This window comes from Ostrea edulis, chromosome 3, assembly GCF_947568905.1.
Source record: "Ostrea edulis chromosome 3, xbOstEdul1.1, whole genome shotgun sequence".
NCBI classification, from domain to species: Eukaryota; Metazoa; Mollusca; class Bivalvia; order Ostreida; family Ostreidae; genus Ostrea; species Ostrea edulis.
The window spans coordinates 13,417,174-13,679,420 of NC_079166.1; the positions used below are offsets into that span (position 1 = coordinate 13,417,174).

General features: G+C 35.5%; 13 protein-coding genes and 4 long non-coding RNA genes across 31 annotated transcripts; 11 read left to right on the forward strand and 6 right to left on the reverse strand.

Annotated features, from left to right (window-relative positions):
- The first annotated feature begins 16,696 nt into the window (after positions 1 to 16,696).
- Positions 16,697 to 48,436, forward strand: LOC125677335 (uncharacterized). The gene is made up of 18 exons (XM_056160106.1): positions 16,697 to 16,982; positions 23,164 to 23,408; positions 24,151 to 24,326; positions 30,911 to 31,014; positions 33,980 to 34,251; positions 34,381 to 34,542; positions 37,000 to 37,040; positions 37,311 to 37,396; positions 38,034 to 38,229; positions 39,631 to 39,708; positions 39,938 to 40,201; positions 40,412 to 40,693; positions 40,869 to 41,851; positions 42,144 to 42,330; positions 42,424 to 42,528; positions 42,633 to 42,820; positions 43,013 to 43,180; positions 45,205 to 48,436. The coding sequence occupies exons 1-18, from the start codon at positions 16,833 to 16,835 to the stop codon at positions 47,995 to 47,997; spliced, it is 6,480 nt and encodes a 2,159-aa protein (XP_056016081.1). The 5' UTR covers positions 16,697 to 16,832; the 3' UTR covers positions 47,998 to 48,436.
- On the forward strand, positions 25,213 to 26,985 carry LOC130053244 (uncharacterized). The gene is made up of 2 exons (XR_008801772.1): positions 25,213 to 25,615; positions 26,349 to 26,985. It is a non-coding gene; the product is annotated as an uncharacterized LOC130053244 (long non-coding RNA).
- LOC130053243 (uncharacterized) lies at positions 26,312 to 30,825 on the reverse strand. The gene is made up of 2 exons (XR_008801771.1): positions 30,446 to 30,825; positions 26,312 to 26,707 (listed from the first exon to the last, which is right to left on the reverse strand). It is a non-coding gene; the product is annotated as an uncharacterized LOC130053243 (long non-coding RNA).
- On the forward strand, positions 46,054 to 60,988 carry LOC125677334 (uncharacterized). Its single transcript, XM_056160108.1, has 18 exons — positions 46,054 to 48,979; positions 49,079 to 49,212; positions 49,334 to 49,568; positions 51,187 to 51,559; positions 51,642 to 52,793; positions 53,042 to 53,151; positions 53,236 to 53,567; positions 53,952 to 54,388; positions 54,614 to 54,733; positions 55,794 to 55,994; positions 56,242 to 56,472; positions 56,861 to 56,972; positions 57,192 to 57,376; positions 57,546 to 57,678; positions 57,930 to 58,106; positions 58,258 to 58,359; positions 58,473 to 58,862; positions 59,071 to 60,988. The coding sequence occupies exons 1-18, from the start codon at positions 48,297 to 48,299 to the stop codon at positions 59,163 to 59,165; spliced, it is 5,202 nt and encodes a 1,733-aa protein (XP_056016083.1). The 5' UTR covers positions 46,054 to 48,296; the 3' UTR covers positions 59,166 to 60,988.
- A 5,526-nt stretch (positions 60,989 to 66,514) lies between these two features.
- On the forward strand, positions 66,515 to 86,216 carry LOC125677338 (integrin beta-like protein C). Of its 2 annotated transcripts, XM_048915346.2 has the most exons (12): positions 66,515 to 66,590; positions 66,714 to 66,901; positions 72,594 to 72,838; positions 73,311 to 73,486; positions 74,746 to 74,849; positions 74,999 to 75,270; positions 78,789 to 78,950; positions 81,076 to 81,116; positions 81,584 to 81,669; positions 81,948 to 82,143; positions 85,080 to 85,157; positions 85,401 to 86,216. In XM_048915346.2, the coding sequence occupies exons 1-12, from the start codon at positions 66,527 to 66,529 to the stop codon at positions 85,496 to 85,498; spliced, it is 1,710 nt and encodes a 569-aa protein (XP_048771303.2). In that variant the 5' UTR covers positions 66,515 to 66,526; the 3' UTR covers positions 85,499 to 86,216. The 2 variants fall into 2 exon arrangements, with proteins under 2 accessions (XP_048771303.2, XP_056016084.1); XM_056160109.1 differs by lacking the exon at positions 66,515 to 66,590 and having other exon boundaries at positions 66,605 to 66,901; positions 73,319 to 73,486.
- A 2,283-nt stretch (positions 86,217 to 88,499) lies between these two features.
- On the reverse strand, positions 88,500 to 97,811 carry LOC125675715 (prefoldin subunit 3-like). Of its 2 annotated transcripts, none has more exons than XM_048913497.2 (6): positions 97,684 to 97,811; positions 94,638 to 94,762; positions 94,376 to 94,442; positions 90,225 to 90,323; positions 89,985 to 90,123; positions 88,500 to 88,865 (listed from the first exon to the last, which is right to left on the reverse strand). In XM_048913497.2, exons 1-6 carry the CDS (start codon positions 97,759 to 97,761, stop codon positions 88,798 to 88,800), a joined length of 576 nt encoding a protein of 191 aa, XP_048769454.1. In that variant the 5' UTR covers positions 97,762 to 97,811; the 3' UTR covers positions 88,500 to 88,797. The 2 variants fall into 2 exon arrangements, with proteins under 2 accessions (XP_048769454.1, XP_048769455.1); XM_048913498.2 differs by lacking the exon at positions 97,684 to 97,811 and adding an exon at positions 97,318 to 97,431.
- A 40-nt stretch (positions 97,812 to 97,851) lies between these two features.
- On the forward strand, positions 97,852 to 120,398 carry LOC125675269 (cullin-5-like). The gene is made up of 18 exons (XM_048912793.2): positions 97,852 to 97,905; positions 99,948 to 100,057; positions 100,465 to 100,564; positions 100,847 to 101,032; positions 101,798 to 101,939; positions 102,820 to 103,046; positions 103,422 to 103,515; positions 104,584 to 104,714; positions 105,557 to 105,664; positions 106,311 to 106,375; positions 107,178 to 107,310; positions 108,039 to 108,170; positions 112,062 to 112,185; positions 112,921 to 113,093; positions 115,187 to 115,348; positions 115,551 to 115,669; positions 116,960 to 117,083; positions 118,315 to 120,398. Exons 1-18 carry the CDS (start codon positions 97,891 to 97,893, stop codon positions 118,507 to 118,509), a joined length of 2,340 nt encoding a protein of 779 aa, XP_048768750.1. The 5' UTR covers positions 97,852 to 97,890; the 3' UTR covers positions 118,510 to 120,398.
- Positions 120,399 to 124,015: 3,617 nt separating this feature from the next.
- Positions 124,016 to 129,970, reverse strand: LOC125676811 (DNA-directed RNA polymerases I, II, and III subunit RPABC2-like). Its single transcript, XM_048914635.2, has 5 exons — positions 129,880 to 129,970; positions 127,796 to 127,856; positions 126,796 to 126,929; positions 126,203 to 126,274; positions 124,016 to 124,320 (listed from the first exon to the last, which is right to left on the reverse strand). The coding sequence occupies exons 1-5, from the start codon at positions 129,906 to 129,908 to the stop codon at positions 124,230 to 124,232; spliced, it is 387 nt and encodes a 128-aa protein (XP_048770592.1). The 5' UTR covers positions 129,909 to 129,970; the 3' UTR covers positions 124,016 to 124,229.
- Positions 129,971 to 132,234: 2,264 nt separating this feature from the next.
- On the forward strand, positions 132,235 to 132,612 carry LOC125676702 (keratin-associated protein 5-2-like). Its single transcript, XM_056159021.1, has one exon. The coding sequence runs from the start codon at positions 132,235 to 132,237 to the stop codon at positions 132,610 to 132,612; it is 378 nt and encodes a 125-aa protein (XP_056014996.1).
- A 3,715-nt stretch (positions 132,613 to 136,327) lies between these two features.
- On the reverse strand, positions 136,328 to 169,713 carry LOC125672953 (serine/threonine-protein phosphatase 6 regulatory subunit 3-like). Of its 8 annotated transcripts, none has more exons than XM_056160111.1 (27): positions 169,644 to 169,713; positions 162,497 to 162,564; positions 162,135 to 162,214; positions 161,925 to 162,011; positions 161,593 to 161,779; positions 161,257 to 161,394; positions 157,562 to 157,627; positions 157,354 to 157,466; positions 155,414 to 155,527; positions 155,077 to 155,206; positions 153,215 to 153,373; positions 152,486 to 152,611; positions 152,244 to 152,308; positions 151,895 to 152,013; positions 150,952 to 151,037; positions 150,636 to 150,725; positions 149,951 to 150,030; positions 149,198 to 149,258; positions 146,867 to 147,003; positions 146,595 to 146,710; positions 146,255 to 146,456; positions 145,967 to 146,043; positions 145,533 to 145,722; positions 144,920 to 145,150; positions 142,708 to 142,737; positions 141,620 to 141,748; positions 136,328 to 138,653 (listed from the first exon to the last, which is right to left on the reverse strand). In XM_056160111.1, the coding sequence occupies exons 1-27, from the start codon at positions 169,678 to 169,680 to the stop codon at positions 138,572 to 138,574; spliced, it is 3,000 nt and encodes a 999-aa protein (XP_056016086.1). In that variant the 5' UTR covers positions 169,681 to 169,713; the 3' UTR covers positions 136,328 to 138,571. The 8 variants fall into 8 exon arrangements, with proteins under 8 accessions (XP_056016086.1, XP_048765109.2, XP_048765108.2 ...); XM_048909152.2 differs by having other exon boundaries at positions 146,586 to 146,710; XM_048909151.2 differs by having other exon boundaries at positions 149,951 to 150,048.
- Positions 166,504 to 179,111, forward strand: LOC125672954 (SIN3-HDAC complex-associated factor-like). Its single transcript, XM_048909157.2, has 5 exons — positions 166,504 to 166,661; positions 167,708 to 167,948; positions 170,806 to 170,953; positions 174,391 to 174,544; positions 174,759 to 179,111. Exons 2-5 carry the CDS (start codon positions 167,721 to 167,723, stop codon positions 175,096 to 175,098), a joined length of 870 nt encoding a protein of 289 aa, XP_048765114.1. The 5' UTR covers positions 166,504 to 166,661; positions 167,708 to 167,720; the 3' UTR covers positions 175,099 to 179,111.
- A 22,671-nt stretch (positions 179,112 to 201,782) lies between these two features.
- Positions 201,783 to 208,774, forward strand: LOC130053246 (uncharacterized). 2 transcript variants are annotated; one of them, XM_056160118.1, is made up of 8 exons: positions 201,783 to 203,650; positions 203,744 to 203,857; positions 204,009 to 204,155; positions 204,281 to 204,523; positions 204,639 to 204,751; positions 207,052 to 207,200; positions 207,483 to 207,586; positions 207,740 to 208,774. In XM_056160118.1, exons 1-8 carry the CDS (start codon positions 202,918 to 202,920, stop codon positions 208,138 to 208,140), a joined length of 2,004 nt encoding a protein of 667 aa, XP_056016093.1. In that variant the 5' UTR covers positions 201,783 to 202,917; the 3' UTR covers positions 208,141 to 208,774. The 2 variants fall into 2 exon arrangements, with proteins under 2 accessions (XP_056016093.1, XP_056016094.1); XM_056160119.1 differs by lacking the exons at positions 204,009 to 204,155; positions 204,281 to 204,523.
- Positions 208,775 to 209,374: 600 nt separating this feature from the next.
- On the reverse strand, positions 209,375 to 211,868 carry LOC130053247 (uncharacterized). Its single transcript, XR_008801774.1, has 2 exons — positions 211,719 to 211,868; positions 209,375 to 210,765 (listed from the first exon to the last, which is right to left on the reverse strand). It is a non-coding gene; the product is annotated as an uncharacterized LOC130053247 (long non-coding RNA).
- LOC125673151 (uncharacterized) lies at positions 211,847 to 219,635 on the forward strand. The gene is made up of 8 exons (XM_048909535.2): positions 211,847 to 212,697; positions 212,820 to 212,933; positions 213,140 to 213,286; positions 213,412 to 213,654; positions 213,770 to 213,882; positions 217,471 to 217,619; positions 217,902 to 218,005; positions 218,157 to 219,635. The coding sequence occupies exons 1-8, from the start codon at positions 211,965 to 211,967 to the stop codon at positions 218,972 to 218,974; spliced, it is 2,421 nt and encodes an 806-aa protein (XP_048765492.2). The 5' UTR covers positions 211,847 to 211,964; the 3' UTR covers positions 218,975 to 219,635.
- A 1,659-nt stretch (positions 219,636 to 221,294) lies between these two features.
- On the forward strand, positions 221,295 to 228,403 carry LOC130046267 (uncharacterized). 4 transcript variants are annotated; one of them, XM_056160114.1, is made up of 8 exons: positions 221,295 to 222,208; positions 222,898 to 223,011; positions 223,206 to 223,283; positions 224,749 to 224,985; positions 225,088 to 225,200; positions 225,422 to 225,570; positions 227,123 to 227,226; positions 227,324 to 228,403. In XM_056160114.1, the coding sequence occupies exons 1-8, from the start codon at positions 221,512 to 221,514 to the stop codon at positions 228,235 to 228,237; spliced, it is 2,406 nt and encodes an 801-aa protein (XP_056016089.1). In that variant the 5' UTR covers positions 221,295 to 221,511; the 3' UTR covers positions 228,238 to 228,403. The 4 variants fall into 4 exon arrangements, with proteins under 4 accessions (XP_056016089.1, XP_056016090.1, XP_056016092.1 ...); XM_056160115.1 differs by having other exon boundaries at positions 222,976 to 223,011; positions 223,140 to 223,283; XM_056160117.1 differs by having other exon boundaries at positions 222,976 to 223,011.
- Positions 228,404 to 231,412: 3,009 nt separating this feature from the next.
- Positions 231,413 to 258,467, forward strand: LOC125673150 (uncharacterized). Its single transcript, XM_056160120.1, has 13 exons — positions 231,413 to 234,647; positions 235,811 to 235,924; positions 236,057 to 236,200; positions 237,784 to 238,020; positions 238,123 to 238,235; positions 240,199 to 240,347; positions 242,476 to 242,579; positions 242,676 to 243,412; positions 251,452 to 251,500; positions 253,409 to 253,424; positions 253,510 to 253,557; positions 256,717 to 256,820; positions 256,917 to 258,467. Exons 1-13 carry the CDS (start codon positions 233,951 to 233,953, stop codon positions 257,828 to 257,830), a joined length of 3,426 nt encoding a protein of 1,141 aa, XP_056016095.1. The 5' UTR covers positions 231,413 to 233,950; the 3' UTR covers positions 257,831 to 258,467.
- LOC125673152 (uncharacterized) lies at positions 240,134 to 250,735 on the reverse strand. 2 transcript variants are annotated; one of them, XR_007369290.2, is made up of 3 exons: positions 250,092 to 250,735; positions 249,288 to 249,370; positions 240,134 to 241,765 (listed from the first exon to the last, which is right to left on the reverse strand). It is a non-coding gene; the product is annotated as an uncharacterized LOC125673152 (long non-coding RNA). The 2 variants fall into 2 exon arrangements; XR_008801773.1 differs by having other exon boundaries at positions 249,288 to 249,475; positions 250,088 to 250,735.
- Positions 258,468 to 262,247: the final 3,780 nt, after the last annotated feature.

The following is a 262,247-nucleotide window of genomic DNA, read 5'->3' on the forward strand; positions in this document are numbered from 1 at the left end:
ACCCCTCCCCTCCCTCAAGTTTTTATTTTAGACAATAATAAAATACAGATCCCCCCCCCCCCCTCCCGACCCCCCCCCCCCCCCCCCCCCCTCCTAATTTTTGATTTGCTTCCAATGTAGTCTTAGAGTTTACTAATGATTGCACAACACAATGCATGGGTCTTATGAAGTCAGCATTTCGCAAATTCTGTTGTCGTTATAACGATCTAGTTCGTCAATACAACCTATCGTTGGGTCAAATGTTGTCTCACGTGCTTCATACCGATTGTTGGACTGTTCTTGGCACACTGATTTTGACTACGAATAACTCCGTTTACCTGATCCGGATATAGGGCTCACGGCAGGTGTGACCGGTCGACAGGGGATGCTTACTCCTCCTAGGCACCTGATCCCACCTCTGTTGTGCCCAGGGGTCCGTGTTTGCCCAACTGTCTATTTTGTACATGATCCGTTACCCACGGGTGCTTCTAATCGATTCTCTCCATTATCATGAGGGAGCGTGTGTGGACTGAAAACCGTGGTTTGCGACGATGTATTTTGTATTGCTTATGGGAATTATGAGATTGATCGCTGTTCGTTATCTTCACCTTTCATTCATAGTCCACATTTTCCTACCATTTTTTATGCTTGATAAAGGTGATGACGCACCCGGGAATAAATCCACGCTGAAAATAAATAAATTGTCCTATCAAAATTTGTTGCCGCCGCCGCCAACCCCCCACCCCCTACCCCACCCCCTACACACACCAGGATCAAATGTTCGTCGTCAATGCTTTAATCTCCCTGTTTTGGGAACATGGCCCGTGGCACTGGAATTTTGCAACAGTTTGCCTTCACTCTGGGAAATTTTCCATATTTATTATCAGTTCTAACATCATCTTCGCTAGCCAAGTGTCCTATTCGAATCGGAAATTAGGCTAGCAACGATGTTTTAACATGACTTAGAGGGCAAGCTAAATCCACGAACAACAAGAATCGACTTTGCTCCAGAAATTGAATTTTCATCTTTGATATTAAAACATGAAATTTGAAATTTCCGAAAATGTATAATTCATAAAATCCGGACCAGTATGTAGCTAGCTTTCTGTGGACTTTTGAAGAGGCGTAGGGTAGAATGATAATATACGTTTTCAACGTCAACATGACGTTACATATTTGGCAATGTGTGCATCATTCAACAAACGTATGTACAAATAATTTGATGATATTTCTACATGAAAGGTGACGATAACAAACAGTGATAAATCTCATAGCTCCTATAAGCAATATGTAATGGTACTTACCAATCTGATTAAAATCAATGAAGCTTTAGTTTATAGACGTCCCGTTAAAGTTCATGTTAGGGGTCAAATGAAGTTACCAATACAATCACTAAAGTCAAAATTTTAGAATGTTTACTGCGTTGTATAAAATCTTAATTATTATTAACATTTTATTGACATTTTTTATAATAACAAATCTATTCAATTTATGTCCATGCAAATGTGTAGAGACCATGGAACATGAACTTTAATCGATAGTAGTCAGATTTCTAAAGAGATTTGCGTTTTAATAATTTGCCAAATATGGTCGTTTTTATGTCACCGTTCAAGCGACATGTGGGACTCACTGTATTTGAGAAACATTTTGAAATTTTGGAGTCAGTTTTCAAAGTTGAAATATGACCTCTACCACTTGACCTAAATATGGAAAACCTTTTGTATACCAGTATTTGGGGCAATTTTTAATGTAGAACGATTATTCCTCCTACTTGAGTGAGATATGGATTGCAAAGAAACAATGTGTACATTTGGGGTCTTTTTTTTCAATGTTGAAATATATGTATGACTCCAGCACTTGTCCGAGGTGTGGACTGTACAGAAAACATTTTGTACATCGATGATAATTTTTCAATGCTAAAAGTTTGACCCAGCAGAAATGATCTCTTAGGGTAACTTTTAAACAAGGGTTAAAATTTCACTTTTGGGAGGATAGTTAATTAATGGTCTGGGTCAACGTTGAAAATTGATCAAACATCCGTTGAAAAATTACCCCTGGGGTCGTTTTTCAACAGGGTTACTAATTAATGTTAAACCGGTTGTTGGGCCGTTCTCTTGCGCACTGATTTTGGGTGCGGATTACTCCGTTTGCCTGTTCTGAGTATTTGGCTTACGGCGGGTGTGGCCGGTCGACATGAGATACTTATTCCTTCTAGGTACCTGATGCCACCTCTGCTATATCCAGGAGTCCGTATTTACCCAACTCTAAATTTTGAATTCCTTATGGGAGTTATGAGATTGATCACAGTTCGTTATCTTCACACACACACGTGCGCGTGTATGTGTGTGCCTGCTTGTGTGGGCGTGTGTGTGCGTGTATGTATGTATTTATCAAATCAATAAAACGATGAACTTGAATAAACATTTATGAAAATTACATAATTATATCCTTTTCAAAATAATAAAACACGGTCAGTGTAGGAGATGATAAATGTGCTTTACACGTTGATTGACAAAATGTCTGTCTAGCTATGGAAATAAGGATATTCTTAAACATTTGAAAAGTTAAAATATAGGTTTTTTTTATTTTTCATTATATTGTCATTATTTGTATTTATCTTTTGTTTTGTTTGGTGGTGTTTTTTGTTGTTGTTGCATTAACTAACTTTGAATTTGGGTAGTGATATCTATTAATTACGTAAGATATATTTATATCGAATTAAACGGAGTAAGGTTACAATGAATGTACCAGCTCCAAATCTTGGTCTAGAGGTAGAGCGTTTGCCCTGCATGCGGAAGGTCGGGGTTCGAATCCCGGCCCCGACAGACCTAAGTCGTTAAAACAGTAGTGACAGTTCCATCGCCAAACGCTCGGTATCAGGTGTGGATGTCACGGGTCCTCGGAGGTAACCTTAAAAACGGATGTCCCGTGCCAAAATAAGTGTGGCACGGTAAAGAATCATCATTGCTCAATGGCCGTAAGTACCGAGCAAAAGCCTAAATTTGAAGTCCTTCACCGATATTGGTGACATCTCCATATAAGTGAAAAATTCTCGAGAGGGACGTTAAACAACATACAATCAATCAATTAGCTTTCAATAGTATATTATGCCTATTCTCAGTTTTTAATTATATAGTCTGACGAAGATCTGATTGTGTATGTCGTAAACTTCTATAGTAAAAGAATTGGAAACGGATAGATAACTAATAATAAAATGGATAAATAGCTAACAATAAAACGGATAGATAGCTAATGATAAAACAGATAGATAACTAATGATAAAACTGACAGATAGCTAAAAATAAAATGGATAGATAACTAATAATAAAACGGATAGATAACTAATGATAAAACTGATAGATAGCTAAAAATAAAACAGATAGATAACTGATAATAAAACGGATAGATAGCTAATAATAAAATGGATAGATAACTAATAATAAAACGGATAGATACCTAATAATAAAATGGATAGATAATTGATAATAAAACGGATAGTTAGCTAAAAATAAAACGGATAGATAGTTAATAATAAAACGGATAACTAAAAATAAAACGGATAGATAACTAATAATTAAATGGATAGATAACTGATAATAAAACGGATAGTTACCCAAAAAATAAAACAGATAGATAACTGATAATAAAACGGATAGTTAGCTAAAAATAAAACGGATAGATAACTAATAACAAAACGGATAGATAGGTAAAAAAAACCCAGATAGATAACTAAAATAAAACAGATAGATAACTAATAATAAAACGGATATATTACTAATAATAAAACGGATAGTAGTTAATAATAAAACGGATAGATAGTTAATAATAAAACGGATAGATAACTAATGATAAAACAGATAGATAACTAATAATAAAACGGATAGGTAACTAATAATAAAACGGATTGATAACCAATAATAAAACAGATAGATAACCAATAATAAAACGGATAGGTAACTAATAATAAAACAGATAATTAGCTAAAAATAAAACAGAAAATTAGTTGAAAATAAAACAAATAATTAGCTGAAAATAAAACGGATATATAACTAATAATAAAACGGATAGATAACTAGTAATAAAACGGATAAATAATTAATAATAAAACGGATAGATAACTAATGATAAAACAGATAAATAGCTAAAAATAAAACGGATGGATAACTAATAATAAAACCTATAGATAATAATAATAAAACGGATAGTTAGGTAATAATACAACGGATAGATAACTAATAATAAAACAGATAGATAACTAATAATAAAACGGATAGATAACTAGTAATAAAACGGATAGATAACTAATAATAAAACCAATAGTTGGCTAACAATAAAAGAAGGGGAAACATGCTGTCATTTGGGGAGAAAATTTATACTGGAGCAGGGTTTGTTGTTGTTTTTTCGGGGAAAGGGGGGAGGCGGGCCTGGGTTAATTCTTTTAAGGGGAAATTCTACGCTGGGCCCATTTTTTCCCGTGGAGGATCTGTTTTTCCTCGGGGGAGAGGGGTATATAAGAGAAAAAGACATAGAAAAAGCTTGGATCGGAGGATCCGTTTTTCCTCCGGGGGAGGGTATATGAGAGAAAAAGACATACAAAAAGCTTGGATCGTCTTTCTTAATTTGAATAAATATCTTTTATGTACGGTTTGATGGTAGCTAGTTACAAAATTAAGAAGAGGCCTACAGGTACTCATTTTGCAGGAATATGGCTTACATTGCTGAATTTTGTTTCCCATTCATGTGTTGTGCTGTAATAAATGCCACACTTCTATCACTCGTAATGAACACTGGGTCCATCTTTTTAACAGTTACTTCCCTTTCACTGCATTTACCGTAGTGTAAGTTGCTGTACACGATGTTCGTTTTTGTACATATCAAAATCATTATGTTTTCATTTTTTAGATGTTGATGGTCACATTATAAAAAATTCTCATTGTTCTATTTCACCATCGGTAGAAGAGAGAGAGAGAGAGAGAGAGAGAGAGAGAGAGAGAGAGAGAGAGAGAGAGAGAGAGAGATTCCGATATTTTGTAAAATTCTGGATGCATTACAGTTCCTTGTAAATAGAGGAAGTTTGGAAAACGTTGAGAGAGGGGGGGGGGGGGGCTTAATTAATCCGTATTTTACAAAATATACTAGTGTGCGTTTCACGAATGAATAACTGTTACACGAACATTGATAAATATCTAAACTATATAAATTCCCGGAACTGTTAATCATTAAGGATCATTAATTGAATAAAAGGAAAAACCAAAGCTGCAATGTTTAGAGAAGAGACGACCTGATGATTTCAGGAAAAAATTTGAAAATCTCTTCATCGCCAGCTTACCTACAAATCATGTATATGGTATTAAATCACACTTTGTTTTATTTGTGGTCATTTACATCAAAAGAAATACATGATTCGATTATAAAATCTTACACCGTGGTCCATGGCGCATATATATCTATTATACATGAATACAATACCCTAATAGTTTAGGGAATATCGAAAATACGCGCGGTAAACACTTACTAGTCCTGCAGGTGTATTTTGAATGGGTGGATTTGCGGTGAATCTGTGTGTTACATCCATTTCAAAATAGATGCATGGACGTTTTTTCTAGTATAGGGAGTTGCAACCACCATCTAAGATGGACAATAGACCTAATAAGATCACATCTGTGTTGAAAACTTCCTGAATCTGTCCTTATAGTGCATGCCACACCTTTTATCGAGATCATTCAATCGACATCAAAGAAATACCGTTATGATGCATCATACTCTAATCGTGTATCTATTCAAATGTATAACACTATACAGATGTGGTTAACACTTTAAAATTTCAAAATGAAAATATATTGGCAATGCCGTCCAAACCTTTAAAGTACGGGTGGTGTTTTGTTGACTTAAGAGTTGCTAATTTATTGACTTTTGCTCTACCTGTAGCATTTGTATTAAAAAGAATGCAAATACGGGCACCCGTGCCATGATGTGTCTTGCCAACAGACAAATGCGGAGCCAAGGCTGGGGTTTATTTTGTGCAGGGAAGGGCTCTCAAGAATCCCGGTTCTGTGAATGTGAAAACAGATGGGCTATTCAGTTCATCCCAATGTTAACATTCCCAAAATAAAACATTGTAGAATTATAAATGGTGGTAGAATTCATGAATGACATCAAAAAATTGACTTACAATAAATGGTTGACAAATTTAATCAGCTTGGAATGGTCCATACTCAAAAACAAGCGACCAAGCAAGTAGAAAATCGCTATTTGCAACATATCTATATTATAGTTTTCTTATTCTACGCGAGTACTCTATAAAGCGAAATGACTCTCTGGTCCCCGCCTCCGAGTGATCAAAGTGTGGCGGGGGCGGGGACCAGACTAGGTGATCGTACCCAGAAATTTGGATAGGAGTTCTCCCGGAGAACTTTGTCATTTCTGTCATAAAAATCTGGGTAAGAGTTTTCCTGGAGAAAAACTTCGTCATTTTTTTCAAATAAATCAGGGTACGAGTTTTCCTCCGTGTGCCGGAGAATAGAAATACGCTATAAAAATACAATGTCGCGGGTTTAAAATAGGTGTTTAATTGTAATAATTATGCTAATTATCATTTCAAGCCAAACAGCAATTAAAATGAAAAAACAAAACAACAAAAAAGTTTGATCATAGTATTTACTTTGTTTAATTCAATTGAAAGGCATGTTCATAGTAAATTTTGTATAATGTATGACATCCTCGATTTTTTCAAGGAGAAATTGTACCCAGATTCCAATACCTAAAATGGTAATGAGATAAACTCGTATCAAAATTTTGATTACTATATAATGACACACCTTTTCTCCAGGAGAACTCTTACTAGAATTTATATGACAATAAAAACATTGTTTTTCTCCATGAGAATCCATTTAATAAAATGATTAAGTTTTTTTTTCTGGGGAACTCGTACCAAGATTTTCATTTTAAAAAATTCCAGGAGAACTCGTACCCAGATTTATCAGATAAAATGACATTTTTTTTCTCCGGGAGAACTCGTACCCAGATTTTTATGAGAGAAATGAGTCTTTCTCCAGGAGAACTCGTACCTACATAAATATCCGATAAAGTGACTATGGGTGGTTTTTTTCGGGGGACCTCGTACCCAGATTTTTATGACAGAAATGAAAGTTTTTCTCCAGGAGAACTCCTACCCAGATTTTTGTTATACAATTGACAAGTTTTTCTTTAGGAGAACTCGTACCCAAATATTGATGGGTACGACTTCTCTTGGAGAACTCGTACCCTTTCTGGGTACGGGTTCTCCTGGGTACGAGTTCTCCAGATACCAGAACACAGGTGTACGTCATGTCCTTTCGTTTGCTTCAGACATTGTAAAAAATCATTTAAAGTTTTGCAGATAAGTGTTGAATTTTATACAACAAAAAAGTTGTAAATGGTGTTATATATCATGAATTACTCAGATTCCTACTTGCGTTGAAATGATAATGAAGCAATTCTAATTACTGCCTGAAATTAATCACTTGAAGTTGTAATTGCACTTGCTGATACATTTAGTTGGTTTGTAGATATATATACAATGATTAGCGAGGCTAGGACGTTTTTAGCTGCAATAATGTAGCCCTATCCAAATTTTTTTAATTCTGACGTTTTCGAGATAGGGCTACAATTCCATAGGATCTCCGTAATGGTGCAAAATAATTTTATGAATAACCGATAATAAACTCTGTGTATTAGTTCCAAATGTTGTTTACACCAAAAGGAGTACCAACTTTGTGCTCGGGCATGTCTAATAAAGGTGTTTTTCATTAAATACAATGTACAGCATGCAAAATTCCTCGTCTGCTCCGCCATGCTTGTTATCGCGAGATCTCGTAGGCGGATCTAATGAAAAACCTAAACATTAACAATCAGCGCGAAAATGTAGTTACTCGAGCCACTTCGACAAAGAAAGGAAAATCATATTGTTGCAGAAAGAATTTACACTCTGCTGTTCGGTTTTTAACTTGATATTAAATTCAAACCTTTTCAATACCGACGAAATAGCTTTCGCCTCCATACTTGTCCATTGATGTAAATACTACCTTATATGGCATATGCAAATGCCTTGACAATCGGAACATGGCGCACAAATATGAATCGAGAAATTGGAATTTATCGAAATTGTTGAAAACGGTAGAATAGAGCCTCACAAATCTTAAGTTGCAGGTTGTAAATTTATATATTGACTAAGAAACATAGAATATCATTTTTATTTACGTAAAGAAAGTCAGGAAATGTTTAGAATGAGCGCAAATGTTGCGGGAGTGAATCACTCCCGCATTTGCACCATTACGGAGATCCTAAGGAGTTGTAGCCCTCTCCCTAAAAAAAAAAAAAAAATCAGAGAGGGCTACATTATTGCAGCTAGGACATTTTGGAAGCATACGAATTTAGTTGTCGTATGTATAAGATGATAGAGGACAGCTTTACATATATTTATGACAAAATATTTCTTCAGTTCTATCTAATTCTCTAACTGTATCTTGTCGAAGGATTTTAAACATAACAAAACATAGACATGATAATACCGGTAAGATACTAGCAAAGCTTAAAGTATCAAGACACAGATCCTTGACGTTTTAAATAAATTTCTGTAAACAAAGTACTCGTGAATACTTTTAACGTCAAGCACCTGCGTATTTAGTCTGTATTTTAATATCGGAGTCGGGCGGCATAACGACAGATTACGATCTTAACAAGTTCAATCAATGGCCTTGAAGATTTTTGTCTTCAAACTGTCCATTAAAAAGAATCAACACACTTATTTTTGAATAAATAATATTTAAAAAAAACAAAAAATGTATTTAAACGTGTTAAGTTAAGGGATAAAAATGTTTGATGGTTATGCAAGTTAGGGAAAGTTTTGCGCAGATCTACAATTTCACAGAAAACCGTATCTGAAGTACCTTTGGTGTAACGCCGTATGTCATTTACCATTGTGAAACTATATTGAAACAAAGTGGATTCCTTTTCAGAGAATCCAAATTCACCATTTTATTTAGCCAGTATATCCTTGAATTAACCCATTATATGATTCAATTGCCGCAATGTAATAAGGACTTGTGGATAAACCCTGATAACCTATGGTATAATTTCCATTCTGTTGAACCATGGAATAAAAGCAAAATTATTATGCTTCATCTTCATAAGTAACATATACAAATCAAGTGTACACGCATTTTCTGAACCTGTACAATGAAATTTTAAGTTTTTCTCAACTCGTACATTGAAATTAGAAATTTCTTCTAAAGCCCCTGTAACACTACAGCATTTTGTTAGACGTTTGGATGCGTTTTGAAAAATTGGAGAAATGTCGACATTCTTCAAATTGATTTTCTAGGTCAACGTTGTTATAACGTTCTTGTACCACTTGGGTAACGCTCAGCCAACGTTCGCACAGTGTCAGGCGACGTTTGTGGTCGAAAATAGCAGCAAAATCTAGCGTTCTCAGCGCTTTGATAGCGTTCGGGTAGCGCCTGCCTAGCGTCCAGGTAGCGTTTCATGGAGCCAGCCAAGCCCATCCTACCCAACAGAGCCTCAACTGCTGCAGGAATTTGTAGTAAGCATCTACAAGGGCCAGCAACACGATGAAATAGAACCCCTTGTAGATGTAGTACAAGGAGCCACTGTGTGCAGGACACCTAATGGCCACATGCTTGTCATCTAGTGCTCCCAGGACATGGGGGAAGTTCCACATCTGATAGAATCTGCAAGCAACTTCTTTCCACTATTCTGGCCTACTGGAATCGGTCAGCATCTCATCCAGGTACTCATACAGTATGGCATGGCCAACCTCTCTGATCACCAGTGACTGCGAGGCATAGCTGTCACCAGAGGCAAGGTGTCGCAAAGTCAGGGTCAGTTTCATACCAGGGTCAAGGGCCGGTCTAAAGCGAGTGTCATTCTTGGTGACCCTGGGTCCAACTCTCTGTCTCAGCTCATCAAACATCTCTGGTGACATGCGGTGAAAGTTGTGGAAGGAGGCTTGGTCTTCAGGTCTGAGTTCAGCCATCAGCTTGTCATAAACACCAAACTGGGGTCGCCTTCCTATCCAGGGTCTAACCCAGCTTTTTCTTCCTCTCCTCTTCCTTTTCTTCTTGGACTCTGCTTGGACATCTTCACCTGGTGCAATGCCAACTGCAAGAGGTTGTTGTGATGCATGAGAGCAGAAACAGCATACTGGTGTTTCTCTTGGTCTGTCGTTCTTCTGAGGTCTTCACTCTGTGAAAGTTCCAACAGGGCGGTGGCCTCTGCAAGCCCCTTTATACATGGCAAGTGGCTGCCAAACCCTTCTGAACGCTACCAGTAGGTTACAGGCGCGTTACAAGGACGTTACACAGACGCTGCAAAAATTCAGAACGCTGACAGACGTTAGTAAGACGTTGAAAGAGCGTAACATGAGCGTTAAGAACGCTCAACGAACGCTGCAAACCGTTGGCGACACGCTGGACAGAAGTTCGACGGACGTTACACAGGCGTTACGCAAGCATTACCCAAGCGCTTGCCGCGCGCCGGACACTCGACCCAGATGGGCGGCGTCCGTCTAGCGTCCAGGGAACGTCCTGACTTTCGAGTAACGTTCGAGTAACGCCCGCCAACTTTCGTGTAATGTTCCTCTAACGCGTAAGTAGCGTTTTGATAGAGCGACGTTAACTTTTGTGCACATCCAAAAATATTTTTCACCTTCAGCGTTTGCCGATGTCCCCCGACGTTCCACAACGTTTGCCGACGCTCGTCTAACTTTCTTGTAACTTGTTTCTAACGTTCTCGACGTTCCTCTGCGTTTCACAACACGTTACTCGAACGTTAGTGAGAACGTCATAGTGGGACATTATGGAAAGCCAAAGGGTTCAATATTCTATAGAACGTCATAGTGGGACATTATGGAAAGCCAAAGGGTTCAATATTCTATAGAACGTCATAGTGGGACATTATGGAAAGCCAAAGGGTTCAATATTCTATAGAACGTCATAGTGGGACATTATGGAAAGCCAAAGGGTTCAATATTCTATAGAACGTCATAGTGGGACATTATGGAAAGCCAAAGGGTTCAATATTCTATAGAACGTCATAGTGGGACATTATGGAAAGCCAAAGGGTTCAATATTCTATAGAACGTCATAGTGGGACATTATGGAAAGCCAAAGGGTTCAATATTCTATAGAACGTCATAGTGGGACATTATGGAAAGCCAAAGGGTTCAATATTCTATAGAACGTCATAGTGGGACATTATGGAAAGCCAAAGGGTTCAATATTCTATAGAACGTCATAGTGGGACATTATGGAAAGCCAAAGGGTTCAATATTCTATAGAACGTCATAGTGGGACATTATGGAAAGCTAAAGGGTTCAATATTCTATAGAACGTCATAGTGGGACATTATGGAAAGCCAAAGGGTTCAATATTCTATAGAACGTCATAGTGGGACATCATGGAAAGCCAAAGGGTTCAATATTCTATAGAACGTCATAGTGGGACTTTATGGAAAGCCAAAGGGTTCAATATTCTATCTTTGTAATTATGTATTTGTTGTTCCTAAATGCGCCAACGGTTCAATGTAAATAGAAAAATGTTAATCGTTATCTTGACATTTGACATTTGTAGTGCATAATGGTATATTACATCTTATGCCATTCAAATAACGAATATACCGTTATGTACTACAAATGTCAAGATAGCGATTAACATTTTTCTATTTTACATTGAACCAATGGCGCATTTAGTAACAACAAATACATAATTACAAAGATAGAATATTAAACTCTTTGGCTCTCCATAGGACATGGTCTTTAGTTAGAACAGTATTTGGGTTACTTCGCTAAGTGGAAGATGAAGTTACACTGAGTAAATCCACTTTTTAATTTGGTTTAGAAAATTTCCACCGATTTCGCCATTCCCGAGGAAGCGGGAGTATACATGTAATATAGAGTGCAAGCGCTGTTTGAAACACCCAACTTGAATTCTTCATCCATTTTCTCCTTTTTGTGATAGGGGTTTCTAGTAGATTCTAGATGTCTACCAATCTTCAATAGATTGGCTATTTGACTCAAGATCAAGTTTTCTTCGTCGTCACATAAATCTAACGATAGATCATTGCCAATCTGCAACATCTCCAGAAAATCTGTGTCACAGTCCATTACGTATTGGCATGTTGTAGAATTAAGACACGTGGTCCCGTCACTCAAGCACCAGGATGACTGGTCTTTATGCTTCGTCTCTTGGGGTTAAACCCGGGGTCGTGAAACCGGAATTATATGGCATAATGAAGTCGATGTCTAATATACGCTTCATACTTCACCGCATATTGTTATGCGTAATGTGAATTTTTTCATGTAGTTGTAGACTTCTTGGTTTTTTCTTTATTTAAAAAAAGTATTTTACGATGCTCATACTTTGTGATCTGAACACCCTAGTATTTTGATCCTGTTTCATGATCAATCTAATTAAAATCAGACTTCTTAGATCCGCGCCGTATACTCTGCGTAAGAAGCGACTGTGAGCGTATCTAATTAGATTGTTTCATGATTGATTAGCAAAGTAAAGGACTTAACCTGGAGGAATTATGCAATATCTTTAAAAATCGCTAGTGTTGCTTATTCATAGAATTTAGATTTTGAATGTTTATTTTCTTTCTCTAAATACCTGACGTTTCTGAATTTTCTTTTCAATGGCTATTTCCCGTTGGGATATGGGTTAGATTAGGTCCTCGGTACCCTTGCTTGTCGTAAGAATGAGACCGCAAAAACCGAGGTCCCGTGTCACAGTAGGTGTTGCACGTTAAAGACCCCTCCCTGCTCATAGGCCGTAAGCGCCGAACATAGGCCTAAATTTTGCAGCCCTTCACCGGCAATGGTGACGTCTCCATATGAGTGAAAAATTCTCGAGAGGGACGTTAAACAGTATCCAATCAATCAACCAATCAATTCTATGGATTTTTATGACATTTTATATTTTACATTTTCAGTTATATTTCTTTGTATAGTAGTAGTAGTTTGTTTGTTTATAGTAACATGTGTACATTCACAGACATTATGTTAAAGACCCAAATAAAATACCGTACGGTTTCTTCACGGATCACTGGATGTGGGCGGAGCTCATCTATGGTCATTGTTATTTACCTGGCCAAGAGATCAGGGTGCTGTGTATTCTTTTGATGTACACAGGAAGGGTATCAGGACCGTCTGCAGTGTTTCTGTGGTCATAGTGTTCGTAAAATGATTATCCCTATGGCTAGATGACACACATTTTACAAAATACTGGACAACTTTGGGTCTTTACCATTCAACAATTTTAACCAGAATTTAATCATTCTAATTTTGACACGTATACACAATGGATATCTATGAAGTTCACCATAAATCATATAATTCGGGGTACATGTAGTTGTGTTAAGATTCAATGTAAGTTTACATAAGAGATATAGCGCATTTGCTGACGAAACGACCGACTGAGAAATCTAAATGGAAAACACCGGTTTCCAATAATAGACTGGCGTGTTATATTTAAATATAAGGCCGGCGATTTTTATGTTTCTTTAACCAAGATAAATAACTGCCACAGTTTAGCATTATTGACATTTATATGAGTCATTCTTTATTCAATAAACCATTTTCTTATTTGGAATGATGAACAGTACAATAGTTTCATAAGTGCATTCATATTACACAACAGCCCTTTTACATATGGCGTTACTTAAGTCACTGTCTTTTTCTGACATAACTGCTGCGCCTTTAATAGATGTCATCAGTTCAGTTGCCTTTGGTTGATAATTCGAGTGTTTATTTTTCCTAAATATCATATGACAGTTGCTACATGAGTTTTTATATTTACTTTTGAGAAGTCAAACTGTATAACAGTTCTTTTCCTCCCTTTACCTATTTTTACCTATTACATGCTGTGCATTTGTGCCCTTTTTCCTGTAGTTGTTTAGCTTTTCGTCAGCCACATTACGGTTTAAAAATCCTGTGCACACAGGAACATGTTAGTGTAAACAAACAGAACTACAGCGATTTCGGAACAACTTCCCTTTCTTTAAGTCGTAACTTGCAAATATTGGAAGTTATGATGAAAATGACTAATGTTTGATGTTTGTTATAATATATGTATTACATTTATAACACACGTACCCTCTCAATAAAACGACCCCAAAAAATGAAAAGCAAAAAAAAAAAAAAAAAAAAAATAGATAGGGAAAATACTCGGAGTGTATGGATTAAGTGTAAGATTACCGAGCACCTAAACCGCTAGGCCACACAGGCATGTAAATCTCAAGGTAAATTTTGAGAAAGATGTTTTCATATTTTATCCATGTTCAACAAGAAGGCCACCTTAAACCAAATTTCCGCAAATGGACTTATGCACAGTCTTACTCAAGAAAATCAATTTCAGTGTTTTATTTTTGGTTTAGGGTGGCCTTTTGCAACAGTTTGCAGTTTTTTATGCCCATTACGTTACATCTACTATATACTCTATATAATCACGGTGATGTTTATGCTTATGAAATAAAGCTACTATCAACATATAGATATATTTATTAAGTAATTTGGGTTAACACAAGTATAAACTGACATTGTATAGCAGAATATCTGTAAAAAATGATATTCAAGAAAAAAGTATTTGTGTAGGCGAAATTGCATACCAAGTGCGCTATATTCCTTTCAGATGTAGTCTCTCGATGATATCTAAATTTCAAAACCCCATGATTCACACCCATAAAGAAGTATTGGAACAACCATTTTATAAAACATATCAAGTTAACAATCGATAGATAAATTCAATTCCCTTGTTGTTGTTTTTAATGATGGCATACATAACTCTGGTTGCTCGTTGAACAACAGATTTTCTGGTATTGTAAAAAGTTTGTTGTCTGTCAAGCAAAAAGGTTATCAAGATATTGAGTGGACAGTATATTGCTATGTCCAGTTTGACCCTTGACCTTTGACCATGTGGCCTCAAAATCAATAGGTGTCATCTTCTCCTGAATATACACCAGTGTACTAAGTTTGACGTCTGTCAAGCAAAGGGTTCTCAAGATATTGAGCAGACAGTATATTCCAATGTCCAGTGTGACCCTTGACCTTTAAACACGTGACCTCTAAATCAATAGGGAACATCTTTTTCTGAAGATGTATCAGTGTACCAAGTTTGATGTCTGTCAAGAAAAGGGTTCTCAAGATACTGAGCAGACAGTATATTACCATGCCTAGTTTGACCCTTGACCTTTGACCATGTGACCTCAAGATCAACAGGGATCATCTTCTCCTGAAGATGTAATAGTGTACCAAGTTTGATTTCTGTCAAGAAAAGGGTTCTCAAGATATTGAGTGGACAGTATATTCCAATGTCCAGTTTGACCCTTGACCTTTGACCATGTGACCTCAAAATCAATAAGGGGCATTTTCTCCTGACGACGTACCAGTATACCAAGTTTGATGTCTGTCAAGCAAAGGGTTATCCAGACATTGAATGGTCAGTATATTCCTATGCCCAGTTTGACCCTTGACTTTTGACCATATGACCTCAAAATCAATAGGGGTCATCTACTTCTTAGGATGTACCAGTGTGCCAAGTTTGATGTCTTTCAAGCAAAGAGTTCTCAAGATATTGAGCGGACATTATATTCCTATGTTCAGAGTAGATTGACCCTTGATCTTCAAATGGACCTAAAAAAACAATAGGGGTCCTCTTCTACTCATAACCAACCCACATATGAAATATCATTATCATCAAGTGAATGGTTCTCAAGATATTTAGCGGACAACATGTGGTCGACCGACCGACCGACCGACAGGTGCAAACCAATGTGCCCCTCTTCTTTGAAGGGGGCATAATAAAAGGAGCACTGCCTTAAGAAATAAAGGAAAAATACATGAAACTATACACGTTAGAAATACATACATGTTGTACCTGCAGTACCAAGTACATGTACATATATAAAACATGTACATTGCAAATAGCTATTTCACTTGTTAGACATGTAACTGCTTAAAAGTTTGCTTTCATTGTATCTAATCACGTTATCCGGTACATATTAGTTCTTACAAGTTTATTGTTATTTCAAATTTCCAACATTCCGGCTTGAGCATCACTGAAGAGACTTTATTTGTTGAAATGCGCATCTGGTGCATCAAAATTGATACCGTATAAGTTATTTACATTATAGGAGCTTTTCACATTCTAGATAAATCAAATGTTAATATGTATACTGATAGTTCACATCATCCAACAAAATCTCGGAGAATGTTTATTACAATTTACTACTAGTTGTTAAATTGTGAAATTTCAAATCTTATTCAATTTTATCAGATTATGATAAACAATCTTTTAAGCTTGTTTTCAAAAACAAAAAAAAAGCATACACGTACTTGAGTAATTGTCTTTTGTATAATTTCTTATGTATTTTCACTGAGTTGTGTCAATTAGGCAATATTTCAAAAGATTATTTTACAAAACTTTCCAGGTGAATCATTTTTACTAGGGTTTGTGATAATCACCCTTCGGTGAAATGGTCTTACGTAAAATCTAGAAATCAAAATTGCTACGATACAACTTCCTCTGTCTTATTCGAGTGTAGTTTTGCCGGGGGCGCCGGCTTTCCTTAAATTAGACAGTTTGTCTTGGCAAATAAACACTGATCACGTGTAGAAACAACTTTCATTGTATTTGGGGGGGGGGGGGAAACCCCGATATCGTCATGGGTACATTAATAAAAATCACATACTGAAACCGAAACCATCTCCGGGGAGTCATTTACATAAATTTCAAATTGTCAAACAGACGAAGCAGACGATCATGGTGTACGGTATTTCAGATTAAGGCTTATCAGATGCAATGATTTCCCCGTGCTGCTGTCTACGACTGATTACATCATGTGTTACTTGGATTCTGTTCATCGTTACAGTAATCAAAGATGTCGAAGGCAGCCATTTTCGTGGAGGAATTTTCATGTGGAAACCAACTTCCAACGGCAATGAAAATGAAGTGAGTTTAAGATATCCATAGTTAGTGAATTTTTCCATTTTGTTTTAGGGGGAAGGGGTGGGATGGCGTGCACTATGCAACATAGATTGAATCATTTATTACGCACTTAGAACATAATATCAAATGAACGTCTCCATATGAGTGAAACATTATCAAGCGGGACATGAAACAATAAACCATCAAATATCCAACCATACGTGAAATGGGCATTCCCACACGGTCGGACCGACTAGAAAGACCGCGTTTTCTTGAAGCTTATCTGAATTTAGGCCACAAACAACCTCTCCTTGTTGCATGTTTTCCTCGTAGTATTTTGAATTAGACAAAGGTTTTTCAAAAAAATTATAGTCTATGGATTTTGATATTTTCCTGAATCAAGATAGTTAAATTTATTTTCATCGATGCATCTGAATAGGAACGTGTTTACCTGAACGCGACAACACAGACATTAAAGCTGACATGAATTACCTGAACGCGACAACACAGACATTAAAGCTGACATGAATTACCTGAACGCGACAACACAGACATTAACGTGTGTTTAGTAGCGTTGCTCGTGTCTTTATTTCAGTATCGGTTTTGGTAGGCTTTAGTAACCAGTGTCGATATTTGAAGTTATTCAATCATATAATGATACAATTATTGGCATATTCTCGGTCAATACGATGTTTCAGCTAACCTCGAAGTGCAATATTTATCTCCTCTCCCGTGAATATTGTATTTTTTTTGGATAACTAAAACATCATATTGACCTTGTAAATGTCAATAGTTGTACATTTTGACTTATAACATTATTTTCATCATGTCAATTTCCTAAACTGCCTGTCGCTATTTCCCTGTATAATGGAATCTAAATATGGTCATCATAGTTTAGATTGGTTTACAGGGATTGCGATTGGTAAGTTTGGAACACTAGCAGGACTTACTCAGTGGCTCCTGATACATGGACGAAGAATATTAAACCTTCGCCGCATGAGGTCATTATTTGAACCACTCTCGATATCGAGTTGATAAATTGTACTATGCTCGTTCTTGAGACTTCTTTTTTTTTAATGATATCCTATAATTACATAAGATTTGAAACTCCTACTTGATACCCATCTTGGCCCTGGGGATTGCGGTTTGATAAACATTATAGAAATTACTGGCGAAATTCAGCAGAATTTAATTAAAGCACTTTTTCATTTTACCATGCTCAACACCATCTGGCCATAATCAACCTTAGTCCCTAGTGTGAGCTTCTCACGTCCCCCTCCATTACAGAGTTACGACCCAAACAAAAACAGTGAAACAAATAGACATGGGGATTACTAACAGATAAATAACGAAGTTTTGACTCAGAAATCGAAAGTACAATTTGGATAAAAAATGGAATTACCTCCAATGATGACTAAGTGTTTGACCTTCTTTAGCACATTTCTTTAGACCTCTGTTGTGTCCATGGATCCGAGTTTGCCCAACTATCTATTTTGTATTGCTTATAGGAGTTATGAGATTGATCACTGTTCGTTGTCTTCACCTTGCATCTGTATCTGGATGAAAATTATATTTCAATCGCGAGCAAGCCATACATATTTTTTAACGTTTTCATGACAGTTTTTATTTTCAAACAAAGATTTTGAAAATAATTGTAATTCCATTCTAATGATAATCATTGACTTAGAATACTCTCGAGAGTGTCTAAGCTTTATGCATTTGATTTTCTTTTTATTGATATTTTTTACTTCTTTTCTTATTGGAGTTTGTTTTAATTTGTTTGTTTTCTTTTAATTTAAATAGGATATCGTCCCGAAGATAATAATTTGATTTCATTATTGTTCGTGTCGTTGATCATTTTTAGTTCTTTTTATTTCCTTATTCACTTGACCTCGTATCTTCTATTAGATCCGACACTTTGGATGTTGAGTGTTGTTGGTTTTTAGTGTTTTCTCTCTCTATATATATATACATATATATTAAGCAGACATTCATTACCTGTATAAAGATACCCACTTCCGCCCCTATCCGAGGTTGAAATCAAGACCTGCGGAACCAAATCTTCTAGTAGCGTGTTGAAATTTGTATCAAAGCTTCCTGAGATGATGTAGATTTACGTTCGTTCAAATCATGACCCAGGAGGTAGGGTGGGGTCACAGTAGGGGATAAAAAAACTCTTCTTTTCAAGAACAAAAGAGCCATGATTGATAATATTAATATGCAAGCATTTCCAGGTTGTGCAGATTCAAGTTTGTTCAGATTGTTGTCCCTGTGGGTAGGAAGAGGCCACAATAGGGTATCAAAGTTTTACATAGGAATATATAGGAAACATCTTCGAAAATCTTGTAGCAGGGCCATGAGTACTGGTGTTAATATGCAATTATTCCCGGGTAATGCAGTTTGATTTATGTTCAAATTGTGGTTGGGGGGTAGGGGGGTAGGATCGGGACAAAATAGGGGATCAAAGTTTTAAAAGGGGATAGATAGGATCTTCTCAAGAACAACAGGGCCATGATTAATCTTATGAATATTCAAGCATTCCCACGTAGTGCAGATTCAAAAGTGTTCAAATTGCGGTCCCCGGGGGTAGGGTGGGGACATAATAGAGTATCAAAGTTTTACATGGGAACATATATGGGGAAAATCTTCTCAATACATATAACAGCAGGGCCATAAATATTCATATCAATATGCAACTATTCTCAGGTAGTACTGATTAAAGTATTTTCAAATCACAGCCATCTGGGGATAGGATGGGGGCACAGTAGGGGGTAAAAGTTTTATATGGAAATGTATGGCGGAAAATCTTTGAAAAATTTCTCAAGAACAACAGGGCCATAATTCAGTCATATTCATATCCAAAGATCTTTCCGGTAGTGCAAATTCAAGTTTGTTGAATTTAGGGGCCCTATAGAGATCGGGTGGAACCATAATAATACAGGAAATTAATGGAAACAAATTCTTTTCTAGATTAGCAGGACCACTTTAAATGATATCAAAGTGCGAATGTTACTAAGTTCTGTGGATTCAAGATTTCATTATGCTTCGTGAGTAAATATCAGGGACATATTGCTTTTTTCCCGTCTGTCTGAAACATGAACCTTGCTCGTAACTTTTGAATGGTGAGCAATAGAGCTATCATATTTCATATGTGTATTGCTTGTGACAAGACCGTCGTTGTGGTACTAAAGTTTTAACCTTGACCTTTGGGTTTGACATACTTTTAAGAAAATCTTCACTTAGGCAATCTTTCCGGAACTATTTAAAGGGGAATGCACGCGATTTGAGCTGAACATTTTCAAATCTTATTTTTCCATTTTTAATGTTTAAAATGTTTATCTAGGTATTTCTAATGGTCAGCAAAAATTGATTGTCAGTTGTCGAGGTAGATGGGAGATACAGAGCTCACAATTCTTTGTGATGTAAACAAGGTTCGTGTCCTATTTTTGTTTACATATAAGCTAGATGTACCAGTAAAAGTTTGTTCAAACCAGATTTTTCAATTTACAAGTTAATTCTGAACATAATTTAATAGTTTCCAGTGTTTAGCACATCTCATTGTGTTTTAAACATGTTATTTTCTATGAAGCAATCTATATGTAAACAAAAACATGACACGAACCTTGTTTACATAAAAAAGCATTGTGAGTGCTGTATCTCACTTGTAACTCAAAAATTGATATTCAAATTTTGGTTGACCATTAGAAATACGTTAGTTAAGCACTTTAAACAATAAAATTGGAAAAATAAAATTTTCAGCTCAACCGTGCCCATGCCCCTTTATACGAGTATTTTGTATAAAGATTCCTTATGTCAGGAAATTTCATTCGATGCTATGGTAATTGACCTTGTGACCTTGACATTGGAGTTTGACCCAAATTTTAAAACTTTAAAGAGACACTACACATCATTTTGCGCAAAAATCATAAAATGACAATTTTCCCAGCGTTTCCTCATTTTTTGTTGCATAGTTGAATGTATGGACTTTACGAAAATAACACTTATCTAAAGTTAAAAATTCTCTTTTTAACGTAAAAATTAATACTTTTTGATGACCTATACAAAAAATATCGAGTCTCCTCCTTTTGGTCTTCATTAGCATGTATATAGACGGTAAACAGTGCAGCATGTCGTCCAGTCAAAGAAAGTGTAGTGGATAGATCCAAAAGTTTGACAGTTTCTGCGAGAAAAGAGGTAAAAATGAAATGAGATAAAACTCACACGTGAACTGAAATTTACTTTAATTGGGATCAGTTTGACCGTTGGAAAACAAAGAGCTAGGAGAAATGCACGCAGGACTCAGTGGCAGATCTAGGATTTCCGAAGGGTCGATGTGAAAGTCAAATATTAGCTATTCAGTCATTTTGGTCGCGAAAAAAGGGAGAGAGTCTTGGTCCCCTCTAAATGTAGCAGTGAAGACACTGATTTAATATAAACGTTATTTTTATCTGAAGACGACACGTATTAGTTGTAAAAACATTGGTCAATGGGAACATGGAAGGGTTTCTGTTAAAATTATTATGATATATGCTTACTTAAATAAAAGACGCAGGGTATAATTTCATACTTGTGAACCTCCTATAAGTGGTATTCAAATAATTTTTTACACAACACCTTTGCTCTCATTCAAAATCACGTTATGTAAATAAGCATTCAAAAGTCCAGGTTAGCATGAAGAAACCTTTGAATTCCGGATGATCTTCAAAGCGCAGTTGATAGCGAATTGATAAAATTGTTCATAATTGTCAGTATCGACATGATTTTTATAATTTAATCAATATGTGTTTTAAAAACACTTCATTAAAATGCGGAAAATGAGCTGTAGTGTCTCTTTAATCTAAGGCGTTGCCTGCCCACAACTTTTGAATAGTGAGCGACACGTATTTCATACATGCATTCATTGTGACAAGTTCGGATTGGCCCTTTCTTTTTGGTACCAAAGATTTTGACATTGTAACCTTTATTTGGATTTTGACTGACTTTTAAGAAAAGTTGTCTTGGGCAATATTCTCTGGGCTGTTTAAGGTAGGGGTAGAATGTGCTGTAAATGAAAGACGAAGATAACGGACATATATATATTCCTTAGGAAAAGACTCTACATTTCATAGCATGGTTTTATTTACTTTTTGACCTTGCAACATTGTTTTGTCTTGACCCTATGGGACAAGGTAGGAACCAGAACATGAATTAAATTTTTTTTCATAGGAAATTACTAAGGAATAAAGATTGCAAAAATCTTCTTTTTTTAATCGCAGTAGCTGAACAACAACAGGACTAAGATTATTCGTGTGGGTGATAAGGCCCGTGGGCCTCTTGTTCTGGCTTGTTGGATCTCAGCCAATCAGAAATCTCGGAATCATTTGATTACATGTATATCATTAAAAAAAGATATTGAATTAGGTAGACACTACAACGTTATGAAATCTAATAGATTGTGTACATGTTGTGGTCTCCTTGATATTGAGAACGAATTTCATTTCATATCAAAATGTCCACTGTATAACAATTTGAGGATTGGGTTGTTTTTTTGTTGTTTTTTTTTTGGTTTTTGTTTTTTTTTGACAAAGTATTATTATTCTAGACCAAATGTTTATAGATTAATTCATTTATCAACTACTAGTAGTGTCAGCGATTTGTTGCAATTGAAAAAAAAAGATTGTTGCGATACTATAAGAAAATGTCACATTGATGTTTAATTATATACCAGTTTACTTTGTACGTTCACTCTCTTTCTCTCTTTGAACTGCCTTCAATTATCATTTTGTTCAATTGTTACTCTGATAAGCCAGTTGGCTCAAAGAAATAAAAAAAAAAATTGAAATTGAAATTCGTCCATTGCTGACTAGGACGCACTGAATTTTGAGATGTCACGCTTGGTGGTGTCGGTTACCTTAACACTTTATTCAGTCACCTTCAATTCACCTTGGATAAATAATGATAAATGATAATACTTGTATGCATTCATGTTATAGTATTGACTGCCTTCAGAATACTACAGCAGATATACCGACAGAAAATTGCATGTGTAATTTTATTTAGTATGACTGTCGTGGGTGTTTTTCATAAGATAAAGTTAAATTAATGTACAAATGTATATGATAAAGATGATATTTGCTAAATGTGATTATGTATGTCAATGATTTGTAGTTCTGGAAATTCTAAATCTGTATGTTAGTGCTGTACTATTTTCAAAATATATTTTCAGGTCATCATTACCTTCCGTGTGGCGTGGAGACGTACCTACAGCGCTCTGACAAGGTGTGACAAATCCACAGTCGCGGAGGGTAATATCATCGCTAACCTTGGTTCTGTCAGCTGCTATGGTTGTCCCTCAGGTAGCACGATTTCAAACGTCGGGATCGTCTGCACAGACTTTAGTGTGCAAGAAGACTGGACACAAGGGGAGCGGAGCTTTAATTACACTTTCCAAAACAAAACTGCCCAATTCGGGTGCGTGCTGGAAATCTTATACCTCTATCTCTTTATCTAATTTGGTAACTTATGTAGATGACCTGTTGCATTCTTTGTATATTCGTCGGGTGTATGGAAAAATGCTATGTTATGCTCTATCAATAGTATGCCTCGACGAACTAGGTATCTTATTATTCAGGGGTGTGATTTTTCCTCTTTTCAGAGGAAATCCTCTGATTGGCTCAATTTTAAAAAAAAAGAATGAAACACTTTGGGTTTGATCTAAATTGACAGATAATACTTTCCAGTTAGGGAAAAGTATTTTCCACCCTTTTTTACTTTTCCTCCGATTTCTGAGGAATTCGGTTCACAGCCCTAATAACCAGTCAGATTTGTTCTGTTAAAATTGTGAAATGTGTCCAGTTCAGGCCAACAGGTTGTAATTAAGAAATGATGATCTTAAAATGAAATTCAAAGTTGTCGAATCATAAAGCAATAGAAAGCAAATATGTCGAGCTATATATGTAATGTATCACACATTCAGCAGGGCATTTATCATTTCGTCTCCAAACATTCTGACATTCTTGTTCATCATGGTAAATATGTATATAATTCATTTCATAGCTTCGCAAAAAGAATAAAAAGCTTCTTTATTAAGCTTGATTTCTCATTGAAAAGTTTATAGCTCTCGTTTATTCAAAATCATCTTCCTTGACATATTCAAAGTGTAACAAGATGGACCGTGTTCTACTACCATGTCATCTACAAATGTCTTCGTCAGATTTTCAGGAGGGGATTGGATATCGCTCGTGTCCGGTGGCGGAAGGTGGGAGATGCGGACAACAGTCGACTTGAACCGGAGACGAGATACCGGGAAAATTAACTCATCTCCAGTATCCGCCATGCCACCCATTATACGTCTACAACATGGTTGTGATCACAACATCACCATTCCAGGTTATATTTCAATACATTTTCCTACATTTAGGGCGGGGGCATATTGGTCATGGTTCCTAGCTTTATTTTCTCTGAGGAGAAGTTAGTGGAAGATGAACAGGGCATTTGATGCTTCCCTTTGAACTTCAGTGAATACAATTTTCATCTTTTCTAACCATTGTACTGTTAAGGCCAGTGCAAGATACGTATGTACATGTTTACGCGCGGATCCAGAAAATGTCTTCAGGGAAGGGGATTTTACTCCCATGCCTTTTTAAGTGTTCAATCGATTTTTTGTTTGTTTGCTTTACGTCCCATCGAGGAGTTTTTCATTCATACGAAGACGTCACCAGTTGTAGGTGGAATACCACAAATCTATATTTAGCACTAGCTCATTGCCAATCGGATCACGCGCTTTTCCTTTTCCGTAACATGTTCATTTGCAGTTACGGAAATAGCTGAGTAGTTACGATTGGTTCATTGCGTTCGCTATTATGACGTCAAAACATAACCATGACGTCAGGTATTCATTGTCTTGAGCCAAACTTCCGCCAGAGTTCGTTTGCTCACAAACCTATACGTTGATGCTATAATAAGGCCTCGACGGGGAGTTTGGTCTTGCCCCGGTCAATCGTAACTACTCGGCTATCTAAGCAGTAAGGGAACTTATCATCTAAAATATGAGTCATGTACTGTTCACAAGGATATGGTTTTATAGAATTTAAGTATGAAAGATAATTGTAACCTTAAACTTTTAATGACCGGATCATCCGGCGGATGATAAATTGGGAAGGGGTGTTAACCAGTTATAACAATCATATTTTATGTAAACAGTATATATTAAACTATAGCTTAAATAATTCAAATTTCAGTCACATTTAGTATTAAATGAAAGACGGAATATATAATAGCCGTGTTTCGAGTTACTCCGGAACACCCGGGATTTTTCGTATTTAGCCACGCCGGTCACGTGATATGAGCAAAATGTTCCACAGGGGTACTTCCGGTTAATTTTGTTTACACTGGTAACAAAATTGTTTTTGACAAAATATAGATTTTGCGGCACAAACTGTCGCAAATCAGATAAAGGATAGCAAGGGATATATATTTACTTGGGAAGATGTCAAAGTTTACCTTTTCCCAAACCCGAGAAAAGCGTTCACGCAGAGGAAACGATGGCGTCATTTGTGTAGAAAACCACGAGCAGCCGAAATTGAGTGCGATTATTACATTCCGTGAAAGCTGAACCAACAAAGAAACATCATTGTTCTAGCCAGTTTGCTTATATTAACTTTTAGGAAAACCAAGAGGTTTGTACTGACTCTTAAAAATATAATATAGACTGTGCAAAATCTTGTCAATCTTCAAGAATAGGTATACTTGTACCCTCATCTACATCTGAGCAGTGTATGTATTTTACAACGGTGTTCATGAGACATTAAATAGATGATAAAGCATCATATATTAGAGAATATCAATTATGAACTTATGGTTCAGGCTCATAAAAATTATGAAGCAATTTCACAAGGGAGTGAGAGGGGGGGGGGGGGTATATATATCTGCTAATTAAATAAAATATGAGAACACCAGATAATATATCCCTACGGATCTATACTAGAATTTGCATGATTATTTATTCAAGCTCCATACTGATGGTTCATTCACTGCAAAATTTTGAATTATATCAAAGAACATTGATCTTTTCTCCAACTTTTAATACCAATCAAGCACAGGCAATATGCATCGCTTGGGGTCGAATTTACTATTAAAGAGTACTCTTTAATAGTAAATTCGAACACAAGTGATGCATATTGCCTGTGCAATCAAGGTACTTTACATGTACATCAGATATGTACATTTCCACTCAAACTACTTGTATACAAGAATGGAACCAGCTGAACATGAGCCAGGTTATATATTATATATTTGCTCTCCTACCCCTTTGATTCAGTACTGTGTAAGGAAATATACTATTGAGTATATATATTTCTTAAAAAGAATAACAATTTTCATTCATATTTTATTCAACATATATATACACAGGTTGATAACAATGGCTGATCTGCATATAATGACTGCTAGTTATTGGCTGGTATGCAGTGAAAGGGAGCTAAAAAGGAGTAAAAAGTTCATATCAGCCAGGTGAGAATTAATTTCTTCTTTTTTGTGTGTTATACATATGTAATTCTTTTCTTTTGCTGCTTCAAATCTTGTGTATTTGAAAATTTTCAGTCTAATATTTGGCAATGTTATAGGTAGTGTGGTTTAAATAAACCAGTGTTAAGGAATATCCAGTAATGGCATGACATCATGAGAGTTTGGCATACCGACATTCAGATGATTAATGATGAAACTGAAGACCTCAAGTGAAAGGCATGGAAAATTATCCTGTTCCCATTAACCTGGAAAAGAGGAGGGATGCCACAATATTGATAATAGACTTTTGTCAATTTGAGAAGCAAAGATGTATAAAAAAAAAAAAAAAAAAAAAAAAAAAAAAAATAAATAAATAAATAAATAATGCTGAAATTATAATTCATGTATTTGTTAAAAATACTGTTCACTGTACATACATGTATATTTTTTTTAACTTATTTGGAAATACATGAAGTAATTCATATTAAAACTGAATGTATGAGTTTTCATGATTTTTATCAATAAAGCTTACCATATTTATTGTACAAATATCTGATTTCCCCTATACATTGTAGTCATATGAGAGCTTGCTTGCATTCAGAGATATGACATCATGTATAAAGCCGAGTTAAACAACTTCAAAATCTACCCAACATGTTTTAAATGAACACAAAAGATTCTTCCTAATTTCTTCTCTCTTTTTTTCAATTTTGTTCATAAATTTATATTTAAGTCAATTCACCTTTTTCAAACTTTTGATGCATATGACGGATTTCCTCTGTATTGCTATATCTATCAGGCCCAGCACAATCTCTATATTTAACTATATAGTTTTATAAAGCTATTTCAAACAGCTTCATTAAGCTAGTTTCGATTAAATTTCTTAAGTGCAATGACACATAACAATATACATGTACTTTGAACTAACCACAACACTATTCTATGTATAGATCATATGTCATTTTAAGAATTTCCATGAAAAGAGAATTTCTTTTGTATTGATAACTGTCCACTGCCTTATGTGTGTCGAAGCTTTGATAAGTATATGATGACTTTACAATGTGGAATCTGTAACAACTTAATAATCCTAAACATTTGACAATTTTGAATCAAAATTCTTCCTAAGGTACATAGTTTAAGAAGCTTTTTTTGTTTACAGTGTGTTGTTTCAAGTACAAGGATGAAATATTTTCACTTAGAAATTAAATTTTTATGCTTTAAAAATATATTTGATAGAAGATTTGAAATAGTTATATCAAGCAATTTCAATTAGCTTTAAAAAGCTATATAGCTTGATTAGCATATTTATATAGCTAATTATACTAGAGATTGTGCTGGACCAGTCTATGAGCACATATTGAAATTATGTTGCTGAAAGGAATTATAATATTACCTTAATCATGATCAGATATATATTTTGTTCAGTGATATAAATATGAGCAGTAATCACAAATACCTACTGGATTGTGAAAAGTCAATAAAATGACTACAACAATAAATAGTCATGCTAAAAATTCTTCCAATTACATAAGTATATCATTAGAAGTCAAACTCCAAAGACTTAATTTGTAGCACAAGTATTAGTTGAGAAATAATTATTTTCAAATTCAATCTAATTAAAATTAGATCTTTGATCCGCTCATGCAATCGCTACACAAAGGACTATACACCAGTTTCATAACAAGTGCAGTCTTTTCTTAGAGATCAGCTGAGCATAGTGAAGATTCAAGTAAATTAAAAGTCAAATCAATCTAATTAAAATTAGATCTTTGATCCGCTCATGCAATCGCTACACTTTGTGTAGCGATTGCATGAACGGATCAAAGATCTAATTTTAATTAGATCATTTCAAATTAGACAGCATATTGACTATACCCAAGTAGATAATTTTATCCTCACCCACATATGGCTATACCATTGCACTCAGAAACCCAGACTAATTCAATTTAAACTAGCTTTAAATAATAAAGCCATTTCAAATACCTATAATATTATAGCTAATCTATTACTTTTCACTGTGTATTGTCATTATCTATATTTTATATCAATAATTATCAGGTCCAGTCCAAAGACTATTTCTACCTATGTAGCTACTTATAGCTACCTAGGTATTTAAACCTACTCCAGGTAGCTATTTTTACCTACATTTTCCTTTACTTGCATTTTGTGGCCAAACGCAGGAACAGCGCAACATGGTGTGTACCAAATTTCTTGATTTACTTATACTGACAATGAATACCACAAAAATATTGGACAAAAAATGATTACTTTCAAATTTGCATCAATAACTGCACCCACTTCCATTCTCTAGGAACTTAGGATCAAAGATACATGATAAGAAGTCTAGAATGTTTTACAAATCTTTATTAATTTTAAAGTTAACATTCATGCACTCTTACATTAAAAGTTTTTGAGTCGATTTTTCATGCAATTTTCTCTACATTTTCCACCCTCGTAAAGCATTTAAATTTACACTCCGAATTTTGTCATGCACATGTACAACATGATACATAAAACGACTGACCTGTTTAAAAGATGTGCCTTAATTATTATTTATTTATATCTTTAAAAACATGTAAAAGTAGGTAACAGTGCTCGAGCTGGGCTTCGCCATTTTCGCCAATGGCGAATTTTTTTCAAAAATGGCGAAAAAAAATTGAAAGTGGCGAAAATCCCTTTTTGCAATAAATTGTATTTTTAATCCTTTGTCAGTGACACATTATCGCCTGTTTGTTTATGCAGTCAAAATCTGTTTATTCAGTCAACGCGTGCGACCGGAAATCTCGCGTCGCTCCAGTGCACACAGAGCTGGTCACAGCCTCAGGTAATTTATGGCTGCAAAAAAGTCGGTGATTATGTAATAAAGTACATCGGACAGCTGTTTACCCTGCTGTGGTCAATTGTTTAACATTTAAAGTCGTATTCATTATCGTGTTATCATCTCCACATTAATGTCAATTCTTAACCAGAGAACCGACCAGTAATTAAATTGGCCGTATTATGGTGTATATGAATACATCAATTGTTTGTTTTTGCGGCCAAACTTGTTGATTACATGATTTTGATTTTGATGTGTTTGATTTTAGTTCGAATATTTCATAAACAATGCGGTCGGTCACCATTGATATGGACATAGCAATTTTAATAAATAATTTTCTTTGAAGTTCGGTGCGCAACAGTATAAAAATGCTAATCTCATAAGACTATGCACCCCATTCTATTTTGACACTAAACTTGTAGCTTCTGACCCTTGTCAGTCTAAAATTAAAAAATATCTATGTTTGGCTTTACAGTTAACCCCACCTGCTCAAACATCTGATTCTCTCCAAATTGCAAAATCTTCCATACAAAAACGGAAATTTAATAGGGAATGGTTGAGATACGACTCTAAATTGGGCTTGATGTTTTGTGACATCTGCATTTCGGCCAATGTACACAATGTTTTCACTGAGGGGTGTAGCATCATGAAGTTTATATTTATATGATTTATTATCTGAATTTTGATTTCCATAATAGAATTTATCAAACAAATCAACTTCTTATTATTTCAGAAAGAAATGTTTAAGTATGGTAGCTGGATATGATTAAGTAATGTAACTGATTCAAAATGTTAAAATAAGTGTAATGAATAAAATAATATATAATATGATGGAAATAATTGTAAAGCATGTGATTATTTGTGCCGCGCCACTCCTCGAAAAAGTGGCGAAAGGGAATTCTAGTCCAGTGGGAGCACTGGTAGGTAAAACTAGCTACTTTAAGTAGCTTTAAATACCTAGGTAGCTATTAATAGCTACGTAGGTAGAAATAGTCTTTGGAATGGACCTGAATATATATGTTACATGTTTATGCCCATTTTGGCCCTGATTTGGTAACGTAAATTCTATTTCACATAGGCCCTATAGACTGTACTGGACCTAATGCCTGCTTTAAATGAAGCAGTGCACATTGTGTTTTGTTTAATCATATATATATATATAATGTCGTCATAATTTTCATTTTACCAGTTTGACAGGTTTCAGTGAGTCTAATACGTTCTTTTCCTTTACCCCTCCGGTTACTAGACAGCTGGGCCGGGCCTTGTGTGAGTTACACGACATCGTCTTCTGTTCTTGACGAAGTCTTTCGTTGTATTTCGTAGATCAATAGTAGCTTATCAAACGCTCATAAACAAATATGTACCGCATACACCCCAAACTATTAAATGTGTATTTCAATTTCATGATGATCGACAAAATTAAGCCTAGGCCTAATACACGAAGTGTCGACTGTTGGTAAACAAAGGTAAACAACGATAAACCGGAAGTAACCCTGTGGAACATTTTTGACGCGGCGTGACTAAACACAGAATAAACACTGTGTTCCGGAGTAACTCGAAACACGGCTATTGAAATTTCTTTCTGTCGCAATGTATCTCCTTACAATAGTGATTGGTGGAAAATTCTCTCACAATTGTATGCAATTTTCAGTGTATGATAAGGAAAATGACACGGTCCGATGTAGATGGGCGGAGTCAAGCAAGAGGGAGTGTGGAGGTGTATGCAATTCCTTCCCGAATGCATTTCTCGATGAAGTAAGAATTGGTGCATTTGTTGGATACAATATTAATCTTCATTGAATGACAATGTAGACGTATTCAAGTACTCATAGTTCTCAGATAAACCGACTAAATATAATTGACATATGGGTTCACATAAACTGGTTTCAAAATGTTGACAACTACTATTAAAGAGTGACATTTTACGACAAATTGATTTGTACCATTTTAATACCGATATAATACATTGAGATGGTGTAGAAGTTTGCCTCTTTTTAGCTCACCTGAACTGAAGGTTCAAGTGAGCTTATCTGATCACAATTTGTCCGTCGTCCGTCTGTCTGTCCGTCTATCCGTCTGTAAACTTTTCACATTTTCAACTTCTTCTCCAGAACCACTGGGCCAAATTCAACCAAACTTGCCACAAAACATCCTTGGATAAAGGGGATTCAGATTTGTTCAAATAAAGGGTCATACCCTTTTTCAAGGGAGATAATTAAGAATATATGAAATTTTGGTGACATCATTTAAAAATCTTCTTCTCAAGAACCACTCGGCCAGAAAAGATGAAATTTATAGATAAGCTGTCTTAGCTGGTGCAGATTCTAAATTGTTAAAATCATGGCCCCCGAGGGTCGGATGGGGCCACAATAGGGGATCAAAGTTTTACATACAAATATATAGGAAAAATCTTTTAAAGTCTTCTTCTCAAGAACCACTGAGCCAGAAAAGCTGAGATTTATATGAAAGCTTCCTGATATAGTTCAGATTTTAAATTGTTAAAATGATGGCCCCGGGGGTCGGATGGCGCCACAATAGGGGATCAAAGTTTTACATACAAATATATAGGAAAAATCTTTAAAAATCTTCTCAAGAACCACTGAGCCAGAAAAGCTGAGATTTATATGAGAGCTTCCTGATATAATGCAGATTCAATTTTGTTAAAATGATGACCCCCCCCCCTCCCCCGGGGTAGGATGGGGCCACAAGGGGGATCAAAGTTTTACATACAAATATATCGGAAAAATCTTCTGAAGAACCACTGAGCCAGAAAAGCTGAGATTTATATCAAAGCTTCCTGATATAATGCAGATTCTAAATTGTTAAAATCATGGCCCCCGGTGGTAGGATGGGGCCACAAGGGGGATCAAAGTCTTACATACAAATACATAGAAAAAAAGCTGAGAGTTATATGACAGCTTCCTGATATAGTGCAGATTCTAAATTGTTAAAATCCTAGCCCCCGGGGGTCGGATGGGACCACAATAGGGGATAAAAGTTTTATATACAAATATATAGGAACATTTTTTTAAATCTTCTTCTCAAGAACCGCTGAGCCAGAAAAGCTGATATTTATATGAAAGCTTTCTGATATAGTAAAAATCATGGCCCCGGGGGGTCGGATGGGGCCACAAGGGGGATCAAAGTTTTACATACAAATATATAGGAAAAATCTTCTTCTCAAGAACCACTGAGCCAGAAAAGCTGAGATTTATATGAAAGCTTTCTGATATAGTGCAGATTCAGGTTTGTTAAAATTATGGCCCCCGGGGGTCAGATGGGGTCACAATAGGGGTTCAAAGTTTTACATACAAATATATAGAGAAACTCTTTTAAAATCTTCTTCTCAAGAAACACTGAGCCGGAAAAGCTGAGATTTACATGAAAGCTTCCTGATATAGTGCAGATTTTAAATTGTTAAAATGATGGCCCCCAGGGGTTGGACGGGGCCACAATAGGGGATCAAAGTTTTACATACAAATATATAGGGACATTCTTTAAATATCTTCTCATCAAGAACTACTGAGCCAGAAAAGCTGAGATTTACATGAAAGCTTCCTGATATAGTGCAGATTCAAGTTTGTTAAAATGATGGCCCCCGGGGGTCGGATGGGGCCACAATAGGGGTTCAAAGTTTTACATACAAATATATAAAGAAAATCTTTTAAAATCTTCTTCTCAAGAAACACTGAGCCAGAAAAGCTAATATTTACATGAAAAGCTTCCTAACATAGAGCAGAGTTAAGTTTGTTCAAATCATGGCTTCCTGTGGTAGGATGGCGCCACAATAGGGGATCAAGGTTTTACATTCAAATATATAGGAAAAATCTTTAAAAACCTTCTTCTCAAGAACCACTGAGCCAGAAAAGCTGATATTTACATGAAAGCTTTCTGACATAGTACAGATTCAAGTTTGTTCAAATCATGGCCCCTAAGGGGTATAATGGGGCCACAAGGGGGAATCAAAGTTTTACATACAAATATATAGGAAAAATCTTTAAATATCTTCTTCTCAAGACGATTGGCCAAAGAAGTTCACATTTACATGAAAGCTTTCTGACATAGTGTTGATTCAAGTTTGCAAAAACTATGGCCTCCAGGGGTAGGTTGGGGCCATAATAAGGACTAAGGTTTTACATGCAAATATATATATAGAAAGTCTTCTGATATGGACCAAGGTGTCTCAGGTGAGCGATGTGGCCCATGGGCCTCTTGTTTATACATCTTATAAGTAGTATTCATTCTTAATAGTTGCTTTTATACATCAAGATCGTCTATCATGCTTTGACATCTACATTTCGTTATGATTAAGCCATGACAAACTTGAAAATACGTTGTTGTTCATTGATAATAGTTCGTTATGACCTCACTGTGACTCGTTAAACTATAACTTGGAGTTCACACCGAATACTATAGTGTTCAAACATCGATGTCTGTTACAACTTGTTGACTGACAAATGTAGAGAGTTCTAGGATATGTGATCTTTAAAACAAATCACACCAAAATGTAAAATAGAAGCGAAATTTCATTTATTTCTTACATTGTACTAATAGAAAGGCAACATGGTACCGATAATTTTTTTTTACACACTAACGCGCGTTCTTCAATTTGTCTACATATACAGCTGAGAATTTTCATAACAGTGCACGCCAAAAAAAAATTAAAATAATAAACATCGAGAATTCTAGCACTAAGTGAACTTTTTCATTCTTCTTTCAGAAACGATGCACGATATCATACATCGCGAAATACCAGACTGGATGGTTTGCTGTCGCAATTCAAGTAGAAGACTTCAGTCCCCTGAACTCCACCCATCCATTAAGCAGTGTCTCTCTTCAGTTCTTGGTGAACGTTTTTGCATCGGATGTACCATGCCAAGATAAACCAAAGTTCGTCATGCCTACACGATTGGACGGCGCATGCGTCGGCCTTCCGGTTAGTTTCACGTGGGCTGAACAAATCATAGCTCGGAGTGGTGCTGATGGAGTAAAGTAAGAATAAGACTCATGCTTTATGAAATTCAAGCAGATCGCATCTGATTCTTTATCTGAAGAGTTTAATTGGCGTATACCATGCAAAATAGCTATTGTCTGTCATTTAACATTTTGGCTTTCACATAGCATTACAGAAATAACGACAGTATCACCGCCGGGTTTGGAGACTTCAGTTTTACAGAAATACGGAAGTTCAAACCGGGAATCTTACGTTAATGCAACATGGACTCCCCTGTCAAGTCAAGCCGGTGAAAAAGCATTTTGCTATACTGCCAGTGACTCAGATAGGTTGGTGCACACATCTTGTATAGTTTCATAGTGTCAGTGGATTTTTTTTAATCACCTTTTTAAATTTCCTTTGATATTTCAATTTAGAAAAACATAATCTTGTCAAAATTCCACAGGAGTTTTATTTCCTCCATAAAAATAATTTGCTTTTTCTATTTTGATTTCCTCATTACTGAAATTCCATCAGAAATTAATTTTTTTCACAGGAATGATTTTTCTAACTGTTAAATTTTCATCTATTTTGTATTGCTTATAGGAGTTATGAGCTTGATCACTGTTCTTATCTTCACCTTTCATGCTGCAATATTTCTTAGTCTGTAGGTTGCATCCTTCATTTTTCCGAGAAGTAAATGGATAACTTGCGCCGATTTTGCAAATGTTTGTTCTTAAGCTTTAAGTGACATTTTTCTTCACTCTACTTCTATGTCTATGTGTGCCTCAACCGTAACTACTCGACTATTTCCGTAACCGGTTACGGAAAATGACGAGCGCGTGATCCGATTGTGTGTACCATTTGTCTGTCTGTTCGTCTGCATGTATGTTTTGCTAGCTGTATGTGCATTTACCTGTACATATGTTTGTCTTCCTGCAAATGTATCCAACCGTCTGTTTACCACAAATTTACTCACCGCAGATAAATTCGAAAAATGTTCCCAGAAGATGAATGATACAAGAGATTACGTTTGTAAAATGTTCACAGAAGATGAACTATACAAGAGATTAGTTATATTTCGAATCATTTAGCATTCCAGTGTGGCTGATCTGAGTACTACTTGACTGATTTTTGAATTGCGGAAAGATATCATTTCTTAAATGTTATGAACACCTGACATTAGAAATTTGAACAAAATCAAATTATTACATTGTAAATAATTTGTATACTTAACCCCTTACATGGCAGATAAATCAGTGGGCTTCTTGTAAATTAGCAACATATAAACATATAATGTATTTTCTCTGCAGTTTCGGTGATATTCACCTATAATAAAGTATATATTTCCCGAAAGGTTAGATTGTGAACTTTTGGGTTTTTTTTCCCTATAGATATGAAATAAATGGTGATAATAAAATCAAACCAATGCTATGAAATGCATGCATATAATTGGAAAGTATTGTGAGGACACTATAAACAAAAATATTGCAGAGGTGATATAGTTGCCAACTTGTATATAGTGAAAGGGTGAAGATAACGAACAGTGACCAGTGAGTCCTCATACTATTGTTGATTAGTGTGAACTTGGGCCAAATGAAGTGAAACTACTATTCATTATAGGTGAAAATGGTCATAATATCACAAAAAAGTTAAATTTAATTTTGGTCCAAAGTTCAAGGTCATATACCCTTTATTTCGATGTCAATGTCATGATAAAATTTCAATACATTACAGAGATTCGAATGAAAACACATTGGTCAAATTGTGTAAAGTTTTCATTGAAGCTGACTACTTCTCATTTTATTTATCGCGATATAGAATGAAATAAAACGGAATATTTTATATAATTTTAAAGAAATTATGTACTCGAAACAATATAATTCACAAATTCATGTCCAGGTGAAATGCTCGGAAGCATTGCTCACACCACAAATGCCTGTTACAACTAGCACAGCCATATACACATTCTCCTTTTTTCACCCTGCTTAGTACACCACTGACAAGTGGATCTTGACCGATACCGATGAAATATTTTATGATACATGTTGATGATGGTTTAGTTTTTGTTCAATGACAAAAGATGATATTCCATTTTAGGTATGTAAAAAGGAATAAGTTTCTGTGTTATCAAGTTAATTTTAAATCACATATGTGCTGATTTACTTATTTTATTACATGTGTTATAAAATATATATGCAATATTATGATGATGAACTGTCACGTAAACCAATGATAACAATCGGCATTGTTTTCCAAAAGTTACTTTTAAAAAAATTTCATCAACTAAATTACAACAACTGCATGACCTTTTGCAATGTCAACCTTATTATGATTTTATGACTTTTCACACAACTATTTGAAAACGGCACAATATATAGCGAATGCGGTATATAATGCGAGGTAAAAAATATTGCAAAAATGCAACACAATTTGATTAGCCTATTACTCCATGAATTTAAAAAAAAATACATAATATTTACCATAAATTTTAATCAGAACTAGTATTCTTTCTTATTTGTTTATTTTCCCCATCATTTGAATGCTATAACCTTATTTTAAATCTTTCACATACTCTATCGGATATGCGTAAAAATTCGTATCTGTCATGTAAGTGGTTAAGGACCTCTTAAGATTTTAGTGTTCAGAGGGCGTTTGAATGCATAAATGAACTTTAATTTTACCAAAAAGATCGCAGATACACTGAGTAGTGTAACATGGATTGTGTATCTTACTAGAGCAAACAATGTGACAGCAATTGGATATGTTCAATAGTGTACTTTGACAACAGTATTTTCGTCTTCCAGTTTGGTGTCGGAGAAAACCTGCATTAAACTTTTGGTTGGAGGTATGTATAATTACTGCAAGAAAGATACCTAACTACATGCATGTATATTGCACACTCATATCTACATTATCAAGATTTACGTTTAAGATTAAAATGTAGTTCAAATACTAGAAATCCCCCGCCAATATTTCCTTGTTTTCCAGTAAAACCCTTGATATTTTATTTGATATGGTTGTTATTCATATTTAGTGGAACCTCCAGAAATCCTATCTTACACTCCAGTAGAACACTATACATTATATTTGATGTGGTTCTTTTATTCATATTTAGTGGAACCTCCACAAATCCTATCTTACAACCCAGTAGGAGACATCTTGCCCACACAGAAGTATTTCTACGTCCACCTCAACATGCAGGTATTTATATAAAAATGAGTGTCGTGTGTTGACAAAATCACTTATAAAGATTTTGACAAATTTTGATATTAAGGTAGCTCACTTCACCATGAAAGAGTTTCTCAAACAAACATCCAGTGATTTAATTATAACAAAGATAATATGTATTAAGTGTACATGTTAAAAAGGCATAAAACATGCGACATTGGATAAAAAATTATTTCAATAAATATAGACCATAGACTCAATAGGATTTGAACCGGTGACTAACCCGATACTTTATCCACTGAGCAACCATGGTAGACAAAATCGATCGATACAAATAATTTCTCAAAACATTTAAATCGCCATCTCATGATGTAATGTCGTAGAAAGTATACATCTTGGTGTAATGAGCTAACTAAATACAACATTTAAACTTCACCTACAGACTAAATATGAATTAACAATAAACAAGGTGAGACAGTAATCAAACAAAACATTATCTTTAGATAATTTCACAGAACTGATACTGTATCCCAAATTATACGTTATCTATATAACAATTTATCGTTAAATGAATGTTAATAATGTGCATCGATATCCGTAACTTGTATTTCATGTACTTTCTATATTAACTTACAGGTTATCTATAAAGCTTAATATTCTCATGTTGCAGTTCGTGAAACCAAGCCAAAGGGCCTTTGTGTACTTTTACAAGAGAAACCACGACCTTGTGTCCAAACTAGATGTTTCTCAAAGCGATCAAGCTATTTACCCGCTGTATGCTGATAATTCACGAAATTGGGTTCTTAGAATTTCGATGAACTTCGAACTAGAAGAAAAAGAATACTATTATATCAGACTAGATCCAGGTAGATTTTGGTATTTTCTATGTTCGTAATCATAATATTCCAGTCACAAATCCTCCAGTTTTAAAGAGGATCCCCGTATATGTCCGAATTTTATTGAAGATTGGTAGAAGGTTTGGAGATTTATAAATACAGTGACGTAACATAACATCCTGAGTGTACCTTGACTTTCTTGTCCTGTCTGTAGCTACAGGCGGATTTCCGAAGACCGAAATACCGTAGATCAGGGTTTTGTTTTAGCTCAAAGGTGAACACGTCGTACCCAACACTGCCAGACCAGCACTCGGTCCCAGAAATCGATGGTATGTTTTAAAAGAAAAACTTCGACTGCTATATAGTTGTCCTGCATCCCGATTATTTCTGTTATTATCGCAAGGGTGCTTTACGATGTTTTTAAACTCGCTCATACCGAACATTGTTTAGATTGTACAGGTATATTGGGGTACCAGACTGTAAATGATCACCGGTTGCGATACACTCACTCGTGTTGCACGGCATATATGTTTATCACGCCTCAGACAAAATTGTTGAAATCTGATTGGTCAGATCTTGGTCACATGACGCCGTGAAAAAAACCGTATCATGCGAGTAAAATCCGTATTGGGCGAGTAATTTTATTTATCGTCGGGTTCGACTTGCAGCCGTTTCAAAAGGAAAGACATTTGACTAAGTTGTATGATATAGACCCCCACATATACAGTTAGAGGTCTTCGACGTGATAAATTCGTTACACAGTCAGTTAGTGACCTGATACGGAAAAATACATGGTGTGAAAAGAAAACCCGTATCGGGCGAGGCTTCGCCTCGCCCGATACGGGTTTTCTTTTCACACCATGTATTTTTCCGTATCAGGTCACTAACTAACTGTGTAACTAATAATGTTTAATGCATAATACTCCCCAACTTGTTGAAGTAGAGTTTTACAGTCGCTTTGAGGCAATCCTTTCAATGGATGTCTAATCGCAGATGCCCTTCATGGGTGGACGAGGAATTGTGCAGGGTCCACACGTTCATCCCGCTCTGCTGCTGCGTAAACACGACCAGCCTTGCGATTAAATTGGAGATGGGGCTCCGCGAGAGCCCCGCGGCATATGCTAATATTACGAGTATGTGGCACAAGACCGTTTGATATCAATGTTTTTGTTTTAAAACGGTTGAAGGAATTACCGTTGATAGAAATAATCGTTCGAGGATATGCGATTATGAAGTGAGGGAAAGAGAGGGAGCAAACTATGAAGCGCGTAATGTGGTACAAAGTTCTAGTGAAAATCATATAAGTGGGGGCCTAAATCACATAATCTCATAGCACATCAAAGTATAGGTATCACTTCTAATTACAGAAATATTATCAATTGGTCAGAAAAGTAATAGTCAATGGAAAATACAAATTTGTTCAATGTTTAGGTATTGCAAAAGGAGTTATTGGGTGTGGTGCTGAGTCTGCTGCTCTGTGGGATTCCAATGACTGGACATTTCGTGTCAGTTAGTATTTCTTTCCTAGTTCATTGCTGTATTATGTTATTTTTAAGTTATGACCATTAAAATAGATAGAAAATGTATCTTTTTAAAACATTTCTGTATGCCCCAAATACTAATAATTCGCACGTAGGATTTGCAAAACTTATATATTTCAGTTTCGCAATTCCATCACAACTTGAATATGAGTATTAGTTTTTTCTTTAGTTTGACACATATCGGTTTAACTTTTAAGGAGATGTAACGCCTCCAGTCTTGAATTTCTGTGCATGTAATCCAACGGTGACAGGGGCAAACATCACGGTCAAATGGAGTTTTGACGAACCAGTCTTGTACGTCAATTGTACCTTGCAAAATGGTACACAATTCTTGACTGTTCAGTGCGGCAAAACGTTTTGGAGATCGGAAGATTTCAATGAAGGGTTTTACACTTTATTCATACAAGGGACAGATTTTGAGAACAATACAGCTAGTCAGAAACCATATACTTGGTTTGTTGGTAAGAATTATCACTTTATGTAATATAACGTTCAATAATGCACATCGTATGTATTAAATAAAATATATGTAATAGATACAAATTTATCTAAAAACACATTTACAAGATGTCTGCGATAAGTACATTTAAGGCTTTTACTCTCTATAGCATAACACTAGAACATTCTAAATGACACTTTTGGTATTGATTATGAAATTTTTTACTTTGTAGATAAGACAGCTCCGACATTAACTATGATGAAAATGCCGCCCAAATTGAGCAATCAGCACTCGGCAATTTTCGAAATCAGGTGCAACGAACCTTGCCGTATATCTTGTAGTCTTGACCTAAAGAAGACCCCGTCATCTCCGATTCTGTGTAGCACTCGGCTAACAACACATCACATAATCACAAAATCGAGTCTGTTAAGCGACACGCTATATACGTTTCAAGTGTTGGGTGTTGATGAATCTGGAAATATAGGAGTGGCATTAACGTATGAATTCGAAACAGGTATATACAATCATACTGGTATTTGGCAATGAAATGACATGTAATCTATATGTTTTGCAGATTTTATCTCCATGCAAGTAATTTTTCAATTACATTGTAGGTATAAAATAATTTTCATGCATTAATTTGAATGGGTATACTCGCAATTAAATGATTGTCTAACTGGATGTTTCAGATTTTCAACTGCCGTCTATTGAACCATTGGCTGACATTTCTGTAGAGTGTCAGAAAGGTCTTAATCTCAATACAACTGGAAAACCCAATGCAACAGACAACAGTGGCATCGCAAATCTCACATATAGTGATTTAATGCTTAAAAATTGTCAAGTAAAAAGAACGTGGACTGCATTCGATATTGCTGGAAATAAGAACGATTTAACGCAAATTATCAGCGTTGTGTTTAGCAGCGGACCTGCTGTCGCGTTTCCATCTGACGTCGCAATTGCATGTGGATCGTTATCACAGATTACAGATGATGTTCTGAAACCATCTGTAAAAGTTTATCATCCCTGTGGACTTCAAGTAAACGTAACGTACAGTGATCCGTTAGAAATAGGAAATGGTTGTGGATTCACCTTTGTAAGAAACTGGACTGTCCAGGACAATTGTGGATATACAATTGTAGGGTTTCAGAAAATACAAATTATGGACCCTCAAGACCCCAATACACCAGAAAGAGGAGAGGAGACAGATTTACACCCTCTTCTTAGTTGGCCAGAGAGTCTAAAGACCGCGAAATACAGACTATTTCTTTGGGATGCCACCAAAAGCAGACCTACGACTTATACTTATTTTGGGTCAAATACTTGGTTTCAGTCCAACAATCTTCATCAAGGTCTAATGTATTTTTGGCAAGTAGAAGTTGTGGTAGATGCAAATGTTACACAGTATAGCCCGCGATGGAATTTTAAGACAAAATCTTACGTTGATCTTTCTATAATTGAAGTGACAATACCCCCGTTGGCCCATTCAGGGCAATCCTTTCAAGTTCGTTGGATAGTTCAAAACATTGGGAAAGCACCAACCTCTTACTACGAATATTGGTACGACCAAGTCTTCTTAGGATTTACTGATGATATTAACAGTGCAAGAAGAATATCCACAATTCGTCATCGGAAGATCATCGCAGAAAACGACACATATCAAGGTTTAACTGAGGTGTGTGTGAAAAAAATGTTTCGAAATTAACCCAAGGAAATTATTTTTCCCAGTTCAACATTATTCAATGAAATATTTACACACACGAATCCACCTGGTGGTACTGATAACAATTAATTGCGTAATTTAAGAACTCAACAGTAATAGCAGTTTGATCAATTGAAAACGAAGTGTTGTCGATAACTGCAATATTCAATCCAAATGACACAACACGCATATTGCATTAAACTTTCAGATTTATGTTATTTGAATTAGAAAGTTTTATTTCTGAGTGAAATGTATTTGTTTTAAGGTTACATTACGTGATGATGACGTTGGGACAGCATTTATATTTGTGAGAGTGGATGCCTATAGATACCTTGACGATTTCGACAGATCCAACAACTTTTTGAGAAGTCTGAAATCAGTGACGGTACAATTTACCCCACCTCCTGATTTAATTGTAGAAAAGATTGATCTCCCATCAGGAACATTTTCAGGTAATTCTGTGTAAATTTTAAAAAAAAAATTTTTGGCTAGAGGTGTCTCACTTCCTTTAGTTTTCAGGATCTTTATGAAAACATTTATTCCAGGTCAAGTGATTCAAATACAATACACAATAACGAACGTAGGTCCAGGACCCACAAAATCCAAGCGCTGGATAGATTCCATATACTGGTCAAAAGATTCCAATTACGGTATCAATTTTAAAGAAAAATATAATGTCATTAATAAATGAAATAATACATGTATTTAATTGGAACTTCAATTGCTTATACTAACATGACTTTATTTAAATAAGATGAATCGGACGAACACATATCTTCAACGACCAGAAATGGCGTCCTTTTAGCTGGGGGATCATATCTTGTAAAACAACACGTCAAAATTCCTCAAAATATCTTTGGAGTATACCATATCATTGTGACAACAGATAAATACGGAAGCGTGTTTGAATATACTGCAGAGGATAATAACTGGTCGGCGTCTGTACGTATTGAACTTCACTAAATGTAATATATATTTGATTCATCTATTTTTCATTTCATTCACTTTCTAGAAATTGCTTTTATTAGAGGCATTTTCTAGAAAAGAAAATGTACGATACACCTATTTTCATGATTATTTTATAATGAATTATGATTCAATATAAACTTAAATCTTAGAATTATTTCCCCACAGGAGCCTCTTGACGTAACATTATCACCTCCTCCGGATTTACGTGTAGCACATGTCAAAATTAAGAATTCCAAACCCAGTTTTTCAACCGGAGAAATTATTCATTTAGAATGGACAGTAACAAATGAAGGATCTCGGAAACCTGACGTTTCGATGTGGATTGACGCAGTTGTGAGTTTAAATTTTTTTTCTCTAAATTAATATTCAGAATTTTTTCGTTTTCCACAGAACTTATTTTTCTTGTTAAAGGTTTCTAAGGATAAGCAGGGCACTAATCATGTGATTGAAATATCAGATTAGGCTTTCAAACTCACGTGAATTAGAACACATTTTTGGATTTTGTTTCTTTATTTTCCTCGATTTTTGCAGGCAATTCTTCGTCTATAATCAAGAGGAAAACGCTTCGTATACATATTTCACATTTTAAATGAAAAGGTGAAGATGACGATCAGTGATCAACGTTGAAGGTTCCCTTTAAGTATATATGTTGATAAAAATCAGGTATCGTTCTGGGGGTTTAAGAAATGAAACTTCAAATTCTTTACTGTATATAAGTATGAAATGAAAAAATTGGACAGAAAAAATTTTCATCAATGTAGCGCATTGATGAAAAAGTTTTCCGTCTAATTTTTTGTTTGATACATGGATAAAATAAAGAATTATAAGTTTTATATCTTCTCATTTTTTAAAATAGAAAAACAAATAGTTTCTCTCACCAAAAAGCTTGAATTAACGGTTTTTAAAATGGCGCGTAGGAATACCTATACATAACAATGAATATAAAATCAAAACTGGTTGTACATTCAGGTCAGGTACAGTTACTGTGCAGGATTTAAAGGATTATACACCAAATTAAAGGTACAATGGTTAAAAGCTGAATTAGATATAAAGGAAGAGAACAAGTGGTGATCAGATGTATGTTGCTTTGCGTTCGATGAGACGTTGAGCACTGGTTGTGTCGTTGGAACGTTGGAATGCGACTCGGCTCCATTTCAACATCAAGTAAAAAGCTCAACACCTTTTCATCTAAATTCCCTGCATTTACTGAGCTCTATATAACGCAGTTCAATTTTATTAATATCTAGCAGATGAAAGTTCGCTGCTTGCTCCCGCTTCGAGCAGACGATAGATACCGGGAACTTGTGCTTCTACCAGTCAGTGTCCTACGTCATCAAGTTATCATTAGGTCTATGTGTGGGTTTTTTTTTCTTTAAATTAATTTGCATTTTATTCATATATTTGATTATATTTATTTTTGGCAGCATCAAACGAATACATTTCGTTTACAATGCTTGTATGGAAATCCCCGTTCTATGAATAGCGCTGAAATTAGAACGGAGAAGACGCATTCGAGAGAGAAGTAGTCCCAATAGCTTAATGCAGATGAACTCCGAACGAATTTTTTTTAATAAGAAATCAAATGAATTTTCATCCAATCAGCATTGTTGTTAAATCATCACTTTGACAGTTATGAAATGATAAACTAAGTACAATATACTCCTTGTTCAACATTGAGGTCAATTTGAATACTTTATATTTCCATGATATATTAAGTACACAACTATATTTTGTTTGCATTATTTTGAAGAAAAAAAACACTAACAAAACGGATAAATGTAACTGTTACAATTATAATGAAAATAGGGTTTTGTTTAGTAAACATTCATGTTTTATCGACTGTATCTTTGTCTAAACCACAAAATCTGGTAAATTACTGGGGAGAGTAATGAAAGGGTGTCCATTCCTTACATATCATTCCATTCCTTGCATATCAGACAAAATTGAATTTGTGGGAAAAAATTAATGGGAACATGATCTACAGTTGATCAGTTTTCCCTGATTTTCAGGGGAAGTAACTCTTCCCTGTTCAATGACAAGAACACCCAGATGGACATGTTTGTAGTAAGGGTCCCCTTTATCAAAAATTTACCAAGCATGAGAAATTCCATTGACAAATATTTTCTTCTTACCATTGTCCTGCCTATCCTTAAGTTAACTGCAATTGCAGAATTTTCACATATGTAACTTCTTGTACTCTGTTAAAAAGTTTTGACCTTCAAGATGAATCATTGACCGGCGGAATTTTTCCAGTGGGACATTCTGGTTAATGAAAACGTTTTTCTGATGTAAACAGTTAAACATCATTAGTACAAATTATACCTTGTTTTAATGTGATGATATTTCGTTTTGATAAGGTTTTAGATGACCCTTTGAACTGGCGAATTATCTTAGAAGAAGTGAATATTTACCACACAGTATCGCCAAACGAACATTACACTGAAGCAATTTCCTATCTAATCAACCCAACTATCCTCAGTGGGAACTACAACGTATGTGTTATTACTGATGAAATTGAGCAGGTTTTTGAATATGGAACTCGAGAAAATAATATGCAATGCATTCCACTCAGTATATCTCAATCCCTCTCTGATCTAGAAATTCAGGAGTTGTCCGTGAATTTGTATGTTAATGAATTGGGTTACAACGCCTTAAATGTCAGTTGGACTGTCCTGAACATTGGGAGTGGCCCAACAAGTACACCGACTTGGACGGACAGTGTTGTCCTACACGATGCCTATACAGTGAAAGCTAGACTTAACATTCCTGTCGGGAAAGTAGCATTAAACCCCAATGACATGTATACTGAAGCTACGTCCTTAGTACTAAATGAGAAAATCCATGGAAGGGTGTCTGTTTTCTTGTACACGGACACGTTTGGCAATGTCTATGAGTTTAACGAAAACAACAACGAAGATAGAAATGAAATCAGTGTTCCTTTAAGGACTCCAAATCTAAAAATAATTGCTTTTAAGGTTGTAAATGAAAGTCTTTACAGTGGAGATATCATGTATATAACTTGGACAGCTATTACCACAAGCATTGCGATATCAGATCACTTTATTTGGACGGATATAGTGAAAGTGAAATTCGAGCCAAATGATTTGATGATTGAAACTTTTGACAAAAAAGTAAAGGGACCTTTGTTACTTAGCGATTCATATACCTCGACAGTTAAAGTACAGGTTCCTCATAATTTTATCGGATTTGTACACGTGAATCTGGTCATAAATAGCCATGGAGATATATTTGAGGGGAATGGCTTACTTGATAACTCTAGAAGTATATCAGTAAAAGTTCTTTCTCCGTCCTCGCCTGATCTAGTAATCACACATCTTCACAGTTATTTTATATCGAAACAAACACGCTTGGCAGTAATTCTCTGGACGATTAAAAACATTGGAAACAGTATGAAAGGAAAGAAGGAATGGGTGGATGAAATAAGTCTGCAAACAACCGGAAGTGTGAGCAGAAATATCTCCTTAGCAAATTATAAACAGGTTTGGAGTCTTGATACAGGTGCAGAATACATGGTGAATAAAACATTAGTGATTCCCTCGACATTAGTTGGTCAGTTCTACATCAATCTCACGACAGACATAAACAACAATGTTCAGGAGGTAAATGGAGAAAGCAACAACTGGAAAAGAAGCAAAACCCCAATTTTTTTTCCCGACCTCCCTAAAGTCGATTTGAAAGCAATTATCACATCGAAAGGTGCATGTTCCATAAATGAGATTGAATCCTTTTGTATAGCATACACCGTTACCAATGATGGCGAAATAGCAACAGGAAAGTCGTCATGGAATGATGCTATATTTACATGCAACAATGATGAAGAAAATCCCCAGGATCTCAAAAAACTTGCTTTAATCAACCACATTGGGGGACTATCACCGGGTGAATCTTATTCTAAAAATACGTCCGTACCATTGCCGTCTAAAATTAGCGAAGAACCATACTATATTTTGGTTGTTCCAGATTATACAGAAAGCTCCCATTCACTGACAATTGATTGTTCTGCTTCGCAAGGAAATCTTCCAATAAAAGATCTTATAGAATATCAAGCGCGTACGTTTTGTTCAAACCTCCAGGTGACCCTCACAGATAAAGCACAGACACTCACAGCAGGTGACATGATTAACGTGGATTACAACATAAGTAATTCAGGGCACTGTGGTTTGAAAAAGTTGTTCTATGTCGCTTTGTTCTTGAGCATTAGTATTGAAAATGATCCTTTTGAACGAAAGATTAAAACAACACTGATATCCGATCCAGTACCTCGGAATGGAACAATATCTGCTTCGTCCATTGTCCATCTTCCTATTGATATGGAAAGTAGAGATTATTTTATAGTGGTGCAAGTAGATTCCCGCCATGACATAATTGAAACAACTGAAAATGATAACATTGCAATATCTGTGTTAAAAATCAGACAAAATATCCTCACAGATATCGTGTTATTCAATGTGACTGCGCCAGAGGAAGTGGAATATGGTGAGAAATTTACAGTTCAGTGGTCAATCATGAACAACGGTTCTGAAAATGCAAAGGGGTACAAATGCGATTCGGTCTATTTGTCACAGGACTCACAATGGGATACGACTGACGAACTACTTGGGAAAATGCAATGTAGCAAGTTTCACATTAGTCAAATTACCTCCGGTGGGATAATTAACACATATTCAGCTGCACTTCCAGCATTGGCATCTCTGGGTTATAGAACTATTGTGAAGAGTCGCACAAATTTTAGAGAATATAATCAAACTAACAACATTGGTATATCACAAAACAGCACATTAGTGAGATATCCTATTTGCTTTCTTGGCCAAAACACGTCTTTTTCTATAACTCTAGACGAACAGAAAATCTTTAGAATCCCCAATATTCCAGCTGCGCAAACGATTATAATCAAAACTACATCTAACGATCCATTAGCTTTCCACGAATTCTATGTCAAACAATACACTGCACCAAGTGAGTACAGTTTTGACTACTCTGTTGAAGATCCATTTCAATCTGAACAAGAAATAGTCGTAAGGAATACTCGTGGAGGTGATTACTATGTTTTAGTGAAGACGTCCGGTTCAACTTCTATGAATAATAATCCCGTTTTTCTTTCTCTACTGCCGAAGATAGATTCGAGGTAACGGGTTGTTTTCCGAAATCGGCAGCTCCACGTGGAAACGTAACTCTGAAAATAGCCGGAACTCTTCTTCCTGAAAAGTTTTCGGCCTCTTTATTTAATTCCAGCTTCAGTATCAAGAGCGATAAGCGGTACTGGTTTTCATCTTCTTCAGTCGCTGCTACATTCGATGCAAATCACCTCAGAAAAGGGTCGAGTTATAGTTTAAATCTGACTGATAATGATTCCCAAAGGACTTCCATTCTTCAAAATGCATTGACTGTAATCAGTGGAAGAGATGGCTTTGTCAAGGTGAAAGTATCTATGCCAGAGACTCTCTTTCTTGGGCAAACTGACGTCATGCATATTGATGTGAGGAACGCTGGTGACAATGATTTGATATCACCGTTCATCCATATTGAGGCAGCAGGCGGACAACTGAAATATATTCATGAATTCCAAAACAATGATTGGACGGAAGGTATGACAATTATAAGTGGGTCTTCAGATGGTCCTGGTGGTATTTTATTGCCTTCAGAAACCAGCAGACTACAGTTTCAGATAAGATCAGCCACCCCAAACTTGCCAAATGACATGAAAGTAGTGGTATCACAAATGAAGAACTTAAATTCTAAACACCCTTATGTAAACATGAAGAATGTATTGAGACCAACATCAATGGAAGAAGTCATCTGGAATCCTATTTGGAAAAACTTCATGGAGCTAGTAGGAGAGTCGTGGTTATCACTTCAAATCAAAGTTTCTGAAATAATAAATGAAATATCTGTGTTTGGTCACCGTCAGTACAACTTGGACACTGTCATAAAACATATCCTTGATATAGCCGAGGGATTGGGCGACGAACAGTATATTGTGAAAGAATCTGATTTTGGCAAAAGCAGTGGATACGACAGAACATTCTCGAAGATTGGTCGTTTATATCCTCAACGTATTGGATTAAGAAGGGGTAGAGGTCCATTCGGGATAGGATGGATTATGCCTTTTTGGTATGATATTATGCCTTAAAAGATAAATGCTCAAAACTATTTTGTTTCTTAATTCCTTCCATTCACTGAATATATTGTCTCTGACATCATCCATTTTAGGGAAACATATTTAATAGGAATAGATGAAGCATTAGCAATACTTTACTGGAAACGAGAGGAAGTAATTTTTACAGCATATGGAATTGGAATGTACAGAAATCCAGAAAAAGGAAATTTGACGTTGTCATTTCGAGGTAATATATACTATCTAAAAATATTGGCCTTTATTTCTTAAAACTGTTGGTTATAAGTTTTACTGATACTATCCCGACGATCATCATACATTTTGGTGAGAATTGATTTGCTCTTTTGTAGACACGATATTCTTTTCGGATCCTGAGACCGATGACCAATATCATTTCAACTTCACAACGGGAAAGATTTTATATGTTTCACATCAGAGTGATATTACTAAGTTCGTTTATGACAGTAGCGGTCGTCTTTCCTCTTTGTATTCGGTGGAGAAAGACACTGCTATTGAATACAACGAAAATGACAACATTGCGGTAATTAGGAGACGTAATAATGTAACAAACGTTATGGAAACTTGGTAAGTGTAGCACATCTTCAAAGAAATATTATTTTGAATTTATATGATTTCATATTTGCAGAATAACCCGATGTACCGGTAATTCTATCAAATCGTTTATTCTCTACGATACTATTATCAAACTAAAATGCAAATTCTGCATGTATGATCGAATGTTTTCTGGAAATTGCCCGTTTTGTTTGCGTATATGGCATACTAAGGTTCGAGGGATACTGCTTTTTATCACATATTTGACCCTTTATCCGGTGGATATCACTCATACGATAAATTATTCGTATCCCAAAGTAGGTGTTCCTCTGCTGCGTGACGTAATGTGCATAGGGACTGAATCAGGGTGACATAATTGCTCAAAAATTGTAAAAATTGATAGAAGTAGCACAGCTGTTGTTAAATTCTTCAAAATCTTAGAACAATGAATTTGGATATGAAGTAATTAGTTACGATCAAGGGAAAAGACCTGCCATTTTCATTATCTCGCCTAGTTATTGTCTCGACAAAGTGCAACAGCCTGCAGACCGGCGTTGCATACACCCCTGATCATGTTTTGTATCAATCGTAAAATATTCTCAATGAACAGGAAACAAAAATACATTGTAAGAAAAAAGAACCATATTAGGTGGCATGAACTGAAATTGGTTTTCTTAAAACTCAAAATGAAAACCGTTCTATTGAACCCCCTCCCCTGTGATAACTGACCATGGCTTAGTGTGTAAATCTTTCAGAATGTTAGAGAACCTGATAGTTCAAATTAGGAAGAGAACACACTAAGATCTTTCATCACATATTTACCCCTTTGTCTAGTGTATATCAACTTTCCAACTCAATGCGCCAAATTAATCCGGGATACGCCACATTTAACACCACACAAAACGATTCTATCACTTGTTTAAAATACAGATGTAAGAAACACAAGTACATCTAATAATAAAAGCTCCACGACTCTCCATGTCGCAGAAAACATAAAAATTATCTGAATGATGATATACATGGTGGAAAATTTATCGTCAGCACTGAACATCCAAACGAAGACGGCGCATCATCTATGACAGGGATTCGGATGACTGACATATTAAAAAATAATCACACAATTTCAAAGTAAAACGATTTGAAATCTAAATGCCTTTCTCATTTAAAAATGAATTTTTTTTATGAATTAAACATTGTGACAGTCAATATTCGCTTTTATTTATATTTCCCAACGAACTATTTGCAGCGGCGTAATGTTAACGTTGCAGATGTAGTTCGGATTGAGGTTTTGAGAAACCCAGATGAGATGTACTGGGTCAGTATCATGGACAGGTCTGTTAGCATAAGATATGTGATAAAAATAACCCCCTATGGTTTGTGGCTGTATATAATTATTATCCAACTCGTTGTGTGTTTTCTATCCATTCGCCAAGGCTCTGGGATAGAAAACACACGAGTTGAATATAAATTATATCCAGCCACAAACCATAGGAAATCCTATATATCTCAATTCATCATCAATCAGCAGTATGTATTCTTATATGTATACTGATATCCCCAATATATGAATTTCAAAGATATGATATTTCCTACCTAAAATGCACAACGGCAATATTTTAACAATAAGGACCTTGTTTGCACCATTTTTCAGTTCCTATGGGTACAATGAACGGGGCTACTTGTCTACTGTGTATTGTGGAAATCAAACCGTTTCTTATGGATACAGTGAAAATGGTGATCTACTGACAATTCATGAAAGCGCAGGTGTGCGCAGAGTTTTTCAGTACGCTGACAACCATCTGCTTCGTACAGAAGAGCATTTCAAAGATGACAATCTAATTTCAAAGAAAATATATGACGACTATCGAAACAGTCGAATTGATGTAACGCATATGCCTGAAAGAAAAAGAATATCGTACTGGATTGGTCCTGAGAGAAAGGTCATAGGATACAAGAAGGATGGCTATCCAGTTATTAAAACCTTGCGAAAACAACATTCAGAGGAGCAACTGGAAGGGGATCTGGTGTGTATAAAACATGAAACGTTTTTTCTCTTTCATCTAAATTGTATATTTTATGCATATCTTCCACCTCAAATATTTTCAGGTGGTGAAAACACTACTAACAAATGGAGAAATGACTGAAATACAAGATGCCAATGGCGACAGCATGGGTTTTTTGGAGAACGATGATGGTTATCGTATAATCTTTGTGGATGGTAACTTGAATCCGTACTATATGTTCAGGTCGCTCAACAATTCTATTCACACAATTATATATCCTGACAAATCTAATGAAACATACGTTAACTTGGAAGAAACTGTTGTCCACAAGGACCAAAGTGGAGGAAAGGTTACCTACCATTACGACACGTCTCAAAGGTTGGCAGTACGTACCACAGACGACAACTTTCTCTTGTTCAAGTATACCGGCGATGGTAGAATAAAATCGATAGCAAATGAACACTCCAAATTTACTTTTAAATACGACAAAATGGGGCAAGTTACAGAGTTCACAGACGAGGATCATAACGTCACCATATCTCAAGCTACCGATGATTCTGAACTTGTGAGAAACTTAAGAATGGAATCTGATCTTTATGATTTAGTATACAATTACAATGTCCATGGAAAAATAACATCAGTGAAGGACAACACTGATGGCAAAATGATTGCAACAATACTTTATTATGAAAATGGATTGATAAAAAAGAAGACACTTGGAAATAATGCTACAACACATTATGAATACTACGAAATAACAAAATTTCCGAAAGTTTTATCGAACTATTATCCAAATGGAACTATATCCTCAGAATTCAGATATCTTTATGACAATAGAGGTCAACTTGAGTCCGTGCAGACATCCCAGGGCACTTGGAATTTTTCGTATGATTTATCTGGACAGCTCACAGCCCTTGAGGATCCTTTTAATGTTAAAACACTCATACAATATGATCAAAACAAAAATCGAATAGCATTTACACAGAATGATGTTTCAAAACTGTACCAAATTAATACTTTAAATCAATATGTTTCAGTTGATAACAAACAATACACGTATGATAAAAATGGGAATTTGATTTTCAAACCAAATCGTACCATGGAATATGATATAGATAATAGACTGTCTCGATTTGTTGCTGGAGGCACAACTTGCCAACTTAAATACAGTGCACTTGGACATTTGCGAAGAAAAATATGTGATAACAGCAATTTGACATATTTTACAGATCTGTCGGGGAAAATATTAAAACAGGTAAAAAAAAACATATTTTATTCAGTTGTTATTCTTGGTTAATTTTTAAAAATCCTTTAAAAAATCCTTGATATTATTTCATGATTATATATTGTATATTATCATTAAATGAGGACGTAATGTTGAGGATTGCATATATAATCCAACAAGCCCAAGCACAAAGACGTTTCCTGTTTCGGAACTTGTATTCTTAATCATTCTCCAAAACAAAATGGAATACATTTGTTTATATTCTGCTATTACTGCAGGTAGACGACACGAAGGGAATCGTGACGTATCACATATATGCAGATGGAATAGGTTTGCTTGCAACAAAAGAAAATGGTGTATACTTCTACTATCAATATGATGTCTTGGGGTAGGTGTCCTGCTTTTTGAATTGATATAAACAATATGTGTTATTTCATTCATCAGCCACTTTCAATATTTTTCTTTTGTATAGATCTGTTATAGATATCTTGAACGGACAAGGTGATTCTGTAGACAGCTTTACTTACGATCCATTTGGGAGTGTTTTAAGCACTTCAAAGAGAAATCAAGACCACTTTCGGTATCTTGGACAATGGGGAGCAATATCATTTAATGACATGCCCAGTATATACCTTTTGGACTCAAGACTGTATGATTCTAGCATCGGGAGATTTCTCAGCATAAATCGGGAGGGAATATTTTGTCAACAGCCAAATCTTTATGTTTTCAAGGGAAACAATCCTTTAAATTTGGAACTTCGTCACAATTTTAATGAAGATATGCATTGCCGTCTTAATGAACTAGGTGAGTATATACAATTAATTTAGTACGATTATCTTCAACCAATCTAAATACAGTTCCTTATAATGTCCTTCATTTTGCTCTGTATACGAAATATCTTACAAAGTGAGAACTGTCTAATAAGACAAGGACAGGGAGGCCATTTTTCGTTGGGATTTGTTACAAATTCTGTCGAAATAAACAGTATGAAAATAATAAAAATATGAAATTGGGAATATAAATAAGGACTGGAATGCTCAGTGAAATGGATTACACAGTTGTTGGATTAGGTAGTTTTCACTGTATATTAAAACCTTTATTAATTTCATACATGTGAATAAGTTCAATTAAAACCACTAGGCATCATTACGCAAATAAAACATATAGGCAAGCTATGTCTGCTTTTAGATGCAGAAACGATAGTAAACCATTCCTACAGAAAGACTGTAAGAACACTATCTAGTGGGAATAAAAGGTTTACAAAGTTTCAAAGAAAGAAGAGAAACGTTGATAAAAACGAAGCCAACACTCCACAAAATACGAAGTCTAACGAAAAGACAGATATCAAAAACCGTCAGCAACGAAAAGGCTTCAATGAAGGGAATGGATTGAAGGATATAGTAAATGAATATTGGAACTTAGATGAACGATTGAAGGACCGCTCTGACTGTGAGAAACATCTTATAAATAAAGGAATCGATAAAGTGTTGGATTTTGTACAGAAGGGTGTGAAGAAGTCGCCCTGGGGTCGGATAGCCATGGGTATTATTGACGTGGGCGGATTTTTATACAAGCACAGGAAATGCATTATGTCACCATGTGATTGCTTAGACAATGCGATACAGGTAAATTTTGTGCATGAGAAAATAAACAATATTATACATCAAAGTGAAATATGTTAACTAAACTTTAACAATTTCAATACATATGAAATATTGTGTCAGAATAATATGCCTGCATGAGAAATCTGATATTAAGAGGATATTGTCATTATCAATATGTTTTATAAAAGACACAGCAGATCAAGCACACTATTCTCATATGGTACTTAGTAAATAAAGTTCTTTCAGAAATATCACAATGCCAAAAACAAAATTGACAAGTTGCTGAATGATGCTAATGCCCGCAAAGACGCTATGAACAACTTCTGTAATCGATGGAATCCTCCGTGTAGAATCATAGATAGTTTGGTAAGTGTTCAAAATCATAGACGTTTTAATTCGTGTTCAAAATCATAGACAGTTTAGTAATTGTTCAAAATCATAGACGTTTTAATTATTCTTCAAAATCAAAGACAGTTTGGTAAGTGTTCAAAATCATAGACAGTTTAGTAATTGTTCAAAATCAATGACGTTTTAATTATTGTTTAAAATCATACACAGTTTAGTAACTGTTCAGAATCATACAGTTTAGTAACTGTTCAAAATCATAGACAGTTTATTAACTGTTCAAAATCATAGACAGTTTATTAACTGTTCAAAATCATAGACAGTTTGGTAAGTGTTCAAAATCATAGACAGTTTGGTAAATGTTCAAAATCATAGACAGTTTGGTAAGTGTTCAAAATCATAGGCATTTTAGTAACTGTTCAAAATCATGGACAGATTGTTAAGTTCTCATAATCATAGACAGATTGTTAAGCCCTCACAATTATAAACAGATTGGTAGGTGTCCCTAGTCGGGGATCTCACAACCCTTTTTCGTATGGGTGTTTCCTAGTTATGATTCTGCAGCACAGTCAGTGACACAATGATATTGTTTCTTTCGCAAGATATGTAAGATTTTTAAAAAAGATATTGCATTAATACATTGCTGAAATCTTATCAAAATACATTCACGGTGCAGTTTCTTTGTACAGCGATTGAAAGACAAAGAACAGAAACTTGAGGAATACATCCTCGATGAGTAACAGTAACTTCGTCAAATTTGAGTAGCTATACTTCACAAATAGCTTGATAATACACTATCAATTCAAGTTCCTGATTCTGTGATTGATTAATGGAAGTTTTGAACGTTTTGCATCCCTTCGAAAATGTTCAATTATACAGAGATGTCTTGTTTTTAATGACATTGTTTGCAACTCAATTTATTATGTTATTTATATTTTATGGTTCAATTATCTGCTCATAATTATGAAGACTGTTATAATTCATAGTTCCTGAAAATCACTTAAACCCTGAGGGACAGAGATCTCTTGAAGGTGTTGTACCATATCATTCGTTAACATTTTCTAAAATTGTTCTATTTCAGCCTTCTATGGGTTGTAAAGCCGCAGGTGCTATCTTCAACAGCCAATTTCACCATTTTAAAGATGGTCTACAAAGCATGTATGATACAGTAAAACCATACACTGAGAAATTAGATAATGCATTGGATTTTGCATCGGAGGCCTGTGATGATCCTTCCAAACTGGGAGACGGAGTCACACAATGGATTGGATCAGTCGATCCGGTATTGTTAAAATTGATTTTGATTTTTTCACATTTCAGGATAACAAAAATGAGTTGTGCAATGTAGGGGTTGTAATTTCAATTGGAAGATAAACTTTCGATGTGAAACATATGTTAACATAGATAAGAAAACAAATTCTAATTCCTTTTTCAATAATGATCATCATCATTCTGCATGAGAATGCATGTAGACTAACAGTAACAGAAAATCACTGTTTAAGCGGATTTTGTAATTTTCATGATTGTAGAACGACATACTAGGTCCACCGGGTTACGGAGCAGCGAAATTTATATCCTCCAAAACGGAAATGGTGTACAAAATACGATTTGAAAACATGGAAAATGCAACAGCACCAGCGCAAAGGGTTCTCATCGAAATATTATTTCATCCGAAATTAAACTCGAGGACTTTTCGTTTGGGAAGCTTTGGGTTCGGAGAATTTACGGAAGAGCTGAGTTTCAAACAATCATTTATGCAAGTATGTATATTTCATAAGATAAATAATCATCTTCCTGGTACCCACGGCATGTATGAAAGGTGAAGATAACGAACAGTGATCAACCTCATAACGCCTTTAAGCAATGCAAAATAGATAGTTGGGAAAACATCGACCCCTGGACACACCAGATGTGGAATCAGGTGCCTAGAAGGAGTAAGCATTCCCTGTCAACCGGTCACACTCGCCGTGAGTCCTATATCTTGATCAGGTAAACGGACTTATCCGTAGTCAAAATCAGTGTGCCAAGAACAGTCCAACAATCGGTATAAAATACGTCAGACAGTATGTATATATTAATTAATAAGGACAAGAATGTTTTGGTTTCGTCTAAATGGACATGTCATTACGTCTTATAGCAATATTGTAGGTTAAAGTGAATTTGACCGCGGAATATGGTGTTTACGTGTATGTAAAATGTGGATTAGACATCATCAACAACAAGGCAACGTGGGAATTTCAAGCTATAAATGCAAGCACAGGTAACGAGATTCTCACAGGTAACGAGATTTTCACAGGCAACGAGATTCACTTATCTCTGTAAATATATCTCAAAGATTATAAATATAGTTTCATGTATTCTCAATTATGTTCAATAACTGAATTATTATCGAAGTAAAAAAGAGTATGTGTGTCAACTCTCTCTCTCTCTCTCTCTCTCTCTCTCTCTCTCTCTCTCTCTCACTCCGATATTTTATTAGGTTTGCCGCCATCAGATCCATCCGTCGGATTTCTACCTCCCAACAACGGAACAACAGGACAAGGATTCGTGACTTTCTCTATCAGACCAAGTTCTGACGTCAAATCTTTGGACAAGATCACGGCGAAAGCAGCCATTATATTTGACCAGAATGAACCAATAGATACACCTGAAATATTCAACACAGTGAGTGTGAAACAAATCATTTGAAATTAAATAGCATGTAAAAGATACAAAATATATCAAGAAAACTTTCTTCATAACTATGTTTAACATACCCAAAAGTCAAGTATTACTGGGTTATGTTATATTTACGTGTATTATATTTTTTATGCTACATTTATAATTTGTGTAGATTGATGATACTCCTCCATATGTTAGAAATATTTCTGTCAATATGGAAGCAATGGCTCGTGGATCTCTGATTTTAAGTCTGGATGTTAAAGACGACGAAAGTTGTTTACAATACGTTGATGTATTGTACTCAGGTTAGTTATTTGGATGTCTCTTGAGATGGATTCATAAAGCTACCACGTACTACTCAAATATTTGTTTTTGATCAATTTAATTTGGTACTATTTCAGTTGGGAAAATGAATTCTGCCATATTTATTTTATAATTTATCCAAAATAGCATAGGCTATCCGCACGTTGAAGAATCACCTGATATCACTTTGGCCATATTAGTGTGCATAGCAAGGGCAACGGTGCAATTAAGTCTAGACTGCTTTTTTCTTCAGATTCGGAATTTCTTCTTTTGATGAGCGGAGTGCAAGAGAATGCGGTGTCTCTACCTCTGGAACCAGACACTAACTACACCATCATACTGCAGCCCGTGGATATGATAGGAAATTCAGAGACTCTTCAGACCGTATCTCCGAGAAACTTCTACACCTTCTTCTATCCGAAGCCAGAAGGTAAAAATATACTGATTTCACTTTCGAAAGTCCTAGAAATGCATTTCATCAGCATAAGACATGCCTGTGAATATCTTAACATGTATGAATTAAATAGCATACAATCGTATTCATGCATTCATGGTACCCCTTCTTCTTTTGTTTTTAACAGTTCGATGTGATGATCTGAACAATTGTTCTGGAAACGGACATTGTGATGGATTAAACTTCTGTTCGTGTTTTGATGGATTCTTTGGAAGGGACTGTATGAAAAGTGAGTAGTGGGATTTGTTTTGTTAAATCAAGCCATAAACTAGAAGGTCTGTGAGATTTATCAGGCAGTACCAATTTGGGTTCCAACTTAGGACATTATTTCTCCTCTTTCAGCTTCACCACCCTTGGATCCTCCACTGCTAGATGTCTTTTCTGGAGACCAGCGGGATTCCACCATACCGTTATACTTGTCTTCACAATCGGTTACGGATATCAAAGACGCTGACATTACCATCCAGTGTAGGGGGTTTCCCGATCAGTCTCTTTTCTCGGTTGGAACCGTCAATAAAGACACCCTCCATGTACGGGCGGCGGACTTTGGTGATGTGCTCTTCATGCCCCCGATTGGATACACTGGCAATTTCTCTTTACGAATTACTTCATTCTTATCAATAGCAGATTCTTCAGAGAAAAGTACTCGAGAATCTACGATATCGCTCTCTGTAAAACACCCGGTCAGCGGAACGGACAGAAAGAACTTTGAGAAAACCTACTTCGGATCAGGTATACACTTTAGGTTTATATCTAAGGCTCACGATTCGTAAGGAATTTTATACCTGAGTTTGTACACAGTAATCACGTTGACAAGTATCTTAAAGAAGTTAAGTACATGTAGCTGCATTTATGCCGTGACATCTTATGAATGAATTTTCTGAACACATGTATGAGTGATTATACGTTAAGTTATAATACACGTATTTTAACTTTTCAGGGCCTACAGCTACCGATGAGGCGCCCAGGTTGACGATGGAAATTATGCTTTTTATGAGTGTCCTGATCTCATCAGTAATTCTGAAATTAGGGTGATCGAGTTATTGACGTAATAAATCAGTTATTCCACAAAGGAAACACCTTATACATAAACAATAGATAAAAACCAGGAGTGACTGAATTTAAAAGAACTGAAATAGTTGATTTAGTTGCGGATCTAGATGGATTTTATGGGGGTTGCAACACCACAACCATCACCATTTTGTTGAAACTATTTAACATAAAACATTATTTGAAGGTCTGCAATTTCCATTAGTGTGTCCTCTTGGATCGCACCTCTCACCTTTAATTTGGTTTTGGATCTATTACTATTGTGTATATCAAAATCCCTTCACAAATAGTATATTAATACATGTACTAATTCATTTGTCAAAACTGCAGTATTTGGTGTGGTAAGGGTGTTCAGCCTATCATTTACAGTACACTAACAGTTTCATTAGACGTTCCTTTTAATTCGCCTCATGTTTGCTGGTTGGCTTCCCCCTTTTTGAAAATAAAATGGCTACATTTATCTTTCACACTTTTAAAATTTAATCTGAGAGTTCAATATTCAGGAGAAAATATGTACAATGTCATAGTTATCCAGCATACACACCAAGATTCATGTAAAACTTATACGGTACCAATTTTGATGCACCAGATGCGCATTTCGACAAATAATGTCTCTTCAGTGATGATCAACCGAAATGTTTGAAATCCGAAATAACTATGAAGTTTTAGATCTAAATATAGCCAAAAACAGCGTGCCAAACAAGTGGAGCCAAATTCGTCCAAGGATAAGAGCTATGCATGAGGGAGATAATCCTTAATTTTGAAATGAATTTCTAAATTTTATAACAGCAATTAAATATACATCCGTATTTTAAAGCTAGTAACGAAGTACTTAGCTACTGGGCTGTAGAGACCCTCGGGGACTAACAGTCCACCAGCAGAGGCCTCGACCCAGGGGTCATAATGTAAAACTTATACGGTAGCAATTTTGATGCACCAGATGCGCATTTCGACAAATAATGTCTCTTCAGTGATGCTCAACCGAAATGTTTGAAATCCGAAATAACTATGAAGTTTTAGATCTAAATATAGCCAAAAACAGCGTGCCAAACAATCATTATAATTTTCGAGTTCAAAGGTCAAGGGCATAAACCCTGGAAGACACAACACATTGTAAGGGAATTTTACGTTGTACAAAGTACTTGTTCAATAAGTCATTCATTCCTTTGACTTCTTACTGTACGTATATATTATTATGAATTATGCTTCTTATTAGGATGTGCTTATTTTGCGCATGTATATCTATATAGAATTGCACAATATTTGATTCGGTGATTACTCGCTCTTTTTCATTTCCTCTTTGTTGTGGCAGTTATATCTGCAGGATATTTCAAACAGTAATTGTCGACGAAATTCCAGTATCCCCTCTGTACCAGATTTTAGGTGCATTTTTGCATTTCATTTCAATGACACTCGAAAAGAGTCTTCATGTGATTACAGATTTTCGAGTTCGAAGAATAGCACTTTTTATGGAGGGATACTTATCTTACGAGATGATGCCGCATACTACAGATGACTTGTTAATAGAGATATAGTTCATTTTGTATATATAGATTATGCTTATAAATTTTCATTCAATATGATATTCATCATGAACTGTCATTATTTCTATATATCCTTGAAATAATTATTATGTCAGGTCAATGTATCTACTTTCGTAGAGAAATAGAAGCAGGTACGAAAACTATGTGTATTGCTCTGTAACTCTCTCTTCTTGTGTCTTTTACATATAAAGTGCCATCTAGAAACAAACAAAAAATAAATTATGCTAGTATTGTGTGGACAAAATAAATAGTATTTTAATTCTTTATTATCTATGATATTTGTTGTAAATCTCGATGACATTTGTGTAGGGCAGAAACTCGTAGTATCCTTGTTGTCTGGTCAAGAACATATATCTTTTATTCAAACGGTTAAATCTGGTTTACATATCAATTAATCCATTAAAAGAAAGGCGAAGATAACGAACAGTGCTCAATCTCATAACTCCTATAAAGGTGAAGATAACGAACAGTGCTCAGTCTCATAACTCCTATAAAGGTGAAGATAACGAACAGTGCTCAATCTCATAACTCCTATAAAGGTGAAGATAACGAACAGTGCTCAATCTCATAACTCCTATAAAGGTGAAGATAACGAACAGTGATCAATCTCATAACTCCTATAAAGGTGAAGATAACGAACAGTGCTCAATCTCATAACTCCTATAAAGGTGAAGATAACGAACAGTGCTCAGTCTCATAACTCCTATAAAGGTGAAGGTAACGAACAGTGCTCAGTCTCATAACTCCTATAAAGGTGAAGATAACGAACAGTGCTCAATCTCATAACTCCTATAAAGGTGTAGATAACGAACAGTGCTCAATCTCATAACTCCTATAAAGGTGAAGATAACGAACAGTGCTCAATCTCATAACTCCTATAAAGGTGAAGATAACGAACAGTGCTCAATCTCATAACTCCTATAAAGGTGAAGATAACGAACAGTGCTCAATCTCATAACTCCTATAAATGTAACAGCCAACTTCTTTAAGAAACACACATACATTATCATCCTTCATATATACGTATTCAGTTTTTAAATCGATGCAAGCTACTGACAAACGAGTTGATGGTACAGGGGTTTCAATATTCTCGATTAAAGTCAGTATTTCGCAAATTCTATAGTCGTTATAACGATCTAGTTCGTCAATACAACCTATCATTGGGTCAAATGCTGTCTGACGTGTTTCATACCGATTGTTAAGCCGTTCTTGGCACATTGATTTTGACTACGGATAACTCCGTTTACCTGATCATGATATAGGGCTCACGGCGGGTGTGTCCAGGAGTCTTTGCCGTGTTTGCCTAACTAACTATTTTGTATTACTTATAGGAGTTATGAGATTGATCACTGTTCGTTATATTCACCTTTCATTAGGACGCCGACCTGTCAATCACGAGTTAGAGTCCCACAGAACTTTCCTTTTTTTTTCAAGTGACTTTTATATAAAACTGCAATTTTTCACGACAATTTGAATGCAAGCGTTACGTTTACTAATAATAAGCATTGTGTCACTATGTAAAGTACAAACAGGAGATAGAAATTTGAACATTACTACCAGTTATGTGCACGGTGGTCCAGCCGAGTCCATCTATCTGAAGTTCTAGCCCAGATACCACCAATGAGTTTTCTGAAAAGAGATTGAAATAAAACTTAATAAATGCTGCCTGTATCATATGGTCATCTGATGCCTATTTTGCATTTTTGTGGATTGTAGCGGATTGCGGTACCGTTAACATGATAATTCGTTTTAAAGTTTTAAGATGTACATGTATTGTATATCCAAAGATATTACTGTTCTCAAAACAGAAAAACTAACAAACTTAATTTCAAAAACAGTTTTGATGAAAGATCTCTAATATTTGACAGATCCGCCCACTTGGGTATTAATTGATTAATGAAATACTTAATTTACATATGCAGGGACAAGCCCTCTCGTATTAATTCACAGGGGTAAAACTAGTGAGAGATAGAGATCACAAAATCAACAAAAAAAACATTATCCCATGATCTGATCAAAAATGCCATAGCATGTAGGTACCAATATTCACTGCAACAGTGAAACAGAAAGAGAAATGCGGATTTCATGTGACCGCGGACATAACAGAAATTAGTATAGTGCGTTAAAAAGTCCGTTTACAGTATTGGAAATACACCCTGATCCCCACTGAAAGCCTTGTGCGATCTATTATGTTAGATAAAGCAACCTCGACTTTTGCAACCCGATTGTGTGCCATTTCAATTGAAGGCTGGTATAAAGAAATCCCTGCACCTGTTAACTAATCCGTCAACGACACCACACAACCGTGCTTTTCATACATGTCATTAACAACTTTCCAGTCAAGTTTGCTTTCTATGCAACCCGGTCATGCTGGTGAGGGTTCTAAAATCTCCAGGAAATATCTTCATTAGAACTATAAGGGTGTCGTCACAAGTCAGCAGCCCCCTTTCATTTTGGTATGAAAAACGTGCAAATCATGGTCATGTCAATGAAACTGGTCAATACTAACTGCAGCACCACCTATGTGTTTGAGTATTGGTAGTTTTTCTCGGCCGAGGGTTTTTCTATTCAGCGAGAGTTGAAACAATGCTGAGTGAAAAAAATGTTAAATTTCTTGAGGAAACCCCGATATCAATCTAATCTAAATGGGATCTTTTTCGACTCGCTGGGAAGTGGCATACTATAAAACATAGCCTGACCCTTTTGGCTTGGCATGTCTTCAAAATTGGTCTGTCCCCAATTTTGGCGTCTATTTTGGCTCCAATCCAAAGTATGGCCAGACCTCAAAAGTTGGCCAGACCTTAAATTTGACCTCTAAAACATTTTGACCTCAACAATAATTTTTGAGACCTGGTTTCACGGATTGGTTTTAGTTTTTCGAAGTAATAAAAGAGAATGTACACTATAAAATAACCATGTTCTTCGACCAATCTGGTTACTTATTTATCATTTCATTGATCAAATTATTTTCCTTCCTACAGTATATACTAGTTCATATCAAAAAGGTACCGGTATATATGCTACTCACATGAATTGATTGTTTTACATGTATCAATGTTTTCATTTTTCTATATAGACAAAGACACTTGTGAACGTTAAACAATTTCCTTTACATCAATCCAAACATTTTCAAAGTATTACACATTCAAATAAATCTGTCAAAATTATACTGACTTTAAAATTTTAGAGCAGGGCATATCGAGAGCAGTGCATATGGTCTAACTTTCAATGTAAAAATACCAAGATGATTTAATGTAGTTTTATTTTTTGTATTATTCTAGAAGCATGACAGATGATATATGCACAGTAACATCCGCTAGCATAGATTTAGATTACATATGACACCAAAGATAAGAGTGCAGATAAAAAAAAATAGCCAATGCACTTGTGATAAATTTGTACTTTAGTGTTCATTGTTCTGTACTTTACGTACAAAAGTGTTCATAAACATTGGAAATTGAAAATAGTATCATAATGCACAAAATGAGTAAGATAATATATGCATATTGCATTTCTTGATTTTATATTCTGGTGCGTTAACCCCGCCTGAAATTCCTTCTGCAATTAATTTCCAATCCTAGTACAAATCGTGACAAGTTCTCGTGATATAGGGACCTTTCCTATATGAAAATAAAAACCAGTTGCTTGAAAGGCGAAGATAACGAACAGTGATCAATCTCATAACTCCTATAAGCAATGCAAAATACATAGTTGGGCAAACACGGACCCCTGGACACACCAGAGGTGGGATTAGGTGCCTAGGAGGAGTAAGCATCCCCTGTTGACCGGTCACACCCGCCGTGAACCCTATATCCTGATCAGGTAAACGGAGTTATCCGTAGTCAAAATCAGTCCAACTATCTATTTTGTGTTGCTTATAGGAGTTATGAGACAGATTAATGTTTGTTATCTTCACCTTTCATACCAGTATTGGTTTAATTTCACGCTAAAAATGACAACAATAATACCTATCAATCATGAATCAACTTCTTGTGGCAGGCCCGAGTGAAACAGTTATGAAGAAATAAAGATCAGTTTTTATCTTTTGAGTCGCCAGAGCATGAAAGGAGAACTTGCAAACTTGCATAAGGAAGTCATAGTTATTGATGAATTCCATACAATTGCTATTTGGTATGTTTTGTTGAGATCATCGTTGCAGCTAAATTCCTTACCATTCATAAAAAGGATGTAAAATTGAATGAATTAAAATCAAATTACACATTTAGTAGAACATGACTATTTCAATCTTTTTCAGGGGTGACAAAGGTAAAGGTTAAAATGATGCTTTTTGGAAGTGGTTTGGCTTCATTGGTGAGCTTTAATCATTACAACCATTCGTCATTATACAAGCCGTTACTGTTACATATACGAACAGTAAAAAAAAAAAACGAGTTCTTAAAGTCTAAAAGCAGTCAAACCAGAAATTGTTTCTATCCAAAATATCTCGAAATAAAACAAATATGAAGTGGCGAGTAGGAACAAACTCCCTTTGGGATTGGGTCCACATTTTCATGGGGTGTAGATTCCTGAACAGCTGGATGTCTGCAAAGATCTTGTAAGTGACTGTTCAAAGATGTCCTGTTACCTATTATCTGAACTACTGAAATTGTGGGAAGAGATAACCATGTTCTATTCTGAGGTTTCCGCACTGGAAAAGGAAACAAATATCAGACTCTAATTCGAAGTTTAAACGAATCATCGCAGCAAATACATTAGAATTGGGCATAAACCTACCAAAATGCCACGGTGTAGTTTTTTTAAAGTGGTGCTCATAAAGCATCTTGGATACTATTCAAGAATGTGGAAGGGAGGGTAGAGATGGACTATTTGTATCCCTGTGCAGTTCTCAACATCTTTACCAAGCAGTCAAGGAAGTAAAGTCATTACTTAAGGCGACAAAATGTCAAAGATTAACATTGATGATTGACAAACCTAATAAAATATCGGAGAGAGAGAGAGAGAGAGAGAGAGAGAGAGAGAGTCATTCAATTATTAAATGTTATGTAAATAACAAAAAGATTTTAGTGTCTTTTTGATGTGATGTGCAGTATTGTAAATTCCTTCACATGTGGTAAGAATTGATTATTGCATGATTTCATGTGAAGACTCTTAAATTCCTAATCCTTACCTTAGTATTTGCCAAGCTTTATACACTTGTACGATCATGATTTTGCAAAACAAAATTGCTGACATAAAATAAAGAATTTACAGTACATTCTAATTTATTTGAAATTGATGTAGTTTTAAATAACCTTGATATTGATCATTCATTGTTTTGTTTTTTAACTTAACAGAATTTTATCCCTGTAATTCATGTAGAAAATTTCCTACATTGAATGTTAATATACTATAAGAAGTTAATATTTCAAATTGAGATGACAGATTGTTTTCAACCTATCACTCATAGAATTTAAACTAAATGTCACATGAAAAGTTTCTCACCCTCAGCCACCACTCTGAACCTGACTAATTTATTCCTATCAAAAAAATCGATTTTTCCCCATCACTTCATCGTGGTTTCCATTTCGCATCACATATGTTTTCTAGTTTGACTAAAATTGATTTTTTTTTTCACAGGTGATATGAAATTATTGACATCTATTGTATTCTATGTCATGTTTAAATAACATTTTAGCAAAGGCACAAAGGGATTTAAAATATTTCCATCCTCTTGTCCCACTCGTTTGAAAAGATGATTAATTCATGTGGCCTGTGTGATCAACGTCTTTATAAAACGTAATGTGATTGGCCAATGTACTTATATCTGATTGGTCAATCTGCTAATGAATATCAAAATGCAAAATGATTAATAAATATAAGCTCTTACGTAATGCATTTAGATGCCTTTCGAGCGCAGAGAATCACAGTGAGTATAAATTATGATTTTCATTAGATTGCTCTGAAATCGTAATTGGTACACGAATAATAAATCATACTGAAATCATAAGTATTGCCGTCTCTTTGTGAATAAATTGCATATTGCAAATAGTCGAACAGAGAAAGCAGACGATTATGGTGCACTTATCATATGCAATGATGTCCCCGTGCTGTTGTCTACGACGGATTACATCATGTATTACTTGGATGCTGTTCATCATTACGGCAATCAAATTTGTCGAAGGCAGCCATTTTCGTGGAGGAATTTTCATGTGGAAACCAACTGCCAACGAAAACGAAGTGAGTGTAAAATTATGATTAGCAAAATGCTACCGTTTTGTTGTTTCCATTTTTGGGGGTGGGGATAAGGTGGCGTGCACTACAGTGTATGGATGAGGTATTTATCAAGCACAGATACGTGGATTATTTACATTTTCATCCCTTTTATTATAATTATAAGTCTTGAACTAGACGAGACTAGAAAGACCACATTTAATTTTTTTCATGAAGCGTATCTGAATTAAGGTCACCGATCCAGGTATTTGCCTCTGTATATAGTGTGTAACGCAGGCAAAGATTTCTCAATAAGAAATATTTGAATAATAAATACATTTTTTTAAACAATTGAAATTTTATCGGTCCTGAAATAAGAAAGTTTGAACTATTTCCATAAATCCAGTCATAAATGCAATTTGTGCACTTGAAATTAAATCATTGTAAGATAAATTGTTCACAATTTCGGGCCTTACGTGCAAATGAATAAAAATCAAAATATCGCATTAGACATTTAAAACAAAACTGCCTACCATTTATTCTTCTCTGTTCAGTAAAACAGGCGTGGTGAAAGAATTAGGTAGATTTCATGAGAAATATGTATTGGTTCCAACTGACAAAGCTCGTTACAACATTGCCTTTCTTTGTAAGGCTCATAATTACAGTAACTGCATCATAAACGAAATTCCACATTTGGCAACCCACCCTTTACTCCAAGATTATTTACAAATAAATGGAATTCTTCAAAGTCACGTTTCGGGTTTAAACATTTTTATATCCCAGTCAATTGGACAAATGAATGTCGTGAATGTACTGAATTCCAAAATTTCACCCAAAAAAAACTTCCAGTGTCGAATAGATATTCTACTAAGCCCCTACCTATTCTCCTTACAAAATATCAACTGTTGTGAAGGAGAAACTTCAAAAGTATTGTACCACAATTATACGCGAGAAGTGATGTGAATTCAATGTCCATTCCAGTAATTCCAATATATTCCAAAGAACTTTTAGTAAATTTCAAATCATAAACATTTCCGAAATCAACAGAATCAAATCATACGATTCTTCAACACTTTACAACACCATTTCTCACGATGAAGACGAGGTTTTTGACATCATAAACAACTTTTGTCGATAAAAATGGAACACGGAGTTAACCATAGATTGATCATTATTCGTTGTCTTCACCTTTCATCTTGTGATCAGTCATCCAAGAAATTATTTGATTTAACCTCACTCTGATTATACTCTGAAGTTTCACCTTTCATCTAAGGGTATCTGTGATTAGAACATCACGCTCAAAATCACACTGCCTCGTACCTCTGCTCGTCTCGGGTTCGAATCCCGCTTGTGCCGGTGTTGTAATATGCATGGTGAAAATAACGAACAGTGATCAATCTCATAACTCCTATAAGCAATACAAAATAGATAGTTGGGCAAACACAGACCCCTGGACACACCAGAGGTGGGATCAGGTGCCTAGGAGGAGTAAGCATCCCCTGTTGACCGGTCACACCCGCCGTGAGCCCTATATCATGATCAGGTAAACGGAGTTATCAGTAGTCAAAATCAGTGTGCCAAGAACGGCTTAACAATCGGTATGAAACACGTCAGACAGCATTTGACCCAATGCGAAGTTGTATTGACGAACTAGACCGTTATAACGACCATAGAATTAGCGAAATGCTGACTTCAATCGAGACTGTTGAAACCCCTGTACCATCAACTTGTTTGTCAGTAGCTTACCTCGATTTAAAAACTGACTATACGCAGAACAAGCTCTTGCATATCGAATCAGTTGAGATATATAAACACCATATGCAGGTGATAATGGAATATTGCTACATAAATATGAGAAGTTGACGATGGAGAAACTGAAGTCATACAGCTGAGTTGTAATACAGAATTTCCCCCGCATATACTTTCCTTCCGGAAAAACGGCCCAGAGATAGACATCCCCCCCGGAAAGATAGGCCTTCCATAGAATTTCCCCCTAGTAAGAATTAATCCGAGCCCAATCACCCCCCCCCTAGGAAAAACCGCACCAGTATAGAATTTCCTCCTAAATGATAGTACGCATTTCCCCCCTTCTTACATTTTAGCTATGTATCCGTTTTCAGTTCCCTAGCTTATTTAGACCCAGGAATTCTTCTTATTTTTTCAAATTTTGACCAGGATCTTGTGTATCGTGAACAATCATCATCTTATATTTTTTTTTTAAACGAAATTGTTTAAATTGTGATAGGTGAACATAACGAACAGTGAACAATCTCATAACTCCTATAAGCAATACAAAATTGATGATAGGGCAAACACAGACCCCTGGACACACCAGAGGTGGGATCAGGTGCCTAGGAGAAGTCGACCGGTCACACCCGCTGTGAGCCCTATATCATGATCAGATAAACGGAGTTATCCGTAGTCAAAATCAGTGTGCCAAGAATGGCCTAACAATCGGTATGAAACACGTCAGACAGCATTTGACCCAATGATAGGTTGTATTGACGAACTAGATCGTTATACCGATCATAGAATTAGCGAAATGCTGACTTCAATCGAGACAGTTGAAACCCCTGTACCATCAACTTGTTTGTCAGTAGCTTGTAATGGTATATCAAAATTCATTCAGATATCCCAAGCCTTTATCGTTATTTACTAGCATCTAACATTTGAATAGTGAAGTTGGGGAGAAGTTAATGTCTTTTAAATTCAAAATTTTGAATTTAAATAAACGAGAGAAAAAACTTTTATTTGCACAATTCATCTATTTTACGTTTTGGATATTTTAATTGTATATCTTTTAGTCGACTTTTTACGAAAAATCATAACGTTATTGGCCATCGTTAAAGTCTTTTGGGAAGCATATCGTATTCACAATATGCATTTCAAAGTTTTCAGCGTTTAAACCCAACTTCAACATCTCAAAAAAAAAATATTCGTTTGTTTTATGAATATCGTAATATTGATGAGCGCATATCTATTTCATTAATCTATAACAAATGAAATACGGAAACGGGGGGGGGGGATTCTATACCAGGGTGGTTTTTCCACCCAAGGGGAAACTTTTTACCTGATCAGGATATAGGGTTATACGCATAAGTACTCTGAATTTTTCCATTAAAACGATGCTGGTGTTCGTCATTGACAATATCTACGTAGTCTTTGGTGATCAACCATGTTTGTTTTTAGTACAATTCTGAACAACTTCTCAGCATACTCGAAAAATCTTGGACATTTACTCCATTTGAGTATGAGAATAATTTCATAAAAGTTTTATGACATTCACTTTTGAGATTGAGTGGTTAGAGCACCGCGCTCACAATCAAGCGGTCTCTCACCTCTGTCGGCCCGGGTTCGAATTCCGCTCGCGCCGGTAACTGAGAAAGTTTCCCGGTTTACTTTTGGAAGGTCGGTGGTCTTTTCACAGGTACATTGTATCTGGGTTCTCTCTTCCACCAATAAAAACTGGGTGCCACCAGATAACTGAAAAATTGTTGAGTGTGGCGGAAAAACATCAATCAATCAATACGTTTGAGATTGAGCACGATTTAGAGCACGGAGTTTGAGCTTGAGTATGAAAATGTGCTCAAAAAGTTTTATAACATCCAGGCCAGGTCTTACAATAGTCTTTTAAAATCTGCATGGGGACAAACTGTGCTTCTTTATTAGCTGACATGATTTTGTATTCTTACGATGCAGAATTTATTCAATCTCTAGCTATAGCCTTCAACACGAAATTTAGATACATAGAAAACGTTTTATCTCCTAGAAATACCCACATGTCGATTCCAAATAATCCAGTAAACTTGAAATAAAAGCCACCACATAGTCTTCCATACCTGCTTATATATTTGGATATAGTACTGAACATAGACTTCAACGGCAGGCAAACAAACAACTCATCTTTATAATAATAAAAAAAACGGATTACATTTTCTCTAGTATCATCTTCCCATATTTATGTAGCAATATTCCATTATCATCAGTATATGGTGTTTTTGTCTCTCAGCTCTCAATAAGCGAGAGCATGTTCTGTGTATGATTAATATTCGACTCGAAGCACGCTACTGTTGATGTTACAGAGGTTTCAACTGTTTCATTTCAAGTCAGCATTTTGCAAACCCAATGGCCGTTATAATGATCTCGTTTGCATATGCAACCTGTCATTGGGTCGACTGCTGACTGATAATTTCATACCAGTTGTTATGGCATTCTTTACATGCGAATTGCTCCCTTTACATGATCAAGATATAGGGTCCACGGCGGAAGTAACCAATCGACAAGGGATGCTTATTCCCCTCGGCACCTGATCCAATCTTTGGTTTTTCTATGGGCCTGTGTTTGTCCTCCTCGCAATTGTGTTTTATTTATGGTATTCTCATGAAACAAGCGGTTCAATTACCTTGCTTATACAGAGATTTATTTAAAAGGTTTTTGTATTTACGAATATATACTAAAGAATTGGATATAAGTTTTAAAAACCTACATGGTTTTTCTGCTTTTGTACATAAATCGTTATAAAAGATCAGATAGTATATAACAAGTTACTGGAGTTCTCGTAAAAAGAAGTTTAAAAAATGTATACATGTAGTTTGGATCACCTCCCCCAAAATTATGGAAGTTCAAAATATATTTTCAAATAGCATACCTTATTTGGACCAAATTCAGAGTCGGCTGATCTCAATTCATTAATTCACATTCTGGTATTTATAATGGTCTCTTACCAACAATAACACAAAAACTTTAAAAAAATTTATCTCGGGTTGATTGTATCTTTTCCTTCTCTCCCTGTTGCATTATCACCAAATAAAGTTGATGTTATAAAGGTTTCAACAGTCTCGCTTGAAGTCAGCATTTCCCAAATTCTAACAATGGTCTAATTTACATTTAAAACCTGTCATTGGGTCAAATATTGTCTGATGTGTTTAATTTCAACTGTTAAGCCGTTCCTTATACAGCTTGATTTTGACTAAGGATTGCTCCGTTTTCTTGATACGTAAGGGTTAATGTACGAGTATCGCTCCATTGCTTTTAAGGAATGGAGTGATACGAGTACATTGACCCACTTAAAATCCACCTTTGCTGGACCCCTTGCTACTAAACTTTGTGCATTTTAATCATGTCTTACGTTTTTCATTCTTTTGTTGCATGCATTTATATCTACTTGTATAAAGGTTGACCTACTTTCCGAACACTCCATTCCTGAAAAATAATGGAGTGCTCGAACAAAAGAATGACGTCATAGGTGGATTTTAACAATTAGAAAGCTGAGAGTCACTCAATCATTTGTACGTAGCTGACAATGACGCTCTGAATGTTGTGCAGCTGCGCTTGGTCTGTGATGTCCGCTGACATCGACACTTCATGCAGGCAACTTCCTGTCACACTGGGGGAAAAAATAGCAATACCAGTTTGCATACAATAATCTGCAATTACATGTATGCTACAGTATAATTGCCGTGAGAATATTTGAATAATTGCCAACATAATGTTGTATATGAAAGGTGAAGATAACGAACAGTGATCAATCTCATATGTATATGTATATGAAATATGTTATTTATTGCTGCCTTGGATGTGTTTTGTGAAATAATACAATTTATATAACTGAGATTTTTGCCGGATTTTGATAATTTTATGCATGTCATAGACTTGTTCTGGAGATTCTCAGTGTTGTGTCCGACTAGCATAATTATGTGTTTTCAAAATGTATTTCCAGGTCATCATTACATTTCGTTTGGCTTGGAGACGTTCTTACAGCGCTGCGACTTGGTGTAACAAGACCACGGTCGCGGAGGGAAATGTCATCGCTAACTTTGGTTCCATCAGCTGCAGTGACTGTTCTTCCGGTGGCACGATTTCAAATGTCGGGATCGTCTGTACAGACTTTAGTGTGCAAGAAGACTGGATACAAGGGGAGCGAAGCTTTAATTACACTTTCCAAAACAAAATTGCCCAGATTGGGTGCGTGCTGGTAGTCATATTCAATTTGGTCACTTATGTAGACCTGTTGTGTTTTGTGATTATCTGTCGGGGTCAATTTAAAATTGTGTTCTGTATTACCGGAAAACACCGAAACAATAAAGATATCTTTGCAGTTGTGAACGTCTAGCTAACGAGCTATCGAATTGTGATCTGTGTCTAAAACGCATCTTCAAATAATCTCGAAAAGAAAGTCAAAGTTGTAAAATTAATGTAGTAAAACAAAGTTTTATATGTCAAGTTATGACATTTATCATTTTGTTTCCAACCATACTTATGTTCCCGTTTATCATAGTGAATATGTATATAATTCGTTTCAATGTTTCGCAAAAAAAGAATTATATCCTGTTTTATTATCTTTTCTCAAGAGCAAATTCCTTATAACGTTTAAATTTCAACACGATACGCTGTGTTCTACATGTACTACCATGTCATCTACAAATGTATTGGTTAGATTTTCAGGAGGGGGTTGGATATCGCTCTTGTCCGGTGGCGGAAGGTGGGATATGCGGACAACAGTCGACTTGAACCGGAGACGAGATACCGGGCAAATTAACTCATCTCCAGTATCCGCCATGCCACCCATTATACGTCTACAACATGGTTGTGATCACAACATCACCATTCCAGGTTGTATTTCAACACATTTACCTACATGTGGGGCGGAGGGCATAATTGTCATGGTTCTTGGCTTCCTTTTCTCTGAGTTTAGCCAAACATAACCAGGGTTATTGAAGATGTTTTCATTTTTTACCAACTGTTAATATTTTCCATTATTACCTGATCTTCTATATGAATTAATATGACATATTTTTTCTGTTTTCCAACTTTAATCAGCAGATAAAGGTACACGAAATGAGCAGGGGTGAAACAGTTCATCACGTGACCTACTATTACCCGATCACGTGACCAATTGTTTCCCGGTTACGCGATGAACTGTTTCACGGTCAGGTCACGTGAGAAAATATTGCCCAAGTAGCAGATTAGTTAATAAAACAATTATTTCAGGTCTACTAGGGTAACAGTCAAATCTATTGCCTCTCGGTAGTGCTGAGGACCCGGCAAACTTTTAATCTCTGTTTACGGCCTATGACAACAATTTTCCGTGTCATCGCTACTGCCTCGGGGCAATAGTATGCAGTTATTGACTGGGATCCAAGACAACAGCTGTTTTGTTTGACCCAAGAACGGATTTGTTGCCCAAAGCCGTAGGCCTTCGAGTTGGTTTACTAGATACACATGGATTGTTCATTTTGAGATTTGACCGGGACAGTGTGATTGTGTACATTCATCACCGATTCCACTAGTTTAAAAGAAAACATACCTAATATCCTAACTAATAATTATATTTTTCGTGTTTCTGCTCTAATTTGCATCTAATGAATTATGTATTTCATAATCAGTCAAACAAGTGAACCTCGCCATTAGGTAAACAAATCAGCAGAACAAGAATCATGTGACTTGCGTATAACAGCTTTAACAAGAATAAATTGAAATAAGTAAACTTATATAATTGATTCTAGAAAATGAAGAACAACTAATTTTTTATGTTCTTGCTGTCCATGCTTTGAAGAATTACTTGAATTTTATCTTTCGTTGCTCCCGCAAAATGCGCATCCGCCATTTCTATTTCTCCAAACGACAGGAAACGATAGCTCGAGTTAGCACCATATGACGTCATCGGCCAACAGTCCTTTTTAACAGTCAATTTCAACACTTCCCGGTCCTACAGTCGCCAGAATAGTCGAAATGTTGGACTTTTTTCGTGCGGAGTTATATAGGAACTATTTATAGGGGTATAACAATTTTAACTGTTTCCCGAGTAGACATGAAATAATTGTATATTGTTGCTTCCAACTGAATTTCTGTCATTCGCATGCAAATTTCAGTTTATGATAAACAAAATGACACGGTCCGATGTAGATGGGCGGAGTCAAGCAAGGGGGAGTGTGGAGGTGTCTGCAATTCCTTCCCGAATGCATTTCTCGACGAGGTAAACTTTGCTGCAATTTGCTGAAGACATTGCGTTCTCTAAAATTCATAATACTTGACTGTAATCAGTTTTGCAATTAAAAATAAGTATACATATATATATACAATATATATATATATATATATATATATATATATATATATATTCAGAAAAGATGCACGATATCATACATCGCCAATAATCAGACTGGATGGTTTGCTGTCGCAATTCAAATCGAGGACTTCAGTCCCCTGAACTCCACCCATCCATTAAGCAGTGTTTCTCTTCAGTTCTTGGTGAACGTTTTTGCATCGACTGTATCGTGCCAAGATAAACCAAAGTTCATCCTGCCTACACGGTTGGACGGCGCATGCGTCGGCATCCCGGCCAGTTCCACATGGACTGAACAACTCATAACTCGGAGTGGAACTGATGGCGTAAAGTAAGAATAAGATTGCATTTTGTTTAATGAAATTCGAGCACTTGCTTCTCGTCCTTCATTTGCTTACCCTAGTAGGTGTTTTGGATTCATGTTTCTCATCAGCTGTTTATGTATTTGTGATATGTACATGTACTGATGTGTATGACGTCATGTTTTCTGTGTTTTTGAATAAATGGTAAAATTTTCTATTCGAGTTTAATGGTACTTGACTAAATATGGTGTCAGATTCGGGATACTAATGAAGAGAGTGATATTTTATCCGTACAGATAAAGTGGTCAGACACTCCGAGCTCATTTCAAAGCACCGGACAGTTTTAGCGTCAGAAACCCGACGGAGTGTCTTCAAAATGGCAATGAAGTTGAGCAAAGATCACCCCGAGGTCCATACCAGCGCTCTAATTTACGCAACCTGTAAAGAGGCAGAACACTTATTCAAGTCCTTACAATTTGCGGATAAAGGGAATATAAAATATGAGAATGTCTCCAACAAACTTTATCCCTAAGTGGATGGTGCACAACAATTGGGTGAGTCCATCAAAACTTGTCTTAAAAACCTGCACGAAATTTCCGAATACTGTTACTTTCCGACAAGAAGGAACATATTAGAAATAGCTTATTGATATAAATTTCTGACAAAGATATGTCCGATTAACTACAGATAAAATCCGATTTGACAGTCTAGAGGGCAGCCGAAATCGAATATTCGCTACTTAACCAGAGTGTGCTAGGACAAATGTGGAGGTAGTCCGGAAGTCCGGAACCACAGCGCCATGGAACAATTATTGAGTGAAATGTACCTAATGTAATATACATCGTGCAAGGGCAAACATTGCCGACAGTGTCATTGATGAAATAGTACAACCTGAACTTAAAAAAACATGAGGAATATGGATTTCATCACTCCTTGTAATGATGATGAAACGGTGACCCTAAAAATCTGTGGAAAATTGAATCAGGAGCAGATATCTCAGTTGTAGGTGAATCAACCAATCCAGTACTCATCAAAACTGAAACGTGTAAACACTGCTTTGTTCGGACTTAGAGGAAGGATTGACTGTCTGGGAGTTTTCATAGCTGAACTCATCTTGAGGACAGACGCTTTGTGTTTCCAATGTACATTATGAAAGGGATCAGCAACCTTTTGGGAATATTTGCTGCACACAAAGGTCTTATCAAGAAAATTGACAGGTTTTGAACCGAGTCTATTTGGAAGTTTTCGACTTGTGAACTGTGAGGCCGTCATAATTACTTTCATAATTACTCTCACAGATGGTGCAAGATCATGTTTCTTGACGACTACCCGTAGAGTTCCTATAGTCTGTTTGATATACATGTACAGAAGGTAGGGACAGTTAAAGCATATCACTAATTGAATAAACAGACTATAGGAACTCTTTAATGAAAGGTGAAGATTACGAACAGTGATCAATCTCATAACTCTTATAAGCAATACAAAATAGATAGTTGGGCAAATTCGGATCCCTGGATATACTAAAGGTGAGATCAGGTGCCAATGATAGGTTGTATCGGCAATGAAAATGAAATCTGGATGTACCTGGTCATAAGATCAAGTACAAGTTAACGCATTTAATCGAGTGAAGGAACTACTTAGAAGTGCTCTATTATTGACATTTTATGTTCCACGAAAGCCGATCGTTGTGAGCGTAGACACTTGTAACTTCGGATTAGGAAGAAGACGAATTCAAGCTAATGGCTTATTTTTCGAGGAAACTGACAAGTAATGAGTCGAAATATTCTCAGATTGAAAAGTAATGACTAGTCTTGATTTGGGGTTGTGAAAATTCCTTATGTTATGTAGTAGGACTGAAATCTCAAGTCACTAAACGACCATAAACTACTTGCTCATCTGAGTTACACACAAGACTGAAACAAGCACCTTTACGCTGTCAGCTCAAGCCTCTCTTGCAATACAGCTTATATGCAGAACACGTTCATTAAAAGCATCTTATTGTTTTTGATACACTTTCAAGAAATGTAATTGGAAGAACAAACCAATACATTGGCTGAGGAATTTGAATGCTATATTGATTCGCTTGTGTACTGGAGATCGTTGGAGAACAAGCTGCGAGAGCAAATACAGCACGCAACAAAGAAACAGTATCCCAAGAGGCGATCAACTATACTGGATATCCAACGCATATCAATTCGATTTACAGGAGTGATTGTCAGACTATTTCGTATAATGCAGTGAACTGTCTGAGTCTTTCTATGAGAAATTGAGCCGTGTATATTTGTGAAATTTAGTGTATCTAATATCCACATGGTGATCATAACACGAAGAAATCAAACCGTACTAGTCAAATGTACATTCTAGTAAAGAAAATTTCCTGTTACATGTATTCGAAATTCACTGTATTTCCTTACTTCGGGGTCAATATGTTTAGGATCCATGTTTATTAATGTTTCATCAGCTGTTTGTGTATCATGTGACCTATGTTTGTACTGATTTATGGCGTCACGTTTTCTGTGCTTTAGAATTAACGGTAGAATACGGAACTTCCAAGATATATATCCGGTCCGGGTTGCATGCTTTAATTACGTCAGTTGTTATGCAGACTTTATTTCCAGTTTATAGTTATGCTTTCATGACATTACACTGACCAAGTACATGTAGTATGACCGCCACGGTAGTCTAGAGGTTAGAGCGTTCGCACCGCATGCGGAAGACCGGGGTTCGAATCGCGACCGCGACAGACCTAAGTCGTTAAAACAGGTAGTGGCAGTCCCATTGCCAAAAGCTTGGCATCAGGTGTGAATTTCACGGGTCCTCGAAGACCTTAAAAACGGATGTCCCATATCACTGTAGGTGTGACACGCCAAAGAACCCTCACTGCTTGATGGCCGTAAGCGCCGATCATAGGCCTAAATTTGAAGCCCATCGCTGGTCTTGGTGACTTCCCCATATGAGATGAGTGAAAAATTCTCGAGAGAGACGTTAAGCAAGATACAATCAACCAATCAATCAATACATGTAGATTGAGCTATAGTTATCTCTTTTGTTTTTGAACGCAATTATTAAACATTCTTGCCATAAAACTCAATGACGACTATATAAACCGTTCAGTTAACTTTTCTTAGCTACATCCCGATTGACTATGCGCATTGTATTTCGAAACGACGAGGTCCTGCATAGATAAGCATGAAAAGTTACTCCTTGGATGAACGGTGGGATTCCACTTTTTCCGTCATCTGATATGTAAACTGACCCCAAACACAAACACCCGAAGTAGAATCATCTAGACGTCTTTCCATCTGTTAACTTTCACTTTTGCGCCTAACGCTGTTGATGACGATGACTCGTGCTCAATAATTGGTGCGTCATTACATGACACGGATTCTACTCAACGCACAAAATGCACCCTGACCGCATATCCAGAAAGTTTCGTATTTTCTACACGTCTTTGATGGTACTTAATTAAAAAATCGACGTATAACTCTTTCCTGTGATATAAAAATTGTTGCTTCTATTTTTTCATAGCATTTTTGCTTTCACATAGCATAAAAGAAATAACGACGGTATCGCCGCCGGGTTTGATGACCACAGAAATACAGAAATACGAAAGTTCAAACCGGGAATCGTACGTTAATACAACATGGACTCCCCTGCCAAGCCAGACCGGTGAACACGCATTTTGTTTCACTGCCAGTGACTCGGATAGGTTGGTATACACATTTTTTATATTTTCGGGGGATTTGGAATGGATAAATTTGTTATGATTATTCTGATAAACCAACGGAAACCTGAGTGGTGTAACAAAGAAAATCTCTCTCGCTGGACCAAAAATTAAACCCGCAACCCAATGTCTTGCTAGTAAAGTTCTCTTATAATTGAGCTATAGAAACCAATATCCACGGTCCATATAGCCCAAATCTCTACATTCCTCCTCCCTAAATTTCCTTTGCCCTGTAAGACACACAGACCAGATTGGTGGTCAACAACACAAAGTGTAATAGGAAAGCGAAAATTTATGGCTGGACCGGGAATCTAACCCGGGACCCCTGCACTACTATACAGGTGCTGTAACCACTGCGATACCCAGGCCGATCTCCACAATCTATATAGCCCAACCAATACATTGTTAAATTCGTCCCACCATACATTCACTCAACAGAAAGTTTATGTTGACTACTCGGTAGACCAGCAGTTGTTGTGTGAAAAGCCACTTTTGTTTTAAGTGGTAGGGGTCGTATTCTAATCACTTTTGTTTTAAGTGGTAGGGGTCGTATTCTAATCACTTTTGTTTTAAGTGGTAGAGGTCGTATTCTAATCACTTTTGTTTTAAGTGGTAGGGGTCGTATTCTAATCACTTGTTTTAAGTGGTAGGGGTCGTATTCTAATCACCTTTGTGGATTTTACGACTTCAATGCAAAAAAATTATAATTCCTGCAATATTTTGTCAAAATCCTATAAGACTTCTATTCCCCTCATAAAAATGAATTTGATTTCTCTATTTCAATATCCTCAAAGTATTATGAAAATTCATATAAAATTGTATTGAAATCCACTACAAATTAATTTTTCCCCTCAGGAAAGTTTTCCACATGTGAAATTTTTCTCTATCAGGAAATTCCGGAGCCAATGTTCTCTTGGGGTGCAGATTACATCCTTAATTTTTCCGAGAAATAAACGGATAGCGGGCGTCATTTTCCTCTTGATATTTTGCAGATTTTGTACATTTTTAAGTGACCTTTCCTGCACTCTTCTATCTCTATGTGTATCCGTCTGTATGTGTATCTTTCTATCTGACTGTCTCTATCAGTATCTCTTAGACTCTGTATGAATATCTGTCTGTGTGAGTGTCTGTCTGTGTGAGTACCCTGGCGTCTGTGTGTCAGTATCTCTTTATCTGCCTGCCTGTCTGTCTGTGTGAGTAACCTGGCCTCTGTGTATGAGTATCTCTTTGCCTGCCTGTCTGTCTATCTGTGTGAATATCCTGGTGTCTCTGTGTGTGAGTATCTCTTTGTCTGTCTGTCTGTGTGTATGTCTGTCTGTGTGTCTGTCTGTCTATCTGTATGTCTGTCTGTCTGCGTGTCTGTCTTTGTGTCTGTCTGTCTGTCTGTGTGAGTACCCTGGTGTCTCTGCGTGTGAGTATCTCTTTGCCTGTCTGTCTGTGTGTGCGAGTACCCTCGCGTCTTTGTGTATCTCTTTGTCTGTCTGTCTGTCTGTGTGTGTGAGTACTCTCGTGTCTCTCTGTGAGTATATCTTTGTCTGTCTGTGTGTGTGAGTACTCTCTGTGTGAGTATATTTTTGCCTGTCTGTCTGTCTGTGTGTGAGTACCCTGGTGTCTCTGTGTGTGAGTGTCTCTGTCTGTATCTGTGTATCTCTCTGTATGCATGTGTATCCGTCTGACTAGCACTAACTGATTCACTCTAAATAGTTGTCAGATTTCCACGCAAAATGAATATTACAAAAGATTTTGTATAATTGTACTTGAAACAGAATTCATTGTATTTTGGATCAGTTAGAATTCCAGTAGGCTGAATGAGTGATACATATTGCGGAAGTCATTTTGAACACCTAACATCCAAAATTAAAAGCAATTCGAATTACGTCATTGCCAGAAAAGTGTATACATGTTGAAAAGAAATCATATGCTGGTAATGTCCATATTGCGTTTGAATGCATACTAGTCAAAGAACTTTTATTTCTTATGATTAATGCCCATTATATAGGTAATATACCGAGTAGTGTTAAATGAAAAGTGTATCTTACTAGAGCAATCAATGTAACAGTAATTAGATGTATTCTAATACTATACATCGAATTAAGTTTTTGTCTTCCAGTCTGGTGTCAGAGAAAACCTGCATTAGGCTTCTGGTTGGAGGTATGTATAATAAGTGTCTTTTAAAGATACCAAAATAATTTTACCACACACTTATAATTCCATATTAAGATTTACGTTTAAGGACAATACATTTTATCGCATAAATACGAAATATCTAGAAGATATTAAATTGAAATTATGCTAAAAATCACCCATCTTCTGTTGCTTCCATCTTCCTGTAAAACCCATGATATTTTATTTTATTTGGTTCTATTATTTATATTTAGTGGAACCTCCACAAATCCTATCTTACAACCCAGAACACTATACATTTTATTTGATATGGTTATATTATTCATATTTAGTGGAACCTCCACAAATCCTATCTCACAACCCAGTAAAACACTATACATTTTATTTGATGTGGTTATATTATTCATATATAGTGGAACCTCCAGAAATCCTATCTTACACTTCAATAGAACACTATACATTTTATTTGATGTGGTTCTATTATTCATATTTAGTGGAACCTCCACAAATCCTTTCTTACACCCCAGTAGGAGACATCTTGCCCACACAGAAGTATTTCTACGTCCACTTCAATATGCAGGTATTTCTTTCTTTTAAAAAAATCTTGCAAATAATGCAGCATTTGTATTTTACCTACATCTACATCTACATCTGGTCACGTCTCCGTACGATTGTTTTGACACATTTCTATAAAAGAAAATTGAATCACATTTGTGATGATAATATCTTATATTGATTGCTATATATTGTTTCTAAAAGGGGCGCTTGGATCCACCACTAATTTCATTATGATTAACACACATATATATATATATATATATATATATATATATATAACTTAATATTTTCATATTACAGTTTGTGAAACCAAGCCAAAGAGCCTTTGTGTATTTTTACAAGAAAAACCACGACCTTGTGTCCAAACTAGACGTTTCTCAAAGCGATCAAGCTATTTACCCGCTGTATGCTGCTAGTTCACAAAATTGGGTTCTGAAAATTGCGAAGAATTTTGAACTAGAAGAAAAAGAATACTATTATATCAGACTAGATCCAGGTATGTTTTGGCATTTTCCGTTTTCGTAGTCATAATATTCCGGTCACAAATCCACCAATTTTAAATAAACAAGTGAATATAACGAACAGTGATCAATCTCATAAATCCTATGAAAGATACAAAATTACATCGTAAGAGAAGGGCAAACAATGACCTCTGAACATACCAGAGGTGGTATCAGGTACTTCGGAGGAGCAAGCATCCCTGTTGACTGGTCACAACCGCCGTGAACCGTATATATCTTGATCAGGTAAACAGAATAATTTATAATCAAATTTTCTTCGTAAAGTATGGTCCAACAATTGGTATGAAACACGTCAGACAGCATTCGATCCAGTGATAACTTGTATTTGCAGATTAGATTATTACAATGACCATAGAATTTGCCAAAGGATGACTTTAAATGAGAGTATTGAAAATATTGCAACATCAACTTATTTGCTAGTAGCCTGTCTCAATTTGAAAATTAATCATATGCAGTACAAGTTCTTGCGTATCGAATCAGTTGAGAGACATAAACACCATATGCAGGTGATAATGGAATGTTGCTACATAAATATGGGAAGTTGACGATGGAGAAGTCTGTCATAAAGTTAAGTTGTTAGTTTACTATTGACGTTTATGTTTTTGGAAAATATCCAAATAAGAAGCAGATCTGAAGGATTCTGTGGTGTATTGTATTTCACTTGGACATATCAAATCATACAAATCCTTGACATAACTCACGAAAGGTCCATAAAAGCATGAATACCATAGATATATGTACATACAAACTAAACGTGGACTCCGTTTTTGGTACAATAAAAAAATTCTGATCATTCATACTTTTTATTGTTATCTTTTGTTATTATTAAATATTGTAATAATGTTATTTACTTCTCTACACACTGAAAATCGAATTCTCATTGTATTATTCGCCATTTTTCATAATGCGGTGAGAAACTAGCAAGTCTTTCAAGACCAGCGCATTCGGCGTACGCCGGCGGGCCAGAAAAGAAGCAAATAAAATGATATATTAGGCTATCAAGGCCGCCGGGTCAACTGACGCATTGACCAATGAAGTCGGCCCTTTACCATCTACGAGGGTTCGTGTGGTAGTGATATGGCAGTCTTGTAATGATACTGCGCATGTGTCAGTTTTCAAACGATGAATGTGATTGGCTGGAGAATTATACATATAGGAGTAAGCAAGAACATTGGAATAGTCTTTACGCATATGTACGTACTTGGGTAAGAGTGCTTGAATGATGATGCCCTTTCATTCACTCGTGGTTCCCGATAAGTATTTGAATTTTACGGATGTCTTGGATGCGAGTCTGTGTAATGTTGCGGTGCAGTCACTCGTGTTGCACTGCATGAATATTTAGACAATGCATTTATGTATTTTTTTCTTTCTGTTATTTGCATAATAGCACTTTGCAATCTGTTGTTACCGAAGTTTACACAGTCATCTAGAGGCAATCCTTTCAATGAATGTTTCATCGTTGATAATTCTCGTGGGCAGGGAGGGGGGGGGGGGGGGGTCACTTCAATATCCTGCGATGCATACGTAGCTACTGCTTAACCACGACTATTAACTTGGGTCCAAGTGACATAGGTAGTAATGTAGTAGATGCACTAAATTCTAATAATACATGTGTCTATCGCAACACCTGTGTCACTGTGTAATATCATTGATTGTCTTAAATTCACATTTCACAGTGTCTTTGTCCGTAAAAACTACAAAAAAGGCATTGCTTCTATGTCTCTCATGGATCAAACACCTTTAGTTAACTCGTAGAGACATGGGCGTCATATAAGAAACAGATACATGCGGTGAAACAGCTTAAAGTCTCGTTGTTTCGTTGCGCAAATTTGTTTTTATGAATTTAGAATTTGCTTCGGTGACAAATATCTAAATTATCTCGGTGTTCTTATTATTTTTTTTAAATATGTGTCAAATCACACATACATATGAAAGGTGAAGATAACGAACAGTGATCAATCTCATAACTCCCACAAGTAATACAAAATAGAGAGTTGGGCAAACACGGACCCCTGGACACACCAGAGGTGGGATCAGGTGCCTAGGAGGAATAAACATCTCCTGTCGACCGGTCACCGTATATCTTGATCAGGGTAAACGGAGTTATCCGTAGTCAAAATCAGTGTGCCAAGAACGGTCTAACAATCGGTATGAAACATTTGATCCAATAATAGGTTGTATTTTGGGCGCAGGACGGATTTACATGTATGCATCTCTGAGTGAAAATTATGATAATTTCCAATTATGTTTTTAATCATAAGGATTGAACTCTGTAAACATAAGTACACTTGTAATAACTCCTGGGTTTTTGTTAATGAGTTACTTTGAAAATCTGGCAAGCTTCAGTGTTTATGCAAATAACTACGTGATTAAATCGATTACTTAACATCATAAACCAGAAATTAAAAAAAAGGGGGGGGGGGCAGTTATTCCTTATCATCATTGCTTGATAAAAACCATCGTGTGAGGATAGTTTATGCTGATTATGAAACAAAACAAGAAAAAGGGAAAATTTAAAGCGTATAATGCACATGTGATCACAAGTTCCACCAGCAATGGTGACGTCTCCATGTGAGTGAAAGATTCGATCGAGAGGGACGTTAAACAATATACAATCAATCTGGTGATTTTTAAATAATAAATTTATCATATATATAAATAGAATGATACCCAAGTAATCTGATGCATAACCATATTGTACGTCAAAGTATAGTTATATGTTTTACACAAAGAAATTATGTATTATCAATTGGTAAAAAAAAAAAAAAAAAAAAAAAAAAAAAACAGTTATAGGTCGATAGAAAATCAATCTAATTAGATCCGTTGACCTGCTCAGCGACCGAAGGCGAGCGGATCAAAGGATCTAATTTTAATTAGGTTGATAGAAAATACAAATTTGTTCAATGTTTAGGTGTCGCAAAAGGAGTTATTGGGTGCGGTGCTGAGTCGGCTGCCCTGTGGGATCCCAATGACTGGACGTTTCGTGTCAGTGAGTATTTCTTTCCTAGTTTATTACGACATCATGTTATATAGAACTTCGAGAAAACGTATACATTCTAGGTTGATATGAAAAGCTCTCGATTCTTAAGGAAAACACTTCGAGTTTGCACGTTGTAATCACCTTGACAAGTAGTGCTAAGAATCTAGTACATGCACATGTAGTTGCGTCTATGCCATTATATGGTGAACTTGCTTTATGATTGAATTTCTGTACACATATATAATTTTTCAGGTAATTTTTCAACTACCGATGAGGCCCCCAGGCTGACGGTGGGGATTACGCTTTCTCTGAGTGTCATCATCTCAACAGGAATTCTGACATTAGGATGATCAATGGATCTCTCGGGAATACAATATATTTGAGTTTCTTTTTAATTAGCGATATTTATCCGCCCCACCATAAAGATTTTCTCTGAGAGTTAAATATTCAGTGGCCCTCATTGAACCTGGGTTGTTTTTTTTTTCCATGGAAGATAATGCTAACTTTGAAACTGGGGTTCAATGTTACTGGAGAATAATTCCCTTTCGTATTCCTTGCCGCTTGCACTCTTTTCCAGTACATAGACCTGGTGTTCCCTATTTTGTATGATTTTTAACTTCGAAGGACAAGGACATACACCTGGAGACCACTATAGAGAACATGGCTACGTTGCCAGAAGATACTCTGCTGTATGGAGTTCCCGTCTAATGGGTCATTCCTTCCTTTGTATTTTGCTGTACATACATATTATCAGAAATTCATCGTCGCAAGCCACGCCTATTGTCTCCGTTTATACTACGTCAAATGTAGGGTAGGAACTACCGGACTCAGTAACCGTGGCTAGCGACGATGGCGGAAATTATGCTTCCCAAATATGTTTATACTGTGTATCTATATGTACCTGTAGTTTTGCAGTACTTCGAGATTGACGAAGGTGTAGTAGAGGGTACCAAATCGTGTAATCTGGCTTGGATTTGTCCATGTGTAACTTTCTGTTCTGCTTCATTGCGTTAGTGTGTTCAATATATTTCTCTTGAATTTCATGTTTGAATAAAGAATGGTATTAATTGTCGAGTCTTCTTTTTCTTTTTTTTCATAGCAAGAAGCAGGATTATGTTGTGGTATTGGAATTTTCAAAAAAAAAATTCGTGTAGCAGAGTATTGAAATTTTACTGTGAAATTCAAACACTGCAGTACTCAAAAGCAGAACTTACGGATTACCAACCTAACCTCTTTTAAAGGGGTATGGACACGATTTGAGCTGAAAGTTTTCAAATTTTATTTTCCCATTTTTTTGAAGATTACAATGCTTAACTAAGGTATTTCTAATGGTCAATTGTCGAGTTACAAAGCTCACAATTCTTTGTTATGTAAGTGTAGTGGTTTTGATTTTTATTTTACAGCCTTGGTTTCGTAATCTCTATTTAGCTAGTTTTGCTGGTATTTCAGTATGATAATTCTATTTACTTTGAATTTTCAGTTGTTACTTACGTAAAACCCCTTTATTGTTGGTTGTTTTTAAGTTAGGTCATGTGTTGACATTCCACATGTTTTACTTTTAAAACAGGAAGTGTCATCCATGTTGGCAGTCTTTCCATAGTACTTTTGATAGCTGTGTTCTGATTGGCTAATTTAGTCTCAGGATCTTTGATATTTATTGGCTTCTATTTTTGGGCCTAGCTAGGGTATTTAAAGCCGTGTTCGTGTAGTTTTCTTCACTTGGGTTGGGGAACACGACCTCATGGTTAGTTCCTCTTTACTGTGCAGGAAAACCTCATGGTTTATCAGCACTATTTCATTAGTACCTTTGTGCTAGGAAAATCTTATGATTTAACAGCACTCTGGGTCTTAGCTTTAGTTGCACGTTTTTCACAAGTTCTAGGATTTTGATAGTGTTAGGAATAAGCTTAGGATGTAGGTTTTATAAAGTTTAAGTTTCCCCTTACCAAGTCCAGCCTGGTCTAAGGACATGTAGATAACAGGTGTAAATTCTAGAACCACTATTTATTATTATTTTGCGCTTTATATTTTTGGTGTTGTTTATTTTCTGGGTCAGTTATTTTTAGAGCCCAGACTTTACCTTATTGTTGATAGTTCAACTCTAGAGTGTTAATAGTAGAGTTCATATTGGGTGATGTAGCTCATCTCTCTTATATTTTCCACCTCACTGGTTTATTTATAGAGTAGGATTTTTGAGCATTTGTCTAAGTAAGGAGGCCCAGTAGGGACATACATTTTTTTTTAGTCTTCTACATTCCTTTTTTTATTAGTTAATTTTTCATGAACTTCTTATCTATTTATTGAGATTATTGTTGATCATTTGCTAAATTAAATCATATTTCTGATATAACTTTATTTGTTTCTGTGAAATTTCCATAGACTTTACTACTTGTTATATTTTGATCATTACTTATTATTTGTTAACATTTACAAAGGTTAATTCTCACTTTATTAAACTTTAAACAGTGTTTTCATTTAGCGTTGATCATAGTTCAGAAATCCCCTTACCTGGGTTGATCTTTGATAGCTGGAGGTAGAGTTCCGCTATAAGCCAAGTTGGCTGGTAACTTTAATACTTAATCACTAAAGAATTCTACTTCCGGTTACATAAGCAAGGCTTGTGTCATGTTTGGTTTACATAGTTTAAATATACTAGTAAAAGTTTCTTTAAATCATTTTTTAATTTACAATTAATTCTGAAGACAATTTGAATTAAACAGTTTGTAGTGTTTGTAACCTATATTTTCTATGAAGCAATCTATATGTAAACAAAAACATGGTATGAGCCTTGTTTACATATAAAGAATTGTGAGCTCTGCATCTCACTTAACTCAACAACTGACATTCAAATTTTTGCTGACCATTAGAAATACCTTAGTTAGGCATTGTAAACATTAAAAATGTGGAAATTAAAATTTGAAAATGTTCAGTTTAAATCATGCCCATACCCCTTTAATGTACTAAGTCAACCAGACAGCTATGGCCTTTTTGAAATGGACAAATATATTTTACATGGTCATCTATGACATTCTTCTGTTTAAAAGATTTGTGATGTGTTATTTGCTGTGCAGAATACATTGGTGAAAACAACTAGATGCATATGAAATATAAAATTTTTGACATAAACATTCATGTACTGTGACGAAGCATTAAGGCACATTTTGTAATGCCCACAAAGTTGCGCTGCATTTTGAGTAACTTATGCTATCATAGTATTGATGAAATGAGATCCACACTTTGTTTTAACAGATTTGGTGTCTCTTCATATGATTCATACAGATACGAAAATACAATGTATATTCTATGAAAGATCTTCCCATACTTGAAAAAAAACAAAAAACCAAGCACATGCATATTGTAAATTATTGGATTTATTTAATACTAGATGAAAGGTTCAAACTATTATACAGTATCTTAGCTTTCATTATGCAATTCTCAATGAAAAATATTGTCTGCAAAAAAGAAAATCTTTTTAATACATCACATCCTTTGTGACAAAGGTTGAAGTCTGAAATTTTGCACTACATGTATAGACATGAATAGCAATGTTGTTCATCAATCGTTACAACTTGGACTTAGCACTTAGTGTGTTGTCTAGGAAACAGAAGCAGAAGGTTGTTGTCATGAGTTGTTCAGGTTTCCATAGATACTAGGATTTCACAGCCGTCTGAGTGGCTTGTCTCCTCTTCACATCCCAGTTATATACCCGAGCCATGTCTATATTGTGGTCAAGGTTTTTAACTATCGATTTCAGAGATCACACAAGACAACATAATACCATTCATATAGAACACTCTCTATGGGAAGTTTTTAGTTAACTTAACAAAAATAACAGTCCTGCTACGACTGGATTCAGGAAAATATACATTCACCTTACACTAACATGGCAGCACTCATAAAATTTCTAGCCGCCGTTAACTTATTGAGCCAAAAACTTGAGATTTTGTCGCGTGTTCATTCAACCAAACTATCCACAAACCATGCCCCAGTAAATGGGAATCAATCTTCCTCAGATGCAAATCACGCCCATTCCAAGGGAAGCATTAAAGGGACTGATTCACGATTTCCTCCCAAATTTTGTTTTTCACTTTAAATGATCAAAATCTACAGTCTAATATGTTTAGAAGGCTTCACAAAAAAATGAAGGTTATTTATCATGACAGAAGCTCATTATAGAGAGTTTGTTATTTGTTTTGAAAACAAAGATTGAGGTGTGGTATTGTTTACAAAGTTTTCAAAATAGATGGATATTGATTCAAGTTTATTATATATATATATCACATATTAGGTAAAGTATGTCCTTTAAAAGTTAAAATTTATGATTATACAAAATGAAGATGTTTTAAATTACAAAATTAATGTTTCACTGGTTTGTTTGTTTACATGAAAAGACTCGAGTCTTTGTTTTCATAACACAGAATCAAAGCTAAAAATATTGCTCTTATCCTTGCATTCAGATGGTCCAAATTTTGGTTGTCAACATTAAATGAGTTATATTTTTAATTTTTAACATCAAAAGTGAAAAATATTTCTTTCAAAAAACATGAACCAGGCCCTTTAAAGAACTAGTGAAAATAAGATAAGGTCACTATAAATGATCTTAAACATAGTACAAAGCACCATAGGCAAGGTCATGAGGTGAAACATTGATAGATCTTGTTTTAAAAAAATAAAATCTGAAAGATGAAAGCTCCATAACTGTCCATTCAAAAGTTATGGCCATGGTTAAAGTTTTTTCAGACAGACAGACATACAGACCAAAATCTATATGGCCCTGAATCTCCGGTGACATCAGAAGGAAACTCATATAATTGTAATACATTTTGTGAAGGATACTGACTTCTAATGTTGTTGTCTGATCACGAATAAAACTCAGATCATCTTCTGCTTGTGACAAACTTTTATTGGCTGCCTCTAAGTTCTTCTCAAGCAATACCTCAGCATCCTCTATGCTGTATTCTAACATAATATTAGCCTGCAAATTTACAATCCACTCATTAAAACTCAAAATGGGATTGAAAAACATAGTCATTATCAAGAAAATTAATTTCTTTAATAAATCTGTTACATACTTACTCCTAGCCATAAATTAACCCTGTCTGTTGGTGGAATTCTTGCTTTTGCATAAACTTGGTCTGACAATAAAAACCTCGTTTCCATGGGATCTGAAGAGTCCTGAAATTACATGATCTGTCGTTAGTATTTTAATGCTATGAACAGGGGTACCAGAAATAGAACACAATACGACCGACACAAGTTCTTGTAAGGACAGAAATAGTACACAATACGACCGACACAAGTTTCTGTAAGGTCAGAAATAGTACACAATACGACCGACACAAGTTTCTGTAAGGTCTACCAGAAATAGTACTCAATACGACTGTCACAAGTTTCTGTAAGGAAGCTTTCATGTGAACGTAAACTTTTGTGGCCCAGTGATTTTTCAGAAGATTTTTAATGATTTTCCCATTATATTTGTATGTAAAAATGGATCCCCTATTGTCGCCTTATCTTACCCCCGGGGGCAATGATTTTAACAAACTTGAACCTGCACTATGTCATGAAGCTTTCATGTAAATTTCAACTTTCCTGGTCCAGAATTTTTTTTAGAAGAATATTTTTAAAGAGTTTCCCTATATATTTGTATGTAAAAATTTGATCCCCACTTGTGGCCCCATCCTACCCCAGGGGGCCATGATTTTAACAAACTTGAATCTGCACTATGTCAGGAAGCTTTCATGTAAATTTCCACTTTCCTGGCCCAGCAGTTTTTGAGAAAAATATTTTTCAAAGATTTTTCCTATATATATTTGTATGCAAACTTCGATCTCCCCTTGTGGCCCCTTCCTACCCCCGGGGGCCATGACTTGAACAAACTTAAATCTGAAATACGTCAGAAAGCTTTCATGTAAATATCAGCTTTTCTGGCTCAGTGGTTCTTGAGAAGAAGATTTTTAAAGATTTTCCCTATATATTTGTACGCAAACTTCGATCCCCCCTTGTGGCCCCTTCCTACCCCCGGGGGCCATGACTTGAACAAACTTAAATCTGAAATATGTCAGAAAGCTTTCATGTAAATCTCAGCTTTTCTGGCTTAGTGGTTCTTGAGAAGAAGATTTCTAAGGATTTTTCCTATATATTTGTATGTAAAACTTTGATCCCCTATTGTGGCCCCATCCAACCCATGAGAGACATGATTTGAGCAAACATGAATCTGCACTATATCGGGAAGATTTCATGTAAATTTCAGCTTTTCGGGCCCTGTGGTTCTTGAGAAGAAGATTTTTAAATGACCCCACCCTATTTTTGCATTTTTGTGATTATCTCCCCTTTAAAAGGGACATGCCCCTTCATTTGAACAAACTTGAAAACCCTTCATCCAAGGATACTTTTGACAAAGTTTGGTTGAAATTCGCCCAGTGGTTATGGAGAAGAAGTCGAAAATGTAAAAAGTTTAATACAGACAGACGGACAATAGGCGATCAGAAAAGCTCACTTGAGCTTTCAGCTCAAGTTAGCTAAAAACAATAAACATCAAAGCTACAAAGCAAGAAATTACCAAGGCCAAAATATGAAATATAAGAGTGTGTTAGAGATCGCCATTCTTCGCACAAGTGCAAATTCCTGTTGATCCCAAACGCAAAGTAAGCAACCCGAGAACGGGTTAGAGGTGCAAGAACTCACACCACCTCTGTAGGTAGTGTGGTTGAAGAATAAGAACATGTTCGTGCGCACATGTTCTCGTTGTTCGTGACCCTAAGAACGGAGCACAAGAACAACAGTAACAGTGATTTCGAACGCACTCTTAAGATTTTTCCAACATTATAAAATGGAAAATAGTAAGGCGGGGGTCAGGGGGCCGTCTATGCCCCCTTCCGCTGGAGATCTTTATGAATAAATATGTAACCTGAGCAATTTTAGGCATATTTCAAATCCAAATTTAATGAATTGTTATGCATTTTACAACTGCAAAAGATCAAATATATCTTTTATTGATTTTACTTTCTAAAACTTGTGTAAAAAATATTGTTACATTAGTATAATAATACATAATTTTACAGTTACTGTGTCAGTTATTCTGGCAAAATTTTTTTAAATATAATTTTAATTACTGAATCAGTTATTCTGGCAAGTTTTTTTTAAAATGTCATTTTTCACCGCTGTGAGAAATGTTGAAGTTTGTCAAACAGATTGTACACTTATACAAACTCTCCCTTTCTGACTTTGAAACGAATACACATGTAGATGTTTACAGTGTACTTGCATATTGTTCTTTGAATTTCTAGCTCCATTAGGTTTTCTTCTTTGGGGGAATAATGTATTTTTGTTATTTCCATCAACACATGCTTTACGTTTAGTAGCAGCTGCCATATCCATATTGTTTATTTCAAAGCATTAAAATGATCGAGACTCTGTATAGATATAGACTATTCAAACAAACGTGGTAACGACTGTTATTATAAAAGTAATAAGCAATGACGGACAGCTCTAAATATTTTGAAATGTCAAATAAGCGAAAATCGGAAGATGTACAGTGAAATCGTAAGGTGTATTTTCGGCCCTAAAATCGTAAGCCTTACGCCAAAATTGTGAGGGTTGGCAGCTCTGTTTTTCCACAGCAAGATGGTGGACAAGGGAGGTAACTAGTAGTGAAGTGTTGATACATGTATTGCAACATGATCTAGAATGACCTACAAAGAAGCTACAGATTCCGCCTGATATGTGACGGAGAAATGAAAATAGAAACAGAAAGCCCTGAACAGACATACAGACATTGCTGTACCATAATATGTACCATCTAAAGACAGGTATATAAAAATTAGAACTGTCCTAGCAGGAATAACAACCATGTAGGGATTATCCAAACTGGAGCAAATTCAAAATACAGAAAAGTTTAATGTCAAAATGATTCAAACTTCTACATACTAAAAAACCACAATGATCCCAAGAGCCGTGACTTGACCACTTATAAATAATCTTAATGTATGGTCAAGATACCTAAAAAACATGTAGGTTTAGGGGCAATAACACCACATCTTTGTGCACAGTATGCACTTCTAAATTTCTTAAGTATTAACAAAGAAATGGACTGGACAAAAATTTCAAACATTTTTATCACTAGCAGATGGCCTGATTGAATATCATGACACGACTTATAAATGTAAGCAATTGAGGAACCTTATGAGCCTATCTGTTTTAAGTTTAATTTTAAATCCTGACTTTGTGGGTGGGAAGGAGGGTAAAGATGCATTATTATCAAAGGCAAAGCAAAGCAGTAGTATTGGGGAATACATTTTGATTCTAAACTTAAGTTGAGGTTAGATTTTTACTTCCCTGATGAGCAAGACCAACAAGAGGCCCATGGGCTCACCTGAGTCACCTTGGCCCATATCTAAAGATTTTCCCCAACATGTTCGCATGTAAAACTTTGATCCTTATTGTGGCCCAAAACTACCCCTGGGGGCCATGATCTTAACAAACTTGAATCTGCACTATGTCAGGAAACTTTCATGTAAATGTAAACTTCTTTGGCCCAATGGTTCTTGAGAGGAAGATTTTCCTATATATTTGTATGTAAAACTGTGATCCCCTATTGTGGCCCCGGCATCCTACCAATACGGTCCTGATTTTAACAAACTTGAATCTGCACTATGTCAGGAAGCTTTCATATAAATGTCAGCTATTCTGGCCCTGTGCTTCTTAAGAAGAAGATTTTTAAATGACCCCACTCTATTTTTGCATTTTTGTGATTATCTCCCCTTGGAGGGGACATGGTCCTTCCTTTGAAGAAACTTGAATCCCTTTCACCCAAGGATGATTTGTAGCAAGTTTGGTTGAAATTGGCTCGGTGGTTCTGGAGAAGAAGTCGAAAGTATAAAAAGTTTATAGACAGACAGACGACGGACAACGGGTGATCAGAAAAGCTCACATGAGCAGGGGGAAGTGGGCATGTACATATAACTGTTATAACACAATACGGTGTCAATATTGAATAGAACCAAACCATTAATCTAATACCAGTCCTAACCAACAGTTCAAAAAGTTATTTCAATCACGTACAAATATTCATTACTTTTAGAAATGGCTTCATCATTGTATTTCCTTGTAAATGTACTGGTATCAAAATGGACCATAAAGCCATATATCCTACATATTTAAAAATATTATATAACGATTAATTAATACGACGAATAAAAGAGAACTGATGCATTTAATATCAAACTCACCTTCCTAGACTGTAAATGTTTCACTATATCTAGAGAGGTTTTAATATCAGGAACCTGTGCCTTTAACCTGCAGTGAATGATTAAAAACATTGCACACATTCATTTTCAATTGAAATCCTAAAAATTATGAAGATTTGATGGAGAATACAAATTAACATCTAAAAACCAATAAACACAAAAAAAAAGCTTCAAGACAATGTATCCAATGACAAACGACACAAAATGAACATGCATGTGAAATCTACAATTGTCGTATTCTGACCTGGCCTTTTTGGTGTTGAGGTTGTATTCCATGAATTTGTACTTGCTGTGTGACTCGTCTAATCTCTTTAATACTGTCTCCGCTGAATCATTTCCATCTCTTTTCATGAAATTGTCAACATCCTCCTGATAAAAATAAAAGTGACAATTTTCATAGTTAGACCATGTAGAAATCTTCCTAACGATGGAGATTTGTGACTGATGTTGAGATGTAAACTGATCTCTATGATGAGCAGTAAAAATCGCCTACACATCAAAGATGAATCATCGACCTTAAAAAAAAATTGACATTAATTATTCATATTACAAAATGCTTCATTTTCAGTATCAAAAATTCTGACTTAGAATATTTTAAAATCAATTTTAATCAACTTAAAAACAAGAGTCCCCCAAGGCAGGGCATATCCCTTTGAGTATCTACAAGCTTTCTATAGAATTCCATAGTGACCTCTACCTTTGACCCCAAAATCAATAGGGTTCTACATCTCTTACTTACAAAGTTCAGAGTTACACACACACATGAGTGTTCTTGTTATGCTCCTATTACTATTTCACTTCTTGCAAGGAACTGTAAGGGGATAGTTTATAAAGCAAGCATAATTATTCATCTATATTTACATTTGATTTTCCAATGCTTTTGCCTTCAATATCTTTTAGCATACTTTATTCTAACGATCCCACGCACCCGGGTTCATCGGCGATACACTTGATTGTGAGCCGAAATTGCACATGCATCCCGAGGGTACGCCGATTGAGGCAGTCTTCGACGTTAACCGGTGGCCCGATGCCCGAGGCCAGTAAAATCGGGATCGGGCTTCTAAAAATATTTAATCCAGGAGTCCGGCGGGCCTGTAAATGTTTTATTATATGTGTTGTATATATTACAAATAAAGCGTGAGATTGACTGAGACTTTCGCATCGATCATTTTTCAACCATGCTGCCTTTTCTGAAGTATAGGGAGGCACGGGCACTGGAAGTTAATGTAAATATATAGTATGTGCATGTATAAAAAATACATGCACATACTATATATTTACATTAACTTCCAGTGCCCATGTAGGGAGGGGGGTCGTCCGTGAAATTCAAAACCTCACAAGCATATTTAGCAATCACAACCATCAGATCCAAATAAAGAAAAACGGTCGCACAAGCCAAGGAGAAAAGAGGACGAAAATCCATGCCCCATTGGACCAAGGGTGGGCCTTTGCTAAGATTTAATTCTTGAAAAAACAAAATGTTTTGTACGTGGTGATTACAAAACAAAGCAGATTCTGAACAGGAGCTGCTGATGTCATCTGCGAGATTAATATTTTGAAAAATAAGATATGTAATCCTTTTAATGTCAGTTGTATATTTTCCTACAGTAGAACATACATGTATCTATAGTGTAGAATCAGCATGCAACACCTTGCAAATGACAAGTGGTCAAATTAGATAAAATATTTTGGGCCTGTAAAATATTGTTCGGGCTTGCAAAATTATCATACTGGGAGGCCCGAAGGGCCTGTGCTTCACAAAGTTTTTCGTGAAGACTGTTTAGGCAAAACATTTTGATAGGCGAAGGCGGCTTCAAGCTGGCGTCCTTGGAGACAGTAGTATCGAGAGTTGCTTATTCTAAAACAAAATGTTTTTAACTTTTACACTGGTGAAATAAACACGATTTGTAAATATGTTGGTCATTTCTATGCCGAATAATGTTTATACAATAGAAGGTCTACATTTTCATTACTGTACTGTAGCCGGGTCACTTGATACTTAGCATGTCACCAGGTATACCCGTCTTAGTTCGATTCAGCCGGATTTCATCAGAATCAAGTATGCTATTTACTAGGGCTGAAACGATATGCCTCCTGCACAATACGATACATTTTGCAATGCATATGCAGTGATTCAATACTTTCAATATGATACAATGTATACAAGAAACCAATAATAACATTGAAGAAAAATTACCAACATTCACAATCATAATTTTAAAAGCAAAATGTTTCCAAACTGCCAAACGGTAAGATGCTTGTTGGCTCTGTACTCTGTAGTTTAAATCGATAAAGTTAATTATCGTTTTCTTCAGACTCAAAGCACACAACAATCTGAACGTTATTGGACTCTATTTTGTTCCTCATGGAGGTATGTTAGATAATATTAAAGTACAGGTCATTTTACTGTTCATTTCAAACCTGTTTGTTATAAATGTATCGAATCAAAAATCAAGGCAATGGATAGATTATTGAATCGAGTATTATATTGAACAGTATCAATATTTCGGTGAATCATTTCAACCCTATTTACCAATGCAATTTCCTCATGAATGTGAATTATGTGCGTATGAATCTTGAAATATTGTACGACTTTTCGGCTGGGAACTCTGACAGAAGTGAAAATAAAAACATTAAATTTCATTTCTGAAAATATATCAGCACAATCATTTACGTCGAAGGAGAATGCAGTCATCATGAGCTTTGAGGGGGGGTCCTGTAGATTAAAGTATGCCTCAGTTATTTTCAAAACTGAAATTTATTTCTTAAATATTTCTAGCTTGTGCGACATAGTGACACCATGATATAATTAACTAGAACTTAGTAAGCAGTAAAGGAGAATTTCTGCCTTGCTGACCCTCCATACGCATGTAATTTTTGGGGGTCTGGCAAAATTCCAGCACTTCCTAAAGAACCTTACTCACATTAGTATAAATTCGTCATCACAATAAACATGCTGTTGCATGAATTATTTTCAAATTCATTCTGAATTTCAGCATGGTCCTTAATGATGACATGCCTTTCAAAGACATCAAATGAGTTTGTATGACTCCAACATATGCGATATATGTTAAACCAAAATCTGTAAATTTGAAAAATAACGTTAATGTTATTTCGGAATATATTATCATTCTGGCGATGGACAGCCGGCATTACCTTATAAAATAATCCTAACTATTATATTTAGACAAAGTAAATGATTCCCATTTCTCTCATTGATCAAAATGTTACTAAAATAATTAAAAGTATGAATGAAACTAAGTCTTGTAAAAATCAGAACATCAATATACCACAAACTCAGCCTGGGGTATCCCAAGAGAGCCTTTTGTGTCACTGTTTCGCACAGGCGTGCTTGTTTCTGTCGCCATGTTGGGAAGAGCTTTAGTCTCGTTTGCAACGAGATTTTGTTTCAGTTCAATTGCGATTAGGGAAATAGCCGAGTAGTTACGATTGTCATCGATAGTGTCAGAGGAGTTTCGAGTAAGGGAGAAAAAAATATGGCGATGTTGAAGGTAATACTGTGGTGTATGAATATATAGTAACCTAATTGTACGAATAACTACAAGAGAAAACGTGAGAGGTTCCTCAGATTTTTAACGGTCACTTACTTTAATTTTATATCGTGTACTAATGAGAAAATTTCTCTTGTTGTTACACAATGAGAAACTGAGATTGTAAACAAACATCTCGTCTTTAGTTTAATAATGTCCAGTTTTAGAACAACTCCGTTACAAAGAGGGTGTCATAATAACGTTCTGTATTTGATGGCATAATTTTATAGGATGGTTTAGAGCATTTCCGAACATTGAATGTTTAATAAATAAGCATTTGATGTCTGTAAATGGAAATATATTTATCAAGCTCTTCTTGTATATCTTATTGATGATGACTACTCATGTGCATCACATGAATTAGATCTAATGTAACTATCATATATTTCTTTCACCCTAAGGGAGGATATACTTTCAATAGTTACGTCTTCAGTATGGTTACGCCTTACCGGTTTTTGGGGGAGGGCGAGTGGTTTTGTTTATTGTATTTTATCGTACATGAATATAATATACATATGATTTATCTTAACAATTATTTCAAAGCACCTGCCTGTTTGCAATTTCTAGCGGCACGTTATATAATTCTATACAGCAATTTTACAAGATGGACAAAAAAATGGTAGCCAGGATCTTTACTAAAGTGGTTAAGCGTAAACCTAATTAAAACCTATGCACAGGGATCGTTCAGTAATCCTGTCACTTACACCTGATCATCTAAACAGGGTTCTCTGCGGGACTCAATCAATATGAATACTAGACTCATATTGTTTTGTTTTTCAAAAGAGTCCTAGAAAATGTTGATGATTTCTTAACTTTAAGGTGAATCACTACACCAAAATTTTATTTCATGGCTCGTTAAAGTATTTCATATGAAACGTGATCAGAATGATAAAAAGTGGTAATAGATAACATTTTAATCAGAAAACTACATTCCCTTTATATGCTTTACATAAAAATTATTAATCACTTTCATTGAAAAGAAAAACTTAGATTATTTTATGAAATAAGAAATGATATGTAATTAAAATGTAATTGAAAAGTAATGGTCATTACTGGCATTTTTATGAAAGTAATGCATTACATTACAATTACTTGTAATTCAAAAATGGGTGCATTACACATTACACCCCATTACTTTAAATGTAATGATTACAATGCATTACCATTACACATTACCCCAGGTCTGCTGCATATTTTCAAATTCTATCCACTTATCAGGGGCGGATCCAGAAATTGCTTTACGGGGGTGCCACTTTATATGAGGCAGGGGGTCTGGGGGCCACCTTGAGTGGTGGGAACCCCCGGAAAGCTGGATTTTACAGATTTTATAGAGCTTGAAATATGTCTCCTATTTAGTCATTTGTAAATTAATAAAATGATGCAAATTTTAAGGGTTTTTGTAAAAAATTAAGTTCTCCCAATTAAGTAATTTAAAAAATCAAAAGATTTTTTCATTTATATGGGAGTGGAAGAAATTATTGCTTCTTTATAGTTTAGTACATTTTTCTAAAGAAGATACCACAATTTACCTTAAATTTGAAAATTTTAGGGGGGGGGTACACGTCTGCCTCTCCCCCCCCCCCCTGAAATCCGTCACTGCTTATAAAGTCTGGAGGCACACATTAATTTACATTTTCAGTTGGAGACAGAGTGTTTAATGTTTGTAATGTTACAAATACCAAATAATAAGCAAATGTCACATTACAGTTGAATTGAAGTAGTCTCCTAACATTTGCTGATATCTATGGCTTGGTAATGGCCTTGGTACTCTCAACAGAATCTTTAGGGAGACCTGTGTGTATGTGTTTATATATATATAGAGAGAGAGAGAGAGAGATCATCAACCAGATCAGAGATCAAATTTAAAAATGATATAAAGCACTGAAATGACCAACGACATGACCAATCATAATATAATTGTTATATTGTTGGTCATTTCAGATATATATGTTATATATATATCTTTGTGTGTTTTGGCCAACTTTCGACGTTTGAATTAACAGCAACAGGGCCAATCACAGTTTGAAGAACGATGGCCTACCATGCGACCCACAGCTCTAAAGTTGTTACGTCAAGAGACGGTGACAAAGGCAGAGTGGCAGGACCTCTTCTGGTATCTCACAGATATTGCAAATATTTGTATAGTTTTTTAATGATTTATTGATTATTATTATAAGTTCGTTATCAATAGTATTCCCAGTCAATTTTGCCTTCACCTTATAATCATCAATTTTACTTCAATTCATAATTATGATCATTCGTCAGATGGAATATAAATAGATATATATATCTCATTGCATTATTTAGTACACGCTTTACAGGAATGCATAGATCTTTATACCATTAACTTCATTGAAACCAGTTTTGAAATTCTATATTTAACTTTAGTTATTGATTTCATTGTGGTATTCTTTGTAACTTTTCAAAATTGGGAGATGTGTAAATGTATGAATTAATATTTCATTCACACGTTACCACTCTATTCATCATTACATTCGATTGATATTTCTGATTTTTCAGTGCGGTGCATTCTGTTTGCCTTTGGGATGATAAAGGGCCACAGAAAATGTATAAAGCTTTACAAGACGATATCCTGGACTTCATCAGACACGCGCAGGCTGTAGGTTTTCATACGTACATTTACTTTTATTGTTTGGTCCACCCATTCCATTTCTGTGTGTGTGACACACATCACTGGGTTTTAGTCCTGTCAACTATTGTATTGATAATAAAACATTAATTTGTCTCTCATGGAAACACCTGCAATAAATATAACAACTTCAAAGCTTAGAACCCGTAGATGCGTGTACAATTATGATAAAAATAATGAATTTGATTTCTACAGTTTTAAAGTTTACGTAGTAGGATATTTATCAGTATTGATATTTTGTTTCTCTGACAGAGGGTATTACAACATCAGGAGGATTCCTCTTTACTAAAGGCATACATTGCTGAATGGGGGAAATTTTTCACTCAGTGCGATTATCTTCCTAAACCATTCATGCAGCTAGTGACATCACTGGCGGGAAAGCCCCATGGAAGCGTTCAACAGAAAAAGACCCAAGGGGAGGAAAGCCTTGTCAGAAAGGTCAGAAATGGACACTCAACTCAAAGCTCGAAACTTACACTCATCTCCTTCCTATTTTCACCGTGACATTCTCATTGGCTTTCTAATTGTAGTTTTAGGTTGCTTAAATGACAACTTCTTGGTATAAATAGATTATAATTAGTTTTGCTTTTTATAGAATATACCAATGAATCATGATTTAAAAAAATAAATGAAATCGGATTATGGAGTACATTCCAGGCTTTTTCTTCTTTTACTGTGCATGTTTCAGTGGGGAAAAAAAACACTTCTTAATACAAGTTGTCAGGAACATTCAATGACTAGTTTTTGTTTTTCTTAGATGACATGGAATTTATTTGAGGAATGTAATTTTTACTGAGTTGTCAATATAAAGAGAGTAAAATTAAGGAGGTAGTCGTGTAAAATTCATGATTATTATTAAATGATTTATTGGGGGGGGGGGGGGGGGTAATTTCCATGGTATGGACTTTCCACAAATTTAGATCCACTTTGAACAAAAGAATCTGACCAAGTAACAATTATTCAACCTCAAATTCGAGTCACCACAAATACGCGTTTTTTTCTCAAACGACAATATTTTATAGAATCCCATTGGAAATTAGTGAATCATTGACTGTATATATATAATTACATGTTATAGGCATTTTGTTTTATATGTGGCTGGAGTTTTATGACCACAGGGTCGATAGTGATCCACAGACACATCTTACTGGCATTTATGTTATTGTCGTTATGGTAACGCTGTATTCTTCCATCATTAAATAGCTCATGTTGGACAGCTGGAATGAGAGTATCTTCTCTAACATCAAGCAGCGGCTACAAGACAGTGCCATGAAACTTATCTATGCCGAGAGAAACGGAGAAGCGTTCGACTCTCAGCTCGTCATTGGGGTCAGGGAGTCGTATGGTGAGAAAATCTGTAAAGTCTGCATGCTTGTTAACTGTGTATTCCTCGTTTTCTTCATGAGAATTGACTGAACTGTTAATTTTCGTGTAAATTATTGGTGTTGCTTTCACACAAAAGGAAAGATCTCGCAGGGATTTTTTTAGGGTCTGTAGGGGGCTGAAATAAGGCCCCATTTCCAATGCTAAAAAGCAGGTACTTTTCCCAATTTTTGCTTTGAAATTCTCAAACAATGAAAACAAATCAAGCAGGGTAGCCTTATCGTTCCTAAATCTTCTTCACATGCCCACAGATTGCAATTTTTGCTTCAAAATTCTTAAGTAAACCTAATTTTTTGGCAGGTAAGCTTTGACCAAATTGAAAGTCAGAAGGAGCCCAATTATACCTTAAAGCACTCTGAATTAGGTTTTTTCCCTATTTCTTTGCTTGAAACATTTTTCCCAATTTCAAGCAAATATCGCTATTTTTCCCAATTGGAAAGGCCCTGGCCCTTCAAATCAAGACCTTAAAAAAAAACTATCTTGTGATTAATTCCGTACATACAGTGTAGATATATACAATAGTTCAGAAAAGTTTGAACTTTGACAGAATTAAGTCTGGCTGATAGTTCTGACAAGGCAAGATCGTGGAAATAAAATGTGTGATTTACAAATTATGCCTATAAGGATACAGCTTGTTGTATGACACAGGGATTTAACAGACTTCATTCAATTCATAAACAGCTGATTTAAACTCATTCCCATATTTTGAATTCAAATATTTGATTGACAACTTTTCTTTTGCATGATTCTACTCAAAATTGAAAGGGTGAAATCTTATGACACAACAAAAAAGTTAAAATGTATCAAAATACATGTTAATCTTAAGGTGTTTCTATTTTTAGTAAACCTGAGCTCGGATGTCGAAGATAAATTAAAAATCTACAGAGAAAACTTTGAGAAGGCGTATTTAGAAGCCACAGAAAAATTCTACAAGCTGAAAGCCCCTCTGTATTTAGAGGCTAATGGTGTTCAGAATTACATGAGATATGCAGACTGTAAACTAAAGGAAGAAGAAACACGAGCGTTGCGTTACTTAGAGACAGGATGGGGATGTAACTCGGTTGCTACGGTAAGTGTGCTAAAAAGGTTTTATGCAACTAGACCAGTTTTAACTATTTGTGAAAGTTTTTAACTTGCCTCACTGTGTTTTCCCTTATTAAAGTTGACAAGCTTCTTTACTGCTAAAATTCTGACTGATCTGTGACAGTTACTGGCCTACTTACTTTTGGAACAATCTGATATTTACACTTTTTATCCATCATAAAATTTGCCAGTTTAAAAGCTTTTTTTTTTTACACTGTACTTATGCTTTTTGATATACATGTATTTTTTTAGATTTAAAGGCCGTGTTACTGTAAATTCTTCCAAGTGTTTGAAAGGCACAGTTAGGTTCACTTTTCCAATACATGATGGGTTGTAAATTTATTTCTTTTACTCTTCTCAGCTGACGGAGTGCTGTGTAAATGTGCTGGTCACTGCATTCAAGGAAACGATACTCAAAGAATGTGCTTCAATGATAAAAAACAATGAAACTGAAAGTAAGTCTTTAATACAATGAAACTGAAAGTAAGTCTTACAAATAGCAGTAGTTCACAGGGGCATGGGGTTCATTGTATAGTTGACGAAACTGATTATACAGAAATTTCCTCAGGCTTCCATAGTTTTTGTGTCCCCAACGATACATACCAATCATAGTCATATTTTGCATTTTCGCTTGTTTCTTTTCTCTCTCTCTCTCTCTCTCTCTCTCTCTCTCTCTCTCTCTGTGTGTATATATATATATATATATATATATATATATATATATATATATATATATATATATATATAGGTTTTTATTAGTTCAGCTTTTCTGCTCACATTTTGTATAGTGTCTGTCCGTAAGACTTTTAACTTTTTTGACTTCTTCTCCCGAACCAATGGACCATTTTCAACCCACCTTCCCACAAAGTATCCTTGGAAGCCATGCCCTATTTTAAGTAGTAATGATTAAGAAATAGTAAAAAGTTAAAAAATATGCTTTGGTCCATGACCAGGAGATTTTTTACAAATCTATTGAACGTGGAAGAAATATCCGCCAATGACTACTTAAGATCTAAGGCTATTCCAACAACATAAAATCATGCAGTGAATTATTTATTTTTTTTAATTTGTCTTCAACAGAATGAATGAGAATGTTCAAATTTTAACATAATTTTGTCATTTCTCTGAATGAATTAAAATGCTGAAATTTTTAATATTATTTATCTAATGTACATTTTGCATGCTATAAAACCTGCATTTACATGTATATACAAATATACATGTATATGCATGTAGTATTGCTAGGCATAGAACCACCAAAAATCAGATTATATTTCGTTGTGGAAAGTGAACTTCTATTAAGAGGTCACCTCTCTGTAAAGGTCAAATTTACTGGTTGCCACTGGTGACTGTTATATACAAGTTTGACTGTACAGGTAAATCTGATATCAAATGTTGTCAATTTCTTTGTCAAAATGCAACCACTGGTTGATGTTGTCACTAAATGAAGTTTGGTATTTACATAATGTGTGAGTACTTCTTACTTTAGAGTCTACCAATGTTTCATGATTTTGCCTTGTCAGAGTTACGCCTGATGTTTAGTCTGATGGACAGAGTTCCTGATGGCATTACCCCCATGTTACATGACCTTGAGGCATACATAGTCAGTCAGGGTCTGGCAGACATGATCGCTGCAGCGGAAACCATTACCAGTGTAAGTCATTGTATGTAGATCTACAAATGCCTTATGACTCATGGCCAAAAACGCATTATTGCGATTTACTTAATGTTGCACTTCATTTAATGAAGATTTATGAAATATCTAAATGATTGAGGATAATGTAAAATATGATGAATAACCATTCATGTATTGAACTTTTTAAAAACAATTTCTACCTTTTTAAAATATTGGTCTTACATGTAGTTATAAAGGTGAAACAAAACTATTGAGAGACGCCTTTCCCATATATCAATCTTTTATTTTCAAAATGTTCAAAGAAGAATGTAATATAGGACTCACGGTGGGTATGACCGGTCGACAGGGGATGCTTACTCCTCCTAGGCACCTGATCTCACCTCTGATGTGTCCAGGGATCCATGTTTGCCCAACTATCTATTTTGTATTGCTTATAGGAGTTATGAGATTGATCACTGTTCGTTATCTTAACCTTTCAGCCTATGGAAAGATATTTGATAATTTATAGAATTATTTCGAAATGATACCCCAGGACTTTCTGGTTTGTTATATATAATAAAATTAATATTTACAAATGAAATGTACATAGAGATGCATGTAGTATTACTATGGTTCACATTGTAGGTTAATAGATCTAAATTATCGATAAAGTCACGTGGCTGTAATTGGATATCATTTCTTTCTGTGTTTTATGAGCACTCATATTGTCTTGACTCCCTTGACCGATGAGGATGAAGGTTGTGTGCTCTGTGTATACATCTATTTATTTTTTCAACTACAGGTATTCATTTTTAAGGTTTCATGAGCAAACATGCATTAAAAAACATCGTTGACTGTTTTCATGTTTATATTTCCTATAGGACTCGGAGAAGTATGTGGAACAGCTGCTGGAGTTGTTTAACAGATTTAGTACTCTGGTCTACGACGCATTTAATGATGACCCTCGATTTCTGACTTCTAGAGACAAAGTAAGCATTCATGATATTTACCGAATTCTGTAGTTCATCTGAGCCGATGGCTGAAGTGAGTTCATCTGAGCTGATGGCTGAAGTGAGTTCATCTGAGCTGATGGCTGAAGTGAATTCATCTGAGCCGATGGCTGAAGTGAGTTCATCTGAGCTGATGGCTGAAGTGAGTTCATCTGAGCTGATGGCTGAAGTGAATTCATCTGAGCCGATGGCTGAAGTGAGTTCATCTGAGCTGATGGCTGAAGTGAGTTCATCTGAGCTGATGGCTGCAGTGAGTTCATCTGAGCTGATGGCTGAAGTGAACAAAATCTGATGTCATATGTCTGTTGCTGTAGAATTATTTAAATTCATGAGGTCCAAATTTCAGAGATTGTCTAGATTGTACAGTTCCATTAAGATATATTTTCGTGGATATGGGTTTTGTACTTTAAATCATTTGTATATAAATTGTGTCATTTGTTGTGGTTTGAAATAGTATGATATAATAATTCCACAGTAATCATCCTTCAGCTTTTTTTTAAATGTACGTGTATTATTTATGCACTTTGTTCTGTTTGAACCATCAGAAATGTACATGTATTATTTATTCACTTTGTTCTGTTTGAACTATCAGAAATGTATTTCTTTCATTGATTTTTTTCGACAGGCCTATAAAACTGTTGTGAATGATACGTCAGTTTTCCGATTAGAAATTCCTATGAAAAACAAAGGGTGAGTTCTTCAATAAGTTTTTCATCTTTATTGAAATATCTTTCTATTTCTTCCTCTTGAACTCTTTTTGTTACATTTTAAATGTTTGTAAATTAAAGACATATTTCTTTTTGTTTGAAGTCTTCATAGGGGTGAGATCAAAAGATCGATGCAGGATAAAAATCTAAATTCAAATACATGTAGTTATGGGGGAGAGGGAGGAAATCTCCTGTAAGTTTCTGTCATCTGGCATTGTTTACACTTTAGTGGTAAAAGAAAAGACATTTCAAAGATTGTTAAAAACCACATATTGATATTACATTAATAAACGTTTAATAGTTTTAATGTGCACTTTTATTTGTGAATAAACATGCAGTAGACAAGGTATACAGTGTTATTCATTAGTCGTATGTTTTTACTCGTTATTCGATTAGGTTCAACATTCATCGTATTTAGTTTTAAAGGAGGGTGGGGGGCATCTTGGTGGAAACTATATGAATTTAGATTTTTGTCAGACATTGAACTTTTGATCCCGCCCCTAAGGGCTACTATATCTTTCTTTTTGATTTCAAGAATCTATTTACTCATAATTTTGTGAGATTGATCTGTTGTTAATTTTAGTTTGAAAACCTGAAATTTGTATTAATTATGATTTAAGATTTTTTTTGTTGCACCATGAAAAAAAAAATTATAGAAGAAAATATCTCATTAAAAGAAATACTCATCTGTAATCCATAGTAAGAAATTGAAAGAATCACAAACCTACTCTTTGCTGACATGATGTGACAGTGATATTAGAGGGCGGTGAAACTTTACATTATAGCATTGGTGCCAAAACTCAGCCCGAGTCTAAATGTCCTGAACTCTTAGCTAACTACTGTGATATGCTACTGCGGAAAACACCACTTAGCAAGAAACTTACATCGGAGGAAGTCGAAAAGAAACTAAGAGATGTGGTATGTATTGAAAATTGCATTAAACATTTACGATCAATGATTGAAACTGGTGCATAATTCAACAGATCAATTTTCAGTTGTAATCGATCGTTTCATTACTAGTAGTAGTTCAGACTTAGCAAATGTTACTATTGGATCTTGATGATTTTTCATACTCCTGAACCAAGGTTATACGGTCAAGGTCACCGATGAAAAAAAAGAAATTTTTGTTTTAGCAAGACTTTGTACATGTAGGATGTTATGTATCATGTAAAAACATGAAGCATGGTACAAAATCCCATCTGTGTATTACAATATGTTAGGGTGAAATAAGAAATTGACCATTGTATATTTTCAAAAAACTGCAATTTTAAAAAATTCAGTACAATCTGGGCTGTATGGAAAAATATTTTTGATTAATGCCTTTCCACTCTTTACTTGGTACTGTCAACCTTGATATGTTATTATAATTAAACTATGTGTGTGGATGTATGTATGAATGTTATTATCAGATACTAAAATTTGCAAATTAAAAAAGAAATCCCATCTGCCAGACAGTGTGTCCTGAATCTGATTTGTTAATCATTGCATTACTCTAGATGTCAAATCATTTAAATTGAAGTTTTAATACTTATTTTATCTGAAGAAAGGTAGCTGTAAATAAAAATGCCTACAGCATAAACTATGTAAATACAAGTGCATGAAATAAGATATAGAATAAAATATTGACTTACACTGCTTTATTTCAGCTCTTAGTTCTAAAGTATGTACAGAACAAGGATGTGTTCATGAGGTACCACAAAGCCCATTTAACAAGAAGACTAATCTTAGACACGTCAGCAGACAATGAGAAGGAGGAGAATATGGTGGAATGGCTGAGGGTAAGGGCTATTCCAGAAATAAATACATGGGGGGGTCGGGAGGCACCTTTTGTATATACCAAGCACCCATAAAAAAAAAAAAAAAATTACCCCATGACCCATCAAATTGATAAACTCATTTTACAATGACCCATCTAATTAAAAAAAAAAAACTAACCAGACCCACCACAAAAATATTTTTTTTTGAAGAGTGCCGTAATGGAAAGTTATGCGCTGCAAAGAGCAACAACTCGAATAGTTCTATGTTACTTCCGATTTCCGGTTTCGAAAGCACGTTTTCAATTTTCCCTCCGATGTTTTGTAACCAACACGACAAGAGCGACATTAAAAATATTCTGAAAACTCAACACCCACGTGGCACAAAATAAAACAATAGAAACTACCCACTACCCATAATAAATATTTTTTTAACAGTCCAACCACGGACCAAATAAAATATGAAAAAATACGACCACCCACACAAAAAAATATCATTTGCCGCCCGACCCCCCCATTTGATCATTTCTGGAACAGCCCTAAGTAGATAAAACGTTTCACTGATACGGAAGTAGAATTCTTACTCAGATAAAACATTTCACTGACACAGAAGTTGAATTCTTACTTAGATAAAACGTTTCACTGATACAGAAGTAGAATCCTTAGTGGTGAGGGCCCGATTATAGTATTACTAGTGAGGGTTTAAGGATCACTAGAATTTCGCTAAAACTTTGCCAACATTTTATGCTAATAAGAAAATTAGTAGAAGAGCGTATTGTTCTCAATTGTTGCAAACATGTATATACAATTGGCTTGGATGTCTGACATTAGGTATAATTGTGATTTCTTTACTATTTACATGATGCCAAATTTTGTCTAAGATTTATAGTCCTGCAATTGATGTCCAGATTCTTAAGATGAGTTAGAATGAAATATTGTAATTTGTGCTAAACTTTAGGGTTACATGTACTGTACATGTTTATTTGTTTTAATTAGAGATGTACCTACCTGTCAATAGCATCTCGCCAAAATAAATATCCCAATTTTGGGAGGAAAAATCTTATTTTCACTAAAATTCTACATACATGTACATTTAATGTAAATAATAATTAGATATTTAGAAAATGTGATCGTTTATCCAATAGTAAGTCACTGTGGCCTCATTTAGGAACTGCAATTGACAGCTTGTGACTTCAAGCATGCAAATATAAGTATACATCATGTACATAGATGCAAATGGATGCACTTTTGAATGTATAGTGGAATAGGACTAGGTTTGTGCACCGTCCGTCTGTCTGTCTGTCCTGCAAATCAGCTTTCCAGACTTTTTTTTAATGTGCTTGCAGATATTCATTTGATGTTTAGTACATTGTTTTGCCATAACAAGTTACAGATCAAGTTCAAATTTTACCTTCGTCCGTTGATTTTTAGCTCTTCTGAGCCAAAGGCTCAAAGAGCTAATGCTATGGCCATTTGTGCAGTGTGCGTAAACTTTTTAGAAAAAGGGTTATAACTCAAGAACCCCTTGGCCAATTTTTTTCAAATTTGTTACAGGGTATCATTGGCCCAAGGGCTTTCATACATACTAAATAAAGGGATGTGACCCTTTAACAAGGGGAGATAATCAGGAAAATACAAACAAAAGTAGTGGTTGCTAAAAAATCTTCTCAAGAACCACAAGGCAGATTATCACCAAACTTACACATAAGGATGAGGATATGTTTTAGATTAAAAATTGTTCAAGGCATTACCCTGGGGCAAAGGGCATGGTCTCAAGGTCACTTCAAAATTGACCTAAATTAAAAAAAATTTTAAATTCCTTAAATCTTAGACAATTTAGTCATTATAAGGACTAGGATCATCAAATTTTGACAGTTGATGCATCTTAGGACCTTGTATCAAGTTGTCTCAAAAGTAGGTCACGGTGACCTACTTTTTGAATTTTGCAGGTATTTATTTTAAAATTAATTTTGATGCATATCTTGGACACTTTGAAGCCTATGATCATCAAAACTTGTCACTTGGTGGATCATGGGACTTTGAAATGCGTCAACTAAAAAATAGGTCACCGTGACCTACTTTCTGAATTTTATGGCTTATCATTTATAGATATATTTTAAGTTGTTATTTCAAATACCGAGAGGTTTAGAATCATCAAATCTTGTAAGTTGATGCATCTTGAGGCCTTGAAACATATTTATAAAAAAGTAGGTCACAGTGACCTACTTTTTGAATTTTGCAGATATTCAAATTTCACATTTTCAATTTTAGATGCATATTTTGGGCACTGTAAAACCTAGGATCATCAAACTTTGTCAGTTGATGCGTCTTCAGTCTTCGGTTTGTGTCGACGAAAAAGTAGGTCACCGTGACCTACTTTTGGTATTTGACAGCTAAATTACTATATTTCAGACACTATTTGACCTACAATCATCAAACTTTGTCAGTTGATGCATCTTGAGTCTTCGGAGTGTGTCGACCAAAAAGTAGGTCACCTTGACCTACTTTTGGAATTTGACGGCTATATTTATATATTTCAAATACTATTTGACCTACAGTCATCAAATTTTGTCAGTTGATGGGTCTTGCATGTTCGAAGGGTTTCGACCAAAAAGTAGGTCAACTTGTCCTACTTTTGGAATTGGACACCTATATTTATATATCTCAGATACTATTTGACCTACAGTCATCAACCTTTGTCAGTTGATGCGTCTTGCATGTTCAAAGGGTGTTGACCAAAAAGTAGGTCACCTTGACCTACTTTTGGAATTGGACGGCTATATTTATATATTTCAGATACTATTTGACCTACAGTCATCAAACTTTGTCAGTTGATGGGTCTTGCATGTTCGGAGTTCGCTTACCAGAAAGTAGGTCACCATGACCTACGATTGGAATTTGACAGCTATATTTCAATATTCAGATACTAATTGGCTTAAAATCATCAAACTTTGTCAGTTGATATTTCTTGGGTTCTCAAAATGTGTAAACCAAAAAGTGGGTCACATTGACCTACTTTTTTTGAATTCTTAGGATTTAACTAAAGATTTAGAATACTAAGAGCCTAAGAATAGAAATGGTGGGGTTGTACAATTTATCAGAAGAGCGATTCTAGGCCCTTGGGCCTCTTGTTCACTAAGTTATGGCCCTTGGACTTAGAAAAATGGCATGAATTATTAGTTTTCTGGACTTTTTTTGAAATGCTTGCAGATATTCATTTTATATTTGGTACATTGCTTTACCATAACAAGTTACAGATCAAGTTCAAATTCGTCTCAGTCCATTGATTTTTCACGAAGTTATGGCCCTTAGACTTAGAAAAATAGCATGAATCATCAGTTTTCCTAACTTTTTTTTTCTGCTTACAGATATTCATTTGATATTCAGTACATCATGATGATTGCTTTGCCAAAGCAAGTTACAGTTTTCCTGCTCTAGTCTTTGTACCTGAATAGTAGTTGATTTCCAACCATTCCTATCCTGGTTTCCCAATCTTCCCTTTTACCATCACCTTAGTCTCATAATGAACTGAATCCAGGTTAGAATAGGTCTTCGGTATCCCCTTGCTTGTCGTAAGAGGCGACTAAATGGGGCGGTCCTTTGGATGAGACCGCAAAATACGAGGCCCCGTGTCAAAGCAGGTGTAGCATGATAAAGATCCCTCCCTGCTCAATGGCCATAAGCACCGAACATAAGCCTAAATTTTGCAGCCCTTCACCGGCAATGGTAACGTCTCCATATGATTGAAATATTCCCGAGAGGGACATTAAACAATATTCAATCAATTAATCATAATGAACTTCAAATATTGTTGTGATCCAATAATTTTTGCCTCTGGAAGGGGACTATGTATTGCTATGCAATACTCTCAGAATGCTTATTATTCACTAGGAAGTATTAATTATTATTCATTAGGAAGTTGGTATGCCTGCTGATTATGTGAACAAACTGGCCAGAATGTTCCAGGACATCAAAGTCAGTGATGATCTCAACCAGGAGTTTAAAGACGCCCATCGGAATAACAACGAGGGCATTGCGGGTAAGAATAAATCTTAACGAGAAGTTTCAAGACGCCCATCGGAATAACAAAGAGGGCATAGCGGGTAAGAATAAATCTTAACGAGGAGTTTAAAGACGCCCATCGTAATAACAACGAGGGCATAGCGGGTAAGAATAAATCTTAACGAGGAGTTTAAAGATGCCCATCGGAATTATAATGAGGGCCTTGTAGGTATTTGAATCAGAGGGTCAACTATGGCAGTGAAATGGCTTGAATGTGGACATGGGTCAAACAAAATAAGATTGTGCTAGTTTGTAGAAATCACATAGGAATATAAATGATTGATTATATAAATGATAAAGGACCAATCAAACTATGTCCCCCTGACATGCCGTGGACTCAAAATCTATGAGTAAGAGCTTATTAAATTTTTTGTATATTCAAAATGAGGAAACCCACCCCCACCCCACCACCACCCCACCCCCAGTTGTTTGCATAAATGTTTCCCACCTTGTTATATACTGAATTCAGTAAAACTATGTTTTAACTTCAGAATTTAATAAAAGGTGTTCTAAAGTTAATATGAAAAAAAATTCAAGAGAATCTCCCCACCCTCTTTGATATTAATTCCAATGGGTCTGACCTGTGCATGTGTACTGTCAGTACAGAAAGTAAAGAGAATGTAAAAGTTCTGTGTTCACTCACATACACTGACTTGATGATGTTATGTTTTATTGAAGCTTTTTCAGACAATTCTATTGATTTTTGTTCAAGACTCCATCAACATAAAGATTCTCAATGCGGGAGCATGGGCACGGTCCAGTGATCGGGTCACAGTGTCGCTGCCCATGGAGCTAGAGGACTACATACCACAAGTAGAGGAGTTCTACCGACTAAAACACAGCGGCCGCAAGTTACAGTGGCACCACCTTATGTCCAACGGCATTGTAAGTTCTCTCATACACCTTATGTCCATTCTCACATACACCTTATGTCCATTCTCACATACACCTGATGTCCATTCTCTCATACACCTGATGTCCATTCTCTCATACACACACACCTTATGTCCATTCTCACATACACCTGATGTCCATTCTCACATACACCTGATGTCCATTCTCACATACACCTTATGTCCATTCTCTCATACACCTTATGTCCATTCTCTCATACACCTGATGTCCATTCTCTCATACACCTGATGTCCATTTTCTCTTACACCTTATGTCCATTCTCTCATACACCTTATGTCCATTCTCTCATACACCTGATGTCCATTCTCTCATACACCGATGTCCATTCTCTCATACACCTGATGTCCATTCTCTCATACACCTTATGTCCATTCTCTCATACACCTGACGTCCATTCTTCATACACACACACCTGATGTCCATTCTCTCATACACCGATGTCCATTCTCTCATACACCTTATGTCCATTCTCTCATACACCTTATGTCCATTCTCTCATAAACCTGATATCCATTCTCTCATACACCTGATGTCCATTCTCTCATACACACACACGAATTCGTTATAAATGTGTTCATTGTAGCCGTATTTTACTGTTGTATACTTATTCCAAAGAGATAAAAGAAATCTCTTAGTCTTAGTGTGCTGTTTGTTGTTTTTTATACCCCCCGAACGAAGTTCTGGAGGGTATATAGGAATCACTCTGTCCGTCTTACCGTCTGTCTCTCTGTGCAGATTCGTGTCCGGGCCTTAACTTCTTTGTTCTTTGACTTAGGCATACCATATTTGGCACACAGGTGGATCACCATGAAACGATGTGTCGAGTACCTTCATGACCTCTATATGACCTTGACCCTTGACCTCAAGGTCAAAATTAAAGGTTTTTTACAATGAATTTATGTCCGGGCCATAACTTCTCTGTTCTTTGACATAGGCATACCATATTTGACACATGAGTGTATCACCATGAGATAATGTGTCATGTACCTTCATGACCTCCATATGACCTTGACCTCAAGGTCAAAATTAAAGGTTTTTACAATGGATTTGTGTCAGGGCCATGACTTCTTTGTTCTTTGACATAGGCATACCATATTTGACACATTAGTGTATCACCATGAGATGATGTGTCGGGTACCTTCATGACCTCTATATGACCTTGAATTTTGACCTCAAGGTCAAAATTTATTATAGGGTTTTGACATAGTCATATCATAAGACATGGGTGTATCACCATGAGACTATGTGTCATGTACATTCATGACCTCTTTATGACCTTGACCTTTGATCTCAAGGTCAAAATTATAGGTTTATACCATGGGTTTGTGTTTGGACTATATATTCCATTTTCTTCTACAAAGGCATACCATATTTTTACACTCAGGAAAGAGGTAATTTATACCTATTAACAACACCCTTTGGGAGATTGGGATAAGCGGGGGGTATTCTTAGTGAGCATTGCTCACAGTGCCTCTTGTTATGTCTGTTTACAATCCTCACTTGTAAGAGATAGAGATTTGAAATTCACCTGTCCATTAGTTTGCAAGAATAAGGTCAAGGTCAAATTGCTACATGCATTATTTTTCATCTTGCTTAATTAAAAAATTCAATGATAACTTGAAAGTGTTGAAGAATTCATATTACTAGCAACATGCAAAACTTGGTACAGTGTATATATGAATGTCGAGTGGACAGTCAAACAATAGCAGTATTTTTATAATTCACCAATAGAAATTTTACATGATGGTCTAGTTGTGATGAGGTATAGTCTGCCTGTAGACAATGGTAGTTTCCATGCTATAAGTCAAACATCATTGGCCTAGATTGTTGATACACTGCACTTGACTAATTTAATGGTCAATACCAAAAGACAATTCCTACAGATATAAGTTTATGGTTGGTGAGATCAAGTGCTACTTGAAAATAGTTTTGGCTGTGGTAGTTCTCCATGTAGGACAGTTTGGATCCTCACTTAAATATAATTCTAAAATAATATCAAACTGTTCTTAATTATGGTCTTGCTCACTCAGTTTTAGCATTTATGTCATTCTTTATCATTGCAGATAACATTTGGAAATGATATAGGTCGGTTTGACCTAGAAGTTACGACATTTCAAATGGCAGTTTTGTTTGCCTGGAACCAAAGGCCGAAGGACAGGATATCTTACGAGAGTCTGAAGCTGGCGACAGAGCTACCGGACACAGAACTCAGGAGAACTCTCTGGGTGGGCAATACATTTCAAAGTCAGGGGGGGCTTTAAAAACAAGATGCATGAAACATCAAAAACACATGTTCACGGCATTCTTTGGAATACTGCCTTTTAATTTCCTAATAGATTGATTCTGTATTATAAGATGGTTTTTTGAAATTATTAAAGTATATGTTATATTAGTCCCAAGATTGATGAGAATACTTGTTGTTTTCAGTCACTAATAGCATTTCCAAAGATTAAGCGTCAGCTGTTACTCTGTGAACCGGAGGCCAAGTCAGCCAAAGATTTCGATGATGCTACTCAGTTCTGGGTCAATCAAGAATTTTCACTCATGTAAGTTGTGGAATCCATTGGATTTCTGTGTGTGAACGAAATGTTGGTCTTGGAATCCATTGAATTTCTGTGAGTGAACTAAAATCCATTGGATTTCTGTGTGTAAGCTAAATGCGAGTCATGGAATCCATTGGATTTCTGTGTGTGAACTAAAATCCATTGGATTTCTATGTGTAAACTAAATGTAAGTCATGAAATTCATTGGATTTCTGTGTGTGAACTAAAATCCATTGGATCTCTGTGTGTGAACTAAATGTAAGTTATGGAATCCATTGGATGTCTGTGTGAACTAAATGTTTTGTATTTACAGCAGAGACGTTTTGTAATATACATGTTATGTACGTATATGTATACACATTACAGTATGTGTTTTATCACTTCGTGCTTGACAAGAAAGAGAAAAGCAATCTCGATATACTGTGGAATTATAGTTGTTCCTTGGGGTCTATGTTTGTGGGTAACTGAAATTTTACTGGTTTTGGGTTATGTGATTTCGTAATGAACTTCAATTTTTATAACCAGTCTACTCTAACTGGTTAATATACTCTCCTGGAGAAATCACACAGAAAACTGGCACAGGTACAGTAACTTTCTGTCATGTTGAACTGTCATTTGATATACAGTAAAACATGGTTATAGTGAACCTTCAGGGCCAGGGAAAAACAGCTCATAACCAAACTTCATTACACAGTAAAACATGGTTATAGTGAACCTCCAGGGCCAGTGAAAAACAGCTCATTATAACCAAACTTCATTACACAGTAAAACATGGTTATAGTGAACCTCCAGGGCCTGCGAAAAACAGTTCATTATAACCAAACTTCATTACACAGTAAAACATGGTTATAGTGAACCTTCAGGGCCAGTGAAAAACAGATCATTATAACCAAATCTTGTTATATCCTATAAAATTTTCATCTCGTTGGGGAATGAATATCCTTCGCAATAAGCTATAAGTGTATTCGTTATAATCATGACTTACTGTAATTGTAACTACACAATTATGATGGAATACTGCTTGTATTTAGATTGTACATACGTAATAATTAATGTATTAGTTAGTTGTATATTTTTTGAGAATAAACAACTCTTTTTCTTTATAAAATCAGTAATGTGACAAATAAATATACCAAATGCAGTCGGGATAAAAAAAAATAATCCTGGCTTTAAAAAATGTGTATCAGTGTTTGTGAGGGTGAAACATGATAATTCCACAGTCCTATTGTTGATGTATACAAGGAACACATACAAACAAGAAGATTTATTATGAACATTGTGTAAATTTTTCAGTAAAAATGGAAAGGTCCAGAAAAGAGGCAAGATCAACTTAGTGGGACGGCTACAGCTCTCCACAGAGAAGAGTAAAGAAGAGGATAACGAAGGAATAATGCAGTTACGAATTCTCCGTGTTCAGGTCAGTACAGACATATCTATCTCTCAATACGAATTCTCCGTGTTCAGGTCAGTGCAGACATATCTATCTCTCAATACGAATTCTCCGTGTTCAGGTCAGTGCAGACATTTCTATCTTTCAATACAAATTCTCCGTGTTCAGGTCAGTGCAGACATTTCTATCTCTCAATACGAATTCTCCGTGTTCAGGCGAGTGCAGACATATCTATCTCTCAATACGAATTCTCGGTGTTCAGGCGAGTGCAGACATATCTATCTCTCAATACAAATTCTCCGTGTTCAGGTCAGTGCAGACATATCTATCTCTCAATACGAATTCTCCGTGTTCAGGTCAGTGCAGACATATCTATCTCTCAATACGAATTCTCCGTGTTCAGGTCAGTGCAGAGATATCTATCTCTCAATACGAATTCTCCGTGTTCAGGTCGGTGCAGACATTCTTATATATATATATCTACTTCTCAATTACAGCTTGGTAGGCAGAATTATTTGTGAATGCCCAAAGACAAACATGTATCTGGTTTTCAGTATATGTTACTCATTCTAAATATCTGCAGATAGAATGAACTTGTTTGCATATATATACAGTTCCCATATACATGTACATGTACAGTGCTCCCTCAATATATCACCAACTTTTGTTCCAAGACCAATTTTGGGAACAAAGCAGGGTTGGCAATATAATGAATTCACCATTACTGACAATTCACTGAGCAGTCAAAGAAATTAAGTGACATAAATGTATTTGGGTTACATTCTGTATAATCTGGAGTTTTATTCAGCAATTATTCGTAATTAACTTGACCACCTGAATACCTTGTCCAACCTGTCACACTTCACTGCACCTCTCTCAAAGCACAAGTGAGATTACCGATGGTTGTTCAGTAACATTATTATCAGGGGTAAACCCTATAAAATTTGACCATTTGTTCGTGAAAACCAGTTACATATAGCATTATGCAGGATTGGCATAACAGGAGTGTTAACACTGAGAGAAGTTTGTTCTTTAGGATTTTCAGGCAATAAGCAAGGGTGGCATTATAGAGAGGGGAGGCAATATATCGAGGAAGCACTGTATATTAATTAGGAAAAATCTCAACCCCATTGTCTACAAAATGATATCATGTATCTTGCCAAAACAGTGCAGGTTACGCACATGTACAGGGTATCTACACTGTACTAATATTTCATGAAAATATTGAAGTGTAAAAAAGGGTTATTTCTATTTTCAGGAAGCCATTGTCAAAATTATGAAGATGAGGAAGCGGATCACCAACGCTGCTCTGCAAACAGAACTTGTAGAAATATTGCGCAATATGTTCCTTCCATCTAAAAAACTAATCAAAGAGCAGATAGAGTGGCTGATAGAGCACAAGTACATGAAACGAGACGAGGAAAACATTAACATGTTCATATACATGGCTTAATTGTGATATCTAGGAATTCCAGGGGGACGTTGCCAGGAAGCATGACAGCACAAGTGTATGCTGGGTTTATGCTGCTGTTGTAGTCGATGCGTTCGGAGGAGGAAGTGCTTCATTTTCTGTAGGCACCGCAGGGTGATTCTCCAGCAACTAGCAGTGAAATTTATCAACTTCACTCTCATTGTTCAACTTTTCCTTTCATTAATTATTTCAAGATCTGACACTTAACATACTTAAATTCTGAGAAAGATTCTAGATTTTTTATATTAAAACACTCTTAGTAACAACTTTGTACACTCCTATCAGATTCAAGTGCAAGACTTTTCTCTCTCCACTTTATATGGAGAATTCGTATCGGAATGTTAGTACATAGAAAAATTATATACAGTGACATGCTGTGTGTAGTTCTACGTTTTGGATGGAAGTCATTGTGAGAGAATGGTCACTCATTTCATGTGTGTGTGATTTGTAGAGATGGTTTTGAGTCCTTCATGTATGGATACATGGGCAGTGTGCTATCTCCTATGGGCTTTCACAATTACATTGATAGCACAATTCTTTGTTTTGTTGAACCCTCCTAACTGATGGAACTCTCTAAGAACTTTCTTTTTTAAGAAAAAAGGTGACACATGTTATCTGTTTTTGATGTATGTACGTACTGTACGCATCCTGACAATGGGTGGGAGAAATTCAGGATACCTCTCTGGAAATCAATTCTCGTTTACATTATGTGTATTTATGATTCTAAGCCTTAAATCCATTACACTGAAATTAGAATATGTAACACTTAAAATAACAATCTTCTGGGTTTTAATTTTTTTGAAGAACCATTAATAGTGAAAAACTCTGAAAATTTTACCAAATTCATAGAGCTTTAATGTTTACTGTTACAGTTTGAACAGATACACTCACGAATTTAAACCTCTCATGAAAAAAGAAAAGTTATCTTGCAAAAGTAGACCCCAGGGGCGCGTTTTACAAAAGAACTTAAGACTTACGACCAACTTTACATACTGGAATTTACCAGTTTATTGTAAGATCATTCACCCCAAATGCGACATTTTAAAACAAAAATGTTGAAAATTAAGCCTTAGAAAAGTTTTACTTAATTCATTCAAAGTAATAACTGTGTAATAGAATTTAAGACTTGAGGCTTTGTCGTAAGTTGTTTTGTAAAACAGGCCCCAGAGCTATGTTGTCCAAATCCAGGAAAATTTCACCCTAGGCATAATTTGTCAGTGTATGTACTGTAATGAACTATATGCAGTAAGACTAGCATAGGAAATGTTTGTTCTATGATGTGTATTATTGTATGCACTCCGACAAATATTTTGTAAAGGTTGCTAATAATATGATGAACTAATTTTTACTACATGTATATCTCTATAAGGCATCAGAACTACCAGATAATATATAGCTACACCTGTTTGGTCTTTTCTCCTCTCTAGAGTGCTGCCAATATCTCGTAAAATCTTCACCCCTGGAAAACTCGGAGACAGTTCAATGTTTTCATACTCAAAATTAGACCCCATAACCTTGAATAAACACAACACACAGAATTCGAAAAAGTGAGATGAGGTCCTCTTTTTCTCTGGCATTCAGAATTCCACAATATGCATTGTTATACAATTATTAATCCTCCGTTGGTATAAGGAACTGGCTTGTCGTCAGAATTTAAATAGTACCTGTATTTGTAATTGTGTACACTGCAGACTTTAAATAAAAGTTGTTATTTGTGCTTGAGTTGAAATCATGACAGTTGTTTTGAGTGATGTTTTGTACAAGTATGTGTGTGTGTGCGTGTTTGTTTGTCAGACAGGAAAGAAAGTGAATGATTTGTCCCAAACTACTGTACGTGAATCTTTTGTGTAATAAACCCAAAATTCAGCTGAGTTATCTTGTTCTGTTGTATTCTTGCATTTTTTTAAAAAAGGATCCTTGGTTATAGGATGATTTCAAGTTTGTTCAAAGAAAGGGACGTGCTCCTTTCAAAGGGAAGATAATCAAGAAAATGCAGAAATGAGGGGTTATTTAAAGAATGTTTTTCTTAAGAATCACTGGGCCAGAAAAGTTGAAATTTACACGAAAGTTTCCTGACACGCAGATTCAAGCTTGTTCAAATCATGGCTTTGAGGTTAGGGTGGGGCCACAATTGGAGATAAACAAATTTATATGGAAATGTACAGAAAATTAAAGAGTACCAGGATCACACTAAATCATAAACATAAGCTTCAATAAGAATGGAACACGGATATATTCACATCTTGTGATCAGTCATCCAAATACCAATTTTAAAACCTCTCCGATTATCCACACAGTTACTCTGAAGTTGATATTAAAAGTTGTACGAGTTCCTCTCATTGATAATATTTACTTAGTCTTTGGTGATCATGTCTTCCAACAGTGTTGGAATTCCCATGGACACACACTGTGCTCCTTTATCAGCTCGCCTGTTTCTGTATTCCTAGGATGTAAAATTTATTCAAAAGCTTCTACATGAGAAGAAAACACCAATCAAGAAAAATAATGTACAATGTATCTTTGGACAGTTATCATGATTACTCATGTGGTGTTTTTTTTTATTCATTCCATTTATATCCATAAACAAGATGTGTTTGTGAAACACAAATGCCCCCAATAATGGCCAATTCCGAAGATGACCAAGGTCACAAGGACAAATATCTTGGTACCGGTAGAAAGATCTTGTCACAAGAAATGCTCATGTGCAATATGAAAGATCTAATATTTACCATTTAGAAGTTATGACCAATGTCAATTTTTAGCTCTTCTGAGCCAAAGGCTCAAAGAGCTAATGCTATGGCCATTTGTGCGGTGTGCGTAAACTTTTTAGAAAAAGGGCTATAACTCAAGAACCCCTTGGCCAATTTTTTTCAAATTTGTTACAGGGTATCATTGGCCCAAGGGCTTTCATACATACTAAATAGAGGGATGTGACCCTTTAACAAGGGGAGATAATCAGGAAAATACAAACAAAAGTAGTGGTTGCTAAAAAATCTTCTTCTCAAGAACCACAGGGCAGATTATCACCAAACTTACACATAAGGATGAGGATATGTTGTAGATTAAAAATTGTTCAAGGCATTACCCTGGGGAAAAGGGTGTGGTCTCAAGGTCACTTCAAAGTTGACCTAAATTTATAAATTTTTTAAATTCCTTAAATCTTAGATATTTTAGTCATTATAAGGACTAGGATCATCAAATTTTGACAATTGATGCATCTTAGGACCTTGTGTCAAGGTGTCTCAAAAGTAGGTCACGGTGACCTACTTTTTGAATTTTGCAGGTATTTATTTTAAAATTAATTTTGATGCATACCTTGGACACTTTGAAGCCTATGATCATCAAAACTTGTCAGTTGGTGGATCATGGGACCTTGAAATGCGTCAACTGAAAAATAGGTCACCGTGACCTACTTTCTGAATTTTATGGCTTATCATTTATAGATATATTTTAAGTTGTTATTTCAAATACCGAGAGGTTTAGAATCATCAAATCTTGTAAGTTGATGCATCTTGAGGCCTTGAAACATATTTATAAAAAAGTAGGTCACAGTGACCTACTTTTTGAATTTTGCAGATATTCAAATTTCACATTTTCAATTTTAGGTGCATATTTTGGGCACTGTAAAACCTAGGATCATCAAACTTTGTCAGTTGATGCGTCTTCAGTCTTCGGTTTGTGTCGACCAAAAAGTAGGTCACCGTGACCTACTTTTGGTATTTGACAGCTAAATTACTATATTTCAGACACTATTTGACCTACAATCATCAAACTTTGTCAGTTGATGTATCTTGAGTCTTCGGAGTGTATCGACCAAAAAGTAGGTCACCTTGACCTACTTTTGGCATTTGACAGTTATATTTATATATTTCAGTCACTAATTGACCTACAATCATCAAACTTTGACAGTTGATGCATCTTGAGTCTATGGAGTGTGTCGACCAAAAAGTAGGTCACCTTGACCTACTTTTGGAATTTGACGGCTATATTTATATATTTCAGATACTATTTGACCTACAGTCATCAAGCTTTGTCAGTTGATGGGTCTTGCATGTTTGAAGGGTTTCGACCAAAAAGTAGGTCAACTTGACCTACTTTAGGAATTGGACACCTATATTTATATATTTCAGATACTATTTGACTTACAGTCATCAAACTTTGTCAGTTGATGGGTCTTGCATGTTCGGAGTTCGCTGACCAAAAAGTAGGTCACCATGACCTACGATTGGAATTTGACAGCTATATTTCAATATTCAGATACTAATTGGCTTAAAATCATCAAACTTTGTCAGTTGATATTTCTTGGGTTCTCAAAATGTGTAAACCAAAAGGTAGGTCACATTGACCTACTTTTTTGAATTCTTAGGATTTAACTAAAGATTTAGAATACTAAGAGGCTAAGAATAGAAATGGTGGGGTTGTACAATTTATCATAAGAGCGATTCTAGGCCCTTGGGCCTCTTGTTTAAAAAGTAGGTCAAATGTCAAGGTCAAAAGGTTTAGTACCCACGGAAAGGTCTTGTCATAATGAATATCCATATGATGTATCAAAGCTCTAGCTGTTACTGTTCAAAATTTATTAGCAAGGGTAAAGTTTTTAAAAAGTAGGTCAAACTCCAAGGTCAAGGTCTCAGGGTAAAAAATGTTGGTACCCACGGAAAGGTCTTGTCACAAGGACTAATCATGTGAAATATCGAAGCTTTATCACTTATGTTCAAAAGTTATTAGCAAGGTTAAAGTTTCAGACTGGATGACAGAATGACAGGACAAAACAATATGCCCCCGATCTTCGATCTCGGGGGCATAAAAATACGGTATGATGCAAAATTTATAGTTTGATATTCTATTCATTCATCATGTTCAATATCTGTTTACTAAATTTTGCACAGAATTCAATTTAGAAGGGTCACTTGGATTGACCATGTGACAATATCACCTAATAGAAATCATTGAAGCCATTCTTGTCATTAAAAAGTTATAGGTGTTATGAGGGGAAATTACACATTTGTTAACTGATACTTTTTAAAAAGTGACCAGGGGTGTCTAGTTTAGTGGTAAAGATTAGATTAAATTAAATGAAATGATTTGTTTATACGTCTGTTGAAAATTAAAGTACTGGATAGAGCTCAGTGTGAATTCTGACATGTACAGGAAATCTGACGACATTAACAAGATTAATTTAATCTTAGAATTTATTTGTAATAAAATGTTAAGATTTCTGCCTGGACTTTAAAACGTGACTGATATTTAGGGAGGACCGATTTTCGGAGGGGCCAGTTTGAAGAAGTTTCACTGTATTACACCTTGTTAATGTTGTCAGATTTCCTGTACATGTCAGATTTCACACTTAGCTCTATCCAGTACTTTAATTCCCAACAGACGTATAAACAGATCACTTCATTTAATTTAATCTAATTACACATATCATGTTCATTTGTTGGTATGTAACACTACACATGTACTAAAATAGAAATCAACATTACAAGCATGTGGTTTAGTTGAATTTTAATGAAACGATAAAAATGGTATCTTTCACACATCCATTCTCTCTGAAACGCACAACAAATAATGTCAGTCTCTCATTAAAACTTGGAAAAGAATCACTCTGTCATCAAAAGCTCGTCTATTCCCCAGTCCTAGTAGGAAAAGAATCACTCTGTCATCAAAAGCTTGTCTATTCCCCAGTCCTAGTAGGAAAAGAATCACTCTGTCATCAAAAGCTCGTCTATTCCCCAGTCCTCGTAGCTGCCATCGGGTAGGTACCTCCGAATGATGATGGGAATCTTCCTGGCTCTGCACAAATCCAACAATAAAAGGAGGTATGAATTACTGCACAGTATTTTTTTAACAACCGGTACTAACTTTATATTTGGAATTTTTTCTTGGTCATGAAATCTCCAAAGTACCTGTAATGCTCAAAATTCTAATTAAAAGCTTTAAAGAAAGCTAGGTATTTTATTTCATTTAAACAGATCATGTCCAATATAATTTCAAATGATTTGTCTCTGATAATCACAATCATAATAAAGGAGTACATAACATTTTGCTAAAAATGTAGTTTCAGTGCTAGTCTCTGGGAAGTATTTCTGTCAGAAAACCTAGAGCACAGCTGTGAACGATTTTTTTCTAAGAGATGTGTACAGTGTACTGAAAAGGTAAAGATATAAATTTTGCCTGCATTCAAAGTGGTCTTTAAGAAATTGCATGAAAAACAGTCATTTCATGTCAAAATACCAAAAATTGTAGGAAAATGTCATATTTATGACATTATAATTACAGTTGTACATCATTTTTATCAACCTGAAAATAACAACTGAATTGCATTGGGATTATCAGTGTTGCACAAGATACACAAATATAAATTTTGGTGGATGAATAGAGCCCTCGTCATATATAATCCTTTAAAGGGACTGGTTCACGTTTTTGGAAATGTTTTTCATTTTTTATGTTAAAAAATTAAAAATATAGCTCATTTAATGTTGACAAACATTTGGACCTTCTGAATGCCAGTAAAAGAGCAATATTTTAGCTTTGATTCAGTGTTATGTAAACAAAGATTCAAATCTTTTTATGTAAACAAACAAACCAGTGAAATGTTAATTTTGTAATTCAAAACATCTTCATTTTGTACAATCACAAATTTTAAATGACACATTTTACCTAAAGTATACTTGAGATGTGATATATACATGTATTATAAACTTGGATCAATATCCATTTATTTTGAAAACCCCATAAACAATAACACACCTCAATCTTTGTTTTCAAAACAAATAAGAAACTGTCTATAATGAGCTTCCGTCATCATGAATAATCTGATTTTTTTTGTCTAAACATATTAGACTGTAGATTTTGATCATTTAAAGTGAAAAACAAAATTTGGAGGAAAATCGTGAATCAGTCCCTTTAAGTGTAAAAACTAAATTGAGGATATTCTGATACATACTGGGAAAAAATTCCCATGCATCAGACTGTGTTTGCTAAACAATTACACAAAGTAGCCAAAGTTAAAACAATGCAATAGTAGTACATACATGTAAGCATTGCTCTTCTTTTCTTGTTTTACGTATACAACAATACACATTCTAAAGACAGTGTACATGTCACCATTCTTGTCTTTAAAGGGGCATGGTCACAATTTTGGTAAACAAAAAAAAACATTTAGCGATTTGATTTGTGTTTAAAGCATAGCAACAATCCTAAATTTCAAAAACTGATGCAAAGATGTATTTGAGACATCTAAACTTCTCATTTTCAAAACAAGGCATAAGCCCTGATTACGTTTATATGTCACGTGACTCAACTACAAAGTTGACGGCTTCGGTAAAAATTTTATTTCACAACAAACATTTTCTGTTCCCTGATCCCTGAATTGATTTATCACATGTTGAATGCTTTAGATGTACTTTTTAGAAATCTTGATGTTATCATCTCTGCATGTGGCTTCCTGGTTATGATAAGTGTGTTGACAAACACAATTTCTGGAGCCAGATTTTATATAAATACAAAGTATATCCTGTGTACAAATATTATTAATTCAATTATTTATAAAACAGTTTTTAATATAAAACGGTTTTATTTCTATAACAAAATACCGTAAATTTCAATCGATCAAAAATCGTGTCCATGCCCTTTAATATTCTCAACAAAACTGACATCAATACTCTATACATACTTAAGTTCCTTCATCGCAATCAGCAGAGGATCTGTTTCTCCCTCGAGCTCCACCATCACAGGCGCACACATCCTGTTGCAAAAACAAATATAAATAATAGCTTCTGTATCAGCTGTGCATTGTTGTCCATCACCATCTTAGTTTCTGATTGAGGTGTTGGTGCAAATCTGTAGCTCTCTGGGAAAATATTTGGACAGATCTCTGGTCTGTCCTTACAGATCTCTGGTCTGTCCTTACATATCTCTGGTCAGTCCTAACAGATCTCTGGTCTGTCCTTACAGATCTCTGGTCTGTCTTTACAGATCTCTGGTCTCTGGTCTGTCTTAATGTTTTCCCAGAGAGCTACAGTTCTGCAGCTACATGATACCCTGACTATGCTCAGTTGTGAATACAGAAATAACTTATAATGTCTGGTAATGCCTATCCAAGTAATGAATTTAAACAGCAGTTTCATGACATTTATACAGAATCGATAGAAATAGATTCAAAATGGCATGAAAACAAATTTTGACACGAAAACCTGAAAATAATGAAATGATAATATTAATAGTGAAATTTAGCTCCACTCTACATAACCATACTAAGATACTTACGCTATCTGCAGTGCTCTTGTTCCTAATACTCGAGCACGTTCATATTTTGTCAGGTATGGAGTTGTGATTCTCTTCTGTGGCGCCACTGGTTGACTGGCCTGGTCAGCTGGTAATATATCTATTTGGTCACCATCCTAATTCAATGTTAATCAAACTTTATTTGGGGGTATTTAAGAGGTATCAACAAAAAGAGCAATAAATTTCAGGTAATTTTTTTTTTACTTTCCTGATGCTAGTAATACTTGAAGTTAGTATGATATATACAGTTAAACTCCGGTATCGCGGACATCGATATCTCAAATCCATGGATATGTTGAAGTGATTTGTAAGTCCCCACTACATTTTCTTTTTGTATTTTAACATCAATATTTTGAACCTTTGGATATCTCAGGTTTTTCTTGGCACCACCAAGTTTGAGATAATGAGTTCTGACTGTATATTATAACTGCACATATACAAAAATTATGCTTCATACACATACACACATACTGTACATACACACATACTAAACATCAGGGCTTGAAGCTAACTTTTTATGTCACCAGTCCAGTCGGACTGATGGGGTAACTGTACATACACACATACTAAACATCAGGGCTTGAAGCTAACTTTTTATGTCACCAGTCCAGTCGGACTGATGAGGTATAATTTCAACCAGTCCGCAGAAAATTTTACCAGTCCAACAGAATTTTCCAGAAATAATTAAACATATTTCGTTAATGTTATTAAAGAGAAATTAAACTCAATATGCCTCAGACAATATTGTAACACTTAAATGTGGGATTTATATTTACAAATCAGATTCGTCTGATATCTACAGATTAAAGCATGCCAAATGTGTGTATAAAATTTCATAAGTATATTTTCCAAAATGATGGAAAATTAACCAGTCCCATTGGACTGACTAAAACAAATGTCAGTCAGTCCGCCATACTTTTAACCAGTCACAGACTGACGGGCATATGTTAATTTCGAGCCCTGAACATACACACTCACATACCTCCTGAGTTTCCACTGCTTCATCCAAAGGTTCATCATCATCATCAATATCATCATCAAAGCTGGAAGAAAACAAAAATTGTAATCCTCCTATCTTTCTCAATGAAACAGTCATTGTAGCACTCACTCAACTAAATGATGTAAACACATCACCAGCAATGTTCGATCATTCTCTTATATGACAAATGGTTGCTCATTTAATACATTGTGAATTCTTTTCTTGTTGGAACTTTTCTAAAAGCTTTTATAACTATGAAGACATGTATTACCTCAACAATCTTTGTACAATTGGAGTCTCTTTGCTTTTTATGTCAGACGGTTTTAAATAACTGGTACATGTAAATCATAAATGAATCACAAACTCGCCATGCAATAATGGTTTATGAAGCAATATATAGTTAGTTGCATGACCAAAGTGTCAACAATTACCAGAATTTATCCACTTTAGGTCAGTTTTTTTTTAAATATCAAGACAGGGGATGTCAACCTTGTTTTTCTGCATGAAAGTAAATCCATTTTTATATAACAAAAAGAAAGCAACTTCATTTAAAGTAAAAGCTATGGTATTGAAGTTGAGAGTTGGTGTTTTTATTTAAGCACGATATAATTATCATGCTACTGCAGAGTTGGAGATTGTATACGAACATCGAAGAAAGCATGCCATTTTCACTTCGGTTACTTACATTGGCAAATATATGTGTGATATATTATATATGTAATTTTGTGCTGACTTTAAACAGGTTGGGAACACTTCCCCTATAGCGAGATATTCTCGCTAAAACGCGATTATCCCTCTCTAGCAAGAATAAATATATCACGTACAACAGAGAAAAACACCCACGGAGTACATCTTTTCGTGATTCACGTGAAAAGAAGAAAAAGTGCTAAAATGTTTGATACTTCTGCAAATATATGAATCAAAACAAAACCACTCACGATGTGTATTGGATTTCAGACTGCTTCCCTCTTACGCAGCAACTTTGATATGCAATTTCATTACTATGTTGTCAATTTCATAGAAACAATTCGCATCATGTTGAGTGTGTGTCGCACTTATTCAGCGTTGCACGTGATTTGCCATTATTTTCAATAAAGACGCCAAAACTCCTGTTTATGGTAATGTTTATTTCTCGCTAAAGAGGGATAATCGCGTTTTGGCGAGAATATCTCGCTATAGGGGGGGGGTGCATAGAATCACCGAAATTACCAAAGAAATGACCGAAATTACCAATGAAGGGGCCGATATTACCTCAGTATATGTCCATCTATATACCATCTAGTCACACATCAAATTTCATGAAGATTGGTAACGATTTGAAGGAATTGTTTCCATAAAACCGGTTATTGTGACGTATGAATCTAAGTTACTTCCCTTTACCGACAGGTACTCAGTAAGCGAACTATGAATAGCCAGTAAGTTCCAAATGGCAATATAAAATTGAGGATAAATATTTTATTTTATCTATTTATCACACATTGTATAAATCAATACCATGAATACGATATATATAACATGGGAAATAACTCGTATAAATTTACGCTTCACATTAATCGGTTTAATGACCATAACTCCTTTAAATTGTTACCAATCTTCATGAAATTTGATGAGTGACTAGATAGTATATAGATGAACATACACTGAGGTAATTTCGGCCCCTTTATTGGTAATTTCGGTCATTTCTTTGGTAATTTCGGTGATTAGCGGTAATTTCGGTGATTCTATGTACCGCTATAGGGGAAGTGTTCCTAACCTGTTAAATTAATAAAACTTACTTTTAAGGTGGCACCTTATGGCACATTGTGTCTGACTCTATGTTTACATTATGATGCACATTCAAATGTCATTCAAGGCCAGAGACACGTGTTATAAATATCTCCGTTCAGAGCCCATGTATGTTTCACACACAGTATTATTTGATCATTTAAAAACGGTGCCACAATCAACCTTTAAATACCCATTAAACAGTTGACTGTGGCAACGCTGATATGAAATAAATCACAACCATGTCGAATTATACATAAAATTAACTCTACTTACACGATATCATTCTCTGTAAAACGAATTATACTAAAAATAGAACTTACTTGTCTACATCGTGTTCGTCGTCCGCCATATTTGACGCAAACTACGTCTTTGTCTTGCGAACGCTTCAAAATAAACTGTAAACCGTTCGCGGAAATTTTCCGGCGAGACCATTTGCCACTTTTCACTTTATATGAAACCGTGTCTTTTCTTTACATTTCATCTATGCTTTGTCACTGTCCCACCATGCGCTTAATAAAACTGAATTGATGCGCGCATCAAATCCTATTCTTATTCATGAAGGCATTATACTAAAACTCCTACAATTAAATATCAATGGTTTATTCTACAACATATTATGTAGGCCTATAGTATGTATAGACACAACAATATTTTCATAAAAGTAGGGAACAAGTTAACCCTTCCATATGTACACCAGAGATAGGAGTTCGACAAGGTGATGTCTTAAGCCCAAATATTTTAAAAATATTTTTGAACGATTTTTCTAAATTACTGGATGAAGAAACCATTGGCTCTGTAAATTTTTTTGGAAAGAAAATCACCTCTCTTCTATATGCGGACGATCTTGTACTGCTTTCAGAAAACCAGAATGGACTACAAAACAAACTAAACTTACTTTAAAAATATTGCAACGATTGGTGCTTAGAAATTAATACCACTGAATAAGACAAAATAATAATATGAAAAAGTAGTAATTTTTAATAAAAGCAGGCACCTAGGCCTAATTAAAGAAAACTTTGTGTTCGGTAACATATGTATTGAATGTACTAACAAATATAAACATCAAGGAGTAATATTATCCTCCTGTGGTTCATTCAAGGAAGCAAAATCTGATCTATACAAAAAAAGCTCTTAAGGCCTCATTCAAACTTTATAAAGACATCAAATCTATAAATCCACCAATTATATCAAACATTTTTACATCTTTTTGACCGTATGGTAAAACCCATTGTCTTGTATGGCTGCGAGATATGGGGAACACTTTCAACACGCATGCTGGAAAAGGACAGGGATTTAATATATTATATCTTTAAAAATTGGGAGGTAGAAAATCTTAATATTAAGTTTTGTAAACATCTACCGTACTGGGTGCTGATAAAAGAAGTACTAATACTGCAATAATCTCTGAATTGGGTAGATATCCTATATGTTCTGTTCTATAATCCAAAGTATTTCACTATATTAGCATAGACTTGAGAATTGCCCAGAATCATTTCTGTTATACAGAGAATATATCAATCTGAACTCATATAATATAAATTGTTGGTACAAAAGCATTAGTTATTTGAAGAGGAATATGGGTATTTTGGTACCCAATTGTAAAAATCTAAAATTCTCATTTTTCAAAAAACAAATGAAAAATCAAGTACGAAACAACTTTTACTTTACTGGACAAAAAGACGTGAAGAGGGTCAGAAATCAGGAAAACTCACAACACATTTTTCGTATAAAGAAAACTTTAATATGGAAAGTTATATATTTTTAGAATCCCTAGAATTAAGAAAAACTCTATGTAAATTTCGAATTAGTGCACATGACCTTCGAATTGAAAGAGGAAGAAACCAACGAAACAAAAGAATATGTGAATTATCACTGTTCGTAAACTCACCTTTCATGTAACCTTAATTGTGTAGTAGATGAATTTCATTTCCTCACTGATTGTCCATTCCATGTTGAAGAGAGAAATATGTTTTTAAATGGCATATACAAGCTCAACAAAATTTTTATTTATTTACAAATATAAGGACAAATTTACTTCGTTGGTGATTAATGAAGACAAACCAGTTATTGTCAAATTGAGTGAATAGTTAGTTAAAACTTTCAGAAAAAGAAGTGATGCTTTAAAACTACAAAAATCATTATAGTTTATTATTCATATGTTGGTATAATACTGATATTGTCCATTTACTTGTGTATACACCTGATGATATGCATGTACTCGTTTCCCCAACATGCTGCATCCACATGTAGTTTGCAGTCCATGTAACCTGTAGTTAATGTTGTAAACTTTCTTTTTTGAAATTTCCTTCTTTATAAGCTGTCTTGCTGTTTTCTGAGAGTATTTCGGTAAATCACGGGTATTTCGGTATTTCTATGTACCGCTCTAAAAGAATTCAAGTTAAATCATAGTTGCGCGCTTCATTATTTCAATTGATGCACACATTACTTGAATTATTGCTCTCTTCAACTGAATTGTGTGTCGCATCAATTTAATATTGTTGGTTTGAACATATTTTATTGTAACTTAATTTACAAAGGGATTGAGCACAGGTTCTTAAAATTGTTGATATCATCAATTCATTTGAAGAGAGCAACAATTCAATTTATATAACGTATTAATTGGGCTATAAGAGTGGTGTTGGCTGTAAGACTGGTGTGGGCGTTGTACGAGTGACATGGTCTGTAAGAGTGACGCGGGCTGTACGAGTGGCGTGGGCTGTAAGAGTTACATGGACTGTAAGAGTGGCGTGGGCTGTAAGAGTGGCATGAACTGTAAGAGTGGTGTTGGCTGTAAGAGTGGCGTGGGCTGTAAGAGTGGTGTGGGCTGTAAGAGTTGCATGGACTGTAAGAGTGATGTGGGCTGTAAGAGTGGTGTGGGCTGTAAGAGTGGCGTGGGCTGTAAGAGTGGTGTGGGCTGTAAGAGTTGCATGGACTGTAAGAGTGGTGTTGGCTGTAAGACTGGTGTGGGCTCTGATAGTGACGTGGGCTGTAAGAGTGACGTGGGCTGTAAGAGTGGCGTGGGCTGTAAGAGTGGCAAGGGCTGTTGGCTGTAAGAGTGACGTGGGCTGTAAGAGTGGTGTTGGCTGTAAGAGTGGCGAGGGCTGTAAGAGTGACGTGAAGTAACTTTAGCATAGATCGAATGAGAAGCACGAAATTAACATAAAATCAAATAATTAATTAAACGAAGATATCATCAATTCATTTGATGCGAAAAACAATTGAAATGAAACTTTCTTTATGTTCAATTCTAAATTATTGCTCGCATTAATTGAATTGTTAGTGGAAATTCTGGCGAATTTATGCTCGTGAAAATTGAATGGATGCTCTCTTCAAATGAATTGATGATATCTTCCATTAATTAATTGATTTTATAATTCAACTAAAGAGAGCAGTGGTTCTTAATGCAGTTTAATGCATTGTTGCGCGCATTCATTGAATTAATGACAACAATTTAATTGATTTGATACGCACATCGAATGAATTAATTGATGCACACATCAATGTGGTGGAATCATTGCTCGCAAAATATAATTCAAGTTAAAGCCCCATGAATCGTCAAATTACATGTAACATAAACTCGAATAGTTGAAGGTATCTTTAATTATTTGGAAGTTATCATAAATTCATCTGATGCGCACAACTTAGTTTTAAAATGTCTTCAGATAATTAATGACATCTTCAATTCTGAATTATTAAGCGCAATAACATTATTTATTCTGCTGATTGCTCTCTTAAAATGACTTGATATCAACATTGAATTGATGCAAGCTACAATTCAATTGAAGAGAGTGATAATTCAATTAATGCTTGCAGTAATTGGATCACTCCTCTCTTCAGTTGAATTAATATCAATAATTCAATTGCTGCGCGCAATAATTCTTTTAGATAGAGCAATTATATCATTTGAGATATCTTCAATTTAACAATTCATGACCTCTTTAATTGAATTGTTGCTCTCTTAGAATTGATGTGCGCATTAATTCCTTATACAACAGCGTTGTAGACAACTCCCACCAATATTGAATTGATGCGCACATTAATTCAATTATTGCTCTCATCAATGCAATATTATGCGCGCATCGATTCAATAATAGACTTGATGCTGCATCAATTTCGATCATTGCCTTCAATAATTGATGATATATTTTCATATTAAATATATTCAATCATTTGAGTGTATATCGGTTTGGCACTCCATAAATTACCTGCAGCATAATGGTGTCAAGCATTGCCCCAAGCCAGTAGAGTTTGCAAGGTCCTGTTGTATTGCATCGTCGGATACTCACAGCTAATCTCGTCTTCTACTCGAGTAGATTAGTCGTGGGTATCCGACGATGGTTGTACAGGCACGTCAACTGTAGTTCATACCATGTATGGATTTCTTTTTACTGCCGCATTATTTATCAAACCATGGATTTAGTTAGGATTTTTTCATAAAATTTTACCAGAAAGAACATGGTCATGCATTTCCCCCCAATGTTTCCTTTATTCTTTTCTAAACACTACAAATTTTCCATATAATGATTACCTGAATTTAGATGCCCTTCCAATCCATAGTTATCTGCCATTACTACAATTGTAAGAATCCAACAAGAGTTGTCAGTTCTAAGACAACATAGCTTGCCTTAAAAAGGCCGGGGGTAACCTAGAAAAATTTACACCCCTACAGCAATTAAGCATATATGGCAAGAGGGCAGGGCTTAGCAGTGTTATCAGAATAAGCAGCAGTTTGATGCTTGACTCTACACGTGCTCTGTAGCAGACGATATTTTGAACAGGGAGACTGGCATGATTTATCAAAATAAACTAAAGTTTTCCCGCATTTTTCTACCACTCTGCTGGATCTGTGAGGCACTGAAAGGATAGGTTTTTACTTTAACAAAACTTCACCCTAGGAATTACAAAATGAATTCATCATTGTTTTATCCATGTCTTTTAAAACATGTAGTTTTTCGATAATATACACAGAATATTGGTATATATGATATACTAATACTTATGATTTTCCTCTTGGTACCTTTCAATTATGAGAAGATTGTAGCTGTGCAATGGAGGACATGTGCATTGAAGGATGATTAAGAAACACTTTGTCCATTATGATATTTGGAGACCTACTATCTGTGATTGTCTCTTTTGACATTGTAATGTCCACACGTAAGAGTCCAGATTGAGAGTAATTTTAAAGTGATGGTTGATCAATTGGACATTTGTCATCATTGGTGAGAGACAATGGGAGTTACACAACTGGCCTAGGAGATTGTTGCTTAATCAGACAAACATCATGCTTGACATTATTCTAGAAAATGTACCAGCAATCCTGCAAAACTCTGAAACAGCGATCAGACTGAACAGTCCTAATGAGTTATTTTTATAAAGTTAACAAATTTTTTAAAGGAATGTGATTATATATAATTAAAAAATAAAATCTGGATTTACCAATGATATATGAGTAAGTACTTTTTTTCCACGTTGTACAGTGATTTGATTACATGTTTCCTTTGGTGCAATCCCCCTTATCTAGAACTAGACAAGCATGCTCGTGCAATATGTGAGTCAACATCCGGTGTAAACAATAACAAAAGATAATCACACCCACAAACTGCCAATCTCTAGTTTGAAATACAAATTTAGCCCTGCTTCAGATTTTTTAGGCCAAAATTAAAACTTCATGAGAATTTATATCTAAAATAGATATGGCCAATATATGCAGTTATGAAGGGAACAAGCATACCCATTTTAAAATTTCAGTACAACAGCTTAATCTTTATTTTTGCAAAATAAGTGCTGCAACCTGAATGTGACCAGAAAATTCATATATTCCACCATTTTCACCGATTGGCTGCTTTTATACCCAATTGCCGGCCTTTAAAGACTCTACTTAATATTTCTCCGGATCTTCAAGATCCATCCCCAGGGATCCGAGGGTTGACCACCACCGTCGCAACAAACCTAGTGTAGCAGGGCCCCTACTGGACAGTCTGCACTCTCAATCTCCACCATGGTTCATGAAATATATCCAAGGTTACAAGTTTTTGAAAACTAGATCAAAGTCTTGGTACCAATAGAAAAACCTAGTCATAAGGAACCTACATGTGGAATATCATAGCCCTATACCTTTTAGTTCAAAACATAGCTGACTTTTTGAAAAGTAGGTTAAAGTTCAAGGTCACTATATCAAGTGTTGGTACAAAATGAAAGCCCTGTCATGAGGAAGCCCCGTCCCCACTTGTTTCAGAAGATATAAGCAAGGTTAACATTTTTTTGGAAAGTATGTTGCATCCAAAGTAAAGGTCACAAATTTTGGTATCATATGAAATGCCTAGGCATGAGGAATCTACATGTAAAATACCAATGCCCTAGTCCCACTTCATTCAAAGATAAAACCCAGGTAAAAGTTGTTCCCTTCAAATGCGATGTGGACACATGGGTCTTCACAATAGCTCTCTGGACAATGGTTGCAGCCAGCTAAACAATTTTACAACTATCAGCAGATGACTTGAATTAAGTGAGTAGAGTAACTTAAGACCTACAAAAATTAAGCTAGGTAGATCTATTTGCTAGCTACCAGTATATATGGACATAGGTGAAACGACTATCCCCATTCTACAGTTCACGCATGCTGGGTCCACACACTGCATGCCATCCAAGTGTTCAACCTCAGGTAATCCTAAAATTCAATCCAAGGCTGTGTTCATGCTTTTCTAATTCAGTTCACATTAAGCAAATCGCCCAAGACATTGGAGCATAGGTCTTAAATACAACACAAAATCAAAATTTTGTTTGTTTTAATATATTTTTGTTTTTATGTACATGTTTCTGCATTGGAAATCTATGATCTGCACAAAATAACATTTGATCTGACAATGACATAAAACATTTTCCCTGGTATAAAAACACTACTGCCTAGAGTTGCATATGATATCTCCTACCTGTTACAATACAACAGTAGCCGACTGACTTCCCCTCCAGTTGGGCGTGAACAAGTAAAAGTAAATAAATAAACCCTTTCAGAGGCCACTAACACTCTCAGCATGAAATACAAAAATATCTATGTACAATAAAAAGACATTTGATTGTTATGTACAGCACTGTCTGAGGATACCCATTCAAAACAATTCAACAATATCAGATGCCATGCTGAATGCAATAGAACGCTTCTTACAATGGTATCCTTATCTAGATCTGTTTCACAAATACAACTGTTTGTGTGCGCGCGAGTGTGTGTGTGTGTGCAATACATATTATAACAAGTGCAGACAGATTTATTCAATATTCTATTACAGAAAATTATTCACATGCTCATAAAAATCTAAAAAAAAAAAAATCAAAAAAAAAAATCAGAAAATACCAGTTCATTCTTTGAAGACTTAACCAACCCAACAAATTTGCAACAATACCAAAGAAAGCGAATTACACAATATGAAGAGTGTTTTCTCTTGAACACAAATTGCAATGCACTGCGAAAGAATACGTAAGGCCATCAGTATGGCACATTCAATTTGGTCCATTTGGGTTGAAATGACGATTGAAAGAAGTAATAGCTGTATGTTGGTGGAACATTTTAATTAATCCAAATTCATTATAAATGTCAACAATTTTACATAAAAGTCCCCAATACATGCCACAGAATGTCTGCTTACAGACACAGTGCATGAACACACTGGTTAACATGTTTGTCAATGGAGTATATCACAAATGTTATTTAAATGATGTGGTCTCTTGATAAACAATAAATATACAGAAAATTTACTTGTGACCTACATCAATTATCATATCAAAATTCTTCTTCATTTGGCCCACAAATTCTGAGCAATTTGTAGTTCTGTATTGCAAGATACAGGGTGATGGATGCGACAACATGAATACAAATAACTCAATAAATCATTAAACTCCAAAAACTAAAGTGTCCATGTTAGGATGAAGTGACTGTGATGCTAATCAAAGCCAGAAATGTTGCAGAATAGAACCGATACATTAAACTTAGTAGATTACCATCAAAGCTACACATGTCAAGCACCAACCTGTTTAAGAATAGCAATAGTGAGTGGAAGTGGCGAGGCTTGTAGGACCCAATCAGTGACTGCAACATCACACTCAAATTAACAATCCAGGTATAAAAACAAGTCTAAAAGTGTGTTAAAACTTAAAAAAAATTTGTTCTAATCAACCCACCCCCTTGCCTTCACAGAGTATTTCCAGCATTATAGTAAAAACATATTCAACTCTCTGAATAAACATGTTCCATCAAAACTTAAATCACACAGACTTCATCAAAGAACTTTATACACAGCACACAAAGAGTTCTAATGCGAAATTGTCCACTTTTTCTGCACTTTGTATAATCTGCCTTTTGATAAAATCAAATTTATTGCTGGGTACCATTTACATGAATGTATGTATCATAACATTCTGCATGATAAAAATACTCCACTGTCCCCCCCCCCCCCCCCCCCCCCCCCCCCAATCTTTGTTATCGACAGTTACAAGTGAGAGATAGAAAGAGTGGCGAGTCATTGACCGGGTCCTCCCAGCAGAGACCAGGGATACGTATCACAGAAGAACAGGGACCAGTAGCTTGATACATCACAGCTCAATACAAGAGTCCATGGCAGACTTTTGGCAGGCTATCTACAGGGGAATATGTCTTTACAATTTTTTTTTATGTACAACCAGTTACATCAGCTGCAACACCACAGAATGATATCAATTTGATTCTTCTTTACAACTATACATCAATTTTTAAGGGGGAAGAAAGGGTTGGCCTCATTTTCTATTTTTCTTTTCTCTTGATAAAAATACATTCAAATTCTCATCACCAAAAATACTGCTTTGTGTCCATAAATAAAAATCTTGTCCCGTAAATTTCCCCCCCGCATGTTCAATCCCAGTTCTCTGTTCCAAGCTCTTACATCCAATCACTGGCCATGCAATGTAAGGCTCAACATGGATGCTGCCGCTCACACTTGATCACACCGTATTCAATTAAAACCAATCTAACAGTACACTTCCAAATCATACAGGTCCATTCTGAAGAGTCGGTGATGACGAACTTAAAACAGTATTACTTTTTTCTGGTGATTCTTTGGCTTGAGCTCTGCAACAAATAAAATGTAAATAAAACATGAGTCACATTCAAGGACTATGTGCAAAACAAGGTGTTATCTTGTAATGCAGATATTTCTTATATATAACAGTGAGAACTTCTGCCTTCCCTTCGATGACCTTATGATTTAATCTTTCACTTTCAATAAAAAACTCAGATGTATGTGCAAGATAACATTTATCCAAATGTTGTAAAACTTAGAAATACATCTACATTGTTTGAAACAAGACCCTAAATAAAAGGCCCAATAAAAAAAAAAAAAAAAACCCCAAAAAAACCAACTATTGTAACCCCATCCTGGCTCTAAGGGTCATAATGTAAACAAATTTACTCTTATAGCACATGATGTTTGCATATTAATCTGACAAATTGTCCCCTTGTGTACAAATCCTAAACAATTTCTTCAAATAAGACACATTCCTTCATTTGAAGAATCCTATTTACCCTAGGGTGTCTTTTTTCAAGTTTGAAATTGACTCTGTAGTTATGGAAAAATTTTACACATCAAACACTGGATAACATTTCACTTCCAAAATCATCCACTTATTGCAGAGATAAAGACCAGTTAAATTGAACCTTGGGCTTTAAAAATTGTTAAATTCACAAGTCTGTGGAATTCTTTGCTTCTCAAAATAATTAAATTTCAGTTAAAATGATATTCCAGGATTGAAATGATGTAATTTTTTCCCTATCTAATCACAAAACCTCACTCCTTTCACTCAGTTGAGCCAAGGCTAGGTGCAGAATTTCCAGTCTGCCCCAAAATGCTACAGCAAAATGACATAATGACAAGAATGAAGGAGTTCCACAGAATGCTTGCCATCTGAGACAACACCATTAACCGTGATACAAAAGGAATACTCAGGATAAACATACTGAATATCTCTCGTCTCGTCTACAAGGTGTCCGTAGACAGCATATTGACAGACTGGCCAAAGTTATCCCTACATGTTAGTGATGGGAAATCGGACCAAAAACCATAATTATTTGGTAATAATAGGAAACACGTAATCGATTAATAATCGATTATAATCGGAATTGTAATTTAAGTGTTTTCCCCTCAAAATAGATAACAGAATCATTACCGTATTTTGCCGAACATAATACGCACTTTTTTAAGAGAATTTTTTTGTGCCAGAAAGGGGTGCGTATTATATACCACAATAGGTTTTTGACCTTTTCCCCCAGATAAAACTCTGCGATTAAGTAGTGTAATATTTCACTCAAAGACCTAGGATTCAGATACTGTATGCCTTTTCAAGTTCACCTATTTAAAAGCTAAAAAAATCGACCTCAAGAAAATGACTACAGAAACGTAAAATTGCAGAAAATGTGATACTTACAATGTCTAAATAATTCAATTATCATGAAACAGACTATTCATCACATCACATGCAGCCATTATTTAAAGTATGTGTATACAATACATACATATTGTCACGTGCTAAAATAGTTGGAAAATGATTTTGACACTTGGCTAAGTTAGTTTACTGTAAGTTTTATGAATAGGCCTAATTTTTAAGAAATGCTAATTTGAATCTTTGAAATAACTATTCTTGTGTATAAGAGGGTGACCTGAGGGTGTGTTTTAGGAAGCCATTGTTGTGGACATTGTGCTTTTGTTAGATACCACCTCAGGGTAAAGAAATACCACAGAGCATTGTTTTTACAGACAGAGCACTGATTATTTAGAGATCCCATTCATGCCTTTGATCATAGTCATCATAGTTAATGAGGAATTGATAATTTGCACCTTTGTACTTACCATGGTGTGTTGATTATGGTAAAATAAGGGAAAGTTTAATTGTTTAATTTTATTTTTATAACATCAGCTATTTTTTAAGTTTCAACAAATGAAATATCCAGTCAGTTAAAGACCTAACTTTAAGTTAATACCCACATACTGTTTGCCGTCTGTCAATCAAACATTTAACAATAGATCTCAGGTGGAGTGACATCTGCAGAAACTGTGGTCTAGAGCTACCCCAGTGAGGTGTTTTGATAACAATAACAGCCAGTATCTACAAGTATTCTTTAGATCTGGAGGAAGCCCTGTATTCTAGAGTTTTGATAGCATTGACCTTTAATGCTACAAAATCTGGGGCTTTACTGAAATAAACAGGTTTGTCCGGGTTGATATTTCCCTGAAGATTCTCAGTGAAGATTACTGTGATGTAGACCTCATCTCAAAAAGTTTGCAAATTATTGTGCTTTGTTTAGAATTCATTATTTATGCAAAAATATTAAGTGAAAATTACCACAACGTATAAAGTTAAGATTACCGCTTGATCAAAATTTTTGCTACGTATTATACACCCGAAGTGCGTTTTTTCACCAACTTTTAGGCCAAAGTGGGGGGTGCGTATTAAACACCACTGCGTATTATATTCAGCAAAATACGGTAAATGTATGGAAACAACATTTGAATTCTTCTTTGTTTCATTTGTTCACAGAAAAAGGAACTGACAACACATGTGAATAAATCAGAATTTCAATGTATCAAGCAATGGAATTTATCTTATCATCTCAATGTATTAGAGATAGACTCCTTTATTTGACTGTTGAATGTCGTTGTTACCGTTCTTCACATCTCCCACCATTTTGTTTGCTATTTTTGATCGGGTTTGACACACAGAAAATAAAATTTGAATAGTTGAAGTGATTTGCGGATTTTGTTTGGGCAACGATGTTGGCAACTTTTATTTTGTAATCGATTAGTAGCATAATAGGTCTCTGAACGACCGGCAATCAATCATCGGCGACAATCAATAATCGGCGACAATCGTTTCATCACTACTATGTTTCACCATATTTTGCAGGCAAAATAAAATACTAGGTAAAAAATCATCTAGATACCCTTTGGAATGCCATAGATCATCAAACTTGTTCAAAGGAGACCAGTGGTTTTCCTTCCCTACATTAGTTCCCATACTTTTCCACTGAGCTTTATAACTTACAATGTTTCGGAGGATGGATTCTCTATGATGCTGTCAGGTTCTGACATTGGACCATTGGCTTCTACAGCCTTGTCCCCCGACCCCTGGAGATTAACCGGAGGTTTCATCAGACCGGCACTGGTCAGGAAACTGAAACAGTCAACAAACAATATCACTGAACAAAGCCACAACCATAAAATGCACATTTTCTCGAGTGTCACATATCATATGAAATATCAAAGTAACAAGGACTTAAAAGTACATGTATATGCAGGTTTCAATCAATATAAGTTTAAAAACAACCCCGCATCTGATAGCCAGTTACATGTCATTTAGACTACTATTATACAGAATACACGATACAGAGGAAGTAAGGTGCTACTTTGTAATATTGCAATAAATATCAGCATAGCTTATTGCGATACTTATACGACAATGGCAATGTTACTATGACAACACACAGGGAAATCACAGAATTTTGTAATATCACATCTATTGCTACAATTTGTAAAACTATGCTATTCTTAAAACTTATGCAGTTTTAATGGCAATCTTAAATAGCTTTTATAAGAAACTGAACCGTTTTTCTCCCATTTCACTTCTTTTAAAAAAAAATTCTTATAAAACGATCACTTTTAAAAGTGTGATAAATGCTACACCTGGACAGTGGTAGAATTGATTTTCTTTGTTAAATATCTGAACAGTTACAGATACATATGTATGTATCAAATTTTTCGAACACAAAAGAAATGGGAGAAAGAAAGCATCATCAGTTAAGCTAGACATAGCTTGTAAAGAAATGAAAATATACTGTATGTACAATGACATGTCTCAGAACTGAACAGATTTTAAAAATAAAGTTTATAGTTATGAAATAAATCTCATTCTAGTGATCGCCCAGTAACGAGCACCCAGTCACGTATTTACGCATTACCTGTAAAGTTCTGAGACAATTTCGGAATTCTTGACAGTGAAAATCATTAATGCTTGTACATATATTTGCAGTATAAATATACCAATCCCTCTACAATCAAGAATTCCAATATAGACAGAGGGTATACATATACAGCATGGTAGCACACGGCCCATGGCACAACACGTCAACTCACTCAAAGTTTTCACTGAGGCCATCTCCAGTCCTAATCAATGCAAACCACATTATCAAATCTGATTACTTTTCTACTTGACACACATACATTAAAACTTGATTAATTCCAACAAAGTTAAATATTTTTTTTTCAAAACCTGCTGTAAAACACATCAACTACAGTCCTAACAGTACTACAATATGTGTGGTTGTTGTTTACATTAACTACAGTCCTAACAGTACTACAATATGTGTGGATGTTGTTTACATTAACTACAGTCCTAACAGTACTACAATATGTGTGGTTGTTGTTTACATTAACTACAGTCCTAACAGTACTACAATATGTGTGGTTGTTGTTTAACATAACTACAGTCCTAACAGTACTACAATATGTGTGGTTGTTGTTTACATTAACTACAGTCCTAACAGTACTACAATATGTGTGGTTGTTGTTTACATTAACTACAGTCTTAACAGTACTACAATATGTGTGGTTGTTGTTTAACAAGGTATCAGCAGGGATTTTTATAGGGTCTGAAGGAGGCCGAAATAAGGCCCCATTCCTAATGCTAAAAAGCAGGTATTTTCCCCAATTTTTGCTTTAAAATTCCCAAACAATGAAAACTAATCAAGCAGGGTAGCCTAATCGTTCATAAATCTTCTTCACAGGCCCACAGATTACAATTTTTGCTTCAAAATTGTTAAGTAAACTTAATTCTTTGGCCTCTGCTTGACCAAATTGAAAATCAGGAGCCCAATTATACCTTAGAGCACCCTGGATTGGTCCCCCCCCCCCCCTTATTTCTTTGTATGAAACATTTTCCCCAATTTCAAGCAAATGTTGCTATTTACTAAAATGGAAAGGCCCAAGCCCTTGAAATCAAGACCTTAAAAAATCCTGATCAGTATTATTTACAAGATACGATGCTTGCTTCTGGTCATTTTTAAAAACAAAGAATTATATACATTGTATATGGATATCAATGAAATATACATTGTATATGGATATCAATGAAATATACATTGTACATGGATATCAATGAAACATACATTGTACATCAACATCAATGAAATATACAATGTACATCGATATCAATGAAACATACATTGTACATCAACATCAATGAAACATACATTGTACATTGATATCAATGAAACATACATTGTACATGGATATCAATGAAATATACATTGTACATGAATATCAATGAAACATACATTGTACATGGATATCAATGAAATATACATTGTACATGGATATCAATGAAATATACATTGTACATGAATATCAATGAAATATACATTGTACATCAACATCAATGAAATATACAATGTACATCGATATCAATGAAATATACATTGTACATGGATATCAATGAAACATACATTGTACATAGACGTCAATGAAATATAATAATAATACCATATTTATATAGCACCCTTTTCATACACTATGTACGCTCAAAGGTGCTTTACAATGCAATGTACATTATTACCCCGGCAGACCTTATATCAATCTAGAACTTTCTCAGCCTCCTAGGAAGCATACAGTGCAAGCTGCCATTACAAGCACTAGAGCACTAACATTTTAACAATATCTTTCACTGTCTATAGCCAGGTACCCCTTTTACACTTGGGTGGAGTGAGGAAATTCATGTAAAGTGCCTTTTCCAAGGACACAACGTCATCCCTGCCGCGGCCAGGACTCGAACCCACGACCTTTCGGTCGAGAGTCTGACGGCCTAACCACTCGGCCACCGACGCCACATTGTACATGGATGTCAATGAAATATACATTTTACATCGATATCAATGAAAATATACATTGCACATCGACATCAATGAAATATACATTGTACATCGACATCAATGAAATATACATTGTACATCGACATCAATGAAATATACATTGTACATCGATATCAATGAAATATACATTGTACATCGATAACAATGAAATATACATTATACATCGACATCAATGAAATAAACATTGTACATCGATAACAATGAAATATACATTGTACATGGATATCAATGAAATATACATTGTACATCGACATCAATGAAATAAACATTGTACATCGATAACAATGAAATATACATTGTACATCAATATCAATGAAATATACATTATACATCGACATCAATGAAATAAACATTGTACATGGATATCAATGAAATATACTTTGCACATTGCTGGACTGACCCATTCCTCTCCGTTACATTACCTGTTTTCCTGTCCTTCTGCAGAGCTCTCTGATGAACACGAGACCTCGGGGGCAGGGGCAGGAACCGGATCTACTGAGGAAGAGGGCGCAGCATCCACGGAACTTCCCTCGTCCTCAGTCCTCGAGGAACCTTCTGGAGGAGGCGTGTACTGAGGGGAGGGACAGGAAACAGCTGGGGGTGAGGCCGGAATTGCTGGGGTGGATGATGACGGCTCCTCAGATGTCTCTGGACTGTAAATGTTTTGATAGAGATTATTGTATTAAGCAGCACTCATTGTAATGCTCTGGAGAGACAAGGGTCATAATGGACATGAATGAGCAAGCAGAACACATCATTTACATCCATGTAGCTTTGTGCAATAGATAATCAGCATACTGTAAACCACTCTCTATCCACGAGAACTTTTATTTTTTGCGTACATTCATGAGGCCGTCTTGCCGCAAAAGTAAGGCATGATCACATACCCATGTATCGGCATAGTAATGAACAATCATGTCTTGCCGATAAATTCAACATCTTGCCGATAAATTCAACATAGCGAATTGCGAACATAATAGTTGCAAATTGCAAGTGTTTCAGAGTAAGTATTGAGCGTGTGTATGCATGGCCTACCTAGCCTGTGGTCCTGGTGAAGAAGAATTTGATAACCTAGGGGTCTGTTGTGAGGAGGAGGAGGAGTCTGATGTTGAGGACACTTCCTCTTCCTGTACCACACTGCCCTTCTCCGTCAGGTCCTCAGTCTTAAGTTCCTCCGTACTCAACTCCACTTCTGAGGCCAGATCGGCTGGTGCACTGCGTGCCACTGGAAATACATGCAAATAATGTATAATTAGCAAATTTCTCCATCTTTGTGTATATATACATACAATACAAGGACACTGCAAAGCAATATTAGAACTTAAACACCAACAAAAACAAGTCAATTGTCAGTCTGACTAAAATACAGGTCAATTGTTAGTCTGACTAAAATACAGGTCAATTGTCAGTCTGACTAAAATACAGGTCAATTGTCAGTCTGACTAAAATACAGGTCATTCAGCACTTACAGTATGCAGCAGGTCTAGAACTAACATCATTGGTATCCATAGCAACAGGTGAGCTACTTCTGGGTCCCGGATCAGTTCTGTAAACAATAGACAATAGCATCTCACATTTATTTCAAAACTACTAAATTATTACTTTATTATGCAAATTAGATCATCTAAATTCCTACACAGAAATGACCTTCATTATACAATAAATATACAGTAAAAATATGAAAATAAAGTTACTGGAGTATTTTCAACAGGTTCTGCATCAGATCATGTGAATTCCCATCTTTTAAAAGCACTTACCTTGACAAATCTTTAATATTGCTAAAATCTGCCCAGTTGTCTCCGGATTCTCCTCGAGGAAACTTATCACTGAAGTCTGCCCATTTCTCCGTTTTTTCGCTCGATGATGAAGCTTCAGCGGAGGTAGATGATTGGCTCCATGGTGAGGTATCCATAGCAACGGGTACAGATTCTGATGCTACATCATCAAAACTTGCCCAATCTATGAAGGAAAAGTAAAATAAAATAACTAACCTATAATACCTTTGGAGTTGAATTTCTAAAACTATCCGTTTAACATTTAATAGATACTAACTTCATTTTCCGAAAACTGTTAAATAAATGAGCTTACTTTGCTTACTTTCAGTATTGTCAACATCCATTTTTTCGTTTGGCTGCGAGACAATTTTCCGTGGGGAGTCTAACTCCTCTTCACTGTCCGTACTGTCACTGTCATCCCTTGTTTCAGGTAATCTACTGTAAATCAACATACAGTGAAATGTCAACCAAACTAAACACAAACAAGGCAAATGTACAAATCACAATTAACAAGTTTGAATCAGTCATGTGCTCAACACCTTGTTCTAAATGACAGAGCCCTGAGAGTGGTTCTATTTATATCTGTTGACTTACGCGGCTCTGTTTGGTTGCTGAGCATTCGGTGAGAATGTGATTTCTTTTTCTTCCCAAATATCCTCATCACTGTCATTATCATCAAACTGCTGGATTCGCTCATTGCAGGCTTGCTCAAACATTGAGGCGGCTGTACTCTGTGTAAGAAATTGTTCTCGCAAAATAATTTAAAGATGAAAATCACAAACCGGTTTAAGTTCACATTTTTCCACCCGTGATAAAAACTCTTGTCGGTACATCAAGACTTCAATAAGATCAGACTTGACAACATGAACTGACTGATATTTCAATAAATCTAGATAGAATTGTAACAACTGACACCCTTTTTAGAACATCAATACATGGATATGAAAGAACATGTTCATGATCTACTTTTCAGAAAGTATAAATTTTATAAATGACTAGACACACTGGTTGGCCAAACCATGGTTCCATTATATCTCTGGATTTTGGGTTTTCCCTGATAATGGCCAATTCCAAAGATGGCCAATGTCACAAAGACAAATATCTTGGTACCAGTAGAAAGATCTTGTCCCAAGAAATGTTATGTGCAATATGAAAGCTCTAATATAAATTTACCATGTAGAAGTTATGACCAATGTCAAATTTTTTAAAAGTAGGTCAAACTCCTTGATCAAGGACACAGGGTGAAACATTTGGTACCCACGGAAAGGTTTTGACACAAGGAATACTCATGTGAAATATCAAAGCTCTAGCACTTATTGTTCAAAAGTTATTAGCAAGGTTAAAGTTTCAGACAGAATGACAGACAGGGCAAAAACAATATCCCCCCCCCCCCCCCGATAATCGATCTTTGGGGGCATAAAAAGTGAAGTATAAAACTCTAAGTACTACTTATCATTCATATTAATAGGATATCACTTTAAATCACGTAAAGCCTCATGTAACTAATCAGTGAAAGTTGATAGACCATGATCACGGACACAGTCTTCCTTGTATCTATAAATACACCAGGCTCTGTACTTGTCACTTTTCTAATAAAATACTTTTAGCTGTTAATGATTCTTTCATCCCAAATTTTCCCACATATTCAACCAACACTATATATCTAGCACAAGGCAAGTCTCCCAATTATTTCCAGGCTTCCGGACCAAAAAATAATATCAGGCTTAAGTCAAAATTTCAATCATCTATAAAATGTTTATCAATTGTAAAACTTTAACCTCAAATTTGTAATCAACTGCATTATGCTGTCCAGATATCAAAAAACATATCTCAGACTGTTTGATGACTATACAAATTCATAGATGTTCATGTTCATCATTAAGAAAATCTTCATGTTAATTTCAGGGATGTGACTGAATTCCTCAGAAATCAGAGCAAATCTGTTCAAAAAGGGAGGAAAACACCACCCTACCTGAAGAAATATAATTTTCTGCCACTTTAGATCAAATCTAGAGTGTTTCATTTTTTCGAAAATTGAGCAAATCAGGATTTCCTCTAAAAAGAGGAAAAATCACACCCCTGTAATTTTTACAATCGTTAACATTAAAGAGGAATACCACATTGCCACAATTTTTGAAAGGAAACAAAATCGGAAAATAATTCTGTATCTTTTTCAAATTCACCATCTCTTTGGTCAGGCCAAAAAATGGGTTTCCTATTACATCTTCAGATACAGGGTGGATACAGTAGGTCAGGATTCTTTTTAAATTTACTTCTTTGTGGATGAAGTATCAAAGAGATTTGTAGCGCCAGTGGATATTAGATGACAAATGAGAACATGTATGATACTATGATAGTGAAATAGTTTGTAAACATCACTCAAAACTATGAGTGCGTTTGAGATCGCCGTTCTTCACATGACTGCAAATATCCTGTCGATCCCAAATGCCGAGTATGCAACCCGAGAACGAGTTCAAGGTGCCAAAAACTCACACTACCTCTGTAGGTACATTTAGTAGTGTGGTCGAAGAACAAAGAACATGTTCGTGCGCACGTTCTCGTTCGCAACTCTTAATAACGAAGCACGAGAACAACAGGAAAGGCGACCTCAAACGCACTCTCTGATACCGCCTGTACTTCTTGACCTCTTAAATTTCCTAGCATCACCAAGGCCAGATAATTCAATTATAATAACTGGATCCCAATCTTTAAAAAAATTAGAGTCAGGGATCAAAAGATAGGGTAGGTGGGGGGAATCAGAATTATTTAGCTCAGTTCATTAAGGCCTTGAGCTGGCAATCTGGTGTGTTCACAGGTGTTTCGATTTTCAGGCATTTTACAACACATGTGTGCTTCAGTTTTTATTCATGTGATTAATGTGTTTGTCCTCTTTTAAACAATCTACTTTCATTAAAACAAACTTACATTGTCATCTCCAGTCTGTACGTTGAAATCTATGCTGGAAATACGATCCCCAAAAGGTGAGCTGTAACAAATGTTCATACATAAGTAAATTTTCATGACCCATATATATCCTACATTGAAATTTTTGGTGGAAATATAATTCTCAAAAGGTGAGCTGTAACAAGTTTTTACATGCAAATAAATCTATTATCTTCAAAACCCTTCTAATTCAACTTTACTTCTAAATGCTATCAAACTATACAATTCCTAGAAAAATGTTTAGACAATTACAAATTACAACATTTAGACATGGTACTTGAACAAAATAAGGGTTTGAGGAAAGCTATATTAAGGAAGTCCATTATATGTTCGGTTCTTCACAAAACAACATGCTTAACATCAATTCCTGGAATGCTACTCAGTCTAAATTGCATTCCCACATAATACAAATAATAAACACCATAGCCACACCCCCTTTCTCTCTCATTTTCTTAGTAATGTAACAACAGACAACATAACACACATGTAAATGCAAACAATCCAATGCTAATGGCTTTAAAAAAAAAGAAGAAGAAAAAGATAGTATGCTGATCTTTTAGGGGTATTTTTGTCTTGAAAATGTGCAATTAATGTCAATTTCATTACATAAATTCTACAGAGGTCATTTGGCATTGAAATGTAATAAGAAGCAAATTACAACTAGACTGATCTAAGAGGTAGGACAGGGAGTGGGGGAAGAAGGGGGAGACGGCACACAGTGGCATCAATACTTACTCGGCCTTTTCTTCCTGCTCCTGAAATTCCTCTTCGTTAAAACCAAACTGGTCAATGAAGTTCGAGGTCATCTGTTGCAGCTGGTAATCAGAGAAGGCCTGATGAATAAACCAGGCAAAAAAAAGTTCAATCCTGCCTTCCAAAGGACTGAGGATTGATTCTAACAGAGACCCAAAAGTGCATTCACACTACTGATAGCGAAAATTCAATTCCGTATTCCAAAAGACTAAGAATTGATTCCAAGATAAAATATATATAATATTTGATCTTGCCTTCAAAAGGATGATTTACCAAAGAGCATCAAAACTAGAGACAGTGAAGGTTGATGTGTAAGAGATAAATGTATATTGAACACAACCCCCAACTCTATGTATAACGTATAGCAAAATGATATATATTAAGAAAAAATATGAAACTCTTCATATTGTCTAGAGAACTCGTACTTTCTTCGAGGTATAAATTTAGAATTTCAAATTTGACTTGTGGCATGTTATATATCAAATTGTCCAGAACTTTTTCTTCACAGAAAGCTCTTTCACATATTTGCTTTTTTTCTGCCTTTTTCACATTTCATTTATTTTTTCACATACATAATTTGATATAAATTCGTAATAGTACATCGGGTACCTATACAGCATTGAGTATTGCTGATGAATTGTACCAGAACAAGCAGAGAGACACCCACCTGTTGCATGGCAGCATCCTGAGGGAATGGAATGTCTCTGAAATCACTTTCTTCATCATCGCTGCTGGAGGTCAGAGGTCGACTGCGCATCTACAACACCAAATGGAACAGAGACTCAACAACTATCTTTACTCTCCTCACATAAAAACTGTTCACTGAATATTATCACGACAATATCTGCTGTTATATTTCTTAACAATTTCAGTTATATTCTGACTAATGTGAAAATGTGGATGATGTTTCTGTAATGAAAATTAGAATCACTGATTTTCTGAATTTGACATTTTTAAAAAAAACAAACAACAACATATTTTACTGATTCTACTGTGTTCCGTTTGTTGACATCTGACAATGCACCAGCCACAAAGTTGTCCCACCTCTCTCTAACCTCTTCTGGTAATTCTGAAAATCATACTCAGCACTTCAGAAAACCAATTCTGTGAATCAATTTTCACTTAAAAAGGAAAAACTTAAACATTCGGTACTTCTAAAGCAATTACCAAAACCTAAAAATATTGAGTAAACCAAATTTATCATCACAAACACTCATGCATGTGATCCAATGCTGAACAGGATAAATTCATTTGTGAACATTCAAAGTATTTTGAGTCAGATCAAGATGTTTACAAACAGATAAAGTTTGCTTTCACTTGCTGTGTGCTTAAGAATTTTCTCTCTCTCTTCTTTTGGTTGAATTTGCAAAATAATTAGTACACCACCCCTAAATGATCTGATGATTTACAAGTTGAAATATTACCAATTGACTTGATACACTTTACCAACCGTCCATAACTTTATGAAATGTATTCATATTGATCATGGACAGATAAAGAGCTGTGGAAATTCTTATATAGGATGTTTAGTGTAAGATGACTTTTTTCCACACACTTGTAATTACGGCTTGAGTATATTCACACTGCTTCCTTGACATGCAATATGTGCCTCATTGCACACAGCTATATGTACATTTAACACATCATTTAGTCGGATTTTTCTTTCTTTTTAATGATGATTTAGTCTCATTCCTGTAATTCCTCTCTGCTGTAAATTCACGATAAGGATTTCCAGCTAGAAGACGTTTTTGATTTAGTCTCGATCCTGTAATTCCTCTCTGCTGTAAATTCATGAGATTATGATCTCCAGCTAGTAGACGTTTTTGAGGGACCAAAATCCATGATTCTTTCAGATTTATGATGAACCTTTGGTTACAGGAATTTGACCTCCAGTTCTAAACACAAACGTAATACAGACACACTAACCTGCAATCTGGTCTTTGACCAAGTCAGAGTTCTCCCCCTTTTCCATCACAGCCACAATATCATTTGCCATTTTTGTAAGATGCCCCATGTACCCCCGTCTTCTACCCCTATCTTGGCTTCTGCAAATCAAAGTTTTCTCATCTATTGTACTCCAACTAATGCATGTATAATTTGAAATTGATACAAAAAAAAGACAGCTTCTCATTTTCTCTCTTATTCTTCAATGTAGAACATTTTTAAAATCTTCATACACAAAACAGAGGCCTAAAATTTCAACTTTCTTAACACATTAATTAATCAATAAACATGCGAGTCCAGCTTTACGAAAGTCTGGGCTGTGTAAACTCACTGTTGGTGCTCGTTTTCCTCCCAGATGTCCATTATTCTTTGTAATAAATTGCAGTCAGTAAATAACTAAAAAACCAAAACACAGGCATAAAAATATACCATCCAATCACTTAAGGTCAATACACAAACAAATTGAAAGCAAGTCTGCTCTGTTGACAAGATTTAAAAAAAAAACAAAAAAACACTACAAACTTTTTTTCATTAATGTTTACCTTGCTACAGGTAAATCTTTGAAATATTTACCTGAGCTAATAATGGATGTTCTTTCTTTCCCTCCACTTCCACCGGAGAATTATACAGAATTGTATTAACACACTGACTGACATGGGTATGTAAAAAGTTATTCCAAACATAATGAAAACATAAATCCTGCAATCAAAAGAAAAGCACAATAATAGTACAGTTTGTAGACTTGAACCATCCACAACTCAAACTTTTAACATTCCTAGTTCATATTGTATATCAACAAAATATCTATATCAGAGCAACAGATAAGCTGCGAGCATAAATACTCATTAGATTTTTACCTACTGCACATTCAAGTTGAAAATCAGATGCACAATGACGTACTAGCAAACATAAACAGCACTGTCTTTCTAGTTTTGGGGAATTAATCAGAATTTTTTTGTTCTGATTGGAAATATTTTAATTAACATACAAACAATAAAGTTTCAGTTAAAGAGCTTATTCTTTTCAAAGGTAAAGACCAAGACAGATTCAATCAGTTACATTCACTGAGTAAATATTACTGAATTCTGTATTAGTTGCAAAACAGCAAAGATATCAGTAAATTAACAAAATTCATTTTCGACTTTTTTCTAACAAACCAAAAAAACTTACTGATCTGAAAATCAGGGAGTACGTACTCTTTGTGGTAAAATAATTATCTTGAGCTCTGCATATTCTTTCCAATGTAATAAGTAACATTTTTTTTCAGAACAGAATCTTTAAAGTTTCAAGAGGTATACTTACAAGTAAAACCTTAATTAATCCTAGATTGGCTAACTCTACATTAACGGTATGTGTGTTTGTTAAAACCAGTGCAGCTATAAGTCTGACTGTTTGGAGACGTGTATTGCCAAGGGGTGGATCAAGACATCCTATGGTAGTAGGCATAGTTTCAAAACGTTGCTGTGAATAAAAAGAAGAAAAAAAATCAATGCATTTCATTTTCAAATAAACTGAATACAAATAATCCTCTTTTAAACATTTAAATTTTAAGGACTTCAAACAATGAAATGAAAAAAATAGAAAGAAAAGATTTCAACGCTACTAAACAAATCACACTGAATTAACAAAAGATCTGAAAAGTTCTTCAATTTTCATCTTAAAAACTGATCTAATAGATACTTTAAAGTACATGTCAGCTTTTGGGGTCTCATGAAACAACACCCCTGATAAAGTAAATGCATGAACTGAGTGAGACTGACAAAGCATGAACCGAGGGAGGCTGACAGCATGAACTGAGGGAGGCTGACAAAGCATGAACCGAGGGAGACTAACAAACCATGAACCGAGGGAGGCTGACAAACCATGAACCGAGGGAGGCTAACAAAGCATGAACCGAGGGAGACTAACAAACCATGAACCAGGGTTCCAAATTACCGCTCGCCCACTTGCATTGGCGACTAAACTTTGCTTGTGGGCACCCAAAATTTTCGTTCTCGTCGCCCACTTGGCGACCGTAATTATCCGATCAACATTTTTCTTCCCGACCAATCCGAGTCCTATTATTATTGAAGTTCAATTTCCGGTTGAGGTTTTGTCACTTGGCGAGACATTCATGATTCCTGGGGTATCAAACCTTCCAAAATGTATTTAAATTAGAAGTTGAACAACGCAAGGGTTACTTCAAACGAAAAGAAAGCGTCTGCTTTTAACCCAAGTGGAAAGAAGGGGAGAATATGGCTCGATGACGGCAAAAAGGGGATGACGTGCTGTGTACAAAACATGACACGAAAGGTTCAATCGTTGTGACAGCTTGCCCAAGTTATAAACTTGACAGCATCTATAGCTGAGAAATTTCGAAATAACATAAAAAGTCTGAAGAAACATGTGTTAAAGTCAGACGCCACGAAGATCATAAAGTTGCTAGGTTGCCGAAATTAGAGTGGAAATGAGAGAGGTATTTGAAAGAATTATGGAGAAGGAAACAGAAGTTAAATATTGATAATTTAATTTTTTAAATAAATTGCAATGTGACCTGATGTTTCTTTTTTCTTGTAAAAAAAGTGGGCTACTAAAATTCCATGTGGGCTAACAGGATTTCTTATTCAGGGGCCCACTTGGCCCATAAGGTATTCAGTCGAAGTTGGAACCCTGTGAACCGAGGGAGGCTGACAAAGCATGAACCGAGGGAGACTGACAAAGCATGAACCGAGGGAGACTAACAAAGCATGAACTGAGTGAGACTAACAAAGCATGAACCGAGGGAGACTAACAAAGCATGAACCGAGGGAGACTAACAAAGCATGAACCGAGGGAGGCTGACAAAGCATGAACCAGACTAACAAAGCATGAACTGAGTGAGACTAACAAAGCATGAACCGAGGGAGACTAACAAAGCATGAATTGAGGGAGACTAACAGCATGAACCGAGGGAGGCTGACAAAGCATGAACCGAGGGAGGCTGACAAAGCATGAACCGAGGGAGGCTAAAAAAGCATGAACCGAGGGAGGCTGACAAAGCATGAACCGAGGGAGGCTGACAAAGCATGAACCGAGGGAGGCTGACAAAGCATGAACCGAGGTAGGCTGACAAAGCATGAACCGAGGGAGGCTGACAAAGCATGAACCGAGGGAGGCTAACAAAGCATGAACCGAGGGAGGCTAACCTTAGGAGGTTCTGTAAGAAGACTGTGGAAATCTTTCAGTCTGGGAGTGATGGCCAGTAACACATTAGTGACTCCTTGGGCCAAGCGGTCTGTATCCAGAGAGGTGATCTGGTCTGTAGAGCCCTCCGGACTGTTCAGTATTAAAATAATTCAAATTTCATTGTTTAAAATGTAATGATAAAATGTTATTTTTTTTTATAAATAAAAAGGGTGAACTACAAAAGATTTGAAATAAACATTATCAAAGTTATATGAAAACGATTAATTTTACACGTTAGAATTTTTTTGCAAACAATTATCTATAAATCAATCTTATTCAACAAAACAAAAACCATACCCGTGTTTCCTAAATTCTAATAGTGTTTGTATCACAGATATTCCATTTACTATGACAGATTCATTCTTCCCCGTGTCTAACATATTGGTCAATAGATCGGCTACATTGTCCTCTCTGAAAACAAGAATTTACAATGAAACCTCTTACCCCAAAAAATGAAGGGTTTTATCCAGCTTTCAAATGTTACTACACATTCCATATTTAGGCCATTTTTTTTTTTTTTAATTTGGTTTATGGATTTCAAAATTTTCAAATCTGTTCAGAGGCGGTAAAAAAAAAGAAAGTTAAATGACAAAATGTTAAGTAATAAAAATGAATTTGATTTGGGGTCTATGTTTTATTATCAACTTTAATATTCTCTTCACAACTTCAGACGGTGGTATATAGCGACTATTGTGCACCTTGGCAACAATGCTGTTTCCTTCAAAAATGTTATTTGTTTATTAAATTAACTTTCTATCACTATCAAATGTCCATTGTTTACCGTTTAGTTATGTAAATCCCAAAATAAAAGAACCACATCATTTTTCTGACTGGCCTTACCAGGCATATATTTTGTCTAAAAATTTACTTTTAAGTTTTAAGTCTTATTTATGAAGTTACACAAGGTCATAAATAAAATTCATAAACCCTATCAACTGTCATTCAAAAATTATGAATTTTATATAGGTCAGATCAATTCATTGTTGGTAGTCAAATTCTTATACAGTGAATGAAAAAATTCATGTTAAAAATGTTTTCAACCTCCTTCAATATATGGAATTTAAAAGTGTATCCTCGGCAAAATGTATGCATGGTAAGGTCAGGTAGGGTTATACTTGTTTAGGTGATTAGTGCAACCCAACGTATGTCATGGATGCCATCTGAAAACAAGTGTTTGTTTTTATTTTGGGATTTACATATCAAAACGGTATGCAATGCATAAATTAATGCTAATCAGAAGTTAGTTTCATAAACAGATAACTTATTAGAAGCAAATAGCATTGTTACTAAGGTGCAGAATAATTGTTAGCACCGGCTTGACTGTGTCACACATGAAAAACATGAAGGACTGTCCCAAGATTCCGCGGAGACGTCTGTCCAAATATCCAGCCCAGCAGAATCTATTTTTTTTCTCTTTCTTTTCTTTTTCTCTCTATTATTATTTTATTTTTTGTTAAAAGGAAAAATGTCATCGTTGGGAATATAAAATGGTGTGAAAAACCATTTTATTTCTTCCCCCAACATCTCAAACAATCGGTGCAGCGGATCCGTAAACCAACTCAATAAAAATAAAAGGCCTTAATGAGAATTTTTGAGGATGCAGATGTGAGCTCCCAGGGGCAACCCTTCACAGATTACAATATTTCAGTACTAATGCACTGTATATATTGATTGAATATTGTTTAAAGTCACTCTTGAGAATATTTCACTCATATGGAGACATCACCATTGCCAGTGAAAGGCTAGAAAATTTAGGCCTATGCTGGTCTCATATGGCCTTTGAACAGGGAGGGATCTTTATCGTGTCACACCTGCTGTGAGACAGGATCTCGGTTTTCGCTGTCTCATCTGAAGGACCGCCCAATTTAGTCGCCTTTTACGACAAGCACAGGGTACTGAGGACCTATTCTAACCCGGATCCCCACGGGACGACTGTACATAAATGACTGATCACTGATTATTTATATTGCTGAATATAGAAAACAACAGAAAATGATAAAATATTTTTTGTTAAATTTCATATACTCTCATGTATGGAATTTCAACAATTATGGGGAAATTTTTACCTTTGAATGGGCAAACATTCAATTCTTAGTTAAAAGGAAATCAATACCTTCTACCAGTGAGTAATCAATAAATCCGACAAATGTTATAGATTTTTAAAATTTCAAAAAATCATTAATTATGTTCATCAGAGGTTCCACTTCTACGTAAATAAAGTCACTTAAATAACTCACTGTTCTACAGTGTTGAGAAGAGGGTCAGTTTCTGTCCTGTCTTGGAGCTGTGAGAGTTGCTCCCTACCCAGCCTAACGATATCACACAGGGACTGGGCTGAATTGCAGTGCACCTAATGAGAAAAAACAGCAACAAAATGAGTTCAGGAGAAATGTATGGAAACACGATTTTAAATGCATTTAATCAGAAAATGTCCTGTCCACTTACGTCTTCATCCTGAGTGGGTACTATACATCCTATCAGTTTTTCAACAATCTGTTTTTCATTCAACCACTGTAAAAATAATACCAACATTTTAATTAATTAAACTACAATTACATACATGCAGAAAACTGTTATCATCATATGAAACTTTATAAAATATTCCCAAAATAAATCTGATATGTGTCCATTAATCATTATTGTGATTACAATGTTAATAGTGAAAAAAATAAAATAAAAATCAGCTTATCAACACAGTGACAAAGTAGTTATCAAACGATTGCAAGCAAACAGAATAAAGTTTCTGAGTAACAGTAAATATGCCAAAAAAACATGAAAATCTCATAGGGCTGTTCCAGAAATAAACCCAGGGGATCAGACACACTCTTCAAACACAAAGTATGCAAATATTAAAAAAAATAATAATGAAATAAGACACGTCTTCCACCCACTACCAAAATACTGTTATTAGATACTTCTGCTCCAACCAAGTGCCCAAAACAACTCCACTTCCCTCTCCTTTAGACATGTTTGAAATGGGGGGGGGGGGGGGGGGGGGGGGGGGGGAAGGAAGGAGAAATATTGACATTTTCCCTCAATTTGAAAAAACAAAACAATTATAGTTAATTATAATGAAAAACAAGTCTTGAATATTTTGTTGTTGTTGAAAACTTCCTTATCCCCCCCCCCCTCTTTTTGTTTAATTGCTTAAAGACCTATTTGTCTGATGTACTTCAGTAGAGTGAATTTGTGATTTTTATTGTCATTGTGTGTTTTAAGTGATCTGGTGAGGTGTGTCCCAACATAAAATACTTCGCTGATGAATGGGGAAACAGAGTGGGATCACAATATGTATACAAATAAACCCACTTCTTAGTGTAAATAGTACAGCCATGAATACTGACTTTCAAACTTCAGAGCACAAACTTTTCGTTGATCAAACCTCAACAAATGTGTGTTATATATTGCTGAAATGATACTAAATGTCAAATTTACTTGCTGTGTTGATAAAATTCTACTTCGTGTGGTAACTGCTTGCTATTACAGTGTTGATGAAATCGCACTTGGTAAATGGTATCATGCCCACTTGTTTTAGTTGCTGTGTTGTAGAAATTTGTACTATATGTAAATTAAGTGTACTAATACTTTACATCACTGTCACTAGTGCAGTGCAAGTACTACAAGTACATGGTCTTCAGCTGACAAAGTTTTCATGAAAAACGAACTGATTTAGCCCAACTTTATCTTCGTAATCTGCACTGTTCAACATTTAGATACCAAAAAATAAATAAATAAATAAACACTTGTGCTATAATATTCTATCAATCACATTGTTTTCACCAAAAGTAGTTTACAATTTCTATTTGCATTTTGGGAACATGTACAGATAAATGCCTGATTTCAAATTGGTAGAAAATCAAATATTTTTATGAGGGGATATTCAACAGTACTTTAGTACCAAAAAAATGTCACTGATTACCCTAACGCGATGACTTATTAAGACTTTTTCTCAATTTTGAACCAAATATCATCATGTACATGCAAATGTCATAAGTGGGGGGTGGGGAGGGGGTGGGGGTGAGAATGAAATGGTGGATCGGGACACAAGATCTGACAAACACCAGAACTGACACAACACCTGTTGAAAATCGTCCCACATCACAAAGTCATCATCTGGGAAATTACCTGTATATCAAATAATGAAGACATGCTTTATTCCCATTACCAGATCAATACCCAATATATCTTCTTAGTCACGTATGTGGTATGTTCTCATGAAAAGGCAACCCATAATGTTAAATTTTATCTAAATTGTTCTTTAAAATCTCAACATACAAGTCCATTGTGAGGAAAGGTAACCCATAATGTTAAATTTTATCTAAATTGTTCTTTAAAATCTCAACATACAAGTCCATTGTGAAGAAAGTTTTATTTTCAATAATATCACATGATTTACTGAAGAAATAACCACCAAGTAAAGGGATCATTTATTCTGCATTAAGCCTATTACAAGGCTGCAACAGGATTAACTTCGATGACATATCTCACCGATATAAAAACATGGGACACTGCTCTGCCAATCTGATTTTGATGTCTAAATAAGCTGTATGTTATCTTAGTGATCTTAAAGTATCAGAATCAAGTCCATCTCCATCAATGTTTTACAACGTTGCTTCAACATCTGTTAACCATGCTGCTGTTGTTATGTTATTAGATCTGTATATACAAATAAATGAATGGCAAACTTTTTATTTTTTATGCTCTTTTTCAATCCTTAAAGCTGTATGACCTGATGTTCATGTATTATTTTTGTACATAATTACCTTAAAGCAGATTAATTACTTTTATAGAAAGTTATTAACTTTCCCTTAATTACATGCTTGAAAACATCTGCATGTAAAAGAAAACAGTGATAATATTATTTAGAAAGTAAATATCGTGTGATACATATATAAATCATCCCATATATTATACAGTGTTAGACGTCTATAAATAGACCCACATGCGTCAGGGGAATCCCAACATGATGTATAAACTCATACGCAACTGTCTAGTTTTAAGGCTGAAAGAGCGTAAAACAACGAATTACTAAGAGGTATTTGATATTTTTATTTTACACAGATAAGACCACCGATGATCTGAAAGTTTGAACTGGTCACGTGACTGTCACTAAAAAGTCAAATAATCTGTGCGATGATTTAATAGCGTTTTTACGAGATGGGAAAAAAAATATTGTAATTCGGACCATACAGCTTTAATACAATGAAAACTAGACCTGTTTGTATCTTAACATTTCTTGAATGTGATTGAAAACCTTACTAATATTCCTACATTCTATTTTTCACATAGATGCATCCAACCTAGACAAAATAATTTTCGACAAAAAAAATATATTTACACAACCACAAGGGTGTCATCTAACCCCATTAGGTCATTCTGGAACATGCCTTTTGGAATGAACATGACAATTATAAACAATATTACCTTGAGTAACTGACCATGATGGGATATTTGTTGAAAGATATAATATCATCACAGAGAGTACTCTCAACACATTGCAAATATTTGATCAAATTAACTAGCAAATTATATCAAATGGGTAATCATGAGCAATTCTTTTATCCAACTTTTAATTCTTACTATTTCACTACCATCCAGATAATTATCTAACAAAAGAAGATTTGTCAGATGTCAATATAGCTTACTGGAAAGCTGGACTCTATTTACCCCAACCCCCTTGGTTGAAAAGATATTGCCAAAATTAAAGTTTCTGACAAGTACAAATGAAAGGCCTAGTCATGAGGATTTTTTTTGCATTATAAAATATCAAAGCTCTATTGCCCTCGGTACAAAAGATATAGCCAAGGTTAAAGTTTTCCCTTAACAGTGTGACGCCAACATCATCTGGGTCATGGCAATAGCTCTCTGGACATTCGTACTGTCAAGCAAAAAAAATAAATACTGAAACTTCTTTTTTAACTAGCACATACACTCCCTTCCTTTATAGTCACCAGATCCATTTTGGACTTATTTTCACTACTCCGACACACAATGCAAAAGACATTGGACAGTAGGAAAAGACTAACAAACTTTGACTCAGTCCAAGGATGTCCTCAGTAACATGCAATATCTTCCAGTGTTCAACGTCTCATGAAAATATTTGCAAATACTGGTCCTACTCGATTACAAATCACATTTACCTCAATGACTGCCTTCCTTAGCTCCACCCACTCAACACAAGTCAGTAGCCTGAGGAGCAGGTCCATAATGGCAGAAGTACCTATATGGTCTAGCAGAGTCCCCACAAAGTCTTCCTGAGATTTGAGGAAATTAAATATCTGCAGAGAAAAAAAATCATCACTGACAACATGTGCATATCTATATTGTTTTGATTTTTTTGTTGAAAATTTCAAATGCAATCCGTTTCTGTTGGGTATTCCAGTGACTATTGACTAAACAGATGCAAGCTTGATTGCAACGTTTCCATTGCCAAATTATTCACATTTTGTTTTCACCCTGTACTTATCAATCTTTACCATTTCACTTTTCCTTGTGATCAGTAATCCCATGACTTTGCTGAAGAAACTGGCTAACAAGGGATTCAGTGGTTTTTCCATTTCCAGGAAAGCATACAGCTTTTTGACCAATTCTTCACTGTCTGCGAGAGCATCGTTGATCTGCGACACATCTGATGTTAATAGCTCACATGCAGTATTTGGATATCTATCAAAAATATAATTCAAGATTAAAATTGACATTAAATTCTATGAATGTGTCTTTAATAATTTCCTTGAATAAGAAAGGAAAATCTCCACATCAATATTGTGTCTGTCTCTCATTACTTCACAGGTAAACAGTCCATTCTTACTTGTATCTGAGTTTCTCGTCATCTGAATCTATCGGTTCTATTGTGATTAGTTTCACCATTTCCTCCATATTTTCGGGTTTTATAATACTGTTGAAAAAAAAAAAAGAAGGTGAAATAGGGTTACAGAGTAATAAAGGGCGCGTTTTCATACACCAAGTACACGGTAATTTCTTTTGATTCATTTATGGTATAAAAAATTGAACAACTTACAACTCAATTAATTTTGTATTCTGTGATTTGCACTCTTGAAGAATATCTTCTTCATCCATAAGTTCTCGCAAGGTGACATCCTTAAAATAAAAGGGATTTTATTGCCATTGATAATTTTTTTTTTATTGAGAATGAAAATAAGCAATTAGTAAGCATAGCGAAATCAGAAATTTTAATACCACACCACTTTGCAAATAGGGTCTAGGCCCTACACATTGGAATGTTACACTTGCTTTCTAGTATGGACTCTATTGGGAAATTTGACATTTATTTTTGGCAAAAAGGAAGCAATTTTCTTAATGGGAATGGGTTGAAATTCTAATCGATGTGGGTCAATGGAAAAACTATACTTGAAAACTTACCTCCTTTTCAAGAAGTGTGTCAATATGGGAGGTAGTCATAAGATTGAACTTCCAAAACATTTTGAAAGCTGAAAAAAAAAAAATCTACTCAGTAATTCAAATGCAGTTGATCATTATTAACATAATAATTTTCCAAACTTATCATTATTGAGAGTTGTCAAACAAAATAACAAGAAAGATAACATTTTTCTTCTAAGTTTTGTAGAGGTCTTGCAAAATTCCATCAAGTCCTACAAAACCTACATAAAGTGCAGGACCCAACATCCAACAGCACCTTTAATTTTGAACATCAATTGTGTATATATAGAATGCAGTATGAATTTAACCTACAAATTGTATGTCAATTAGGGCTGCAACGGGTACCCGAAATAACCTGAAAACCAAGGGTCATATTGTTCAGGTTGGGTTCGGTACCATTTTTCCTTATTTCGGGTCGGGTTCGGTTTTTACGATAAAATCATTACTAGAAATGCGTTTCAACAACATGGCCTCAAAATCCTCAAATGTGGCTGTGTTAACTGATGGCATTGTGGACAAAACAATGACAGTATGCAAGATATGTCAGACATATCTAAAATACACCACTGGATCACACCATCAATGACAAAACATTGAAAGCATGGAATGGAACGAATAGAAGGGACAGTACCATGGATGTCGAGTCTAAGCCACAGTCCACGACTAATTATTGTAAAAAAAGAAAGGTTTTTAATTTTAACTGTATATTACATTTTTAAGAGATATATAAACCCAAATCGAAATATCCAAACCTGAATTGAAAAATCCTGAACCGAAAAATTTTGGAACCCCGACAGCCCTTAATGTCAATATGGCCAAGAAAAACAATTACATTTTTATATTCTGAAATTAAAAGTGATTCTGACTTATTGATGAAAAAGAATTTCTGTAAGATAATTTACTTAGCAGAGTGTGTTATTAGAAAAATTGGCAACTAGCTCATGAATTGGCGACTGAACCACACGATGAAGAACTTAGTGGCTTTACATTTAACATAAAAATCTGTTACCACATAGTTAGTTTGGATATAGAAAAATGTAGTTACTTTCATTTAAAGGGACATGAAGATGATTTGATCTGAAAATTTTCAAATTTATATTCCACATCTTAATTTTTTTTAAATTTTTTTTTTTTAAATTTGAATGTCAGTTGTAGAGTTATTATAAGTGAGATCTTTCACTCAGTTCTTTGATATGTAAACAAGGCTCGTGTCATGTTTTTGTTTACATATAGACTTCTTAATAGAAAATACCATGCTTAAAACTGAATGAGATGTGACAAACACTAGAAACTATTTTATTGTGTTCAGAATTAATTGTAAATTGAAAATTCTGCTTTAAACGAAAATTTTGCTAATATAAACAAAAACTTGACATGAGCCTTGTTTAGATAACAAAGAATTGTGAGCTCTACCTCTCTTGTAACTCAACAACTGACAGTAAATTTTTTTGCTAATCACTGGAAATACCTTAGTTAAGCATTGTAAACGTTTAAAATAGAAAAAATGAACATTTTCAGCTCAAATCGTGCCCATGCCCCCTTAAGTTTATTGGTCACCATTTTGCCCGAGGCAACTAAACACTGGTACAGGTGACAAATTATTCATAGAATACTGGCCCTTTTGGCAACCAGAACTTCCTCAGTCTCTCTGGTTACAATCTCAACATTAAAATCATACTTTATGTATTAAGTTATGAATAAATTGATTTAAAATTATGATGCAGATATTTTACATTACTGGTGAGGTATTAATTTTAATTACAGAATTTTAAATGGCACATTTAGGTTTCTACATTTACACATTGGTTCCTGTTCTGATCGTGATGGATGGAATATTCAAATAGAGCATCTCTGGGTGTCAAGCAATTCTAGTTGCACATCCACATAAAACTGTTTTAATATAAATCTCAGATCCTGGTAAATAAAGGACTCTTTTAACATGTAGTTTGGCTTCACTGTAATTTGGGGGACTCTTGATGAACATAAAATCTAAATTCCTGGGGTTTCAATATTAAGTAAGAGTTGATGTGATGGAATTTAAATTTAATAAAGTTTCCAAATCATGCAGACTTCAAGGAGGAAAGCTCCATGGGGAACTACTGAAATGATTCACCTAAATATTGATACTGTTCAATATAAATGCTCCATTCAATGTTCTATTTATAAACTTGATTTCAGCTCCATACTTTTTGAAAAAAAATTAGGTTTAAGGTAAATACGTTGGGCTCAACCTATACAAATTATTTTTACATGCATAAGGGACAAAATGGTGACCAAAGTACCCAGGCTGTTGTCAGCCACGAGTCTGATGCAAATGATTTTGAACTTTAACAGTTTAAACTACAGTGCTCCCAAGTATCTTAATGTTTAGAACTTTGGAAACTTTTCTGTTTTTCAAATAGCGATTGAGAATCTTCTGAATAAATCTGGTCTTCAATGTTATTACTTGTTTCTTTTTTTTATTTAAATGCATTGAAAATATGAAATTGTGGCACACGTTGAAATACATATTGTATCATGAAGGGGGCGTATCATTCAGCCTTACTGATTTTGAACAGCTTTCTGAGAATTCAAATAATAGTAAATTGACACTTGTCAGTTCATACTGAGAGCCCTGAGTTTTAGTGCCTTTATCGACTGGATTCACTAGAATGTGTAGGGTACACAATTTTGATGATTACTATCATATATTCTCAGTCTCTAAACAGTATTTGGGTCTCCTATGATGAATTAAGGCATCAACATATATGTAAATGTTAGGGGACTTAACTGTTTAATGTAAAGTTTCCTTAAATTAGATCCAAGGAGTCAGGTTGGGAACACTACCCCTACAGCGAGATCTTCTCGCGAAAACCCCGCTCTAGTGAGAGTAAATATATTCCGTACAACCGAGAAAAACACCTGTCTCTTCATGTTAAAAGAAGAAAAAGTGCTAAAATGTCTGATACTTCTGTAATTATATTAATCAATACAAAAACACTCACAATGTGCATTGGATTTCAGACTGTTTCCCTCTTATGCAGCAACTTTAATATGGAATTTCTCTTTTTGACTGTGTTGTCAATTTTATACAGACAATGCGTGTTGCACTTATTCAGCATTGCACGGAATTTGCACTTATTTTCAATAAAGACACCAAAACACCTGTTTATGGTAATGTTTACTTTCTCGCTAAAGAGGATAATCATGTTTTAGTGAGAAGATCTCGCTATGGGGGAAGTTGCGAGAAGATATCGCTAATGGGGAAGTGCTCCCAACCTGTTTATGGCTACTACACCATCTACTTTCAGTTTAGTCAAAAGTACTTTACCACAAACTCGAACAACAATTGAATATTGAAAGGAATTTCATAGCTACCACTTCAGGAGTAAATAGTGATTTTATTAATTTACTCTTTTCCAGACCGTGTGTAAAACATGACAACACTATATCAGTATATGGCATATATTATTGACCTTGAAGACATCTCCCTTAATCGTAAAAAATAATATCGTAAATCAAACAGACTACTTAAATATAGTAACACATAAATATAAAATCGATAGTGCTAACCCATACTTACCCTTTAAGTAAGTACTTTCTGTAGAAAATAAATAACAAAATTCAACAGGGCACTATCTGGGGTTCATCACTTCACATGAATTATTGGCTTTATGGAAGCATTTGCAATATAAATGATAGGCAAATCAAAGCAAATAATTGTACATTGTTCTAAACCAGGTAAATAAAATATCAACGTCTGCGAACAGTTCCCAAAACTTGTTAGTTTTTCATCTTTACAGGCGGGAATAGATATTTACTGTAACAAAATGGCGTCTCTCTCTTGGTCAAGTTCGGTAATTCTCGCGAGATTTGAAAAATAAAAGAAAATTATACTAAGTCATTTAAAAAAAAAGAAAAAATAATTAGAACGAGTTCATGTTTCATTGGTTAATTTTTTGACACATTAGAACTATATCACACTTTCATCATGCTTTAGGCTACATTATCCCTGAGGTTTAACTTCGGTACTTTCCGCTCGACCTCGTTTGCATAACAAAAGGTCTAGTTGGCATGCGCATTCATTGAGCAACTGATAACTCAGTTCAACAGAGGATAGATTCAACGTGCGGGAGAGTACGGTAACTGACAGTTCACAAGTATTCGGGTATGTGTCTTGATTTTAATTTTCATGAAAAACAAGAACGTTATTATTAAGTTACATTGAGTTTTATCACATGTTACTGAAAAATAACTGTTTTACTGCCGATGTTTTCTATAATCCATTTGGTAAGGAGTGTACGCTATTCAATGGATACCAGAAATTGAATGAAAAAATGTTATAGCGACTATGACAGTCATTTTTCATAGAACTATTTTCATTGACAATAATTATTTTAATCAAAAGTAATCTTTTTACGATGAGTTTGAGTTATATTTTTAGTTTTTTATGCGAAACACGGATATCTAAGCGGCACATGTATGTGCACGATTTCAATGAGCCTGCGCCAACTCAGATCTAAGAAATTCCTTTGTTCCAAAATAGGAAAAGCAAGTGAGCCGTGACCTCGGTGGTCAGTGACATTATTAGTACACAGGTGTCGTGTTCTTTGACAAGTACACATTACATTTGACTGTTTCTACGCGGATTCCCATTATTAGTGTACGTGATACTAGCTTGGGAAGTGAATGACAATACTTTGTATAGGCTAAAGGTAATTGAACTCGAAGTTAAGTGTAAGTGTTTATATATATATATATATGTTATGGTAGTGTCACTGTGGGTTCTTCTGTATCAATAGCAATAATTTGATTGGGCTATATGTGGTTTATTGTGTACATATGTAATATTTTCTCATTGTTGGAGATAGGGTATATTTCACATGTGCTTAAAGGATCAGGGATCTACAGTCTGTGTGTATGTGTTATGCATTATACATGTGAAGCTCACATGTGATTATGTATGGAGGAAATTTTATCTTTATAATTATTTTCTGGAATTGACTCAATATTTTATGCAAACATGCAGTGTTGACTAAATGCAGTTCATTTAATATTGATACGTTCACAAGATCTTTCTGGCATTTCCATGGAGCCAATCACCTTGGTGAACTCCAGTGACCTAAAATATACTTATATACTATTAAAAAGACATTTGACCTATATATGTAGATTAGCGACATTTTTGAAATAGTGACATTTTTCTTTTTCCAGTGTCACAATAAAGATGTTCAGCTTTCATAAACCGAAAATATACAGGAGCATTAATGGATGTTGTATATGTAGAGCCAAATCTTCTAGCTCACGATTCACAGACAGTAAAAGATACGAGTGTGAATTTGAAAAGTGCTTCCGCATTCACGAGAAAAGGGCAGGAGAGATATGCAATGCCTGTGTCCTATTAGTGAAGAGATGGAAGAAGCTACCAGAAGGGACAAGTCGACATTGGCACCACGTGAGTCTGAATTTAGTCAATATTAACATTGTTGTTTGAGTAGGAGTCAACAAATAGACACACCCAGATTATTACAAATGCCATTTAAACTCCATGACCTGCGTCAGGTAAGCAGGTCAACCACTCCGGGTCCTGTTATCAACAATTCACTTTTTCTTTTGACAGCCCTGCTCTGTCTGTACTTGAATTCTTGTTGCTCTAGATTTTTGTAGGTCAGCAATCTATTTTTATATCGTGGATTACTCATGAATATATCTCTCTAACTTGTGTAAAATTTATTTCCCACATTGAATCAAGAAACCGGTGAATTTATATTTAGAATGCTCATTTTCATAAGAACATTCAGTGCATTTCATTACTTCTAGTTGGCATGTAATTTGAATATTGCACTTGTCTGCATTTGACAAACTGTTTCACAAAGAAGGAGTAATCAATATGGGAAACCGTACAATGTGCTGACTTAAAAAAAAAAATTGGCAGTAGTTTGTTTTATCAACTAACATTCAAATCAGTTTGTAGAATATAAACTTGTACTATAAAGATAAAGTATATATATTTTTCTTGATAAAATGTGTGACTCATTTCATGATATTAGATTTCAACATGTTACAGAAAATGTTCTATTTCTGGGGAAATATGTGTGGGTGTTTTATGGCAATGGTATAGCTGTCAGGTGATTAAGCTTGAGTTGTACTCTCAGCAAATTGATTTTTCTCCCTCATAATAGATTTCTACTCATACTTAGGAATTAAATCTTAGTAAAAACACACAGTAATTGTGATTGAATTCCATGAGTTACTCTTGACACTAATTAATGACACACAATTAAGTATATTGCCTGAGTACCTGATGTGACACACATTCCTTTGTGACTCACCAGTGTAATTACAGGCTCCAAAACTGTGTCCAATTATTTATTAATCAACTGTCCTATATATAAATAGCTTCCTCTGTAACACTACCCTGACAGATGTGTTAAATACAAATATCTAGGTCATTGATCTGTGTGTGAAGTTTATGAAAGGAGAAACATTACCATATGTAGTGTGTGCCTCCTTTATTGAGTTTTGATGTTGGAAGAATCTTAGCTAAATAAATATTGATTGCACTCTGAAGTCAATTAAGTTCCTCAAGGGAGATTACAAGAGATCTAATAATGTAGGAAGAATATTATTTAAAAAGAGATAGTCTTTTAATTAGGTCAGTACACTAAGGGTTAATGGATTCCTTGTACTTGGTAGACTGTGTAAGAGGGGTGAGTTTCTGACAGTATGTGTGGTTATGTTGTTAAATTCTGTCCTGGGGGGTAGTATTTGTGTGGATATGTTGTTAAGTTCTGCCCTGGGGGGTAGTATTTGACAAGGTGTGCTCAGTAATTTGTACTGGCCTGACAGGTTACACTGTCCACAAATCATAGAAAAAAAATGTTTATTGAGTCTGTCCTAGGGATTTGTTGCACAATTACATTTATCAGTTTCTGCCTAAAGCTACCCAAGTGACAATATATATACATGTCACCTTGCCAAATAAAACCTGTTTCAAATGGATTACATGCTTTCTGATTATGTAATGTAAACACATAAATTAGTTGATATTAAATGGAAAGCATGCATAGTAATTCTCAGTTTATCCATTATACAACATTCAATATTATATTTATTCTTCAAAAGATTTCATAATTTTGATGTTAATTACCTAGGTTACTGTCGCATGATTTGTGCTTCTCTTCCATCCATCTTCACCAAGTTGTGATTTTTAAATTAACTGATCAAATCCAGGAAGTACTGTTACAGTACATATATACATGTACAGTGTAAGACATGCAAATAAGTGGGAGGGGTAAATATATTTCATCAGTATATTGTCACAACATTTATTACATGTAATAGTAAAGAAAACAACTCTGGCGTATAATAGGAAAAAATTTGTTGTATTCTATTAATAGTTAAGAAGTGTCAATGCACTGTAAATAAACACTAGGTCAATGACTCTGGAAAGTTCATTATAATGAGATATTACCTTTACATAAAAGCATCATTGTTTTACTTGATTATTATATGGTAGTTCTTTCTGTGACCCATATTTTATTCTAAACCATGAGGATTTTTAAGTAAAATCGATACATGTTTAATCTCCCGGGCAATGACCGATAGTCAATAAAAAATGCACTCCCCACAAAAAAAATTTCCTTCTTCATTAATATAATCGGTTACTGACAGCAAGTCAGCTGTGAATGTGCTTAGTACAGCTCTGAATATCACTAGGATAATTCATTTCGCAAATTGAATGGATTGATGGGGTAAAGAACCTCACAGAATGACATGGTGACCTGGCTATTGCTCGCTATGGTTCACTGATTTTTTGCGGAATAAAACTAAAGTATGGATGGTAATCTCTTTCTCTCTCTATTATTATCATTCGTTAAGAAAAAAATGGTTGTGTGCTGAAATAAGTAGAATCATCATAGCATGGCAAGTTTAAAATCATTTTAATTACTAAGTTATAACATATATATGCACATATACATATGTTTTGTTTTTGTGAAGCAGTACATGGAAATGTGTAATTGTAATGAATTATAAGAGATTTGTGATTCAGAAAAATCTGTTAAGGAGAGGTGAAGAGTTGTGAGTGCTTGTTAGTGTGTGTGTAATTAGGTGGATCCTGTCAATCAATTGATGTTTGAAAAGGATATTGAAACAGATAGTACAAAATAAAAGCAAATGTGCTTGAAAAAGAGTCAAGAGTTGTGAGTGAGTGTGTGTAGGTGGGTGGTGGATGCTGTCAGTTATGTGTGTTTGTGGGTGATAATGTGTAAGGAAAGAGTTGTGAGTCTTTGTGTATATATAATTTGTAGGTGGTGGATGCCAGAGCTGGCCCAGGAATCAAGTCCTCCATGAAGATCAAGAACAACAAAAGTCCCACCAGCAGAAAATACAAGTCTCCTCTAAAACCCAAGAAGATGTACTCCACTAGCCTTCCCAGTAGTCTCTACGACATGTCGGGTATGTTCATGTTAACTGTAGGAAAAGTTAATACGGACAGCTGTCTTCTCTTTAATGTGATGGCAGGTTTACACGGTTCGGAATTGGTTTAAAACTTGGTATAGACTACAGGTCTATGCCAGAACAAGATGACATAGACCCTATTGTATTAGCCCTACAATGTGGAAAAAAAAATTAACGCAAATTTAAAACATTGTTATTTACTTCTAATGTACCTAGAAAGCATCTTTTCTTTCCATTTCCATAACAATATCCTCCTTTCCTCATATTGTTTATCAGACGATGACTGACCAGGGTCCTTTTTGGATGGATAACTCTATTGCTCTAAACTAGAAAATCGACAGACAATTTGGTCTATCTCAATTATGATTGGCACAGACCGGTGTCATTAGACGTAGACTTGGTCTATGATTAATTTCGAACACTGGGTTTATGTACCCCGAGTACATTCTGTAGTATTTAAAGTACATGGTATACAAATACTAACATTGACATTCTGGTGTGTTTTCATTGATTTGAAGGTCATTTAGAAAGGTTATATCCTGTGGCTTTTCATTCAGTATCCGATAGTTTGAAGGTTAAACAGATCTGAAGTCACTCTAGGACAAAACGCTAAACCTTCGTTTGAATCTTTTGCTTTAGCACACATTGTAAATTAGTTGACTGGAATATAGTTTAGTCAAATAACATTGAAAGGTCATCAAGTACATAATTAATTGAGGCCGGTACAATCAGACTGTGTATTCAGAAACAGTTCGATTCACGGGTCCAGGGGGGCCTTTGCCTCTGTCCAGGGTTCTGTCTATAATTGAATTCCGGTTAGAATTGAAATGGGGTAATGATCATTTTATCTGAATGAATAAAAGATGGAACACGTATAGTACACCAGAAGGAAAAGTGATGATTTGGGTCAGTGAATTTCCTTTTCATAGTAATGGTTAAGCAATCCAGCTACATAACCCAAATGGCCAGCGCTGAAAGCTTTTTTTTTTCTCTCCCCCATTTATAGACTTCTGTACTGGCACTGTCTTAGTGACTGTCATGAATGCCAAAAGAATGTTTATCCAGTTTATTAACCAAATAATCAATTTATCATTAAGTTGTCATTATCAGATATTTGTGTAAGACAAACTGGGATTGCAAGGCAGGTCATGTTTATTTTATTGGTCTTTGTTGTGTATTTCAATGACAGTGCAGCTGGCCATTATTTTTAGACTGGGGCACTGTCCTTTCTTCACACAAATTTCATTAGTAATGATAAAACAAAGTTGTTTTAGAATGGAATGTATTGATTACTTTCTGGAGGTTTCATGCCATACTGCAGTGACAGAAGATCTCTTTGTAGTACCTGTTCTGTGAAACTGATGTTGGTGTAATCTACATCTGTTCTTGTATTGCGATAACATGCAATACACCTGTTTGTAGCACCTACTAGATCGTATCATTTACAATGCAATCACAGCACATATTGATCTTGTACTGTGGGTGAAAATGTATGGGTTTCTAAAAAAGTAACAGACAGGAGTTTTGAGTGCTTGTTGAATTGATTTTTCCCTTAACAAGCTGAACAAAGAATCTGGGTCAGCAAGCAGTAGGTTCACAGACACCCAGACTAGGATGTCACAAACAGAATGAACTGTCCTCAATTAAAGCCCCCCCCCCCCCCCCCCCCCCCCCCAAATCTCCAGATTTTTTTAAGCATGTACACTTCTGAGACATTAGGAGTTTAGTGTTGGGTGGTAACTTCTGAGACTTTAGTTTAATCAATAGTGTTGAGTGTTAACTTCTGAGACAAAGTTTAGTGTTGAGATAAAGGATTTTCCTGGAAATTACTCATACATAAGTTGATAACAGGCATGATAAGATTATCAAGATTAAGCCATAAGACAGGATTTAGGTTTTACAGATGTGGGACAAGTTTGTTTACTGGTCAGACTTCCTGCTGGGTGTGTATGGTCAGCATGTGTCTGCAGGATATTCATTAGCTGATAAGCTGATCAATGGATTATCCTCTTCCCAGTTCCTAGCCTTTTAAGGTTGCTCCCTTACCCAGGCTTCAATGACCCAGAGTCTATTTTTTCTCTCCCTATGCAAATCCCAACATCTGCTAAGTCTTTAGCATACTAGTTGCATTATCTATGGAGTAACTTCATGATGTAAAGATGAGATGTAACCTTCTCCCTGGGGCAAATTGAGTTTTCTCCTGTGTAGGAAGATCATGCAGTGCTACAGACAAAGTGTTCCTTAATTAGATGGTGGATGAAGAACGGGTGTTCTCCTTTCTGCAAAGTGTTTACTGAAACATATTTTCGTATTTAAGTTTTCAACAGATGTGTATCTTAGGTGGCTCACTGCTGTTTACTCATCTTTAAAAAATTTTACAGATAAAAGAAATTCTTCTTGGTAATTAGATTAGCGGATAAGGACAGACAAATGTTTTTGTGTTATTTCTTCTTATTTGAGAGAAAGTTATAAAATTTCTAATTTTAACCTAACAGGTTTGAAGAAAGTAACATATTAAACAGACAAAATATTCCACGTCAATGGTTACCACCTACACAATATTATCAATATATACAGGTACACATATCACAAACCAAGCCCTATATTGTAGAACAAAGTCTGATTTCAGTACATTTGAATCATCTGGTCAGTTTGTGGTCAAAAGTTCAACACAGGTCAGACAATTTGTCTGGACCTGACCTATTTACATTTTTAGAATCTAAGGGTTAAGGATCATAATCTCTTTCCTCTCAAGAGAACTCCTACACCTGACCCCATTTGTATATTTCTATCCTCTCTCCTCTATTTCCTGTCCATGTGGCCAGCATCATTTGGTCATTTTACAGTTCGCTCTGCAGGTCCTAGGTGAAGCAGTTAAGCACTGTCTACTAGAGAATTGGCAATAAACATTGATTATCCATATGTGACCTGGGTATAGGCCCCTGACAGTCTGGCAGAATTGTATATGTACTGACAATTTATTGGGGTAGTTATCTGGTGTCAGGAGTTTATGTTTGCACGTGGCTGTGTAATGGGGAATGTCAGAGAGTCCAGGGAAAACAAGAGGAGCTCCCCATTACATAGTCGGCCTGTTTCAGTAGCCACTGATTGCTTACTGATAGAATTGGCAACTAGAAATCAATAGAGTAGTCAGAAATATAATTTACAGGAGAACTTGAGATCGGCCCAGAGTGCTATATTGTTCTACAATAGCATTGCTTGAATAAAACACTTTATAAATGTTACTGCAATAAAGTTCACAAATATTCATGAGCTTCTGCACTATGATAAAAACAAAGATATCCTCTACTTCAGTAGCATTGATCACTGCTTGAAGAATGAACTGACAAGGTGTTTAAATTTTATGGAAGTTGTGGTTGGGAATCTGGGGTTGATCAGGGTCAATTGAGTGTTTGTTCTTGCACTTTTCACAGTGAATGAAGATAGCTGTGACAAAGACGAGTTTGATGGCAGCGATAGCGATGAATCCGAGGTGGAGGAAATTCAGCAAAGTTGTCAGCGAAAGAACAAGAGGAAGCAGGCGGACCCACACATCAGTCCTTTCCTTGATCTCAGTTACTGGAAGAAGTAGGCATTTTACTACAATTGATCAATTTCTAATGTTTTGGAATTGGGTGTATGCATGTTTTGAATAAATGATATATTCAGTGAACCAGAATAAATCTAACAAAAAAGATGGGAAGCATAGATATGTTTTCATGAATAATTAAAGATAAGGAAAACATTTAATGCAGATGTGGTTTCACATCTTGCTTATATATTGTGTTTTATGATTTTGTAGGACAGAGGTCTGCTGTGGTATAATATTTAAGGGCATGCATGGAGAGGTTCTAGTAGATCCCCAGTTACTGCATCCCTGCTACACCTGTCACAAGAGAGGAAACGAACGAGGAGGGGAGAGGAGACGAGGAGGGGAGATCCGGCGCAGCCAGTCCACTGATGACACAGAGAGCAACTCCAGCACAAACAGCTACGGGGAAACAGAATTCCTGGACGCATCCAGTGTGGAAAACGATATGGACAGTATCCCGTCACTGGAAAACAGTGCTGCTATCTCTCTAGCAGAGTTCAAGTGTTCAGACTCCTTCTCACAACCACCCCCGTTGGCAATGGAGTGTTGACTGCACTAAAACTAAAGAAAAAGTGGGGGACTGTATACTGTCTGCAGATTTTTTTTTTTTGATTATTTTTTTGTTTTTGGATGTTTTCTGCAGAATATTATCTATCCATGGTGGATTATTATCTTGCCAAGATGTGCAGCAAAACTGATTTGAAATATATCGGGGTTTTGAAGTGGGAGAATCTTGATTATGAAATCAATGCGTGTTGTGAAAATGGAATTTAATTTAAAATATGTGCAAAACCTGTGTGACTGGTGTGTGAAAAAACAGTAAAGGATGGTTTTGCTTGTTTTTTCTGTGAGATTTTAAGGAGAAAGAGATCTGTTTTTAAAAGAAGAACAAACAAACAAACAAAAAAACCAAAAAAAAAATGTAAAACTGGAAAACTGTGTTAAGGAGAAATTGTTATTTCCAGACCAAAAGGACTTGGGTGGCTCTAGTCAAACATAACAGTCACAGTTCTATGCCATTGCCTTGGGAAGTCGAGCACATAACGTCAAATGACCTAGTGTGATTCTAAGGGATTTATTACGTGGATACATGAAGCACATGATGCAGTGATTGCCTGAAAAGAAAGTTCCTGATTAACTTTTTTGCCAAAATGCTCATTATACATGTATAACATGTATTATATATACATGCGTATAGCATATATGATATACGACTTTTTACAACCAAAGTTTACTCTGTAATATTTGATACTGATATTTTTTATTGGTACGCTTGTACCAGGCACAATATTATTGTATCGATCATCATCAGGCATTTTTCTGTTGCTCCCATGGTAATTATGACAACACTTACTTTATGGTCATCCCACGTTTTGTGTTTCTAAAGACATTTAATGCAAGGTGCATCCTGGTCATGAAATCTGAACAAAACTTTTAGCACTTTTTATTAAGATGTGACTATCATTTTTATGATATTTTAATTTGTCAGTGTTCCAGTTCAGCACAAAATTATATATATACTGAATGTATATATATATGTAAACTGAGGAAATGAAATGTCATAAACATGATTTTGTAATGTATATTTATTCTAATTTATGATACTGGTACTGAGATACCAGCTACATGTATATAATGTTGTACAAAGTTGTTTATGAATCATTATTTATTTGCAAAGGAGAAGTCCACACGCGATTGATTGTTTTTCTTATTGTTCATGGTTGTTCTTATCTCACATCCCATTACAATACTCAACCGATGAAAGTTTAGTTTAAAAAGAAACAAAAAAAAAACTGTACATATATATAAATCTTTGGCATTATAACTTGCCAGGTACGAATATATTTCTCTTTCAAGTTATTTTATTTCCTTCTGGGTTAAACCACAAACAACTCTTCGCCTTATTTCTTATTATCTTAACAGGAATAGTCTTATGTGAGCAAATCTTCCCTGGATATTTTGTCCAGGAAGAGATGGTTGTTGAAAGGAATTATTTCATTGGAGGATGTCTCATGGGGAAGTTAAGATGTAAGCGAAAAAGAAAAATGCTCGGTTTTATTTTCTAATATAATGCAGTTAACTCATTTGTCATTTTCGTCACTTCATTTATTTAAAAAAATAAATATAGCAAGGCATTATGCACTGATTAACTGGTGCTGTGATTTAGTCATGATTCTGATTTTGACATTAAGAGATACTCAAGTGACCACCATTAACACCCTTAGGTAAAATAAGATTGGGGGTTTAACTTTTTGTTTTTATTTTGTTGAAATATGTACAGATGCATATCACATACTTTTCTGGTACTTGTAGAGTGTTGTAATGATGGATTTGAGTGTCAATTCCTGTGATTAGATTGACCGGTGTAAATATGTGGCCAGAAAGCATATGCCCAGTGGCAATATCTCCATACTTAGAATTTTGGGAAGCAAGTTGGGTTTTTTTTAAATTGTATAGGGAAAAAGTGGAAAATGAAACTGGGCAAATGATTTCAAGAAAATGATATAAATATATATTACATGTAGTGTCTGTTGTAACACACCCGTTACATAATTTACTTTTAATATATATGAAGGAAATGATACCTTTGTTTAGATGAAAATGACCTGTTAAAAAAGAAAATCCTGAACAACATTACGCACTAAGAGGGTAGAGTTTATTGTTAAATTTTAGTGGTCGCTGGGTACAGATATATGATCAAAGCGATTTGAATGTTCCACTATGACAGATGTTTATAGAAACAGATATATTGTAATGTAAATAGTTTCAATGCATGTCTTTCTTGAAAAAGTCTTACCTCTAGAAAGTATAGCCTATTGTTGTCTTGTGTTGACATGTGGGAGGAGGATCCAAATATTCCTTGACAAAAAGTCAGACAAATTTTCCTAACTTGTTAATTTTCTACATAGGCGAATTTTGGGTCCTTCTCTGGTAACTTTTTTCCAATGTTTTCGAGCTGTTCCGTGTTCATTACAGTCAGATGAGTAGAATTATTGACCTACAGGAAGTGTAATGTCTGTTTATTGTGTCAGTGGTCTGTATTTTTTATTGCCTAAATGTTGTACTTGCATAAACTTTTGTGTCACTTAAAAAAGACTGTGAAGTACTAGAAATGCAAACAGGTGTTAACACATAGAAAGCTACTTAGACCTGCTTTTCACACCTATGTGATTCGTGTGGGTGGGATTTGCTTTATTTTCCTTTGATTTAATCAGGGATTTTTTTTCTCAGGGTAACCCCTCCCCCCACCCCAGTAACTGTTTCAGTTGCAGCATCACAGTGTCCCCACACAATTTGTATTATTATTTATTTAAGTGTAGAATAGTATTTCTATTCCTCTTTTATACTGAGAAAGAAGCAAATGTTGCCAACAATTTATATTTATACTTTTTAAATCAATTTAAAATGAAAAAAAATATATCATTTAGTTGCTAAAGCAGCGTTCTACCATTGCTGTATGTGACAATGTTGCTAATGTATATTTGTGAGTAGCATTTAATGCAGTGTGTAGAAGACTCATCCCCCATCATATGTTGAGATGTTTTTATCAAGGTCAAACCTGTTCCAGTCAAGGACACTGCCACATGGAACGCAAGCCATTGAAAACCTCAACATTTTTTTATAGACAGTATAAATGTTCTCCAGAAATACATTGACTGATCTCAATTTTTATATATTGTGTATGCATGACTACAAGTATACTGAATGCTTTTTGACATGTAAACATGAGTATTGTACCCATTGAGGGCCAGTAAGGAACACGTAACAATAATCTGTCCAGAATATGTTCATAATAATTTTTTCCTTTTTATAAATAAATTGCATGTGATGATTTGCTTTTTTGTAGTGTAAAGGTTTGTGTTTGATTTTTTTTCCAAAGTCGCTCAAATATTCGCTGTTGGCAGAAATACACTGACTGTCCTTCATTTGGTAAAAACAAACATACATACACAAGGAGTTTACAATACCTTTTTTTTTCTTTGAAATTGTCTACCTCAGATATCCAGAACAAGATATAACATAAGAATGGTCGATACTGTGTTGACAGGACTGTCCTCGTTTTATGTTGATCTGGTTAATCGTATTCTGTCCTGCAGTAGGGAAGATGAAGGGAAGGAAACATTTTGTATTCATAACCTGGCGGACGGTCGTTTTTTTGGTGTACCTGTGTTTTTTTTAGTACGTGTGTTTTATTTGTCTTCCACAGTAATAGTGAAAAACCGTCGCCGACATCGAATTTCGTTATTCTCATTTTTCGAATTCCTCAAGTTCAGGGTTTTGAACTAATTCCATTTACACATTTTCTACGTGGCCTTGTTTCCGCAATAATAGAAACTAGGACACTTAGTCAAGCATTGTAATAAATGAACAATTCCGAGCAAAAATATAGAACTTGTCAAAATGTTTCCCTTCACTGTCCATGTGTAATGCTGACCATTGGACAGATAGCTACCAAACACCAGTATAAGATAGATGACATTCCGAAGTGACCAGTGTGACGGAATATTTCTGTATGTCTTCTCATATGTACATTTCATTATTAAAGCATTGTATTGAAAAATATCAGTTCTTCCTTGTTATAATTTCTGAATGATGAGTCAGCATGGTGGGTCAACAGATCAAGAGAGTCTGGAAAAATTAGGTCACACAGCCGTATGCTGAGTGTGCAGATACCGGGCTGCCGCCGGGCACCCGTCCTGTGAAACGTATCGTAGATGAACCACATGTTTTGTAGTTCGGCATTGTTTCTAACACGAATGCGTATCTGGCGTTAAATGTTTGTTGATTGTCTCGGGTATCGGGAACACATCTATATGTATTGAATATCGCCTACTTTGTAGTATGCTTAGTGGAGTACGGAACCCATTTACAAATTAGACGTGACCCAGATTCTGTACTTTATCGTGAAGAGGGTTCTAGTCTTAAGTGTTCCAAATGTTTTTGTTAGATTGCATGAATGGGGTTCTATCACATATCGCATTAATTATTCTTCACGGCATGCTATTCATGCCCTTGTACGACTACAAATCCTGCATCGGACGATATCGTGATCCCACTTAATTAACTTAATTGTTATCAATGTACATCGCCTTGTGGCTGTGCTTCTAGCTCCTCTCTCAAGGTCGTGTTTTTTCTACTGAAGGCTTCGGACTGATTGCTTTCTAGGATAATCTGCCGAGGTGCAGCATGTGAGCAGTACATTCTCTTGGACGTCAAACTGCAAGCTGGCACCCGGACACTTCTGTAAGAAACGACGCACACAACCAATAAATTAAACACGCAATGCGGTTTTTTGATACGGGAAACGCATTGGCCCCAGGAGGAAGTTTGCCGCGTTGTGACGTCATGTGATAGAGGATGCTGCAAAGGGATGCAAAATTATGTTACATATGTTATCTGAACTATGATGTTCCTTAAACACTCGCATTACAAACGAAATAATAGATCAAATTTCTTTTGTACTCAGACCGTGAGAACCCGTCACATATGTACTCTCGAACTATTTTTTTAAAAAACCGATCGAGATGGGCTTGTCTTTTCTGGGACTGTGGGTTAAGGTCATTGTATGAGACTGGGCATGTTTTACATTCTTTAAATAACTTGCCTTTTGCGCGAGCGATTAGACAAGTATGTGGCTGTACACCGTGTACACAGCGTATGCCTGACTCCAGAGTTACGGTAAACATCGCTGACGCAATCGTCAGGATCAGGACGCCTACGAGAGTCGAAAACAGACACCGTCTGGATCAATAAAGTATTAAAACGACTACAGTGTGTAATATTTCTACGGTGTATTTCTCGGTAATATTTTTTTTTTAACTGCAGGAGTGTTCTGTGCATGATTGGATATGTGGGCCACACATTAACATACAAGCACGCCGTCAATGAATGAACCATTAGAATTTACGGAGCACCGTACAAACCCTGCACGTCTTCACTCTTCAAGTGCTCTTGCGCGTGATAGCATCCTCTCCCTCGATAGACAGATTGCATTTAACAGTACATATCTAATCGTTACTGCTAAAATCCAGCATATTCATAATTCATCGTGGTACCAGAAAGATGTAAGATTTTGATAGAAAGAGGAAGCTGTTTTTTAAAAGAAAACTTTAATTAAAGTCTTCCAGTTTTATAAGTTATTCATTTTAATAATAAAAGTTTACATTTTTAAAGATTGATTTATATTTATACGAGGATATGTTACATAACTGTTATTGTACATACATTGGGTGCTATTGAACTTCAATTGTTGTGTAGTTAAATACGATATAAAACTGACCCTTACTACCGGCACGGGAAGAGATAACCGAATATTTAGCCATCTATATAATACTTAATCTGGCCAGTTACGTCAGCTTATGTCACAATTATGGCAACTTATGTAACAGTAAATCCGGATCATATGGCAATTAAAGTCCTTTGTTGACGAATAAGTTCGCTATAAACAACAGATTAAATGTAAAGGGAAATTCTGGGATGATACCCAAAATAACGATTGTTAACCGATAACATCTTAAGCTTCGACAATCTGTCTTTTGTCGGTGAAGCTGTTTAATAAATTATTAATGAAGGGAATCTGAGGGTCATTATGATTGATCGAAAGTTAGTTAAGATTCTTATTTGTGGTAGGCGTGATCCCATTAGTGAATTTGGCTAATTGTTCGTCAAAACCAACATCGAATGGCTGTATTGGCTATTAATCCGTCGCTTGCTAAATGACCATTGTGGCCACTGATAGGACTCGTTTTATATTGTCTGTGACATATCGTTAATGATGGGAGGACGGATTGATTTTCCGGACAATGCATCCATTGCATACCCGCACGCGACTGTTGGACCCCTGCGCGCGCCTTCCTGATAACTTATCAATCCGGTGCCACGTGTTGTTTCTTCGTGAATGTACGCCTGATGGTCAGAATTATAAATATTGATGCGGGTGATTACATTGTTGAGAGCTCGTATTCTCCGGTATGGGATTTCCCTTTTGATAATATGAACATACGTTAATTAGGACTTGAAAATGAGGTCATTGTGACCATATGCACGTGCATACTACAAATAGCAAAACCGCAGTTGATACCCACAAAGATTAACGTTGTACACAGACATAATGTAATTTAGCTATAATGGAGTATATCATTTCCCCAGTACAACCAAGTCACATCAAAAGATGTAAAAACATTCATTTTAAAATCACCTTATTCGTTTTTGTTCCGACCATAGTTAGAGGCGGGTCGTCACCTTTTTTGTTAAAAACAATGGGGGGGGGGGGGTTCAATTTAATAAATTCCATATACATTGTGTTTATATTTTGCAATAAATAGGTTTTTATGTACAATAGAAAGGTCGGTATTTTTTGTAACTTTGAAAGAGATCAGGTTTATTAGCGGCAAAACATTGGTAAAATCAATGTAAATATAGTCTGACAATACATATACAGGAACAATATATACATACATTGCTACTATCAGTTGTCTGACAATACATATACTGGAACAATATATACATACATTGCTACTATCAGTTTTCTGACAATACATATACTGGAACAATATATACATACATTGCTACTATCAGTTCTATTTAATATCATGGGTTTACTATAGTTCCGATAACATCGTGTCCCTTCGCTTAATCGAGCGTGCAAACTTCTCATAGATAACGTCCCTCTCGAGAATATTTCACTCATATGGAGACGTCACCATTACCGGTGAAGGGCTGCAAAATTTAGGCCTATGCTCGGCGCTTACGGCCTTTGAGCAGGGAGGGATAATTATCGTGCCACACCTGCTGTGACACGGGACCTCGGTTTTTGCGGTCTTATCCGAAGGACCGCCGCATTTAGTCGCCTTCTACGACAAGCAAGGGGTACTGAGGACCTATTCTAACCCAATTCCCCACGGGAGATTTCAATGAAACGGGTTTTACTGGTGTTCTCGGTGACCAATCACATGAAATGAATGGTAAATGACGTAGTCATCCAAACCTACTCTTACTTAGATACAGTAATTTAAAGTGTTTGCATGCTCGATCAATGATCGATTGTCCCTTCGTCAAACGCTCGGCATTTAGAACTGAGAACCACGGGTCTTTCGGATATAACCTTAAAAAAACAACAACGGAGATCTATATACCTTGTCGCGATACGTTAAAGAATTCCCACTGAGCACTACGGCCATAAGCGCTAAGCATAGGTGGCACTTCACCTACAGAGTGACGTCTCAAGATGAAATTAAATCTTCTCGACGGAACGTAAAACAAAACAGCGTGTATCAGACAGTAGAACAGTGCAGGAGTAGTACACATTTAGCAGCAGTTTTCGTAATTTTATCAACGACAGAATTAAAATGAATGCATATTTCTTAGCGAGGCACGTGGATTTATGTTAAATTATGCGAAAGCCATTCGGGGGTTTCGCCCACCTCCCCCCATAACCCACTATGCAGGTAACGCAGATCTTAGCCAGGTGAAACGCAAAACCCCAGCTGGCTTCGCCACTGCATTGAAATCACGTGTCACGTTTTCAGCTGGAGAACTGTAGCTCTGGCAAATCATTATGACAGACCTTTTTATCTACGATATTGTACAGTGTCCATATACTGTACATATTATATGATTCCTTGAGCAAAACAAAAACATCAGTCCAAAAAAAATAAATCACGGGAGCACCCCCCTCCCCCGATGCCCATCGGGTGATGTTGCCCAGGACCTACTGTGGGTCCCAATAGAAGTATCCCCAAATTCCCCTACCTTATTTTCCTTCACCCCCTCCCCTGCACGTTGAGTTCGCTTGGTGTACACGCGTGACATTTATAATTGTCAGATGTTGTCCTTTAACGACAGTTGACATCCATCTCAAAGTATCAGAAATCCGCAAATCAAGGAAGAGTTGGGACAATTACTTCAATGTTTCCTTCAATTTCTGCGACCGTCAATATGGTAAAGCCCACGGGGAAAATGGAGCGGAAACTCATTTGCAACTTATTGTGCTCTATTGTAATTAATCATAGAAGATATTTATATATAGATAAGATCAGCACGGTCATTCCTTCTTGTCAGCACAAGCATTCATATATTTTGAAAATGCAGAGGACCATGAAATCTGTAAGGTAACTCAGAGTGTGCAGTATAGGTACTTCATAGTTATCGACAAATACCGAATGTACATGTATCATGTTAACATATGTGTAAACTCGGCCATGACGGTCTGAAAGAGAAGACCGAAGAACTCCCGCAAAGTAGGTCAGGCAGACACAGATGTAAAAATAACACCTGGTCACAGTTCTGACAGCCTTCTCAGGTATTTGGCGACCTTCACCAAACATCTCCTCTAGAATGGGGCCCTACACCTACACCCACACCCCGAGGACTGCAACGAGAGGAACAAACATCTCACCCACACGCCTTCGGCACAATCCACGGATTGTTCACGACACAGATCAATGGAATACGAAGGTCGCAGAGGGCCCAACCCAGCGGCCATATTGCTCATCATAGCGTACACAAGCAAAATAAAACATATTTTACATACCATTCAACGGAGAACAAACTCCATGTGATTACAATTAAATGTGAAATGGTGGTTAAGACTTGTCAAGTCATTTTTTGTTTGGTGTTGTCTTAAGAATTATATGGCTTAATATGAATGAATGATTTATGGAAGAAAGTACCACTTACCTTCTTAATTGGTGTAAACCTCAATAACACAAAAAAAACAAAAACAGGAACAGGTCCTTGTTTGTTCTATTCAATAATATAATAGCATGCAGTCCTGATGAATATGAAAGTTACAAAATATAAATAAAACTACCCCCCACCCCCAATATATAACTGTCATGTTAGGTGGAAATATTGGTACCGAGCATTGCTTCGAACGCAAACATTTCAAAGTCTGCTGGTCATTTGATGTGACTATCACAGGGAGGCCATCTCTTTCTGAAAGTTTGCGAGCTAATCACCTCTTCCTCCCACTCGGGGGAAATTGTCCATCAGTAACTGTAAGTGACTCAAAAGCAATGGTGACTCCGCGACCTTTCCAAGTAGACTTTCCAGCAATCAGTATCAGATGTTTTTCAAGATCGACGGCCAGTTTAAGTGCCCTTCAATCCTACAATCTCAACTTCCTTCCTGCCTTATTCTCTACTTCTAAGAGTCATGTGACAAAACAATGGGTGCTTAAGTGCCAATTGGTTCATTCCAAACAGACACCAAAATATACAATATATTCTGCATATTTTGCAACGACAAACGGGGTAGACTGTCTCCGTGCACCGACGGTCGTGTTCATCGCCACACTAGGTGCTAGACTGTCTCCCACTTTTAATCCATATGTCGCACATTTCATTGTATTGGGGAAGATGAGCACAATCGACACATAATAAACAGGTACAGGTGAAAATTAAATTTGAATTATAGAAGCATACATAAAAATGAGAGAGAGAGAACATTGAAACTAGGTACTGTATTTCTCACCCTTCAAAGTACAAGTTCATGACACACTTTTAAGAGTACGTTATGGTTGCTCAAGATTTGTGGAACATATCCAGGTGGGAAGAATTTATTCTATTTATGAAAGAATTGTATCTGAAAATCATAGATAAATTTCGTATGATTTCAAACAAAAACAAGAAATAGAAAAAACTAACAATTAAAATCCAAAAACACAACAAAAACACAAGTCTTAAAATTCCTTTCAAGATCCACTCCCTGAACATTGAAATCCGCCGTGTCTTTACAGTGGATATTGATGTGCTGAGTGCGTGGACTGGGGATGTTCATGTCCTGAAGAAGGATCTATGGTATTTTTCAGAAAAGAAGTTGAAATATCTTTTTCATTGTATTTTCTATTCGCGAATCAGTTTACATCACGGATAAATTAAAGTATTTAAGCTGTTAAGTTATGTAAGTATTTATACGTGTACTTAGAAAAAGAGGCTTATAGTGACACCATAGATCAAAATATCGTTTTCCAAAAATCTAGGTATAAACACGTTAGATAATCTCAAATTTAACCCTCGGATTTGTTTTAATATATAAAGATATGTACTCTAGTATTTGAAACAGATATATAGGTTTTCCAGTTCAAATAGGTTAACTTTGATTTAATCTGGCCACAAGACCTGCATGCTTTTCTCCTAGATTATGAGATATTTGCAAACGTTATATATAGATATAGTTTATTCACCAATCAAGGGCCCTCGGGGGGGGGGGGGGGGGGGGGGCATGTACATGTTAACAGGCAATTAATTATAACAATGAAAATAAATAACAATCATTTAGAAGTACTACCGCCGGTAGTATCCGGTAATAGAAGTACTACTGGTAATACTGACAGAGTTCACACTTGTGCACTGCACCTATCTATAATTATATATGAAATACTGATTACAGACAAGATTTAAATTAACAACATGATAAATAAAGTAACCCAACTGCTTCACACATCAGTTTCTGGGATAGCAGATAATGATAGTGTCGTGTGAATACTTATATAAAAGAGAATAATAGCATTATATGAAAGAATAATAATAAAAAAAAAATATCCTTAAAATGCACATCAGTATAAAAATATCATCCACCATTTTTTTTATTTTTTTTTTATTTTTACGTGAAAGCATTTGATAAACCACGCATCTATTCAATATCGATATTGATTAACTAATATCTCACCCCTACTGAAAATTGTTAAGAGATTTTTTTATACAACCACATCAACAAATTTTTGAACGTTTAAAGATTGAAATCGAACCCCCATACATTATTCAACAACTCTATATAAAGTACAGTCATGTGACCCTAATTTGAATGATGGAAGCACACTATGGCGGTGATTGATATGCCAGAATTCCTTTGCCATAAAATGTGTCATTCTGTTCTCACATGTAAATAAATGTACAATGAATGTAATGACATTGTAGTATTCTATGACTGAGCCGGAAATCGAACCCGAGACCCCTACATTACGTAGAAGCTTCTCTGATTAATCGATTATCATTTTTCACCCGATTCCCAGCACTTCCTTTCTGGGATTTGTAAGGTGAAGATAACGAACAGTGATCAATCTCATAACTCCTACAAGCAATACAAAATAGATAGTTGGGCAAACACGGACCCCTGGACACACCAGAGGTGGGATCAGGTGCCTAGGAGGAGTAAGCATCCCCTGTTGACCGGTCACACCCGCCGTGAAATAGAAAGACCTGTTATCCACCAAAAGAATAATGGAAAAACCCACTCTAGATGCTGTCACAAGGGAGTACCCGCACGAAAGTGTTTGCCTTTAAATACACTCCGTCATACCTGTGTAACTAGGAAAGAAGCCACAATAGCTACCACATAACATACCCTATACCCTATATATTCTGGCTGTATATAGTAAAATGCAATGAGTATTCTGTTGGGCAAGTGCCTAGGGGTCATCCCAAACCCTATTTCAGAATTGTTGAAATATATATAAAACAATTGAGATCTTGGCCCCGTAAACCATATATATTCCTGCTATACATCTCAAGATTAACTGAGTATACTAAATACCAAGCGATCCGGGGTCATCCCGACCCCCATCATTTTTTTATTGACCAAGTATCTTCAAAATCAAATGGTTGAAATTCCAACGCTAAAAGCAAGTATATTCTTGACGCATATGACACAATGCACTGAGCACCAGATTTTTGTTCATCGTATTTCTACGTCATTTTTCCCTCAATGTGAAAAAGAAAACTTCAACCACTCATTGCATATCTAAAGGACACCACCAATCATCTCCCAAACGATAAATTGACTACTGCGTAAAATGTAAGATTTCTGGGACCCATGTTTTCGCTGTAGAAAAACGTCGCTCTTCAACCCCCAATTAGCTCCCAGTGAAAATGAAAATTCCGAGACCCATCTATAGGACACCAACAATTACCTTCCAAAAGATGACTTGGCTAATGAGTAAAATGTAAGAGGAGTTCTGGGAAACAGGTTTTTGTAGAAAAACGTCGGTTTTGACCCCCAGGGTGAAAAATGAAAATTCTGAAACCTCATCGCATGCACATCTAAAGGACACCACCAATCATCTTCCAAAAGATTATTTGGTTGTCGTGTAAAATGCAAGAGGAGTTCCGGGAACCAGGTTTTTCTTCGAAAAAACAAAACAAAAACCCATCAACATCGTTTTAACCCCTATCTTGTCCCCGGGGTAAAATTGAAAATTTCCAAACTTCATCATATATCTACAGGACACCACCAATCGTCTTCCAAAAGATGATTTGGCTAATTTGTGCGTAATCTGTATTAGGAGTTCTAGGAACGAGGAGTTAGTATGACGGACGGACGGACCAGGGTAACACCAATATTCCCGAACTATTTTTTAGAATTTGCGGGTATGATAAACGTCCTTACAGTATGTAACTGTATAGACTCAGCATTAATCTAGATGTACGATAGGTTTCATCTTTGTACACATGACTATACGTAGTGTAAGACCAAATCAATCATGGGTACTTGACGAGTATGCACAATGAAGACATGTTCAATGGCGATAAGATTGAATTCAAGTTTCTTCGTGAATATGCATAACATTTTCGATTCCACCCCGGTTCTCATGTTGAATTTATTGACATGAAGTATCATACATTTGGTATTTAGTCACGCAACATGACGTAAGAATAACACTTACAGCACATTCTAAGACTAGACGCGCCGTTTCTCATGCAATGGTAATATTTCGAAACATTTCAGGTTTATTATTCCACTTGTTCCTACAAAACAAATCCCCTCTCATTTTCTTTCTCTCTCATTATTGTTGTAGAGGAGATGCACTTTTCTTACCCCCTTTTCCCTTCCTCTCTCTCTCTCTCTCTCTCTCTCTCTCTCTCTCTCTCTCTCACCTTTTTTTGTCATTTCTCCCCTCCACCTCTCTCTTATAACGTTCCTTTTCATCTCGCCACCATCCCTCCTCTCGTCCACACATACCCCTGGTTTTTTTTTTTATCCTGCCCACCCATTCATATATATACGAGATAGTTTACAATTGCATGTTTTGCATAGTCTTAGTCCTTGTCATAAATTAATTTCAAAGGTATGGTTATGTCCAGCAAGTTTGGATATTAAAATAAATATTCATGATATTGAATACTACATTGTCCATACATTGGACTGTCTTTAATCTTCGAATGATAAATAAGATTTCTCTCGGTGGTTTAAAGTATCTACTAGTTTTAATATGGCGCAAGTTGTACTAATCGTCTTATCTTACGAAAGTTCTAATGCTTCTGTTTTACTTAATTAAATGTGTTCATAAGTAGTTAGAAATTCAGTGAGGACGAGGAAGTATGTCTTCAATCTCTCCCACAATGTCCTGGAACAGCATGAGGGCAGCCATATTAGAAAAAAAAAAATCAGAAAAATAGCATGACCTTTCAGATTTTTTTTTTAGTGTGTAGGCCTATTTGCAGGTAATTTTGTTAATCATCATCCGTTTTAGCATAAAACGACGATCTTTCAAACTAGCATAACAAGTTTTTCAGCTGATCAGACATTTTTTGACGATGAGCTAACTGCAGTTTGGTTTTGCGAGTTTACTAACATATCAATACTGTATATTTAAACATTGTACATTCAATTTTTATTGTAGAGTAAACAAGTTTTCTTTGTCAAGACATTTTACCAAGTAACAGATGTTCATAACTTAACAGAAGGCATTGTCCTACTTCATGCAGATTAGCAGTAGGTTGGCGGTGTGGAGCACCAAATTAACATAAAATCAAATAATTCAAAATATATTCAATCATTTGAAAATATCATCAATTCATTTGATGCGCGCAACAATGCAATTAAGTAATGATATAATCAAATCTAAACTATTACGCGCATTAATTAAATATTTGATAGCATTAATTATTCTGCTGAACCGATATGCGCTAGAATTGAATTGTTGATCTCTTCAAATGGATTGATGATATCAACAATTGAACTGATGTGCACTCTAATTCAATTGAAGAATACAATGATTCAATTAATGCGCGCATCAATTCAGTTAATGTGCACAATGATTCAATTATTGTTTTCTTCAATTCAATTAATGTGCACAATAATTCTTTTAGAGGGGACAATCATTTAATAAGATATATCTTCAATCCAACATATCTGCAATTGAATTGCAATCTCTTTAATTGAATTGTTGCTCTCCTTAAAAGAATTGATGCGTGAATATATTCCTAATACAAAATTGTTGTGAATAACTATAGATATCTTCAAATGAATTAAAGAGACCATCAAATCATTTCTACTAAGCTCTAAACTAAATTTGCGAGCAATTATAATTACACCACATTGATCCGCGCATCAATTGAATTAATGGGAACAATAACTGAATTGATGCGCGCAGCAATTTGGTTCATGAGAGCAATATTTCATTTGAAGCACGCATCACTTTCAATCATTCATTTGATACGCACATCAAATTAATTATTGCTATTAATAATTCATTTAATGCGCACTAATCAATATTGTGCACAATTATTCAATTGATGCGCGCATCCATTCAATGGATGAGAGCAATGATTGATTTCATGTGCACATCAAATGAATTATTGCGCGCAATAATTGAATTAATGATATCATCAAACGATTAATGATATATTTAATCATCTGCGTTTATATTACAGTGTAGTTACTCGCTTCGTATGGAGAAGCTTCCGTTTACCGACTTCATGTATCCTAACTGACAGTATAACAGACTTTATATATCGTATGTTTCCAAATTGTACTTTGCCATCCTTGTGCGTGTAGTAATATTAAACCTAACTGTTAGTTCGCGGAAGTATTTAAATCTTTAGAAGCGTTTTGATTTATTAATATACCTTACGTCCTCTTAATACGGAACTAAAATTCTTGCCCTATTACTAGTTCCTGTTTTCTCGAAAAAGATTAATTACCTCCTTCCTCACCTTTTGCTGGAATCAGTGAGACATTTTAAGCATACATGTCGTCTTTTATACTTTTTAAAATATTTTCCATATTACTTCCCGAAATGTAAGCCATTGTAGCTTCATACCAGCTATAAAGGAGTGTAGATGGGTGAGATCGGAACACTTGTCACGTGGTGCGATTTGTGAATAGAAGGTTTTGAATGTGGTGTTTATTGTACGCGGTGTTTAATAATTCATATAGACGACTTCAATGGAAATGTTTTCCTAAATTAGACCGAGAACATGTGAACATTTGTATAACATTTAACAAAAACAGGTTCCCGGAAATGTTTACATTCACGTCGGCGTATTTTTGTGATTTCTTATCCATTGACATAAGTGAATGTAATCGTTATTTTTGAAGTACGTAACTATACATATTTTGATCTAAATCTTATGTGCTTGTCCTTTCGCTTACTATACCTCGGTAAAATCGACTTGGTGAACATCGGTTTATAAAATACATGGTTGTGCTAAACTATCATAATGAGTCGCCATAGTCATTAATTTATATACACAATTCCAATGTTTTGGCCTTCGATATCTTTATCAATTGCACCCTAATATTTTTTTTAATATAATATGTATTGGTCCTTTATTTTCCTTGGGGATTCGGTTCTAGAATAGGTCCTTGAGTAGTACCTTGCTTGTCGTAAGAGACGACTAAACGGGGCCTTCGGATGAGACCGCAAAAACCGAAGTTCATCTGTCTCAGCAGGTGTGGCACGATAAAGATCCCTCCTTGCTCAAGAGGCCGTGACCGCCGAGCAAAGGCCTAAATTTTGCAGCCCTTCACCGGCATTGGTGAAGTCTCCATATGAGTGAAAAATTCTCAAGAGGGACAACTAACCAACCATCCCACAGCTGTGTGTTGTTGTGACGGTACATCCTGTTTTTAGCCTCGTTTTCAGTATCATTAAGGTGTGAATTCATGATTTTTTTTTTTTAAAAAGGTATTTTCCCAGTATCTCGTTTATTGATCAGAAAACAAATAAAACAATTTCAAAATCGGTAATTATATATAAAATACACAAAATGAAGTAAAATGTATATTTCTCTTCCGGGACACTTTTAAAGATCTTTGTGTTTGTTTTAATTTGATGTGAACTTATCATGTTATATATTGTAAATTCTTAACTTACCGGGTGGCAGTAAAAACGTTTAGGAAATAAATTGCATTTTTGAAAATAGATAACAGCATGAATTGCGACGCTATACTCCAGCATAAGTCATAAAGCGCGTTCATAAAAAGTAAACTGGCGTGTTCAAGCGTTGCTGCCCCCCCCCCCCCCCCCATGTGCATGTATTTAAAAAAAAAAAGTAAATTGATATTAATATTTTACTTTCATTTCTGTTGGAATTTCCAGCCCTTAAAACTGTTGTACTATATTCATCAAGATTCAAAAACGCATTGAGGAAATGGTTATCTTTTCAATTGGCAATATATTTATTTACATATACATATATGAGAATCGGTTGGAGGTTGAAATTCAGCAATCATTCGTTGGTGTTGGCATGTGCAACACACGTGTCGTCCTGCATTCTTACAGCTATACTTGATTTAACTCTCCTTTGTTCGAGGACAGAGATCGAAACCAATTTCTGAATGAGACAATAAAACAAACACCTGAAAAATGAATCTCTGAGCACTTGTGTCCTTCATGAAACCTGATTCCATAACAGAATGAAAATTAGGTCAATCTTTAGGGGACTCTCAGACAAAGACGCGAGCTTGACCATGTCGCCAGTATTTGAATACTATAACGAATGTAGTTCAAAATGTGGTAATCAATTTACAATAGCGAATGGGACGAAGGACGCAATTATACACCTACAAGGTTTAATTGGCTTGTTACTTAATCCATTTGAAAATAAAATAGACTTTCTATTCGTGACCCCGCGAATTTAGCTATTTCAGTATTAAATAAACATAAAAATTGCGGATCACAATGAAACCTCACCACTAGTGTTTATCTTGATTAACGTTTCTGCAATTAGTTTATCGGGATTTACATCCTAATTAATGTTCAATAAACACACTGTGTTAGAGGAATATAGAATCTTTCTATCAAATAATTTACCAATTGCATGATGCCTTCACAAGAAGTGTTGGTGATGTGCCTATGTTAGATAAGGAAGCCACCGCGTGATACCTGCATTGTTCTCGCACGATATTAAATTCACATTCAAACAAAAATCTCAAGAATTTATATCAAAAGTGAAAATCGGATTACAAATTGCGTAAGATTTGTATCGAACTCAACTTTAGTTTAGGAGGTGTGGGTTTTATTTACGAACATGAGAAAGAAACACATTTGAAAAATGAGCCTTTCAGAAAACACAAGAATTTGATGAATTGTCACATCCGAAAAAGAACATTTGCAAAAATCGATCAATGTGCATGATAAATGTATATACGACAAGAGTTGACAATCTCATGGCCAATGATTATACTTTCAAGTACACATTAAGGATTCCGCATGTCTGACCTTAATTGTCTAGACGGAATCTAATTAACATAATCAATATAATTAAAAACTAAGTTTACTTAACGTTTTAATGAAGGAAACAAAGAATGAAGAAGAAAATGACCAAAGAATGATCCGTGTCACGGGACGGTGTTCTGACTATAGCCCTCCGATATCGCTTATACATATTTTTGGTACATGAACTGGTAAATAGCTTTCTCGCACTCACCCACCCCTTTAGTGGATGAGCCGTTGAAATTGCATCCTGTTACACAAATTGACGCAAATGCAGCATACCAGGGAAAAAGGTCACAAGCATGTTTTTCCGTTGGCGGATAAACTTTTTCCGATTGCAAATGACGTCGTCATAAAGAAATAATTTTTTTTTTCAGGATAACTTCCTGTTTACAATTCAGCAGCATTATTATTTCCGGACCCAGCTTCTTAGTTTGTGTACAGGAAAACATGACTTCAAAGAGAATTCTTTAAAACTCGATTTGAAGTAAGGCTTATATAGTTTCAACTTTTCAAAGAAATCGAATTGACCAGCAGTTTTGATTGTTCAAATTGTATCCTATAGGAATAAAATGATATTAATTTTTCGTTCTGTGTAGATATAGACAATTTATTTTGCGTTATTTATACATATATTATGTGTGAACCATATGAAACCATATTGCACATATGCACTCATTATAAACATGACATGTTGATCTAGTACCAATGCACCGTCCCGTGGTATCTTTTGCATTACAGTGGAGTTAATCATATGTACTTATACTACCTTTACTATTATTACATATAGTGTTGTTATGTACATGTATATATATATATATATTTTTTCCTGTGTGTATTTCTGACTGTTTTGCATTAGGATACACGGTGGTACTTACATATAATGCAAATAAGTATTATCATGTTCAAACGTCTCATGTATGAACATTGCTCATACTAATAGTGCAGATTTTACTCTTGTTTTGTTCTTTTCTTTTTATCGTCATTGCACATTGAAATGTTAACAATCATGTATGCTGTATGCCCGAGAGGGCCCTAATTTGGAAATAAATCATATTCTATTCTATTCTATACACGCACATGCGCAAAGTAAGCTGTACATATCGGATTTCTGTTCCCACCCCTTCCCCATGTTTTTTATGATAGCAAAGTGTATGATGAATTGAACTCGTGTAGTGAAGTACGAACGCTCGCGACTCCCTCCCCCTCCATGCGATTTAAAGTTTGGCATAATGATTTGGAGTTCTTCATTTTCTTTATAAATCACCATCCATCCCCCCATCCACTTAGGAGTTTGACACTTATTGAGAAAAATAACATACCTCTTAGGTTTTTGCTGATTTATTCATTTTGTTTGTGAACATTTTTAAAATTGACCTTCAAATGCCCCTCCCCCTCCACTCACTTTGCAAAATTGGTTAAGTTTGCAATTATTATTTGTAGTTTCTCCCGGCAAAGTTGCTGATGATAAAGTACAGTAAGATATGACACCACAGTACAGTGTTATGATACAGTGTCAGTAGTAATTCTGATATAAGTATGTTATCATACTATAGTACAATACAAGTATGTAGTATAACGGGCGCATGAACACATGTGCGTGCGCATTATACGTGCTTCCTCAAACAAAAACCCACACATAGACTGTATACCGGTAACTGCGAAATCGGGAATAGTCCGTCCCCGATTATGTACACTCCCTCTTGCCATGGAGGTAATGCAACTCAAATACATGTACCAGGTGGGGATAGGATTCTGGGTAAAAAAAAGTGATCATTTTAAAAAATGTCAATCGCTAAACATCTCAAGGCTAAATGTGTATACTAGTATGTGCCAATTAATAATATGTTCGCAATATTGGTTTCACGACCTAGTTTTTTCTTACGTAACTTCAAGGGGACAGAGTGAGTTTCCTGAATTAGTTGCAAAGCTTTTCAGAGAACGGAAGTGATTTAGATTTGCGTTATCAATTTTATCAGATTAATCGTTGTCCCGTGTTATTTTTCAGTCCCGTGTTTCATGACATCGCTAGCCTAAATTGATCATCCTTTCTGAGAAATTGTTGATCATCAGTGGCGGATCCAGGAAATTTTTAAAGGGAGGTGCGACCGAAGTTTGTACCTTTAAATACCGTCCTAAAAAGAGATGTTTGTTTGAAGACCTCAAAATGACAAAAATTGACCACATATGTAAAAAAAAAATTCAACCGGGGGTGGGATCCAACTCCCGTAACCTCCTAGATCCACCACTGATCACCAGAATGCATATCAAATTCCTCGTGGTTGTTCCTGAGGACGCGTGATGCTCTATATAAAGAGATAAGTCGACAACAATTTAAAACCATGTCTACAGGCGTTCGGTTTAGGAGGATCGATACTGCAGTGGTAGCGTTGTGTCTTCAGGACGTATATATCAAAATGTCTCGCTGGTGAGGCCAAAGCAAATGTAGGCCACTGACACACGCCATAACATCAGTAGCCTCATAAATAACCGCATCTCATAATGTATGATGGCCTTGGAATAAATTCAACATTTTTTTAAGGAAGTGACCAGGCATTGGCAGAAATTGGTATTGAATGGCTTAGTGTGTCTGAAATAGTATGTTCAATGGCAGCGGCAAAGATTGTGAAAGCTCGTTTCATGACTATCTAGCTCTGTCATGGGGCCAGAGCACCTGGTCCGGGTCACAAGTAAAGTCCGATGTACTGATCACAACTGTGCGCTCAGTTGTTTCTTGTTTTTGAGAGTAGAAAATTGAGAGATTTAATAATGACATATTTTCTGTATTTGCTATAGCTAAGGCCTAAACATGCAGAGACCATGTGCGCCATAGATTTCACAATTTTGGTTGAGGTCTATATGCTCATTATTTTATTACCTCCCATTTGATTTTTTTTTACTCAGCAGAGACGTCGCCATCTTTAAGCAAAGTGCCACAAATTTTGACCCATTGCGCTCAGGGGTTGTCTTTATCGTGGCAACGCTTACCATGACCTCCGTTTTGAAGGTCATATCCGAAAGACCCGTGATGTTCACTTCTAATCAACCAATGTCTGGCGCTTGGTAAAGGAACAATCACTACCTATGTCAAGATTAAAGCGACGGCGGAGTCGAGATTCGAGCCCCGGCCCCGGTTGCAAAGTCAGCGCTCTAACCTCTAGGTTATACCACGACCAGTTCCATGCCCATTATGACTTCCGGTGTAAAGAAGATCTTTGTAGATTGCATCATTTTCTATAGTTTTTAAATTCATATCTATGCCCACTACCCCTAAAGGAACCACATACAAGATTTAGTGACAAAGGCGAAGTAGTTTCTGAGAGGGAGTTGAAAATGTTCAAAAATCAAGAGCGACACATGAATGACGACGGACGAGAACGGATAGCAATGGGTCACCCGAGTGACTCAGGTGACCTAAAAACCCTGCAACATTCATCGGTGACTGTTGTAGTAACAGCTAGTGGCTAATGGAGTTCCGCGCGCGTTTTAGAGGCAGGTATATTGATTGACGGAAGGATTCGTGACCGCCTCGGTTGTTGACCCTCCGTTCACATCACTTGGGCAGATGGAAAGCTCATTCAGAGGCTGTGAAAGGCACTGTATCGCTATTTTATCTCCACAAGTCGAGAAAAGGTCATCGGTGGACAGGGAATTTCGGGTCAACCAACATTGATTTCTTTCACTCCCGAAGACCTTATAAGGGCGGAGAATGAAAGTGCAACGAACTTCTGTCTTTTGTTCACATTTATATCCTACACATTAAGCTAGCGTATTCTCATATTAATGTAAATTTGTGTACATGTACAAATAATTGTCTACGACATGAGTTACGAAACCTTTTGAGTGGAGTATGCAAATATTGGTTTTTAATGGCACATGTTGGAGTATATGTGCACTGTATGCTGAACACGAGCCAGAAATTGCAATGCTTGTAACATGTTGTGCAAATAATATTGCTATTCAATGAATTTTTATGCCAAATATAAATGACTTTGGAATGTTACTTTTAGATCTACAAGGGTCAATCACTCCTTACCTTAAAGGCGATTTCAGAAATGGTTACTAAACATGCTCACCTGCCGATAATGATCTGGAAATGGAACCAAAATTCGCTTTTCAATAACAAACTTTCCGTACATCAGATGAGTTCGATGACATACAGAATGCAACATCAAGCATATAGTAAAGAAAACACTAGGGATGAAAAGAACTCGAAGATTATAGGGTTGCATGCAAATTTGAAGATAATTCATCAGAAAAGTGAAAAGACTGTAGGAATTAGAGAGGTCGGGTTTGTCGAACGGCTGACGACCGAGGAATTAATCCACCAGCAATCGATGATGTGAAGACATGTACAACGAACATGGAGTCATTCACTCCATAAACCCCGGCTGATCCTTTGACATCTTTTTCAAGGTGTTAGGAGCGGATCAATGATTTGATGCAAAGTGCAAGTTCGTAATATGTAAGCCTTTAAAAGACTAGCGGATTTGATTTTAACATGATTTTAGAGTTTACTCAAGCGACCATAATCACGGGGCACAGAGATATTTTGTGTACACGCCTTAATGATTGAGATGATGTTTAACGTTGCATGCCTGAAAGCGATTCTTGATAATTAGCAAACTTTGTCTACAACTGGAAGGCAGGGCATCCGGAAGGTACAATTTTGATAGGTTTTTGATTTTTTGTTGACTCCGGATGTTGCAACTGTACTTACAAACCAATATTAGTAGTGATCAAACTGTACTTACAAATCAGTACTAGGCCTAGTAGTAGTCAAACTGTACTTACAAATCAATATTAGTAGTGGTCAAACAATTACAAATCAATAATAGTAGTGGTCAAACTGTACTTACGAATCAATATTAGTAGCGATCAAAATGTATTTACAAATCAATACTAGTAATGGTCAAAATGTACTTACATATCAATACCAGTAGTGGTCAAATTGTATTTACAAATCAATACTAGTAGTTGTCAAACTATACTTACAAATCATTATTAGTAGTGATCAAACTGTACTTACAAATCAATACTAGTAGCGGTAAAAATAATGCTTCTTTGCTAAGTTGATCGATGAACAATTAACTGATGTCGGTAATTTACGAGATTGATATAGGCTTACTGAGCTAATATCGGTAATTTACGACATTGGTACAGAAAATTACTAGTCTGATGTCGGTAATTTACGAGATTAATGCAGGTAAATTACTGAGCTGATATCGGTAATTTACGAGCTTGATACAAGTAAATTACTGGGCTGATCACGATGATTTATGAAATTGACATAAGTACCTTTCATTCAACTGTGTTCATACCAAACCTATATGACGTACCCAGGTAATACTAGTGCTATGTAATAGTTTGTTGTATTATAACGTATTGCTGCGGCCCAAAGCGCTAAGCTGTCTAAATATGAGTGAAACATTCTAGACAAACTGCCACCTACAATCTGACAATATCTCTTTAACACATATAATGGAAATTATTGTTTACGGTGAACCAATTTGCTTTCAGGAATGACAAGATTAGACTTAAGGTGATGCCAAAGTAGCGAGTATGAGTAAATGATGGAATATGGGTAAATGATGGAGTGTGAGTAAATCATGGAGCGTGAGTAAATCATGGAATAGGAGTAAATCATGGAGTAGGAGTAAATCATGGAGTAGGAGTAAATCATGGAATAGGAGTAAATCATGGAGTAGGAGTAAATAATGGAGTAGGAGTAAATCATGGAGTACATGTAGGAGTAAATCATGGAGTAGGAGTAAATCATGGAGTAGGAGTAAATCACACAGTAGGAGTAAATCATGGAGCGTGAGTAAATCATGGAGTAGGAGTAAATCATGGAGTAGGAGTAAATCATGGAATAGGAGTAAATCATGGAGTAGGAGTAAATCATGGAGTAGGAGTAAATCATGGAGTAGGAGTAAATCATGGAATAGGAGTAAATCATGGAGTAGGAGTAAATCATGGAGTACATGTAGGAGTAAATCATGGAGTAGGAGTAAATCATGGAGTAGGAGTAAATCACAGAGTAGGAGTAAATCACAGAGTAGGAGTAAATCACAGAGTAGGAGTAAATCATGGAGTAGGAGTAAATCACAGAGTAGGAGTAAATCATAGAGTAGGAGTAAATCACAGAGTAGAAGTAAATCATGGAGTAGGAGTAAATGATGGAGTAGGAGTAAATCATGGAGTGTGAGTAAATCATAGAGTAGGAGTAAATCATGGAGTGTGAGTAAATCATGGAATAGGAATAAATCATGGAGTAGGAGTAAATCATGGAGTAGGAGTATATCATAGTTTGCCACCGTGTATTTCCTTACCTTCCATGAATTTGGGGATCGAAATTAAGTTCATTTCTTTTTCAATTCTGACAATCCGTGACTCTTGTTACTTGGTAACTCAAGTATTGTAAGTCATTAACCAAATTTTTCTCATCCGGCGAGCCGAAGATGAAAGGGAAACACAAATTCCAGCTTTTATTATAATTTTAAGAGAATGAAGAGGGTTTAAATTTCATAAATATACTCCAAACATTTAAAAATATTGACAATGATTTCTAACATCTTCTGAGAATTATTTTCAGCATAGCTTAGTACATCGGGACATCTGAAGTTTAACAGTACATATGTACTTATGTAGGAAAGTTTAATCTACGCAGACACACAAGGAAGAATGCTTATGATACGCGGTGAACAGAGTACATGCATTCATGAATGTGAATATATATTCTAACCAAGACTAGGTAATTCTAAAAAGCTTAAACTATCTTTGGAATTGCATGTTTTACAAAATGTTTGATTCAATTCATGAAAATAAACATTTCTATTTAAAGTTTTAAACATTTCTATTTAACATTTTCCCATATGAGTGAAAAATTCTATTTTTCATTGGGTCAAATGCTATCTGACGTGTTTCATACCCATTGGTAATGCTGTTCTTTTGACGACGGATCAATCTGTTTACCTGACCAAGATACAGGGCTCATGGCGGGTGTGACCACTCAACAGGGAATGCTTACTCCTTCTAGACACCGTATCCCATCTTTGCTATGTCCAGGGGTTCGTGTTTGTCCTGCTTTTAATTTTGTATTCTTTATAGGATTTATGGTATTGTTCCATCACTGTTCGTTATATCCGCCTTTTTCATAGTCGAATTTATATAATACATTATCATAATGAAAATTATTCAAACACATTGCATTTCTGTATGTATGTAACATGTATAATAGATAGATACCAATGTATTATAGGTTATGGCGATATAATGTAAAGGAATCAGAGTTGTCTAATACATGTATTACATCTGGTGTGAGACAAGGGCGTATCATCTTTCTATTTCTGTTCCTTGTAGTGAATAACTGGATTAGGATCAACATCGTTGGAAACCCACGGTCGTTCGCACCCACCGTAGGTTTCCGACGATGAGCCTATCAGCTGACTGCAGTGGATATGACGATGATGTTACACTGATGTCTTATGTATAATGAATTCAGAAGATTACAAATCATCAGAATAATAAACACGAGAAGATGAAGATTATCAAAACTGGGCATCTGGTGTTAGAAAGACATTGAGAGGTATTATGGAGAGTATGTAAATACCTTTACTTCCTATGTTACTTGCAAGATGAGTTTTGATTGGTTAACAAGCCGGCTGCAAATTTCCGTGTACTAAAGCCGGGAATAGATAATATACCGTCAAAATGTTGTCTCTGAATATCGCAGTGTTCATGATTATTGAGATTGAGTATATATTTCCGTTTAATTCAAACTTCACTCCTTGACCCCCTTAATTGTACAATAGAATAACTCACATGATGACATATTTTATTTAACCAGGAAATAAATTTTTATTGTTTCTCAGCTAAACATGATTGGGCCTGGATAATTGGTTTTAAAAATAGGAAGTATATTGAATTTCGTAATGCAGGTCTAATGAATGGATGTACGGGGGAATATCGGTATATACTCTGGGGGTCGAACCAGATTCATTCGATGGACTACGCATGCCTTGGATTTGTATTCCATACACCTTTTGGTCTCAAGATGTATGGAATACAGCTATCCCCGTTCACGCTGGAATGGAACTGGATAATAAATATTATGTTGTTGAGATATTCCACGCAGACTTCAAATGGTCTTATTCTCTTCTATCCTTTTCTTGGCATTGTCATTTCCTTCAGAGATATCACCTTGACTAAAACTATAACAAAACCACTTGCTGGAGTAAAATACAGAAGAGTAAAGAAAAGCATCTGTGTAAATGAAACCATCGAACGACCATTTCATGCTATCCATCTGGCAAACAAAGAGCGATAACTGACTTAGAATTAATTGCATAGAGCTGCGTTATAGCTTTCTAACTTTAAAACATCATTCATAATTCGACGAATTCACAAGTATCCTTCATGTTTCATTCTTTCTAGACAAAACATTTTCCAGTTTAAGGTAATACTTAGTAATTTAAAATTTTCACCTCACGAGATGAGAAGTTTGCCTTTGTACACAAAATAACCACTTTGAAGATATCTGATTGCAAGGTAAGATTTTTGAATGCATTTGTAAAAAAAAAAAAATCAAGCCAAGTAGAAGTGTGTGGATATAAACACGCGTTTGACATACAGAAGGTTCTATTTGAGAACCGGCGTGATCCTGGTAAATGAATTCCCTGGTAAACAATACGTTTTGTGTGTACATGTTGCTATAGTAATGTGAGGTACAACACCCCTAGATTCAGAGTTTGCATATTTTGAATTAATTACAGTATAAATACAAGATTCTTGCAAAAGATTTCTTTATTATCAATCAAATCAATGTACATATTTCCAGAATAAGCATCGCCCCATACAAGTTTTAGATGTAACAGCATCAGCTTTGCTCACCTCCGTTCATTGATCAAAATCTGAACATAACTGACTTAAGAGTTGTAGTGACGGAAGAAAGCTCCCCGAAAAAAAAACTAGATGGGAGAACTTTGTAATCTTTAGAAGTGAAAGTACTAAAAATATATAATTTTTATTACAAAATTAAATTATTCACCTAAAAAATGCGAAATATAAGACATTACACTCATATTAAAAAAATATTCTAGAAGAAAATACTCTGTATTGTTGAAAAAGCAGATGAGCATAGATGTTAACATGAATATTTCGTTTTAATGTTTCGTTTTGAAGTTCGTTAGTTGTGAAAGATCGATTAAAGGCTTCAGAGTTTCGGGGTTTTATGAATTCCCTCTCAGAGACGTAATAAAAGTCACTAAAACCGACACATTCTTAAACTATGGGAAGTTTAGAATATACAGAAGTAGTGTTGTCATTCCGATACCACACGGCCGACTGCTTTGTTTGTCTGCTTTACGTCCCATCGATTATTTTTCACTCATTCTGAGACGTTACCCGTTGTAGGTGAAGTGCTACAATTAGACCTATGCTTAACGCTCAGGGTCGTAGCAATGAGACTTCTTTAACCAGCCAACGCCTGCCGCGACACGGGACATACTGCGCACATGCAAAGTTATTATTTTATATTCTATAGGGCGGTCAGTTTACTACACTGGGTTGTTATCAGATTTCTATAGGCCAATCACGAAGGTTCTACAATTTTTTTTAATATTTGCCTGTTGATCACGAAGTCTGAGTAAAATGAAATACATGTAGATATGTTTCGAAACATCACGCAGCTGCCTTAACACGTGACACGTTTTTTACATATAAATTCAATGACGATGACAAAATTACGGACAACCCCATTTTAAAGTTCCATGTACCAGTATAGTGTATATAAGTGATTATTTTATGGCATTTAGCTATACGTTCGTATTTCCTGCCACGTGACATCCAATTAATTTACAATTTTAATAACGTAAACAAATACGGAAGTAAATACATGTAGATATAGTTTGCATTTGGTCACTATAGACTATGGCTGATTTTGTGGGTCGTGTGAAGGAAATAGATAATATTACTGACATCTTATGCTCCCCTTCATCTACAAAAAGTGCAGTCATTTTGTATGGAACGAAAGCAGTAGGCAAATCCTCGGTAGCTCGAGAAGTTTGCAAGAGTATGGAGGATTTGGAAGTACACTGGGTGGACTTAACACATATTGGAGAGGCAATCAAAATTCTTGAACCTTTAGTGATCACGATTCTAAACGAAAATCATCTAATTATCGATGAAGAGAACGTCGATGATTTATTTGATGACTTGCTGGAAAGACTATGTTGCAGACTTACAGGGCCCGAGAAAAAACACCTCATTGTATTTGACAATATGGATGAGGTATTAGAAAGAAAATTGTCAACGTACATGACAAAGATGATTCATACCCTTGCTTGTGTTGATGGCGTACGAATCTTGGCTACATCAACGATAAAACTTGAAGTCAAACATCCTTATGTACTGGAAATGGCACTAGAACCATTATCAATCAAAGACTCTGAAAACCTGCTTCACAAACTTTGCCCCTGTTTGAATCGGAATGAAATGTTTTACAAAGTAATAGACCTGTGTGAAGGGTTACCACTTGTTCTTAAAATGACAGCGAGTGAAATTGATGCAGGGGAGCTCACCGTGGATGAAATAGTGTGTTTACTGAGTCAGTGTCGACTGAAATTTCTCAGCCAGGAGTTTTATCCAAGTACAGACCGACTGGGTAAAAAGTTCCCAAAATGCACAGCAAACTGCATTATATGTTAACACGAATGAGTAGAGATATACTATGTTAAAACGTGTCTATCTTTTGCAGGACCAGTGTATCTCGCTTTTTTACGACGACTCTCAAAACCTCTGCAAGATAAATTGTCCATGATCAATTATATCCCAGGTACCTTTGATGAAAAGGAAGCTGTAGGAATGATGGGTAAGTTTTATGAATTTTATGGGTAAGCTTTTAGGAATGGAGGGTAAAGTTTTAGGAATGATGGGTAAACTTTTAGGAATGATGTGTAAGCCTCCAAATTGTCCTCCATGAAACATTTGTCCAAGTGTCATTAATGTATGTTAAAAATCAGGACGTGAAGACTCCTCCACTATTGGGCACCTGGAAGCAGCAATAAAACATCATGTTATTCACAAGTACGGAATTCACAAAAGATTGGACATTCATGGAATTTTACGAGATTGCATATCCGAGTTCATGGCAATCAAGAACCTACCGTGTATGTACAGTTTGAATGAAGTCGTTCAATGAATCTCAAGTAAATTACTTTTAATTCAGTTATTGAAAAACCTTAAGCAGATGATGTTCTATAATAATAGCGTTGAGGTGCATATATACTTTCAGTGGTACGTACTAGATTTTGTAAGGTATTTTCTGAGATCCTTCGGGAGTTGGATGAAAAGTCTCGTACCTCTGACTACCAGGTGGCGCTCTGTCGATTGAATCAGGAGCAGCAGAACTTCAATAAGCTGTTTAAAGATGTCTTCCACTGCACTAGCGACACCTATCATATTTTTGTCAACATTGCCTCCTATCAATATAACATGTCCACGTCAGCTTTTATGTTTAATTCACCTGATTCATATGGTAAAATATCCTTATCATATTTCATTTAAGAAACTTTTATTCATTTTTATATCTATTCTACAATTTTTCGTCTTGCCTTCATATTAATATCTACACGCCATGTTTCTTCTGACAGAAATGGGGATGGTTTTCTACGAAGAATGTTTACGCCTAACTCGAAAACACGGGAATGATTATGACACATCAAAAGTACTTAATGGTTTAGGACGTGTGGTGACAAATATAAAGGTATATCTTCGTACTCTCTGATATTTCAAATCGCAAGTTTATTTTAGAATTTATCCCACAATCAAAAGTAAGAATATGTATTGGTATATACGTGTATTCTGGTTTACTTCATTACAATAAGAAAGGAATATTACGGGGCACGAACGAACTAAACATTTCGACCTATTCCTTTCATCTGGGATGAAATCAAGTAGTTTACGTTGAATGAGGTGTTGTATTTTGCCATTATAGATACCCGAACGATGTCAGTTTGGAAATATATTTTATTTAATCATTAGTACATATGTACCTTTAAAATAGGAATATATCTGGTAATTTATAATGAGGAAAGTGAAAACAGTGACATCTCGACCCTCTTACCTTCCCCCAAAAAAGGAGAGATGTGACAGAAATCTCACAATTATTCTACAAACGTGTCGCTTAATGTTTTGACTGGGGTATATGTAATGCATGTACAGTGCATTAACATCACTTTAGTGAGTTCTGTGTATATTTTAGATATTCATTGTTGTAATTCATGGACATGTTGAGACAGATTACATTTGTTATTTTCCTGATTAAGCTAAAGATACATTGTAGGTGTTCAATCAAGAAGGAAATGTTCCTGGTTTTTGATAATCGTTACCAAAATACGTGTTTATATAAAAACAATCTTATTCATACCTTTTCCTGAATGAATTTTTAATATTTACTCACTCTTGTATTTTGAGGTTAAATCATATAAAACATAAAAAACCCACGACCAACAAAAAATAATCACATGATTAAAAGATTTAACAATTTATTTACTATTATTTACAGAAAAATCCATCAATAAAAAGATATTGACTTACACAAAATAAAGTTTACAAAGCAGTGTCCCTTGTTTGTTCACCGCTAAGCTGAATTTACACACGGGAATAAGGCTGTTTATAGCACTGTTGAAATCGGCTACAAAGTCGTTCACCAGTAATGTAGTATCCAATGTAATTCTTTAGAGTGCTTATTACCATACAATGTACTGTCTATAACATAATTCTAGATATGTCTATTTCTAGTAAACAGGTGATACATACCTTTGTATTCAATTTTCACCATTCTACAAATAGAATGTCTTTTCCAGAGGCTTATCTAGATTACATGCGTCAATGAATAATATCAAGTACAAATGTATTATACAACAATAGAAACTTCATATTCTACACAATACTTTGATAGAATAACTTATCAGCAAAATATATTTTAAGTTGAAATAGTAGTGATGAGAATCGGTGATAATTTCATAATCGATGATTGATTTACTGTAACTAACTAATTATCGATTATTATCGGACATAGAGAAATTCTATAATACAGTTATTTAACTACAGAAAAAGTGTAAATAAATATTTTCTATGTTTATATTTGTTGTTTCTATTGCTGAGAGAGTGTAAGTGAATATTTTCTGTTTGTATTTCTTATTCATTTACTATCTTAATATCCTTTAATTACATTTATAAAAGTCAATACGATTTTCTCGGGTATGAATACTTTCACTTTCATGTGCGCCGCCATTACAATAAACAAAACTTTTAGGTTAATAAATAGGTCACGGTGGAATAATTTTCAAATCCTACAGTCCTTGAGAAAACAAAATCTAAACACCGATTAATTGGAATAAAATTTTCATAATCGAGCGCTTAGAATTTGCCAACAATCGACTGATTTTCGATTATAATCGATGATTGCAACACCACTATGAAATAGACAGCTGTATACATTTCCTATGCAGTACTATCATATCGGTAATTAGGACAAGGGACCTAAATAGGACCGATACTATAAGTCTAATCTTAAAATATATACTTTACATTATTGTTGAACAACATTTAATTTTATATCACTGTTCGTTTTCTTCATTTTTTCATCAAACAAATGTTAAAGCAAGTTGTATGTTCAGAAATCGCACTCGTTAAATTCATGACATTACATCATTACATGACTTGTTTCATACCGATTGTTAGGCCGTTCTTGGCACACTAATTTTGACTACGGATAACTCCGTTTACTTGATCAAGATAGACGGCTCACGGCGGATGTGACCGGTCGACAAGGGATGATTAATCCTCCTAGGCACCTGATCCCACCTCTGGTATATCCAAGGGTCCGTGTTTGCCCAACTATCAATTTTGTATTGCATATAGGAGTTATGAGATTGATTACTGTTCATCAAAGATGCAAATTGCATCTCTCAATCGTCGATCAAATTTCCTAACACAATTTCATTTTGTTTGTGACATGCTATATAAATACATGTATTTAACTTGTCATTGGTACATCAGGAAGATCACGTTCTTGGTGAGCGCCATTACAGGGAAGCCTTACGTATCAGACAGCGACATCACAAACAACAGGACTACTTCCTGGCGTTCCTGTATCAGAGCCTGGGTTGGAACCTAGGATGCCAGGGAAAAACACTTGATGCTATATTGTAAGTAATAGAATATAAGTTATTGTAAGTAAGTGATAGAATATAAGTAATTGTTAGTAATACATTTAAGTGTTTATAAGTTAATAAGATATAAGTAATTGTAAGCTTTAATACTTTTATTTCAATAAAGATTAAGTGTGAGAAAATTATGTTATGATATCAAATTCGTATGTATCAATTTCATATGATTTTAGGCTATTTCTTTATTTAGTGATACAAGGTGTCGTTTTCTAAATTTAGACCTAATTGACACGGGTCATGCACTTATTGATCTATTGATAGGTTCCTCGAGAAAGCCCTTAAGATTGAACTGGAACTTGGGATGTACACAGAAAATCTAATCTTGAATACACTTCAAACGCTAGCTCTCTTTCATCTGGATTTAGGTATCGTGTAATGAATTGAAATACATATACAAAAAAAACAGAATGCAAGTCAGAGTAGACTGAAAAAATAGTGCATGATTATGTGAAAATGACATAATCGTTTGAACTGATAATAAATTTGACCAGATTATATCACTTTTAATGTTTTTGAAGATCATATAGACGATGGTGAAAAGTACCAAATGGAAGCTTTTCGACGCAGACGACTGGCCATAGGGACAGACATGCACCCAATCATGGGTTCCATGATGAACAATGTTGGTGAAATGTATGAAAAGAAGGGTGATTTTGAAGAAGCAGAAAGCTATTTTCGACGTGGACTAGAAATAAAAACGCATACGAACGCTGCAGTGAAAAGTATTGTGTTATCGGAAATAAACTTGGCAAACCTACTGACGGATACCGGACGGGCAGACGACGCCCTGGATGTCCTGCATTGTAGCATGAATCGGATGGGAAAATTCAGTGGTATCTTTGAAGATACACAATCTCTTGTTCATGAAAGTTTTGGTAGAGCATTTAGGGAAAAAGGAGAAAATATAGATCAGCCATGAAATCGTTTCGAGACGCCATTGGCCGTCATGGCGACAGTTGTGCACGTGATTTCGGGGTAATTGGTTTGCAGTGTCGATTGGCGGAGAGCCTAACATGTCTTCACAAATACAAGGAAGTAATAAATATAATCAAATATTCTTTAAACCAGAAGGATGCTGCAATTAAGCACAATCCGTCATCATTGGTAGTGCTTCGTTGCTACAAAATCCTCAGAAACGCACAGATTGAATCCGATTGCATCTGGGATGCGCAGGAATCATACAAGAAAGGATATATAGAATTCATACGCTTAAAAAACTTATTTGAAAATCTCGATAAGGAAAATTGTCTTTTTAAACTTCAGACTGAATGGGATATTGTACAAACTAATGATGTTTTAGAGAATGATACTGTTCATGTACACTCTATGTTCCTATAGCCATAAGAACTGGGGACAGAAAGGACAAATTTTCTGTCACATGCTAGCCAAAACTTTAACCAAGTTGCATGAAATACAGCCATCCTGGTACACGCTAGATTGGAACTGGATAATAAATATTATGTTGTTGAGATATTCCACGCAGACTTTAAATGGTCTTATTCTGTCCCATTTTTATTGACGCCCCTTATCTTCGTATAAAAACCAGCAAGTTATCCTTTTCTTGGCATTCTCATTTCCTTCAGTGATATCATCGTGACTAAAACTATTACAAAACCATTTACAGAAGAGTAAAGAAAAGCATTGAACGACCATTTCATGCTATCCATCTGGCAAACAAAGAGCGATAACTGACTTAGAATTAATTGCACAGAGCTGCGTTATAGCTTTCTAACTTTAAAACATCATTCATAATTCAACGAATTCACAAGTATCCTTCGTGTTTCATTCTTTCTAGACAAAACATTTTCCAGTTTAAGGTAATACTTAGTAATTTAAAATTTTCATCTCATGAGATGAGAAGTTTGCCTTTGTACACAAAATAACCACTTTGAAGATATCTGATTGCAAGGTCAGATTTTTGAATGCATTTGTAAAAAAAAAAAAAAAAATCAAGCCAAGTAGAAGTGTGTGGATATAAACACGCGTTTGACATACAGAAGGTTCTATTTGAGAACCGGCGTGATCCTGGTAAATGAATTCCCTGGTGAACAATACGTTTTGTGTGTACATGTTGCTATAGTAATGTAAGCTACAACACCCTCAGATTCAGTGTTTGCATATTTTGAATTAATTATAGTATAAATACAAGATTCTAGCAAAAGATTTTCTTTATTATCAATCAAAGCAATGTACATACTTCCAAAATAAGTATCGCCCCCATACAAGTTTTAGATGTAACAGCATCAGCTTTGCTCACCTCCGATAATCGATCAAAATCTGAGGATAACAGACTTAAGAGTTGTAGTGACGGAAGAAAGATCCCCGAAAAAAAAAAACTAGATGGGAGAACTTTGTAATCTTTAGAAATGAAAGTACTAAAAATATATCATTTTTATTACGGAATTAAACCACTCACCTAAAAAATGCGAAACATAAGACATTACACTCGTATTAAAAAAAGTATTCTAGAAAAAAATGCTCTGCATTGTTGAAAAAGCAGATGAGCATAGATGTTAACGTGAATAAAACGTTTTAATGTTTCGTTTTGAAGTTCGTTAGTTGTGAAAGATCGATTAAAGGCTTCAGAGTTTCGGGTTTTGTAAATTCCATATCAAAGACGTAATAAAAGTCACTAAAACCGACACATTCTTAAACTATGGGAAGTTTAGAATATACAGAAGTAGTGTTGTCATTCCGATACCACACGGCCGATTGCTTTGTCTGTCTGCTTAAACTATATGGGAAGTTTAGAATATACAGAAGTAGTGTTGTCATTCCGATACCACACGGCCGATTGCTTTGTCTGTCTGCTTAAACTATATGGGAAGTTTAGAATATACAGAAGTAGTGTTGTCATTCCGATACCACACGGCCGATTGCTTTGTTTGTCTGCTTTACGTCCCGTCGATTATTTTTCACTCATTCTGAGACGTCACCCGTTGTAGGTGAAGTACTACAATTAGACCTATGCTTAGCGCTCAGGGTCGTAGCAATGAGACTTCTTCAACCAGCCAACGCCTGCCGCGACACGAGACATACTGCGCACATGCAAAGTTATTATTTTATATTCTATAGGGCGGCCAGTTTACTACCCTGGGTTGTTATCAGATTCCTATAGGCCAATCACGAAGGTTGTACACATTTTTTATGTGTGTCTGTTGATCACGAAGTCTGAGTAAAATGAACTACATGTAGATATTTTTCGAAACCTCATGCAGCTGCCTTACCACGTGACACGGTTTTTACATATAAATTCAATGACGGTGACGAAATTACGGACAATCCCGTTTTAAAGTTCCATATACTAGTGTATATAAATGATTATTTTATGACATTTAGCCATACGTTCGTATTTCATGCCACGTGACATCCAATTAATTTACATTTTAGATTTTGGTGCAACTTCATAAGAGTCATGAGAAATTGATCACTGGTATAAACCCTTGTACCGCCCATCCTAGAACTTGTTAAAATTGGCACATTCTCTTCATACCAGCCACCAGCACATTGATACTCCTGAAGGACATGATGTATATAACAGCATCTGTAACAAGCATAGACATCAAGGTGAATATCATTTAAAGTATTGTAGGGGTGGATCAAGAAAATTTGCAACGGGGGGGGGGGGGGGGGGCAAGTGTAATTTATACTATCCCCCTAAAAGAGGTATGGTGTAAATTAAAATGATCAAAATTGCAACCCAAATCCCCATATTTGTTACATATGAACTACCAAATGGGGGATGGCACCACCCCCTCTTGTCCCACCACTGCATTCTTAAACAGTAAATAAACATCTTGTATCGAAAGAAGAATTCAAACGCCACAATCTAAATTGAATTAATTTAAGATCTGAATGTATGAATGAATGTTTACTATTTCTTTGTTGCCACAAGAGGCATAGTATTTTACAAATACATAGACACAGAAATGAAGTACATGTGTATCAAAAACTTTTGCTAGGTCCCGTATTATGTAAATATTGTAAAAACATGTTATTTCAGTTATCCCAATCGTGTTTGAAATTTTTTGTTTCCAAATTGGTAGCATTTTCCGTGAGGGTCACAATAAAAACATAAGCAATATCATTATTAATTAAAACATAATGAAAATGAGAAACTGCATTGCCTTGTAAATGTGTCCCCCTAGCTATCAGCATCCCATAAAAATGTGTTATTACAAGTATTAATTAGGGAGATGGACAAAACATGGTACAAATAGATACCTGCATATATTTACTTTATCCAGCCAATTGTTTTATTCCCCCGTCCCTTTTGCATTCATTTTGTCTCCTTAATCAAAAGTACCATACTGCATAATTGTGTCATGTAATGCTAGTTCTAACTCATAAAAAACTAAACTCTTCAACTTGACAGCTGTTTATTATCGAACATATTAAGTAAAATATGTTTTAAATCAATCACCCGGTCGTGGGTAAAACTCACTGCTTCCGAGTTCTCAATCGGCGATTTAAATATAAGTATTATGACTTGTTTACCTGCATCTATAAATCCACTTCTTCCTCTTTTTACATAAGTAGGGAATCTACATAGGATGTAGGTTTATTTTAACGCTGTCATCTGAGCATAACCAAAGCATAACAAAGTGACATTTTTCGATTGCTGCCTGGAAGTATTAAATCGAAAGTGAAAGTAAACGAGACTTTCCGACCCTATTTTAATCGCGTAAACAAATACGGAAGTAAATACATGTAGATATAGTTTGCATTTGGCCACTATAGACTATGGTTGATTTTGTGGGTCGTGTGAAGGAGATAGATAATATTACTGACATCTTATGCTCCCCTTCATCTACAAAAAGTGCCGTCATTTTGTATGGAATGAAAGCAGTAGGCAAATCCTCGGTAGCTCGAGAAGTTTGCAAGAGTATCGAGGATTTGGAAGTACACTGGGTGGACTTAACACATATTGGAGAGGCAATCAAAATTCTTGAACCTTTAGTGATCACGATTCTAAACGAAAATCATCTAATTATCGATGAAGAGAACGTCGATGATTTATTTGATGACTTGCTGGAAAGACTATGTTGCAGACTTACAGGGCCCGAGAAAAAACACCTCATTGTATTTGACAATATGGATGACGTATTAGAAAGAAAATTGTCAACGTACATGACAAAGATGATTCATACCCTTGCTTGTGTTGATGGCGTACGAATCTTGGCTACATCAACGATAAAACTTGAAATCAATCATCCTTATGTACTGGAAATGGTACTAGAACCATTATCAATCAAAGACTCTCAAAACCTGCTTCATAAACTTTGCCCCTTCTTGAAACGGAATGAAATGTTTTACAAAGTAATAGACCTGTGTGAAGGGTTACCACTTGTTCTTAAAATGACAGCGAGTGAAATTGATGCAGGGGAGCTCACCGTGGATGAAATAGTGTGTTTACTGAGTCAGTGTCGACTGAAATTTCTCAGCCAGGAGTTTTATCCAAGTACAGACAGATTAGGTAAAAAGTTATCCAAAAGCGCAGCAAACTGCACTATATGTTAACACGAATGAGTAGAGAGATACTATGTTAACACAAACGAGTAGAGATGTACTATGTTAAAATGGGTGTATCTTTTGCAGGACCAGTGTATCTCGCTTTTTTACGACGACTCTCAAAACCTCTGCAAGATAAATTGTCCATGATCAATTATATCCCAGGTACCTTTGATGAAAAGGAAGCTGTAGGAATGATGGGTAAGTTTTATGAATTTTATGGGTAAGCTTTTAGGAATGGTGGGTAAAGTTTTAGAAATGTTGGGTAAATTTTTAGGAATGATCGATACGTTTTAGGAATGATGGGTAAACTTTTAGGAATGATGTGTAAGCTTCCAAATTGTCCACCATGAAACACAAGATATTTTACATTTGTCCAAGTGTCATTAATGTATCTTAAAAATCAGGACGTGAAGACTCCTCCACTACTGGGCACCTGGAAGCAGCAATAAAACATCATGTTATTCACAAGTACGGAATTCACAAAAGATTGGACATTCATGGAATTTTACGAGATTGCATATCCGAGTTCATGACAATCAAGAACCTACCATGTATGTACAGCTTGAATGAAGTCGTTCAATGAATCTCAAGTAAATTACTTTTAATTCAGTTATTGAAAAACCTTAAGCAGATGATGTTCTATAATAATAGCGTTGAGGTGCATATATACTTTCAGTGGTACGTACTAGATTTTGTAAGGTATTTTCTGAGATCCTTCGGGAGTTGGATGAAAAGTCTCGTACCTCTGACTACCAGGTGGCGCTCTGTCGATTGAATCAGGAGCAGCAGAACTTCAATAAGCTGTTTAAAGATGTCTTCCACTGCACTAGCGACACCTATCACATTTTTGTCAACATTGCCTCCTATCAATATAACATGTCCACGTCAGCTTTTATGTTTAATTCACCTGATTCATATGGTAAAATATCCTTATCATATTTCATTTAAGAAACTTTTATTCATTTTTATATCTATTCTACAATTTTCCGTCTTGCCTTCATATTAATATCTACACACCATGTTTCTTCTGACAGAAATGGGGATGGTTTTCTACGAAGAATGTTTACGCCTAACTCGAAAACACGGGAATGATTATGACACATCAAAAGTACTTAATGGTTTAGGACGTGTGGTGACAAATATAAAGGTATATCTTCGTATTCTCTGATATTTCAAATTGCAAGTTTATTTTAGAATTCATCCCACAATCAAAAGTAAGAATATGTATTGGTATATACGTGTATTCTGGTTTACTTCATTATAATAAGAAAGGAATATTACGGGACACGAACGAACTAAAAATTTCGACCTATTCCTTTCATCTGGGATGAAATCAATTAGTTTACGTTGAATGAGGTGTTGTATTTTGCCATTATAGATACCTGAACGATGTCAGTTTGGAAATATATTTTATTTAATCATTAGTACATATGTACCTTTAAAATAGGAATATATCTGGTAATTTATAATGAGGAAAGTGAAAACAGTGACATCTCGACCCTCTTACCTTCCCAAAAAAAAGGAGAGATGTGACAGAAATCTCACAATTATTCTACAAACATGTCGCTTAATGTTTTGACTGGGGTATATGTAATGCATGTACAGTGCATTAACATCACTTTAGTGAGTTGTGTATATTTTAGCCATTTATTGTTGTAATTCATGGACATGTTGAGCCAAATTACATTTGTTATTTCCCTGATTAAACTAAAGATACATTGCACGTGTTCAATCAAGAAGGAAATGTTGCTGGTTTTTGATAATTGTTACCAAAATACGTGTTTATATAAAAAAATCTTATTCATACTTTTCCTGAATGAATTTTTAATATTTACTCACTCTTGTATTTTGAGGTTAAATCATATTAAACATAAAAAACCCACGACCAGCAAAAAACAATCACATGATTAAAAGATTTAACAATTTATTTACTATTATTTACAGAAAAATATATCAATAAAAAGATATTGACTTACACAAAATAAAGATCACAAAGCAGTGTCCCTTGTTTGTTCACCGCTAAGCTGAATTTACACACGAGAATAAGGCTGTTTATAGCACCGTTGAAATCGGCCGCAAAATCGTTCACCAGTAATGTAATATCCAATGTAATTCTTTAGAGTGCTTATTACCATAAAATTACTGTCTATAACATAACGTACCTTTGTATTGAACTTTCACCATTCTACAAATAGAATGTCTTTTCCAGAGGCTTATCTAGATTACATGCGTCAATGAATAACATCAAGTACAAATGTATTATACAACAATAGAAACTTCATATTCTACACAATACTTTGATAGAATAACTTATCAGCAAAATATATTTTAAGTTGAAATAGTAGTGATGAGAATTGGTGAGAATTTCATAATCGATGATTGATTTACTGTAACTAACTAATCATCGATTATTATCGGACATAGAGAAATTCTATAATACAAGTCATTTAAGGTAGGTAAATACTATTAGAAATTTCTGTCAATCAAATATTTTTTTCATTTAAATAACTTTAACAACTCATAAACTAACTAAAAAGCCCATATAAGACATACCTTTGCAGGTTTATTTTTATACTATGTGCTACAGAGCACATATACCCCCAAACGTAAAAGCCAAATTCTAACACAAGAATGCCTTATCTCATGTTTTATTAAAAATATGCACCAAAGCACATCATATTAAGCTATAATATATAAAAACCAATAGGTATTCATTTACTGAGATAATTTTTAAAGATATTCAATTGAAAACATACATAATTGCTGTTTAATCTGCTCACATCTTTCAGAAAAAAATCACAGAATATTGCAATTTTGAAAAATTCTCAAAATCTAAATGGTTTACATGCCAGTTTTTTTTAAAAAAATATTTAGAATTATATCTAAGGTTAACAAAAAACATATTTTACCATAGTTGACCAGAGATATTTTGCAAAATGGTCTCTTGAATATGTAAACCCCCATTTTTAAATTTAAGTTTTACAATTATTCTTTGCACACTTTGAAAATAGTAAATTGTAACAGCAAATACAGTCTTAAAATCAAGATTAACAGAATATGACAATATATATATATATATATATATATATATATATATATATAAAACATACTGAAAATTTTGTCCTACCAGACAATTAGAACACAAGGAGTGGGGGGGGGGGTGCACCCCACCCCTTCCTTTTTCTCACAATTGTTTTGGTGTGTGTGTTATTCTTTTTTTGTTTGTCCATCAATCATATATTACATAAAAATACATACATGCTATCTCATACTTATAGAAAAAATAAATATAGTGTAACATATGTGTAGATTCTAGCAACTACAGCTCATGTACAAATAATTTTGTTTCTTGAAAGTACTTGTGAAGAACAGTTCAAATATTCAACAACTTTGCTGATGATTTTCTGAGGATTTATAATTCTTGGTTTCTTTGAACCAAACACACTCCCTAAAATTCAGTTTGAATTCCACTGTGAGGATCACTCCTATGTATGATTTTTAACTTGTTCAGGCTTAGATTGCAAGCTATGAGCCGTTTAAGCCTATGAGCCTTTCAATGTAGATATTACATTGCTTTGTAACATTGGAGCTAGTGAGGACTTCACACTATAATAATTCATGGTAAATATATCTAAGATTCACATTTGAATGCTAAATGTGACTCGTACATACAGTTCTCGTAAACTACAAACATCAAACAAAAAAGTTATAACTGGAACTTTCTAGTCGGTGTTTAAAATTTAAAACCGGATACGTAAAAGCACGGACTTTCCTAAACTAGTGAACAAATGTAAATAAATATTATCTATGTTTATATTTGTTGTTTCTATTGCTGAGAGAGTGTAAATGAATATTTTCTGTTTATATTTCTTATTCATTTACTATCTTAATATCCTTTAATTACAGTTATAAAAGTCAATACGATTTTATCGGGTATGAATACTTTCACTTTCATGCGCGCCGCCATTACAATAAACAAAACTTTTAGGTTAATAAATCGGTGACGGAGGAATATTCTTCAAATCCTACAGTCCTTGAGAAAACAAAATCTAAACACCGATTAACTGGAATAAAATTTTCATAATCGAGCGCTTAGAATTTGCCAACAATCGACTGATTTTCGATTATAATCGATGATTGCAACACCACTATGAAATAGACAGCTGTATACATTTCCTATGCAGTACTATCATATCGGTAATTAGGACAAGGAACCTAAAAAGGACCCATAATATAAGTCTAATCTTAAAATATATACTTTACATTATCGTTGAACAACATTTAAATTTATATCACTGTTCGTTTTCTTCATTTTTTCATCAAACAAATTGTAAAGCAAGTTGTATGTTCAGAAATCGCACTCGTTAAATTCATGACATTACATCATTACATGACTTGTTTCATACCAATTGTTAGGCCGTTCTTGGCACACTAATTTTGACTACGGATAACTCCGTTTCCTTGATCAAGATAGACGGCTCACGACGGGTGTGACCGGTCGACAAGGGATGATTACTCCCCCCTAAGCACCTGATCCCACCTATGGTATATCCAAGGGTCCGTGTTTGCCCAACTATCAATTTTGTATTGCTTATAGGAGTGATGAGATTGATTACTGTTCATCAAAGATGCAAATTGCATCTCTCAATCGTCGATCAAATTTCCTAACACAATTTCATTTTGTTTCTGACATGCTATATAAATACATGTATTTAACTTGTCATTGGTACATCAGGGAGACCACGTTCTTGGTGAGCGCCATTACAGGGAAGCCTTACGTATCAGACAGCGACATCACAAACAACAGGACTACTTCCTGGCGTTCCTGTATCAGAGCCTGGGTTGGAACCTAGGATGCCAGGGGAAAACACTTGATGCTATATTGTAAGTAATAGAATAAAAGTTATTGTAAGTAAGTGATAGAATATAAGTAATTGTAAGCAATATATTTTAGTGTTTATAAGTTAATAAGATATAAGTAATTGTAAGCTTTAATACTTTTATTTCAATAAAGATTAAGTGTGAGAAAATTATGTCATATTATCAAATTCGTATGTATCAATTTCATATGATTTTAGGCTATTTCTTTATTTAGTGATACAAGGTGTCGTTTTCTAAATTTAGACCTAATTGACACGGGTCATGCACTTGTTGATCTATTGATAGGTTCCTCGAGAAAGCCCTTAAGATTGAACTGGAACTTGGGATGTACACAGAAAATCTAATCTTGAATACACTTCAGACGCTAGCTCTCTTTCATCTGGATTTAGGTATCGTGTAATGAATTGAAATACATATACAAAAAACAGAATGCAAGTCAGAGTAGACTGAAAAAATAGTGCATGATTATGTGAAAATGACATAATCGTTTGAACTGATAATAAATTTGACCAGATTATATCACTTTTAATGTTTTTGAAGATCATATAGACGATGGTGAAAAGTACCAAATGGAAGCTTTTCGACGCAGACGACTGGCCATAGGGACAGACATGCACCCAATCATGGGTTCCATGATGAACAATGTTGGTGAAATGTATGAAAAGAAGGGTGATTTTGAAGAAGCAGAAAGCTATTTTCGACGTGGACTAGAAATAAAAACGCATACGAACGCTGCAGTGAAAAGTATAGTGTTATCGGAAATAAACTTGGCAAACCTACTGACGGATACCGGACGGGCAGACGACGCCCTGGATGTCCTGCATTGTAGCATGAATCGGATGGGAAAATTCAGTGGTATCTTTGAAGATACACAATCTCTTGTTCATGAAAGTTTTGGTAGAGCATTTAGGGAAAAAGGAAAATATAGATTAGCCATGAAATCTTTTCGAGACGCCATTGGCCGTCATGGCGACAGTTGTGCACGTGATTTCGGGGTAATTGGTCTGCAGTGTCGATTGGCGGAGAGCCTAACATGTCTTCACAAATACAAAGAAGTAATAAATGTAATCAAATATTCTTTAAACCAGAAGGATGCTGCAATTAAGCACAATCCGTCATCATTGGTAGTGCTTCGTTGTTACAAAATCCTCAGAAACGCACAGATTGAATCCGACTGCATCTGGGATGCGCGAGAATCATACAAGAAAGGATATATAGAATTCATACGCTTAAAAAACTTATTTGAAAATCTCGATAACGAGAATTGTCTTTTTAAACTTCAGACTGAATGGGATATTGTACAAGCTAATGATGTTTTAGAGAATGATATTGTTCATGTACACTCTATGTTCCTATAGCCATAAGAACTGGGGACAGAAACGACAAATTTTCTGTCAAATGCTAGGCAAAACTTGAACCAAGTTAATTCCCAATGGTTGATCTTTTGCGTTTAAGCCACGAATAATGCATGTATGAAAACAAGCGTTTTTTTGCAAGTTCTATATGTTTCTTATGTCGTTTTGATGTCATGAATTACATCATTGCTCTTAGAGTGTTGCAATTAAAACCAGGAAGACATTTTCCAACAGCTATTTGACATTTTAACTGCATGCACGCACGATAATCATCAATCTCCATCGTGGATTTCCCATATTTGTACAGCAATATTTCAATATCACTCGCAGATGGTTTTTATGCCTCTCAGCTGATTCGATACGCAAGAGCTTGTGCGTATGACCAGTTTTTAAATCGAGGCAGGCTACTGACAAATATATTGATGTTACAGGTATTTGAACAGTCTCGTTTAAAGTCAGCCTTTCGCCAGTTCAATGGCCGTACACTGTTGCTCGAGAACTAGCACTACGACCCTACTTTTTTCGTTTTGATTTCATAATTCTCTGTCCATGTATAAATCAATGATATACTTCCAAAAATGACAATACTACAAAACTTAGGAGCGAATCTCTATAATTGGTACTTTGGTATTGTTTCAAATAAAAAGAGATACAGTATTCAAAATGTAGTAGTTTCAATCTTGCTTCAACATAAAAAAGTTCAACTTTGAAGAAATGTTGCATTTTGAACATTGAAAAAATAGTCCTGATTTTCAATTTTGTTTCAACGTAGAAAAACTGCTGTAATAGCAACGGAAAATTATGTTGCATCTTCAACGTTGTTTCAGCGTTGAAAAGTTTCTTAAAGCAAAGTCAACGTTGAAACTATAATGTTGGATCAACATGAAACTGACTGGTTGTTCGCTATTTCAACCATGATTCAATGTATTCTCATAGTTGAGATATGTTTTGTATCAAAGCTCTTTATTGCACATAGGTAACATTTGGAAAGGAAACCCAATTGCTTCACACCATAGAAACGTAGAATATTCAATCATCGGTTCAGCGATGAACAACATAGCTCTAAGGTACAAAACCTTTAAAATGTTTTTAAACATTTCTAAACGGAGTTGAGATTAATCTAAGAATTAAAACCATTACATAAAATCTAAATAAAATAGGGAATCCCGAAAAAGCCAGCCAGAACCTTTTGGAGAATAGTTTTTGGATATTTTGAAAATATACCCGATTTCCTCCTAAGATTTGAACCCTGTTTTATGTCACACGTTTGAGGATATTAAGATGTGAGAATCACAGAATGAAAAGTGATAAATTTTAGAAGGGGGATTTCAGCCTTTGATCTTGATATGTAAGCATCGGCATGTTGAATTCAAAGATTGATTAATACATGATTTGCAGGTAATGTTGTATAATGAAAATGAGTAAAACTAAATATGTCGGCTTATTCAGCATTTCCTTTCCTTTATGCCTATCGCTCTTCTCGAAGCATAGGCCGTCGAAAAGAGTCCGCCAAATCCTCGGTCCTGGACTGCCCTCTCCAGCTGTTTCCAGGCGTGCCCATCTTCTTGACGTCTGCCTCAAGGTCGCGCCACCAGGTGTTTCTTGGCCGTCCTCTCTTCCGTTGTTACTGGAGATTCCACGAGAGAACGTCCGTCTGGTGATGTTATTGGCTGGTTTCCTCAGGGTGTGCCCAATCTATCCACATTTTCTCATTAAGCTTTTACTGTCTTACAAGTCATTTCAGTAATAGCGAGGAGTCACAGGCTAAGATGACGAGGGACAATCCTCTAATTTTTGTACCAAAGGAATGTGTCGGTATAAAATTCGATTTACCGAATATCTTCAGTTTCTTTTCGGTGGTGACGGGTTTTATTTATTTTCCAGATATCGTAGATAATTTTTAAAAAGAAATTTAAGTTAGAAAAATATGTAATCGTACTGTCCACCTCAGTTTCTGTAAATCTGAACTCCTCCGTTGTAGACAATTTTCGCGGTTTTTACCAGTTCACTCTTTCTTTACCGAATTCCCTGCGGTGTTTTGACAGCTGATACAACGTGCAACCCATATTTATAGATGTCAGCTACCTACCTGTATGGCCTATTATCTGTCACCCAGCTCCTTTCCAATACATTTCATTTGTCGACTATCTTTCACGATGTTTGATATTATCATAGGAAACTATTTCAGTAGTTTTCATAATACACAGAGTTTTGTCAAATATAAAATTTTAATTTTTCGAAATGTTTGACAGGTAATCGATACTTCCATGGGCCTTGCCGCTTCAGTTATCAATGATACAAAGATGAAAAATAGGTAATTTGAGATGATTATTTTGTGGCGCTTTGAAATAAATAATCGTTATCAGTATGTACTCAGTTTTATTTTCATATAACTGTTAAGTGGCATACCCTTGAATGAAGTTCGAGCAAAATAAATATTACGAATACTTAACTTCTCTCACATGAAGTACATACCGATAAGATTTTATCAGTTTGAATAAAACCGGAAACACCGCAGTTTTCCTTGCTGTGTTGCTACAATGGCCAATTTTATAGGTCGAAAATCTGAATTAACAGATTTGACAGCAAAACTCGGACAATGTGATATAGTTGTCGTTCATGGATTGAAAGGCGTTGGAAAATCATCTTTAGCAAGAGAATACTGTAAGCACATCGAACGACCTTACTTTTGGATTGACCTCCGAAACATCACTGATTCTGATGAAATTCTGCAGTCGCTTGTCAGACATTTTATACAGGAGGCAATCGGAGTTGATGACCCTAGAGAATTGCTAAGTGTCGTATGTGAAAATATTGTAAGAAGGAGACTCGATTTAGTCATTATATTTGACAACGCAGAGGATATATTTAAAACCGAAGAGGATATTTTGTGTGTAGACATTTTACTTTCACTTTCACAATTGAAAAATACTAAGGTGTTGGTGACATCAACCACCAGGTTTCCCACGAAAACTATTGATTGTGAGGAGTTTTTATTGAAGGAACTGTCTTTTCAGGATTCCTTTGATCTATTAAAGAGTATCTGTCCAAATCTGAAGGACACAGAAAAAATAGCAAAGATTGTTGAGCTTTGTGAAGGTCTTCCTCTGGCATTGCTTCTGACCGGTGGGGAAATAGAGGACAACTCACTGAGTGTAGACGAAATTATATATCTACTTAGTCACCACAGACTTAAGATATTGAGTTCTGAATGCTACACACAAGATGAGCAAATCGGTATGTTTATCTATAGGCAGAGAGATTAAAGGTATTCAATGTATAACGAAAAGATAATGACCAATTTTGAAGAATTTAAATCAACGTAAATGATTATTGCTTATTAATGATGAAAGTGAAGTAGGTGAAAATGATTAGAAGCCGATCATTTTGCAGTTGAGACCATTTTTAAAGAGTAATCTGCCCTTTGTAAAAATAAAAATCTATTTTTTCTAAACATTTGTGTGGTAAATGATTAATTCAATTTAATGTATTCATAAAGATAAAGTGTATGTAATTTTTCACAAAGAGATCTGAATGAAAATTTAATTTCTTTGAAAAATATTTTAATAAAACACGCTCTTCCCATTGAATTTATTGTTAAATTCTAAGTGAAATAAATCAAGCAGTAAACAAAATTTTGAAAATTACCATAGTGGATTATTTTTATTTGATGAACCCTTCAAATGATACCATGGTTACAAACATTTCACCATCCATTTACTAGATAAGACATATGGTCAATATACATTGAATACCTTAAAACATTAAGACAATAGATAAGTAACTTGTGTCTAGATTGTACTTTGGCAGTTTGTTTACCATGCCTGATTCAAAGTGTCATGATTCATTCTAAAGCATATTTAAAATAAATGTGAGATTATGCATGTCTGACGGAAATGATCTTAAATGCTTTATTCTAATTTTAGAACCCATTTATAAAGGCTTCTTGGACAGACTTCCCAAAGATTTGGAAGAAAAATTAACAATTGTGAATTACATTCCAGGCACATTTGATTTAGAAGAGGCGGTGGATATATTGGGTAATGGGTGACTATTGCATTATCTTATTTTGTTGTAAACAATAATATTTTCATTTGTTTATTTGCATATTAAACCCAAATAAGTCAAGCAAAGTCAGTGATTAAGTCTTAAATTTTGAAATTTTTAGGGTCTGGTGAAGACGAGTCACATGACACACTGCAGACATTTTTACATCGTCATTTGATTACACAAGTTTCAGACAAAAGATTCGATATCCATGGAATTTTGAGAGATTGCATGAAGGAATATTTGAAAATCAAAGATATCAAAGGTACGTAAGGGTGTTTAGGAAATTCCTGGCAAACATTTTTGTCATGAGTAGGACTAGTGGAAACGGCAGTATGATTCTGTATATTACGATTAAATGAAATATTCATTGATCGACGAAAACTCGTTAGGAGAGGGGATTCTTATGAACAATTCTCAAACTCGAAAATAAGTTGGTTGCAAGTACATCTTTCATTACCTTAAGTTATAAAAATCATAATGTTGATCCGAGGATTCAAACTTTTATACAGTAAGATGAAAGACGAAGATAACAAACAGTGATCAATCTCATAACTCCTATAAGCAATACAAAATAGAGATTTGGGCAGAGATGGACCCCTGGACGCACCAGAGCATGCACATTTAATGCCATCCAATAAAAAGCACTGAAATTGAGAAACACAATTACTCAATAGATGTTGATGGCTAATTCTAGTAAGAATTTTATCTAACTTGCACACAAGTAATGGCAAAGTACTCAAAAACACAGGCGACCGCCGACTTCAAACATGGATTCCGAAGTAAATTAAATTGTAAAACAAACTGTTCAGCTCACTCTATGCATTAATGTAACAACGGATAATACTTATAAAGGATTAAGTTCTGACTTCAAAATAGATAACAAAACAGATTAAAATCAGAATCACCGAGTATATGTATTTAAATATAACAAAATATCCAAATAACAATGAAAATGAGTTATTACTACTACGACAATGTTTGTCTGATACAGTTGACAAGAAGGTTTAGTTATACATATTTTCTGTAAATATAGAATTGCGAAATGCTGATTTTAATAAACGAGATTGTTGGAACCCCTGTATCATCAACATCAACTTCTTTGTCAGTAGCCTGCTTCGATTTAAAATCTGACCATTCGCAGAACAAGCTCTTGCGTATCGAATCAGATTAGAGATGTAAACACCATATGCAGGTGATAATGTAATATTGCTACATGAATATGGGAAGTTGACGATGGAGAAGTTGAAATCATCCCGTTTGTCATAGATGTTTACTTATAATTACAGAGTGACATAAAAAGCGATACCGTGCATTTAGTAAATATGTCGGAAATGTATGGTAATTTTTGTCGTGGTTTGAAATGTTTTGGGGATTTTCATGAAAGGTGAAGATAAGGAATAGTGCTCAATCTCATAATCCCATAAGCAATACAAAATAGAAAGTTGGGCAAACATGGACCCCTGGACACACCAGATGTGGGAGCAGTTGCCTAGAAGTAGTAAGCATCCCCTGTCATCCATTGCAATGATGATTAATATGTATGGAAAGTCTGGTGCTTTCATTTTTCGCACACTTTCTCCATCCACCTTAACAAAATCAAGTATTTCCAACGCGCCAAAATCCTCCGATACACTTTATGTAAATCTGTTTTTTGAGGTTCAAAATGTGCAAGGATGTGATGCTTGGCGATATGATAGATCAGTATAACAAAATCCTTTAATTTGTAGGTGTTCGGGCGCGCTTCTGCAAAACTTTTTCAGACATTCTAAAGGAGATAGAGAAGAGGACACACACAAGAGATTACACTGATGCTTTATGCAGATTGAACGTAGAGCACCAGAACTTTAACAAACTGTTTACTGACGTCATCTACTGCACGGAAGACACCTATCACGTGTTTATAGACTTAGCAGCAACTACAATAGCGGGGGGATCCATCATGTTCACAACCATGGCAACGTATAGTAAGCTTCTTATTCTTCTCGACATTGAAACATATGACAATGGTTCAAACTCCAGCATCCACGGGTAATTACAGATAATATTTACAAAGCTACTTTTTACAGACGTTGGTGTAGAGTTCTATGAAAACTGTTTGAAGAAAGCACAAGAATTCAGAGCAGATCTGGACGAAGCAAAAGTGTTGACAGGATACGGAAGAGTATTGACAAACATTAAGGTGTATACGACTTTCACTTGCATACCATGACATTCTACAATAAGCAGGTATAAGCGATAAATAAAACAAACTTCTGATTGTAGAAATGAAGTTTTTCACTTATTGATAATACGTCATAAACGTACGAGTAGATTAACACCAGGACGGTGTTGGATTTCTCTTTTTTCAGATCGTATATACATTGTAGTTTTTAAGGATTACGCTTGCGACTTCTTCTGTAGGGCGATTACGCACAAGCTGAAGAAAAATTCAAAACAGCAATGGAAATTCGACAACGCCATCCCGAGCGAAGAGATTATTATTTTGCTCTTCTATGTCAAAGCTATGGCTGGAATCTGGGATCCCAGGGAAAGTTTGTTGATGCCATACGGTAAACAAAATCACATAAAATTCCATTGTAAAGATTTAGGCGGCAACTTTGCAAAATGGATTTGAAACAATTTCTTTTTAATTTTGCTAGAGATTGAAAAAAAAGTAGAATAAATAAAAATAAATTATTTTTAAAAATCACAGAAAACGAAACAGAAAACTCTTTCATTCCACACTCAAATATGAAATATATATAAACGTATAAACAGATAACAATATCTGATACTTTTAGAGCAATATTGGTTATACTAACAATTCAGTGAAGTATTTTTACATATATAATGAAAAGACATGGCAAGTGTTGAAACACATGAGTTAAAGAAAATGATCAAAGCAGTAGAATTGACTCTCGTACTGTACACGTGTCCTGTCCGTCTGAAGTGGATCCATGCACTTCTTTTTTCTAAAAAAAAACAAACTAGCTACAGATAGAAAACCAAGAAACTTATACAAGCGTACAAACGAACAACTAAAATACCAACAAAACAGGCTTACCAGTTAGGAATTACACATGCCTGCTTAACAGAATCCTAACTAATTACTACTAAAACTAAGAGCAATAATATTAAAAAAAACGAAAAACAAAACAAAACATACGACCTATAAAAATACAAACAAAACACGCTTACCGGCTAGGAAAAGACACATGCACGCTTAAGAGCGCCCTTCATTCAGTGACTACCCGTTCTATATCAGTCCTATATCTAACCGGACGCCAAATTCAGAATGTCAAGCATCTTTGAAACGTGGCATCTTGCACATCAGCCAGGTAGCATGATTTCCTTTCCGTGCTCAATGCCAAGCCCAATCTGACCACTAACGCCTAAAACCAGTCGTTTATATACATGTACTATCACTAAAATAGCACTCATACAACTCGCATGATAACCCATTCACAACGAAAATCGAACAACTTGCAAAAGCAAAACAAACAAATCTCAATCTCCTTTATTTCACCTTGTATTCGTCTGAAACAATTGTAGCATTCCCTTTTCTATATCTATTTACATCGACTTTAGATAATTTCGTACTTTTGTACTTCAGCATTGTTTAATCTTTAATTATTTAAGTCTTGAAACAGAAGCAAGGTGCACAATTTTATTCAGAATGGTTCTTGTTCATGCCCGGAAAACAACGAAAAAACAACAACCCGTATTTAAGATGTTTCACTATAAGATATGACGTATAAGTACATACGAACCAGGGTATGAGTGTCTCTATTCTAGAAAATCTGGAAATATTACTAAATCTCGGAGAAATGTGATTGTCTTAAGTTCATTCTGATGTGATTCTTGCGATCTTTGAATTAGCGACATCAGAATATCAGAGCGGATTCTGGATTAACGTTAATTTTCTAAATTCTTACCATAGAAATAAAGTTAAAGAATCTCGCGTTGAACTCTCTCTCTCTGTGTCTGTCTGTCTGTCTGTCTGTCTGTCTCTCTCTCTCTCTGTCTCTCTCTCTCTCTCTCTCTCTCTCTCTCTCTCTCTCTCTCTCTCTCTCTCTCTCTCGTTGCTGTATGAAACTTTCCCAGATTACTTTTACTTTACAGAATCCTGGAGGTAGCATTCGAAGTGGAAAGGGAGCTGAAAATGCATTATGAAAATTTAATTCTACAAACCATGCAATCTCTTGCAATATTTTGCAATGCATCAGGTAAATATTTCACCTTTGTACAGCAATATACATTTTGCTCTGCTATAAGCGTCATTACATACTTCTTTCTGAAAACTTATATGCATTGTTCAAATAGGCAACACAGATAAAGGGGAACCTTTTCAAAAGGAGGTACTGAAACGAAGACTCCACGTCATTGGAACAGAAAATCACCCCATCATTGGATCAATCATGAACAATATGGGTATCTTGTATCAAAGAAAAAAGGAGTTTGTGAAAGCTGCAGAGTATTACAGAAAAGGCCTCCACATCAAAGAACAAACAAATGCTCCCCTGAAAGCAATCATAATATCTGAAACCAATGTTACCCAAACTTTGTTGGAGAGCGGGCAGATCGAGGGAGCAATGGAACTATTGGAAAATAGTTTCAAAAGACTTGAAGATTTTCCAGACCTCTTTAGTGATGTAAAATCATGGCTTTGGGAATTATTGGGCAAATCATATATCAAGGTTAGTAGATTCGAAAATACAGCAGAGGTTTTACAGAAAGCGATAGAACTGCGATCTCATAGTTCCATGAACGATCATTCTATACTAGAATTGGTATGTTTGTACGCAAAGTGCCTTCTAGATTTAGCAGAAAATGAAAAGGCTATAGAAGAGATAGGACAGAGACTTCATTTACGAGAACTTATCATAAAAAATACCCCTACCAACCCTATTATCATTTTGACGTATGAGAATTTGATGGAGGCACAATTTGCTTTGAAGAGAAAGAAAGATTTGGAGAAAACCTATGAAGCTGGAATCGATGAATTTCATCGTCTAATCAAAGTTTATGAAGATTTGAAAAATTTCAACAAACGAGGAGACGTCCTTGAACACCTGCAAAAGTTCAAAGATAGATATTCAGATATGATGACACAGTTGGGATGCGAGCTTCCTGCAGAGTGTTCCATAAATGACGGCTTCTTTATCACATCATTTTGTGGATTGCGAGTTATCTGCCTTGTATTTTTATTTGTATGTATTAACAGCAAAGAGCGGTAATCATACTAAGACCTTTTAGTATGTTGATGTGTAGCTAATTTCTGTACCAAATACAAAGTAGTAGTATGGTATTTTCGTCACCCGCACTTAAATATGTGACATTATTCTATGCATATGAATGATTGAAAAAGAGAGTATATTTATCGTTTCTAAAAAGTTAAGAAAAGATGTTGGTTGCTTGTTTGTGAACGTCCCATAGAGAATTATTCACTCATATTGAGATTTCACCAGTTTTAGATGAAATCAAACAAATTTAGACCTATGCTTAGAGCACCACGACGTAGCAGTGAGGTTTTTAAAAAAAAATCATACCATCGCTGCTGCGACATGGGATCCCCGTTTTTAAGGTCATATTCGAAAGACCCGTGATTCTCACCTCTAGATCACAAGTGTTTGGGAAAGGAGCAACCACTACCTATATATGTTTTACGCGGCTATGACATAAACGGGACTCGAACTAATGACCTGGTGGTTTCAAAGGGAACCCTCTACTACTGAGTTGCCGCGACTGATCGAACAAAAGAGAAAAATATACGATTCTATCACAGGAGAGCTAAATGATCTTACTGAGATAAGATACATCATGATAAACTTTGATTGCTCTAGTAATATATGACATAATTCATCATTATATATTTTACTGGAACCAGGATAACAGGGGCAGTAACTCATGTGATAGAATGGTTCAAGTTAGAGTTTAATCGGGTTGAGGGGATTCTTGAACTACCGAGTATGGTCAATACTTGTGACTAAAATAATTATGATAGATTATAATTTATTGATAATATAGGGCTGTTACTGAAGCGTATTGCTGCCAATTGATATAAATTTTTGTTATGTCGTACGTACGAAATACTAAGTTGTACGAACGAGATACTAATCATGGCACTGTTTACCATATCCGAATCATCATTGGTACGGACTACCAAATATTGTTTTGAACTTAATCACTCTATATCATTATCATTCCACCATTTGATTTCATAATCACGTTGTTTTGGAAGTTTTCCCTCTAAATTTATCTGATTTCTATAATTTTCAAGAATAATTCTATTTTCATCCCGACCCGACCATGGTACAAACTCTCTACACCATCGTCAGTAAACACGCTTTACAACGAAACCACAATTTTTATCACTCAGTACAACAGGGTATCATTCTTGTTTCTAATGTAGATTATTCATACTTGTCGTTTTTTCGTGGTGTGTTATTTGTTTATCTAATATATGTCTCTTGATAAAGACGCGGGTTGCGTCGAAAATTTGAGTTTTAAATAACCAACAGTGTCATGGCCTTTTCAGTGCGCTTACATACATATACATATCCTTAGTAGAGGCATAATATAAAAAAAACTTCAGACGAAGATTTCACATTTATTCCATAAAATGACTTTTGTAGGTGCATTTTAAGATTTTTAAGAATATTTATGATTAATATAATAAAGATCATGATCATGATATTTATAGATATTGAATTGCTGTTATAAAATTTAGAAATTCATTTCAAAATTAAGGATTATCTCCCTCGTGCATAGCTCTTATCCTTGGACGAATTTGGCTCCACTTTTTTGTCACGCTGTTTTTGGCTATATTTAGCTCTAAAACTTCATAGTTATTTCGGATTTCAAACATTTCGGTTGAGCATCACTGAAGAGACATTATTTGTCGAAATGCGCATCTGGTGCATCAAAATTGGTACCGTATAAGTTTTACATTATATATTTTAAAAATAAAATTTGATTTTAAATGTATTTAACAGTGTTTGAATTGATATTGAAGATGTGCATCTCGAAAGGATTATGATTTCCTTCATTTTCTGAGAAAATTACATGGTGTTGAACTTAGTCAGTTTTGAGGAAATACTACATAGGGAGTACCTGATTTGTCCTTCTATCTCCTCCCTGAGTTTTCAGGTGAATACCATCGTATTTTACCTTAGGTGTATATGGGTATTGGAGATGTGCATGTGGCGAGGAGATTTTCTTTAATTTTTGAGAAAATTACCCGTTGTTGAACTTAGTCAGTATTATGGAAATATTCATCTTCTTTTATACTTTTCTCAAATCTACAACACTACAGCGTATGGCTTTTCAACACTTTACTCGATTATTCCTCATCATAAATTAAAAACTAAGCCTTTTGACATCATAGAGGGTTGCTTACTCAATCAAAATGGAAAAATGAAATTTTCATATCCAGTGATAAGTCATTCAAAAAATTACTTTGCTAAATACCACTCTGATTCTACACACAAGCACCCTGAAGTTGATTTCAAAATATGCTGAAGTTCCTCATTGGCATTATCTTCTTAGTCTTTGGTGATCAGGCCTTCCAACAGTCTGTTGGAATACCCATGGGAATGAATTGTTCTCCTTTCTTCCCAGACCTGTTTTTATATTCTTATGACGCAGTATTTATTCAAAAGCTTCTACATGGGAAGAAAAAAAATCTTGCTGTGGCCTTCACTTGAACATTTAGATATATCGACATTTTATCTATTAACAATAATAATTTTCATTCATATGTCGATTCAATATATCCCAATAGCTCGAAATAAAAAACAACCACACACCCAAGAGTCGTCCAAATCTACTTCATATTTAGTTATTTTATTGAACATAGATGTTAATGGTAAACCAACAACTCAACTTTATAACAAACAAATGCAAGGTGAAGATAACGAACAGTGATCAATCTCATAACTCCTATAAGCAATACAAAATAGATAGTTAGGCAAACACAGACCCATGGACACACCAGAGGTGGGATCAGGTGTATAGGAGGAGTAAGCATCCCCTGTTGACCGGTCACACCCGCCGTGAGCCCTATATCCTGTTCAGGTAAACGGAGTTATCTGCAGTCAAAATCAGTGTGCCAAGAACGGCTTAACAATCGGTATGAAACACGTCAGACAGCATTTGACCCAATGCGAGGTTGTATTGACGAATTAGATCGTTATAACGACAATAGAATTTGCGAAATGCTGACTTCAATCGAGATTGTTGAAACCCCTGTGCCATCAACTTGTTTGTCAGTAGCTTACCTCGATTTAAAAACTGACTATACGCAGAATAAGCTCTTGCATATCGAATCAGTTGAGATATATAAACACCATATGCAGGTGATAATGGAATATTGCTACATAAATATGGGCAGTTGACGATGGAGAAGCTGAAATCATCCTGTTTGTCATACAGTTGAGTTGTCAGTTTGCCATTAATGTCTACTTTCAATAAAATATCTAAGTATGAAGCAGAAGTGGACGACTCTGTGGTGTCCTTTATTTCGAGCTCACAGGGATTATGAATGAAAGCTATTATTGTTAATAGACAAAACGTCATCGATATATCTAAAAGTCAAATTGAAGGCCACAGCTAGAGCTTTTTTCTTCTCGTGTATTTCAGTTTCTCCATCGTCGACGTTCCATATTTGTGCAGCAATATTCCAGTATCACTTGCAGATGGTCTTTATGCCTCTCAACTGATTCGATACGCAATAGCTTGTGGGTTTGACCAGTTTTTAAATCGAGGCAGGCTACTGACAAATATATTGATGTTACAGGGGTTTGAACAGTCTCGTTTAAAGTCAGCATTTCGCCAGGTTAATGGCCATACAGTGTTGCTCAATAACTTAAACTATGACCCCACTTTTTCATTTTGATTTCATAATTCTCCTTCCATGTATAAATCAATGATATATATGTACTTAAAAAAATACTACAAAACTCAGGAGCGAATCTCTTTAGTTGGTACTTTGGTATTATTTCAAATAAAAAGAGATTGCTATTTTCATTCAAAATGTAGTAGTTTCAATCTTGCTTCAACATAAAAAAGTTCAACTTTGAAGAAATGTTGCTGTTTGAACATTGAAAAAATAGTCCTGATTTTCAATTTCTTTTCAACGTAGAAAAACCGCTATAATAGTAATGGAAAATTATGTTGCATCTTCAACGTTGTTTCAGCGTTGAAATGTTTCTTAAATTGTTGGATCAACATTAAACTGACTGTAGTTGATCGCCATTTCAGCCATGATTCAAAGTATTCTCAAAGTTGAACAATGTTTTGTATCAACGTTCTTTGTTGCACATACGTACATTTTGAAAGGAAAGCCGATTGCTTCAAACTATAGAAACGTAGAATATCCAATCATTGGTTCAGTGATGAACAGCATGGCTCTAAGGTACAGAACCTTTAAAATGTTTCCAAACATTTCTATAGGAGTAGAGATTAATGTAAGAATAAAAAACTATTACATAAAATCTAAATGAAATAGGGAATCCCGAAAAAGCCAGCCATAACCTTTTGGAGAATAGTTTTGGATATTTTGAACCTTGATTTCCCACCAAGATTTGAACCCTGTTTTATGTGACACAGTTTGAGGATATTAAAATGTGAGAATCACAGAATGAAAAGCGGTCAATTTAGGAAACGGGATTTTAGCCTTTGCTCTTGATATGTAAGCATTGGTATATGGAATTCAAAGACTGATTACTATATGATTTGCAGGTAATGTTGTAGAATAAGAATTAGTAAATATGTCGGCTTATTCAGTTTTTCCTTTCCTTTATGCCCATCGTTCCTCTCGAAGCATAGGCCGTCTACAATAGTCCTCCAAAGTCTTGGGCTGCCCTCTCTAGCTCTTTCCAGGTGTGCCCATCTTTTCAAGGTCGCGTTACTAGGTGTTTCCTGACCGTCTTCTCTCCCGTTGTCCCTCGGAATTCCACGAGAACGTATGTCTGGTGATGTTATTGGCTGGTTTCCTCAGGGTGTGTCCAATCCATCTACATCTTCTTATTCAGCTTTTATTGTTTCAAAAGCCATTTAGTAATAGCGAGGATACATTGATTTAATTCTACGTATTGTACCAAAGGAATGTGTCGGTATAAAATTCGATTTACCGAATATCTTCAGTTTCTTTTCGGTGGTAACGGCTTTTATTTATTTTCCAGAGATCATAGATAATTTTAGAAAAGAAACGTAGGCTAGAAAAATATTTAAACGTACTGTCCTCCTCAGTTTCTGTAAATCTGAACTCCTCCGTCGTAAGCAATTTTCGCAGTTCACCAGTTCACCCTTTCTTTACCGAATTCCTTGCAGTGTTTTGACAGCTGATACAACGTGCAACCCATATTTATAGATATCTACCTGTATAGCCTATTATCTGCTCCTTTCCAACACATTTCATGTGTCTTCCTTGACGATTATCTTTCACGATGTTTAAAATGAGCTTTACTACTAGCATTGAGTACCGCGTTCGATTTTAAAATCCCATACGTTTGTCATTGGGAAATGTTGTTGGTATATCTTCTGTGACATAAAACCCCGTTGATAAATTATCATAAATAAGAAATCATTTCAGTAGTTCTCATAACACACAGACATTTGTCAGACATAAAATTTCAATTTTATAAAATGTTTGAAGGGTACTTAATATTAATTCAAGACTTCCAATGGCCTTGCCGCTTCAGTCGTCAATGCTACAAGGATGAAAAATAGGTAATTTGAGACTATTATTTTGTCCTGCTTTGAAATGAAAAATCGTTATCAGATTTTTATGTTGTCAGATTTATTTTCATATAACTATCCTTGAATGAAGTTAAAGCAAAATAAATATTACGAACACGTAACTTCGCTCCCACGAAATTCACAAAGATAAGACATTATCAGTTTGAATAAAACCGGAAACTCGACAGTTTTCCTTACTGTGTTGCTACGATGGCCACTTTCATAGGCCGAAAATCTGAATTAACAGATTTGACAGCAAAACTCAGACAATGTGATATAGTTGTCGTTCATGGATTGAAAGGCGTCGGAAAATCATCTTTAGCAAGAGAATACTGTAAGCACATTGCACAACCTTACTTTTGGATTGACCTCCGAAACATCACTGATTCTGATGAAATTCTGCAGTCGCTTGTCAGACATTTTATACAGGAGGCAATCGGAGTTGATGACCCTAGAGAATTGCTAAGTGTCGTATGTGAAAATATTGTAGAAAGGAGACACGATTTAGTAATTGTCTTTGACAACGCAGACGACATTTTTAAAACCGAAGAGGATATTTTGTGTGCAGACATTTTACTTTCACTTTCACAATTGAAAAATACTAAGGTATTGGTGACATCAACCTCCAGGTTTCGCACGAAAACTATTGATTGTGAGGAGTTTTTATTGAAGGAACTGTCTTTTGAGGATTCGTTTGATCTATTAAAGAGTATCTGTCCAAATCTGAAGGACATAGAAAAAATAGTAAAGACTGTTGAGCTTTGTGAAGGTCTTCCTCTGGCATTGCTTCTGACCGGTGGGGAAATAGAGGACAACTCACTGAGTGTAGATGAAATTATATATCTACTTAGTCACCACAGACTTAAGATATTGAGTTCTGAATGCTACCCTCAAGATGAGCAAATCGGTACGTTTATCTATAGGCAGAGAGATTAAAGGTATTCAATGTATAACGAAAGGATAACGACCAATCAATGTAAATGTTTATTGCTTAATAATGATGGAAGTGAAGTAAGTGAACATGATTAGGAGCCGATCATTTTGCACTTAAGACGTTTTTGAAGAGTTGTAAAAATAAGAAAAACTAATTTTACTAAACATTTGTGTGGTAAATGATTAATTCTATTCAATGTACTCATAAAGAGAAAGTGTATGTAACTTTCCACAAAGAGATCTGTATGAAACTATAATTTCTTTGAACAATATTTTAATAAAACACACTCTTTCCATAGTCTACAATGCTTAATTCTAAGTGAAATAAATCAAACAGTAAACACAATTGCCATGGTGGATTATTTTTATTTGACGAACCCTTCAAAAGTATACCATGATTACAAAAATCTCACCATTCATTTACTAGATATGAAATATGGTCGTTATACATTGAAACCTTAAAACTTTATGACAATAAATAAATAACTTTCTAGATTGTAATTTGACAGTTTGTTTACCAAGCCTGATTCAAAGTATCATTATTCATTCTAAAGCATATTTAAAGGGACATGGAAACAATTTGAACTGAATGTGTTTATTTTATTTTTCCATTTTTATTGTTTACACTGCTTAACGAAAGTATTTCTAATGATTAATCAAACTTTTAATATCAGTTGTTGAGTTACAAGTGAGAAAGAACACTCACAATTTTCAATATGTAAACAAGGCACGTGCCATATTTTTGTTTACATATATATTGCTTGATAGAAAATAGCATGTTTAAAGCAAAACACTAGAAACTATTTAATTATGTTCAGAATTAATCTGTAAATTCCAAAAATCTGCTTTAAACGAAGCGTTTACTAGTATATTTAACATATGTAAACAAAACCATGGCACGAGCCTTGTTTACATAACAAAGACTTGTGAGCTCTGTATCTCTCATGTATCTCAATAACTGACATTAAAACTTTTGCTGACCATTAGAAGTATCTTAGTTTAGCATTTTAGACATTGAAAATGGAAAAATGAAATTTAAAACTTTTCAGCTCAAATCGTGTCCATACTCCTTTAAAATAAATGTAAGATTATGCATGTCTGACGGAAATGTTTTTAAATGCTCTATTTTCATTTTAGAACCCATTTATAAAGGCTTCTTGGACAGACTTCCCAAAGATTTGGAAGAAAAATTAACAATTGTGAATTACATTCCAGGCACATTTGATTTAGAAGAGGCGATTGATATACTGGGTAATGCGTAACTATTGCATTATCTTATTTTGTTTTAAACAATTAATATAGGAATATTTCCTTTTATTGCATATTAAACTCATATGAGTCAAGCAAAGTAAGTGATTAAGTCTGAAGTTTTGAAATGTTTAGGGTCTGGTGAAGACGAGTCACTTGGCACACTGCAGATATTCTTACATCGTCATTTGATTACACGGGTTTCAGACAAAAGATTCGACATTCATGGAATTTTGAGAGATTGCATGAAGGAATATTTGAAGATCAAAGATATAAAAGGTACGTAAAAGTGTTTAGGAAATTCCTGCAAAACATTTTTGCCATCAGTAGTACTAGTGGAAGCGGCAGTATGAATCTATATATTACAATTAAATGAGATATTCAGTGCTCAACGACAACTCGTTAGGAGAGGGGGTTCTTCTGAATAATTCTCAAACTCGAAGTTTTTATACAGTTAGATGAAAGGTGAAGATAACAAACAGTGATCAATCTCATAACTCCTATAAGCAATACAAAATAGAGGACAAACGCGGTTCCCTGGTTATACCAGAGGTGGGATCAGGTGCCTGGGAAAAGTAAGCATCCCCTGTCGACCGGTCACACCCGCCTTGGGCCCTATATCTTGATCGAGTAAACGGAGTTATCCGTAGTCAAAATCAGTGTTCCAAGAACGGTCTAACAATCGATACGAAACACATCAGACAGCATTTGACCCAATGATAGGTTGTATTGGCAAACTATATCGTTATAACGACCATAGAAATTGCAAAATGCTGATTTTAAACGAGACTGCTGGAACCCCTGCACCATCAACTTGTTTGTCAGTAGCCTACTTCGGTTTAAAAACTGACCATACTCAGAACAAGCTTTTGCATATCGAATCAGTGGAGAGATGTAAATACCATATGCAGGTGATAATGGAATATTGCTACATATATATGGGAAGTTGACGATGGAGAAGTTGAAATCATCCCGTTTGTCATAGATGTTCACTTGTAATTGCAGAGTGACATAAAAAGCGATACCGTGCATTTAGTAAATTTGGTGTCGGGAATGTATGGTAATTTTTGTCGTGGTTTGAAATGTTTTGGGGATTTTCATGAAAGGTGAAGATAACGTACAGTGATCAATCTCATAACTCCTATAAGCAATACAAAATAGATAGTTCGACAAACACGGGCCCCTGAACACACAAGAGGTTGGATTAGGTGCATAGGAGGAGTAAGCTTCCCCTGTCATCCCCTGTCATCCCCTGTCATCCATTGCAATGATGATTTATATGTATGAACATTTTGATGCTTTCATTTTTGGCAGACTTTCTCCATCCGCCTTAACAAAATCCAATATTTCGAACGCGCCAAAATTCTGCAATACATGCGCATCTGGTGCATCAAAATTGGTACCGTATAAGTTTTACATTATGACCGCTATGTCGAGGCCTCTGCTGGTGGACTGTTAGTCCCCGAGGGTCTCTACAGCCCAGTAGCTAAGTACTTAGTTACTAGCTTGAAAATACGGATGTATATTTAATTGCGGTTATAAAATTTAGAAATTCATTTCAAAATTAAGGATTATCTCCCTCACGCATAGCTCTGATCCTTGGACGAATTTGACTCCACTTTTTTTGGCACACTGTTTTCCCCAATAATAGCTCTAAAATTTCATTGTTATTTCGGATTTCAAACATTTCGGTTGGGCATCACTGAAGATACATTATTTGTCGAAATGCGCATCTGGTGCATCAAAACTGGTACAGTATAAGTTTTACGTTATATAAATCTGTTCTTGGAGATTCAACATATACAATGGTTTGATGCTTGGTGACATAATAGGTCAATATAGGAAAATCCTTTACTTTGTAGGTGTTCGGGCGCGCTTCTGCAAAACCTTTTCAGACATTCTAAAGGAGATAGAGAGGAGGACATACACAAGAGATTACGCTGATGCTTTATGCAGATTGAACGTAGAGCACCAGAACTTTAACAAACTATTTACTGACGTCATCTACTGCACAGAGGACACCTATCATGTGTTTATAGACTTAGCAGCAACTACAATAGCGGGGGGATCCATCATATTCACAACCATGGCAATGTATAGTAAGCTTGTTTTTCTTCTTGACATTGAAACATATGAAAATGGTTCAAACTCCAGCATCCACGGGTAATTACAGGTAATATTTACAAAGCTACTTTTTACAGACGTTGGTGTAGAGTTCTATGAAAACTGTTTGAAGAAAGCACAGGAATTCAGAGCAGATCTGGACGAAGCAAAAGTGTTGACAGGATACGGAAGAGTATTGACAAACATAAAGGTGTATACGACTTTCACTTACATACCATGACATTCTATACTAGCGGAAAAAAGAAAATGTACATTATTTAATATGCAAGGTGAAGATAACGAACAGTGATCAATCTCATAACTCCTATAAGCAATACAAATAGAACGTTGGGCAAACACGGACCCCTGGACACACCAGAGGTCGAATATATGAAAAAATAATAAAGAATAACAATGAAGACATTTTTGTAATACTGTTAACAAGTGTATTCGTTACAACTTCTCAGTTTACTTTCGGAAGGTCGGTGGTCTCTTCCCAGGTACATTGCATCTGGGTTCTCTCTTCCACCAATAAAAAACTGGACGCCACCAGATAACCGAAAAATTGTTGAGTGTGGCGGAAAACATCAATCAATCATAATAGATTAATGTTAACGTCCAATAACGTCAATTTCAGCACACTCGAAAGACTGGTATTGGAACTTGAATTAGCAAAGTTAATAACGCGTATGACCACCATTTGCATTCACGCATGCTTGACAACGTCGTCTCATTGATGCGACTAAAGTGTGCAGAATTGCTTGAGGGACGTTGTTCCAGATGTTGGTTAAAGCCTGCCATAAATCAGTCAACGTGACTGGCTGATTTGGTAAATGGCGTAGACGTCGTTCCATTTCGTCCCAGACGTGTTCGATCGACGATAAATCGGGTAGAACAGCTGGCCACGGCAAGACATTGACATTTTGTTGAACAAAAAAGTCCCTGACTACACGTGCAACATGTGGCCTTGCGTTTGTCTTGCTGCAGAGTGATGTGATTTTGCTGTCTCTGTATGAAGGGTATCATATGGCGCTGAATAATTTCGTCTCGATAGTATGCGTGAGATTTCCATTGACAATTTGTAGAGGTGTCCTTCCACGTTCTGTTATTCCACCCCACACAATAACGCTACCTTAACCGAATTGTCGACGTTACACAACACAAGAGTCCTGGTACCACTCGCCAACGCGACGATACACTCTACAACGGCCAAATGAAATATGGATTCATCAGTGAACAGAATATTAGCCGAGTGATGTATTCTGAATCGCAGATGTCGTCTGCACCAGTCTAGTCTAGCGATACGATGACGTTGAAGCAGTATTGGGCGCACCGCTGGACGTCTTGGTCTGATGTTATGCTCGCGCAGATGATTACACACAGTTCTTGGACTGATTGGGCGAAGTCCAGGAATGCTACGAGCAGTCAAACTTGCTGTCTGGAAACGATTTCTCAGGTGCACAAATCTTATTTGGTTGTCCTTTCGACGCGACGTCAAACGAGGACGCCCAGAACGTGGTCGATCCCAAGTTTTACCAGATTGTTGGAAACGTCTATAAATGACTGAATGTTCTTCCGATGAACTCCAATGTGTATTGCTACGATATTTTGTGCCATTCCAGCTTGAAGCATCCCAACAGCACGATTACGTTGGTTTTCGCTGAGTCGTGGCATAACAGAAGGGTAAATTTTGTCAAACTAAAGTGTTTTCCTTAATGAATAGTGTCCAAGCAAACTTTTTACACTTCTTACTCCAAACAGTATTGGCCATTAAAACTCGTACGTACGAACACTTCAATAAACAACATGTGTTCACTAACCATGAAAAAGTCCGTGCATCTGAGTCGGGTACTAGCCGATATTATTAAAAAACATCACCTTTATCGATTGTTTAGATTTTATAAATATAAACAATAAATACATATGTATAAAAAAAAATTATGCTAAACTTTATAATGCAGTTTCTTTTTCCCGCTAGTATACATTGAGCAGGAGTAAGCGATGAATAAAACAAACTTCTGATTGTAGAATTCAATTTTGTTTAATAATACGTCATAAATGTACGAGTAGATTGTCTTAATGACGTCAGGACGCTTTTGGATTTCTCTCTTTCTTTTTTTAGATCGTATATACATTGTAGTTTTTAAGGATTATGCTTGCGACTTCTTTTGTAGGGCGATTATGCACAAGGTGAAGAAAAATACAAAACAGCAATGGAAATTCGACAACGCCATCCCGAGCGAAGAGATTATTATTTTGCTCTTCTATGTCAAAGCTATGGCTGGAATCTGGGATCCCAGGGAAAGTTTGTTGATGCCATACGGTAAACAAAATCATATAAAATCTCATTCTAAATATTTAGGTGACAACTTTGGAAAATGGATATGTAGCAAATTCTTTTTAATTTTGCTAGAGATTGAAAAATGTAGAATAAACAAAGCAGTTATTTTTAAAAATCACAGAAAGCGAAACAGAAAACTCCACACCCAAACACGGAATATACATGTATATATATTTATATAAACGTATAAACAAATAGAGCAATATTGGTTATACTAACAATTCATTAGAGTATTTTTACATATATAATGAAAAGACATGGCAAGTGTTGAGACACTTGAGTTAAACAAAATGGTCAAAGCAGTAGAATTTTGGAAAAAGGTCCCAGTAACTCAAAATTTCACTTTGTATATAGATATTTTAAAAAATTAAATCTTGAGTCACTTGATTCGCTTCTATTAAGTTAGGACAAACTGAAAGACATTTTATTCTGGTTTACCGCCAACTCGTGCTAAACACGCCCTCCATAAACCGGAACCAACTTTCGACAGGTTTCCTGCATGACGTCAAATTCCCACCATAACCCTGAAATTGAAAGTCTCTAATTCTCGGTCGTCTTCAACGAAAGCCTACCACACTCTTTCCATTTTGATAACTACTCGAATGGTCTTCCATAGAGCTGACTCTCGTACTGTACACATTTCCTGTCCGTCTACAGTGGATTATATACTACCCATGCACTTCTTTTTTTGTAAAAAAAAACTAGCTACAGTAAAAAAAAACCAAGAACACTATATAAGTGTACAAACGAACTACTAAAATACCAACAAAACAGGCTTACCAGTTAGAAATTACACATGCCTGCTTAACAGAATCCTAACTAATTACTACTAAAATTAAGAACTATAAATTTATGAAAAAATCCTGAACATACGCCCTACAAAAATACAAACAAAACACGTTTACCGGCTAGGAAAAGACACATGCATGCTTAACAGCGCCCTTCATTCAGTGGCTACCCGTTCTATATCAGTCCTATATCTAACCGGACGCCTACTTCAGAATGTCTAGGATCTGTTAAACGTGGCATCTTGCACATCAGCCAGGTAGCATGTTTTCCTTTCCATGCACAATGCCAAACCCAATCTGACCACTAACACCTAAAACCAGTCGTTTATATACATGTACTATCACTAAAATAGCACTCATACAACTCGCATGATAACCCATTCACAACGAAAATCAAACAACTTGCAAAACCAAAACAAACAAATCTGAATAAACTTCATTTCACCTTGCATTCGTCTGAAACAATTGTAGCATACCTTTTTCTACATCTATTTACATCGACGTTAGCTGATTTCGTACTTTTGCACTTCAGCATTGTTTAATCCGACATTCATTAAGTCTTGAAACAGAAGCAAGGTGCACAATTTTACTCAGAATGGTTCTTGTTCATGCCTGGAAAACAACGACAGAAATGTATTTAAGGTGTTTCACTATGCGATATGACGTACAATGTATAAGTACATACGAACCAGGGTATGAGTGTCTCTATTCTAGAAAATCTGGAAATATGATTAAATCTCGGAGAAATGTGATTGAGATTATGGTTTTGTTGTTACTTTAATAAATTCAATTGCGATGAATCGATCTGCTACTTGTATTGCACTATTCTGATGTCGCCTTTATAGGGTCATTTCAACATGCATTAAAATCATTCAACAAATGTATCCACAACACAAGAACCAATCATTATTCTTACATGTTGAAGTTAGGATTTGCAGTTGCTTTGGAAATCATTATACGGAACACTTCGGGATTCACTGTCACTTATCCTGACGGCCAGGGTTTTAGTGAGTGTCGATTTAATTCGTTTATCTAAAGTTCATTCTGATGTGATCCTATACGGCAAGTTTTCCGATCTTTGTATTAGCGACATCAGAATATCGGAGCGGATTCTGGTTTTAATCAGATTTATCTGCGTTAATTTTCTAAATTCTTACCATAGGTATAAAGTTATAGAATCTCGCTTTGTACTCCTGATAAACCTGTTATCCTGCTCTCTCTCTCTCTGTCTCTGTCTCTCTCTCTCTCTCTCTCTCTCTCTCTCTCTCTCTCTCTCTCTCGTTGCTTTATGAAGATTTTTCGAGATTAATTTTATTTTACAGAATCCTGGAGGTAGCATTCGAAGTGGAAAGGGAGTTGAAAATGCATTATGAAAATTTAATTCTACAAACCATGCAATCTCTGGCAATATTTTTCAATGAGTCAGGTAAATATTTCACCTTTGTACAGCAATATACACTTTGCTTTGCTATAAACGTCAGTACATACTTTTTTCTGAAAACTTATATACATTGTTCAATAGGCAACACAAAGAAAGGGGAGGCTTTTCAAAAGGAGGTACTGAAACGAAGACTTCATGTCATTGGAACAGAAAATCACCCCACCATTGGGTCTATCATGAACAATATGGGTATCTTGTATCAAAGAAAAAAGGAGTTTGTGAAAGCTGCGGAGTATTACAGAAAAGGCCTCCACATCAAAGAACAAACAAATGCTCCCCTGAAAGCAATCATAATATCTCAAACCAATGTTGCCCAAAGTTTGTTGGAGAGCGGGCAGATCGAGGAAGCAATGGAACTATTGGAAAATAGTTTCAAAAGACTTGAAGATTTTCCAGACCTCTTTAGTCAAGTAAAATCTTGGCTTTGGGAATCAATTGGCAAAGCATATATTAAGGTTAGTAGAATCGAAAATGCAGCAGAGGCTTTACAGAAAGCGATAGAACTGCGATCTCATAGCTCCATGAACGATCATTATATACTAGAATTGGTATGTTTGTACGCAAAGTGCCTTCTAGATTTGGCTGAGAATGAAAAGGTTATAGAGGAAATAGGACAGAGACTTCATTTACGAAAACTTGTTATAAAAAATACCCCTACCAACCCTACTATCATTTTGACGTATGAGAATTTGATGGAGGCACAATTTGCTTTGAAGAGAAAGAAAGATTTGGAGAAAACCTATGAAGCTGGAATCGATGAATTTCATCGTCTAATTAAAGTGAATGAAGACTTGGGAAATTTCAACAAACGAGAAGACATCCTTGAACACCTGCGAAAGTTCAAGGCTAGATATGCAGATATGATGACACAGCTGGGATGCGAGCTTCCTGCAGAATGTTCCATAAATGACGGATTCTTTATCACATCACTTTGTGGATTCCGAGTTATCTGTCTTGTATTCTTATTTGCATATATCAACAACAAAAAACGTTAATCATTGTAATATATTTAAGGCTGTTGATGTGTAGCTAATTTCTGAACCAAGTATAAAGTAGTGGTATGGTATTTTCGTCATCAGCACTTAAATACGTGACATTATCCAATGCATATGAATGATTGAAAAGGAGAGCATATTTATCGTTTCAAAAAATTGAAGAAAAGATGTTGGTTGTTTGTTTGTGAACGTCCCATAGAGAATTATTCACTCATATTGAGACTTCACAAGTTTTAGGTAAACACAAATTTAGACCTATGCTTAGAGCACAAGGCCGTAACAGTGAGGGTTTTTATGATGTCACCATTTGCCGCGACATGGGATCCCCGTTTTTAAGGTCATATCCGAAAGACCCGTGATTCTTACTTTTAGATAACAAGCGTTTGGGAAAGGAGCAATCACTACCTATATATGTTTTACACTGATATGACATGAACGGGAGTCGAACTCACGACCTGGTGTTTATATAGGGAAACCCTACTACTGAACTGCTGCGACTGGTCGAACAAAAGGGAAAGATGAACGATTCTATCACAGCAGAGCTAAATGATCTGAGATAAGATGCATCATGATAAACTCTGATATATGACATGAAAGGTGAAAATAACTAACAGTGATCAATCTCATAACTCTTATAAGCAATACAAAATAGAGAAATGGGCAAACACAGACATCTGGACAAAACGGAGGTAGGATAAGATGCATAGGAGTCGACCGGTCACACCTGTCCCGAGCCCTATATCTTCATCAGGTAAACGTAGTCAAAATCAGTGTCCCAAAAAACGGTTTAACAATCGGTGTGAACCACATCAGACAGCATTTGATCCAATGATAGACTGTATTTTCAAACTATATCGTTATAACGACCATATAATTTCCAAAAATGCTGACTTTAAACAAAACTCTTGAAACCCCTGTACCATCAACTTGTTTTTCAGTATCCTGTTTAGATTTAAAAACGGATCATACGCAGAACAAGCTCTTGCGTATCGAATCAGTTGTGAGACATAAACACCATATGCAGGTGATAATGGAGTATTGCTAAATAAATATGGGAAGTTGACGATGGAGAGGCTGAGATCAGTAAAATAAATATCTAAGTGTGAAACAGAAGTGGAAGACTCTGTGGTGTCTTTTAGTTCACAGAGATATATTAAACTGACATATTGTTATTATTGTTAATAGATAAAACGTCGTCGATATATCCAACTGTTGAATTGAAAGCCACAGCAAGAGATTTTTTCTCAAGTAGATGGATTGATAGATTGATGTTTTCCGCCACACTCAACAATTTTTCAGTTATCTGGTGGCACCCATTTTTTTATTGGTGGAATAGAGAGCCCAGATACAATGTACCTGGGAAGAGACCACCGACCCTCCGAAAGTTAACTGGGAAACTTTCTCACTTACCGGTGCGAGCGGGATTCGAAACCGCGCCGTGCAGAAGTGAGAGGCCGTGTGATTTTGAGCGCAATGCTCTAACCACTCGGCCACGGAGGCCCTTTCTCAAGTAGAAGTTTCTTAAGTAGAAGTTTTTGAATAAATTCTGCTTCATATGAACATAAAAACAGGTCAGCTAACAAAAGAGCCCAATTCGTGCCAATGGGAATTGTAACAGACTGTTAGAAGACCAGATCAATAAAGACATCGAAGATATTGTCAATGAGGAACTCTAGCATATATTCTATTTCAACTTCAGAGTACTTGTGCATGGAATCAGAGTGGTGTTTAACAAAATAATTTTTGAGATGACTAATCACTAAATATAGATATTTCCGTTTTCCATTTTTGTCGAAGAATCAACTGTTTATGATGTTAAAAAGTCTAGTCTTTAATTTATCGTAAGGAATGGTCGTGTAAAGTGTTGAAAAGTCATACGTTTTGACGTTGTTGATTTGTGAAAAGTTTTGCGATTTCCAGTTTTCTAAAAGGTCTTTAGAATTCTTTAGAATCCACATTTGATTTACACTATTTTTTAGCATATGTAGTGGCACAGTAAGTTTGATGTTTCTCCTTCATAGCTGTTAACATTTTCGTCAGGAGCAACGATAGGAGCTTAGTAAAACACTAAATGGATCCGGTCATGTATCTTTGTTTGTAAGGATTTTTATGTAGTTTAGGAATCCAGTATAAGTAACTAATATTTATTCGACCCGTTGACTAGGATATTAAATGAGTCGAAATCGGAAGCATGGTATTGAAGAATTTAAACTTTTGAAAGGGCAGTTGGAGTATAGGTACGATTACCAAAAGTGAAATTAATGCCAAGTTCGTTTAAAATACAGTTGTAATGATGAGTCTTACAAACAAAGACAATGTTTTTAAAAGCTTTTTTTTAAATATTTCTTGAAGAAACAGCTGAGTGTTACGGCACGTTAGGTCGCCATGGCACGTTCGGTCGCCCGGCTACGATACGTGCGGTACGTTTGGTCGCCGACGACTATTCGTGCCGCACGTTTCGTCGCCAGCGACCAAACATGCCGCACATATCGTCGCCCGGCGACTGAATGTGCCGTTAGGGTGGACACGAATGGTCGTCAATTTTAGGCCATACCCGGGCATGAATGGTCGCCACCCAAGCCCCCTGTTCCAAACCCCAACTTTGCTTTTGTTTTGCAAAAAGGGTGTGTGTTCACTTGTGCGTTTGTTCGTACGTGTCTGTGTGTATTTGAGTGACGGTGTGCAGTGTGTGTGCGCGTGTATGTGTGCATGCATGTGCATATGCATGCATGTGTGTATATGCGTGCATATGGGTGTTCATTCATGTGTAATAAAGTTTGTCTTGCATTACACATGCAAATACGTGCACACATTTGTGACACAAGTCAAGTACGATACAACGCCAACAAACAAAAAACCTGGGCATTTCTGGATGGAATTTGATGTGAATTTATTTCGCAAACACACGAGTCGCAACATTTTAGCAACACAATACTCTTACATACCATCCTTATGGTACGCCGTATTTACATTTATTCCTCTTCAAAGATATCTACTAAATCTTATAAGACATCGTATAAAAGATATGAAATAATATGGGTTTTTTTTATACGAGATATCTTATAAAAACTTTATAAGATGTCTTATTAACGTTTTTGATTTAGGATATCTCTTTAACTCTTATAAGATATTTTATAACTTTTATAAGGTATCTTATAAAAGAAATTTTATAATATATCTCATATATTTTATATATAAGATACCTTATGTGTTTTATAAAATATTTCTTAAACTTTATAAAATATCTAATATTTTTATAAGATATCTCATGAATAAAGTTTTATAAAATATCTTATAAACTATATAAATTATCCCATTGTTGTGTTATACTTGCACTTGAGTGATACCTGTGACCTAGATTGTTCTAGCGTTCGATGTTTATCACGTAGTAGAAAGATGACGAACTGTGTCTTTCAAGAATGTACCAGAAAATTAATTCTGATTATGAATACAATGTGAATTTAGACGATGTTAAGCTCTGGTTAGACAAGCACTTTTGGCATTTTGGATTATTCTATAACTGGGACTAGGATTTAGGAATTTCGTTGGAAATTATCAGCCGATTTGTGATTTGTTTTGTATACAGATTAAGCCCTGCACAGGCATTGTTTATTGTTCACCTTATCTGAGTTAGTACATGTACTTTTGTTATTATTATAATTTTCTTTCAATAATTGCAAATACATGTTATTGCTTGTTTAACTGTCTTTGTTAGTAAATTCTGCTGCTGGGTAATTCTGACCCATAACAATGTGAATTTACTTTTATAACATGTATAAGATATCTTATAAAACATATTTGATATCCCGTATGTTTTATAAGACATCTCATAAAATTGATGAGATATCTTATAAAAATTCATTTATGAGATATCTTCTTATAAAACAAATGAGATATCTGATATGTTTTATAAGATATCTTACGAAAATAAATTTAAAAGATATCTTCTATCTTTTATAAGATATCTCTTAAATTTTATAAGATATCTTGTTTAAAATAAAAGATACCTTATAAAGTTTATGAAATATCTTATATACATGTAGTTTTAAAAATATCTTATATATTTTATGAGAAATATTATCAACTGTAAATTATGTGAGACATCTTATAAAATTTATTAGATATCTTATTCGTAATAGAAGATATATCATATATTATATAAGATACCTTTATAAAGGAGTAAATGTAAATATGGCGTGACATATACATCCTGATAAGTATGAGTGCGCAAACACACATACAAATACACATGAGCACACAGTGAAATACAAAGCAAGTACTACCATTTGCCATGGTTTGATAAGAAAATGAAATCTTTGAATTCAGCATAAACAACACTGCGTGCACAGTTTTAATTTTAGTGAACATGATATTTATGAACAGCGCTTTACCACTTACCATGTTAACTTAATGTAAAAAGAAAATCCACCAGTACTATCATGATGAACAAAATTTAGAAAAAGGAATTTAAGCCAACTACTGTACTAGCGATAAGTATGAAAGTAAAATGTACAAAATAGCTACAAAATTGGAACTTTTACAAAGTATGCATCAAATTGAACAGTTGGAGTAAGCAAATTCATAAGCAACTTCATAGGTATGACATGAAATTAGCTCTCTTAAAATAGAGCCATTATTTTTTTAAGTATTTAGTACAAAAAGAATTGTCTTTCTCTCTGTTATTGAATTTGGCGTGGGAGAGAGAGAGAGAGAGAGAGAGAGAGAGAGAGAGAGAGAGAGAGAGAGAGAGAGAGAGAGAGTATGTTTGCGTGAGTGAGAGAGAGAAATATTACATGGGGGTAATTGGAAGGCAGCGCGGGGATAGCTCTGACTTGTTGAAGAGTAGGCGTCTATGGAGGAATACTACAGTTTTGTGGGTATATCCATGTCATGTTTTGTGCACTCTCTCCTCTTCCCCACATTTATGAAATGCAAGATTTGGTCTATTCTCTGCACATTTGAAACATGTCGAAGGTTTGAAGAGTTGTTTCGAATAGGAATAAGATGTTCTGTGATTCTTAGCATCTGATTATTAATCGAAGGCTACTAGAGAGCGCCACATCTCCCTTAGCTATTACCAGACTCGTTCGGTTTGATCAAACCGGAAGAATTTGGAGAAGAAGGAGGAGGAGGAGGATTAGAAGGGAGAAAGGGAAGGAAGGGGAATAAGTGCTGGAGGAGGAGGAGGAGGAGAAAAGCAAAGTTGGGCTTTGGGGGTGGGAGCTTGGGTGGCAACCATTTGTGCTCGGGTATGGCATAAAATTGGCAACCAATCGTGTCCACCCTCACGGCACGTTCGGTCGCCTGGTGACGATACGTGTGGCACAAATGGTCGTCGGCGACCAAACATGCCGAAACGACCAAACGTGCCGTAACACTGCCTATGGTGTCAAAAAGTCTATTCCTTAATTTATCGTGAGGAATGTTGGTGTAAGGTGTTGAAATCAATGATATACTTTCCAAATAATTGACAATACTACAAAACTAAAGTGCGAGCGTCTTTAAAATATTGGTAATTTGGTATAGTTTCAAAGTTTGAGAAATTTGTTATCTTAATTCAAAATACAGTACAAATGTTTCATTTTCAACATTAAAAGATAGTCTTGACTTTCAATTTTGTTTTAACATGGAAAAACTATAACATCGTAGAAAGGATGTTGCACCTTCAATGTGGTTGCAGAGTTGAAAATATGCTTACATTAAAGTCAATGTTGATACTTCAATGTTGGATCAACATGAAACCGTCTGTGGTTGTTCGCCATTTCAGTTATGATTCAATGTCTTCTCAAAATTGAAAAAAATATTTTGTATCAGCGTTCTTTATTGCACATAGGTAACATTTACAAATGTTTTACTATGACATCATGGCTAGACACGTAGAAGATACTATCATCGGTGAGATTAATTAAAAAATAAAAGTCATTACATAAAATCTAAATAAAATAGGGAATTCCGAAAAAGCCACCCATAACCTCTTGGAGAATAGTTTGGGATATTTTGAAAATATACCTGAACCCCCCCCCCCAAAAAAAAAACAAAAAAAAAAACAACCCCAAACAAACTATGAAATCTATTTTATGTGACAAACTTGAAAGCTGGAGATATCAAGATGTTAGAATCACCTTATGAAAAGCAATCAATTTACAAAAGGGAAGCCCACCTCTGGTCTTGCAATTTAAGCATTGCCATGTGGAATTCAACGATTGATTTTCAGGTAATGTTGTAAAAAATGAGTAAATATGTCGGCTTATTCGGCTTGTTTTTATTCAGCTTTTACTCTTTGAAAAGAAAATTCAGTAATAATGAGGAGTCACAGGCTCAGATGATGAGGGACATTTATTTAATTCTGCACATTGTACCAAACGAATGTGTCGGTATAAAATTCGATTTATCGAATATCTTCACTTTCTTTTCGGTGGCAATCCCCTTTAATCATTCCCAAGAGGTCATAAATAATTATAAAAAAGATATTTAGGCAAGAAAAGTATATGAACGCACTGACCATATAAGTTTTTATGAATCTGATCTTCTCCGTCGTGTGCAATTTTTCTCAGTTTTTTTTAACAATTCACCCTTCCTTCACTGAGTTCCCTGCAGTGTTTTGACAGCTGATACAACGTCCAACCCATTATCTATAAGATATCAGCAACCTACTTGAATAGCCTATTATCTGTCATCCAGTCCTTTTTCAATTTATTCCACGTGTCGTCTGTGACGTCTTTCACGATGTTTAAAATTAGCTTTACTGCTAGCATTTATTACCGCGTTTGACTTTTAAATCCCACACGCTTTTCTATGAGGACATGCAGTTTGTATATCATCTATAACATAAAAGCCCTCTAATAAATAAAGAAAATGTTATCAGTATTTTTCATAAACACAAACCTTCTTCAAATAGGGTAATTAAATTTCAATTCCAATAAAAAAAATGTTTGACTTAATTCAAGACTTGCCTTGGCCATGCCGCTTTTGAATCAGTCCTTTGTGTTAATGCTTACTTTTACATGATCATTTTGTCGTGCCTTAAAAGAAATAATCGTTATCAGGGTTTTATTTCCCCAGTTTGGTTTTCTTTATAACTGTTAGATGACATACCCTTGAATGCAGTTAGGACATAATAAATAACTTCCCTTCCACGAAACGCACAATGATAGGACTTTAACAGTTTAAATAAAGTCGGGAAACACAGCAGTTTTGTTTACTGTGTTGCTATAATGGCCAATTTTATAGGTCGAAAATCTGAATTAACAGATTTGACAGCAAAACTCAGACAATGTGATATAGTTGTCGTTCATGGATTGAAAGGCGTTGGAAAATCATCTTTAGCAAGAGAATACTGTAAGCACATCGAACGACCTTACTTTTGGATTGACCTCCGAAACATCACTGATTCTGATGAAATTCTGCAGTCGCTTGTCAGACATTTTATACAGGAGGCAATTGGAGTTGATGACCCTAGAGAACTGCTAAGTGTCGTATGTGAAAATATTGTAGAAAGGAGACACGATTTAGTCATTGTCTTTGACAACGCAGACGACATTTTTAAAACCGAAGAGGATATTTTGTGTCGAGACATTCTACTTTCACTTTCACAATTGAAAAATACTAAGGTATTGGTGACATCAACCTCCAGGTTTCCCACGAAAACTATTGATTGTGAGGAGTTTTTATTGAAGGAACTGTCTTTTGAGGATTCGTTTGATCTATTAAAGAGTATCTGTCCAAATCTGAAGGACACAGAAAAAATAGCAAAGATTGTTGAGCTTTGTGAAGGTCTTCCTCTGGCATTGCTTCTGACCGGTGGGGAAATAGAGGACAACTCACTGAGTGTAGACGAAATTATATATCTACTTAGTCACCACAGACTTAAGATATTGAGTTCTGAATGCTACGCACAAGATGAGCAAATCGGTACGTTTTTCGATACGCAAGGATAGTTCATTTTAACATTATCTAAATCGGTAACTTGTTTTTAGATTGTTATTATTATGTCTGATTCAAAGAAGTATTCATTCTAATGCATTTTTCAAATCAATGTCAGATTGCTGATTGCATTATTTGTTGCAACTGAGATCGGGATGGGGGAGTGCATGATTTAAATGCTTTCTAATTTTAGAACCCATTTATAAAGGCTTCATGGACAGACTTCCCAAAGCTTTGGAAGAAAAATTAACGATTGTGAATTACATTCCAGGCACTTTTAATTTAGAAGAGGCGACTGATATATTGGGTAATGCGTGGTTATCGCATTATCTTTTGCTGTTTTAAACAATAAATATTTGAATGTTTGTATTTCTTTGATTGCACATTAAATCCACGAATCATACACTTTAAGATAGTCAGTGATTAAGTCTTAAGTGTTGAAATGTTTAGGGTCTGGTGAGGTGGAGTCACATGAGACACTACAGACATTTTTACATCGTCATTTGATTACACGGGTTTCGGAGAAAAGATTCGACATTCATGGAATTTTGAGAGATTGCATGAAGGAATATCTGAAGATCAAAGACTTAAAGGGTACGTAAAAGTGTTTAGGAAATTCTTGGGGTGTTTGTAAATGTATGCTTAAAGTAATCTATACATTTCTGTTCAAACTTTCATTGTCAGTAACGACTTAAAGAACTACTTCCATTCGCCAAACGTTTTCGCCATGAGTAATATTAGTAGAAGTGGTAGTATATGCGCATTACGACTAAATGAGATATCTATTGTTCTCATGAATATTTCACACATTCGAAAATAAGTTGGTTACAAGTACGCTAAGTGATACAAATAATGTTGATCAGAGAATCCAAAGTTACATACAATTAGAAAAAGCCTGATATTATTCACTTGAAATTGCAGACAGTGGCAAAAAAAGCGATGCCGTGGATTTAGGAATTTTAGTGTATTTAGTATTTTTTTGGGGGGAAATATTGGTTTGAATTGTTTTGTCCAACTGCAGTGATGATTAACATGTTTGAAAAGTTTGGCGCTTTTATTTTTGGCAGACTTTCTCCATCCACCTTAACAAAATTTAATATTTTCAACGCGCCAAAATTCTGCGACACACGTTATGTAAATCTGTTCTTGGACGTTCAACAGATACAATGGTTTGATGCTTGGTGACATAATAGGTCAGTTTAGCAAAGTCCTTTAATTTGTAGGTGTTCGGGCGCGCTTTTGCAAAACATTTTCAGACATTCTAAAGGAGATAGAGAGGAGGACATACACAAGGGATTACGCTGATGCTTTATGCAGACTGAACGTAGAGCACCAGAACTTTAACAAACTGTTTACTGACGTCATCTACTGCACGGAGGACACCTATCACGTGTTTATAGACTTAGCAGCAACTACAATAGCGGGTGGATCCATCATGTTCACAACCATGGCAACGTATAGTAAGCTTCTTATTCTTCTCGACATTGAAACATATGACAATGGTTCAAACTCCAGCATCCACGGGTAATTACAGATAATATTTACAAAGCTACTTTTTACAGACGTTGGTGTAGAGTTCTATGAAAAATGTTTGAAGAAAGCACAGGAATTCAGAGCAGATCTGGACGAAGCAAAAGTGTTGACAGGATACGGAAGAGTATTGACAAACATAAAGGTAAATACGAATTTCACTTACATACCATGAAATTCTACAATGAGCAGGTATAAGCGATAAATAAAATAAACTTCTGATTGTAGAAATGAAGTTTTTCACTTATTGATAATACGTCATAAGCGTACGAGTAGATTGACACCAGGACGGTGTTGGATTTCTCTTTTTTCAGATCGTATATGCTTTGTGTCTTTTAAGGATTATGCTTGCGACTTCTTCTTTAGGGCGATTATGCACAAGGTGAAGAAAAATTCAAAACAGCAATGGAAATTCGACAACGCCATCCCGAGCGACGAGATTATTATTTTGCTCTTCTATGTCAAAGCTATGGCTGGAATCTGGGATCCCAGGGAAAGTTTGTTGATGCCATACGGTAAACACAATCATATAAAATTCCACCCTAGATATGTAGTTGACAATTTTGCAAAATCCATATGTATTGTAGGAATTAAGAGATTAATCACTGTTCGTTATCTTCACCTTTCATGTGGCAAGTTCTTTTTTTATTTTAATAGTCTGTGATTTGAAAAAATGTAGACAAAACAAAAATAAATTGATTAAGAAAAATCTCAGACTTTGAAACAAAAAAACGAAACCACCCTCGCTCCTTTCACTTCATTCACAAACACAACGTGCATGCAGGTATAACTGTATAAACAAATAACAATATCTAATACTTTTAAAGAAATATTGTTTAACGTAAAACTTCACGGAAGTGTTTTACAGACAGAAAGAATAAGTTTTCAAATCTTGAGTCACTTGATTCGCACCTATTCAATTAGGATACCCTGAAAGGCACTTTATTCTGATTTCTCTTTAACTCGTGCCCTCTGTAAACGGAAACACACTTAGCACACACTTTCCATTTTGATAACTACTCCCATGGTCTTCCATAGAGTTGAATCTCGTACTACGTACATGTACTGTACAATAAAGCTGTCTTCTACGTCTGGATTGTATTGGATACTAATCGTACACTGAAAGTAATGTCTAAAAACTAACTACGTGGCTGCAATTGAAAACTGAAAACTCAAATGAAAGTGAAAGCCCCTGAACATACAGAATTACGAAGAAACACTCTCACCGGCTTGGAGTATACACATGCTTCCTTAACAGAGCCTTCCGTGGCTACCCGTTTATTCGCCAACTTTAGAAGGTGACACATTTTTCTTTCAGTGCACAGTTCCTAACCCAATCTGATCACTCACCCCCAAAACGGGTCGTTTTTACATTCGCGCCAAAATAGCAGTCATTCGTAACAAAAATCAAAGAATTGGTAAAATCAAAAACAAACAAAACCAAATAAACTTCATTTCACCATGAATTGATCAGAACGATATCATACATTTTTCTGCACCTATTTACACTACTTTAGCTGATTTCGTACTTCGTCATTGTTTAATGAGACAGACATTGAGATGATTTTGTACTTCGTCATTGTTTAATTAAAGGTGAAGATAACGAAGAGTGATCAATCTCATAACCCCAATAAGCAATATAATATATATAGTTTGGCAAACACGGACCCCTGGACACACCAGAGGTGGGATCAGGTGCCTAGGAGGAGTAATCATTCCCTGTCGACCGGTTACACCCGCCGTGAGCCCTATATCCTGATCAGGTGACCGGAGTTATCCGTAGTCAAAATCAGTATGCCAAGAAAGGCCTAACAATCGGTATGAAACACGTCAGACAGCATTTGAATGATACAGACATTGAGCTGATTTTTGTACTTCGTCATTGTTTAATGAGATAGACATTGAGGGTATACGGAACGTTTCGGACATTTTCTCTAAAATTATTATAGATTATATAGTTAAATTCATTCATCTCCTCGATATAAAGCGTTCTTGTGTGATTTCCAAAAAGAGGCTTATATTTTATATTGTAATGTAAGAGTCCCGGGTTCGATACCCAATTGTTACAAGGATTTCCTCTCCTTCTTCACGACGGTAATTCCCAAGCATTTATACACGGATAACTCCGTTTACCTTATGAAGATATAGGGCTCACTGCGGGATTGACCGGTTAACAGGGGATGCTTACTCCTCCTAGGCACCTAATTTCGTCTCTGGTATATCAAGGGGTCTTTGTTTGCCGAACTCTATTTTATATTGCTTATAGGAATTATGAGATTGATAAATGTTCATTATCTTCACCTTTCACAATGGAAATGAATCTAAATTATTACTTGCAAATCAAGATATGCTAAATCTATAACAGACATGGTAATATACCCCAATTTTTTTTTTGTAGAAACGAGATAGAATGCAAATGAATTGTACGTGAAATGTCACAAAAAATTATATATTATTGAGAGACGTCTCTTAAGTCCTATTAAAGGACTTGAACTAGAAGCAATGCACACAGCTTTACCGAGAACGGTTTTTGTTCATGTCCGGAAAACAACGAAGTATAAAAAACCCTACCTTTTGAGATGTATAACTTATAAGTACCTAAGAATCAAGCTGTGAGTGTATAGATTTGAGATAACCTTAAAGGAAGAAAGACTCAATCTGGTGAAGAATGTGATGGAGAGTTTGGTCTTATTTTTACTGTGATACATTCGGCTGTTATGAATCGGTCTGCCACTTGTATTACACGTATCATTAATCCATATTGTAATCTGCAACCAAAACACCATTTAAAGAGGTTCGCTCCTGCATTTGGAGTAATGTCAATTTTTTGGGAAGTGTATTTTTGATTTGTACATTGAAGGAGAATTAGGAAATTAAAAAGAAAAACTGGGGTCGCAACGCTTGTTATTGAGCTATAGTGTTCTAAACATGACCTTTTTGCACTTAAAATTTATTCAATTAAACTTCATTTTTCTGTTAGTGTCAACACAACATAAGCAACACAAATCAATCATTACATAAAATGGATACATAATAATATCCTCTAACACTTCAGATGAAAAAAGAAATTAATACTAGTAAAGGAAATAAATAATGCACTTGATATACGAAAAACTTCATGATATCAAAATTGAGAGTTTAAAAGGACATATGAGTAATGTCTATTTCTAAAATTTTACATATTTTCAAGGTCTGGTTTTCCAGTTCAAAATGCAACTAAAAAAGTGGAGGTTGGAGATAAAAAAAAAAATAATTATTGGCGAAAATATTGAATTTTTATACAAAATTTCGAGAAAATTAATTAAAACGTTTTTAAGAATCGGTGTTCCGCCACAAAATATAGTCCCTGTCAAACCCTTTCAAAATTTGAATTGACACAATTTTTTTCAACTGGATAGGGTTCAGCAATAGATATGTTATAGATTTGCACGAATGGGATCAGTATTGAACTAGTGAATACTTAGTTGTAGCGCATCCTCCGCAGTTGTACTCAAAAGCTCAGGAGCTAACTTCCTTAAGTACTGTAAATATATTTCTTTCCAAGTTTGTGGATATCAGAAGGTCTCTCTCTCTCTCGTTGCTTTATGAAAAATTTTGTAGACTACTTACTTAATCCTCTTGATTCCATTGGGAACATACGGCCGCAATTTTTCCAGATTACCTTTACTTTACAGAATCTTAGAGGAAGCATTCGAAGTGGAAAGGGAGCTGAAAATGCATTATGAAAATTTAATTCTACAAACCATGCAATCTCTTGCAATATTTTTCAATGCATCAGGTAAATATTACACCTTTCTACAGTCTTATACGTTTTGCCTTGCTATAAACGTCATTAAATACTTTTTCTGAAAACTTATATGCATTGTTCAAATAGGCAACACAGATAAAGGGGAGCCTTTTCAAAAGGAAGTACTGAAACGAAGACTTCATGTCATTGGAACAGAAAATCACCCCATCATTGGATCTATCATGAACAATATGGGTATATTGTATCAAAGAAAAAAGGAGTTTGTGAAAGCTGCGGAGTATTACAGAAAAGGCCTGCACATCAAAGAACAAACAAATGCTCCCCTGAAAGCAATCATAATATCTGAAACCAATGTTGCCCAAACTTTGTTGGAGAGCAGACAGATCGAGGAAGCAATGCAGCTGTTGGAAAGTAGTTTCAAAAGGCTTGAAGATTTTCCAGACCTTTTTAGTGATGCAAAATCTTTACTTTGGGAATCAATGGGCAAAGCATATATCAAGGTTAGTAGATTCAAAAATGCAGCAGAGGCTTTACAGAAAGCGATAGAACTGCGATCTCACAGCTCCCTGAACGATCATTCTATACTAGGATTGGTGTGTTTGTACGCAAAGTGCCTTCTAGTTCTAGCAGAAAATGAAAAGGTTATAGAAGAGATAGGACAGAGACTTCATTTACGAGAACTTATCATAAAAAATACCCCTACCAACCCTACTATCATTTTTACATATGAGAAGTTGATGGAGGCACAATTTGCTTTGAAGAGAAAGAAAGATTTGGAGAAAACCTATGAAGCTGGAATCGATGAATTTCATCGTCTAATTAAAGTTTATGAAGATTTGAAAAATTTCAACAAACGAGGAGACGTCCTTGAACACCTGCGAAAGTTCAAAGCTAAATATTCAGATATGATGGTTGAATTAGGATGCGATGTTCCAGTGGAATGTCCCATACATGATAACTTCTTTCTCATATCATTTTGTGGACTGCGAGTTATCTGCCTTGTATTTTTATGTGTGTGCATCAAAAACAAAGAACGTTAATGACAGTAAAAGATTTTAGTCTGTTGATGTATAGATATTTTTCTGTACCCAGTACAGAGTAGTGGTATTGCATTTTCGTCATCAGCACTTTAATATGTGAGTGATTGTCCTGTCCATATGAATGACTAAAAAAGATCATATTGATCTTTTCTAAAAAGTGAATGAAAGAAGCTTGGTTGGTTGTTTGACTCATATTGAGATTTCATCAGCTGAAAGTGAAGTACCACAAATCTAGACCTATGCTTAGCGGTTGCAGTGAGGTTTCGTTAACACCTACCGCGACACCGAACCCCCGTTTTTATGTCATACCCGAGATAACTGTGATTTTCACTTATAAATGTAATGTGTTTAGCAAAGGAGCAATCGCTACCTATGTTTACTTCTTATGTTTGGCACGGACAGGACTCACCCTCACAACTTACCCGATTATGAGTCGGACGCACTACCACTGACCCACCGCGACTGTCCCAACTTACTTCATACCGTATGAAATGAGTAGAGACGATTTTCATTCCTTATGATTTAATATAGTTGATGTTAGTTTCATTCTTTATCAGGAGTATAATAAAGTGGTTGGTTACACTTGTCCAAAATGAATTAAAAGTTACATGTGTAACCAATAAGTCATTTATTGGTACAGATTTTTTTAATATTCAAATTTTCTAGGTTTCTTATTACTGTAACGTAGCTGAAGGCAGTTTTAGAATTTTCAGAAATTTCCTCTGTGACGCCTTTTAAAACTGACCGTTATACGATGTCACTGATCAATCAAAATAATTGACTGCCTATGACGTATTGAATTCATTCTTTCTTTTTGTTTACAAGCCACGGAAATTCTCAACAACCACCACGTCCCCATCTCCACACTTTCTTATTTTCGTACGCCACCTTTTTGCTATATTTAGTATTTTGTTACCTTTTTCTGACCACCGTTTTGCTATATCTAGTGTTTTGTGCAATTGTACATGTTTTATTGGCAGGACTACTTTGTGTCATGTGACTAGTCAGTCTGTTTCAAACTGTAACTAGTGAAATTGTAGTTATTAGTCAATTTTCTGATATTGACTACAGATTACTCCATTTATCTCAGTTTACCTGATCAAAATATATGGGTTACGGCGGATGTGCCTGGTCGACACGGGATGCCTACTCCTCCTAGACACCTGATTCCACGTCTGGTTTATCCAGGGATCCGTGTTTGCTCAACTCTCTATTTGGTATTGATTCTATGAGTTATAAGATTGATCATTGTTCGTTATCTTCACCTTTGCATTCTTTAACTTGGCGATAAAAAGCATTGGAAACACCATTTTCAGAGCAATCATAATTTACGTTGCTATTATGTGTAGACAAGTCATCCTTCTTTTTATAACTGATATATGATTGACTGCATATTGTTTAACTTCTCGCTCGAGAAGTTTTCACTCATATGGAGATGTCACCATTGTCGGTGAAGGGTTGAAAAATTGACGCCTATGATCGGCGCTTACGGCCTTTAGGCAGGGAAGGGTCTTTATCGTGCCACACCTGCTGTGACACGGGGCTTCGGTTTTTGCGGTTTCATCCGAAGGACCGCCACATTTACAACAAGCATGGGGGTACTGGGGATCTATTCTAACCCGTGTTCCCATGGGATTATAATTGATATATTGTGATGTTCATTTGCAACTGCATATTCTGCGTACAAAGATAAATCTGATGACGAATATTAAAATATCGACACTTAAAAATTGTATCTAGATACAACAAAGTGATGATTGATATCAAGGTCAGTTATTTTTCCATTTTTCTTTCAAATTACATGCTAGAGGACTAAGTATTTCGAGACATACAATGCACAGTTTGGAAATGTTTTGATAGCACGGTGTGTTGAAGTCTAAAGCAATATTAATATAAGTTGAGAGTTTATCTTTTATCCTATTAACTTCTCTTTGTTAAATTATTCCGGCACAGAACAAAAGGATCGTCAGGTTGTAGAAATTGGACGTCATAATTACCAAAATCAGAGACGAATTTCTTGCTATTTTGACATGAAACCTGAAGGAAATAGATACAGAGAAAGTAAAGATACCAGATAAATGATCGAAAAATTGAAAATACACGGACCTAGTTCTAAACATGGTCTAGTCCATGATGCTTTCTTGTTTCCCAGTTACATCCCAGTAGAACAAGGGAAACACCTTGTATGGAAGTCTACATGATGTGAGTACATTTCCTAGGGGAATGAAACAATATTATTGTCAGGCAGCATTGGCACACTGATTTTGACTACGGATTACTCCGTTTACCTGATCAGGATATAGGGCTCACGGGGGCTGTGACCGGTGACCGGTCGACAGGGGATGCTTACTCCTAGGCACCAGATCCCACCTCTAGTATATCCAGGGGTCCGTATTTGCCCAACTCTTTATTTTGTATTCCTTATAGGAGTATGAGATTGATCACCGTTTGTTATATTCGCCTTTAATTGATAGCTGGAAATAAGTTCTGTTGTAAAACAAGTGCTAGAAATTCAGATCTAATTTTACATGTATCTGGCCTACTCTTTCTGAATTTTGCAATTCAGCAGTTTGAGTTTGGTATTTTATTCTTCCAAATGTTACTGGACACCTAAAAGTATTTGCTATCGAAGTCTGCAAAATGCACAGAACGCTATATCCGTTTCATTCAAAGCTTGGAAATAATTATGTCATGCATGCGAAATTTAAAACAATTTTCCTCACTGTAAATGTGTTTTAATATCATGATTTCGAGTATAAGGCTTTAGCATTAATAATATCCAATTCATGATATCATCCTTTTGTTTCTTATTGCAAAAGTATCTAGGAAAAAGTATGGAAAGCAGATCCATTACAATGGGAAGTCTTATAACTGAGACGGTGTGTTATTGGTATTCCGTCAGGATTGATGTGGGAATTATGTATCAGAGAAGAGGGATATAATAAGAAATCCCTAAATTATTACGGAAAAGGGAATGTAATCAAGGCAGCGATAAATGTTATTGTTATATGCGTTCTGATACCATTCATTGTGGATGGCGTGCTAGCAATTGACCTAAAACCAATAGAAATGCTGCATGACAATTCGAAATGTTCTGAAAATATGACATACAACGACAAAATGTCGGTGATCTGATGTGGAGAAGTCAAGATATATGTAATAATTTAACAATGAAAAGAAGAGGGCTAATATAGGTTTATTCTTCGGAACAATCCCCATTCAACATTGATTAAAATATTGTTTAAATAAAAAAAGAAAACAATAAAAGAAAGTGTGTTGGCATACAAAACTGCGGCATATTTACGAAAGCAAAGTTCGGGTAATGGTATATATTTGTTCACACACGAAGGGCACCAGTGTTTTGAGGAAATTCAAGGGTTGTTATGGAAATAAACTGAAGACTTTGACTTTAATACAAGGTGGTAAGCTATTTCCACATGTATACGTGGATCAAAAGAAGCTAAAGAGTTGTTAATGGACGCGCAGTCTGAGTGGAGGGACCAAATTGATGTGGATAGAGTCTTAGAAATTGTGGTAGATGTGTTGTATCTCGTAAGGATCGGAAAGACTAACAATAATTAAGTTTATGAACATTCAAACCGTTCACAAGGTGGCTCAAAGGACTCGAGTTTTACATTGATGATGGTTATCATTATCGGGTTGTATGTAGTAAAGCTTTCGTTTATAGCATAAGAACAGTGTAATGATGCTATGACCAAGATATGAAAATTAAAGAAGATTTACATGTGGCATGGAGAATATCAGATGGCCCCATGGCTTGTTTGAGCCAATAGTTCAATCGATTTTTGTTCAGAAAGATAGATTCGTAATAGGGATGGGGTCAATAACATACTAATGTAATTAATTAAATTACATTTACTTTCATACAGTATGTAATGAGATTACACATCACATTTAAGTATTTTCAAAGTTTTATTACCAAAACATTCATACAAGAATACACACACATTTTGGAAGTGGAATGGATGCACTTGGCCTTAAACTTTTCCGACCCTGGGTTTTGGGGAACTTCAAAGTGCTTCTAAACACCTACCATCCTTGACTTTGATGTTCCAAATAAGTGTGGGTGTTTGTGTAGGTGTGTATGTTACTGTTAGTTTATATAGCCATGCATTCTTCACATTGGGCCGTATTCTGGACATCCTGGTAAGATAACCAGTTGACCATGGGTAATTATTGTAGCAATTAACAGATACTGATGGGGTATTTATTTTAAGGACAACAATACACAAAGGAGATTGAATATATCTCGTATCATACTGTACACGTATATTGATTTTTATAAAATGTTTTGTTCCAATCATCAATATGTTCTGTATTGTCTCCATGATAATACATTTATTCAGATTAAGTACAAGTAAATTTGGAGTCTGAACAAGGTAAAAAATGTTTTGAA

Bases quoted from the DNA above. Each gene is read 5' to 3' on its own strand.
- LOC125672953 (XM_048909150.2), bottom strand. From the start codon at position 169,680: ATGGAAGAGAAGCACAAATCATGCGACAGTAACCTAG. The intron at 152,309-152,485 runs GTAAATATTTCA...TTGGTTTTTTAG, and splicing joins AACATCCATTATTAGCTCAG to TTATTTACTGACTGCAATTT. The intron at 149,259-149,950 runs GTAAGTATTGAT...CATTTGTTACAG, and splicing joins GAGCAGGAAGAAAAGGCCGA to CTCACCTTTTGGGGATCGTA.
- LOC125675269 (XM_048912793.2), top strand. The intron at 103,516-104,583 runs GTAAGTCTTTAA...TTGCCTTGTCAG, and splicing joins AAAAAACAATGAAACTGAAA to AGTTACGCCTGATGTTTAGT. The intron at 107,311-108,038 runs GTATGTATTGAA...GCTTTATTTCAG, and splicing joins AAAAGAAACTAAGAGATGTG to CTCTTAGTTCTAAAGTATGT.
- LOC130046267 (XM_048909526.2), top strand. From the start codon at position 221,512: ATGGCCAATTTTATAGGTCGAAAATCTGAATTAACAGATTTGACAGCA. The intron at 223,012-223,139 runs GTAATGGGTGAC...TGAAATTTTTAG, and splicing joins AGAGGCGGTGGATATATTGG to GGTCTGGTGAAGACGAGTCA. The intron at 223,284-224,748 runs GTACGTAAGGGT...TTTAATTTGTAG, and splicing joins GAAAATCAAAGATATCAAAG to GTGTTCGGGCGCGCTTCTGC.
- LOC125673150 (XM_056160120.1), top strand. From the start codon at position 233,951: ATGGCCACTTTCATAGGCCGAAAATCTGAATTAACAGATTTGACAGCA. The intron at 234,648-235,810 runs GTACGTTTATCT...TTTTCATTTTAG, and splicing joins CCCTCAAGATGAGCAAATCG to AACCCATTTATAAAGGCTTC. The intron at 243,413-251,451 runs ATCCTTGAACAC...CTTAGTCACCAC, and splicing joins ATTTCAACAAACGAGAAGAC to AGACTTAAGATATTGAGTTC.
- LOC125676811 (XM_048914635.2), bottom strand. From the start codon at position 129,908: ATGGCGGACGACGAACACGATGTAGACAA. The intron at 126,930-127,795 runs GTATGTGAGTGT...ACATTGAATTAG, and splicing joins AAGCAGTGGAAACTCAGGAG to GATGGTGACCAAATAGATAT. The intron at 126,275-126,795 runs GTAAGTATCTTA...TTTTTGCAACAG, and splicing joins ACAAGAGCACTGCAGATAGC to GATGTGTGCGCCTGTGATGG.
- LOC125675715 (XM_048913497.2), bottom strand. From the start codon at position 97,761: ATGGCGACAGAAACAAGCACGCCTGTGCGAAACAGTGACACAAAAGGC. The intron at 94,443-94,637 runs GTCAGAATACGA...CATTCACTGCAG, and splicing joins CTCAACACCAAAAAGGCCAG to GTTAAAGGCACAGGTTCCTG. The intron at 90,324-94,375 runs GTGAGTTTGATA...ATGTAATTTCAG, and splicing joins AACATTTACAGTCTAGGAAG to GACTCTTCAGATCCCATGGA.
- LOC125673151 (XM_048909535.2), top strand. From the start codon at position 211,965: ATGGTTGATTTTGTGGGTCGTGTGAAGGAGATAGATAATATTACTGAC. The intron at 212,698-212,819 runs GTAAAAAGTTAT...TATCTTTTGCAG, and splicing joins TCCAAGTACAGACAGATTAG to GACCAGTGTATCTCGCTTTT. The intron at 213,287-213,411 runs GTATGTACAGCT...ATATACTTTCAG, and splicing joins GACAATCAAGAACCTACCAT to TGGTACGTACTAGATTTTGT.
- LOC125677334 (XM_056160108.1), top strand. From the start codon at position 48,297: ATGCCAGAGACTCTCTTTCTTGGGCAAACTGACGTCATGCATATTGAT. The intron at 49,569-51,186 runs GTAAGTGTAGCA...ACCATTTTTCAG, and splicing joins ACAAACGTTATGGAAACTTG to TTCCTATGGGTACAATGAAC. The intron at 52,794-53,041 runs GTAAAAAAAAAC...CTATTACTGCAG, and splicing joins CGGGGAAAATATTAAAACAG to GTAGACGACACGAAGGGAAT.
- LOC130053246 (XM_056160118.1), top strand. From the start codon at position 202,918: ATGGCTGATTTTGTGGGTCGTGTGAAGGAAATAGATAATATTACTGAC. The intron at 204,156-204,280 runs GTATGTACAGTT...ATATACTTTCAG, and splicing joins GGCAATCAAGAACCTACCGT to TGGTACGTACTAGATTTTGT. The intron at 204,752-207,051 runs GTATATCTTCGT...TTGGTACATCAG, and splicing joins GTGTGGTGACAAATATAAAG to GAAGATCACGTTCTTGGTGA.
- LOC125676702 (XM_056159021.1), top strand. From the start codon at position 132,235: ATGGTCTGTAAGAGTGACGCGGGCTGTACGAGTGGCGTGGGCTGTAAG.
- LOC125677335 (XM_056160106.1), top strand. From the start codon at position 16,833: ATGATTTCCCCGTGCTGCTGTCTACGACTGATTACATCATGTGTTACT. The intron at 23,409-24,150 runs GTGCGTGCTGGA...TGTCTTCGTCAG, and splicing joins AACAAAACTGCCCAATTCGG to ATTTTCAGGAGGGGATTGGA. The intron at 24,327-30,910 runs GTTATATTTCAA...TGCAATTTTCAG, and splicing joins TCACAACATCACCATTCCAG to TGTATGATAAGGAAAATGAC.
- LOC125677338 (XM_048915346.2), top strand. From the start codon at position 66,527: ATGATTAATAAATATAAGCTCTTACGTAATGCATTTAGATGCCTTTCG. The intron at 75,271-78,788 runs GTAAGAATAAGA...GCTTTCACATAG, and splicing joins AGTGGAACTGATGGCGTAAA to CATAAAAGAAATAACGACGG. The intron at 85,158-85,400 runs GTGAGTATTTCT...ATAATTTTTCAG, and splicing joins TGACTGGACGTTTCGTGTCA to GTAATTTTTCAACTACCGAT.
- LOC125672954 (XM_048909157.2), top strand. From the start codon at position 167,721: ATGTTCAGCTTTCATAAACCGAAAATATACAGGAGCATTAATGGATGT. The intron at 167,949-170,805 runs GTGAGTCTGAAT...TATAATTTGTAG, and splicing joins CAAGTCGACATTGGCACCAC to GTGGTGGATGCCAGAGCTGG. The intron at 174,545-174,758 runs GTAGGCATTTTA...ATGATTTTGTAG, and splicing joins GATCTCAGTTACTGGAAGAA to GACAGAGGTCTGCTGTGGTA.